The sequence below is a fragment of the Globicephala melas genome, chromosome 4 (genome assembly GCF_963455315.2).
Source record: "Globicephala melas chromosome 4, mGloMel1.2, whole genome shotgun sequence".
NCBI classification, from domain to species: domain Eukaryota; kingdom Metazoa; phylum Chordata; class Mammalia; order Artiodactyla; family Delphinidae; genus Globicephala; species Globicephala melas.
The window spans coordinates 112,183,198-112,471,555 of NC_083317.1; the positions used below are offsets into that span (position 1 = coordinate 112,183,198).

General features: G+C 38.5%; 3 protein-coding genes, 1 long non-coding RNA gene and 1 pseudogene across 5 annotated transcripts in view; 3 read left to right on the plus strand and 2 right to left on the minus strand.

Moving 5' to 3' along the window:
- The first annotated feature begins 12,244 nt into the window (after window positions 1-12,244).
- LOC115846144 (SIN3-HDAC complex-associated factor pseudogene) lies at window positions 12,245-12,910 on the plus strand (annotated as a pseudogene).
- A 25,774-nt stretch (window positions 12,911-38,684) lies between these two features.
- On the plus strand, window positions 38,685-107,978 carry GPR149 (G protein-coupled receptor 149). 2 transcript variants are annotated; one of them, XM_030844648.2, is made up of 4 exons: window positions 38,685-40,192; window positions 41,289-41,481; window positions 45,082-45,539; window positions 107,323-107,978. In XM_030844648.2, exons 1-4 carry the CDS (start codon window positions 39,176-39,178, stop codon window positions 107,893-107,895), a joined length of 2,241 nt encoding a protein of 746 aa, XP_030700508.2. In that variant the 5' UTR covers window positions 38,685-39,175; the 3' UTR covers window positions 107,896-107,978. The 2 variants fall into 2 exon arrangements, with proteins under 2 accessions (XP_030700508.2, XP_060153604.1); XM_060297621.1 differs by having other exon boundaries at window positions 38,685-40,120.
- Window positions 107,979-114,295: 6,317 nt separating this feature from the next.
- DHX36 (DEAH-box helicase 36) lies at window positions 114,296-175,027 on the plus strand. Its single transcript, XM_030844636.2, has 25 exons — window positions 114,296-114,638; window positions 135,226-135,350; window positions 136,121-136,352; window positions 137,894-137,932; window positions 139,541-139,711; window positions 141,426-141,505; window positions 142,245-142,319; window positions 142,465-142,631; window positions 144,180-144,261; window positions 148,087-148,227; window positions 148,505-148,607; window positions 148,986-149,073; window positions 151,829-151,884; window positions 153,361-153,425; window positions 154,149-154,292; window positions 156,551-156,668; window positions 157,670-157,768; window positions 162,351-162,524; window positions 162,671-162,757; window positions 163,692-163,775; window positions 165,939-166,038; window positions 166,131-166,221; window positions 168,880-169,000; window positions 169,665-169,817; window positions 170,218-175,027. Exons 1-25 carry the CDS (start codon window positions 114,381-114,383, stop codon window positions 170,401-170,403), a joined length of 3,039 nt encoding a protein of 1,012 aa, XP_030700496.1. The 5' UTR covers window positions 114,296-114,380; the 3' UTR covers window positions 170,404-175,027.
- Window positions 118,015-120,002, minus strand: LOC132597206 (uncharacterized). The gene is made up of 3 exons (XR_009563622.1): window positions 119,924-120,002; window positions 118,704-118,878; window positions 118,015-118,117 (listed from the first exon to the last, which is right to left on the minus strand). It is a non-coding gene; the product is annotated as an uncharacterized lncRNA (long non-coding RNA).
- A 4,868-nt stretch (window positions 175,028-179,895) lies between the features above and the next one.
- ARHGEF26 (Rho guanine nucleotide exchange factor 26) overlaps window positions 179,896-288,358 on the minus strand; it is a 153,894-nt gene continuing 45,431 nt past the window's right edge. The window contains exons 7-15 of the mRNA XM_030844638.2: window positions 248,753-248,905; window positions 245,482-245,611; window positions 241,799-241,873; window positions 231,361-231,450; window positions 224,345-224,499; window positions 204,013-204,222; window positions 190,353-190,420; window positions 188,957-189,061; window positions 179,896-182,112 (exon numbers count right to left, since the gene is read on the minus strand). Coding sequence (XP_030700498.2) covers window positions 181,970-182,112; window positions 188,957-189,061; window positions 190,353-190,420; window positions 204,013-204,222; window positions 224,345-224,499; window positions 231,361-231,450; window positions 241,799-241,873; window positions 245,482-245,611; window positions 248,753-248,905 — 1,129 coding nt within the window. The 3' untranslated portion in view covers window positions 179,896-181,969. The remainder of the gene's footprint in view (window positions 182,113-188,956; window positions 189,062-190,352; window positions 190,421-204,012; window positions 204,223-224,344; window positions 224,500-231,360; window positions 231,451-241,798; window positions 241,874-245,481; window positions 245,612-248,752; window positions 248,906-288,358) is intronic.

The following is a 288,358-nucleotide window of genomic DNA, read 5'->3' on the forward strand; positions in this document are numbered from 1 at the left end:
ATAAAATATTATCCTATTTAACATTAAAGCTGATTTTGCACACAGTGATCTATATCAGTACCTAATAAGCCAGGATGTGTGTTCTAGGCTTTTTGAAAGTCACAGCACAAGGCAAGAAAAAAATGGACAATGACAAGCTTTGATGGTGATAAAGTCAACAGTAGACACAAGTTGTGGTAATAGTAGTATTTTATGGTTTCCTTTGCTGTGCAAAAGCTTTCAAGTTTCATTAGGTCCCATTTGTTTATTTTTGTTTATTATTTTGTTTATTTTTGTTTATTTTTGTTTTATTATTTTGTTTATTATTTTGTTTATTTTTATTTCCATTCCTCTAGGAGGTGGATTAAAAAGGATCTTTCTGTGATTTATGTCATAGAGTGTTCTGCCTGTTTTCCTCTAAGAGTTTTATAGTGTCTGGCCTTCCATTTAGGTCTTTAATCCATTTTGAGTTTATTTTTGTGTATGGTGTTATAGAATGTTCTCATTTCAGTCTTTTACATGTAGCTGTCAGTTTTCCCAGCACCACTTATTGAAGAGGCTGTCTTTTCTCCATTGTATATTCTTGCCTCCTTTATCAAAGATAATGTGACCATATATGCATGGGTTTATCTCTGGGCTTTCTGTCCTGTTCCATTGATTTATATTTCTGTTTTTGTGCCAGTACCATACTGTCTTGATTACTGTAGGTTTGTAGTATAGTCTGAAGTCTGGGAGCCTGATTCCTCCAGTTCTGTTTTTCTTTCTCAAGATTGCTTTTGGCAATCAGGGTCTTTTGTGTTTCCATACAAATTGTGAAATTTTTTGTTCTAGTTCTGTGAAAAATGCCATTGGTAGTTTGATAGGGATTGCATTGAATCTGTAGATTGTTTTGGGTAGAATAGTCATTTTCACAGTGTCGATTCTTCCAATCCAAGAACATGGTATATCTCTCCATCTGTTTGTATCAACTTTAATTTCTTTCATCAGTGGCTTATGGTTTTCTGCATACAGGTCTTTTGTCTCCTTAGGTAGGGGGATATATGTATATGTATAGCTGATTCACTTTGTTTTAAAGCAGAAACTAACACACCATTGTAAAGCAATTATACTCCAATAAAGACGATAAAAAATAGTATTTTAATAAAAGACAGTATCAGCAGTTGCAATGTGCTAGGTGCCAGGCTAAGCACTTTACTTACACTATCTTAGCCATCCTGCTCTGTACAACCGTATTTCCCAGTACTCTCCTAAATAAATCCTGCATTAAACCTATCTCCTCCCTCTACCCCAAATATGCTAAACTTATTAATGCTTTATTCATTCACTAAATAAATATTTATGGAACATCTGTTATATATTATGTACCATGAAATGCAACCACTGACTTCCAGTGAGAGACAAACAGAAAGAGTCATGCATAATGATGAGTACTCTGACAGAGGGGAGTACTGGGTCCAGCAGCAAGTACAAGCAAACATCTAGCCCAGCTTTGAGAAAGTTTCCCAGAAGAGTTATCATCAGAACTGAATAAAGATGAGTGAGTGAGCAAGGGGGGATAACTGCAAACATTGTTCCAGACAAAGGCTATGTGCAAAGAAGTGAGAAAGACCATGTAGGACTGGGTACCAGCAAGTTGATCATATGGCAGTAATGTACCTTAAGGGGGCAAGTGCAGAGCAATAAACTTGGACAGATAGGCTGAAGGGGAATTTTGCTGGTCCTAGCATACATTCCTGAGGAATTTGGATTTTATCCTATAGTATAGACCAGAGATTGGCAAACCTATTCTGTAAAGGATAAGAGAGTAAAAATGTTATGCTTTGTGGGCTATATGGTCTCTGTCACAACCATGTAATGCTGCCATTGCAGTGCACAAGCAGTCACAGACAATAGGTAAACAAATGGATGTGCTTGTGTTCCAATAAAACTGTGTTTAAAAACTGGTAGTGGGCTAGATTTAGTCCATGGACTATAGTTTGCCCTACCTGCACTCCCAGTATAGATTCTTATTTCTCAAAGTTTTATCTGAGGTCCAGCAGTAGCTGAAAATTTGTTAGAAATGCAGAATCTCAGACATCACTGCAGGCCCACTGAATCTGAATCATTTAACAGTTTAATTGTGTGCACATTCAAGTTTAAGAAGCACAACTGGAAAACACTGAAAAATTTTAAGCATGAGAATGACATAACAGGCTTTGTTCCAGTTACAATGTGACTCTTTATGAATATCCCCCATCCAATATTTTCCATACGTGTAAACCTTCAACATTGTTCAAGCCCCAGCTTGAGTCTACCTCACCCATGGAACCATATGCCACCAACCTGAAGTGATAATTTTGTCCTCTGATATCTTAAACACAAAAACATGTTTTATCATTTAATTGTTTCTGTGACTTTTCATAGGTCATAATATGCCCAAGAATAAGAACTATCCATACATCTTTTGTATTTCCCACCTAACAAACCTAACAATGAATTATATGGAGGAAGATATGTATTCCAAAAGAACCTGCCACTTTAGAAGTTGGTGTTGGTAATTTAGACTGGGGCTACAGAGTTCTTAACTGTGGCATTGGTATTGCCTTACAGAGCATAGTTTCATATCCCACAGAAGCCAGCTTCCATTGGGCTGGAAAATTCTCTAAAAGTGTCCCTCTAAACCATGAGTACTTTTGGATGCACAAGGGCTGGGTCAGAGGAATGGCACGGCTCAAAAAGAAAAAAAAAAACTCATCTAAAGTTTTGGGAGAAAAAACAATTCTAGGCAAGGGTATCATCTTTGGATAGTTCCTCAACTCTTGAAAGTCTGATCTTCAGAAATATCCATCAATACTTTGTTTCACCATATTAAGAGACTTACGCAGTTCCAAGGCTCCAGAAGCATCGCTGGGTTAACTCGAGACATTCCCAAAGTTTGTTATAATCTTGTTACCATCAATTGAAGGTATCTGGCATTCCAGGGTCATCTCATTTTTTCCTAGGATGGGAGGCTACACTGACCCTGAAGGCCTTATTCACACAATCTTGGGTCTCTCTGCATGAAAACAAACATGAATTCCTAGTTCTCCAGGGATATCTAGACTGGAATGCTCAAGAGTTAGGGCACCTACTGACTCTGTCTCTGGACAGGCCAAGGGTCTGGTATAATTTACCAGAGCCAAGGTTCTAGGTGACAGGACTAGGGACTGAGTAGAACAATGCTGGTCCATGGGCCGTAGAATATAGAACCAAGGAGGAAAAACTGAAAGAGAGACTATCTAAGGGTAAAACCAGAATCAAAAAGACTATCTAGTACAAGTGATCAGGATAGTTAGATAAGAAACTGGAACCATATAGCAGAGCAAGCATATGACTAATGGAAAGTGGAAGGCAGAGCCAGGAGTGATTCCCAGAGGTATGGGATGATAACTGCAGGACTTTATGGGGTGCCAGAGACATTTCCTGTGGGAGAAGAAGAAGGTGTTACAAACACTCCACACATTGGAACAATAGCATTTTGGTCTAAGTTAAATATATTTCATCTGGTTTTATAGGGCAAAAGATAACATCAGTCTATGTACCCCATAGTTTCCTCTGCATAATGGACATCACAATAGTTTTTAAAATTTTTCATGGATGGTTTTGGGGAAATTTAGATTCATTAACTTTTAAAAAGAAACAGATTTAAATTCCCTTCTCTGGCCAACTAAGCCCTTGCCCATGCTTATCTAGAATGAGGAGTGGCACTAAAACACAGAGAAATCCCATCAAAATTGAGGCCTGGCAGCCACAGTTCAATTTAATGCCTAAATATTATCAAGTTTTCTTCAAAGAAATGCCATTAGGGAGGCATTATAAAAGCAATGGGTTAGCATTTCAGAAATTGTCTATGAAAATGGTACCATAAATTATAGTAATGGAATAAAATTAACTTTGATTATTTATAATACACTGGGCCTCAGCATTCTACACAGATGACCGCATTGTTTCCTCACAAAATTCTTTTAACCTAAATGCCAATGTATTTCCCATCGTATAGGTGAGGAAGCTGAGGCACCAAGAGGCAGGTTCACACATAGCCAGTCTGACACTCTGATCTTAGCCACCACATGGATGGCAACCCACCATGCTGTGTGCTCAGCAACCTATAGAATCCTGGCTTCTGAAGTGATCACTGTCTAATGTAAAAGAACGTTATCATCAATGCAAAAGATAGTTTCAGATACTCCTGTTTTATGAATGGCTTTACTAAAATACATTTAATTACATTTACAAACTTTTCAAATATCAGTAACAGCTTTTCTCTCACAAATTCAGCCTCAGTGCTGGAAGTTACGGTGTTTTGTTTTGTTTTTATAATGCACATAAGCCTGAATGTTTCTCCAAATATAGTATTTCCATCAATCATCTTTCCTGTAAAAGTGAAACTAAAAGATCCCAGTAACACTGAATTTCATTAGCATGCAGTGATTTACAGAACATTTCAGCATTTTAGCCCACACAGTTTCTATGAATGTTTCAGACTGAAATATGACAAAACCGCAATGAAAAATAAAGATGAATGTACTAAAAATATAGCAATTAATTGATTTAAACATGGTAAATAATAACAAAAGATCTTTTTGAACAGAATTTTTTTATGTCTACTTCAAGAAATCTATAAGGAAAATGGTTGAGTAAAATATATTATTCATTGAAGACAGGACTATTTTTTAAGAGTATATGTATGTTTACTATTATTTAAATTATCCATAAGAAACATGGGAACTATGACATTCTGCACACTTATTTACAGATCTTGTTCAGAATAAAAGAAAAAAAAATACTTTAAAACAGCTCATTTTCTTATTCCTTTCAAACGCTCTTTATTTTTATAATCCATCTTTTATAAACTGTTTTGTTATTTCCATAAACTCTGAACGTAAGAGAAATACAGATCATTTAATAATAATTTTGACTATAAATATGTGTACAAAGTACCTGGAATATCTTAACAAGTTTTCAAGATGAATAAACTAAATTATTTAGTACTAATTATGTGATAATTACACTATTTGTCCTTTTATATACATTATCAAAGAAGCTGTGGGATGTATTTTGCTATCTCCAGATGAGAAAGCTAAGTGACCCACCCAAAGTCACACAACTAGTAAATAAAACTCAAATTACCATTTGATTCTTTTTTTTTAAAGATTTTTTTTTTAATTTAATTTATTTTTGGCTGTGTTGGGTCTTAATTGCGGCACGTAGGATCTTCGTTGAAGCATGTGGGATCTTTTGTTGTCGCTCTCGGGCTTCTCTGTAGTTGTGGCACGAGGGTTTTCTTTTCTCTAGTTGTAGCACATGGGCTCCAGGGCACGTGGGCTCTGTAGTTGTGGCAGGCAGGTTTAGTTGCCCCGTGGCATATGGGATCTTAGTTCCCTGAGCAGGGATCGAACCCACAGCCCCTGCATTGGAAGGTGGATTCTTTACCCCTGGACCACCAGGGAAGTCCCCACCATTTGATTCTTCATATCCCAAATATTTCTGCATTCTGACTGACATCAAAAAGAAATCTTTGTATCAAATAGGTCTACAAGAATCTGGAGTAAAATGAGAATAAGGTCAGAATAAATGACAATGATTCTAACGATGTTGATGCTATTTAAAAGCTTACTATGTACCTGACATTATGTTAAGTATTTTATATGTATCATTTCATTTAATCTTAAGAATATCATGAAATAAGTTGTTTTACTACCTCTGTTTTATAAATAGAGAGAAAAATGTTTAGAAACTCGTCTCATTTCAAAGTTAAATATCTTAATCTCCCCAGGATTAGACATGAAAATGTATAGAAAAATTTGTCAAATTTAACTTTAATGCATTGTAAGCCTATTAAAATTATGGTTATGAAGCCTATATAATAATGGAAAGTGCTTGTGATATGATAGAGTTGAAAGGAGGGTATACATATTTAAATATACCACATTATTGCAACTATATAAAAACAAGCTTAATGGAAGACTAGAAGAAGAAATGTAAGTGAAAGGCAGAATTCTAAAATGATCTCCAATGATCTAAACAAATGGTACATATTTAGAAAACAGAAGTTGAGTCACAGATGTAGAAAACAAACTTGTGGTTACCAGGGGGAAGCAGCGGGTGAGGGATAAATTGGGAGATTGGGATTGACATATACACACTACTATATATAGAATAGGTAATTAATAAAAACCTACTGAATAGCACAGGGAACTCTACTCAATACTCTGTAATAACCTATATGGGAATAGAAGCTTAAAAAGAGTGGATTTGTGTGTATGTATGACGGACTCACTTTGCTATACATCAGAAACTAACACAACATTGAAAATCAACTATACTTCAATTTTAAAAATTAATTTAAAAAATTAAAAATGCAGGTGCAAGATGATTATGTTGCAGCGATCTCCCATACAATATCATGCTTATGGTTAATACTGTACTGTACACTTAAATTTTTTTAAGAAAGTAGATCTCATGTAAAGTGTTCTTACCACAATAAAAAGTAAAAATAATACAAAATAAAATGATATCCAATGACCCATGCCCTTGGTGAAAACTGTGAATATGATAGAATTTCACTCCTATGATTATATTTGTTATTTTTTAAATTTTTATTGGAGTATAGTTGATTTACAATGCTGTGTTTCTGCTGTACAGCAAAGTGAATCAGATATATATATATACACATATACGTGTGTGTGTATATGTATGTGTGTGTGTATATATATATATATCCACTCTTTTATAGATTCTTTTCCCATGTATGTCATTACACAGTACTGAGTAGAGTTCCCTGTGATATGGCAAAAGAATTTTTGCAGATATAATTAGGGTTCCTAACCAGTTGAGTTCGTCAAAAGGAAGACTATTCTAATTAATTCTAATTAGATGAGTTTTTGAAAGGAGGTCTAGAGATTGAAGAGATGCTCCTGATGTCCTGGAAGAAAGCAAAAATCTGTGTTGTGAACTGCCTGTGGAAGCCACATGGCAGGGAACTGTGGGCAGCCTCCAGCAGCTGAGAATGGTCCCTGGATGACAGCTACTAAGAAGATGGGGATCTTCATCAGATAACCACAGTGACCTGAATTCTGACAACAACCTTAAAGAGCTTGGAAGAAGAGCTTGAGCCCAAGATGAGAACTGCAGCCCTGGACAAAACTTTGATTGTAGCCTTCTGAGACATGAACAGAGGTGCAGCTAAGTTGCACCCTGACCCCAACCTGTGCTTCAGTTTTCTCATCTATAAAATAGGGTTCAAAAGAGTGTCTATCTCATAATGTTGTTTCAAGGATTAACGAGTTGATTCATGCTGACTGCTTGAAACAATAAGTTTTAGTTACCTATTGTTATATAAAAAATTACCCCAAAGTTTAGCATCTTAATACAACAAATATTTATTATATGGTGATTTCTGAGTCAGACATCCAGATGCAGTTATCTGTGTCTTCTAGCTCAGGGTCTCTTCACAGACTGCAAGCAAGGTGTTGGCCAGGGCTGCAGTCAAGGCTTGACTAGGGAAGATTCAGCTGTCAAGTTCATTCATGTAGGTGTCGACAAGATTCTCAGATTGTTGAACTGAAGACCTCAGTTCAATGCTGGCTGTTGAAAGGAAGTTGCCCCTAGTTCCTTATCACATGGGACTCTCCACAGAATAGCTCGCAACACGGCAGCTTGCTTCATCAGAGAGAGCAAGTGAGAGAGTGTGAGCAAGATGGAAGTCATGTTCTCTTTGTAACCTAATCTCAGAAGTGAAAGCCAGTCACATTTGCTGGATTCCATTTGTTAGAAATAGATTACTAAATCCAACCCATGGTCAAAGGGAGGGATTACACAAGGGCATGAATACCAGGAGGCAAGAATCATTAAAAGCCATTTTAGAAGGTTTCCTACCCCCAGATGCTGGAAACAATAGATCTCAATGAATGTTAGCCACTATTGCTATCATTAAGTGCTTTTAAGAATAAGCTAAACACAAAAATAATAATAATAGCAAGATGACTTTTTGGTAGGCTTAAGAAACCAATTTAATGAATTTTTATTGAGTGCTATGTGCCAGACACTATCCTGTAAAGTAAGAATACAAAGATAAATGAAGCATGGTTACTTACCTTTTAAGGAGTTGATGGTCTAGTGGGGGATAAAAGTCCCCAAAATGTCATGTCATTTGCTGTGATGGAAGTAGGTATACATTTCAGTGGGGCTACAAAGAAAAGAGTGAATGGTCATCTTAAAAATTGAGGTGATGCTTGAGCTAAGTTCTGAACAATTGATAGGTGTTCACAAGATTGGGAAAAGAGCATTCAATGGAGAGAGAAAGCTGTGGATAAAGATAAGAACAGGCAAAAAAGCATGACATATTTGGGGAACTGCTGGTTGACCAATATGGCTGAAGAGTAACAATACATAAGTCTTCAAAGAAAGTATAGATTTCTGGATGTGAAATAATTATGGTTTAGCTTGTAATGTGAATATGAAGACTTGGAGGTAGGACATCTAGGTGTAGAAAGGCAAGTCACATACAGGTTTCTAACTGAAGGGGGATTTTTTTTGTTTTGTTTTGTTTTTTGCGGTACGCGGGCCTCTCACTGTTGTGGCCTCTCCCGTTGCGGAGCACAGGCTCCGGACGCACAGGCTCAGCGGCCATGGCTCACGGGCCCAGCCGCTCCGCGGCATGTGGGATCCTCCCAGACCGGGCACGAACCCGTGTCCCCTGCATCGGCAGACGGACTCTCAACCACTGTGCCACCAGGGAGGCCCTGAAGGGGGATTTTTGAGTTGGAGAAGTAGACTTCAGAATCTTCAGCAATCAGATGTTAATTGAAATTCTGGGATTAGGTTAAGTCTCCTGGTGAAAGTGTATAGCATAATTAAGGAATGGGCTTGTATTAGGAACTTTAGGAAAACAATATTTAAGGGGCAAGATAAAAAAATAAGAAAAAGAAGGAATAGTCAAAAGGGTAGGAGTACAATCAGGAAAGCATGATGTCTTAGAAGCTGAGGGAGTAAAAATGTTCAAGAAATAGGGAGTGGTCAACAGTGCCAAAAGACAAGGAGAGATCAAGTAAAAGTGACCAAGTGAAATGTAGATGGTCAAAAGGAATCCGACTTAGTAGGCAGGAAGGAAAGTGTCAATTATCGATTCATACTACAATTGTTATGTTCATCAGCCTTCTATGAACAGTATTATTACCCTTAGTTTCCATATGTACACACTGAACTAGTAACTTGCCAGATATCACACAGCTAGTGGATGGTGGAGCCAAGACTTGATCCCACAGGTTTCAGACCCCAAAACTCACTCTCTAACCCTGAACATAAACTAAAGTTCGGGTAACGTTGGTATAGTGGGTTAAACGTTGCCTTCTCAAATGATATATCTACATTCTAACCTTGGGAATCTGTGAATGTGACCTTATTTGGAAAAAAGGTCTTTGTGGATATAATTAAGTAAAGAATCTGAGATGTTCCTGTATTATCCAGGTGGGCTCTAAATCCAATTAAAGCCATTTTTATAGGAAATAAACAAAAGAGAGACACACAAGGAGAAGAGGAGAAGGCCATGTACAGACAGTGGCTGAAATTAGAGTGATGCAGCCACAAGGTAGGGATGCCTGGGGCCACACGAATCTGGAGGAGGCAAGGAAGGATTCTCCCCTAGAGCACTCAGGAGGAGTCTACATTATATTTCATATTTCTAGCCTCCAGAACCATGAGAATAAATTTCTGTTGTTTTAAACCACTAGGATTGTGGTAATTTGTTATGGCAGCCTTAGGAAGCTACAGTTGACCTTTGAACAATGCAGGTGTTAGGAGGCGCTGCCACCTTGCTCAGCTGAAAATCCAAGTATAACTTTACAGTCTGCCCTCCATACCACAGTTCTGCATCCCTGGAATCAACCAACCACAGATTGTGCAGTGCTATAGTATTTACTGAAAAAAATCTACGTATAAGTGGATCTGTACAGTTCAAACCCATGTTGTTCAAGGGTCAACTGGAATACAGTTGGTTTCTTAGTCAGCTTAGGCTGCTATAACAAAATACCATAAACTGGGTAACTTACTAACAACAGGAACCCATTTTCTCACAATTCTGAAAGGTGGAAGTCTAAGATCATGGTACCAGCATGATCAGGTTCTGGTGAGGACCCTCTTCCAAGGTCTCTCTTTTTCTTTTGAAATAAATTTATTTATTTATTTTTGGCTGCTTTGGATCTTCGTGACTGCACACGGGCTTTCTCTAGTTGCAGCAAGCAGGGGCTACTCTTCATTGTGGTGCGCAGGCTTCTCGTTGCAGTGGCTTCTCTTGTTGCAGTGCACAGGCTCCAGGCACGCAGTCTTCAGTAGTTGTGGCTTGCGGGCTTCAGTAGTTGTGGCTCATGGGCTTTAGAGCGCAGGCTCAATAGTTGTGGTGCACGGGCTTAGTTGCTCCGCGGCATGTAGGATCTTCCCGGACCAGTGCTTGAACCTGTGTCTCCTGCATTGGCAGGCAGATTCTCAACCACTGTGCCACCAGGGAAGATCTCAGGGTCTCTTTTATAAGGGTGCTAGTCTCATTCATGATGGTTCCACCCTCATGACCTTATCACTTTCCAAAGGCCCCACTTCCTGATACCATCACACTTGGGGTAGAATTTCAACATATGTATTTTGGGAAGACACAAACATTCAGTATATAATAATTGGTAATGGTGAGGCTCTTTTTCTTTTGTTTTGGGGGACTTTTTGGGTGGGGAAGGGGTTGGCCACATTTTAGAGGAAAGAATCATTCCAAGGAAAAAGGAATTAGATTAATCAAATAAATGATTTTCAAATTAAAAGCTTTTAGATTATTGCTATATAAAGGACCATTACTATGTACATTTTTTAGAAGATCAAAGCTGTCTTATCATTTGAATTTAATATCATTGGTATAGCAAAACCTCATAATAAACCATCAAAACAATGGCTTTCAATTAAAGCTTTTGTTTGCAATTAATAACAAATGCTTTAAAAAACATAATATATTTTCCTTTAATATTTTAGCACTTTACGGCAGTAATCAACTGTCTTTTTAAGTCATATTTAACAATTTTTTTCCAGAAAATTCATTTATTCAACAACATTGAGATATAGCATCATGTAAAGCTGTCTTTAGCTTTACTATTAGAAAGAATGTTGGAGATCCAAATTAAGGAGTAGTAAGTGGTGATCCCCAACCAATATTTCCCCAGTGAGTCAAATCTAAGATTTATAGCATATAAAGGGGAAAATCTCCATTTTTTAATTTTTCAAGTTTATTATAACTTCTTTTTCTATGTCAATATGTTTTCATTGGTGGATCACCAAAGATAATACATACTCTTCTCCAAAGGTAATTTAGAGACCTCACATTACTCTTTCACCAGATTTATAAAGGATAAATGATTTTTGTACATGGCTTCATTCCTTTTTACTATTTGACACTGTGGCGGATCCTGATTTTAAACACCATAACTCACTCAATATAATTATGCCCTATTTTATAGCTTGCTGTATTATATTTGAAAAGCACGTTATTCATTGTGGTCTGAAAACATTCATAGGATAAGTGTGAATGTGTTAATTTAGTTAATAATGTCTCAAGCAATGTGCATATAATATTAAAATAGATGTTTTCTTTGACTGCTAGCAACACACACATTATAGCAAAAAAAAAGAAATTATTTATTTTGAAGGCTAGTCATGTTATACTAGTATCTAACAAGTAGTGAGATAAATATCAGAAACTAGATTTTATTTTTTTTTTAACTTTTTATTTTATATTGGAGTATAGGTGAGTAACAACATTGTGTTAGTTTCAGGTGTACAGCAAAGTGATTCAGTTATACATATACATGTATCTATTCTTTTTCAAATTCTTTTCCCATTTAGGTTGTTACGTAATATTGAGCAGAGTTCCCTGTGCTATACAGTAGGTCCTTTTTGGTTATCCATTTTAAATATAGTAGTGTCTAGATGTCGATCCCAAACTCCCTAACTATCCTTCCCCCTCCCACCCTTCTTCCCCGGTAACCATAAGTTCATTCTCTAAGTCTGTGAGTCTAGATTTTATTTTAATGCACCATAAAGTAAAAAGGAAAAGGAGATGGGGTTAGTTAATTTAAAATAAGTACATTTTGAAGGCAGTTGAGGAGGAGGGAGCGGTTGGGAGGTGGGCTTGGCTTGGCGTGCGCTCCGCACCTCGGGAACGTTATTGCGCGTGGAACGTCTGCTTTTGGCAGACTATTGCCCAGAAGAAAAGATGTTTGGTTTTCACAAGCCAAAGATGTACCGAAGTATAGAGGGCTGCTGTATTTGCAGAGCTAAATCCTCCAGTTCCCGATTCACTGACAGTAAACGCTATGAAAAGGACTTCCAGAGCTGTTTTGGGTTACATGAGACTCGTTCAGGAGACATCTGTAATGCCTGTGTCCTGCTTGTGAAAAGATGGAAGAAATTGCCAGCAGGATCAAAAAAAAAAACTGGAATCATGTGGTACATGCCAGGGCAGGACCCAGTCTAAAGACTACCCTGAAACCAAAGAAAGTGAAAACTCTATCTGGAAACAGGATAAAAAGCAACCAGATCAGTAAACTGCAGAAGGAATTTAAACGTCACAATTCTGATGCTCACAGTACCACCTCAAGTGCCTCTCCAGCTCAATCTCCTTGTTATAGTAACATCAGATGATGGCTCAGATACAGAGATGGCTTCTGGCTCTAACAGAACGCCAGTGTTTTCCTTTTTAGATCTCACATACTGGAAAAGACAGAAAATATGCTGTGGCATTATCTATAAAGGCCGTTTTGGGGAAGTCCTCATCGACACACATCTATTCAAGCCTTGCTGCAGTAATGAGAAAGCAGCTGCTGAGAAGCCGGAGGCTCAGGGGCCAGAGCCTCTGCCCATCTCCACTCAGGAGTGGTGACTGAGGCTGATGTAGAAGGGGAACAAAAAATGAGTTAAATTTTGGAAAACACCAACAAAATGACCCTCCTATTTTTAACTTGAATACCTGTTATTCTGCCAAAAGATGATTTCTAGAATAGTTTTGAGTGGGTTGTTTTCCCTCCAGTTCCACAAAGTCTGAGGCCAGTATCTAGCTTACTAAAAGGAAAAAAAGAAGTGTACATAATATTTAAGATGCTGAGTATTTCATAGGAAAGCTGAATGCTGCTGTAAAGTGCTCTTTAAGGCTTTTTTAAAAAATCCCCTTCTAATGAATGAAATTAGGGGAATTTCAGGGGACAGAGATGGGATTTGTTGTATGATAAACGTATGTAGTTTTAATCTTTCTATATTGAGAAGCAGTGGTTGGGGCATTTTTTAAGATGGCTGGCTACACTTGTTTTCCTTCGTTATAATAAATTTGTCATAACTCAGTAAACACAGACTTGCCCCTAGAGGTAGTTGTTAATAACTTTGAAATATTAAGGTGTTGCCAAGGTTCTGATGATTCAAACCTGTACTACTGAATGTTAAGCGGGACAGACTAAGCTCTCTAGTGCGAATATCTTGGAGTAATTTCTAAATATACAGAGGTAACTTGACTGTATATGTTGCATCCTGTGTCACCTCCCTCCATATTGATATTTGATAAAGTTTTTAATTTATATGAAACTTCTAAAGCAGAATCAAAGTTCCTCTTGGGGAAATGTCAAATCTTTAGGATAGGCAATCCTATATGAATAGTACCAAAGCATTACCCCTTGGTAGAGAATGCACTCTATTAAAATGTTAAATTATCTGAAAAATAAAATGTGCAAGTCTTCAGGATGGCACATGAAAAAAACAAAGGTTAATGCTTCTTGGGGCACATTTCTTAGAGGGCTTGCAAGTGTGTAAATAATTTGTTTATGTTACATGACTGGTGACTTCAATGAAAATCTGCACAATTCAGTTTTAGCTCTGGATTACTTCGGTTGACCTTTGTGAAGGTTTTATCTGTGTAGAATTGTTGTTTGACTTGTTTTAACCTATTAGGGTTTTGGGTTTTTGTTTTTTGTTTTTCATTCTATATTAAAGTAAAATTCTACTAAAAGAAAAGAGGTGTGTGTTAATGCTGAGTGGGTTGGTTTTGGTTTGGTTTCTTTTAGTCAGGCTTTCTGAACATTGAGGTGTTAGATGATACATCCTAAATGTGGAGCTCTTCAATTGTAAAACCTTCATTAAAAGCCTTTTACTTGAACCCAAACCAAAGTACTATCTATTGCCTCTTTTCTAAAAGTTCAGGAAGAGTATATCACCAGTTCAGACTGTTCATAATGCGGGAGGATCATTTGCCTACCTTGTAATAACATGACTCAGTGCTTATTTTTAAAACTGGATTTTAAAGATTGGATAGTATAAATAACAAGAAGAAGTGAGCCAATTTTTATGGGTACCTTATAGTTCTTAATCTAAACTTAAAATTTTATATTTCTTCCTTTGGAAAAAACTACAAGCCACCATATGCACAGACTACATAGTGAGTTGGGTCAACTCTCCCACAGACTTTGAGGTGTATTACAAGAATCCCAGCCATTATCATCTTCCTCCTGAGTTATTCTGAAATGGTATTTTTTTCTCTTTTTTTTTTTTGTACATTTTGGCTGCAGTATTGGTGGTAGAATATACTATAATATGGATCATCTCTACTTCTGTATTTATTTATTACTAGACCTCAACCACAGTCTTCTTTTTCCCCTTCCACCTCTCTTTGCCTGTAGGATGTACTGTATGTAGTCATGCACTTTGTATTAATATATTAGAAATCTACAAATCTGTTTTGTACTTTTTATACTGTTGGATACTTATAATCAAAACTTTTACTAGGGTATTGAATAAATTTAGTCTTACTAGAAAAAAAAATAAGTACATTTTTACCCTCTTAAGGCAATTTCCAGGTCGTGTAGTGTTAATGGAAAGACCATGAACCTTCCACTCAAAGAGATGTGATTTTTAATTTCTGTTCCACTACTAATTAGTTAAGTGATTCAGCACATAGTAATTAATCTCTCTGAGACTTTATTCTTACCTGCAATGGGAGAGTACCTACTAACTTCTGGGCCTCTGTGAAAATTAAATACAGTAAGTAAGTAGGGCAGTTAATAGTGACTGACAGATAATAAATAATCATTACATGATTGATGTTGTTGTTGTTGAATCTACCTTTAGAATTTGAAGCATTGACAGGACAATTCCATGATTTGTGAGTCTTCTTAGCTATGATATCGTTCCTTTTCTCAACATCTCTTCTCAGATTCTTCTACCATTTCTTTGTAAATTTACCTTATTGCTTATAAATTCCATTACAGAGAATTAATCACAAATTTGAGATGTCTTATACAGCTGACTATATCATTATCATGTGGCTTCTTAATATTTTTAGGCAACCAAGCTCACTTAAGAGATATGGAATCCACAATAAATGAAGAATAATATACAGTTGACCCTTGAATAATGCAGGGGTAAGGGGCACTAACCCCAGCACAGTTGAAAATTTGCACATGACTTTTGACTCCCAAAAAACTTAACTGCTAATAGCCTACTGTTGACTGGAAGCCTTACCGATAATATGAATCATCAATTAACGCATATTTTGTGTGTTATATGTATTATATACTGTATTCTTACAATAAAGTAAGCTAGAGAAAAGAAATGTTATTAAGAAAATCATGAGGAAGAGAAAATACATACATTTACAGCACTGTACTGTAATTATGGATACCATAAATTTGTCACCTGTTTACAAGATATCATCTTGTCTGTCAGTACCTACATCAATATTGTCTTATAGAATACAAAGCACTATAGATGTTAGATGTATTACTAACACTAGACATTAGAAATGAAAAGATGGTGTGATAAAGGTATTCATATTTTCAGGTAAAACAATTCATGCCTTGATAATGAAGAAGCAGCAGTATGATGGCTTTATGGTAGCCTAGTATAACTGATACGATTGCCTAATGGTAGCCTAGCTTACACACTAATGGATGAATTGTTATAAAAATGTTATGGCGTATAATATTACAGTCATATTCATAACACAATATTGGAAAGATTGTTACATTTTTTTAAAAAAACCACTTACCACTGATGATAGGCTAATACATAGTTTCTCCAATTATGAGAGAGAGGGGCATACTGTACAGTAATGTAATTTTTTGAAAGCAAATTATAAAACAGTAAGGAAACCTACACATTATTAAGTGTATACTAAATAGCACTCACCGTATGCCTATGTAAGGATAGATTGTCCACCTCAATACAAATCTTGCACACGGTGTTCTACACAATGAATACTTAGGCATGATGATAATGACACATAAACATCTCATACAGTTCTTGCCATGTAGTTATTACATTTTCACACTCACACACAAACACATCAGTTTATGAACTATACAGCATGATGATTATTTAGTGTGCATTAAGGGGAAGTGAATCATCATAAAGGTCTTCATCCTTGTTGCCTTCACATTGAATAGACTGAGGGAGAAGAGGAAGCGGAGGGGTTGGTCTTACTGCCTCCAGGGTAGCAGAAGCAGAAGACGGAGAGGAAGTGGAAGGGAAGGCAGAAGAGGCAGGTACACTCAGTGTAACTTTATGGAAATACATCATAATTTCCACCTGAATTTTTGCTTTTTCATTTCTCTAAAAATGTTGCTATATGGTACCAATTCTTCTTCCACCATTTCCTTTGGTTTCAATGCCCATATCATAGAAGGGTCCCTGTCATAAAAGAAGTCAAAAGGAGTCTTGAACAATCAAAACCCTTCTGCCAGATTGTCTAACATCAATTTTTTTTCTGGCACTGCTTCTTCTACATCTTTCTTATCATCTGGCACTGGTTCAGAAGCACTCATCTCCATCAAGTGGTCTTCTGTTCATTTCTCTGGTGTGGTGTCTATTAGCTCTTGAATTTCTCCAAGAGCCATATCTTGAAACCTTTCACCCTCATCTTTTTTTTTTTTTTAACCATATCCATAATCTTTTTCATGATTTCCTTGATTGGCTCTGTCATAAATCCTGTGAAGTCATGCACAACATATGGACATAATTTTCTCCAGCAGGAATTTATTGTTTTAGGCTTAATGGCTTTCATGGCTTTTTCTATTACAACAGCGGCATCTTCAGTGGTGTAATCTTTCCAGACTTTTATGTTGTTCTCTCTGTTGAGGTTCTCTTCCATTGCATTGACAATCCCTTCCATAGTGTACCATGTGTAATGAGCCTTAAAGGTCCTTATGACCCCCTGATCTACAGGCTGAATTTAGAGATGTTGTGTTTGGGGACAAGTAGACCACTTTGATGCCTTTTGTCTTGAACTCATGGGGTTCTGGGTGGCCAGGGGCATTGTTCAATATTGAAAGAACTTTAAAACACAGTCCCTTACTGATACGGTACTCCCTGACTTCAGAGACAAAGCATTGGTAGAATAAATCCAGAAAAATGGATCTTGTTGTTCAGGCCTTCTTGTAAAATCAAAAGACTGGCAGCTGGTATTTGTCTTTTTCCTTCCAGGCTCAGGAGTTTGCAGCTTTATAGATGAAGGTAGTCCTGATCATAAGCCCGACTGCATTTGCATAGGTCAGTAGAGTTAGCCTACCCCTTCCTGCCTTAAATCCTGGTGCTAGCTTCTCTTCCTTAATAATAAATGCATTTTGTGACTTTTTTTCCCAGAATAAGACACTTTTGTCTGCATTAAAAACCTGTTCAGGCAGGTATCCTTTCTCCTCAATAGTTTTCTTAATTGTGTCTGGGAACTCGTCTGCTGCCTCTTGGTCAGCAGAAGCTGCTGCTTCTGTTATCTTGACATTTTTAAAGCCAAACCACTTTCTAAAATTATCAAACCATCCTTTGCTTGCATTAAATTCTCCAGTTTTAGATCCTTCACCTTCCTTTTAAGTTATCATATAATGACTTCACTTTCTCTTGAATTATATTAGAGTCTACAGGTATGATTTTCTTATAGCAATCCTGCACCCACATAAAAGCTGCATTTTCAATAAGAGGTAAAAAGGTATTTCATGAAAAGTGCAAGGTTTTCATGCCTGCTGTCCTAGCTGCAGTGACAGTTTCATGAATTTCCTTTTTTTTTTTTTTAAACGTGTCCTTATGCTGGATTTGTTTATCTTGGAATGGTGGGCAACCACCATTTCAGACCTCAATCTGCAGTACCTATTAAACAACTGAACTTTTTTTCTTGTCATGTCATGACTTTGCTTCTTGGGAGCACTCCCAGCATCACTAGAGGCACTTCGTATGGGTACCATGGTGTTATTTAAAGTTATGGTATTGTACTAAACACAATGAAAAATACACAAAGAGAGTTCACTGCAATATGAAATTTCCTGGAGAGGTGAACTCATGTGGAGACGATTAGCATCACAAAGTGTTTTAAGCAAATACTTGCAACACTTGTGCTCTCTGCAATAGCAACAGGAGGTGGCTACAGAATTATTACAGTAGGACAGTGTGTACTACAGTTTTATGCAGCTACGATTTAATACTGAATCTTTATGTTTGTTTACATTTACGGTCTGTGTGCATAAGTTCTGATAAATTTTAACATTTTATAATAGAGTTGTGTATATTTTATGGTGATAAATGGTAGAATAGTATCTACATAGATTTCATGCGTTCATATCATATCTTTTTCTTAATTTTTTCAGCATTTCAAGGCTACATGGTTTATCTGAGAGTATTTTCAAACTGTCACAAGTCTCCAGAATTTTTTCCGATATATTTATTGAAAAAAATCCGCATATAAGTAGACCCACACAGTTCAAACCCATGTTGTTCAAGGGTCAGCCATACTTACGAAATGATTCCACAGATGCATCTGAAGTGAGGCAGTGATAAATTTTTTGTCCATCCTTGTGTACAGTAAACAAACAGTGGAATACAGTGCAAACTCTGAACAGTAGATTTAGTCACATGCAGCACCTCTTCTTTAAAAGTGGTAAATAAATCAGAGGTTTTTAAATTTAGGGTATTTCCTTCTTTTTTCTATGTTAAAAATTACTCTTTAAAAATACCCAATTAAAGGTTTTTAGTCCAGGTTTTTAGCTTTTTTAGTTTTTAGTTTTAGTTTTTAGTTTTTAGTTTTTAATTTTTCCTTTCTCACACACACACAAAAACTAGCAAAATCATGTGATAATCATCTTTTCAGGTGTACTGCCTATTATTTCATAGTGTTGACAAAAGTTCAAACTCCTCTGTAAGAATAAGAGAGAACAGAAGTCTATCTAGGCTGGGGTTCTGGGAGATGAGCTTAAATGAGGAGTAAGATAGGGCCAAGCCTACCTTGTGCAGGAAGGATCCTAGGCAGAAGTGGAGGCAAGCTTCCATGGAGGAGGGCAGCTCAAGAGCCATATAAACTATCCTCACAGACAATCAATCCCAAAGGGACGAAGCACAGAGATGAAGATGGTTACAAGGCACTAGGTCTGTAAATAGAGGTAAATATATGAAGAAGCCAGATAAGAAGATGAGCCTGATAAAGACCCAGTAGGTAGAACCGTGGACAGTTTTTTCAGTTGTCCATGGTCTTATCCATGGATGTGAATGGAGCCCTTAAAGGTGTCAAATCAGTCCAAAGAAAACAACCAGGAGATACTATCATTCCCTCAATAGCTGACTTTGGCAAATGTTGGTTTAAAAGAGAGCCTTCAGTTCTACCTTCATCCAATGTTCTTTGAGCACTTGTATGGCAGGATGATCTATTAAATGACTTTCCTTAGTCACTTCAAGCTGACAATAAAACTTTCCTTTACTAAAAAACAATTCATTGCCAGACCCAGGGTGAAAACATACAAGGTGAGTCTAGAATATTATATCTTGCCATACCAATATGCTAGGAAACTATCAGCTACTGGAGTTGTGTCAAAAGGACTTAAGGACCAACTTTAAGAAGCTCTCACTAGCCAAAGTTAAGAAGACTTGAGTATCAATAAAGAAAACTGCAACTAATAGAAAATAATTTAAAAATGTATACCCATAAATTCATAATAATATTTTAAAGATAATAATAATTGGTCACCTTAGGAGGATCTTAGGGTTTCAATCATTATTTTGAAAACTGGTAACAAAGGAAAAGAATAAAAAATCTGTTATGCTGTTAAAACATACTGTACCTCAGGATAACTCAATAGTTGATGAGGGAGCTAACAAATGAAAATGAGTTGACAGAATTTCTTAGCCTCTAATGCATTAATGGATCTGGGGAATGATCATCAGTGGCTCGTGACATCACAAAAAGGGAGGCAACCAGACATTATATGTCTCCTGATGGAAGTATACATCAACTATGCAGTATTTTTCAAAAAAAAAAAAAGTGAACCTGAGTCTTATCAAACCTCTAAATCTAACTTCCAGTTCACAGAGGACAGAGGAAACTTACAAATTGACAGCATAGGAAGCAGTCTGATCTACCAAATCCAGACTGGAAAAACAATGCATTTCTTCAACAAACAAATTTCAAGAAAAGAAAAAGATTGAAGGAGAACCTATAGTTGGAGAGATACTTAAGAGACAGCAACTAATCTAAACGCTAACCTAATCTTATTTGGATCCTGATTAAACAATCTGCTAAAAAAGGAAGAAAAGGGGAGAGAAACAGATTTGGTGGGGCTGGGGGAGAGAGACAGAGAAAATTGGGCAAGTGGAAAAACATAACTCCAGTCTATAAACTCGATGTGATAGGACTTTTTGCAAATATTTTTAGGCATGATAATGGTATTAAGGTTATGTTTAAAAGAGCAATATTTATCTTTGAGATATACATACTAAAGTATTTACAGATGGAAAGACATGATACTTGGAATTTCTTTCAAAATAATCTGGAAAGAACCGGTGGAACATAGATCAAAGAAATTTGACCATGAGTTTGTTGAAGGTGGATAATGGGGATTCCTTATTTTATTTTCTCTACTTTTAACATATAAAAATTTCCATAAAATTAAGAAAAACCTATTGACCTTGATGACATCCTATTTGGATGAATTTTTGTGGTTAGGATCACAATTCTAAACATGTTAAAAGTTATCAAAAGGAAAGAACATTGCTATAACCCCTGCCTTACAGTTTTGATATGAAGTCACAGATAACACACAAAAAGTTCCTAGCCATTGTCTTGCAAATCAAAGTTGTCCAATAAATAATGGTTACTATTATTATATGTTTGACCATTGTAGCATCCAAAGTGAGTGCTGCTGAAAAGACAAAGTAGAATCTTCCTGGATATGGGGTAAATTGAGATTATGCCACAAGCATCATCACTGCACAAAATAGAGGAGAAGTAATTACCCAAAACAAAAGGGAAAATTGGTATGTTTCACCACAGGTAAAAGAACAGAGGCTGGGTAGCAAAAAAAAAATAATCCACCATATGGAGAAAACAGGAAACTTCTGCTTTAAGCCTGGTACTTGGCTTTATATAAACTAAGGATTCAGTACTGATAGGGTAATACCAGTAACATTTAAGTTACATCCTAAATCCAAACTAAATTTTTATGAAAAGATTTAGAGTATATGTTACGGTGATTAATTTTAGTCAGATCACACAATAATTAATATTTAGTTTCAAGTAGAGTTCTTTAAAATATACATTATTATCTTCTAATGTCAATTTGAGAATGTATCAATATCTCACAATTTATATAAACTGAGTAAAATGTCACCATCAAAGTTATAGGATAAGTTTTTGAATGATATGCCTAAAATCATAAATACATTTTTGAAAGACCACAATTTACTCTGCCATACACATATAAAAGTGTCTGACTACAATGAAGAAAACCAAAACATAGTATTTTAAATTTTGTTCATATAATGGCTTAAAATATTCTGTTCTGGAAAAAATGCTGACTTTTTTACATGGCTAAGATTTCAAAAGTCCTTAATTTCTTTCAGAAGGCAGCCTGTATCAGAAAACAGCACTAAAGTGATAATTACATTGGTAATGATTAAATATATAAATTTCCTTTTAGTTAAGCCCTCACTAAAAATACTGTTCAAAAGATATAGGAGGAGCTTGGGGTAACTTATTTGAAAGATGCAACCCAGTAACTCAGCAGATATTTATGATTCTTCCTTTCTCCAAGAACTGTTCGAAATCCTTCGTATACAATGATGAGTAAGATACCATACCATCCCCTCCTTTAGTGCCCAGTGAAGAAGAGAAGACCTCTGTCTAAAGAATGACTGTATGCTATAACGAATGCCATGACAGAGGCAAAAACTCAATGCTATGCAAGATGGAAAAGAGGTGCTAAGATTTTCTCAGGGTCCAAGAGTAAGGAAAGTTGAGTAGAATATGAAATAAGTAGTAGAAGCACAGTTGACTGTAAACGAGAGTCATTAGATTACATACTCCAAATTAATATTTCAAATTCATAGAGTCATGGTCACATAATACACATATTTTTAGAAGGATTACTTTGGCAGTAGTGGAAATGGATTGGAATGGCTGAGGCTGGAAACAAGAACACCGGAAGAAAGATATTTCAAGAGGGGAAAATTAGGACAAAGACAGGTGAATGGACGGGAAAGTTGTACGTGAGGATATTTAGAAGGTAGGATTCAGGAGACTTTGTGAATGAGCAGAAAGAGGGAAATGGAGTAAGAAAAGCAGTTAGTGGTTCTTAAAGCAGAGTACCTGGAACAGCAGCAGCAGCATCCCCTGGGAACTTTTAAGAAATGTAAATTCTTGGGCCTTGCTCCAGACCTTCCAGATAAACTCTGGATATGGAGCCCAGCAATCTACGTTTAATAAGCCCTCCAGGCAATTCCGATGCATGCCACAGTTTGAAAAGCACTTGCAGCGGTTGATTCTCAAAATTAGCTGCATTGGAGAATTGCCTGGGGAGCTTAGAAAAAGAAAATTCCCACCCCAGAGATTCTGGTTTCATTGGGCCAGACTGTAACCTAGACATCAGGATTTTTATATATATATATATATATATATATATATATATATATATTTTAACTGAAGTATAGTTGATTTACAATGTCATGTTAATTACTGCTGTACAACAAAGTGATTCAGTTATACATATATATATACATTCTTTTTTTTTATATTCTTTTCCATTATGGTTTATTGTAGGATATTGAATATAGTTCTCTGTGCTATACAGTAGGAGCTTGTTGTTTATCCATTCTATATATAATAGCTTACATCTGCTAGCCTCAACGTCCCACTCCAGCCCTCTCCCCTCCCCCATCCCGTTGGCAACCACCAGTCTCTTCTCTATGTCTGTGATCCTGTTTCTGTTTCATAGATAGGTCCATTTGTGTCATATTTCAGATTCCACATATAAGTGATATCATATGGTATTTGTCTTTCTCTTTCTGACTTTCTTCACTTAGTATGATAGTCTCTAGTTTCATCCACGTTGCTGCAAATGGCATTATTTCATTCTTTTTTATGGCTGAGTAGTATTCCATTGTATATATGTACCACATCTTCTTTATCCATTCATCTGTTGATGAACATTTAGGTTGTTTCCATGTCTTGGCTATTGTAAACAGTGCTCTATGAACATTGGGTTACATGTATCTTTTTGAATTATAGTTTTTTTTTGTTTTTGTTTTGTTTTGTTTTGTTTTGTTGTGGTACGTGGGCCTCTCACTGTTGTGGCCTCTCCCGTTATGGAGCACAGGCTCGGACGCACAGGCTCAGCGGCCATGGCTCACGGGCCCAGCTGCTTCGCAGCATATGGGATCTTCCCAGACCGGGGCACGAACCCGTGTCCCCTGCATTGGCAGGCGGACTCTCAACCACTGTGCCACCAGGGAAGCCCTGAATTATAGTTTTGTCCGGGTACATGCCCAGGAGTGGAATTGCTGGATCGTATGGTATCTATGTTTTTAGTTTTTTGAGGAACCTCCATACTGTTCTCCATAGTGGCTGCACCAACTTACATCCCCACCAACAGTGTAGGAGGGTTCCCTTTCCTCCACACCCTCTCCAGCATTTGTTATTTGTAGACTTTTTAATGGTGGCCATTCTGACTGGTGTGAGGTGGTACCTCATTGTAGTTTTGATTTTCATTTCTCTAATAATTAGTGATCATGAGCAGTTTTTCATAGACATCAGGATTTTTTAAAGTTCCCGCAGCTGATTTCAGTGTGTGTCCACTTGTGTAGACTGCTGGTTCTGATTGGGGAGCTGAGTGGATAGTGCTGATACTCACCAAGGAAAAGGGGAAGGTTTAAGAGAAAATCTGGGGCTTCCAGATTTAAGTGGGAATAACAATAGAACCTACCTGTTAGGACTGACTGAGGATTTAAAGCATTAATAATCGTAAAGTTCTTGGAACAGTGCCTGGCACATGGTAAGTGCCATGTAAATTTTATGAAATAAATTTTTTTTAAGTTAGCATGGAACATTTGGTGTATAAATCAAAAGGCAATTCAAGGGCTTCCTAGTACAAGGGAAGTAATTTGCACCAGGCGAGCCTCACTTGTGTCTCCAGGAGACACATACAACATTATAACTCCTGTAACTAGACTGCCAAATCCTTGCAGACAGGTGCCATGGCTTACTCACCTTTGTATTCCCACTTTCTAGCACAATGCCTAGCCTATGGTAATTAATAAATATTCACTGAATAAATGAACTCATGATGGATTATTCATTTCATTCATTAAGTTTTACTCTGTGTAGAAGATAAGATCTCATATGGTATCTTCCAAGTGGAAATAACCAGTTTCGGGATGATGATTTAAGCCAAAGTGTCCCAAGGTGAAGGTAGAAGATAAAGAGAACTGCACTACACATCCTACCTCATTTAGCTCTAGCCAGGAAATCAGGTAGGTCTGGGCCTACAGAAGGATCTATCAGAGATTCTGGGAGGGGCAGAGGCAGGGAAATGAGGTTGGGACTGACATTTGGAGCGGAGGGGGAAAATAAAAAGACTTAGACAACCAGAAAATCATTCTGAAGCAGTTTTCATTAGCCTAGCAGAAGAATAGGGCAATTTTATAATGTCAGAAATTCTGCCAAAGAAATTAAAGCATGATTTAAGACTTGATAGACTTGGAATCTGGGCCAGCTCTGCCATTAGCAAGCTCCTCACCTTGCATGAGTCACCTAGCCTACCAAGTCTCTCTAAGCCTCAGTTTTCTCCTCTCCAAAATAAGCCATTGACTAATGATCCAGAAGGTCCTTTGCAGTTCTGTAGTTCTTTGATTCTAACAGCAGACTGAAAATTTAAGCTCTTCCAAGGAAAAATAATATACTTTCTTTTTAATTCATGGAGCTATTGCAAGGACTCTATATCTCCTTTCTGTGTGCAATAATACTGTCTACTCTTAAAATTTATTCTGTGTTTTAGACTTTCACTTGTAATGATATGGACTGACACCCAGCTTAGGATAATTAGCAAAAAATAGAGCTTAATGCACTAGACCAAATTTATTTTTAACTTTGAGTCACCCATCACAACTTTGTAACAATGTGCTATGAAAATCGTAACATCTCTAAAGAGTCTTTGTAAAAAATAGCTTGAAAATACTACAATACCTATTTAGTTTTGAACAATTTATTAGTAAACTTAAACAGATGTACCCTTCATCTGAGTTACAGTTGCTCTTTAGGCTTACAAAAACAAAACAAAATAAAGCAAAACAAAACAAACAAACAAAACTGAACCACTAACTCTGAAGTGGGTAGGTAAGAAGAGTGAGTCACAATTCTGTGACTTTTATGTTTCGATGCAAATTGCACATATCACACCTAGGGATTTGTGTCAAACAGGTTTAAATGGTGGAAACTGATTTATCTATTTACTTGGTTCACAAAGGTTCGGAGCCTCTAGGCAATCAATCTAACTCTTTGCAAAAAGACATCAGTTATTTGAGATTTTTACCTCAAAACCTACTGTGCCCCCAATGTGCTATCTCTGATTATTGTTAAATGAAGTCTCAGTTGGCAGAAAAGTTCACCATACTAGGGCTCTTGATAGCTTCAGAGAAATACTTCATTAAATTCTAAAGCACTCAAGCCATACCTCCAAAGCACAAGCAAACCTCCAGAGTTTCCTTCAGAAATTACTCACAGCCCAACTACTATTGGGGCCATAAAAGGCATAGCATCAGAACCACAGAGCTAAGGTAGAAACCAGTTCTTTGCTCTGCTAACTCCATAAGGAATATTTTCTTGTTATCAAGATCTCTAAAGCCCCACAAAATACCATGTTCCTGTCAACATCGACTTCAGATAAACACTTCAAACATGAAAGTAGTTCCCAGCAACTGTAATTCAGTTCTTGCTTTGACATATAGCTGGAGCTTGTCATTCTCAATGCAACATTTATCACATTGAGTATTTCTAAGCAATCCAGAAGGTTCATGCCACTTATCAATTTATCAGTAGTTTTGCCCAGTTTGTACATTATGAGTCTTTTGTGTAGGAGTGAGACATTAAGCTAGTGAGTAAAGCTAGCTGAACACACAGCATCTCAAACTCTACAACAGTTTTGTTGTTACCTACTTGCCATCATAAAAAATTGTTCTTTATTAAAAATCTCCTCTGAAGGAGAGTCAGCTGCTCATGATGGTGATTAAAATGCAGAGAATCATAAGCTTCCCAAAGAGAGATACTAACCAGAAAAAAATTCTATGGGGAAAATTACAATATATGCTGTGTGTAGTAAATTATTGTCGTGTACACACTGAAATTTTTGAAGTACAGCTACTGCAAATGTTGAAGGTCTGTTTTCATATGCAAAAGGCAAATGATAGTGAACACTTGTAACTATTTGTTAAATCAGCTATACTGTATTAAGAGTAAAAAAGATCACAATGTAGGTGAAATTGCTTAGTAACCTGTAAATCACTTTACAAAGAAAAAAATTAAGAGCTATGTACAGAAAAATACTGAGGCGCATCATCATTTAAGGGTGCTGGGGTGTAATAAAAGATAAAGAGACCTTTTCTGTAATCCTTCTGAGAAAACAAAAACTTCTAGTTATATGTTGCCTCTATGTCATTCATATTTCCACAAGTTCCTAAAAGGGAATTCTGTGTTTGGAAGCGCTACATGAAAAACGAAAAGAGAGAGAAAGAGACAGAGAGAGAAGTAGAGAGAGAGAGACAGACAGAGAGGGAGAATCTAAAGGGCTAGAAGTTTCGTATATTGCATGTATTCTGTAATATGGGACAATATGGATGAACCTTAAGGACATTATGCTAAGTGAAATAAGCCAGTTAGAGATGGAGCGATTCCTTTTAATTGATTTTGATCATCTTTTGTTTTTCTCGGTTTTCAACTATTGCAAAAATATTCTTTCCTTTTGTTACCACTCCAGAAACCTTGTTCCTGGTATTTGTTTTTTTAGCAGAAATTCTTAATTTTGATGTAAAAAGATACATCAATATTTATGTCTTATGATTTGTATGTTTTCAGTGTTAATTAATAAGACCTTCACTTCCCTGGCTTCAGAAGAACTTAATAGTTTACCTTTTATATTTAGATCTTTGATCCATCTAAGATCACCTATACATATATAAGATCAGGATCAATTTTTATTTTTCTCCATAGAGTTAGGTGATGATCCTTCAGGGGACCACACTTGTGATATAAGTTGTTATATAAATATATAGGCCAGTCTCTGAACTCTGTTCTGTTGCATTGGTAGTTTATCTGTTTTTTTAAAAAAACATCTTTATTAGAGTATAACTGCTTTACAATGGTGTGTCAGTTTCTGCTTTATAACAAAGTGAATCAGCTATACATATACATATATGCCCATATCTCTTCCCTCTTGCATCTCCCTCCCACCCTCCCTATCCCACCCCTCTAGGTGGTCACAAAGCACCGAGCTGATCTCCCTGTGCTATGTGGCTGTTTCCCACTAGCTATCTGTTTTACGTTTGGTAGTGTATATATGTCCATGCCAAGCTGGGACAAAGTTAATGTGTTTTTGTACTAATCACACTACCTTTAGAACAATGGCATCATTGTATGAATTACTCCTTTTTTATGACACTGACTAAGCTCTTCATTGACCTCTATCCTTGCAAATAAATTTAAGTTTATTGAGTTTTTCAAGAAACTCAACTAGAATTTAATTGGGATTATATTGAATACATAGATAAATTTAGGAAGCATTTATATCATTTTAATACTAAATGTTTTATACAGAATCATGGAATATCTCTCCTTTATTTAGATCATCTATGATCTTTTTTTTTTTTTATGGTATGCGGGCCTCTCACTGTTGTGGCCTCTCCCATTGCGGAGCACAGGCTCTGGACGCACAGGCTCAGTGGCCATGGCTCACGGGCCCAGCTGCTCCACAGCATGTGGGATCCTCCCGGACCAGGGCACGAACCCGTGGCCCCTGCATCGGCAGGCGGACTCTCAACCACTGCGCCACCAGGGAAGCCCTTCTATGATCTTTTATTCAGGTTTTCAAGTTTTCTCTAAATAGGGCTTGAGTGTCCATGGTTAAATTAATTTCTCAGGCATTTCATGATTTTTACTGCTTCAAGGATTTAAATTATGAAAATATATATTTAATTACACTTTCTTTTTTTAACATCTTTATTGGAGTGTAATTGCTTTACAATGGTGTATTAGTTTCTGCTTTATAACAAAGTGAGTCAGCTATACATATACATATATCCCCATATCTCCTCCCTCTTACCTCTCCTTCCCACCCTCCCTATCCCACCCCTCTAGGTGGTCACAAAGCACTGAGCTGATCTCCCTGTGCTATGTGGCTGCTTCCCACTAGCTATCTGTTTTACATTTGGTAGTGAATATATGTCCATGCCACTCTCTCACTTCGTCCCAGCTTACCCTTCCCCCTCCCTGTATCCTCAAGTCCATTCTCTACGGCTGAGTCTTTATTCCTGTCCTGACCCTAGGTTCTTCAGAAGCATTTTTTTTTTTAGATTCCATATATATATGTTAGCATACGGTATTTGTTTTTCTCTTTCTGACTTACTTCACTCTGTATGACAGTCTCTAGTTCCATCCACCTCACTACAAATAACTCAATTTCATTTCTTTTAATGGCTGAGTAATATTCCATTGTATACATGTGCCACATCTTCTTTATCCATTCGTCTGTCAATGGACACTTAGGTTGCTTCCATGTCCTGGCTATTGTAAATAGAGCTGCAATGAACGTTGTGGTACATGACTCTTTTTGAATTATGGTTTTCTCAGGGTATGTGCCCAGTAGTGGGATTGCTGGGTCGTATGGTAGTTCTATTTGTAGTTTTTTAAGGAACCTCCATACTGTTCTCCATAGTGGCTGTATCAATTTACATTCCCACCAACAGTGCAAGAGGGTTCCCTTTTCTCCACACCCTCTCCAGCTTATTAAACTTTCTAGTTGGTTGTTGCTCCTATTGATTTTTAAAAATGAATCCTTTGCCCAACAATTGAATTCTCTTTTTAGTTGTAATCATTTTTCTGTGAGTTCTTTTGCTTCCTAGGTTTATGATTATATAATCTGCACATAATAATTTTCTTTCTGAACTTCCACCCAGTCCAATCTCTTGTTTGTATTTTTTCCTCATAGCATTGGCTAGGACCCCCAGTAATATGTTAAATAGTAATGGTAATCGTGGACATACTTGTCCTGTTTCTATTGGGAGATAATTATCCATGCATATCTTGCATCTCTGTATGTCTTGCAAGCAGAGACACTGACTGTCTTTTTATATTTTCTTTTTAGTGATGTCTGTATACAAAATAAAAGGCAGACTTGCTTACAGCCTTGGAAGAAAGGGATAGTGTCTTCCTGCAGAGTGAAGGACAGGCATACTTACTGCCCATGATAAACTGTTTGTGTTCCTAAGCTAGTTCAGGGTTTCTCTCCTGACACAACCTCCATTGTGTGTGCAGGTGTCACCTGGCTCTCTGCATATGACCCTGTGGGAATTTGGGCTTGGGAAACTGGCACAAGAAAATACTGATACTCTACTGCTGTTGTTGTGAATAATAAAGTCCTTTGCTTCTGAACCAGGAATCCCCTTATTTTGCCACGAAACTGCAGCAAGTTAACTTACAAGCTTGCAAGTAGGGTAAAATCTACAAGTGTTTGTTTGTAATAGCCCCAAACTGACAACAACACAAATGTCCATCTATGATGGAATTGACACATAAATTGTAGGCTATTCATAAATCTGGAATTCTATATACCAAAGAAAAAGAACCACTATATTAAAAAACATGGATGAATCTCACAAACATGGCATTGAACAAAGGAAGCTAGACTCACAGCAGCACATACTTTATCTTTCCAAGGAAAATTAGTCTACAATTATAAATTAGAAGTCAGACCCTAGTTACACTTGGGGTGTGTTGTTGGAGGGTGGTTCATTGGTAACTGGAAGGGACACTTGGGAGCTTCTGACATCCTGGTCATGTGTTTCCTCATCTAGGTGCTGTAACACAGGTGAGCTCACTTTGAGAGAATTTATTAATTTGTGTGTTTATCATTTGCACACCTTTCTGTATGCATGTTATGGAATTTATAAAAATATATATTATTTTATGGGATAGTAATCAACAGAGAATAATCTGTATAACAAAATATAGATTCGAAAATAGACACAATTCATATAGGAAATGATTATAACTGTATCTTAAAGGTGTCATAGCAAATCAGTTGGGAAAAGATAGACTATATAAAGTTACGTTGGAGCAACTGGATACCTACTTGGGAAATAAAAATCAAGCAAAATTCTTTTCTAAATCCTTGTACCAAAATATATTTAACAGGAAAATTTTAAATGCAAAAGTGATTCCATACTAGTATTTTAAAATGACGTAATTTATTTTACACTTTTGATGTGAAGTATTTTGTGTGACACAAAGGAAACTGTCAATCAGTTTGCCTTAAAAGAAAAACTCCTTTTAAAAATAAGCCATAAAAAGATTAACAAGTACCCTGGAGAGATTATTTCTTAGACCCTGCTTCTCCCCACTCATGAAGTCTTCAATTACCTCTAAGTTGTTCAGCGACAAAATTTGTTTTGAACAAAATGGGAGAATGACAATGTTGAACTTTAGCTGAACCCTTTGCTCCCAGAAACCAGTAATGGTTGAGAGATTCCCACCCTTTATGCTCTGGGAAATGGCTAAATCCAAAGACCCACCATATTCTGGCATTTCCCCAAATAAAACCCACCTCCATCCTTATCAATAATTCCTCTGTTACTTCCCTCAGTACAAACAAGGCCCCTTCCTTTTCTTTGAGTTATTTCTCATTAATAAATGCTCTCCCAATTGCAATAGCCTGAATAAAATAATTTCCTAAAAAATTAATCATCAGCAAAATCATAATATAATTGACAAATTCATAACAAATATCTGAACATATGAAGTTGTTATTTCTTTCACACCAAAAGACACTTATAAATCAATATTTTTTAACCTAGCAGATGGAGCAAAAAAATTTAAAGCTTTCATATCGCTCAGTACTGGTGAGAATGTGGGAGAAGCAGGCAGTCTTAGTATATTTGGGTTTATGGTACCATTATTGGTGCACATTTTTGGTAGGCACATAGACAAATATGTCAAAATTAAAGCAACTTTGACCCAGCAATTTCAACTTTAAGAATTTACCTTGTGTATGTACTTACAAAAAGGTGCCTTGATATGTGTACAATGATGTTCACTCAACATTATTTTTTTAGAGCAAAGCAAGAGGGAAAAAACCTTACACATTCTTTCATAAGGAACTAATTAAATAAATTACAGTTCATTTATATAGCCAAATATAAAACATCTCTGTAAATAATAAAGAAGTGCTGGTATGAAGTGATTTCAAAATGATTTCATCCATAAACAAAATGTAAGTATGATTACATGTGTGTATAGATTCCTTTTTTGTGCACACATGAAACTGCTCGTTGTCATCACTTCTGTACAGGAAGAGCAACGTTTTCTTCTGTAGTTTTAGGTGGGGTTTTTTGCCATAGCTTTACAGTTACATTTAACCCATTTTCAGGTCTGACTTACTGGCTCTCACCTCCAGTCCTTTCTGGAACAAGTCAATTTTAAATTTTAAAATATAGAATCTGTGTCTATCAGTTTGTCTTTATCTCTTACCCTGAACCTTGCTAGGCCAGCCGTATTCCTTCCAACTCCAATGCCTGTCACCACGAGTACCATAATGTATCAGCCCAGATACCTCCAGTCTACTATATATTCATTCATTCTCATTCTCTCTCTCTCTCCGCCCCCTATCCCTGCCATCCCTCCTTTTCTCTATCCTCTCTTCATTGCACATTTTATTAATTTGAGCATCAAATTTAGAAATAGCACGATTGCTTGGTGACTTTATGGTTCTGATATGCATCAGACATGGAAGGAAAGGAAGGAGATAAATGCTCCATCACAACTGCTTCCCCTTTATTGTCATCTACCAGAGAACCCTGAGCTGGTGCTAGTGAAGTCTTTCACTTCAAAGGGAACTGCCAGTTTCAGAGATAAGTATACTAGAAACTCATCATTATTTATTCTAACCTTTTATGATGCTTTTCGTCTGAGCTTTTCAAATTCTTCAGGACAGGTATTATTTTCCTGTCTATGAAGATAGAGGAACAAAGCCATAGGTGAGATGAAGTGGCTTGCTGAAGGATTCAAAGCAAGCCTGTTGAGAGTTAGCAATCATTCTGGTTGTCGAGTCCGGCTTCTCTACCACAGTGACCAGAGGATCAATATCACTTTTCACCTCTGCAGGACTACTATTTCTAAGCCCTTACCGTGTCTCTCTTTCATGCGAGATTTTAAAAATACTTCATAAATACATAACCTTTTCATTTCAAATACACCTAAAACCTGCGGTATTTCTCACTACATAACCCTGAGACACTGCTGCCCCTGTGAGTAGACACAAATGAGAAAAAGGAGGAAGGTGAATTTAATTTCCACCTCAGTCACTGAATTACAGCATCATCTTCAACAAGTGATTTTGCTTGTATGCTCTAGCTTCTCGGCTGTAGAGTTTGGATAAAACTTCACTTCTTAGGGAAGTAAGAACTACTGAGATAATTTCTTTAAAACCCTTGGAGCTCAATGATACTAAATGAAAAGAAAGAACAGGCGGCCATCTGTATCATTCTCTTACTGAGTTAGGACTTCAGAAATTTGTATTGCCTCAGGAAGTTGTCTTCCCCAGCAATCCCTCTGATTTATTAAAGCTCACAGAATGTTTGCAAAGGCAAGAAATCTAGAGAATAGGAGAGAAAAATAAACCACACACAATTTTGCCTCTATAAGCGAGGGGTATGTCTCTGAATAACCTGGATAAAGCCTAATGTCTTCGTTTACAGGCAGTGGAATTTTAGGTGGGTTATTTACTCTCTGTGCCTCAGTTCCTTTGTTTGGAAAGTGCGATTAAAACTAATACTCACATCTTAGTATTGTATTAGTTAATTAGTTAATACATGTAGTTAACTTTATTAGAAGAATGTCCAACACATTATAAGAACTAAAATTGTGTTAGCTGTTGCTATTATTTTTGTTATTGATATTAATTATATAATTTATATATAAATATAATATATAATTATATAATATACTATATATTATTATATATGTTAGAACACATAAGATGTGGGTTTGTCTAAATCTCACAAATGACCCAAACATTCTATCAGTTGGAGTTACTTTGCACTGAAATTTTCCTGTTTTGGATAAACCAAAAATCAACATATTTTTTTCTGTAAAGTGCCAGATAGTAAATATTTTTGGCACAGTCTCTGTCACAACTACTCAGGGTTCACCTCTGTTGTAGCTTGAAAGCAACCACAAACAGACTTAATTAAATGGGTGTGACTATGTTCCAATAAAACTTTATTTACAAAAACAAACCATAGTTTGCCAGACCCTAAAATAAACCAAGAAATCTTTCAAAGTCATTGTTTTTACTTGGTGAAGTAAACTGGGACCTTAATAAGGAAATTACTCTTCCTGCCAAAAGACATGAGAGAAAACATGTTGCCCATTACTATGCCCCAGATATCACCTCAACGCAAGACAATGATACTCCTACAGGACAGAGTGCTCAGATTAGAAAGCAAAGCTATAGCACTGAGAGAGAAGCCACTCCTACGACAATGAGTGGCATTCATTTGGCAAAGGACTGGAAAGAGCAATCATCTTTGAGAACATGGTTGATGAAGTTTTGGTACTTAAAGTGAACCTTGAGCCTTTATAGATGTAGAGACTGAGAAGTTTCTGAAATACTAAGGAAGGCTTTATTTAAAAGGCAGCAAGGTCCCAGCACGCACTGGTATGGCTCGCGAACAACGTGGAGGTGGTGGTGGGGCTGGGAGGGGGGATGGTCACATAAAAATTAAGGATCAGCATAACATGGGCCGTGCGGGATGAAGAGAAATCTGGACCAGAATCAAGAACTGCTCTCATAGCTACTTAAGAGATTTCACCAGCTCCCCAGTGCAAAGAAACTAAAAAATAATATCAGAACTGCTTCGTATATCACTTATAGTCATAGTACTGAGCTGAGGATATTATTCTATCCTCAAGATACTGAGATGTTGAAATAATTTCTTTGAAACCTTGTAGCCCAAAAAATAAGGTACAGGGGCCCTCCTGTATTACTTCATTACTAATTTAAGACTTGGTCAATTTGTTGTGCATAAGGACATTCTCATCCTAAGCATTAAATATTTATTGTGTGGACTCCCCTGGGATGAGAGATTATTTTCAGAGAGGAATTTAGGGAAGAAGATAGTATGAAAAATAACTAGACCATGAGCTTCATAAGGGCAGGAACTCTAATGTTCTGTTTACCGTTAATGCACATTGTCTGAACTTTAGACACTCAAACGAATGTTGAATGAATGAAAGTTTACACTGTATAATTATGGTTAGAATAACTATATATTATTTATATTTTTATTCTATGGAGTGGATTCAGTCATTCTCAGTCCACTCAATGCTTCCCACCGCTCTATATTAAAACTCTCCTCCAGATATAATCTTTATTATATGACTAGGTGGACCTTCAGAACTACCATGGTCAAGATCTTTGCCCAGAATGAATAAAAAGAGTGACTATTAACAGTAAACCTATTTCTTTCTGTAACTGTTCTACATTAACATATATACACATTCATATATATATGAAGTTAGTCTCTCTGACTTGGCGCCAAGTTAAATTGTGTCCTTATTCAAAGTTATTAGACAGTTTTAAATATTGTACATTTCTGATGAGACTTTGAAAAAGAAGAAAATAAATCACAGCATTTGGGCTCTCCTATGACACCAAATTGCTAGTGACTTTTTTTGGAAACTATCAGCTAAAGCAGAGTATGCATATGTTTAATACAATCTGTAGTTTACATATATATATTCACATACGTTATAAATTTATATGTGTATTATATATTTACATTCATAAATTCTAGACTTTACATATTATGTACATGTATGCATATGCATTGGATAATTTATGATATCTTTCGCTTGAGCTTTGATGATAAGTTAGTAAGAGTCTTAACCTGGGCCAGTCCTTTAAAAGGTTTTGGTTACATCCTATATTTTTAGAAACAAAGAAATGTTATATCTTCATGATTAAGTTTATCTGTGATGCTTTTTTTTTTAATTTTCATAATACAAGACTAAATGTTTCCATCTGATTCTGTGGTTACTTTTTTATTGCCAAAGCTCTGCATTGCTAAGGATGTTATTTAACCATATTCAGTCCAGAATTTTTTATGCTGTTACCTACTTTTTGAGGATTTTCAGATATAATGTAGACTTTTAGAAAAATGAGTTGCCTGCAGTTCTTTGCAAAGGTACAGTCACATCAAGGACTTCGTAAACTGAAAGCCTAACAAAATTTTTTCCATGAAATTCTCTCTAGGTTGTTTTATAGTCTCTAATGCTATATGTTTCAAAGTAACCAAAGCAGCAGTGGGACAATAAATAACATCTTCACTTAACCTGTTCTGGTGTAATCATAATGTCAATTTAAATCAATTTAAATTTGCATTATTAAGTAATTTGCAGACAGGATTTTCAATAATTGAAGATTTAAAGATTTATCATAAATGAGACAAGAGGAGCAAGGCTAATTCACAAGAACTGAGTAAATCTAAGGCTCAAAAGGGCTTCTTAGAAATCTTTCTCCCCAGACTCCTAAATGTTACCCTGGTTACTTGAAAGGCATTTAGGGTGATTCTTTTTTTTTTTTTTTTTTTTAGCTCAGGAGGATATTGCAAAGAAAATGAGATTATGGCTAAGGGGAAGGCTTACAACTTTCAAAAAACTCATGTATAATATACATATTTATTATATATATACACAATGTATGTATATATATATTATATATATTATAAAACATAAAGTTTGGTAAAAGGTTGTTTATAAACTACAACTTTGAGAAATGAGATATTTCAAACATGCTTTCTGAGAAAGAAAAACAGAAACAAAACTTTATAATTGTCAACATTCCTTGGAAGTGTTCCCAATCATGAGGTGCTAAGAGGGGGCAATTAGAAAATGTGTGTGTGTTGTGATTAAGAATGCAAAGCCAGGCTACAATTTTAAAAACTGGCTCTACCACTTACTAACTGTTGGGGCAACTCTATACCTAACCATATTAGGATGAGCTGAGTTACCATCCAATAACAATCAACCCCCAAAACACAGTGACTTACACAACAAACTTTACTTGTTACACACACAAAACTTACTATAGGTTCTCACAGCCCTCCCGGGCAGCCATGATCCTTCAGTTGGCCTAACATTCCAGGCTGCTTGAATCTTATATCTTCTTCATATTGACAAGGGCCTCTATGTCATCACAGCAGGGAAAGAGAAAGCATGGAGAACCCAAGCATCAATTCAATATTGATTATTGTGAAGTAGGCAGAAAAGAAAATTAAGATAAAGTTAACCTGAACTATTTAAAAATTATATCATTCAATTTTAGAACTTGAAAGGACCTAAAAATAATCCAGTCAAGTCCCCTTATTTTACAGATGTGGAAACAGATACCCAGAGAAAGTATAAGAATTTTTGCCCAAGTTTACACAGACAGCAGTAGCACAGTTTGGAATCAAATTCAGATTTCTCTCCTAGCTCCCTGCTGGCTGCAATTCCACCACCAACCTTTGGAAATGTACTAACACTCTTGCCCCTTCTGTCATATCGTAGAGACAAGGGCAGCATGGTGGTTAGGTGTCCTGTCCCTTTTCAAAAATATATTTAATAGAAAACCCAGAGATGATGGTAATGACAGAAGGAATGTCCCCAAGCCTCAAGTGGTATTGTGACAGCCGTTATTTATTTCCACTCATTGCATTTGAACAATGTGATACGTATTGTCCAACCCCACTAAAACTCCAGGGTTAAATACCATATGGAAAGGTAACCCAGAGCCTTCTTAATCACACTACGCTGCAAGGTCTATTACTATCAGTAGGAAGAGCCAGAGTGCTGAGCTAGCTGTCACAGGTGGCTGAGTGAAGGGGAAATCAAACAATATGTCAAGATAAGTGAAGGGCCCACTGTTTATTGAAGGTTATGGCTGGCAATGACTAATACAATTACTTTTCCCTTGAACAGATTCAGGTTCAAAATGTAGCTTCAGTTACCTCTAAAATGAAAGGAATGTTCAGAGTTCTGTTGCCACTTCCATGTACTTAGACCATTACCAAATGAATGTTCTCCTTTCCCTTTCCCTGCTTTCCTTCAGACTCCAGCACTGTGTGTGGAAAGACAGCCCTCAGGTCATGATGCTGAGCTGAGGAGGAATACTACCCCCAAAGCATCCTGGGAAATGCTTGACCAGAACTATTGCTGTCTGTTACTTCTTTGCTAAACCACTCATCTTGCGAAACCAACGAGGTGGGAGGGAGACACAAGAGGAAGGAGATATGGGGATATATGTATATGTATAGCTGATTTACTTTGTTATAAAGCAGAAACTAACACACCATTGTAAAGCAATTATACCCCAATAAAGATGTTAATTAATTAATTAATTAATTTAAAAAATGAGTTCAGAGACTCAATTGTTGTACAAAACACCTCAATACTCTGGTTAAAAATGTTTTTGTGAGATAACTTCCTTTTTACTCCCTATATAATGCCATCTGACTTTAACAACTAGAAATATTATTTATTCAAATGGAAGCTTGCTTACTTTATGACATTGACATAAAATAGTTACATGGCTAAAGTTAGAATGGCTCCACCCAAAGATTCTGCAAAATCTTTAGTGTAGTGAGGACCATAATGACATTCTTATTAGTAAGTACAATACATATTTTTAAAACAAACAAAGCTGGTACCTCCTATTTTCTTAAAAATGGCATTGATGATATTCTTCCTGCAGTGGATTATGGAACAGAGAGGTCCAGATAAGAGTAAAAGCAGCCCCTTAGTAGAGTAGCTTGGACCTCTCAAAGTGGTTATCTGTCATTCACATCAAGCCTGAGCAAGTATTTGGGTTAGTTTTATATGTCAAAACCGAAGGGGAAGGCTTAGCAAAAACATTGTCTCTTGCTCCGAATAAGGCAGGCTGAAGAGATGTACATCATTTCGCTCACACACTGGACTCCCCTCCCTTTTGTTCCTGCTTCTCTCCTGCTTGGAGCTGACTCCTCCTTCCTGCAGCTCTGAGGATCACAGGCTGATTGAAGAACACAGCGGTTCTGATGGGGAGCTGTGCTCAGTGACTCACTCTCTCTCTCATTTTCTCTCTGTCTCTCTGTCTCTGAACCGGCAAAGCTGAAAACTGCCTGAAAAGCTCTCTGCCTTTGAATCCAGCTCTGGAACCAAATGCATCATTTTACTGCTCTTAAAAACTGAATAGAGTTTGATTACCTCAAGCCAAAGCTGCTTTGCTCCATAAGAAGGACCCGAAAGGACCCACACATCATTGTTTTTCAATCTACTTGAGGAGGTTTTGCTTTCATGCCTGAAACGTGCTGGTTTCAGGAGGGAGTTTTTGGTTTGTCTGTTTTTAATTGAAATGTTGAAAAGTTTCTTATTGCTGCTTTAAGTGGAACCCAATTTTAAAATATGGGTTGAATCAGATCTAAAGGAGAGTTGTCCATTTTCTGCCGGGACTGACTGGTGAACATCTTGAGGGAAACTTGGTAGGAGATAATGAGATCTGATTTGCAACTAACAGCCATGCTTAATTTTGAGAATATTTATAGACTCATTGAAAAAGAAATTAAATATTGACCAAGGATAATGTCTGTATTTCTCAGTAACTTATCAACAAATGACTCTAGCCTGTGGAAAGAAAATCATAATTCGACAGATCTTTTAAATACGCCAGGAACCGTGAATATATATCTTTTTTGCCTGACATGCTTAATGACTCTCGCAGCCCTGGCAGGCAGCATTTATTCACTAGTTTCCCTAATGAAAACGCGGAACAGAACTGTTGTGTCCATGCTTGTGGCTTCCTGGTCTGGGGATGATCTCATGAGCGTCTTGTCGGTGACCATCTTCATGTTTTTGCAGTGGCCAAATGAGGTCTCTGACTACTTCCAGTCTCTGTGCACCACCTCTGCCTTACTATATTTATGCCAGGGCCTCTCGAGCAACTTGAAGGCGACTCTCTTAGTCTCCTACAACTTTTACACGATGCACAGGGCTGTGGGGAGCCAGGCAGCCTCCAGAAGATCCGGCCAGGTGCTCGGCGTGGCGCTGACGGTGTGGGCAGCCAGTCTGCTGCTCTCCGCGCTTCCTCTGTGCGGCTGGGGCGCCTTTGTACGCACGCCTTGGGGCTGCCTGGCCGACTGCTCCAGCTCCTACGTGCTGCTACTTTTCGCTGTGTACACTTCGGCCTTTGGACTCCTCGCCGGCCTCTCGGTCCCCCTCACTCACCAGTTGCTGTGTTCGGAGGAGCCACCAAGACTCCACGCCAACTACCAGGAAATTTCCCGCGGAGCTTCCACTCCAGGGACCCCTTCAACGCGGGGGAGAGTGCTTTCCCCGTCCCCAGATGATGCTCCGGGCCCGGCCCTGCGGTGCTCGGGAGGATGCTCCCCGAGCTCGGATACCGTGTTTGGACCGGGTCTGCCCGCGAGGGCAGGGCTGGGGCAGGGGCCCGGGCGCGGTGCTACCGCTGTGGCTGGAGCCTGCAGGCGTGAGGACCGGGGGACTCTCTATGGCACCAGGAGCTTCACCGTGAGCGTAGCGCAGAAGCGCTTTTCTTTGATCTTAGCGATGACAAAAGTCACCCTTTGGCTGCCCATGATGGTAAAAGTGCGGTTGCTCACAGCGCGCGGGGGGGTGTGCCAGGCAGTATGAGTGCGTGTTGAGACCACCCTCCCCGGTTTGGAGGGTCACCCAGAGACGTGCATTAAGTCCGCTTACGAATGTGTCTCGCTTGGTTTTAGAGAAGCACTTGGAGGAAGGCAGTTCACGGGTAGGACTAGCAGCCGCGAAGCCTTTGCTGCTAAGTGCTTCTCGGTTCAAAACTGGGGAGGAGGGGCTTCCCTGGTGGCGCAGTGGTTGGGAGTCCGCCTGCCAGTGCGGGGGGTACGGATTCGTGCCCCGGTCCCTGCGCGTCCGGAGCCTGTGCTCCGCAACAGGAGGGGCCACAGCAGTGAGAGGCCCGCGTGCCAAAAAAAAAAAAAAAAAAAACTGGGGAGGAGTATGGGGAGCGCTTTCAGGCGCGAGAGACTTAGTTTTCTGAGATCTCTCATGGTCAAGGGTGTCCTTTTCTCTCGTAGCGATATCTGGGAGTATTCAGTAAAGAGGGTTTTTGCCCCCAATCCTCTGTCATGCCCTTCTCTCTGCTCCATTCCTCCCTAGTAAGGACACCGCCCATCCCCAGCAGGGAGACAGGAGAGGCGTGGTCAGGAGTAGAGACAGCAGAAAGTAGAGAAAACAGGCTTTTGTTCAAGCCTCCAGGAAAGAGCCCAGCTGAGAGGTGGCAGGTGGTGCCCTAGTGTGACAAGCATAACCTGGCGGAGGTGAGGGGCCAGGGATGTGACAAAGGACATCTGGAGTACCAGGTACAGGTTTCACACATGCTTGCCTGTTTTCTGGGATAGCATTTTCTGTATTGTGACTGTGTTTCCCTAGTGGAAACTTGAGCTGGCAGCTAGCACAGACCAGGCTGTCAAGAGTGGAAACCCTCAAAGCCTGTGCAGTCTGGAGCAGCGGGCCTCCTCCCAAGGATTCCCAGTCCATCACCCAAACTGAGGATGCCAGCCCAGGAATAGAGCTTCTGGCTCTCAGACAGGAAAGGGCCCTGGAGGAGGGAGCTGGGGCAGCATGCTTGAGGGAAAGGCTTGGCAAAATGGAAAATGTTATCCTAGGATAGGTCTGAAGCTCTCTGCTTTTGCAGATCCACATGGTGGTCCAGCACGTCGTGGGGTTTCAGAGCCTTCCCTTTGAGACGCTCAGCTTTCTGCTAACCCTCCTGGCCACCACTGTAACTCCAGTGTTTGTCTTGTCCAAACACTGGACACACTTGCCCTGTGGCTGCATCATCAACTGCAAGCAGAACACACATGCAGTGACGTCTGATGGGAAAAAACGTAAGTCCTGAACTCTCTCAACAGACCACCTTTCTGTATTTGACCATATGCATATTGTTCCCTCCCACAGAATAGAAGAAACTACAGCAGGCTAGCAGAATCAATAATCCTGCTAATATCTCATGTTTGAAATTAGAACCATGCCTTTCAAGATCAAAATAATATTTTTCCTCTAAAATTATTGTTGCCCTTATTCGTATTCATTTTAAAATTTCAGGGAAGGTGTTGAAATGTGAGCTTAGAGAGGCGTGGCTTCGAAAATAAAATGTTGTGAGAAACGTTAGTTTAAAATGGCTCCATTCTCTTTTTTTTTTTTTTACATCTTTATTGGAGTATAATTGCTTTACAATGGTGTGTTAGTTTCTGCTTTATAACAAAGTGAATCAGCTGTACATATACATATATCCCCATATCTCCTCCCTCTTGCGTCTCCCTCCTACCCTCCCTATCCCACCCTTCTAGGTGGTCACAAAGCACTGAGCTGATCTCCCTGTGCTATGTGGCTGCTTCCCACTAGCTATCTATTTTACATTTGGTAGTGAATATATGTCCATGGCACTCTCTCACTTGATCCTAGGCTCTGCCACAGGAAAATTATAAGAATGATGTACTTTCCTTGTCTGAGGACCCACCATAAATTTTCCTATTGCTAGGATGACACAAAAACAGAATTTTGAAACTCCAAAGATGGCTCATCCTCTGGTGGGCAGGTGCTTGATCAGTTATAGTACTTTGATTCTATGTAGTTATAGTACTTTGATGGCTCCAGTGTCACATTTAAGCTTTTTCTCCTTAACAAATTAATATCCCCCTTTTACATTCTTTTGCTGGGAACTCCAGAAGCAAGAAAAGGAAAATATTTTTTCCTAACTCATATTTACCGTAGGTTCATTTTGGTGATGTAAGCATAATTCTACATCTCAGCTTCACTGTATGGATACTGAGAGACATGCAGCCAGAATATGAATGTCAGTAATGGAAAATAATTTCCAGAAATAATAGTTCTCTCCTATTTTCAACAATAATCTGTATTACTAGTGTCTCAAAACAAAAGTTGTTTAAAAAAGCTGGTTTTAACACAGAGGTCTCAGGTGGTAGACATATGGATTGGATATGGCTTTCAGACCCATTTGGTTTGCATGACATGATGCGTTCTTTTTTAAATTAAATAAACAGTTAAAATAAAATATTTTCTATAAAAATCAGATTTTCAGCTTCTGTTTTTTGACAAAGTCAAAGTATCTGCTGACATGTTACTCTGAAGAATTATGTATATTTATAAGCTGATATAATTACTTATGTCTAAAATTGTCATTAGTAAGATGTGATTAAAAGCAGAAGACTAGAGCTATTTCATGCCTTATCCAGGGTTTTGCTTTTCAGAGCAAATGTAACATTATACTTATTTTTCATAAGTGTACTATAGACTTCAAAAGACCCTGACTCTATTCCTCTAAGTTTCTTGTAAGTTACTAGTCAAATATTGTCAACTCTGTTTTGTTGTTATAGCCTATTACCTTCATTGGTTAGTCAGAATTTACCTCTAGTGTTAAGGAAAAGTCAATAACAAGAAGTGTTTCTATTGGTTACATTTCATAATTAATGTACTTCCCTTAACTCAAAGATAGCACATCAGGGACATTCTGCTTCCATTAACATATTTCATGGATCTGATTAGCAGTAAAGCAATTTCACATAGAGGTTAATGACTTCAATTCTGGAGTCAGCTTTAAATTAAAATCTCTTTACCAGGTAAGTAATCTTAGGTAGGTTTCTTCTATCAGCCCCAGTTTTCTCAAATGCAAAATAGAACCAATATGCCTTTTATTATGTAGGGTTGTTGTTTTGTTAAATGTCATGACCTTTGTGCATAACTGTCCCTGGAATGCTCTAGTTCCCCACTGTATCTTTCTCAATCACACTTCCTTCTCATAGCCTACCTCAGACTGCTTCTTGCACCCAGTGATGTGGAAGGAGATTTTCCACCGACACATTCTGTACAGTTCTTTAAAAACCTTACTCACTTTTGTTTTATATATTTCATAGTTATAATACACAGATAATAAAATACATAGCCATAGATATCCATTTATATGATAAAATTGGGATTTTATGACAGTTTTTGTTTGCTTAATATCCTTGAATTGACCACTTGTCACTTTATAACTTTTTTTTAGAGAAAAAGGAAACCCAGCAATAACTAAAACGTCCTTTTAGTTCCTTCAGCTTTCACACTATTAAAGTAACTTAAAAATTCTAATTTAATTTTACTGGACTATATTACTAGAAAAAGTTAAGTAGTACTGTAAATGAAATAGTGTATAATGTTAACATCTGTTTCTACTTTTCCATTTTCTTTGAATAGAAATTTTTGTTTGTATCCTGGCTCAATGAATGTTTTGGCTCAAATAATGAGTGATACCTATAAATTCTCTTTCAGTCAGCAGAATTGGTTTGTAAATCTTCAGTTCTGAGACTATTTCAGTAATAGAATCAGCATATGAATGACATGAGGTTGTATTGTAAAATGAATCAAATTTTACCTGTTCTCATAGAAATTTTATAGTTTTTAATAAATTTTTCCACCAAGGATAGCTAAATATGTGCTAATAAAACACAGAACTATCCAAGTAGAAAAAAAGTTTTGAAATGAGCCATGTTTGAAAGATGAAAATCAAAACATTACATTGCATTTTGTCTACCATCTTGATATAGCTTCATTCTTAATACACAAAAATTATCTAGTATTTAATGACGTTCACATACAACAATTGTATCACTTCTGTCACATTCTCATGTGTTATTCTACTAAGACTTTATACAGTATTCACCAAATAGTAGTGCTATATGTAAGATACCATCATATTTCACCTGATTTAAACCATGGAAAGTTTTATGTGTTCCTGCTAAACTGCTCTTGTAGTTAATCAGGTATATACATGTTGTAAAGTGCTTCAGTTCACAGAAATATGTCTATATACTCTTCTTTAAAATTCATTTCAAATTTATTCAGAAATGTACATATTATTTTTAAAAGTTTAAAAACTGTATTGTAGCATTATCTAATTTTTACTGTATGCATTTATAAACATATAAATGTCAGGAATGATATACATCAAAATATTTAAAGCAGTTATATTGTTGTTGGTATTGCCAGCAGAATATCTCAAGTAATATTAAGAGCTTTTTAATAATTAAGTTGTAGCAAAATAAAATTTATAAACAATGTATTTTATCCCCAAGTAAAGAAATGTAGAGATAATTGGTAGACTGATAGAGCTAAAACTAAAACTGAGTGGATATGAGACTATTCTAATTTATGGATCAATATTTTACATAAAATTTCTTTAAAGACTTCAGTGTTCTTGGGTTGTATGTATTTCAAGCCTTCCATTGTGTAAGTGAGAACAGTTAGGCCCAGAGTGATAAGATGGTTGAATTTGTGAGGCACAGTTGCTTTGCATAATTGACAAGAAGTAAACGAAGATAATTCAACTAATCAGGTTGAATTCACTTTCCTATTTTTATTCATTTTGTATATCCAAGCACTGTTTATATCTATCTTCCTAATCATGGAATTTTGTTTTTGTTTTTACATAGCCAAGAGGAGATGCTTTGAATTCAATCTATCATTTCAACGAAGTTATGGAATTTATAAAATAGCACATGAAGATTACTATGATGATGATGAAAATTCAATATCCTATCACAATCCCATGAACTATGAGTGCAAAACTACAAAAGACTCTCAGAGAGACTCTCATAATGTATTCAATGCCATAAAGGTGGAAATCAGCACCACGCCCTCTCTGGACAGCTCCACACTAAAAGGCATCAACAAATGCACAAACACTGATATTATAGATACTAAACAGGATTCCCACAATGAAAAGGGTGTTGATCCACTGCTCTCTGAAAAAACAGAAGGTGATATTAAATATGATGAAACCACCCTTTTGGAAGGGCCAGAAAGAAGACTTTCTCATGAGGAGAGTCGGAAACCAGACCTTTCAGACTGGGAATGGTGTAGGAGTAAATCAGAAAGAACCCCTCGTCAGGTACAGTAAAGGTTGTTATTCCTCTTAAATTAAAAGTAATACCAAATATGACAGCATGCAAAAAAATTATCCATTGCTTATTTCATTCATCCAACTCCAAGGTTATCTTCACTTAACTCAATTAATTTCCATAATACTAAGTTTTATTTCAAAGTGTCTTTTTAAAATTTTTTAATTAGTTCTACATTTTCAGTCAAATTCTATCTATTTTGGAATTGGCAGAGCTAAACAGGATCTTTGAGATGAGCCTCTATTTTAACCTCAAGTAATCTGTGTAAATTCAGACTAGACTCTCAAAACTTATTTCAAATTAGTAAACTTGTAGGTTTTATATTTTTTCTTCACCTGAAAAGTTTACACAAGTGTCCAAAACAGGTTTTGGGGCAAATGTTTATCCAATTACCAGTAAACAGGTAGTCCTTTTGCAACTCTACTATTCACATAGCTTGGCTATTAGTCTTTTTTTTGTTTTAAATTTTATTTCTTTATTTTTTTATACAGCAGGTTCTTTTTTTTTTAAACATCTTTATTAGAATATAATTGCTTTACAATGGAGTGTTAGTTTGTGCTGTATAACAAAGTGAATCAGCTATACGTATACATATATCCCCATATCCCCTCCCCCTTGCATCTCCCTCCTATCCTCCCAATCCCACCCCGCTAGGTGGACACCGAGCTGATCTCCCTGTGCTATGCAGCTGCTTCCCACTAGCTAGCTATTTTACATTTGTTAGTGAATATATGTCCATGCCATTCTCCCACTTCATCCCAGCTTACCCTTCCCCCTCCCCATGTCCTGCAGTCCATTCTCTATGTCTGCATCTTGATTCCTGTCCTGCCCCTGGGTTCTTCAGAACCATTTTTTTTTTTAGATTCCATATAGATTGTGTTAGCGTACAGAATTTGTTTTTCTCTATCTGACTTACTTCACTCTGTATGACAGTCTCTAGATCCATCTACCTCACTACAAATAACTGAGTTTCATTTCTTTTTATGGCTGAGTAATATTCCATTGTATACATGTGCCATATCTTCTTTATCCATTCATCTGTCAATGGACACTTATGTTGCTTCCATTTCCTGGCTATTGTAAATAGAGCTGCAATGAACATTGTGGTACATGACCCTTTTGAATTATGGTTATCTCAGGGTATATGCCAGGAGTGGGATTGCTGGGTATTATGATAGTTCCATTTTTAGATTTTAAGGAATCTCCATACTGTTCTCCATAGTGGCTGTATCAATTTACATTCCCACCAACACTGCAAGAGGGTTCCCTTTTCTCCACACCCTCTCCAGCCTTTATTGTTTGTAGATTTTTTGATGATGGCCATGCTGACTGGTGTGAGGTGATACCTCATTGTAGTTTTGATTTGCATTTCTCTAATGATTAGTGATGTTGAGCATTCTTTCATGTGTCTGTTGGCGATCTGTATATCTTCTTTGGAGAAATGTCTATTTAGGTCTTCTGCCCATTTTTGGATTGGGTTGTTTGTTTTTTTGATATTGAGCTGCATGAGCTGCTTGTATATTTTGGAGATTAAATCTTTGTCAGTTGCTTCATTTCCAAATATTACTCCCATTCTGAGGGCAGTCTTTTAGCCTTGTTTATGGTTTCCTTTGCTGGGCAAAAGCTTTTAAGTTTCATTAGGTCCCTTTGTTTATTTTTGTTTTTATTTCCGTTTCTCTAGGAGGTGGATCAAAAAGGATCTTGCTGAGATTGATATCATGGAGTGTTCTGCCTATGTCTTCCTCTAAGAGTTTTATAGTGTCTGGCCTTAGATTTAGTCTTTAATCCATTTTGAGTTTATTTTTGTGTATGGTGTTAAGGAGTGTTCTGATTTCATTCTTTTACATGTAGCTGTCCAGTTTTCCCAGCACCATTTCTTGAAGAAGCTGTCCATTCTCCATTGTATATTCTTGCCTCCTTTATCAAAGATAAGGTGACCTTATGTGCGTGGGTTTATCTCTGGGCTTTCTGTCCTGTTCCATTGATCTATATTTCTGGTTTTGTGCCAGTACCACACTGTCTTGATTACTATAGCTTTGTAGTCAGGGAGCCTGATTCCTCCAGCTCCGTTTCTCTTTCTCAAGATCGCTTTGGCTATTGGGGGTCTTTTGTGTTTCTATACAAATTGTGAAATTTTTTGTTCTAGTCCTGTGAAAAATGCCATTGTTAGTTTGATAGGGATTGCATTGAATCTGTAGATTGCTTTGGGTAGTAGAGTCATTTTCACAATGTTGATTCTTCCAATCCAAGAACATGGTATATCTCTCCATATGTTTCTATCATCTTTAATTTCTTTCACCAGTGTCTTATAGTTTTCTGCATACAGGTCTTTTGTCTCCTTAGGTAGGTTTATTACTAGGTATTCTATTCTCTTTGTTGCAGTGGTAAATGGGAGTGTTTCCTTAATTTCTCTTTCAGATTTTTCATCATTAGTGTTTAGGAATGCCAGAGATTTCTGTGCATTAATTTTGTATTCTGCTACTTTACCAAATTCATTGATTAGCTCTAGTAGTTTTCTGGTAGCATCTTTAGGATTCTCTATGTATAGTATCATGTCATCTGCAAACAGTGACAATTTTACTTCTTGTTTTCTGATGTGGACTCCTTTTATTTCGTTTTCTTCTCTTATTGCTGTGGCTAAAACTTCCAAAACTATGTTGAATAGTAGTAGTGAGAGTGGGCAACCTTGTCTTCTTCCTGATCTTAGTGGAAATGGTTTCAGTTTTTCACCATTGAGAACAATGTTGGCTGTGGGTTTGTCATTTATGGCCTTTATTATATTGAGGTAGGTTCACTCTATGCCTACTTTCTGGAGGGTTTTTATCATAAATTGGTGTTGAATTTTCTCAAAAGATTTTTCTGCATCTATTGAGATGATTATATGAATTTTCTCCTTCAATTTGTTACTATGGTTTATCATATTGATTGATTTGCATATATTGAAGAATCCTTGCACTCCTGGGATAAACCCCACTTGCTCATGGTGTATGATCCTTTTAATGTGCTGTTGGATTCTGTTTGCTAGTGTTTTATTGACGATTTTTGCATGTTCATCAGTGATATTGGCCTGTAGTTTTCTTTTTTGTGGCATCTTTGTCTGATTTTGGTATCAGGGGGATGGTGGCCTTGTAGAATGAGTTTGGGAGTGTTCCTCCCTCTGCTATATTTTGGAAGAGTTTGAGAAGGATAGGTGTTAGCTCTTCTCTAAATGTTTGATAGAATTCACCTGTGAAGCCATCTTTCCTGGCCTTTTCTTTGTTGGAAGATTTTTTTTTTTTTTTTTGCGGTATGCGGGCCTCTCACCGTTATAACCTCTCGCATTGTGGAGCACAGGCTCCAGATGCACAGGCTCAGCGGCCATGGCTCATGGGCCCAGCCTCTCTGCAGCATGTGGGATCTTCCCGGACCAGGGCACTAACCCGTGTCCCCTGCATCGGCAGGCAGACTCTCAACCACTGCGCCACCAGGGAAGCCCTGTTGGAAGATTTTTAATCACAGTTTCAATTTCAGTGCTTGTGATTCGTCTGTTTTTATTTTCTATTTCTTCCTGGTTCAGTCTCAGATGGCTGTGCTTTTCTAAGAATTTGTCCATTTCTTCTAGGTTGTCCATTTTATTGGCATATAGTTGCTTGTAGTAATCACTCATGATCCTTTGTATTTCTGCAGTCTCAGTTGTTACTTCTCCTTTTTCATTCCTAATTCTATTTATTTGGGTCTTCTCCCTTTTTTTTCTTGATGAGTCTGGCTAATGGTTTATCAATTTTGTTTATCTTCTCAAAGAACCAGCTTTTAGTTTTATTGATCTTTGCTCTCCTTTCCTTCATTCTTTTTCATTTATTTCTGATCTGATCTTTATGATTTCTTTCCTTCAGCTAACTTGGGGTTTTTTGTCCTTCTTTCTCTAATTGCTTTAGGTGTAAAGTTAGGTTGTTTATTTGAGGTATTTCTTGTTTCTTGAGGTAGGATTGTATTGCTATAAACTTCCCTCTTAGAACTGCTTTTGCTGCATCCCATAGGTTTTGGGTCGTCGTGATTTCATTGGCATCTGTTTCTAGGTATTTTTTGATTTCTTCTTTGATTTCTTCAGTGATCTCTTGGTTATTTAGTAGTGTATTGTTTAGCCTCCATGTGTTTGTATTTTTTACAGATTTTTTCCTATAATTGATAGGTAGTCTCATAGTGTTGTGGTTGGAAAAGCTATTTGATACAATTTCAATTTTTTTAAATTTACCAAGGCTTGATTTGCGACCCAAGATATGATCTATCCTGGAAAATGTTCCATGAGCACTTGAGAAGAAAGTGTAATCTGCTGTTTTTGGATGGAATGTCTTATAAATATCAATTAAGTACATCTTTTTTAATGTGTCATTTAAAGCTTGTGTTCCTTTTTTTATTTTCATTTTAGATGATCTGTCCATTGGTGAAAATGGGGTGATAATGTCCCCTATTATGATGGTATTACTGTTGATTTCCCCTTTTATGGATGTTAGCATTTGCCTTATGTATTGAGGTGCTCTTATGTTGGGTGCATAAATATTTACAATTGTTATATCTTCTTCTTGGATCGATCCCTCGATCATTATGTAGTGTCCTTCTTTGTCTCTTGTAATATTCTTCATTTTAAAGCCTATTTTGTCTGATATGAGAATTGCTACTCCAGCTTTCTTTTGATTTCCATTTGCATGTAATATCTTTTCCCATCCCCTCCCTTTCAATCTGTATGTGTTCCTAGGTCTGAAGTGGGTCTCTTGTAGACAGCATATGTACAGGTCTTGTTTTTGTATCCATTCAGCCAGTCTGTGTCTTTGGTTTGGAGCACCTAATCCATTTACATTCAAGGTAATTATCAATCTGTATGTTCCTATTACCATTTTCTTAATTGTTTTGGGTTTGTTATTGTAAGTCTTTTCCTTCTCTTGTGTTTCCTGCCTAGAGAAGTTCCTTTAGCATTTGTTGTAGAGCTGGTTTGGTGGTGCTGAATTCTCTCAGCTTTTTCTTATCTGTACAGGTTTTAATTTCTCCATCAAATCTGAATGAGATCCCTACTGGGTAGAGTCATCTTGGTTGTAGGTTTTTCCCTTTCATCACTTTAAATATGTTCTGCCACTCCCTTCTGGCTTGCAGAGTTTCTGCTGAAAGATCAGCTGTTAACCTTACGGGGATTCCCTTGTTTGTTATTTGTTGCTTTTCCCTTGTGGTTTTTAATATTTTTTCTTTGTATTTAATTTTTGATAGTTTGATTAATATGTGTCTTGGTGTGTTTCTCCTTGGATTTATTCTGTGTGGGACTCTCTGTGCTTTCTAGGGTTGATTGACTATTTCCTTACCCATATTTGGGAAGTTTTCAACTGTAATCTCTTCAAATATTTTCTCAGTACCTTTTTTTTTCTCTTCTTCCTTTGGGACCCATATAATTCGAATGTTGGTGCATTTAATGTTGCCCAGAGGTCTCTGAGATTTTCCTCAATTCTTTTCATTCTTTTTTCTTTATTCTTCTCTGTGGTAGTTATTTCCACTATTTTATCTTCCAGGTCGCTTATCCGTTCTTCTGCCTCAGTTATTTGCTATTGATTCCTTCTAGAGAATGTTTAATTTCATCTATTGTGTTGTTCATCATTGTTTGTTTTCTTTTAGTTCTTCTAGGTCCTTGTTAAACGTTTCTTGTATTTTCTCCATTCTATTTCCAAGATTTTTGATCATCTTTTCTATCATTACTCTGAATTCTTTTTTAGGTAGCCTGCTTATTTCCTCTTTTTTTTTTTTTGGTCTAGTGGGTTTTTACCTAGCTCCTTCACCTGCTGTGTGTTTCTCTGTCTTCTCATTTTGCTTATCTTACTGTGTTTGGGTTCTCCTTTTTGCAGGCTATAGGTTCGTAGTTCCCATTGTTTTTGGTGTCTGCTCCCAGTGGGTAAGGTTGGTTCAGTGGGTTGTGTAGGCTTCCTAGTGGAGGGGACTGGTGCCTGTGGATGAGGCTGGATCTTGTCTTTCTGGTGGGTAGGTCCACGTCTGGTGGTGTGTTTTGGGGTGTCTGTGGCCTTATTATGATTTTAGACAGCCTCTCTGCTAATGGGTGGGTTTGTGTTCCTGCCTTGCTAGTTGTTTGGCATAGGGCGTCCAGCACTGTAGCTTGCTGGTCTTTGAGTGGAGCTGGGTCTTAGTGTTGAGATGGAGATCTCTGGGAGAGCTTTTGCCATTTGATATTACATGGGGCCAGGAGGTCTCTGGTGAGCCAATATCCTGAACTCGGCTCTCTCACCTCAGAGACTCAGGCCTGACCCCCAGCCAGAGCACCAAGACCCTGTCAGCCACACGGCTCAGAAGAAAAGGGAGATAAAAAAAAAAAAGAAAGAAAGAAAAGAAAGTTATTAAAATAGAAAAAACTATTAAAAATAAAACAGTAATAAAAAAAAAGAAGAGAAAAAGGAAGAAGAGAGCAACCAAACAAAAATCAAATCCACCAATGGTAACAAGCACTGAAAAACTATAGTAAAAAAAAACGGACAGTCAGAACCCTAGGACAAATGGCAAAAGCAAAGCTATACAGACAAAATCACACAAAGAAGCATACACATACACACTCACAAAAAGAGAAAAAGGAAATATATATATATATGTATATATAATTTAAAAAGGAAGAGAGCAACCAAATAAATAAACAAATCTACCAATGATAATAAGCTCTAAATACTAAACTAAGATAAACATAAAACCAGAAACAAATTAGATGCAGAAAGCAAACCCCAAGTCTACAGTTGCTCCCAAAGTCCACCGCGTCAATTTTGGGGTGATTTGTTGTCTATTCAGGTATTCCACAGATGCAGGTACATCAAGTTGATTGTGGAGATTTAATCCGCTGTTCCTGAGGCTGCTGGGAGAGATTTCCCTTTCTCTTCTTTGTTCGCACAGCTCGTGAGGTTCAGCTTTGGATATGGCCCCGCCTCTGCATGTAGGTCTCCTGAGGGTGTCTGTTCCCAACCCAGATAGGACAGGGTTAAGGGAGCGGCTGATAAGGGGGCTCTGGCTCACTCAGGCTGGGGGAAGGGAAGGGTACAGAATGGGGGGCGAGCCTGCGGTGGCAGAGGCCAGCATGACGTTGCAACAGGCTGAGGCGCGCCATGTGTTCTCCCGGGGAAGTTGTCCCTGGATCACGGGACCCTGGCAGTGGCGGGCTGCACAGGTTCCCAGGAGGGGAAGTGTGGATAGTGACCTGTGCTTGCACACAGGCTTCTTGGTGGCAGCAGCAGCAGCCTTAGTGTTTCATGCCCATCTCTGTGATCCACGCTGATAGCCGTGGCTCACCCCCATCTCTGGAGCTCATTTAGGCGGTACTCTGAATCCCCTCTCCTCGCACACCCTGAAACAATGGTCTCTTGCCTCTTAGGCAGGTCCAGAGATTTTCCCAGACTCCCTCCTGGCTAGCTGTGGCGCACTAGCCCGCTTCAGGCTGTGGTCACGCAGCCAGCTGCAGTCCTCTCCCTGGGATCTGAAGAAGCCCGAGCCTCAGCTCCCAGCCCCCGCCCATCCTGGCGGGTGTGCAGACAAGCCTGTTGGGCTGGTGAGTGCTTGTTGGCACCGATCCTCTGTGCGGGAATCTCTCTGCTTTTCCCTCCACACACCTGTTGCTGCCCTCTCCTCCGCGTCTCTGAAGCTCCCCCTGCTGCCCACCCCCCGTCCCTGCCAGTGAATGAGCTTCCTTCACAGCTCCCTCCCAGAAGTGCAGGTCCCATACCTATTCTTTTGTCCCTGGTTTTCCTTTTTTCTTTTGCCCTACCCAGGTACATGGCGAGTTTCTTGCCTTTTGGGAAGTCTGAGGTCTTCTGCCAGCATTCAGTAGGTGTTCTGTAGGAGTTGTTCCACATGTAGATGTAGTTTTGATGTATTTGTGGGGAGGAAGGTGATCACCACGTCTTACTCCTCTGCCATCTTGAAGGCGCCCCCCTATAGCAGGTCCTTATTAGTTATCTATTTTTTACACATTAGTGTATATATGTCAATCCCAATCTCCCAATTCATCACACCACTACAGCCACCCCCCGTTTCCCCTCCTGGTGTCTATACGTTTGTTCTCTACATCTGTGTCTCTATTTTTGCCTTGAAAACTGGTTCATCTGTACCATTTTTCGAGATTCCACATATATGCGTTAATATACAATATTTGTTTTCCTCTTTCTGACTTACTTCACTCTGTATGACAGTCTCTAGGTCCATCCACGTCTCTACAAATGACCCAATTTTGTTCCTTTTTATGGCTGAGTAATATTACACTGTATATATGTACCACACCTTCTGTATCCATTTTGCCTATTAGTCTTGCTGGAACTAGTCCCTCTAATACTCAGCGAGGAAAAAAAGACCTATTCCAGAATAGACCCAAGTGAATCTTTGCAAAAACCCTGCTAAATGTTCCATCCTTTTAAGGGTTGAAGAATAGTTATATATTTTTTTTTAATTTTTATTTATTTATTTGTTTATTTATTTATTTTGGCTATGTTGCTTCTTCGTTGTTGTACACAGGCTTCTTATTGCTGTAGCTTCTCTTGTTGCAGAGCATGGGCTCTAGGCACGTGGGCTTCAGTAGTTGCAGCATGTGGGCTCTGTAGTTGTAGCTCACGGGCTCTAGAGCGCAGGCTCAGTAGTTGTGGCACACGGGCTTAGTTGCTCTGTGGCATGTGGGAATCTTCCTGGACCAGGGATCAAATCTGTGTCCCCTGCATTGGCAGGTGGATTCTTAACCACTGCGCCACCAGGGAAGTCCCTATATGATGTTTTATAATGAAAGAATTTGTACCTTAAGCTCATCCCATTCTTTCCTAGATTTAATCCTGCCTAGAATGATGAGGAGTACTTCTTATTTTATTGAAATTGTAGTGTGATATTGATATAAGATTGTTCTTTCCTCCAAACGCTCATACCTGATAATTAAAGTTGTTCTTGCTTTCCACACAATTAATTGACTAGGAAAAGATATTTTTTTCTACATGACTTAACATAAATCAGAGTCCACCTGCCCCTAATCTCTGGAATCAAAACTATAGTTTTTCAAATATCTGCTAGTAATAGTGCAGTCATTGATCACAAGTATGACCATCTAACACCAACTATGAATATGAACAGAATAATCTGAGATTTCCTTTATTCTCCTTGATTAATTAAAACTACTAGTTTTTCTTTGATATCACCAGTTTTAAAAGTTGGATAATAAAACAAAATATATGATTAAAAATAATTATTCATAGTGTTTAGTGATTAGGTATCTCAAAAAAATCTAAATATTTGCTGTAAATTGCAAAATACAGTGAAAATTGTATTACTGACAGTATACACTGCTCAGTATTTTTAGAACAATGTGATACCCCAGCTAAGAGGGGAATCCCTACAATATCATCATCAATTTGTTCCTAAATAATCTAATCCTCCTGGTTTTCTTGCACTTAAAAATTAAGTAATATTATGAAGCATGTATGTGTGTGTATATCGCAATAACTTGCAACTACAGTACCCTGTGTGCCACTCCCCTATTCCATCCTCATGCTCTCCCCTTAGGGGTTTCAGCTATCTTGAATCTTGCTCATGCTTACTTGTTTTACTGTTTTAACACAAATGAATGTATTTCTAACACAATATATTCCTTAGTTTGCTTATTTTGAGCTTTCTAAAGATGGTATCATTTCTGGGACTTGCTTTTTTTCCACTCAACATTACTTCATTACATTTCATGTAATGAAATGACTTCATTTTCTAATGTATTTTGTCAAAGCAGTAGGAAATGCCATCTGAGCTAACACAACATACAGCCCTCATTTAAAAGCCTGAGTTATATTTTGGAGAATATAATCAATTAAACACATCTAGAAATATGTGAAAAGATCAGATACTGTTTACATATAAGCATGTTGTCTTATGAGAATGGTGAAGCACAACTTACACACCTCTGTAAAACAAACAAACAAAAATTCTACATGGAAAACACAAAATGTTTATCAATTCAGGTATCTTTCAACTACAAAGATTTGCTTGTTAAGTATTAATATTTTAACATTTATGAAGAGCAAGTAGTTCAGGAAACTGATTTAAAATGATACTTGTAAAAAATGTTTAGTGGTTAAATAGATAATACAATATTCAGGAAAAGTAAAATTTATATTTTAAGAAACTAATTAAAATTAAATGAAATACTATCATAAATTTAAAACAACAGTAAGAAGTCCTTATGCCACAGGCTGATGTTATTTGTATGACTTTCCCTTAGCAAAATCACCTGTGGACCTAAAGATTAACATTATAACAAAAATACATTTAGAGTTGAAAAGCTTATGACAACTTTTCCTCTGACCAAAGACCAGTTTTAACTCTTACCCTATTCTTCACCAACAGATACTTCATGGGAGTAGGTGGTGACTTAGAAAGCACTTTCTTTTCATCCTTTTCTTCTAAGTTCCTTCTTTGCTCTGAAAGCAAAGTTAACTTATGTATCTTACAGTGGTACAATAAACTGATACATACTCTAATAACTCTATGAAAACACTATCTCTTTTTATTTTCTATGGTTGTACTTTCAAATATTTAGGTTCAGTTTATCAGTTCATATCTAATGGTACTACACTGAATTGCATATGTTCTTTGTTTTTAGGCTATAAAAAAAAGCAGGTTTGATTTAAAATGTATTTAATGAGCCTTACTATATTTTTACAATACACATTGCTTAATTTTTTTTAGAGTTTATGTGAGTAAACAAATTCTCAGTATATCTTGTTGGAAATCCTGGTAGGAGTGAGAGTGTCAGATCAAGGTTAAATTATAAAGGAAATGGGAGTAGAATGGCTTCAGTAGGTTTAAATGTGATCCAATAAAATATGTCACAGGTGAGAGTGTTTGTAAGACTAAAATTGTGTTACACTTAGCCACACAATCACTTCTTTTTGGACCCCTAGTAGGTAGAGTCCTAAGCAGTTTACTGTTTAAAAATTCAGAAAAAATAGAAATGCCAGAGTTCTTCGGTTACAAAGTTTTAATGTGGTCGCCATGGTATGACTGTTCCTCAAGTAAATAATGATTTTCCACAACCCCAAAGTTTTGTCATCTATGAATAAAGAAAAATGTACTTATAAAATAATTTAGTAACTTATGGGAGATCACTCTAATTTTCTCTTTTAATACTAAGCTCATCAAGTTATCCATGGATCCCGTTTTCTTTTGTTTTAATGTGTTGTCTCAGAGCTCTAGAAACTCATTTATTACTGTAAATCAGAAGCAAAGATATGCTGTCACTATGTCACTTAGTCCCACTAATAATTCTGTATCATCGTAGTATTTGAAAGATGAAAGGTCCTTCACTATGCCAATAGAATATAGCCAACCAGATTCTGAAAAAATCCTTCTCAAATGAGAGTCAAATGGGGGAAGTGATTGCTTTTGAATTAGCTACACACCATTTAGTATAAGGATGAATAAACCAACAGAACTAACTTTATGGTCACTGGGGAATCAAAGAAATTTAATTTTTCTTTTAAGGAAAATGATTTAACTATCTAAAATTAACTATCTAAAAATAGTTTTACAAATTAAAGTTGTGTTTGTTCACAGAGTTCAGGGGCAATATTGGTTTCTGTAATCTTTTTTTAATATTATTATTTCTTTAAATCCTTTTCATAGAAAACTATAGAAAGCAAATGCCTATTTAACTGATTTTGGGTTCTTTAGATCCGAGCTTCTCAAACTTTAATGTGCAAATAAGTCAAATGGGGATCTTGTTAAAGTGTAGATTATGATTGAGTAGATCTGAGATAGGGTCTGAGATTCTGCATTTCTGACAAACCCCCAGGTGACTGGTGCAAAATCAAAGTCCCATCCCAGACCTACAGAATCAGTAATGTGTATCTGAACCAACCCCAGTTTAAGTACTTAATTTAAGTAGTACTTTCTAAAATTTAAGAAGTACAGTTTTAACATCTAATCACTAGGAGATGGATACTAGTTTAAAGAGTGGGGCAAAATCAATCCTCTTCATTTAACATATGCCCCATAAAGTGAAATAAGACTTGAAGAAGATACCCTAGTATGCATATCTCTTTTCTCTCCCTAAAAAAAGTGCATCTTCTCTTTTCATTTTAAAAAATAAACTATTTTCCTGTGACACTGTCAGCTTGATAATTGCAAATGCTGAAACTTGTTCTCTGAGTAATTTTTGACATTTTTAACTGAAGTGACTAGGAGAAAAACTTACTTATCACCTCCTATTTGTAGCCTCAAGGCAAAGATGTAGCCTCATCCTAACACAAAATGAGTGTTTGGAATATAGATATTTTATATTTAGCTACATCCGTTTGTTTGGAGTGGTTAGTTCCACTCACTGTTCAGAGACCTGAAAAATTGTTATACTGCTTTCTTTTTTCAAAACATTTATAATCCTTATTTTTTATGATTATAAGGTAATATAATTATTGTAGAAAATTTAGAAATTGCTGATAAGCAAAGAAAAACACCCACTTCTAACCACCCAGAGTTAATCACTGTTTACATTTTATCAAAGAAAACTTTAGGCTCTTTCCTAAGCATATATTTTCACTTTTGACAAAAATGGGATCATATTGCATGTACTGTTTTGGCATCTGCTTTGTCCACTTAAGAGTATAATTTTCACCTGATTTAAATTGTTTGAGTCATTTGTGTGATTATCTGGTATAGTTTAGAATGGCTATTTAGAGTGTGATTTAAAACTCATTCACAAATGTAAATTTGTTCTCAAGTATTTAAAGTCTTGAAAGTTGAAACTAAGGGAATTTCATTGTAAACTAATTTGAATATTTCATAACAGATTTTGTGATCCTCACAGCATGTATCATTTGCTGAAATGAAGTAAAATTGAGCTAACTGTTCACTTTCTATGGATTCAAGGGGATTAGCATTGGGTCAAAGCTTGTGTAGAATCCTATAATTCACTTTTTAAGCTAAGGATTCTGTTAATATCCTCAAAAAAGCCTCATGGTTTAAGGAGGCCTTACAGGCTATGTGTTGGAATTGCCCAGTTATGTCTTGAATCTCTTCTACAACTCCTGTTGAGTGTTATCCCTTATTTGAACTCAAATGGCTGGAAACACTACATTTTTAAAACATTTTATTATGAACTAATTTTAGAGTTACAAAACAGTTTTTTAAATAGTATGAGAGTTCTAATATATCCTTCATCCAGCTTCTATTAATGTTAACATGTTACATGATGATAATGTAATTATTAGGGAATTAATAACCAATTTATAGACCTTATTTCAGTTTTGCCAGCTGTCCTGCTGATGTCCTCTTTCTGGTCCAGAACCTGATCCTCAGTTCCTTACTGCATTTGTTGTCGTGTCTCCTCAGATTCTTCAATCTATAGCAGTTCCACAGTCTTTCTGTGTCTTAGATTTTGACAGTTTTGAAGACAACCAGCCAGTTTGTTTTGTTTTGGTTTATTTCTGGAATATCCTTCAATTTGCAATTAACATATGCTTATTAATCAATTGAGCTTATGCATTTTTGACAAGAATAACACAGAAGTGATGTTTGCCCTTCCCAGCACATCATATCAAGAGGTATATGATGTTGATATGTCTTATGATGGTGATGTAAACTTTGAGCACTTAGTAGAGGTGAGGTCTGCCAGATTTCTCCATGTAAAGTTACTATTTTTCCCTTTGTAATGTATAAGTATCTTATAGGGAGATATTTTTAGGCTATGCAAATACTCTGTTTCCTATCATACTTTTGCCCACTAATTTTAGCATTAATTGATGAACCTTGCCTGTAACAATTATTATGTGAAGATGATTTTCTATTTTTATAATTTCTTCTATATTTATTATTGGAATTCTCCTGTAAGAAAAAGTTATCTCTTCTCCTCTGTTTACTTATTTGTATCAGTATGAGATCATAGGTATTTATTTTAATCTATAGGTTATTAGCCATACTATTATTTATTTTATTACTCCAATTATCCTAAATTTGGCCATTGGGAGCTTCTTCAAGTTGATGCCTTTATCCTCAACATGCCATTCTCATCTTTTTGAGCACTTCCTTACTTTCTAGCAACACAAGATATTCCAGCCTCATTTTGTATTTTCCCTGACCCATCCCTAAAATCAACCATTTTTCCAAGGAGTTCTAGTCACTTTTGTTAGAGAATGGGATTTAGAAACCAACATCTGAGTATGCTTATTGTTACAGAGGTGTCTTGTTTCTAGACCCTATCATTGGACAGATCTAGGAAATATATATGTGCTCATGTAGAAATCTATATTTCTATATCAGTTTCTCTGTATAAATCATTTAAAACCATGAGTTTACACTGATAGTCCCAAGTCCAATCAAATACCACAGAATTCATTCACACCTTTCCCTTTTCTTACTTATTACTTCTTTTTCTGACAGTGAGGAAACTGGTTCTCATTCTCTACAAATTTCTTTACTTATCTGCTCAATCCTGGTATACACATAAAGTAGTTTTAGAATTGCTAACCCACACACCACTGTGGGAAAAAATATTAACTAGAGTATAATAGTTGTGTATAGTTCTTTTTATCTTTAACCTTACAGTTTATCGTCACAATACAATCTTCTACATTTATAAGATTAGTTATTTTCATTTCCATTCCCTTCATTTTATATTACATTTTGAGTTCTTTTGATTCATTTTGATTCTTTTTGATTTTGATTATTTATGTTTAAGTATGTGAAATTATTACCATGTTTCCAAGAGTCGGAACTATAGAAAAGGTATACCATCTTCCCTCATTCCTTTTTCCCTGTTCTCGCTTTACCATTCTTACCACCCTGTTCCCACCTATCCTCTGTAAGTAACCAATATCATACTTTCTAGTTTAATCTTCCTGTATGTCTTTTTGCACAATGAACAGATACATGCATATCTTCTTATATCTTCTTCTTCCTTACATATACTCTTTCTCACTTTGCTTTTTTCACTAAATAATATATCCTAGAAGTCATTCCATATCAGTTCATAGAGATCTTCCTCATTCTTTTTATAGCTGCATGATCATCCATAGTGCGGATACACCATAGTTATTTCAACCACTCTCTTATATGGACCTTAGATTGTTTCTAATATTTTGCAATTAAAAATAATATTGCAGTGAATAACCTCATGCAAATGTATTTTCATATTGTTGGAAGTGTATCTTTAGGATAAATTCCTAGAATTAGAATTTCTGGGTCAAAAGTTAAGTGTAATTTTGTTAGAAATAGTCGTAAAAGTTTGCACTGCCACCAACAATGTATAACAGAAGACCCTTTTCCCCACCACCTCAGTAATAGCATATATTACCATGCTTTTTAATTTTTGCCAGTCTGATAGTAGAGAAATACTATCTCAGGTTGTTTTAAATTATATTTATATAATTATAAGTGAGTTTAAATGGTTTTCATTTGTTTAAGAGCCTTTTTTATCTTTTTATTTTTTGTAAACTGTTTTTATCTCTTTTCCATTTTTCTATTGGAGTTTTGTCCCTTTGTCCTTCAATTTTTAAAAGTTCTTTATATATTAGGGATATTAGTTTTTTGTGATATATATTGCAAATATTTTTTTCCTAGCTTGTCATTTGTATTTTAACTTTACTTATGATGTTTTTTAGCATACACAATTTTAAAATTTGTTTATAGTAAAAATCTATCAATTTTTTTATTTACTTGCATCTGGATTTTGTCATAGTTAGAAAGCCAGTTTTATTTTTTATTTTATTTTTTTAAATTTTATTTTATTGAAGTATAGTTGATTTACAATGTCATGTTAGTTTCAGGTGTACAGCACAGTGATTCAATTTAAAGAAGTTAAAAATAAAGTTTGTCCAGATGATTCTGATGAGCACCCATCACCCTAGGTCTCTCATGTGCCCTGCTTCTGCCTCTTGGGCCCACCCAGAACCATTCTGTTACCTCTCCCACTTGCTGTTAATGAAATATGGTTATCCAGTTCTTCACATTGCTGTCCTTTCTCATTTATGCTAACTAAATATTGTTACTTTCCTCAGCCTTTCTCATGATAAATTCACTTACAGTAGCCCATAGGCTTTAATTATGTAAAACCTAGAATCAAACAGAATGTTCAAGCTGTCTTTTCTTCTTCACTCTGTGAGCTACACTTCTCTTAATGCATCTTAAGGTCACATTCACTTATTCGGCAGCCATATCACACTGCTGGGGTGTTTAACATCAGCTAACAACACCCTTAAGCCCTTTTGCTCATGCTGCTGCTTAGACTACCTTTGTAGTCTATTGTTTAGACTCAATCTTATCTCTGTTCAATTTCATCTAGTTCCACTTAGTTAACTCTTCCATTATTTTCAATAACCTTTTCTAATGCCATCAAAATGCTTTCAGATACTGATTCTAAGACCTGACTTCTATGCTGTAATTCCCAAATTTGTATCACCCATGGATTTAATAAATCACCCTTCTTTTTTTTTTTTTTTTTTTTTTTGCGTTACGCGGGCCTCTCACTGTTGTGGCCTCTCCCGTTGCGGAGCACAGGCTCCGGACGCGCAGGCTCAGCGGCTGTGGCTCATGGGCCCAGCTGCTCCGCGGCATGTGGGATCCTCCCGGACCGGGGCACGAACCCGTGTCCCCTGCATCAGCAGGCGGACTCTCAACCACTGCGCCACCAGGGAAGCCCCACCCTTCATATTTTTATATAAACTGTTGACTAAAAATGTGGGGCAAGACAGGACCAAAGAAAGAGGCCTGCTGTACACCACCAGAAACAAGTCCCTCCTTTAGTTTGGTTTATTTAAAAACACCTTTAGTATTGTGGTTCCAATAGTTATTAATCTCTTTAGTTACCCTTGGAATCACTATATTTTTACTCTCTCTTTTTCACATGGATGTAATTAGTATATTATGCGATGCTTTAATGAAACACTAATATAAAATTTTCTAACACATCTCTTTTATCTGCCATTAATTTGTTTATTTATTCAATAAATATTATTAATAAAAACACTATGGATATAAAGATATAAGCTTCCTGCCTTCAAGTTAGGAAGTAGACTTTCAAGCAAATAGCTCGGGCTCAGTGAGAAAAGAGTGGACAGAATACAGACAATGCATTTTTAGACCATGGAGGATGGAGTGATTATGTCCAGCAACCGTGAGGAAGAAAAGAATTGTTCTATTAAGACATGGTTTTAGTAAACTAATACTGTGTCATCATCCTAAATCTTTCTTTTTTTTTTGGCGTTCAAACTCTATCTTTTCATCAAGTAAATCTTAGAAATGTCCCAGGAATTGATGTAAATATTACTTGTCTAGTTTGTTGATTTCATTTCTTTCCATTTGAAAAAGGAGAAACATTTGCACATTTCCAGTGTTCGATTTCCCATCTGCATAAAGGTCATCAACCGTGTTTATATACAACTTTTCCTAGTAACTTTGAACATGATTCTTTTGAGGGATTAATCTTGCACTCTTGCAGTAACAAGTTTCTCCCCTATTATCTCTTTTCTTTTTTTTTCATATTTTTTTCTCACATCTTCATTGGAGTATAAATGCTTTACAATGTTGTGTTAGTTTCTACTGTACAACAAAGTGAATCAGCTAAATGTATACATATATCCCCATATCCCCTCCCTCTTGAGCCTCCCACCAACCCTCCATATCCCATCCTACTAGGTTGTCACAAACCACCAAACTGATCTCCCTGTGCTATGCAGCAGCTTCCCACTAGTCATCCATTCCCACTTCATCCCAGCTTCCCCTTCCACCCCGTACCCTCAAGTCCATTCTCTACATCTACGTCTTTATTCCTGCCCTACCACTAGGTTCATCAGTACTGCTTTTTTAAGTTACATATATATTCATTAGCATACATTATTTGTTTTTCTCCTTCTGACTTACTTCACTCTGTATGACAGTCTCTAGTTCCAGCCACCTCACTACAAATAACTCAGTTTTGTTCCTCTTTATGGCTGAGTAATATTCCATTGTATATATATATTCCATTGTATATATTCCATTGTATATGGAATATTTGCCTCATCTTTATCCAATCATCTGTTGATAGACATTTAGGTTGCTGCCATATCCTGGCTATTGTAAATAGAGCTGCAATGAACATATTGGTACATGTCTCTTTTTGAATTATGGTTTTCACAGGGTATATGCCCAGTAGTGGTAATATGGTAGTTCTATTTTTAGTTTTTTAAGGAACCTCCATAATGTTCTCCATAGTGGCTGTATCAATTTACATTCCCACCAACAGTGCAAGAGGGTTCCCTTTTCTCCACACCCTCTCCAGCATTTATTGTTTGTACATTTTTTTGACGATGGCCATTCTGCCAGTGTGAGGTGATACCACATTGTGGTTTTGATTTGCATTTCTCTAATGATTAGTGATTTTGAGCATCTTTTCATGTATTTGTTGGCCATCCATATGTCTTCTTTGGAGGAATGTTTATTTAGGTCTTCCACCCATTTTTGGATTGGGTTTTCTGTTTTTTTGATATTGAGCTGCATGAGCTGCTTGTATATTTTGGAGATTAATCCTTTTTCCGTTGCTTCATTTGCAAATATTTTCTCCCATTCTGAGAGTTGTCTTTTCATCTTGTTTATGGTTTCCTTTGCTGTGCAAAAGCTTTTAGTTTCATTAGGTACCATTTGTTTATTTTTGTTTGTTTTTATTTCCATTTTTCTAGGAGGTGGGTCAAAAAGGATCTTGATGTGATTTATGTCATAGAGTGTTCTGCCTGTGTTTTCCTCTAAGAGTTTTAGTGTCTGGTCTTACCTTAAGGTCTTTAATCCATTTTGAGTTTATTTTTGTGTATGGTGTCAGGGTGTGTTCTAATTTCATTCTTTTACCTGTAGCTGTCCAGTTTTCCCAGCACCACTTATTGAAGAGGCTGTCTTTTCCCCATTGTATATTCTTGCTTCCTTTATCAAAGATAAGTTGACCATATGTGTGTGGGTTTATCTCTGGGCTTTCTATCCTGGTCCATTGATATATATTTTTATTTTTGTGCCAGTACCATACTGTCTTGATTACTGTAGCTTTGTAGTATAGTCTGAAGTCAGGGAGCCTGATTCCTCCAGCTCCGTTTTTCTTTCTTAAGATTGCTTTGGCTATTCGGTGTCTGTTGTGTTCCCATACAAATTGTGAAATTTCTTGTTCTATTTCTGTGAAAAATGCCATTGGTAATTTGATAGGGATTGCATTGAACCTATAGATTGCTTTGGGTAATGTAGTCATTTTCACAATATTGATTCTTCCAATCCAAGAACATAGTATATCTCTCCATCTGTTTATGTTATCTTTGATTTCTTTCATCAGTGTTTTATAGTTTTCTGAGTACAGGTCTTTTGCCTCCTTAGGTAGGTTTATTCCCAGGTATTTTATTCTTTTTGTTATAATGGTAGATGGAACCGTTTCCTTAATTTCTCTTTCTGATATTTTGTTGCTAGTGTATAGGAATGCCAGAGATTTCTGTGCATTAATTTTGTATCCTGCAACTTTACGAAATTCATTGATTAGCTCTAGTAGTTTTCTGGTGGCATCTTTAGGATCTTCTATGTATAGTGTCATGTCATTGGCAAACAGTGACAGTTTTACTTCGTCTTTTCCAATTTGTATTCATTTTATTTCTTTTTCTTCTCTGATTGCTATGGCTAGGACTACAATACTATGTTGAATTATAGTGGTGAGAGTGGACATCCTTGTCTTGTTCCTAATCTTAGAGGAAATGGTTTCAGTTTTTCACCATTGAGAGTGATGTTTGCTGTGGACTTGTCGTGTATGGATTTTATTATGTTGAGGTAGTTTCCTTCCGTGCCCACTTTCTGGAGAGTTTTTTTATCATAAATGTCAAAAGCTTTTTCTGCATCTACTGAGATAATCGTATGGGTTTTATTCTTTAATTGTTTAATATGGTGTATCACATTGATTGTTTTGTGTATATTGAAGAATTCTTGCATCCCTGGGATAAATCCCACTTGACCATGGTGTATGATCCTTTTAATGTGTTGTTGGATTCTGTTTGCTAGTATTTTGTTGAGGAGTTTTGCATCTATATCAGTGATATTGGTCTATAATTTTCTTTTTTTGTGATATCTTTGTCTGGGTTTGGTGTCACGGTGATGGTAGCCTCACAGAACTAGTTTGGGAGTGCTCCTCCCTCTGCAACTTTTTGGAAGAGTTTGAGAAGGACAGGTGTTAACTCTTCTCTAAATATTTTGATAGAATTCACCTGTGAAGCCATCTGGTCCTGGACTTTTGTTTGTTGGAAGATTTTTAATCACAGTTTCAATGTCATTACCTGTGATTGTCTGTTTATATTTTCTAATTCTTCCTGGTTCAATCTTGGAAGGTTGTACTTTTCCAATAATTTTTCCATTTCTTCCAGGTTGTCCATTTTATTGGCATATAGTTGCTTGCAGTAGTCTCTTATGATCTTTTGTATTCCTGCGGTGTCAGTGGTAATCTCTCCTTTTTCATTTCTAATTTTATTGATTTGAGTCCTCTCCCTTTTTTTCTTGATGAGTCTGGCTAAAGGTTTATCAATTTTGTTTATCTTCTCAAAGAGCCAGCTTTTAGTTTTATTGATCTTTGTTACTGTTTTCTTTGTTTCTATTTCATTTATTTCTGCTCTGATCTTTATGATTTCTTTCCTTCTGCTAACTTTGGGTTTTCTTTGTTCTTCTTTTCTAGTTGCTTTAGGTGTAAGGTTAGATTGGGGGGTTTTTTTTGAGATTTTTCTCGTTTCTTGAGGTGAGCTTGAATTGCTAAGAATTTCCTCTTAGAACTGCTTTTGCTGTGTCCCATAGATTTTGGATCATTGTGTTTTCATTGTCATTTGTTTCTAGGTATTTGTTTATTTCCTCTTTGATTTCTTCAGTGATCTCTTGGTTATTTAGCAGTGCACTGATTAGCCTCCATGTATTTGTGTTTTTTACTGTTTTTTTCCTGTAATTAATTTCTAATCTCATAGCATTGTGGTCGGAAAAGATGCTTGATACGATTAGTTTTCTTAAATCTTCCAAGGCTTGATTTGTGACCCAAGATGTGATCTATTCTGGAGAATGTTCTATGTGCAGTTGAGAAGAAAGCGTATTCTTCCACTTTCAGGTGGAATGTCCTAAAAATATCAATTAAGTCTATCTGGTCTATTGTGTCATTTAAAGCTTGTGTTTCCTTATTTATTTTCTGTCTGGATGATATGTCTATTGCTGTAAATAGGGTGTTAAAGTCCCCCACTATTATTGTGTTACTGTCGATTTCCCCTTTTATGGCTGTTAGCACTTGCCTTATATGTTGAGGTGCTTCTATGTTAGGTGCATAAATATAACTGTTATGCTTTCTTCTTGGATTGATCCCTTGATCATTATGTAGTGTCCTTCCTTATCTCTTGTAACTGTCTTTATTTTAATGTCTATTTTATCTGATATGAGTATTGCTACTCCAGCTTTCTTGTGATTTCCATTTGCATGGAATATCTTTTTCCACCCCCTCACTTTCAGTCTGTATGTGTCCCTAGGTCTGAAGCAGGTTTCTTGTAGACAGCACATATAAGGGTCTTGCTTTTGTATCCATTCAGCCAGTCTGTGTCTTTTGGTTGGAGCATTTAATCCATTTACATTCAAGGTGATTATTGACTTGTACGTTCCTATTACCCTTTTCTTAATTGATTTGCATTTGTTTTTGTGGGTCTTTTCCCTGTCTTGTGTTTCCTGCTTACAGAAGTTCCTTTAGCATTTGTTGTAAAGCTGGTTTCATGGTAGCTTTGGCTTATCTGTAAAGCTTTTCATTTCTCCGTTGAATCTGAATGAGATCCTTGCTGAGTAGAGTAATCTTGGTTGTAGGTTTTTCCTTTTCATCATTTTAAATATGTCTTGCCACTCCCTTCTGGCTTGCAGAGTTTCTGCTGAAAGATCAGCTGTTAACCTTATGGAGATTCCCTTGGATGTTTTTTGTTGCTTTTCCCTTGCTGCTTTTAATATTTTTTCTTTGTATTTAAGTTTTAATACTTTGATTAATACGTGTCTCAGAGTGTTTCTCTTTGTGTTTTTCCTGTATGGGACTCTCCTTGCCACCTGGACTTCACTGACTATTTCCTTTCCCATGTTAGGGAAGTTTTCAACTGTAATCTCTTCAAATATTTTCTCAGTCCCTTTCTTTTTCTCTTCTTCTTCTGGGACCCCTATAATTCAAATGTTGGTGCATTTAATGTTGTCCCAGAGGTCTCTGAGACTGTCCTCAATTCTTTTCATTCTTTATTCTGCTCCCTGGCAGTTATTTCCACCATTTTATCTCCCAGCTCACTTATCCATTCTTCTGCCTCAGTTATTCTGCTATTGATTCCTTCTAGAGAATTTTTAATTTCAGTTATTGTGTTGTTCATCACTGTTTGTTTGCTCTTTAGTTCTTCTAGGTCCTTGTTAAATGTTTCTTGTATTTTCTCAATTCTGTTTCCAAGATTTTGGATCATCTTTACTATCATTACTCTGAATTCTTTCTGAGGTAGGTTGCCTATTTCATCTTCATTTATTTGGTCTTGTACGTTTTTACCTTGTGCCTTCATCTGTAACATAGATTTTTTGTCGTTTCGTTTTTTTTTTCTTTTTGAAGGGTGGGGCCATATTCATGCCTTACTGGTTGTTTGGCCTGAGGCGTCCAGCTTGGAGTTTGCAGGCAGTTGGATAGAGCTGGTCTTGGTGCTGAGATGAGGACCTCTAGGAGGCCTCACTCTGATTAATATTCCCTAGGATCTGAGGTTCTCTGTTAGTCCAGTGGTTTGGACTCAGAGCTCCCATGACCGGAGCTCAGGCTCAATCTTCAGCCTGGGAACCAAGATCCCGCAAGTCACATGGTGAGGAAAAAAAAGAAAGAAAAAAAGGAGCAGTATAATAACCAAGAATAAAAAGCAAAATAAAATTAGAAAGATAAAATATATATTAGGAAAAATAAAAACATAATTAAACAACTGCAACAAGGTAAAAGAAAACCACAACAGAAAAAATAAAAACAAGGGAACAGCCAAAAGGAACAGAATAACAAAGTATAAAGAATAAAATAAAATTAGAAAAATAAAAAATTTATTAGAAAAAATAAAAATATAAATGAATCAACAATAATGAATCAACAACAAGGTAATATAAAACCCCAGTCTAAAAGAGGAGAAGAGAAAACACACAAAAAAAGCCTTGGCTATGGGGGGCAGAGTTTAGGCAGAGGTGGAACTTAGGGTTGAGGTTTAGGGTGGGGTGCCACCTAGGTGGGGGCGTGGTGAGGTTTGAGCATGGGGTGGGGCCAATGCTTAGGACCTGCGCAGAAGGGGAGAGGCAGCACGTCCAAAGGAGGTCCTCTGGAGTGTAGAATTCTGGAGTTTGGAGGTAGGGCCCTGGCTGAGGGTGTGTGGGTGGGGTTTAGGCCCAGCTTGTTGGAGGGTGTCTCCGAGTGTAGAGGTAGGGCCCTGGGTGGAAGTGTAGGGGCGGGGCTTGGGTTCTGCGCGGCAGGAGGGAGGCTCCAAGGGCGGAGGATTAGGCCCAGAAGCCCAACAGGCTCCTTGCTGCCTAAGTGGACAGGGAAAGCACTGGCCACCTTCCCTTCCGTTCCTCCACACCCTGGCCCCATCTCCCACAGAGTCTCCCCCATCGCCACTGGACCCCTAACCGTGGGTGGGTCCCCCTGGGTGTAGGAACTCCTCCCCTCCCCCAGCCACCCCTCAGGGGTGCCGGTCTCAGAGGTCCGGCCTTTACTTTTGCTCCCCCTTCCCTCCCTCCCACTCCTTCAGGATCCTCTATTATTTCTTATTTTAAATCGTTCTTCCTTTATTCTCACAAGTGTTTTCTTTATGTTTTAAAATTCCTTTACAAAGGATACATAAGCAAATTAGGATCTGAGGATATCTGCTGTTCCTCCATCATCCTTCACTTATGGCATTGGCTGCAAGCAGTGGCCTACCCCTTTCTTTGATCTTCTCATCTGAACATGTTTCCAAAGGCCTTTTTTGTTGCCCTTAGTATTTTCACAAGCCAAAGATCATTTTCTTCATTTGTCCTTCTGAATACCAATCTTCCCATCTTTGGTGATGAGTCATTTATTCTATAGTTCCCCTTAAGCCTGACCTGACCTGAACTGAATTTTTAATATACAATCTTCTTTTCTTCCTTAGCTGGATCACTTATGATTACATAGCCAGAATTGTAATCTTGATGCTCATACCACTTTTGTTTTTCTTTTTTTTTTTCAAATTTGGCTTCAAGTTTAAAGGTACACAGATTACTATGTCTGAACTTTCCCTCCCAGATAGCACATATTCTAGGAATAAACATTTTTCTCCTTGTATGTTCAACTCTTCCAATTTTTCCAGTCATTTCCCCTTATTGGTCAGAGTCTAAGAAACTGTACCCTATTACCTCCTATACCCTCTGTGAGGTGAAACTATCAGCAAAGCAAGGCAAAAGTGTGCTAGATGATCTGCTTTATATTTAAAAATACCTTTAAGCAGAATCATTGGAAAACACTGCCTTGCCTCTGGGCAAACATAGATGCTCTGCCTTCATGAATATATCTCTGTTCAAGAGCCACTTTTGTATATCTTTAGCTATGATCTATAAATCTATATTCAGTTACTGGCATTATCTGCAAAGCCAGAACAGTTTTGAAACAACCACTAAATTAATACCACTTACTGTCAAGTCATCAATTTATGATAGTCAGCGATTTTAAGCAGTTATAGGAATAAAAGGGTTAAAAAGCTTTTAAGAATTTTAGAAAATAACTAATTTCTTTTTGAATTTCATTCTTCAAAGAAAGATAACTTTTGAACCAGTCCCCTCATCCCATGAATCATATAGCTACAAATGGTCAAACAAGGGCTCAAACATGTGGGTCATCCTGTGAAACAACAAATTCAATAGTATTTTAGTGTAAAAGTCCAGTAAGTATGTTATCGACATCCATTCTTTCTGGAGCAAACATTACTTTAAACAAAATGATATTTAATACACTTTGATGAGTTATATAATCATGAATTATAATGCATTTCCACTCTAGTAGTGGCTTGTCTCTGATGGAATGTTGCAAGTAGAGCATGAGCTTTGGAAATAGGCAGGCCTGAATCGTCTTGCCTCCACCTGCCTGTACTCTATCCCCCTAGATAATAATATAACAAATAAAAAACCGATGTGAACTTAAATAAGATAATGCATGTCAAATATTTATTTCAGTGTACAATTCATAATAATATAGAAATAATGTTTGATACTATTGTTATTTATTCCTTCCTTCATTCATTCATTCAGCAGCTGTTCAATGAATACATACTAGGTGGCAGGCACTACACTTGGTGCTGGTGGTAGACAGAGCAATTAACAAAACTGACATCCTCTCTGTCATCATGCAGTTAATTCCTAACATAAAAGAGAAAAATTAAATAAATGAGTATTTAATAAATAGAGGGCATAACAGGAGTGTCTAACTGAAAACCTAGGGTAGACGTGCCAGAATATAAGGAATTTATTTCAACAGAGACCTGAATGACAAGCAGGAATTATCCACGCAAAGTGGGAGAGAACACAACCAGGAAAAGATCTGTCAAACTCCGAAGTTTATCTTCTTTGTAGAATTCCCTCATCTCCACAATCTTATAATAAATGAAAGAGGATGATGGACATTCTAGATACATTTCCCCAAATCTATTGAATTGCTTTAAATTCCCCTCAAAGATATTCAAGGGTACCTATAAAATGCTTATCAATTGAGTATAACTTAATTCCAAGAACTTAGGAAGGTGGTTTTACAACTTCTGTTTCATTGCAGTATAAATGAGGGAGGAATCACTCAGAAATGATGTCACCTAATTCAATAGAATATAGTATTTTATCACCATGGGAGGCTCCAGGATTTTTATATAGATACAGCATCAGGATGACAGTCTTGTAGAAGGGACTTATGTTAAAGTGTTGTTTAACTCACTGGTTATGTTAAGTGGTGGTAAACTCACTGTTTTCCATCGGAAGGCAAATTTATTGAAGTGGCTTTGGGAGCATCAATGAAGAATATTGGGGAGGATATGAAGACCTTCCCCTAGATTGTCCATTGGCACAAACACTATATATTACAAGAAATATTGTATAAGACAAGTAACGTAACCTCTCTGGCCCTTAGTAAGCTCATAGGACCATTATGAGGATTTAATATTGTAATATAAATGATTTCAAATACATGAAACCATTTACACATGTATATGATTATAATAATATAGAAGCATCAAGCAGAGAAACCTTTGGATATGTATGTATGTCATATAGTAGGGACTCTAATATACTGTCGAATTAATGGACAAATGTCAGTGAAAGCAATTTTGTGTTTCAAGCCGGATTGTGGAAGTGACTTAGGTGTTTGTAAAAGAGTTATTTTCCTGCTCTCTGGTAAAGAGAACTCAGGGTGTCAAATGGCAAGGACTCCTTAATAATAGTGCCACAAAGATACTTCAGGTGATACCTTCAAATACTTCTAACAGTCCTGCCTGGGTAAACGGACCATCTATCTCTGGGCCAGAGGAAAGCTGCCAGCAACTCTGGAAACATTCTATGGGAATTTTGATTCCAGTGTGGCAAGTCAAGTTCCAGGAGGGATTTGAGTTAAAGATAGGATCTGTAATGAATAGAAAGGAGGAGTCCAGGAGTTTCCCTGGTGGCGCAGTGGTTAAGAATCCACCTGCCAAGGCAGGGGGCATGGGTTCAAGCCCTGGTCCAGGAAGATCCCATATGCCCCGGAGCAATTAAGCTCATGTGCCACAACTACTGATCCTGTGCTCTAGAGCCTGTGAGCCACAACTACTGAGCCCGCACACCTAGAGCTCGTGCTCTGCAACAAGAGAAGCCACCGCAATGAGAAGCCCACATACCACAACAAAGAGTAGCCCCCACTCGCCACAACTAGAGAAAGTCCACACGCAGCAACGAAGACCCAACACAACCAAAATAAATAAATATTAAAAAAAAGAAAAAGGAGGAGTCCAAAACTAGTCTAAGGATAAAGATGATGTTTGTTACACAAAATAATAATTGACAATTTTTAAACATTTATGGGAAAGGATAGGTTACAACTTGCTTTTCTTATCCTCAAAATATTAACTTTATAGTAGCATTTATTCACTTTTTAATGTTACTTAAGCTTATCTTTTACATGAGAATTATAGTTTTGTATAAATGTGGGAAATTATAGCCTGAATATTTGATAAGATATTCACATTATGAATACAAGCTTTGATTTATGTTTAATGAGCCTAATCTCTGGAGAAGTACCTAATAAAGAAAAACACCCTAAATCCAGCCAGTGGTTCTAAACTCCATCTGGACATTAAAATTATGTGAAGTGCTTTTAAGAAATACCAATACTCAGGCCCCACTTCAAACCAACCAAATGAGGATCTCAGCTGTTTTTTTTTTTTTTTTCGGTACGCGGGCCTCTCACTGTTGTGGCCTCTCCCATTGCGGAGCACAGGCTCCAGACGCGCAGGCTCAGCGGCCATGGCTCACGGGCCCAGCCACTTCGTGGCATGTGGGATCTTCCCAGACCCGGGCACGAACCCGTGTCCCCTGCATCGGCAGGTGGACTCTCAACCACTGCGCCACCAGGGAAGCCCCTAGTATTCAATATTTTTTAAACTATTGATTCCAATAAGCAGCTTAGGTTGAGCACCACTAGTCTGTACTTTATAAACCAAAGTTATAAAATAATGAGAAAAACTGCCCCAGTTGTAATTAATCGCATCCTCCACCTCTTATTTTTACTGGAATTACGTTCAGCTCTATGAATGGGATGAGACGTCATTTCATGCCTTAATGCTTTCATGCCTTAATGGTGAAAACTAAACAGGGTTGACTTGATGCAGTCATTCTTCAGTTGGCCAAGTCAATCGAGTGCTAATAACTGTGTCACTGAACAAATGACATTGCTTCCTCTGAGTCAGTTCCTACATCGATAAGCTGAATAATGGACACAATTATTTTGAGATCCAAGATCATAAATGAAAACGTTGGGCCTCAGAACTTGTCATTTCAGCCAAATTTCAATTTTAGTAACTATATTCTGCTTACCTCATTTCCCCGTGATATTTCAAGGTTATTGTTTCTTTCTTTCTTCCTGTCTTCTTTTTTTAAATTATAGCCAAAACTTCCTGTTCTCATTTGTGTATATTGGGAAACTATAATGGTTTCAATTCAGATACAAATAGAAATAACCATTCTAAATGGTCTAATTTTTAATTTAAGACAAAAATAAGCAAGAAAAATATCGGACATGGATAAAATTGACAAAACTTTACTTAACCCCATAAAGCAACTTTCTTCCCCAGTGAGTCTTTATTTCATAGAGTAAAGATTCTTTCCTTTTAAAGCCTTTGAGAAAATCCGGATGAAAAGAAAAAAGGGTGCTTTAACTTCCCTAATCATAATCTTAATTGGAATTTGTATAGCACTTCACAATGTTTAAGAACTTTCACATATATTGCCTAATTTTATCTTCCCCCTGGACAGTCACAGATGTTTTCATCTGCTTTGAGGGATAAGTAAATTGAAATGAGATTAATATTCCAATGGTGTGAATATATACCTACGTATGTAAGTACATACGATTATTATAAATTTTACTGATATAAAGAATATGTAGCACACAATCCTTTTACAAATAATATTAAAAAGATACTACTCTTTATTGTAAATTCCATATAGTTCCTTGATTATCACAAAATGCTTTCACTGATTTTTGCCAAAATTTCAAATCCATAGCCAAGTTACAATTGGCAAATGGATGTATTTCTAATATGAATATTGGTTAACATTCTCATACGTTAATGAGTAAGATGAAAGTGAAACAACAAAGGCATATTGTCTTTTGTTTGCCAATGATATAAGAAAACCTTTCTTGAATCAGATAATAGTTTTCAATTTTCTGTGCTCTTCATATGTAATGACTATGGACAAGACACACTTTAATTCTAATAGTAGTATTAATATTTTCTCCACTACTTTCTTAAGTCTAGGGAATTAATAAAACAAAAAAAATCAAGTACTAATTTGTAGCATTTGCTAACTTCCATGGTGTAAATACTCCCACCATAGCTGATTTCAAATTACCAAAGTAATATCACTGAATGCAGAGTTAGGAAGAAATGTGCAGCTGCACATTATATAGTACTTCCAATGCACAGATACAATCGATGTAAATAATCTCAAGAGCATATATAATAACAAAATGTAATAAGATAAATAGGAAGGGTGAAATTTGAGTATTCATTATCTTTGTTTTAAATATAATATAGCTTATTATAAGTTTATATAATTTAATTTTTAGCAACTGACTCTCAAGATTGCTGAAAATTTCACGTCAGTACAAAGTCAGCTCCAGCACACCACTGGCATACTCCATTCTTTAAGAAGACTCAACATAAAACACGTGCAGTAACACCCAGTGTCTGATTACATGAGCCACAGTCCCTCCAAGTTGGCTGTCCTGGACCCCTTCTTCCTTGCCTGCCTTCTCTTGGCATGAACGTTTCTGACTCTATCCCTTCTTAGAATCTGATTCTTTCTCTGTTTTGCCATGGGTCTGTCCTTTACCAGGCACCTCACCCCAGAACCGGTTTAGGCATTTGGTCTTCCTAACATGACTCTCAACTTTTCCCGAATAATAGGAATTGGATTTGCTTCCATTTCAGATGTGATCTGTAATTCATGAACACTTACTTCCCCCCACCACTCCCAATGGATCTACAGAACAGTGGGAAGGATTCAAATACCCAAGTTACAAGGCTAACATTGATACTTCAAACTCAAGGCCATATCTTCTGGTTCAATATTTAGACATCTTTTTAAAAACTATATTCTTTAAAATAAGGAACTAATTGACAGAAGAAACCATTCTCATTTTTTTTTACCTCTCTCCCTCCCTATCTCAGGCTGGTGGAAATTATCAAAAAAGGGTTAACAAGACAAGGGGAAGAGAGAAAAGATCTCTAGCTCCAACAAAGTCCTTATATACATAATCTAAATCTTAATATTTATATTCCTAAAAATATTTTATTGATGTCAAGTTTTATTTGAATTTCTGTTTTTAGAATCATGATATTTTGTTCACCTTCAGATATAATTTATATTTTTAAACCCTCTGAGTAAGACACCCTCTCAAATTATATAATATTTACTTTAGATGGATAGCTCCTATACTGAGTCATAAGAAGTTTTAGATTTAGGGAAACTTTGAAGCAAAAGAAGAGTAATAAAGTCAACTCATTACAAACAGAAAAGTTTTTAAGCCTCCCATTATAGTAAGTTAAAAGTCACAAAATAAAAGAATATGTATATATATATACACACACATATATATACATTTGAGCATATATATTTATAATTAAGAATACTGTTTCATTAGATATATCATAAAAATATAAATTCCTTAATAACAGAAACCAATAACATGTGAGCTCCACTATTTCTTGACAATTAATTAGGTGTTTGGCTTTATTTCTTAGCTATTATCATTTTTATAAGTTACCTGACTTATAAAAATGACAATAGCTACATTGGTCTCTCACTAAACAAAGATTGCCGTATAAGAAATGAAGTTGATCTGAATAAAAAATTTAAATGTAATTTATAAGTTTAAGCTCATCTAGGCAACATTTTAAAAATACCTGCTTGGAATGAAATGTTCCAGTGAGAATCTTACAGATTTCCAACCACCTAAGTACTCTAGATTTAGATTCAAAACCGGACACACATTAGCATGTTTATAATTCTTAATAGTTGCTGCCTCTATATGAGTCTAAGGAATCAGGAAAAGTATTAATAGTCAAGAAACATACAACTTTCAAATATTAAATAAATATTTTGAAGCCCCTGTCTGTGTTTTCATATCAATAAATTACTCTTACATGATTTCCTGCTTTCCCATATGTGATTTTTTTCTTTTTCTTTTTTTTTTTTTGGCTGTATTCATCAAGGTTTGGAAAACATTATCTTTACCTGACAGAGTGTATGATTTTTTAGGTATCCATGGTTTTAGTCTTGCTCGAGAAATTACTAAACAACCTGATTTTAAATATATTTCCCCAAATCTACTTCCTAAGCTTTTTGTCTACCTCCCAAGAATAAGTCAGTTCTTTAAGAGTATTATTTATTTGCTTTTGTAGGTCAGTATCTTCAATTCTGATTTAGTTTCCTAGCAGGTTAATATCCCAGAACTCACTTTTCCTCTAAAATATTCCAACTTTTAAAATGTCTTCCCCATTATAGCTTTTCACATATATGAATTATAGACTTACGCATCTAAAACAATATATTTCAGATGTGCAATCTGTAAGAAAGTACTTACTCTTTTTACAAAGCCAAAAGGGAGGAATCAGCTTGAATGATAACTAGGAGACAGAAACTACTTATTGGAGAGCTGGAATGCTAGTTAGAAGACAATTATCATAAGGCCTCTGGCAGCTGATTGGTTAATGCTAATCAATGAACATCTGCATATCTATATAGTTGGAATGTTTAAAACATTCAGGTTTGGGTAGAAGCCTCGTAGTATCTAAAACTTTATTCCAGTTGTATTCTAGAGTAAGTCATACTTGTTAATTTAGTTGTTAATCTAAATTGGACTTTTCATCTCAGTTTTCTGGGACAGGTCTTCTATGCTCTGAAGATGCACTGTCTAGTAATGTAGCCACTAGCCAAATGTAGCTAAACTTTAGCTTAAATTAATTAAAATTAGATAAAATTTAAAAATAATTTTCTCAGTATCACTAGTCACATTCCAAGTGCTCAAATACTGCACGTGTCTAGTGGCTACTTCATTGGAGAGTGAAGTCAACATTTCTGTCATGGCAAAAAGTTCTATTGGATGGAACTGTTCTATAGCTTCTGTGTATTAAAGCTTATTTAAATGGCTGAAGTGCATTTTTTCCTCATCTGTTACTGCCAAAATCAGTTTATTATAAAGAAGAAATCAGAGAGTTTCAGACCTCAAGTTTCATCCTACCCATTTTCAATCCAACATTAGTGCCAACCCAAACTCGGGAGGCTTCAGTCTGCACTAAAACGCCTACAGAACATTTGATTTCATATATACTAATCCCAGAAGACCCATGTTTCCCTTGCTCATGTCTGATCTGGAAGACTCATAAGGTCATTTCCGAAGATGATTTGGACCCATTTCCCAGGTGACTTCAGTAAGTTTTGATGGACTGTGTCCCCGGCATAAGTGATTGTTCTTTCCTCTGTGCCTTTTTAAATGCACCTACCCTGTCTTTCATCATGCTTTTTTGTAATTACGTGTCTGCCATCTCCACTAGATTGTGATTGAATCTTTGTGTCTCCCGGAGTCTTATATGGTGCCTGGTGTGAGCTTAATACTCCATAATGATTTTCCTACAAGTGGTTACCTTTTTCTTGAAACCCTGAGGTAATCTTTTTGTTCTTCCTCTTCTCCTGTGTTAATTCCCACTCACACTCACCAGGAAGTGCCCTCATACAAACAAAGTGGTTTCTTCACTTTATTTGAATACGTATTTCTATTTGTGAAGTGTTTAGCTTAACGGTGGTCCTGGTTTTCCCGACAGTGGCCAATTCATGAGGTAAAATTCTGCTCTCCCTCTGTCTGTGCCATGAATGATATGGTTCTGTGATAGTATAGTCAACCTGCAGGTCACGTGGATTGGAGTCAAGTTAGGGCAAGAGAGTAAGTAATGAATCATGGCCTGCCTGCCCTGTTTCTGCCTGTCAACTCCACAGGCCTTGCTATGGTTATGTTTTCTGAATGCCGCTTCCAAGGTACCAGAAAGTCATTCCTTAGTCAGTCCTCAGGTAACAGCATATACTTAGAAGCCCAAGTACTTATAGACTCAGAAAACTCAGAAATAAAAGCTTAGAGTACATTGGGAAAATGGGGAGAAAAAAGAGAGACAGGGACAAAAACAGAGAGAAGTTGTTTGAAATTGTCCTGATAAAACACAGGAGAAACAAAAGGAAAATTGGATTCCAAACTGGTACTTTTCCCACAAATACAGTTCATAAGAGTCCATAGATTTTGGAATGTTGCTATTTTCCACAACTCATTTTATAGAAGAGGAAAACTAAATATAAATGTACCTAAAATGTAAGGTAACATAGATCATTGGGATTTTCTAAATAAGTTATTAACTGAAACATAAGTTTTCAAAACAACCTAAAAAACCAGTTGCAGGGCTTTCCTGGTGGCGCAGTGGTTGAGAGTCCGCCTGCCGATGCAGGGGGCACGGGTTCGTGCCCCGGTCTGGGAAGATCCCACATGCTGCAGAGCGGCTAGGCCCGTGAGCCATGGCCGCTGGGCCTGCGCGTCCGGAGCCTGTGCTCCGCAACGGGAGAGGCCACAGCAGTGAGAGGCCCGCGTACAGCAAAAAAAAAAAAAAAGTTGTATTTTTAAAAGTACATGTTATTAGAAACTGTGTATGGTTCACACATCAGTATGCTTTCCTCCAACTCAAAATAGGCAAAATAATATTATTTCTTTATTTTAAAAGCCTCTGCCTCTTGAGGCAAGTTATAAAAAATCATTGGTCCTCCACAAAACTAATGCTCAGGCTTATTTTTTTTCACTCTTTGTCTTATTTTTTGCTTCATTTTTTCTAGGAGTTCACAGGATGTGTACTATTTAATAATAGAGAGCACAGGTATAGTGAAAATGTTTCCAGGTTGTTTTTTGTTCTCGGGGTAAATTTTTCAGCACTCTGGAGAGTGCCGGAAGCTTGCTTGATGTGACAATAATAATGTACTCTCTAATAAGAAACTCTGGTTCTCTAGATGTCGTCTTATGTATTTTCCACCATTCCCATGTTGGAGAAGGTATAGCTTTTTGAATTTTAATAAGACATCCAGAGATAGTAGATGATTGAACTAGGGAAATAATTTAGGCTCACTGACTCCTACTCTACCAAAATTAAAGAAGACATGAAATCTGATGTATGCTTGGGTCCACTCAGGTTTGAGTTTATGTCAGGTCACTGCATCTTGACCTTGTGGGGAGAAATCGGTACTTCCGACTGGGTCTAGATTATTCACTCAAAAAATATTCATTGAGCCCAGGGCTTAGGTATTAATATTCAAAGGCAATAAGATAGAGCCCTTGCTCTCAAGTAACTCAGGGATAAGGAAGGGAGGAGGGCACAGATAATGACAGTATTTCAAGATAATTGATTACTGTGGTTTGGGCAAAAATGCTACAGGCACACTTAATTCTGCTGAAGGGAGAACTAAAATAATCACAGCTTTCATTGTGAGCTTTGAAAGGGATAATAGTTCATCCTGCAGAAAGAGAGGGAGGAAGACAGCACATTTCAACCCAAAGAGGCATGAAAAGTCCAAGAACTTTCCACTTTTTTTTTGGTACAAAATTTCTATTCAAAAATTGCAGTGATAGGTATTGTTTATATATATTCAGTTATGCATTTTAAAATTTAACATCTAGTGAGCATAATCCTGAGAGTCTCTTGGATGTTTCTTTTAAAGGGAAAAAGAGAAGAAAAATACACTTCAACCCTTCTTCCAAAAGAGAAAAGCTGAATTTCTCCCGGATGGATAGAAAGAAAATACACAGATTATTATAATATTTTTAAAATATTGACTCTCCTATTTAGACATTCCTAACTTTATTATAAATGTCTTTGCAAGAAAAATATAAATTAATGTTTTTTAGACGACCAAATCTTAGTGTCAGCTCTACAAGGATTAAATCTGAAGTGCTTATGTTTCTTTTTTGTCCCTAATCTTGTGTTTTCTTCAGCAACGTCTTTCACAGGGATATTTTGCCCGTTCAGAATGCACAGTCTCTCTAAGGCAAGTCCCTGGGTGGAATCAAAGAGTGAGAGGTGGTCTCTTCTGAAGATATGATGAATGTTGCCTTAAGGAACTGGTTTCACTACAAAGGGCTTCCTGTTCTGTTAGGGAGATGGATACAGGCTCCACTGTGGAAATCTGATCTCTTTTAAAACATCGGTACAAACAGCCCTTTCCTGTGATCACAGAGTCACCCCATGAGACAGCATCATCTTCCTCCCTCAAAAGAGTATTCTCTTGAGGTCAAGTCTGAGTCTTTTTGGGGGGTACTTGTCATGCTGATCCTATACTGGTGCAAACAAAAGCAGAGGGGGCACTCTTGGGTCTTAAGAAGCGATGTCTAGTTCTTTGCAGTTGTGTAAGTTGTGATTGTGGTCTCAGGAGCTCGAAGCTAGCACTTTCTAGTTCTGCTTTATGACCAATCTTCAACCTCTATTTGACCCTCAATTCCCTCAACTGTGAAGGGAGATAAAAAGATTCACCTCACAGCATATTGAGGTGAAACAAGCTAAAAGTATGAAGCATCTTTCAAATACTAGGAGTTTAATGTTGATTAAATATGTATTAATTCATGTATTCATTTAACTAATATTTGTTATGAGCCATTAGTCATTCCCCTTATCTATAGCAAAGAGTCAGAAAATTACAGAAATTTGTGAAAATTACCACATTGGAGATCTTTGGATTTATGCCTGTCCCTCAACCAGTTCTTAAGGGTATACAGTCCATGTGTAGACTTGATGGTAAACAAACAAACCAAAAAGGAGCTCCCCTAAAATCACATAGCTGGTGAGCACCTGGTCAAGATTATACTCAGAATGTCAGGCTCCGGGGTTCTCTTTTACCTCTCTTCTTGTCCTACTCACTCCCCCACCAGTAGCTATGAAAAGACTAGGCAGTCACTCACAAGGGGTGAGTGTCATGCCTATGGTAAGGGTGTCATGCCTATGTTAAGAGTTCCTCTTGTGAGTTTTAAGCTTCTTAGTACTCACCACCAGTACAAAAAATATATCTGAATTCCTACTCTGGATTTTCCATCTCCAAAGGACCCCCAGGGATTGGGGATGAAAACCAGGTCAGATAACCTCCAAACTCATCATCCTTCCCTACCCTATAGCAGGCATACTTCAAGTTTCTTTTCAGCAAATAACTTCTCTACCTAACAATATCTAAACACCAAGATCTCAGACATAGACTGACTCATATTCAACCCATAAGCTTAGATATGCACTACATACTCGTATCATTTAAGAAATAGTATTTCTCGAAACACAGGAATACACACAACCATACTCACAAAACAAATAATATGCATTCAAGGCTGTAGCTTACTTACATGTCCATTTAGGGGAAGTCCATAAGAGAAGCTGGTAGGAGAGAAGAGGTGAAGAAGAATCAGCAGTGTCTCATACATCATCCTCTTCTGCCTAGGAGAAGTGCTAGTAACTATTCTATAGTTATTCTGTAGCCAGAAAGAATAGCCATACTGATGATGGAATTCCAACCATGAACCCCAAGTTAGCTCTACCCTGACACACAGTAGTTATACATAAAGGCACACAAGCCCAGGATCTTGGTTGGCTTTCTTGTTGCTGGACAGAATTTGGGCTCTATCTCTGGCTCAGGGACTGATTTTGTGACACTGGGCAGGCTCTTTGCCATTTTTTCTCACCTGAAAAATGAGACATTTGAGAAAAATGAAAAGATTGGAACTAGGTAACCTCAGGTCTTTTCCAGCCCTAGAATGCTATGGTCTATAATTCTTTCATACATTGCGCTGTACCCACATTTCACTTCAAAAAGCTTCCAGTGTAGTAGGGTTTTCTCTATCCCAGTTATATAAGCCCAAATTTTAGGCTTCCATGGCAACCGTGTCATCGCCTCAGTTGGCATTTCTTATTGAAGATGTTTGTATCTATTACTGAGCTGTAGATGAGGCAAACAGACTTTGGTTTTGAATAAATCTTTTTAGGTTTGAGCTGTTCCTAGTTACTTTATATAAATAAAGAGTCTGGAAATGTTTCTACATGAGAAAATGGCTAGACCTTTACTAGTAATAGCTATTTATAACTTTGCTTCTTTGAAGTTTAGTTTACTAGAAATAAAATCTCACCTGAGATTTCAGGAAGATGCCTCGAGCCTTTTTTTTTTTTTTTTATCGGTACGCGGGCCTCTCACTGTTGTGGCCTCTCCCGCTGCGGAGCACAGGCTCCGGACGCGCAGGCTCAGCGGCCATGGCCTCACGGGCCTAGCCGCTCCGCGGCATGTGGGACCTTCCCGGACCGGGGCTCGAACCCGCGTCCCCTGCATCAGCAGGCGGACTCTCAACCACTGCGCCACCAGGGAAGCCCGCCTCGAGCTTTTAAATTGTCACAATTTTCTAAATCTCCTCTGAACTTTCAAGTGCAGAGGGCTTGGTTTCAATTCAGTATCTGTATGTAACTTTCTTCCTCAAAGGTCAAGGTACAACCGTAACACCTCTGTGTTTCAAGCATATGCCTGTGAAATATGAGATTCTGATTCCTAGGGAATTTGCCATAGAAAGCATAAATTAGAATTTGTCATGAGAAAGGCCATAAATGATTTGACGTGAGTTTTCAAGAGTCCAGATATAACTATATCACGTCAACGAGCATTTTTTAACCTATTTTGGGCGTGCCCAGTACTGTGCTCCATATTCATTGCCAGGAACTGAAACAAAACAAGAATTGAAAATACTGCTTCCTTTCAAGCAGAGAAATCTATAGAGAAGTAGGTGCCTGCAGGCTCAGGCAAACCTTACTTGAATTGTCTCCTACCTTGGGACCGCCCATGACTTAAAGGAAGCAGAGATGACTGTGTGGCCTGAGATGGTTTAAATGTGGCCTGCTCAGTAAAGCTTCTCAGCCCCAAGGCTGTTTTCTGAGTTTCCTCTTGCCCCAGTTCTCCCACAGCTGGGTCAAATAATTTCATCTTCTGCAGGTCCAGCCTATTTATTTTCAGAGCAATCTGAGGCTATAAATAAGTAGCCTCTGGTCCAATGCCTCCATACATCCAGGCTTATTATAGCAGCCCTTTTCCAGATATGGGGCATGGGCACTGTGTCCTGGGCTACCCTCACGACGATCTATACTAGAGCAATTTTCTACTCTTTCCAGACCTTGACACCCCCATCTCAGCCCTAATCCTCCCCCAATCCAGCCCACAGAGCAATTCACCAAAAGTCAATTTCCTGAAAGAGCAATTTTCTGAATGACTGATTCACTGAATTTAATAAATGTATCAACATACTCACAATTTGTTTTAGGGAACATTCTTTTTGAAAATGTTAAATGAATTTGGATATATTCTTATTGAGAATATATTTGAAAATATATTTGGCTTGAATATGATCAAGAATATATTCTTGAATATATTAAATATGAATATTCACCTTATAAAATTATTCTTCATGAACACACTCATAAGAAAAGTTAATGATCCTATGACCCTCAGCATTTAATAAATTGAATATTATTTAAAGTATAGCTAGAGTAGAACACATTAATTATTCAAGAAAACTGTTTCTCCGTCTGAGCTTTTGATAAGTGGTAAATTTGATTAAATGGTCATTTCACAAATTGACCTTTTAGTAAGTTGGCTTTCTGCAAAATGACTTTTGGTAAAGGGATCTAGATTCACCAGGGTGCTGCATCCATGCTTCCGTGGACAGTCTCCTGTAACTTCCTGGATTTCTGAGTATTTCCTTCACCACCCACCCCTGGCTGAACTCTGCTACATCTGGCACCAGGTGTTGATGGGAAAATGAATGTCACTTCCTGAATAGGTGGGATGTACCCATATGTCTGAAATGTTTTTGCTGGCTATTTTGTCTCACCAGTGGGCTCAGCTCCTTCTCTCCTCACTCCCTCCTGCTCAGGCTCACTGTCAATTTTCAAGATATAACAGATCCAAAGGCCTGTCCTCTTTTCTTTCAAACAAGCAGTTTTTAAACGTTTCCTATTCTCTCATAGTAATAACAGAGTTATAAGAAACCTTGAAGCCCACAGGGAAATATTAGCTCCCTATGTTGAAAAAAAACTTTGACTTTTAGCAGAATAACTTCTGTTGGAAGATGTCTTATTGTTTGGAGATGATAGAAGTAGTTGGGCAGCAAAACAGGTAATTTTAGCATCAGTTGGACTCATTTAGGTTGAGAATATTACCCCTTACTCTCTTCTAAAGACAAATGCATATTTCTAAGAAACTTGTGCTAGAAAGTAATCACATCTTTTAAAGATTAGTGCATATCACCAATTCAATTTTGAGTGCTATGACTTAACAACATATGACTTCCATGCTCTTGCATAAGAGGACTTCAAATCATTACCTTTATTTCTCCAATTAGATCTTAGCTGTTAGTTCCACATAAAATATCTTAAAGTCTGTTTTAATCTTGAAGCTTCTCACTCCCACCACCACCAAAATAATGACTTTATATTAAAAATATTAAAGCAACTAGACATTTCTGGTATGGTAGGGAACACTTAAAAACAATCATTGTACGGAAAACGAAACCCTAACTATTTGGAGACCAACAGAACTGAATTAATTTAAAAATACAACAATTTAAACAGTAAAACCTTATTTTATTGGCACTCTTGAAAAATGCTACCTGAAAAATCTTGATTTCTGAAATCAAAATGGTGTAGTGATTGTTGATCTGCAGCATTTATAACATACAGTTATCTGACAAGCAAGTATACGAGGAGGAACAAGAACAAATCTTCAGATTACTTTCTGTCAGTGGCAACATGAATGGAAGAGACAAGCTCGCATGAATAGCAAACATCTTTGAGGTCTAGTGAATGCAGCTTGATAGTCTGCAGTGACCGGCTCCCAAGGGCATCCATGTTGTTTTCAATACATTTTAACCAGGAAAAAATCTCACTTGCATCTGTCACGATGTCGCACTTAGCTGCCTTTTTGAGGTTTTGTTTAGAACAGTGATTCTTAAACCTGTGTGCACATTAGAATTACCTAGTCCCTACCTAGACTAATTAAATAAACATTTCTGAGTGTGGATTCCTGGTATTTGTATCTTTTTAAATTTTCCTGAAGAAATGCTGATGACTCTATAGACTTGGGAACCACTGGTTTAGGGCATAATATCTGCTAGATACAAAAAGTAAAATAGCTGTAGGAACTTTCCTCCTGCTTTTTCTGCCCCTGGGCCTTGGCTATTAGCTTTCATGTTCCTACTTTTAAAATCCTGTATCTGACATTGGCTTAGCTCAGTATATGGTGGGTTTGGGTTTGCTTGGCATTTATTTGGACACACGGCCTAATGGCAGGTAGTTAAGCTAACAGGCTTTACTTTTTTAACTCTGTATGTATAATCTAACCCTTAAGTGCTTTTACAGAATTGGATATTGGCAGTTTGGATTTAATTTACTTAGGTACAACAATTTTGACCTTGAAATAATTAGTGTTAATTATTAGTTTAAATATTAAATTTGAAACATAGTCATTTCTAAAAAAAGGATGGGAGAGAGAGAAATTAATCTGGGGAGGTTTAAAGGGCTATTTGCAGAATAAAAGAGCTTATTTGAAGAAGCACCTGAAGAAAGAATGACCTCTATTTTTCTCAGCCATAATAAGACCCAATGATTCTCATCAGTGTAAATGTTTATCATTAATGAGCAATTGTCTCTACAATTTTAGTTAAATTAGGTACAAAGAGAATCACAAAATACTTTTAGAAGATTCAGAAAATGGATTTGTCATGATTCCTTGGACACACCTGTTAATAATGAAGTCAGGCATCTAGATAATAAAATCACTATCTTTATGAGTTATCTTTTGAGTTATTCATGCTTTAATATTTCCATCCTGTAAGAGCAGTACTGTGCTCCCATAACAGTATGATCCCATAACAGTAAACTGAGCATAGCACTGTATGTAGATGGAACTCTGGGATGAGAGGTGGAGAGCACAATAGTTAAGTCAAAGAATGTGTCATAATAATATGAATTTTTCATGTAAAAAGTAGTTTAAATGGGGCCTTAGATGGAATAATATCATTTTATGTTTATAAATCATGTAAATAAATAATTTAATGTAATCACATATATGTAGGATTAAATAGTGTAGAAGCAATTCTCTTGCAAAAAGCACAAATTTCCTGCTTACTTAATTTTATTTTGTTTTGTTCCCTATTTGTGTTAAATGACTGTGGCAACAGCAGGGGCTTGGGGAAATGGGCATCAGTTCAAATGGTAGAAAAATCTTTCCACCAAACAATAATTTTGCAATAATTATTTGGGTTTCTCTCATACAAAATAATGCATGCAGTTAACTCCCTGGAAGCAGACTTTCAGAATAAAAGTTCAGTTTCATAAGGAACTGCACGTCATTGATACTTACAAGTTTAACCAATAGGAAAGCACACTCTTTAACAGAGGTGTTAATGAACAAGGACTAGCTAATGTAAAAACTGTGTGCCAAATAAAAACATTTATATTCATTTACCATACAATCCTAAACCTTTGATTTTCTAGAATATATAAGAAGGTTGGGGATATTTTGTTTTTTGTTTGAGTGTTGCGACCAAAAAGATGAACAGAAAACACACACACATGCCCCAGCACTTACATCTTCTTTTTTTTTTTTTTTTTTTTTTTTGCGGTACGCGGGCCTCTCACTGTTGTGGCCTCTCCCGTTGCAGAGCACAGGCTCCGGATGTGCAGGCTCAGCGGCCATGGCTCACGGGCCCAGCTGCTCCGCGGCCTGTGGGATCTTCCCCAACCGGGGCACGAACCCATGTCCCCTGCATCGGCAGGTGGACTCTCAACCACTGCACCACCAGGGAAGCCCACATCTTCTATTTTTTAAATGTAAAGGATGCTATGATAGCAGCACAAAAGGAAGAACAACAGAGTTGTAGGTCATAGACTACCTGATTTCAAAACTTCCTATAAAGGCACAGTAATCAATACAGTGTGGTACCAGCATAAGGATAAAAACATAGACAAATGAAACAGAATTGAGAGTCCAGAAAACAAAATCCTTACATTAATGGACAATTGATTTTTGACAAAGAAACCAAACAATTCAATGGGTAAAAGATAGACTTTTTTTTTTTTTAAAAAAAAGATAGACTTTTTAACAAATCGTGCTGACAATTGGATATCAATATGTTAAAAAAAGAAGAAGAACTTAGACCCTTACTTTACACCATATACAAAAGTTGACTCAAAATAGGTCAAAGATATAAATGCAAGAACTTTACTTGTGAAGGAAAACACAAGGAAAAAAATCCTTATAACCTTGGATTAGGCAAAGAATTCTTAGATATGACATCAAAGGCATAATCCATTAAAGAACAAACTGGTAAAGTTGAACATGAAAATAAATAAATAGCTTTAATTTATAAAAGAAAGTAAAAAATAACTGTGTGCTCCAAAAGACATGATTGAGAAAATTAACAAAACAGCCACAGACTGGGAGAAAATACTTGCAAATTATACTTCTGATAAAGAAATGTTTATCTATGATATATAAAGAACTCTTACAAGCAATTATAAGAAGAAAAACAACTCGGTTTTTAAAATGAGCATATTTGAAAAGATACCTAACCAAAGAAGATACAGAATGATTAATAAGCAAAGATCCTTAATATCAGAGAGAAATGCAAATCAAAGGCACAATCAGATACCACTACACACTCACTAAAATGGCTGCAGTTTTAAAAATACAGTAATAAATGTTGGCAAGGATGTAAAGAAACTGGAGCATTCCACATTGCTGGTAAGAATGTAAAATTGTATACCCACTTTGGAAAAAAGTTTGGTGGTTCCAAACAAAGGTAAACTTAAACTTATACAATCCAGCACTCCTAGGATTATACACAAGAGAAATGAAAACATATGCCCAAAGACATGTACTTGAATGTTTATAGCAGCACTATTTATAATAGCCCCAAACTGCAAGCAATCCAGATGTCCATCAAGTAGAGAATGGATAAAAGGTGTGGTGTACCCCTACAAAACAGGGATTTTATTCAGCAATGAAAAGGAATCAACTACCAATACATACTACCACATGAAACCAATTCAAAAACACTGTGTGAGAGAAGCCGGACCTGAAAGACTATATATTGTATGATTCCATTTATATGGAATGCCCATGAGATTTAAATCTATGTATACAGAAAGCAGATTGGTGGTTGCCAGGGACTGAAAGCCAGAATAGGGAATACCTGCAAATGGACATGAGGAAAGATTTTTGGGGTGGAGTGATGGAAATGTTCTAAAACTAAACTGTGGTGATGGTTGCACAACTCAATTTACTAGAAATTGTTGCATGGTACATTTACAATGGGTGAGTTTAGCGGTATGTAAATTATACCTTAATAAAGAATGTTTGAAAAAAAGTAATAATTGCAGAGCAAGATGATGTTCTAGCCCAGAGCACACTGCTCATATTGGCTTACACAGATATGCTTTACAGATTTAAAACCAAAACATCCTTTGCCTAAAATCCTTTGCCTAAAATCTTTCTTTTCCTTTAAGACCTTATTCTTGCTCAAGGGCCATACTACTGAATATTCATTAAGTAATATTCATTAAGTACAACATATTCTCTTCCCACTCACTTTAAAATTATGTTCCAGGGCTTCTCTGGTGGCGCAGTGGTTGAGAGTCCGCCTGCCGATGCAGGGGACACGGGTTCGTGCCCCGGTCCGGGAAGATCCCACATGCCGCGGAGCGGCTGGGCCCGTGAGCCATGGCCGCTGAGCCTGTGCGTCCGGAGCCTTTGCTCCGCAGCGGGAGAGGCCACAACAGTGAGAGGCCCACGTATCGCAAAAAAAAAAAATTATGTTTCACTGACAATTTACATCTTTTTAATTTCTAAATTCCTGCCACAATTTACCACCCCCATTTACCCTGTGTATTTTATTATTATCTTCTGTTTTAAAATTCAGGAGTACTGGTGCTTAGGGCTTACAATTATAAACACTTCTTGAAACATACCCTCTTCTACAATACTTTACACATCTGTTTTATTTACTTCTCACCTTACTTCATTTAATTCTCAAAATAGCCCTATGAAATAGCATTATTGTAATCCCTGTAATATGTTAAAGGAGACGGAGGCACAGGGAAGTCGCTTAATATCTAAACCCATATCTAAAGTGGTAGGGCCGAGATATGACTCCCAAGCCCAACCTCTTAACCACTGAGCTGAAAAGTCTCTCTAGAGCATTGACAGAGAGGGAATGTTTTGCAGTTATCTTCCATTTCTATTACAATGGCCTTGTTGCCTTGCATATTTTTACATAAAGCTCTCTAAAACAGGAATGCTCGAAGTGTATACTGCTGTTTTCCTCCTGGTTCCTTAAGACAAACCATGAAATGTGTGGGCACATTATATGAATTTGTTATGCACTCCTCCAAAATAGCATGTGTTTCATATTAGTAATAGGGGAAAAGTATAAAGATACATACAATGTGAATACACACACATTGGTTATTTGACTTCCTGGTAGAACTTTGAATTTAACCCCAATGACTAATCTCTTTATACACATTACTTCATCCTGACATGTATAACGTATATAAGGAGGAATAACTTGAACAGGAAGAATTGGTTTGTGAAAGAACAAAGCTACTATAGATGCATTTTTAGAAACTTTAGTTGTAGTGGAGGAAATGAGTCTTTTTAAGAAAATCAAAAGCCTGACTCTAAGACTTCTTTGTAAACGAGATGGGCATTGTGAAAAATGCCTCTTCCAGCAACTAAAGTTTGAGTAATTAAGGAGCACATGATAAAAATAAGGAAATTGTTATATACTTTTCATAATCAGGGATATGAACATACACCCAACTTCAGTATAACTCCTTTTATGACATTTTAGACGCCACTATGGATTATGAGTTATGAGAAAATATAATTTGATTCATAACTTTCAGTATTAGGATCTATTCAGCATGTTAAAAATTAACATTCTGGCACATCTAGTCCTCTGGTGAAAATAGTGTTCTAGTTTCAAGTTGACAAAATAGCCTAAAGGTATTTTGGACAGGAATTTATACAGATTTAATACCAACAAAGATGCCCTGTGGTAAGCTTTGATGATGGTATTGAAGAGAGTTCACTGGGGAGAAAAAAAAGTTTTAAAAAGATGCAAGTCATTTGAAAAAATAAAATATTTACACAATGTAATATTTTGGCATGGAACTATTGAGGACAAAATGTTCTCAAACCATTTTAAGGTAATGTTTCCTACTTAACACAAATAGAATTGCATATTAAATAGTGTACCTCTACCAGGAAAAGAAAAGGAAAAAAGCAATATTAAAAAGTGGCTCTTGGGTGAATATTTGGATTAAAATTTCATATTGAATATTTCCTAAGGAGCATAGGATATTAGAATTTTTAGAAACAAACCTCTGTCAAAAGCTGCTATAGAGCTAGTCCTAAATAGTTCTCTTTGTTCAAACTGTACCACATCATGTAAGACTTGAGAGGCTAACCAAAGAGAACAAGTCTATTAAGCAACTCTGCAATAGCATTCTGTTAGAAAGTATGGTGGGTTGTTGGAAATGCTGGTAAGTTTGCTTAGCCCATTTCAAGAGTTTCTCTAAGGACCAAAGTCTGCATCTCCAATGATGCTATCAAAAAAGCAAGAGATGGGGGCTTCCCTGGTGGCGCAGTGGTTGAGAGTCCACCTGCCGATGCAGGGGACGCAGGTTCGTGCCCCAGTCCGGGAAGATCCCACATGTCGCGGAGCGGCTGGGCCCGTGAGACATGGCCGCTGAACCTGCACGTCCGGAGCCTGTGCTCCACAACGGGAGAGGCCACAACAGTGAGAGGCCCGCGTACCGCAAAAAAAAAAAAAAAAAAGCAAGAGATGGGCCAACAGTCAACTGCTTTCCAATCTTTCCTTGCTTTCTAAGATTTGCCAAGAATGGTTTCTTCTACTAAAACATGACCCCTGAGCTATATACACTAACCCAGATTTGACATGTCTGTGTGCCTCCCCCTTTGCTACTAAAAATATTGGGATATTCATTTTTGGCCATTTTGACCGAGCCTGGTTTGAGTCTGGAACACCCCTTTATTCCTGGATATTGTGACAGACTAGAGCCCTTGCCCTCAACCACTTGCCATTTGGGGGCTCTTGGAAAATGTTAAGACTTGTGTGAGCCACTTTAGATATGTGGTCTAGCTCTCAAGGAGTTCATAATTTTTTAAAAAACTGGTCAGAAAACTCTAAGCATGCAAAAGATATTTTCTGTAGCAGTTCTTTTCCCCACTTTTCTATTAGTCATAAAGACCAAAATTGCTTCCTACATTTTCCTTTCATTCGATACATATTTATTTAGGGCCTATTATGTGCTAGACACTGAGAATGTAGCAATGAATAGTCATCTACTTCTCTTTGCAGCATATTTTTGTTACCTAAAATCCCACGCATCATACTGGTGCAGAAAGGTTGACATGTAGATTCTTGAAAAAAGAGTCCTGAAGGAAGCAGGGAAGGTTCAGAATTCTGGAACCAAACTGTGTGCCTTCTCTTTAGGCTTTCAGTATACAAGAAGGTGGAAAGCAGGATAAACTGCATCTCTTGTTCTCATTATGTCTATTCCTAAAAATATACGGTGACCATATTTCCTTCAACAACCAGCAAAAAAATCTGACTACTATAAACACATATGACAAGAATGGATTTTATAAGCTGGAACTGTCAGACAAAAGCAGGTTATTTGATTAAAGTGTCTGACAATTAATGATGAAGTTTCATGGACTTCCTTTAAAATTTCCCAAAGGCTTCTCAACATGGATTTCATCAGCCACTGTCCCCATGTTGGGCCCTGAGAGAAAAGAGTATATATGTGCATCTTTGCATTGACTCCATTTGTGGAAGCTTGATTCTCCATCTCGTATTCCCTGCCTGTCCAGGGATCAATGGACTTTTCAGTCCTACCTGACATCTCAGTAGCATTTGACACTGTCTTTATCTTTCTTCTACTCTTTCCTTGGATTCCATTGCATTTTACTTTTCTGATTACTCTCCTATCTCTTTTGCTTACTCCTTCATGGACCCCTTTATGATCTCCCCTATCTCTGCCCATTCCTTAAATGTTTGTGTTCTTCAGGATCCTCTTCTCATTTCACACACTCTCCTGATTCAATTTCATCTCAAATATATATATAAATGTATATTTCAGATTGAATCTCTCCCGAACCCCAAGCCCCAATATCCAACCTCCTGCCGAGTTTCTCCATTTGGACACCCATCAGTCATCTCAATTCCAGCTTTCCAACACTGAACTCTTAATCTTCTCCTGACCCCTCTATCCCATGGCTCCAAACTTGCTTCTCCTCTGTGTTCCCTTTCTCTGGGAATCACACTACCGCCCATCCAGTTGCCTATGCCAGATACTTGGTCAACCTCCTTGATTTCTCTTTCTCTGTCACAACTCACATCAAATCAGTCACCAAGCCTACATCTTAAAAATATCTTGCTATTCTCATGACTCACCATAGCCATTGTTTCTCCCCTAATTTAAATCACCATTCTTTCTCTCGCAATTGCCTCTTTGCTGGTCCTCCTGTCTCTCAGTGTGAACTCTTCTAGTCTATTTTACAGACCACAGTCCAGAATAAATTTGCAAAAATGCAATTTTCATCACATCAACCCCTTGTTTAGAACACTTTGTGGTTCCTTTATCATTCAGGACAGAGTTGAAAGTTTTTAATGCGGCCTAAGTGATTGGTTCCTGTGGTTTCATCTCTCCTCTTAAACCCTTTGCTCCAGGTTTTCTAACTATTAATAATTTTACTTCTTGAATATGTCATGCTTTTTCTTTCCACCAGAACTTTGAACCCTCTAGTCAAGGATTCCCTCTCAGAGGATTCTTCAAAGATTACCTAGTACTGTATACTATTATGTGATCTCATGTCTCATGCTTCACCAGTGGTGTGTCTCTAAATAAGCCTGATATTCGTACTGTGATTTCTTACTACTGACCCTTAAGACAGGTATGTATACAGGTTATGTGGAAATTGAACATTACATCTTTGGGGGAGATATCTTTTTTTTTAAAGTATACAAATCATCAAAAATCTCCTGGCGGTCCAGTGGTTAGGACTCTTCAGTTCCAGTGCAGGTTCGATCCCTGGTCGGGGAACTAAGATCCTGCATGACACACAGTGCGGCCAAGGAAAAAAAAGTAAAAGAGAAAAAAAATAAAGTATACAAATCATGAATACAAAATAAGGTATGAAGATGAATATTTATTTAGAACAAGAGAAGAAATCATAACAAATGTATTGGTGCCCTGGAGATTCAGGTGTCTTTTTTCTGAGATCTTGTTAGGCCATTTCCCAGGTACACTCACCTAGAAATGCTTTCTGGTTGTACCCTCGTTTCCCCTCCCCACTCAGGACGCTACAGCTTCCAACAGTAATCAGTTTTCAGAGTAGCCCATGCTTGTGAGTAGCTCTGGAACTTTAAATTTATGATATATCTGTCTCCTCCTTAATAGTTTTTACGTGTCCCAGCCAATGCAAATGCCCATTTGCTTTTTTATTTGTCATTCTGACTAAAGCTTGGAAATCAGAGAACAGGGGCTTGTAGCAAGATATTTCTTAATGTCCTTTTCTGAAGTGTTCAGTAAATTAACCAGGAAATTATTTACTCTGTGTGACATCACAGCTCTATCTTCATTTTCTTGTATCTTCTAAGTTAGTGGGTCCCAACCCTGGCTATATGTAGGAATCATTTGGAGAGCTCTTTACAAATATAAATTTTTGGTTCCAGTTATAAACCTACTGAGTTAGGCTCTCCCACAGTGAGGCCAAAAATCTGTATTCTTAACAGACTCTGCTGGTGATTCTTATGGAGTCAGTTCAGCACCAATTTAAAAATGACATTTGGAAACAACTGGTCTAAAGAACTGAAGAAGCCAGGTCAAAGGCCCCACTCATTGAAGAATAAATAGTCTCAATCGGTGGATTAAATTTTCTTCCAACACTTTTATAATACAGAGAATCATTGGTTCTAAGAACCTAGATGGTCTATTGCAGATTTCTAGGACTGCCACATTAGGATAGGACTGCCAACTTATTCTGAAACCTTAACTGATAGGGAAGAGAGAAGAAACACTATGCATTGGCCCAAATTTTTAAAAAAAGACTGGAGCATCACCAATTTTCACCCTGTGAAGTTAAAAGCATGCATTTGTGCATATGGTTGTCCTATCATCTACTACACAAATGATTTACAGGAATTAAAACGAAAATCCAGGAAAAGTTTAAGTATCTGAGTAATTCCATCAATTAAAAATGCACTATCAGGCATGTTACAAACTTGTAGATTAGGACAGAGACTTTAATCTATTCCTAATGTTGTTTTATATGTGTATAGTATTCTCTTCCCAGAAATAAAAAGACTAGTTAGATATGGCATTTTCACTTCCACAGGGCTCATTTCCTCTGAAGGCAAGTGGTTAATTTCTGAAGAGTGTTCATATGGGTGATGTATAACTGTATCATTAGCATTCTCCTTCTTTGAGATCAAATAATATCACTAAGACTTCAAGCTAATTTTTTCTAAAGAAACTTTGTAATGTTTTTTAAAAGAATTGCTTTAGTATTTGTTGTGTGGGATGGAAAGATTTTGGAGACCTTGACTTCTAAATCAGTCTGAGAAAACAATTTCCACATGTCATGTTCTTTTGCTTTGTATGTAGTGAGAAGAAAGAACGAAGCAGTCTTTTCATACTCCTTTGAGTTTAAGATTTGAAAATTTACTTTCTATTTCCTTCAAAAGAGAAACGAGTCACATTAGGTTTTATCTTAAGAATAATGACTATTGTTTTAATAAAAATAACACATGCTCACTATTTTAAAAATTCAAGCAATACAGAAAAGTACAAAGAAGAGAGAAATTAACCTAAAATTATACCACCCAGGAAGAACCATAGCTCTCTATGTGCATATATAGAGAGAGGGATGGATGGGTGATGGAAGGATGGATGGATGGATGGATGGTTGGATGGATGGATGGCTGGAAAATCATTTCATACCCCCAGTCCCTGGAATAGTGTCTGGCTTATAGTAGGTACTCAATAAAAATACAGTAAATGAATGAATTGGATCAAATAATTGATTAAAATAAATGATGTGTTTTTCTGGAACAATACTGCCCAAATTGGAATCTCATTTCTATCACTTAATATGTGTTTGACCTTGAAAAAGACACTTAACATCTCTGCAACTCAGTTAACTCATCTTTAAAATGGGGATAATAATACTACTCACCTTCATCAATGACATTCTTAAGTGAAATTGGAGTGTGTGTGTGTGTGTGTGTGTGTGCATGCATGCATGCACATGCATGTACAGTGGTGGAAGATACAATGCCTACTAGTAGATTTGGTGTTGACTGCCATGAAACATGTTAAAGTGCCAGCAGTTTTACCTATCATTGCTTTTGCACCAGCAGTGAACATGCCAACACAGTGAAAATGGCAAATAAAGCTTTCGTATCATTATGAAAATAGTTTTGACTATACAGACCCCCTCATTTTGAGAACCACTTTTCAAACCACTTCTTGCCAAAATAAAATTTATAGCCAGAGTTATCAGGATATTAAGTCATCTTCTTTCTGTACAACTGCTTTTGGAAGTGGGTGACTCCTTTGTTTCTTTTTGTAGCCACTACTGTACATGAGGCTGAGCCATTTATTTTGTTGTTGCTTGAACCCGTGGCTGTTATTTTTCTTCATGTTATTACTGGATGAAAGAGATTCTGTGATTGGACTACATTCCAACACCTTCATCCATAAGCATAGTTGGGTTTTTGAGTTAATTAAAAATAATCTCAAAAAAAAAATCTCATTTTTTTACTCTTAAGGTTGGGGCTTCTCTTCCATTGAATAGGATTTTGGTCAGCTAAGGTTTAGTCAGGGGAGCAAAAGCACTATGTTATGGGATAAGAGACTTATTTAGAACTGTGGTAAATCTAGGGAAGAGAAGAGTCTGGAAGAGAAGTTGGAGGGCTAGATGTGGAGTTACCAGTTAGTCAATTTAAGAAGCCACATATGTCTAGACCCAAAGTAGGGACACGAAGGGGGAATCTGTGTAGAGGTCTATGAAAACCTGTTGCCTGCGAATAAACCACAACCTCTGTGGAGCCATAGCCAAGCACCTAAGGGTGGATCTGAGCCACTGCCGGTCAACACTGCCAGGAGTCAGTAAGCAAAGCTAGATGTGGGGCAGGAGAGTGAGATGACATGGTGGCACCTGCCACGTATCTCTTCTTCTGTCTCTGTACCTGCCTGTGAAAATAGTTCCAGGCAGTTATGACCACTACCTTGTTCCTACCTTCCAAATATTAAGCAAGCCCTGTCTTGGCCAATTCTAACCTGGAAGCATACAAGGAGGGGAATTCTGGAAAATGGAGTCTGATGGCATGTACTGTCTTTTTTTAAGGTATAAATATTAGATTTATCAAATGATTTTCTAGACAAGAAGTATAAAAAAAGTTTCCAGAGAATTTCGCCACTGTTTTGCAAAAAAAAAATTTTGCAAAAAGTTAGGAGGAAATCCCATTAATTTAAATAACTCATGCTATCCACATAGGCTGTATAGAGTTGAATGATTCTTTTTTCAAAAGGATTAAAATTCTTAAAACTATAGTCACATAGAAGTCATCCTTAATTTGCTATAACCTAAGGACTGTTTGGTCCATATTCTTCAGATATTATTGTAATTGTAAAAATTTACAGTAATGTATTATTTTTATCATCAGGAAAAAGTTAGCTATAAATTATTATACACACATATATAATACACACATACACAAACCCCATATATACTCATATATGCAGGGTTCTACATGGTCTTTTAACTATATCTAGTGTTCAATAAATATTTCCTATGATTGAAGATTTAAATTAGAACTATATAAGCATCATGAAACTCTTCTTACAGGTTTCTTTCTAAACAGTGGTTTATAATCTTCTTCACTTTCTTTCTTGCTATTTTATTTTCCCACCACAGACATTTTCATTGTACAGAATGCATGGTGGCTTAGGTTTAATATATTTTGAAAGCGTAAAAAATGTTCCATCAGCAACAATGTCCTATTGGTAAAAAAGGGGAGGGGTCTTTGAAGGGGCTTGGATCCATAATTTTGGGAGCAAGTTTTTAAAGGAAATTTTTATATTTCAATTTCTTTCAGAAGAGCATCCCTGCTTAGATATTTTTCAAGGAACAAAGTGCTTTCTTTGAGGCTAACTTTGCCAAAACAGAGTCAAAGAATATTGAAATGGAAGAAATGAGAGATACTTTGCAGGTCATCTGCCTGACCCACTCTTTATATAGATAATGAAATAAAAGTCTAGAGTGAATACACTACTTGTCTAGGGTCACACGGCTATTTATTTAGTGGCAGAACAAGTGTTGTAGTTCAGGGTCTCCTGAGTATCAGTCAAATGTTCTTTAAAACAAAACTTTATTGAGGAACATTTTACATATTATATAACTCTCTCATTTCAAGTGTACAATTCAATGATTTCTAGTAAATCTGTTTTAGAACATTTTCATCACACCAATTAGATCCCATGTGCCCATTTATTACTTCTTAAAATTATTTAAAAATTTTTATTTATTTGGCTGTGCCAGGTCTTAGTTGTGGCAGGCGGGATCTTTGTTGCCGTGTGTGGGATCTTTTAGTTGTGGCATGCAGGATCCAGTTCCCCAACCAGGGATCGAACCCTGGCCCCCTGCATTGGGAGTGCGGAGTCTTAACCACTGGGCCACCAGGGAAGTCCCTACCCATTTACTCTTAATCCATCACCATCACCTGTCCCAGGATACCCCTAAACTACTATCTCCATAGATTTGTGTTCTTTTGATTTTATCTTTTTCTTATATTATGCTGTCAATAAAAACATTTTGTCTTCTGTACTTTTATAAATACCATCAACATGAATTTTAACACCTTTTCTGAAGTATAGTAATCTTACCAAAAACACTGTATTTATCCTTTGAAACTGTCTTACAAATGAAAATATACATTCATTCCTGAGCTAATTCAGGTTCATGAAGTATGAGAAAAAATATTTGTGCAACAATTTTTAGTAGGGTATCCCTAACTGGTACAACACCCAATTGAATGGGTGTTTATCATTTAGATGAGAAAAACTATTTCACTTCTTAGGATTCATTTATTCCTGATAAAATTGTATATTCCAAATAGAAACAATGCATGCTTTCTTTCAAGTTACAGTTTATTCTCTATTTTGTTATAAAACAGAAAGAATTAGTTTCTTCTGGAAATAAAGAAGAAATTTATTTATTCTTTATTTCCATTTATTTCACATGGAAATAAATTTGGATACATACCAGATCTAAACTGAAATGTCATTGTTAGAGTTACAAGAGATTTAGTTTCTATTAGATCAGAGAATAGAAAACCTATCCAATAATCCCAAGAGCTCCAATTTTACACACTTAAATTCAAAATTCCCACAGGGGACTTCCTGGTGGCGCAGTGGTTAAGAATCTGCCTGCCAATGTAGGGGACACGGGTTCAAGCCCTGGTCCAGGAAGATCCCACGTGCCCCGCAGCAACTAAGCCCATGAGCCACAACTGCTGAGCCTGCGTGCCACAACTACTGAAGCCCACGTGCCTAGAGCCCATGCTCCGCAACAAGAGAAGCCACTGCAATGAGAAGCCAGCGCACCGCAACGAAGAGTAACCCCCGCTCACTGCAAAAGCCCGCACAATGAAGACCCAACACAGCCAAAAATAAATAAATTAAAAAAAAAATTCCTATAGGATTTCTTATAGCCTGTGCTGATTGTGCTCATGGGCTCAGATAAAGCCCAAAAGTATGAATTGAAAATATGAGAATACCAATTTCCATAAATAAAAAATAGAGCAATTTAAATGCAATGATATATTCATTTCAGAAGCTTATGTTTTGGTTGTAAGATCAACGTAAAATGAAGATTCATGCTGAAACTTGATCATTTTTCATCAGGATGGCTCATCATTTGAAATATGTGTCATTTGAATAAAATATTAGAATATATTAAAGGCATGTGAAAAGATATGAGTTTGTTTCCCATCCTATTCATCTATAAATGAGCTTTGGAGGCGCTTTCTATTATTCTGTCAACTGATATTGAATTCTCTCTACTTTTCCAAACTGCTAACACTATAAAATAACAAAATCTATTCACCTGTGAAATCATGTAATTTTAGAACTGTAAGGAGCCTTACAGATTGTATGTCCTTTGTTACTTAATGTGTGGTCCATGGACAAGCAGCCTCAGCATCATCTGAGAAATTTTATTAAGTGCAGAATCTCAGACCACCACAGACCTACTGAATCAAAATCTGCATTTGCACAGAGCAAAAGTTTTTAATTTTGATGAAGTCTAATTTATTAATTTTCCTATTATGAATCATGCTTTTGGTACCAAGTCTAAGAACTCTTTGTCTAGCCTTCGGTCTCAAAGATTTTCACCTATGTTTTTATTAAAATTTTTATAGTTTTACATCTTACATTTAAGTCTGTGATCCATTTTGAGTCAATTTTTGAATAAAGTATGAAACTTAGTTCTAGGTTAATTTTTTTGCCTATGGATGTCAATTGCTCCTGCATCATTTGCTGAAAAGCCTATTGAATTGGTTTTGCACCTTTGTCAAAAAGCAGTTGGGTGTATTTGTGTGGGTCTACTACTTCCCGGTTCTCTATTCTATTCCATTGACCTATGTGTGTATCCCTCCACCAATAACACAGTCTTGGTTTTTGTAGCTATATTGAAGTTAGGTAGATTGATTACTCCCACTATATTCATTTTTTTTCAGAATAACTTCACACTTCTGTTCATTTGTCTTTTCATATTAATTTTAGAATAAACATGTCTGTATCTGTAAAAAAAATCTTGATGGAATTTTATTGGGAAGTGCATTAAATCTATATATCTATTTGGGGAAAACTGACATTTTTACTATAATGAGTCTTTCAGTCCATGTACATGTTATGTCTCTCCTTTTATTTAGAACTTCTTTGATTTCTTTCATGAGTCATGTAGTTTCCAGCATGTAAGTTCTACATAGGTTTTGTTAGACTAACATGTATTTCACTTTTTTGAGGAATTGTAAATAGTACTGTAATTACCAATTTTCACATCCATACATTCATTTGCTATTATACAGAAATAGAAATGATTTTTATGTTTAACTTGCAGGCAACCTTGATTAGCTCATTTATTAGTTCTAGGAGTTTTTGTAGATTCCTTGGGGTTTTCTGCTTAAACCAATCTAAGTGATCTAAGTACTGACAGTTTTAGTTCTTCCTCTTCTTGACTTATTGCACTGGCTGGAACTTCCAGCACTATGTTGAGCAGAAGTGGTAGGAACTGACATCCTTGCCTTATCCCTGCTCTTAAGAGAAAGGAGTCTCTTACCATTAAGTGTAACATTAGCTGTAGGGTTTTTATAGATGCTCTTTATCAAGGAAAAGAACTTACTCTTGATCTTACTTTTCTTTTATCATGAATGGATGTTGAATTTTGTCAAATAGTTTTTCTGTATCAATTCATATAATCATGTGATTTTTCTTCTTTAGCCTATTAATATGGTGGGTCACATCAACCTATTCTGGAATATGGAAACTAGCCTTGCATCTGGAATAAACCCCACTTAATCATGAAGTTTAATTCTTTTTATTGACTGCTTAATGCCACTTGCTAATATTTGTTAAGAATGTTTGCATTTATATTAATGAGTTATAGCTCTCTGTAGTTTTCTTTTTTGGATTATCTCTGTTTAGTTTTAGTATCAGGGCAAAATTTTAAATCATTATAAAATGACTAGGAGATGAAGATTGTTAAAGTAGCATTAAATCATCAACATCCTCCTAAGCTCCTTATCTCAACTACTAGTACTAGACACTAGCAATAGAATCTCAAAAGCATCGTGGTTTCCTGTCTCTTACCTCCCCAAAATAGCTAATAGTTATGGAGCACTTACTTTGTGTGAGGCACTCAACTAATCATTTTACATTCATTAACTCATTTATTCTTCATATTTTGCAAATGAAACAACTGAGGCTTGAGAGGTAAGGATTACAAAGACAGTGACTCAACCGAGTTCAAAGACAGGTATACATGACTCCATAGCCATATTTCACCAGGACCCTCCACAATCTCAAGAGTTTTGCCTATGCAATTCCCCTATAGTCCATCCCACATATGTGTTTCTACTATCAGTACTGAAGTTCAGATTCCCTTTTCTTTTGTACACAATGATTTTTAAAACTACCTAATTGGTCTCCCTACCACCACACTCATCTTTCCCAATCTGTATTTCACAGGCTACCCAATTATCATGTTAGACCAGAAGAGGCATAGCAGAAAGCATATGGAATCTGAGATGAGTATATATCACAAATCAAAACTTAACTTCCTGTGTAACCTAAGCAAGTTAATTAACCTCTTCACACCTCAATTTATCTATAAAATGAAAATAATTTTACCTTCCTTATGGAGTATTATATTAAATTAGATTTCACATGTAAAGTGCCAAGATGAAGCGCCTGTACATAGTAGACCTTCCATATATCTTAATTTCCTTCCTTTCAATAAACAAAAATAGGTGGTTCCTGCTTGCCTATGGGATACAATCAGAACTTGTTATCCTGGTGGACAGGGCTCTTGGCCCTGGGCCCAAACTCTGTTGTCAGTCTCATTTCCCTCTACTATGTCATTTCCCCAAAATTCCAATTGCCTTTGTTCTTACTGTTCCCTCATCCTGGATTACATTTTTCCTACTTTTCTGCCAACTGAAGTTATCTTTTAGGACCCTATTTAGAAACCATTTTCTTTTTTTCAGTTTGGAATATGGCATTTGACTTTATTCTTGACAACGTTCAGGTGGTTTTACAACAATCTTGTGGAAGCACATTAAAGTTACCTAAATATTACCAGGGAGCCTGGTGCTCTTCACTTGCTGTGCCATAAGTGCTTGTGAGATATTTGAAAGTGCATTATAGTAATGCTCTGAGTTTTCTCATTTTAAATGTCTTTTTCAGCGAAGTGTTTTGTACATATATTTTCAGTAAGTGCCAAATATGTCAGTATTGCATGTAAATAATTGTTGTGGGGTTTTTGTTTTGTTTTGTTTGTTTGGTTGGTTGGTTTTTTGGCTGCACCGAGTGGCTTGCAGGATCTTAGTTCCCCAACCAGGGATTGAGCCTGGGCCCACAGCAGTGAAACCACCGAGTCCTAACCACTTGACCACCAAGGAATTCCTTTTTTTTCCTTCTTATAATTGTGTTAATTCTTTTACTGTAGCATAGATTCTATTTACAAAATGTTTGTTTATAAAGTTTTATGGATTTTTACAGTCAAGTATAGAAACGCTTTTCTTTTTCTTTTTTTTTTTTTTTTGCAGTACGCGGGCCTATCACTGTTGTGGCCTCTCTCGTTGCGGAGCACAGGCTCTGTACGCGCAGGCTCAGCGGCCATGGCTCACGGGCCCAGCCGCTCCGCGGCATGTGGGATCCTCCTGGACCGGGGCATGAACCCGTGTCCCCCGCATCGGCAGGCGGACTCCCAACCACTGCGCCACCAGGGAAGCCCTAGAAACCCTTTTCTTAAAGATCTTCTCTAAAGACTCCCTTCACTTCCTAAAGTGAATAAATCCCCCTTCTCCCTTGTTCCCACATGACACCGCAGGTTCCAGCTGGATTAGGAGAGTGAGGTGTTATTCATGTTTTATTCCCTAACACTACGCCTTGAAGTAGCAAAACGGCTAAAAACAGAGGGCTTAAGACAGATAATCCTGGATTTGGATTTGACTGCCATTTACTAACTGGAGTTACCTCCCTGTGACTCAATTATGTACTCTATAAAATTGGGGTGACGAGTGTCTCTATTTAATAAGGTTGATGTGAAAATTAAATAAGAAAATGTATATAAAGTACTTTAGTAAGAAGTCTGATATATGGGCTGTGTTCAGCAGATCAGTAAATATTTGTTATGATGAATATCAATCCTAAATCTGTCACTCAGTTGTGAGACTTTTCATCACTAACAAGGCAAATCTTAATTTATAGCTCAAAGGTCTGTGAGAATTAAATGGGAAATGTGTTAAAATACCTAACATTTTCCATGCCACATAATAGGACCTTTATAGAGGCCCTTATTTTCTTATTCTTACTCTTTTCTTTAAGCAATTCATGTGTGTGCTTCTTTTTGGTTTACTAAAGATTTAAATGAAGTAGACAGGATGACACAAGGAATATTTGGGGACTTGAATATATGAAAATATAGTAATCACACAGTTTTAAATAAAATTCCAAAAGTAAATTATTAAAAGTCTAGTTTAGGGTTTCCCTGGTGGCGCAGCGGTTGAGAGTCCGCCTGCCGATGCAGGGGACACAGGTTCGTGCCCCAGTCCGGGAAGATCCCACATGCCGCGGAGCGGCTAGGCCTGTGAGCCATGGCCGCTGAGCCTGCGCGTCCGGAGCCTGTGCTCCGCAGCGGGAGAGGCCACAACAGTGAGAGGCCCGCGTAACGCAAAAAAAAAAAGTCTAGTTTATTGTTTTTCTTACAAAGTTCTTACTCTCCCTGCTATTTTTTTGTGTCCCTATCTCTTCTCCTCCAAGCTCTCTTAGATGGTCTGCTTGACTTAATTCCTCAATGTCTGTACTTTTTGATGCCTGAAAGTCACCTAAATCACATAAAGATCATCTATATGATTTTAATTTAGATTAAAATTGTCAGTCACTTGGATTATTCATGAGTTAGTGATAGAATTCTAGCTTCCTGGACAGAAAACCCATGATCCACCATCCCTGGCTAAAGCAGATTTCTTTCAAAGTAACAACATAGTGCAGTGGGAAGAGCATTTAACTGGGAGTTAAGACACCTGAGTCCTGGTACCAGTCCTCCTGCTATTACCTGTGTGACCCTGGGCAGGTAGTTTCACCTCTCTGGCTGTCAGTTCTCCCTTTATAAAATGGTCTCTGGTGAGTCCTATGATCCTACATGCTGTAATACATCTTCCATAAATTGAATGATTCAGATAATCAACAGAAACTTCAACTGTTAGGAGAGATATTTTGGAGCAACTCCTTTATATTATAATTTCACCCTGATTTCACTTAGAGGCTTATAGTGAAGAAACAAAAAGTTCATTATGCTCAAGGTCAGTTAGTCTGAATCAATTATCACAGCAGATTATTTGTGCTAATGTGTTTCCATGGCATGATCTCTCCTCCTGAAGCATTTCTGAGGTTTTGAAAACTGCTTTTCATTTTCAAATAAAAATGCTCCCAGCCACCTACACTCAGGAATACAGCAATAATGGATTGGCACTATTCCTGACAGCATATGCTAATTCATAGGCTTTTAAATGGAAAGAAAGCAGAGACTACGAAATGAGTAGTTTTATGTTCTCTGAATCTACCACTTTTTATCATGCAATAAACTTTCACATACAATTCAGTCCCTCAATATTCTATTTTATTTTCAAAAAAGAATATGTTCCGGGCTTCCCTGGTGGCGCAGTGGTTGAGAGTCGGCCTGCCGATGCAGGGGACACGGGTTTGTGCCCTGGTCCGGGAAGATCCCACATGCCGCGGAGCGGCTGGGCCCGTGAGCCATGGCCGCTGAGCCTGCGCGTCCAGAGCCTGTGTTCCGCAACGGGAGAGGCCACAACAGTGAGAGGCCCGCGTACCGCAAAAAAAAAAAAAAAAAAAAAAAGAATATGTTCCAATATGACCTTCTGATGCACTTGTGACTATCATCAGGTATTATATAGGGCTGTTAAAATAAAAATAGATAAATTTTAAACAATAATACAGGTATCCCCTGCTTTTCGAAAATTCACTTTTATTCCACTTCGCTTTTATGAAAGACCTACATTAGAACCAGTTTTCACTAACTGAAAGAAATCCAAAGAGGATTTTTGCTTTAAATAAGAAAGGCAAAAAGTGAAAATAACATTCAGTTTTTGTTTTGCAACAAGCCTTTATAGAAGCAGCGCACACCCAGAGCTTGGAGAATCGCAGCACTCAGCTCCTTCTCTGGAAAATATACTCAGCATCTCGGCATCAAGCCGCCATAGCTTTGAACTGTGTCTATGAGCATCTGTGCTTTATCTCAATTAATTTTGTGCATCTATTGGCAAGATGTGTCCTAGGGTAATTGCTTCTTCACTTTACGCCATTTCAGCTTATGTAAATTTTCACCAGAACAGTCTACTTTCAGATAGCAAGGGAAACCTGTATTTTTAAAAATTGATCTTACGGGCTTCCCTGGTGGTGCAGTGGTTGGGAGTCCGGCTGCCGATGCAGGGGACGCGGGTTTGTGCCCCGGTCCGGGAGGATCCCACATGCCGCGGAATGGCTGGGCCCGTGAGCCATGGCCGTTGAGCCTGCGCGTCCGGAGCCTGTGCTCCGCAACAGGTGAGGCCGCAATGGTGAGAGGCCCGTGTACCACAAAAAAAAAAAAAAAAAAAAAAATTCCCTAAGTAGATGAGAATACAAACTGTTCTTTAATGTGGGACCCTGGTCCTAGGCTTTCTCTAGCTACTCTTAGGTCCAGATACAAAATGCCCATGGAAAATAGGGTGACCAACTGTCCTGGTTTCCCTGGGACTGAGAGGCTTCCTGGGATGCAGGAATTTCAGTGCTGGGACGGTCACAGGCAAACTGGGAAGGGTGATCATCCTAAATTGGCAAAACATTAAGAGCCCTCACGCCCATTCCCCTGGTGGAAAGACACATTTAAGCCAATCCAGTGAGTGATTCCAGGCTTTACAGATGGTGGGCACACGTATAAGAAGTGTCTGTTAACCACCCCTCCCCTCACCTTCTGTTTCTGGGCTACAGCATTTCTTTAGTTACAGCAATGCATCTTGAATCTCACCACGCAACAGAATCACCTAGAGGGCTTGTTAAAATACAGGCTGCTGAACTCCACCCCTAGCGTTTCTAATTCGGTAGGCCTGGGGTAGGACTCAAAAATCGCATTTCTCATACGTTACCAGGTGATGCAGATAATGCTGGTCTGGGGATCTAGCTTTTAGTACCACTGCTCTAAGGTTGGCATATTACTGTCTTCTTCTGAAACTAACATGTAATCCAAAAGAATCAACTGAAAGTATGAAGGCATGAATCAACAATATAAAGTACAGACTATCATAAGAATTAGTCTTCATTTCTTAAGCAGTCCTCAGTGGTGAGTACAATTTAAAAACAAAATTTTAATACTTCTAAATATAATGTAAAAGTTTTGCAGGGATGTGAGGGCATTCCCTATCACTGGGTTTACTTTAATGACTGTGATTTCTCTGTGGAAAAGTAAGCACACTGTACCACACAGTTCTGGTGACATTTGGTTCCTCTTCTGTGTGCTCAAACCTACAGTCGAAATATTCTTTGTATTTAATTTGAACCATAGTTTCACAGGTGTCACTCTCTCTGGCATACTAAACAGGAAAAAAAAAGTGCATTTTGATAACACATTCTGCATTTCTTTCAACCTATATGAAAGCTTTTTAATGTAACTGAACATGTTACAAAAATATAAAAACAATTCCAGAGTGTGAATATGCATTCGATTTTATGCCCATATTCTGCCCATCTCCTGCTGGCTACAGTACACAAATTTTACCTTAAACTGTGGAAATATGTCCCTTTATCATCAAAGATAGGTTTCTGACTGCCCTCATTTAGATGTAGTATTTGACCTAGGAGAAACTAAGCTACAGAGCTTTGATGACAGAATTTCAATCCCATATCTGTAAAAGGTTTCTATGGAATTGGGTTTGAAATAAAGAAACTTTACCATTTTGATGAATAAAATGAATTACTAAATGGTCCAATCTCAGACACCAGGTTTCAATAATAACCATTTTGTTTTTGTCCCCAGCGTTCCGGTGGTGCCCTGGCCATTCCCCTATGTGCATTCCAGGGGACCGTGTCTCTCCAAGCCCCAACCGGGAAAACCCTATCTCTTTCTACCTATGAGGTGAGCACAGAAGGACAAAAAATTACCCCAGCCTCTAAGAAAATAGAAGTCTATCGATCCAAAAGTGTTGGCCATGAACCAAACTCAGAAGATTCTCCCTCCACATTTGCGGACACCAGCGTGAAAATACACTTGGAGGTTCTTGAAATTTGTGATAATGAAGAGGCCTTGGACACGGTGTCAATTATTAGCAACATCAGCCAGTCCTCCACACAGATCAGATCTCCTTCCCTACGCTACTCACGGAAAGAAAACAGATTTGTTTCATGTGATTTAGGGGAAACAGCCTCATATTCTCTCTTTTTACCCACAAGTAATCCTGATGGTGATATCAACATCTCCATTCCAGACACTGTTGAAGCACACAGGCAGAACAGTAAAAGGCAGAGCCAAGAGAGGGACGGCTACCAGGAGGAAATCCAGTTGTTAAATAAAGCTTATAGGAGAAGAGAAGAAGAAAGCAAGGATAACTAGTGATCATTTGGCCTAATAAAGGCAAGAATGGCTCTGCAACTTCAAACTACTAAACTAACACCTTTGTTCTGAGGCTATTTGATTTCCTTTTTTTTTTTTTTTTTTTTTCTTTGTGGTACGCGGGCCTTTCAGTGTTGTGGCCTCTCCTGTTGCGGAGCACAGGCTCCGGATGCGCAGGCCCAGCGGCCATGGCTCACGGGCGCAGCCGCTCCGCGGCATGTGGGATCTTCCCGGACCGGGGCACGAACCCGTGTCCCCCGCATCGGCAGGCGGACTCTCAACCACTGCGCCACCAGGGAAGCCCTGATTTTCTGTTTTATTTGTTGGTTTACATAAGCTTTACAGACTTAATAGTTAATTATTTTTAGTGCAAACAGCTGGAACTAGTGCAAACACTTGAGTGCTTTTTAAGTGTTACTTATAGATCGCGCACACTGTGGCAATTATAAGATTCTGTTTCTTATCTGATTTCTAAAAACCTTCTCTAAATCAAACCTTGGTCTTGTTTACTAATGTTTTCGCCTATGTTTGTCAACCTCAGAGTAAACAGAAAATTGTATAAGCTCAATGAATATACTGTTCTCATGCATGTGTTTCTACACATAAAGTTGGCCTTTACAGCAAGGGGAAAAATATTTGGGGAATGGAAGAAATGTAGCAAAACTCTGAGTTGAAGAGGCTTCCTAAATGTGGCTAGCAAAGCAAGCTTATTATTACAGTTACTGCTTTAGCTTTACACTGATGTCTAGGAAATATACTCCTGTATAAAACGGCAAATTAGCTTCCAACTTTGAAACGTGCATGTCCCTAGTCTGTAAATAGTTGTTCCCTTCATTTCTATAAAATACAAATTGTTTACTGAATTTTTTTTCTTTCTCTCTTAAATATGAGAGTTTTCCTTTCACCTTTTCAGTATGTTGACTGCTCTTCAAACAGATATGTTGTATGTTAGACGTAGCTCTTAAACATATTGGAAAAGTTTGTAGATGTATACTTATCATTTCTAGAATTCTTTTGTTTATTTGAACAGAAACTAGGGAAAAACACCATAAGATTAAGTTCTGTGAGGTGCACCCAAGTAGACTAAAAAACTTCTGGGCAGAGCAGAGGGAAAATCCTCTAAGTCCAAACAAAAGTATCTGTTTCTAAAGTGGCAGATATGGCAGACCTTCTTCGCCACTCTTGAAGCACAGAAAATTTTAGTTCACATATTATTCTAAGTTTAGGTGCTTTTTCATTTCCTTCCCAAAGATATGTGTATCTCAAGCAAAGAAACAATTCAATATACTTTATTAAGTGATTGTGAGGTACACATATCAAGATTAATTTTAAATATGTTACATTGCAAAAATGCAGATATCACCTTGTCAGAATATTAGTGACGTATATTTCAAAAAAAAAATTAGAAAGTGATTTTTCCTCAAATTGCTTTATTCTGATCTTTCTGTAAACATATATTAAATGTATTACCTAAATGTTTATTTCCAAAGTTATTGAGTTGACATTTTACGTTTTAAACTTTGTACACTCTCAACTCACATATCTTAGTTATTATTTACAAACTGAGTGAATTATTTTTTAAACGATTTATTCTGGTTTCTATTTCATTATATTGAATCAGAATTCTAAATTACTTGACATGGGCTTTCAGACTGTTTTATCTTCAGATGATTATTTTGCTACCAAGAAGTTATTTTCAAAATAATTATCTCAGTGGACTTTCCCTATCTTTCACCTAACTTCTCAATATATCATTATCTAAACTTGGGAAGCAAAGGTAATGCCACTAGTCATGTTTGTAAAGAAAGCCTCAAATAATGCATAACATATAGATTCAAATTCAGATGTATTCTCATTACAAATACATTTAACTTAAGATAATACTTTTTATCTCCAAACTTGAGGGTTAATTTAACATAACGACAAATGGCCAGATCAATCTGATGTTATAAATCAGCAGCATTAAATGTCTGTTATAAAAGCCAAAGTTGAATTGAATATTCTAATAATGCTTTGTAAAAGACAGGTTTTGATATATTAAATTTAGATGTACAATTTTATAAAAGAGAAAAGTGATTTTGCTGCTTAAAGTATAATTTCTGGCAGCAAGAAAATTAGAAACAGAATCATAATAAAACTGAACAAAATAATAAAGAGAAATCCTTTATAACTGCACAGCACTTTGAGTGGAGAGGAGATGATGAAAAACAAGATTTAAAGAATACAAGAATTGGATTGGAAGACAGTAATACCCATTTTCTCTCCTGTGTTCCATTTTATTTTCACTGGACTTGGGCCTATACTGGGGGAATTGAAAAACAAACAAACAAAAAACCTAGGATATTGTATCCCCATTTAACTGTCCTTGGTTGTTGAATTAACTGTATAATGGATACACTTAAAAGTTCAGACGTATTCATACAATACCAGGATTATTTACCACAAAGCCACAGACTTTGGCATCACATTACTAACCTGTAACAGTTCAAACTTCAAGGCAACAGTAGTGAATCTACAAGAAAACTCTACAGGGGGCTATGCCTAAGCATGAACAGCTTCTACCAATCCCTGTTAAGAGAGGGGATGGTTCAGCTACACCGGTATAAAGTCTACTTTCTCTTTAATGTGATTACAATTGTAAAAATGCATTCTGGTATAGGACATACCCTTATAGATATTTTGTGCTATATTTAAATATCTTACCTTTGCATTGTTATATTGTTCTTATTATTAATAAATGCTCTATTTCATATAGTTTATCTCTTTTCTCTACAAATTGATGTATCTGAAAACAAAAACTATTTACCTAATAAAAATATCACCATCTGGTGGTGACTTTTATAAACTGAAAACACATAATCCCTAAGATTTCCCCAAATATAAACACATATTACATAATCCCAAAGACTTCCAAGAATTATGACTGAGGCAACCATTTTGAAGACAGCGAATATCACAGTATTACTTGGAATATAATTTAAAAAAAGGCTTGGTTATGCATTACTTGGAAGCTTTTTCTCAACATAGTTCTGTAGTATTGGATTTCATAAATAGATTTTCTCTTAATTTCTTATACTATTCAGCTACTCTCATTCATGTACTCATCATAATATTTAATGAATGCCTATTTCATGCTAAAACTAGCTCTAGGTACACAGGATTATAACTGTAAACAAAACCAAAACAAACATATATACTGTGAACGGACTGTTAGCACACAGTCCACACGAGACTCCCCTCACTTCTGACACCACGTGCAAGTTCAGGGTGTTCCCTAAGCCACTATCAATGTTAATAATTCACTAGAAGAACTCACAGAACTCCTTGAAAGTTGTATACTCACAGTTATGGTATATTACAAGGAAAGGATATGGATCAAAATCAGCCAAGAGAAGAAGTACATACAGCAGAATCCAGAAAAAAGGCCTAAGTGTGGAGCTTCTGTTTTCCTCTCCCCGTGGAGTCAGGAACAGCAGTACTTCCCTAGCATCAATGTGTGACAAAACGCATGGAGTACTGCCAACAAGGAACAAATCTTGGTGTCCCATCTTTAATGGGGCTTCATCATGGTAGGAGTAGGGTAAGCATGGTTGACTGCTCATAAGAGTGATCTCAGTATCCAGCTCCTCGGAAGGTCAAGCTTATATGGAACGAATAACTCAAAGCCTCCACCCTAAATCGTATTGTTACTGTCTGGCTGGTCCAAGGCCTCCAAACAAACAAAGTCACTCCTATCAGGCATAACATTCCAAGGGTTTAGAGATTACCTCCTCAGAAGGGCAAAGGCCAGCCCTCTCTTTGGATAGGATTAAGTTCTTCACTACACATATGTAATGTATATACATATATATGTATATGTATATGTGTATGTATACATCTCAGGTAATGCTAAGTAGTTTGACAGGAAATAGGTACCAGAGATAATAAAAATGAAAAGAAGAAAAATTAGACTAAAGGGATAATGACAGGAGGAGTGCTTTTTCAAATATTTTAGTGAGGAAAGGCTTCACTGATTAAAGTAACATTTCATCAGCGACACAAGTCCAAGATCAAGGTGTTGACTGATTTGGCTCCTGGTAAGAGCTCTCTTCTTGGCTTGTAGACAGCCTCTGTCCTCACATGGCCTTTCTTCAGAGGGAAGACAGAGCAAGCTCTCGTGTCTTTTCTTTTAAAACATTCAAACAGTCCACGCTATTTCCTTCTCATTTTGTCCCTACCATCTCCAGTATGACTACCCAGTCTTTCTTACTGAACAGTTCACATACTTGTCATATCCGGCGTGCCCAATGGGTACATTTATTGGAACTATTCATTCCTATAATATTAATATTTGCCAGAACTCCCAAAATGTATAATCTCAGTCTGCTCTCTCTGCGTCTTTAACTCATATAACCAACTGCTTTCTAGACATCTCAATTTGTATGTTTTACAGGCACCTCAAACTCTACAAGTGTTAATTATACACATTAACTCAACCCTCCCCCAACCCCCCCCCAAATCTTCCTCGTCCTATGTTCCTCATATCTCAGGATATGGTACCTTTCTATTAGGTCATCTTTCAAATCTTAAATTTGGGAGCCATCTGACCCTTTCCTCTAATTCTCTACATCCAATGAATCATTAAATCTTGGCAATTATTTTTCCTAGCAACTCAATTCCAGTCCTTCCTATATTCTATCTTGCTCTGTCATCTCATTTTGTCTCCCCTACACCACAGCCTGTTAACTAGTCTCTCTACATCCACTCTTGCCTCCTCCATTCCTTTCTACTCAAAGCAAAGTAATCACTCCCCTACTTAAAATGTATTATTGTTCTTTCTGTGGCATGTAAGATCTTTTATGGTCAGGCTCCTTTCTATCCCTTTGGCCTTCACCACCAGTCTCTTTAAGTTTCAGTGTGGAATTTTCCCACTCCCCAACATTTTATCATCTTTCTTCAAGCACATCATTCCCTCCACCTGTAATAATCTCTTCCCTCCCCATCAGTTTAGCTAAAGTCTACTTATCTCAGTCACTGCTTACCCTCTCATTCCTTAGAAAGAACCTGACTCCAAAATTAAATTCTTTTTGCTGTAACATCTCATGGCTGTTGCGAAGGGGTACTTTTTCCTCTACCCTCCCATGTTTAGTTCTTGGAGACTTGCAGACTAAACTGACAAAAACAGATTAGCAAGAGATAAAACAGATATAATCACATATCTATGGGAGTTCACAGAAAAATGTGACTCGAGGCAGTGGTTAGAACTTGGGGCTTATATACCATCTTTTAAGGAAGGGAAGGAGGAGAATGGTATTTATGGGAAAACAAATGACTTTTGGGAAAGATAAATGAGCTCTTATGAGAGTAGATGGAAAATATGTTGGTTTTGTTATAAAGTCTTTTTAGGTGTGGTACTGATTTGCAGTCTCCAATGACAAAAGTCAGTCTTCCCTGGTTCCTCTCCCAAGGAAGGGATTTATGGCAAGAGTTCTTCTGAGTTCTTTTGAGAGGCTCTGTTTTTAGGCAGATAAGAGATTTCAGGAACTCAAATGCCTCTGTTCAAAATAATTTGTCTGCCACAGAGATGCATTCTGGAACCCTTCATATGGCATTTTCCTTCCTTAACTCACAACACACATTTCTTTAGCCTTTATCTTCTCCTCAAGACTGTAAGCAAATAAAAGCTGATGCCAATCTTCTCTTGTTCAGTGAGTATTCCCAGCACCTTTAAATCAGTCACATGTGTAAATGAACTAGATATTCCCTGGTAAACTTGCCAGCCTATGTGGAGCAGACACTTGATTATACAAGAATAGCCTGTGCTAATCAACAATAGACGGCTTCACATGAACATAGGAATCTTCAGCTGCTGTTTTATTTAAATTGCCTAAGTGCTCTGCACTGAATTTGGGTAGTAGGCTCATCTTATGCCTTTGGATAAAGGTGGTAAACGACGATAACACTTTAAAAGAGGCAGGGACATTTTTATACTTATAGATTTGAAACAGATGCTAGGCTGTTTTCATGACATAACCACTAGTTTAAAAAATAAGAAAAAAAAGGAATTCATTTCATTTTTTTTAAGGACTTTAGGAGACAAAGCATTCGATCCACAGGTTCTTTTACTGTGCCAATCGACGTTTACAGGGCCTACTGGGAAGCAAACTCCGGATTTTACCGTGAGAAATAAAGTAAAACCCAAAACCCGTTTCCTCACATGCTGGGCGTCGGGAAAGAAAACCTGTGCGCCTCCTGCTGGCTCTGCCTCCAAAGGTACAAACGTAAACAATTGAGGGCACACCAAAGATTTCACCTGATCCAACCCGGGGAGCTCCAGGGCCTACGGCCCGTGACGTCACCGGAAACGTCTGCTTGTGACGCTCAACGTCCCTCCCTCTTGAACGCGGCGCCGGAAGCAAAACGGAAGTGGACGCGCAACCAGCCTCCGGACCCGGTCGCCATTTCTAGCGGTTGCAGGTTCTCACGAGTTTTGGCCTGCTGGGACAATGAGCTATGACTACCATCAGAACTGGGGCCGCGATGGCGGGGGCCGCGATGGCGGGTCCCGCAGCTCCGGCGGGGGTTACGGAGGAAGCTATGGAGGGGGCCACGGAGGGAATCGAGGCTCCGGAGGTGGCGGCGGCGGAGGAGGGGGTGGTCGAGGCGGCCGAGGCCGACATCCCGGGCACCTGAAAGGCCGCGAAATCGGCTTGTGGTACGCGAAGAAACAAGGCCAGAAGAACAAGGAAGCGGAGAGGCAGGAGGTAATCTGAGACTCGGTAGTGGAGGGGGATGAAACCGGACAGGTTTTCTTTTCCATCCTTCGACCCCTAACTTTTTCTTTCCTTTTCGGTGTTTTAACTGGTGCATGTGCTTTGTGAAGTGCAAGTGTTGAAGCTTCCAGTAGTGGATATTAATAGCGGTGAACGTTAGCCATGCGCGTCTGACCTGAAGCAGTTGGGATTTATGCGAGTGTATACTTTGCTTAAAAGACGTGAGAACTGGGGACAAAACAAATGTTAAATTCAGGGTCCATCCGAAATTAACTTTTGGGGGGTGTCACTGTCATAGTATATCTGGCTACCCTTTCCCTTAATATAATTAATGTCACTTTAAGTTCTTTGCCTGATGAGCTGTAAAATTACGGTTTTATACATTAGACACTGGTTTGCGCGGAACAAAAACTATCAAGCACTATTTTTGTAGATCCTTCAGAAGAGTACTCCAACTTCCACTTAGTATTAAAATAGGCACACAGGTTTTTTGTTTTTACGTTGGGCGTTGGGCTATGGAGGTTTCTGCTGATGAGCAGCTCCTCTTTGAGAAGGAAACCTAGGATCCTAGAAGTGGAAGAAATTTCAAGAGATGATTTGGCTTAGTCCCTTGTCTTCAGGTTGGTAATTGTCCATTTGATTTGTATCCTGAAGACTTGTAGTAAAGGAAACAAAGTTCCCTGAGTGGCCTGTTCTAATAATTATATATGTGATTAAACCGAAGTTTTCTTAATATAAGCTTTATAAAAGCTTTTTACTGACTTTAAAAGCATCTTTCATATTAGATAGAGTGTAATTGAATCACCATTTAGGCTTCTGTTTTTAAATCATTCCGTTTCTTTACTTTTCTTTTATCCATGTCATTTTTGTTGAATTGGGGGGGGCGTTATCTATTTATCTTCACAACTTATATTCTTTAAATATATATATTTCTTCAATAACTAAAAATTAATTTGTTCATTGAGCAAACTTTTTTTTTAAAGGGAAGCACATCTAAGTCATCTTGAAATTGGAAGAATAATTGAGTGATTAGTACAGATTAACTTCCTAAGAACTCTTTATCAAATTTTATTTACCCGTTTTTTCACACAAGGTTTTTTGCATGTTGCTATGGGGGTCTGAAGAAGTATGATATTCAGGGAGCTTACAGTTTAGTTGGAAAAAGTAAGAACTAAACAGACGAAACATTAAGTAAATCAGGAAAAACTCTTCATTATTATTTCCATCTGAAGTCGGTTGTGCAGTGGGTCATTATGAATTAAACTCTTGATTTCCACCACCTCCCCAAACCTCCATTTTAGTAAAAGTCACTACCATTTATTCACTTGCCAAGGCCAAAATGAGATTTATTTTTGATTCTTCTCTTTCATTTCAGCAAGTCTGTTTTCTCTTCCTTTTTAATATATCTCAAATTTAACTACTTATTTCCACAGTAATTACCATAGATCAAGCCACCATTTTGTTGTCTGTCCATGGCTCTTAACTGGTCTCCTATTTCTACTCCTCGTTATTAAGTCTGTCTTTTGTAGAGCCTTAGATCATCTCATTCTCTAGCTCACAATTTGAAAGCCAAGTCAGTTCCGTCTCAGTCTCATATGTTTCAGTGCATCCTAACATGTTTTCCAGGAATCTTGGCAATTTAGTTTCTACATATCAGGTTTCCCTCTATGTACTTACCTTTCTGAGCCTATGTTCCCAAGATGTAATTAAAGCTTTTGTAATCATACTTTTATTTTTGCTTTTTTATTGTAGTTCTCATATCATTCTCTAAAATGTATGTCTCCATTTTCTCTACTAAACATGATCATATTTCAGTAATTGGCTCATCCTGCCTCTTTCTTTGATCACGTTCAAGCCCTTTGTGATCGCTTCCCAGTCAGAATTTCCATAGCTTTTACTTTTTAAGTAATACCTGTGTTTACAAAGTGACTGCATTCTAAGGATGCACGCTTATTCTTTCAACAGATATGTTTTAGGATCTAATATATTTGAAACAGTATCATAGGCACTGTGTTAATAAGCTAGATATAGTACCTACCCTACAGAAATTGTGGTGTGTTAGGCACTATAGGGCGGTTAGAATACAATGTTAAAGAATTACAATAAGGAGGATGTGGGCTTATCCCCTAACTCAAATTAGGAAGAGCCTAGAAGATTTCCCAGAAGAGGTAACCCTTAAGCTGAAACATGAAAGATAGCAAAGTATGTCTGTGTTTGTGATTTGGGGGCTTGGAAAGGGATTTTTAGGACGAGGCAGCAGCATGTGCCACAACCTAGAGGTCAGGAAGACCACGTTCAAGGAACTGAGAAGGCGGTAGAGCAGTGGCTTTTACACTTTTGACCGTTTCCCACAAAAAGGGATATATTTTAATTTGCAACCCAGTGCACACACGTGTGTAAGTGAACAAAAAGTTCATGAAATAATGTTTAATTACCTGTACATTGCCCTGGGGCTTTTGTTCTTGTTGTTTGTACCTTTCTGCCTTTTTTTAAAATAATGTTGGTCATGATCCTTTAATTTTACAGATCGCAGTATGAAAGCTCCTGGACTAGAAAATAAGCAGGGCTTTGAAATTCTTTCCCTTAAGAACTCTGGCAAGTCATTAAAGCGTTTCAAGCAAAACATGAAATGATTGGATTTGTGTTTAAATTCACCCTAGGTAGCAGCATAAAGAATGGATTGAAAAAGAGGCAATCCTGGGACCGGGAGACCAGTTAAGTAGCTCTTGCAGTAATTAAGGTGAGAAATGACAGCTTGAATTAGGACATTGCTAGTGGAGATGGAGGGAAGCGGACAGCTTAAAGTGATTTAGGAGGTAGACTCAAAATGATTTTATCTGGAGGGAAGGGGAAGGCAGGTGTGAATGGATGACACTAATGACTATATAAAGAATTGGCTTGATGGGGCTTCCCTGGTGGCGCAGTGGTTGAGAGTCTGCCTGCCGATGCAGGGGGCACGCGTTCCTGCCTCGGTCTCGGAAGATCCCACATGGCGCGGAGCGGCTGGGCCCGTGAGCCATGGCTGCTGAGCCTGCCCGTCCAGAGCCTGTGCTCCGCAATGAGAGAGGCCACAACAGTGAGAGGCCCGCGTACTGGAAAAAAAAAAAAAAAAAAAAGAATTGGCTTGATGGAGGAAGACAATGGACTCAGCTTAAGCACACTGAGTGTGATATTATAGGGCATACAAGTGGTGATTTCAAGGAAGTTAAAGGCTGTGTGGACCTGATGCCTAGAGAAATCTAGACTGCAGGTGAACATTTGACAGTTTGTGGGCCTATGGATAGTAGTTGTAATATAGAAGTGAATGAGAAGAGGAGTGGGTGCAGGCCTGAACTCTGTAGACCATTGCTTCTCAAACCTGAATCACCTGGCATCTTGTAGCAATGTAGAACTGGGGTGGGTCCAGAGATTCAACTTTTCTCACAGGCTCCCGGATGATGTCAGTACTGCTGGTCTGCAGAGCACTCGGGCTGTACAATGTAGAACAAGAAAATTGAAAGTATGGACTGAGGAAGAGAAGCTTGAAAGAATCTAGGAAGGAACAGCCAGAGAAGAGAAAAATAAGGAGATGGATGTTGTTTTGGAATCCAGGAGTATCGTTTAGGGAGAAAAGAGTATATGAAAAAGGGAAAGTAATCAATAGTGGCAAACACTGCACTGATACCAAGTGAGGTAAGAGTTCAGAGTGTCTTGGATTTAGCAACAGGGTGATTGGTAACCTTGATGAGAGCCCTTTTTGTGGAGTGGTGGAAGTAAAAACCAGATTACACTGGAGTGGTGAGAGAAGGAGAGAGGAAGAAATGGGGGTACCTCCAGGCAGTTCTCCTGTGAGAAGGAGGGGGAGAAGTAGGGGTGGGAGTATTCAAAACAGGATTTTTGTTTTTATTGTTTTAAAAGTGAAGAGATTTGACTGTGTTCAAGTTCACATACTGATGGTAAGGAGCCAGTGGAGAGGAAAAGTAAATATATCAGAGAAGACTAAATTATCATGCAGTAGTAGTAGACAGCCCACAGATCTTAATGGCTTATAACAACAAAGGTTTGTTTTCTACTCACATTACTTGACCGTTGGAGTTCGCTAGAGTTCTCATGAGAATGAGGTCCATATAGCCTCCCACCCATCTGGAGCATAACTGGTTTTGGTGGCAGCAGGGAGGGATACCATAAATCGCCCCTGATTCCTAGAAATTCCCATTCACATGGCCATTGGAAATGCACTTCTGCCTTATATCTGTGAAGAAGCAAACCAGAATATTGATGTACAGCCTAAAGACTACTAGAGAGAAAGAGATCTAGGAAAGGAAGATAAATCTTAATTGGAGATAGCCCTGAGGAGGTGGAAGGAAGGCTGCAGGGCTTAAGTGGAGAGATTAACTTTAACTAGGAAAATGTATTCCTCTTCCATTTTAACAGGAAAGAAGATAGCAAAGGATGGGTTCTGATACAGGTGGGTTTGGGTTTGGTGGCAAGCGATTGAGGACTTTTCCTTTGGGTTTTGTTTTCTTTATGAAATATCGTGTGTAAAATGTCAAGGGTGAACGGGAAAGTGGTATCGGTGTGTTACAGAGAATGGAGAAAGTTTGAAGCAGTTACAGATAATTAGAAGCTGATGAGAAAGACAATTCGCTGGATGTAATTGAGGGTCTCCTTTGCTAGGAATTTCCATTTAGAAGCAGAAAGAATATTTGAAGATGTCCAAAAGGGGGGAAAATAATAAAAAAATCAAATGCCTTGATAAAATAAAAGTCGTGAACCATAAAATGTGTGTCTGAGATTCTGAGATTCTTCAGGCAGGGGATGAGGTAAAGTGAAGGATGATGGAACTGGAAAAAGGTTAGGAGGGAGGTAACCTACAGAGAATCAGGCTAGATCCAGGTTTGGAATTTCAGCATTCCTAAATTCACTGCCCACAGCCTTTGGGGGCTCATTGTGCAGAGAACCACGTTGAAAATATTTTTTTTTAAAGTGTATATTATGTTTTTATTAAAAAGTATAAAATTTTCAGGGGCTGTTGCAGTTTTCAGTCATCCCACCTTTTTCTGGATATCTAAAATTCATTTAACAAGGTGAGGAGGAGAACTTTGTTCTGCTAGTAGAGGTAAAAGCTTCAAAATGTGAAGTTCTCTTTGGTTGAAGAAATGCGTTAGTGTGAATGAGTTTCATTGGGAAAGCAATCAGTCTTAAATTACTTAATCTTTGCCATTTTGAAGGTGAATGAAAGAAACTATGGCTATGAACCCTTGAGGTGTTTGGAAGGGGTGTAAAAATTAAGGAACCTGTGCTTAAGGATGACTTTATGTCCTGGGGCTTCCTTTTCGGTGGAGGCTTTCATCAAAGTATTGCTGAGGATTCTTAAATTTCTAAGGGCCAAGAAAAAACACAGTAATCAATAACTATCTTATGTAAGTACACAGAGCAGTAAATGTTAATACGTACTGAAGACCTACAGAATTTAAAGCGTAGGGCAAAAGTGTTTTAATAATGATCCTCTGTGTTGGGGGTCCCCAAGACCACCCTCAGGTCTGAAATTTACTGGAAGCAGTCACAAATCTCTGAAAAGCTGGTGTACTCACAGTAGCTGTTCTTAACAGCAAATTATTACAGATTAAAATTGGCAGAGGTAAAGGTGCATACGGTAGAGTCCAGGAGAAACCAGGTGCAAGCTTCCAGTCCTAATAGAGAAGGCATATTCTATACTACGGAGAAAAGATACATTAGTCTAATTTATTAACCATTTTAAAAAGATTTCTATGTAGTACAATTATTAAAAAGCAAAAAAATTTGGACTTTATTTTTTGAATTTTTCAAATTTATTTTTTATACAGCAGATTCTTATTAGTTACCTGTTTTATACACATTAGTGTATATATGTCAATCCCAATCTCCCAGTTCACCCCATCACCACCACCACCCCTGCCACTTTCCCCCCTTGGTGTCTGTGCGTTTGTTCTCCACATCTGTGTCTCTATTTCTGCCCTGCAAACTGGTTCATCTGTACCGTTTTTCTAGGTTCCACATAGATGCGTTAATATACGATATTTGGTTTTCTCTTTCTTTTACTTTTTTTTTTAAACATCTTTATTGGAGTATAATTGCTTTACAATGCTGTGTTAGTTTCTGATTTATAACATAGTGAATCGGCTATACATTTATATATATATCCCCATATCTTCTCCCTCTGGCGTCTCCCTCCCACCCTCCCTATCCCACCCCTCTAGGTGGTCACAAAGCACCCAGCTAGCTGATCTCTCTGTGCTGTGTGGCTGCTTCCCACTAGCTAGCTATTTTACATTTGGTACTATATATAAGTCCATGCCACTCTCTCACTTCATCCCAGCTTACCCTTCCCCCTCCCCATGTCCTCAAGTCCATTGTGTACATCTGCGTCTTTATTCCTGTCCTGTCCCTAGGTTCTTCAGAACCATTTTTTTTCTTTAGATTCCGTATATATGTGTTAGCATACGGTATTTGTTTTTCTCTTTCTGACTTACTTCACTCTGTATGACAGATTCTAGGTCCATCCACCTCACTACAAATAACTCAGTTTCGTTTCTTTTTATGTCTGAGTAATATTCTATCGTATATAGGTGCCACATCTTCTTTATCCATTCATCTGTCTGTGGACGTTTAGATTGCTTCCATGTCCTGGCTATTGTAAATAGAGCTGCAATGAACATTGTGGTACATGACTTTTTGAATTATGGTTTTCTCAGGGTATATGCCCAGTAGTGGGATTGCTGGGTCGTATGGTAGTTCTAGTTTTAGTTTTTTAAGGAACCTCCATACTGTTCTCCATAGTGGCTGTATCAATGTACATTCCCACCAACAGTGCAAGAGGGTTCCCTTTTCTCTACACCCTCTCCAGCATTTATTGTTTGTAGTTTTTTGATGATGGCCATTCTGACTGGTGTGAGGTGATATCTCATTATAGTTTTGATTTGCATTTCTCTAATAATTAATGATGTTGAGCATTCTTCCGTATGTTTGTTGGCGATCTGTGTATCTTCATTGGAGAAATGTCTGTTTAGGTGTTCTGCCCATTTTTGAATTGGGTTGTTTCTTTTTTTGTTATTGAGCTGCATGAGCTGTTTGTAAATTTTGCAGATTAATCCTTTGGCAGTTGCTTCATTTGCAAATATTTTCTCCCATTCTGCAGGTTGTCTTTACGTCTTGTTTATGGTTTCCTTTGCTGTGCAAAAGCTTTTAAGTTTCATTAGGTCCCATTTCTTTATTTTTGTTTTTATTTCCAGTTTTCTAGGAGGTGGGTCAAAAAGGATCTTGCTGTGATTTATGTCAGAGTATTCTGCCTATGTTTTCCTCTAAGAGTTTGATAGTGTCTGGCCTTGCATTTAGGTCTTTAATCCATTTTGAGTTTATTTTTGTGTATGGTGTTAGGGAGTTTTCTAATTTCATTCTTTTACATGTAGCTGTCCAGTTTTCCCAGCACCACTTATTGAAGAGGCTGTATATCTTCATTGTATATGCTTGCCTCCTTTATCAAAAATAAGGTGACCATATGTGTGTGGGTTTAATCTCTGGGCTTTCTGTCCTGTTCCATTGATCTGTATTTCTGTTTTTGTGCCAGTACCATACTGTCTTGATTACTGTAGCTTTGTAGTATAATCTGAAGTCAGGGAGCCTGATTCCTCCAGCTCCGTTTTTCTTTCTCAAGATTGCTTTGGCTATTTGGGGTCTTTTGTGTTTCCATACAAATTGTGAAATATTTGTTCTAGTTCTGTGAAAAATGCCATTGTTAGTTTGATAGGGATTGCATTGAATCTGTAGATTGCTTTGGGTAGTATAGTCATTATCACAATGTTTATTCTTCCAGTCAAAGAACACGGTATATCTCTCTATCTGTATTTAATTTCTTTTGTCAGTGTCTTATAGTTTTCTTCATATAGGTCTTTTGTCTCCTTAGGTAGGTTTATTCCTAGGTATTTTATTCTTTTTGTTGCAATGGTAAATGGGAGTGTTCCCTTAATTTCACTTTCAGATTTTTCATCATTAGTGCATAGGAACACAAGAGATTTCTGTGCATTAATTTTGTATCCTGCTGCTTTACCAAATTCATTGATTAGCTCTAGTAGTTTCCTGGTAGCATCTTTGAGTTCTCTATGTATAGTATCATGTCATCTGCAAAGAGTGACAGCTTTACTTCTTCTTTTCCGATTTGGATTCCTTTTATTTCTTCTTCTTCTCTGATTGCTGTGGCTAAAACTTCCAAAACTATGTTGAACAATAGTGGTGAGAGTGGGCAATGTTGTCTGGTTCCTGTTCTTAGTGGAAATGGTTTCAGTTTTTCACCATTGAGGACGATGTTGGCTATGGATTTGTCATGCATGACCTTTATTATGTTGAGGTAAGTTCCCTCTGTGCCTACTTTCTAGAGGGTTTTTTATCATAAATCGGTGTTGAATTTTGTCGAAAGCTTTTTCTGCATCTATTGAGATGATCATATGGTTTTTATTCTTCAGTTTGTTAATGTGGTGTATCACATTGATGGATTTGCGTATATTGAAGAATCCTTGCATTCCTGGGATAAACCCCACTTGATCATGGTGTATGATCCTTTTAATGTGCTGTTGGATTCTGTTTACTAGTATTTTGTTGAGGATTTTTGCATCAATGTTCATTGGTGATATTGGCCTGTAGTTTTCTTTCTTTGTGACATTTTTGTCTGGTTTTGGTATCAGGGTGATGGTGGCTTTGTAGGATGAGTTTGGGAGTGTTCCTCCCTCTGCTGTAGTTTGGAAGAGTTTGAGAAGGATAGGTGTTAGCTCTTCTCTAAATGTTTGATAGAATTCACTTGTGAAGCCATCTGGTCCTGGGCCTTTGTTTGTTGGAAGATTTTTAATCACAGTCTCAATTTCAGTGCTTGGGATTGGTCTTTTTATATTTTCTGTTTCTTCGTGGTTCAGTCTTGGAAGGTTGTGTCTTTCTAAGAATTTGTCCATTTCTTCCAGGTTGTCCATTTTATTGGCATAGAGTTGCTTGTAGTAATCTCTCATGATTCTTTGTATTTCTGCAGTGTCAGTTGTTACTTTTCCTTTTTCATTTCTAATTCTGTTGATTTGAGTCTTCTCCCTTTTTTTCTTGATGAGTCTGGTTAATGGTTTATCAGTTGTGTTTATCTTCTCAAAGAAGCAGCTTTTAGTTTTATTGATCTTTGCTATTGTTTCCTTCATTTCTTTTTCATTTATTTCTGATCTAATCTTTATGATTTCTTTCCTTCTGCTGACTTTTGGGGGTTTTTTGTTCTTTTTTCTCTAATTGCTTTAGGTGTAAGTTAGGTAGTTTATATAAATAGAGATGTTTCTTGTTTCTTAAGGTTGGATTGTATTGCTGTAAACTTCCCTCTTAGAACTGCTTTTGCTGCATCCCGTAGATTTTGGGTCATTGTGGGTTTTATTGTTTTTTTTTTTTAACATCTTTATTGGGGTATAATTGCTTTACAATGGGGTGTTAGTTTCTGCTTTATAGCAAAGTGAATCAGTTATACATAAACATATGTTCCCATATGTCTTCCCTCTTGCGTCTCCATCCCTCCCACCCTCCCTATCCCACCCCTCCAGGCTGTCACAAAGCACCGAGCCAATATCCCTGTGCCATGTAGCTGCTTCCCACTAGCTATCTACCTTACTGCGTTTGTTAGTGTGTATATGTCCATGACTCTCTCTCGCCCTGTCACAGCTCACCCTTCCCCCTCCCCATAACCTCAAGTCCGTTCTCTAGGAGGTCTGCGTCTTTATTCCTGCCTTACCCCTAGGTTCTTCATGACATTTTTTTTCCTTAAATTCCATATATATGTGTTAGCATACGGTATTTGTCTTTCTCTTTCTGACTTACTTCACTCTGTATGACAGACTCTAGGTCTATCCACCTCATTACAAATAGCTCAATTTCGTTTCTTTTTATGGCTGAGTAATATTCCATTGTATATATGTGCCACATCTTCTTTATCCATTCATCCGATGATGGGCACTTAGGTTGTTTCCATCTCCGGGCTATTGTAAATAGAGCTGCAATGAACATTTTGGTACATGACTCTTTTTGAATTATGGTTTTCTCAGGGTATATGCCCAGTAGTGGGATTGCTGGGTCATATGGTAGTTCTATTTGTAGTTTTTTAAGGAACCTCCATACTGTTCTCCATAGTGGCTGAACCAATTCACATTCCCACCAGCAGTGCAAGAGTGTTCCCTTTTCTCCACACCCTCTCCAGCATTTATTGTTTCTAGATTTTTTGATTATGGCCATTCTGACTGGTGTGAGATGATATCTCATTGTAGTTTTGTTTTGCATTTCTCTAATGATTAATGATGTTGAGCATTCTTTCATGTGTGTGTTGGCAGTCTGTATATCTTCTTTGGAGAAATGTCTATTTAGGTCTTCTGCTCATTTTTGGATTGGGTTGTTTGTTTTTTTGTTATTGAGCTGCATGAGCTGCTTGTAAATTTTGGAGATTAATCCTTTGTCAGTTGCTTCATTTGCAAATAATTTCTCCCATTCTGAGGGTTGTGTTTTGGTCTTGTTTATGGTTTCCTTTGCTGTGCAAAAACTTTGAAGTTTCATTAGGTTCCATTTGTTTATTTTTGTTTTTATTTCCATTACTCTAGGAGGTGGGTCAGAAAGGATCTTGCTGTGATTTATGTCATAGAGTGTTCTGCTTATGTTTTCCTCTAAGAGTTTGATAGTGTCTGGCCTTACATTTAGGTCTTTAATCCATTTTAAGCTTATTTTTGTGTATGGTGTTAGGGAGTGATCTAATCTCATACTTTTAAAAGTACCTGTCCAGTTTTTCCAGCACCACTTATTGAAGAGGCTGTCCTTTCTCCATTGTACATTCCTGGCACCTTTATCAAAGATAAGGTGTCCATATGTGCGTGGGTTTATCTCTGGGCTTTCTATCCTGTTCCATTGATCTATCTTTCTGTTTTTGTGCCAGTACCATACCGTCTTGATAACTGTAGCTTTGTAGTATAGTCTGAAGTGAGGGAGCCTGATTCCTCCAGTTCCTTTCTTCGTTCTCAAGATTGCTTTGGCTATTCGGGGTCTTTTGTGTTTCCATACAAATTGCAAAATTTTTTGTTCTAGTTCTGTGAAAAATGCCAGTGGTAGTTTGATAGGGATTGCATTGAATCTATAGATTGCTTTGGGTAGTATAGTCATTTTCACAATGTTGATTCTTCCAATCCAAGAACATGGTATATCTCTCCATCTATTTGTATCATCTTTAATTTCTTTCATCAGTGTCTTATAATTTTCTGCATACAGGTCTTTTGTCTTCTTAGGTAGGTTTATTCCTAGATATTTTATTCTTTTTGTTGCAGTGGTAAATGGGAGTGTTTTCTTGATTTCACTTTCAGATTTTTCATCATTAGTATATAGGAATGCCAGAGATTTCTGTGCATTAATTTTGTATCCTGCCACTTTACCAAATTCATTGATTAGCTCTAGTAGTTTTCTGGTAGCATCTTTAGGATTCTCTATGTATAGGATCATGTCATCTGCAAACAGTGACAGCTTTACTTCTTCTTTTCTGATTTGGATTCCTTTTATTTCCTTTTCTTCTCTGATTGCTGTGGCTAAAACTTCCAAAACTATGTTGAATAAGAGAGGTGAGAGTGGGCAACCTTGTCTTGTTCCTGATCTTAGTGGAAATGCTTTCAGTTTTTCACCATTGAGGATGATGTTTGCTGTGGGCTTGTCATATATGGCCTTTATTATGTTGAGGAAAGTTCCCTCTATGCCTACTTTCTGCAGGGTTTTTATCATAAATGGGTATTGAATTTTGTCAAAAGCTTTCTCTGCATCTATTGAGATGATCATACGGTTTTTCTCCTTCAATTTGTTAATATGGTTTATCACATTGATAGATTTGCGTATATTGAAGAATCCTTGCATTCCTGGAATAAACCCCACTTGATCATGGTGTATGATCCGTTTAATGTGCTGTTGGATTCTGTTTGCTAGTATTTTGTTGAGGATTTTTGCATCAGTGTACATCAGTGATATTGGCCTGTAGTTTTCTTTCTTTGTGACATCCTTGTCTGGTTTTGATATCAAGGTGATGGTGGCCTTGTAGAAGGAGTTTGGGAGTGTTCCTCCCTCTGCTATATTTTGGAAGAGTTTGAGAAGGATAGGTGTTAGCTCTTCTCTAAATGTTTGATAGAATTCGCCTGTGAAGACATCTGGTCCTGGGCTTTTGTTTGTTGGAAGATTTTTAATCACAGTTTCAATTTCAGTGCTTGTGATTGGTCTGTTCATATTTTCTGTTTCTTCCTGATTCAGTCTTGGCAGGTTGTGCATTTCTAAGAATTTGTCCATTTCTTCCAGATTGTCCATTTTATTGGCATAGAGTTGCTTGTAGTAATCTCTCATGATCTTTTTTATTTCTGCAGTGTCAGTTGTTACCTCTCCTTTTTCATTTCTAATTCTATTGATTTGAGTCTTCTCCCTTTTTTTCTTGATGAGTCTGGCTAATGGTTTATCTATTTTGTTTATCTTCTCAAAGAACCAGCTTTTAGTTTTATTGATCTTTGCTATCGTTTCCTTCATTTCTTTTTCATTTATTTCTGATCTGATTTTTATGATTTCTTTCCTTCTGCTAGCTTTGGGGTTTTTTTGTTCTTCTTTCTCTAATTGCTTGAGGTGCAAGGTTAGGTTGTTTATTCGAGATGTTTCCTGCTTCTTAAGGTGGGCTTGTATTGCTATAAACTTCCCTCTTAGAACTGCTTTTGCTGCATCCCACAGGTTTTGGGTTGTTGTGTCTCCATTGTCATTTGTTTCTAGGTATTTTTTGATTTCCTCTTTGATTTCTTCAGTGATCACTTCATTATTAAGTAGTGTATTGTTTAGCCTCCATGTGTTTGTATTTTTTACAGATCTTTTCCTGTAATTGATATCTAGTCTCATGGTGTTGTGGTGGGAAAAGATACTTGATACAATTTCAATTTTCTTAAATTTACCAAGGCTTGATTTGTGACCCAAGATATGATCTATCCTGGAGAATGTTCCATGAGCACTTGAGAAAAATGTGTATTCTGTTGTTTTTGGATGGAGTGTCCTATAAATATCAATTAAGTCCATCTTGTTTAATGTATCATTTAAAGCTTGTGTTTCCTTATTTATTTTCATTTTGGATGATCTGTCCATGGGTGAAAGTGGGGTGTTTAAGTCCCCTACTATGAATGTGTTACTGTCGATTTCCCCTTTTATGGCTGTTAGTATTTGCCTTATGTATTGAGGTGCTCCTATGTTGGGTGCATAAATATTTACAATTCTTATATCTTCTTCTTGGATCGATCCCTTGATCGTTATGTAGTGTCCTTTTTTGTCTCTTTTAATAGTCCTTATTTTAAAGTCTATTTTGTCTGATATGAGAATTGCTACTCCAGCTTTCTTTTGGTTTCCATTTGCATGGAATATCTTTTTCCATCCCCTTACTTTCAGTCTGTATGTGTCTCTAGGTCTGAAGTGGGTCTCTTGTAGACAGCATATATAAGGGTCTTGTTTTTGTATCCATTCAGCTAATCTGTGTCTTTTGGTGGGAGCATTTAGTCCATTTACATTTAAGGTAATTATTGATATGTATGTTCCTATTCCCATTTTCTAAATTGTTTTGGGTTCGTTATTATAGGTCTTTTCCTTCTCTTGTGTTTCTGGCCTAGAGAAGATCCTTTAGCATTTGTTGTAAAGCTGGTTTGGTGGTGCTGAACTCACTCAGCTTTTGCTTGTCTGTAAAGGTTTTAATTTCTCCATCAAATCTGAGTGAGATCCTTGCTGGGTAGAGTAGTCTTGGCTTCAGGTTTTTCTCCTTCATCACTTTCAGTATGTCCGGCCAGTCCCTTTTGGCTTGCAGAGTTTCTGCTGAAAGATCAGCTGTTAACCTTATGGGGATTCCCTTATGTGTTATTTGTTGTTTTTCTCTTGCTGCTTTTAATATGCTTTCTTTGTATTTAATTTTTGACAGTTTGATTAATATGTGTCTTGGCGTATTTCTCCTTGTATTTATCCTGTATGGGACTTGCTGTGCTTCCTGGACTTGATTAACTATTTCCTTTCCCATATTAGGGAGGTTTTCAACTATAATCTTTTCAAATATTTTCTCAGTCCCTTTCTTTTTCTCTTCTTCTTCTGGAACCCCTATAATTCGAATGTTGATGTGTTTAATGTTGCCCCAGAGGTCTCTGAGACTGTCCTCAGTTCTTTTCATTCTTTTTTCTTTATTCTGCTCTGCAGTAGTTATTTCCACTATTTTATCTTCCAGGTCACTTATCCGTTCTTCTGCCTCAGTTATTCTGCTATTGATCCCATCTAGAGTACTTTTAATTTCATTTATTGTGTTGTTCATCGTTGCTTGTTTCATCTTTATTTCTTCTAGGTCCTTGTTAACTGTTTCTTGCATTTTGTCCATTCTATTTCCAAGATTTCGGATTATCCTTACTATCATTATTCTGAATTCTTTTTCAGGTAGACTGGCTATTTCCTCTTCATTTGTTAGGTCTGGTGCATTTTTATCTTGCTCTTTTATCTGCTGTGTGTTTTTCTGTCTTCTCATTTTGCTTATCTTACTGTGCTTGGGGTCTCCTTTTTGCAGACTGCAGGTTCGTAGTTCCCGCTGTTTTAGATGTCTGTCTCCAGTGGCTAAGGTTGGTTCAGTGGGTTGTGTAGGCTTCCTGGTGGAGGGCACTAGTGCCTGTGTTGTGGTGGATGAGGCTGGATCTTGTCTCTCTAGTGGGCAGGTTCACGTCTGGTGGTTTGTTTTGGGGTGTCTGTGGCCTTATTATGATTTTAGGCAGCCTCTCTGCTAATGGGTGGGGTTGTGTTCCTGTTTTGCTAGTTGTTTGCCATAGGTTGTCCAGCACTGTGGCTTGCTGGTCGTTGAGTGAAGCTGGGTGCTGGTGTTAAGATGGAGGTCTGGGAGATTTTCGCCGTTTGCTATTATGTGGAGCTGGGAGGTCTCTTGTTGACCAGTGTCCTGAAGTTGGCTCTCCTACCTCAGAGGCACAGCAGTGACTCCTGGCTGCAGCACCAAGAGCCTTTCATCCACACGGCTCAGAATAAAAGGGAGAAAAAGTAGAGGGAATTAGTAGAAGTATGAGGAAAGAAAGAAGGGAAGGAAGGAAGGAAGAAAGAAAGAAAGAAAGAAGCAAAGAAGGAAAGAAAGGAGGGAGGGAGGAAGGAAGGAAGGAGGGAAAGAAAGAAGATACAGTAAAAATAAAATAAAGTATAATAAAGTTATTGAATTAAAAAATTCTTATTTAGAAAAAAAAAAGGGACGGATAGAACCTTAGGACAAATGTTGGAAGCAAAGCTATACTGACAAAAGCTTACACAGAAGCATACACATACACCCTCACTAAAAGAGGTGAAGGGGGAAAAATAATAAATCTTGCTGTCAGAGACCACCTCCTCAATTTGGGATGATTCGTTGTCTAAAGGAGGGAAGGAAGGAAGGAAAGAAAGAAAGAAAGAACGAAGGTAAAGTATAGTAACGTTATTAAAATTGATTATTAAGAAAAAAATTTAAAAAAAAACCATGGATGGATAGAACCCTAGGACAAATGGTGGAAGCAAGACTATACAGACAAGATCTCACACAGAAGCATACACATACACATTCACAAAAAGAGAAATAGGGAAAAAAATCATAGATCTTGCTCCTAAAGTCCACTTCCTTAATTTGGGATGATTGGTTGTCTATTCAGGTATTCCACAGATGCAGGGTATATCAAGTTGATTGTGGAGCTTTAATCCGCTGCTTCTGAGGCTTCTGGGAGAGACTTCCCTTTCTCTTCTTTGTTCTCACAGCTCACAGGGGCTCAGCTTTGGATTTGGCCCTGCCTCTGCGTGTAGTTCGCTGGAGGGCGTCTGTTTTTTGCTCAGACAGGATGGGGTTAAAGGAGCCGCTGATTCGGGGGCTCTGGCGTACTGAGGCCGGCGGGGAGGGAGGGGCATGGAGTGCGGGACGTGACTTTGCACCAGCCTGAGGCCCGCCGTGCCGTGCGTTCTCCCGGGGAAGTTGTCCCTGGATCCCGGGAACCTGGCAGTGGCGGGCTGCACAGGCTCCGCGGAAGAGGGGTGTGGAGAGTGACCTGTGCTCGCACACAGGCCCCTTGGTGGCGGCAGCAGCAGCCTTAACGTCTCCCGCCCGCCTCTGGGGTCCGCGCTTTTAGCCGCGGCTCGCGCCCGTCTCTGGGGTCCGCGCTTTTAGCCGCGGCTCGTGCCCGTCTCTGGGGTTTGCGCTTTTAGCCGCGGCTCGTGCCCGTCTCTGGAGTTCCTTTAAGCAGCGTTCTTAAACCCCTCTCCTCACGCACCAGGAAACAAAGAGGGAAGAAAAAGTTTCTTGCCTCTTCGGCAGGTGCAGACTTTTCCCCGGACTCCCTCCCGGCTAGCCGTGGTGCACCAACCCCTTCAGGCTATGTTCAAGCCGCCAACCCCAGTCCTCTCCCTGCGCTCCGTCCAAAACCGAAACCCGAGCCTCAGAGCCTTAGAGCCTCAGCTCGCAGCCCCGCCCGCCTCGGCGGGTGAGCAGACAAGCCTCTTGGGCTGGTGAGTGCCAGTCGGCACCGATCTTCTGTGCGGGAATCTCCCCGCTTTGCCCTCCGCACCCGTTGCTATGCACTCCTCCGCAGCTTCGAAGCTCCCCCCCCCCCGCCTCCCACAGTCTCCGCCCGCGAAGGGGCTTCCTAGTGTGTGGAAACTTTTCCTCCTTCACAGCTCCCTCCTACTGGTGCAGGTGCCGTCCCTATTCTTTTGTCTCTGTTTTTTCTTTTTTTTTTTTTTCTTCTTTTGCCCTACCCAGGTACGTGGGGAGTTTCTTGCCTTTTGGGAGGTCTGAGGTCTTCTGCCAGCCTTCAGTAGGTGTTCTGTAGGAGTTGTTCCACGTGTAGATGTATTTCTGGTGTATCTGTGGGGAGGAAGGTGATCTCCGCGTCTTACTCTTCCGCCATCTTCAAGGTCCCCAATGCTGGGTCGTTGTGTTTTCATTGTCATTTGTTTGTAGGTATTTTTTGATTTCCTCCTTGATTTCTTCAGTGATTTCTTGGTTGTTAAGTAGTGTATTGTTTACTCTCCATGTGTTTGTATTTTTTACAGATTTTTTCCTGTAATTGATATCTAGTCTCATAGCATTGTGGTCAGAAAAAATACTTGATACGATTTCATTTTTCTAAATTTACCGAGGCTTGATTTGTGACCCAAGATTTGATCTATCCTGGAGAATGTTCCATGAGCACTTGAGAAGAAAGTGTATTCTGTTGTTTTTTGGATAGAATGTCTGTTGAAAGTCTATTCTGTTGTTTATTTTGGATGGAATGTCCTATGCATATCAATTAAGTCCATCTTGTAAAATGTATCATCTTGTTTAATGTATCACTTAAAGCTTGTGTTTCCTTATTTATTTTCATTTTGGATGATTTGTCCATTAGTAAAGTCCCCTTCTGTGATTGTGTTACTGTCGATTTCTCCTTTTATATCTGTTAGCATTTGCCTTATGTATTGAGGTGCTCCTATGTTGGGTGCATAAATATTTACAATTGTTATATTTTCTTCTTGGATTGATCCCTTAATCATTATGTAGTGTCCTTCTTTGTCTCTTGCAATAGTCTTTATTTTAAAGTCTATTTTGTCTGATACGAGAACTGCTACTCCAGCTTTCTTTTGATTCCCATTTGCATGGAAAATGTTTTTCCATCCCCTCACTTTCAGTCTGTATGTCGCTGTATGTCGCTAGGTCTGAAGTGGGTCTCTTGTAGACAGCATATATACAGGTCTTGTTTTTGTATCCATTCAGCCAGTCTGTGTCTTTTGGTTGGAGCGTTTAATCCATTTACATTTAAGGTAATTATCGGCATGTATGTTCCTATTACCATTTTCTTAATTGTTTTGGGTTTCTTATTGTAGGTCTTTTCCTTCTCCTGTGTTTCCTGCCTCGAGAAGTTCCTCTAGCATTTTTTGTGGAGCTGGTTTGGTGGTGCTGAATTCTCTTAGCTTGTCTGTAAAGGTTTTAATTTCTCTGTAGAATCTGAATGAGATACTTGCTGGGTAGAGAAATCTTGGTTGTAGGTTTTTCCCTTTCATCACTTTAAATATGTCCTGCCACTCCCTTCTGGCCTGCAGAGTTTCTGTTGAAATAATCAGCTGTTAACCTTATGGGGATTCCCTTGTATGTTATTTTTTGCTTTTCTCTTGCTGCTTTTAATATTTTTTCTTTGAATTTAATTTTTGATAGTTTGATTAATATGTGTCTTGGCATGTTTCTCCTTGGATTTATCCTGTGTAGGACTCTCTGTGCTTCCTGGACTTGATTGTCTATTTCCTTTCCCATATTAAGGAAGTTTTCAACTATAATCTCTTCAAATATTTTCTCAGTCCCTTTCTTTTTCTCTTCTTCTTCTGGGACCCCTATAATTCAAATGTTGGTGAGTTTAATGTTGTCCCAGAGGTCTCTGAGACTGTCCTCAGTTCTTTTCATTCTTTTTTCTTTATTCTGCTCTGCAGTAGTTATTTCCACCATTTTATCTTCCAGGTAACTTATCCATTTTTCTGCCTCAGTTATTCTACTGTGGATTCCTTCTAGAGAATTTTTAATTTCATTTATCGTGTTCGTTTGTTTGGGCTTTAGTTCTTCCGGGTCCTTGTTAAACGTTTCTTGTATTTTCTTTGCTCTATTGCCAAGATTTTGTATCATCTTTACTCTCATTACTCTGAACTCTTTTTCAGGTAGAGTATTTCCTCTTCATTTTTTTGGTCTGGTGGGTTTTTACCTTGCTCCTTCATCTGCTGTGTGTTTCTCTGTCTTCTTGTTTTGCTTAACTTACTGTGTTTGGGGTCTCCTATTCGCAGGCTGCAGGTTCATAGTTCCCATTGTTTTTGGTGTCTGTCCCCAGTGACTAAGGGTGGTTCAGTGGGTTGTGTAGGCTTCCTGGTGGAGGTGCCTAGTGCCTGTGTTCTGGTGAATGAGGCTGGATCTTGTCTTTCTGGTGGCAGGTCCATGTACGGTGGTGTGTTTTGGGGTGTCTGTTACCTCTTTATGATTTTAGGCAGTCTCTCTGCCAATGGGTGGGTTTGTGTTCCTGTCTTGCTAGATGTTTGGCATAGGGTGTCCAGCACTGTAGCTTGCTGGTCGTTGGGTGGAGCTGGGTCTTAAGAGTTGAGATGGAGATCTCTGGGAGAGCTTTTGCTGTTTGATATTATGTGAAGCTGGGAGGTCTCTAGTGGACCAGTGTCTTGAACTTGGCTCTCCCACCTCAGGCACAGGCCTCACACCTGGCTGGAGCACCAAAACCCTGTCAGCCACACGGGTGTTGAAAAAAAGTCTTTTTGTATCATATTGATCTGTTTTTCTCTTTGTGACTTACAATTTTGGACTTTTGTGTCTGTCAGTAAATCGGTTTTGCTGCAGTTTGTAATTTCCTAATGCTTTCTTATCAGCTGGAGTTTTGCTGTATTGGACTTTTTAAGTGTATGAGCATAATGATGCTTTTAGTAAATCCTTTAATAATTTATCAGCAGAAGTCTTATGGAATTCCCTGGAGATCTCGGTGTATTCTTTTTGTGTGTGTTTTACTTCTTTAAAGAGAAAAATGGTTTAACACAAAAGTCATATATGCTCATTCAAAAAGCTAGATACATCCATGCATTTGATAGACTTCTCAGGGGTATGTACTATGTGCCAGAATTATATCTTGAAGAAATACTGCAAAAGGCATAGAATATGAAAAGAGAATAACCTTTTTAAAAATTAATAGTAGTGAAAGCAAGATCCCGTTGCATGTGTTTTCTGCATCTGGCTTTTTTCATTCAATAACTTGGCCATCTTTCCTGTCTGCACACCTGGGGGAAAAAAAATCTATGCACTCTTCTTTTTTACTTACTGTGTTTACTTATAATTCAGCTAATCATAATTTGCAGTTATAAAAGGGCAGTCTTTAAAAGTTCTTATTCTTACTGTGTACAGTGTACCTCATATTTTCTCTTCCATGTATTCTATACTAAGAAAACAATCTAACTCATATTTTCTCTGGTGTCTCTTTTTAAGTAAATCTCATTCTCTGAGGTAACTGCATCGTTTGGAATATTATTTTCATGAGCACTGATCATTTTATTTATTCCCTCTGAGCTCAGCCTTCTTACTTCCTAATTTACTCCTCCTCATAATGTAAGAGATTAAATGCTCTTAAAATGCTCGTTGCAGCCAAAATAGTATTTGCAGTTTTTAACTTTTGTTTTTACCAGAACATTTGGGTTTTAATAAGTTTAATTGTGAGTATCTTTTAAAATTTAAGATAAGGAAAAGATTGTAACAATTAGTATTATGCAAGGGTAGGAAGTAAGGGAACCAAAGTTTTAATAAGTGATGTAAATATGATTTCTTTGCCAGTAATAGTAAAGCTAATTTTATAGACATATAGTAGAAAAGGGTCTAGAGAACAAGTGTGGGGTGACTTTAACTTTCTTTTATATATGTTTGTTGAACTCATGTTACTTTGCCTTTATTGTTTTAGTCGTCAAATAATTTTGCACATGCTTTCTCACCCTGATGAGGATGCTTTTTCTTTGCACAAAATAGAGAGCTGTGGTACATATGGATGAACGTCGAGAAGAACAAATTGTGCAGCTGCTACATTCTGTGCAGGCTAAGAATGATAAAGATTCGGAAGCACAAATATCCTGGTTTGCTCCTGAAGATCACGGGTAAAACAAAAAGTATTCTTTTAAAGATGAACAAAGAGTGACACTTCTTTCAGAGCACTGGCCGGAAAAAAAAGATAATAAAAATAACATCTTTAGGCTCTTCTATAAGTGAAATTTAGCCTCAAAGTAATCTTTTTTCTTATGTAGATTGAGCAAATTTGGTGAAATATTTAAAAATTTAGGTGGCATATTTATTCCCACAGGAGATCTAAATGGTAGGAATTGTCTATATAGGATGTTGATGAAGTTATTACTTAGTTCTTCCTACCCATTATCTTTGTATTTCTGGAATTTTCTTGTGGAGGAGATCTGTAAGAAGTTAAATTACTGCTGTTTTAGGAAAATCATAGGAACTGTATCATCAGGGGCAAATTAGAAGTAGTTTCTCTGGGACTGTGTAATGTAGCATCCCACTTATAGCTCAGAAAAGGTGGCAGGAAAATGAAGTTGTGAAATAAAACATGGCTCAGAAAACTTGATAAAGAGAAACACTGTGAGTCTTTGCAATGGAGGAATTACTATTGGGTGGATTTTTATTTTCTTAACTACCACAAGGAATAACCTGTCTGGCAGTGTCTTATTTGTAGGGTGGAAAAAAAATTGAGTTCATTATAAGAATCTAAGTATTTTCAAATTGCTCTACTAGAGAAAAGAATAAAGGCTTTTGATTTTGATGACTTTGAAATCATTAAACAACATATATTATTTTGTTTCAGGGCTTGAGTGGCTCTTCATTCAATCTTTATCATTTTTTTATTTTGTCAAAATAGATATGGGACTGAAGCTCCTGCTGAGAACAAACCAAACTCAGTAAAGAAAGTTGAGGATCAGGAAAAAAAATTGATAAATCAAGAAAAGAGACCATTTAGAATCAGGGACAAATATATTGACCGCGATTCTGAATATCTCTTGCAAGAAAATGAACCAGATGTAACTTTAGACCAACAATTATTGGAAGATTTACAAAAGAAAAAAACTGACCTTCGGTATATTGAAATGCAGGTAATGGAAAGCAAGATGGGGAAAAAATTTTTACTTGTCATCTCTTCTGACACTTGATAAAAATGTATTTATGGTTAGAGGTAGTTGCCTGATATAAATCAGTGAGATTGCTCAACAAGCCATCCTCTGGGAATTTTTTTCCCCCTTATAGTACAGAAAAGTAGTGGGAATGGAATTACACATAAGTAGCCTATCTCATCTACAATAGTTTATATATATGGTGACAAGAAGAAATATCTGAGAAATGGTAGTGCAGATGAAAAAAAAATCACACTTAAGTTTAACATTTCTAGGCCATTTTAGTGAGATGTCATAAGAGACAAGGGTGGTTAGAATTGTAAAGTTTTTTCTTTTAGAACATCTAATCCAACTCTTTCGTTTTACAGATGTTAAAATTAAATTCCTCAAAAGTTATATGATGTGCTTACGTTCACCAACACTTTAAAGACAGAGGTGTCTTTAAATTCTGAAATTCTCCTGAGTTTTTCCAGTATTTTCTTTTCCTGCTAGGCAAGATATTTTAAAGTCCTTTCCTGTTAAAACATAAAATTGAATGCTTTATGGATATTCTAGAAAGAGATGTAATAAAACGTTCACTTTTTTTTTTAAGAGAAAATACTGAGGCAATTCTGAGGGCTATGTCTTGAATATGCAAATATGTACTGCCATTTTTGAGAAAGGCAGATTATCACATCTCCTGTAGGAAAGAAAGGATCTATTGACTATCACTGCAGGTTGGATATCCTCATTAGAACAGATCAGCTGAGGTTATCCAGGACCAAATTGTGTAGCTCTTTGATGCCTTTTGAGTGAAAATATGATTTGGGGACAGGAGTTTTCAAGATGTATTAATTCAGAATATTTTAGTTGTCTTATACCCTTAGGAACAAGAAGAGTTAGCTACTGTCTCTGCTTTGTATGGAGGACAGAACTCAAATATTATTGAAGATGAGTAATTGATCTAGTTCAGAGAAAGTTAGAAGAAATGTGCAAAACAAAAACAGTTGGTGGTCTTCCTTTTGGTCAGGCACTGTTGTAAAAGCTTCACATGTACTACGTCATTTGAACCTCTCAACAGCCCTGTACAAGAGATTACGCATGTCTGTTACAGAGGAGGAAAAAGAATCTTAGGTTAAGTGACGTATCTATGGTTGCACAGCTCGTAACAAAACCAAGTCTAGAATTTAGGTGTGTTTAAGAGCTCAATTTTTTAATCCTTGGTAATATGCCATATTTTTCTTTCAGTTATAAATTTTTTTAAACATTAATTTTCCACTTTCTAGATGCCTGTCATTCTCCTGTGTTTACCAAAGACTAAATAAGACATTCCCTGTTCTCAGACAGCTTATAATCTCATTGCTAAGTTCCTTAGTTCTTTTTTATAAAAATTCTTTTTTTTAAGTCTTGACACCTCACATAAGCTGTGAGGTAATACTTTTGCACTCTTAACATATGTATCTATGATATATTCTGTTTACCAGGATTATAATTTGATTACATTTCTTTTGTAAAAAAATTAAAAACTTTTTTTTTAATTTCAGCATTTCAGGGAAAAGCTGCCTTCATATGGAATGCAAAAGGTAAAATAAATATACACTATTTAATTTGATTTGCAAAATGTTTAAATACATTTTTTTAAAGCTCTATATCAAGAAGAAATATAAATTAATGAACCGTTCCCTAAAGGATATTCTTGGAAGTTCATTTTATTCCTTTGAATTGTTGAAGGACTTAAAAAAAAAAAAAACCAGTTCTGAAACAATTTTCCTGAAGTTTTCTCATATTTATATGTCCATGAATTTAAAAATAGAATTTTCACTTGTAAGTTGCTTTGGATAAATAACCCTTGCTCTTAATTTGAGATCAAATATTTTAATTAAAATTGGGGCACTGCTGAAAATACAGTGCTTTAATTAACTTATTATGTTTCCTTATACAATCATCCTGTGTAGAATAATATAGTCTCCTATCCTTCTCTGACTTCTCAACCTTCCTTTATTTTTCTTTCCTTTTTATAGCACTTACTACCACCTGACATGTGTATCTTCCCCTCCTAGCAGTGTAAGTTCTTGAGGACAGAGTCTGTTTTGTTCACTATGTACCTCTTGACTCAGAACAGTGCCTAACATTCTGTAGACCCCCGGTAAATATTTGTTGAATGAATGAATCACATTCTACTTCTCAGTACTTGCCACCTGTAATTTCAGTGTTCAAACTTGGAACCTGTTCTGATATATATGAGGTGGTAGAATAGATAAGAAATTTTTAAATGGTGGGTTTTCATGTTAGATTGTTTCATAGATAAAGATACCTCATGACACCCCTTTGAAGTAGTGGGATGGTTTTGTTAGTATGGTGAATATTACTTTAAAAATACTCGTGTTGGGGCTTCCCTGGTGGCGCAGTGGTTGAGAGTCCTCCTGCCGATGCAGGGGACGTGGGTTCGTGCCCCGGTCCGGGAAGATCCCACATGCCGCGGAGCAGCTGGGCCCGTGAGCCATGGCCGCTGGGCCTGTGCGTCCGGAGCCTGTGCTCCACGACGGGAGAGGCCACAACAGTGAGAGGCCCGCATACCGCAAAAAAAAAAAAAAAAAATACTCGTGTTTATCTAAACCTTAAAAGAAAGAAGATCTTTCCCAAGTAGGCAGTTTTCTAGATATCTGAATTTTAGTCATTTGATTTAGGTATTTAAAACTTGTCTTTATTTTAATTATTTGAAAGGGAGTCGTCTTAAATTATACTCTTCCTTGTTCTTGAAAACAGTATACAAAACTTGTCCTGCAGACAAAGCCATATTTATGATTTATGATATAAATCCTTAATGTTCCTAGTAGTTTTTTAGGTATCAGGGGATTTGCCTTGTACTCAGTAGCCCCACATGTCACCATTCTTTTTAATTTATGTTAATTCTTATGTATGGGTTTATAACCTGTCTCTTCTTGTTCTTGTCAGTGTGTTTTTCATTAACAGAGCCATGGCTCTGTTCTTTTTATAATTTGGTGCTTCTTATCTCTTGAAAACTGGTAGATCCAGATATCCAAACTGCCAGCATTGCATATAACAGAATTTTAAAAGTATTAATATGCTTGTTAAAAACAATTACCTTCAGTTTGGTAGGATTTTGGTAACTATCTTTTCAGACTTAGTCAACATGTGATGTTCTTCACTTATTTTCCCTTTTGAAATAGGAATTGGTAAATATGATCGATAACCATCAGGTAACAGTAGTAAGTGGTGAAACTGGTTGTGGAAAAACCACTCAAGTTACTCAGTTCATTTTGGATAACTACATTGAAAGAGGAAAAGGATCTGCATGCAGGATAGTTTGTACTCAGCCAAGAAGAATTAGTGCCATTTCAGTAAGTAATCTCTCACTTTTTAAAATTCCCCACTTTGTTTTCTGTTCTCCTATGTAGTCCTGCTAGAACTTACTGATTTTGAAGGTTGGGGTGATTTTTTATTAGGTTTAAGATATGTTGCTATAAAAGCAAAATTTGGTTAACAAGTATTTGGTAGTAAAGCCCAAAAAATTAACCTCTCTCTGTTAGTGATAATAGATGTTTAGGAGTCAAGATAAATTAAAGATCCAGACAATTTTCAGTATAAAAGTAAAAGAACAAAAAATTGATCATGTTTATAGAATTGATTAGGAGCTTCAAATAATCTGCATCATTAGATGCTTTACATTTTACTCCCTGATTCATTCAATATTATTTTCGGCACTCTCTGATTGTTTTTTTCAGTATATAAGTACACTGAGTGGCGGTAGCTGTATTTCTGACGTTTTAATGCAATTCAGTAAGAGGGAATTTATCATAAAAAAATAAGGCATTGTTTCAGGTTTATCATTAAGCAGGTATAAGTACATGTTTATTACAAATAACATTTTTTGTGTTTAGTTAGATGACCTAGTTAAATATATGAGTTATATGTTCTTTAAAAATGTTTGGGGTTTCTTACAACATTCATTGTATATAGTACATTTACTTCAGTGTTATGGAATTCTGTGTGTAAATTTAAATTACGAAGATTTATGTTTGTATTTGGTTTTATGATAGTACTATTTATTACATCTCTAAGTCATTTAATACAGAATCTGGTCAGGAACTGCATTACCAATTATAGCATTGTTTTGTAGGAGCTACTATATACGTTTTAAACTATGGTTTCTAAGATACTATTTTTAAAAAAGTAAAGCAGCAGTCTTTATGGGAGGACGATATTCCTAGAAATGGCATAGGTTCATAGAATGGTGAAAAGTAAGCCATTTTTGTCATAACGCTGTTATATAGCCTGCCTTAAGTTAACAATCTAATCTTATCATTTTCACTAATATATGAGTGTATATATTGACAGTAAGGAGAAATGCAAATTAGGTTATTTCTTTGCTTATTTTTCTAAGATCCGTTGGTATTTGAATGGGCAGTTTAATCAGTAGCAGAAAGTGAAGTAATGGTCCAAGTCAGTTTATATGGGATAGAACGATTGAAAACTTTTCCTTCTGAAGTATTATTTCTTAAAAACTAATCATGTCATTTTCTATTTCTAACCTCATAAATCACTGTTCTGTCACTAGATGACTGTTGGTTACTTTTAGTTCTACAAATCAGTGTTGGATTATAAGATTTCATCTGTCTAGAGCTTATCTTTGGCAGCCATAACTTTAAGAACATAACCAAGAACTAGAAGTTAAGCCTACCAATCTCTACGAAAAAGAAACAAATGAAAAATAGTATCAACGTATGTTTACCCTCAAATTATATACAAGTTTTACAAGTTTAGATTACGATTTCCAACTTTTTTTAAAAAAGACAGAGGATTTATAGAAAGTTGCTTTGAAAATAGTTATGAGGGAGAATTTCAGAGGAAATGATAAGTAAACATAAGAAGCAGGTAGTCTTCAGCTCTTAAGGGACACAATTGTAGATACCTCAGATTTTAATATCTGTTTCTATTTTTTTAATTCTGAAAATCTAATGGATAGTGTTTCAGCAACCAGATTTTCATAGGCGTTCACGATATTTACTGTAAAGGAGATGTTTTCTTTGTAACTGTACTTTATTTTAATTAAAGGTTGCAGAGAGAGTGGCTGCAGAAAGGGCAGAATCTTGTGGCAATGGTAATAGTACCGGATACCAAATTCGTCTCCAGAGGTAAAGAATGTTCACTTGTTTACAGGTAGATTTTAGTGAAACTTTGAAATTAGAGATCCAAAAGAAAGATCTTTCCCCTATTTTTATGCTGATTATTGCTATTAGAATTAACATTTAAAGTAACTGCAACATATGAGGCTTGCAACCCACAAAATCATTTTTTTAACCCAAATTCAGATTTGGATTGCCATTTTAAGATGTCTTTTACATTATGGAATGGTTAGAAAGATAACATTTTTCCTGGTTATATGTTAGTAGACCATCACTCACCCTGAAAAGGAGTTGACCTCCTGTATATTTTGATACCACCATGCAGCCACTGACTGACTGAATTTAGTTTTGTGTCTTTAACCCCCTATCCCATTCCACTGTATTTCTTTAGTCCTTCTCTGCAGGTCAAGATTCCATTTACCTTTTTAAATGAATTGATTTTCTAATCACTGAACAGAAGTTTAGTTCCCTAAATATTTGGTCTTTTTCTGAATGGTAGCACTTTTGCTTTTAAAAAGAAATCATTAACATAGTATCATAACAGAAATAATGTATAATGAACTTGAAGCTAGTATGTCTCATTACTGTATCATTGTAAGGGTTCCAGTAACTAAAATTTAAGTATGAAGTTTTTCATTAAAACTGAAAAAAAATTTTTAAATTGAAGATATTTTTTTAAACTTTTGTAGTACTTAAGTAATTTATTAGTAAAGAAAACCAAGAATTAACTCTCATCTTTCATTCACAGTCGGTTGCCAAGGAAACAGGGTTCTATCTTATATTGTACGACAGGAATTATCCTTCAGTGGCTTCAGTCAGACCCGTGAGTATGTTTCAACTCAGGACATTTAGTTAAATGTTATCAGAAGATGTAATTAGGAAATTGGATTTTATTAATTTATGGAAAAGTAAAATGATTCTGTTTTTGAATTTTGTGCTGAGTAACAAACTTTACACTTCTGCTTTAGGCATTTGTCCAGTGTTAGTCATATCGTGCTTGATGAAATCCATGAGAGAAATCTACAGTCAGATGTTTTAATGACTGTTGTTAAAGATCTTCTCAATTATCGACCTGACCTGAAAATAGTTTTGATGAGTGCAACATTGAATGCTGAGAAATTTTCAGAATATTTTGGTGAGTAAAATTTATGGTTGTTACTTTAGAAAGTTATCACAAAGCCATTGAATTTAGAAACAGTTTTCTAAAGAAAACTAATATAGTGCTAGGTACAGAGTAGTCAAAATAAATGTTTAGCAGTTCATTTTATTTGAATATTCATCTACCCTCTAGTCTCACAGAGAAATTGGGCCTGTTTTTTAAAAATGTGGCATCATCTCTGTTCTTATAGTGAAGACATGTAGCCTTTTGGTGCTTCCACCAGATAATTAAGGTGACATCAATGAAGTCAAACCACAGATTTGAGTAATTTTATAAACTTTTTGTGATTCTTCTGTGGCTTTTATGTAATATCACAGGCTAGGGTGGCAGTTTGCTAATAACAGTAATAACTAGCAACCACTGTGGAATACCTTCAATGTGCCAGGTAGTGTATTTGGCATGTCTTCATCAGTCCTCATAATACCTTGTGAAGTAGGTGCTATTCTTATTTTTACAGATAAGGAAACAGCCTCAGAGTAGTTAAGTAGCTTACCCAAGGTTGCATACTTAACAGAGAGTCAAGATGATTTGAAACTAAATTTGAGGGAATTCCCTGGCAGTCCAGCCGTTAGGACTCAGTGCTTTCACTTCTGGGGCCTGGGTTCAGTCCCTGGTCAGGGAACTAAGATCCCACAAGCTGCACAGAGTGGCCAAAATATAAAAAAAGAAACTAAATTTGACTAGCTGCAGAGTACATTCTTTTAAAGTTATGCCTTACTGTCTCCTGCTTAAATTGTTGGGGCAAGGAGAAAAGGGAATTAAAATGGAATAGAACTATAATGTGTTTATATTCAGCCCGGTTGACCCTCAAAGCCTTGTGAGATTAGTTGAGCATATTATACTTTGTCTTTGTCTCTGTCTCAGTCCTTTTTGATGAGAAATCCGGAACTAACTTTGAGTAAACTTATGCAAGTCAGAGGCAAAGTTTGGTGCCACCTCAGATACTTTGATATGTGTCTACAGTGTTGGCCTTTGTTTACAGTGTATATGGTTTATTTTGTTCGATACAAAAACCCTAAATAGCATTTAAATAACAATACTAAGACTTATTTTTTAACTAATGATTCTAAAATAGTAAGCAACAGTTTAATATTTGGTCAGGTCTTGCTTTAACTACGTTTCTTCTTTCCATAATTCTGGATACCACAGGGGTTACGTTTCTCATGTAGATTTCACTAAAACTTAGGTTCTGGTGGCACCATCTTGGCTAATGATGAAGAGAAGTAGACTTAATAGGTCTTGAATCCAACTTAAAATACTCTATTTTTTGGTATTCTGGGTTACTTTGTAGAACTGTGAGATGTGTGTACAGTTTGGTAACAGTAAATCGGTACTGAGTGAACACTAGACTGCTGATTTTATTAAATTAGATATGGAAAAATAAGGTAGAGCTGTAAAAGTGTCAGGACCACTTTCTGAAGTTAAAACTAATGGAGTCATTGTCCTATTTACAGTCTGTTGAGTTATTTTTGGGGTTTTTTTTGAACATTCAAGTACAGATTTATGTTTTATCTACCATGATAGGTAACTGTCCAATGATACATATACCTGGTTTTACTTTTCCGGTTGTGGAGTATCTTTTGGAAGATATAATTGAAAAAACAAGGTAAGTAAATATTAGGAACTAAAAGAGATTAAAAATACTAACATGTCACCATTTTGTCAAACTTCAGTCTCAGAAACTCACCCTTAAAACTGTTTCAAACTCATCTCTAAAACATTGTTTTTCCTTAAATCAGGGATTCCCAAACTTGGTTGCACATTAAAATGACCTGGAGCTTTTTAAAACCCACATTCACACTTCATACTGTAATTATATTACAGAGTCTAGGCTGGTAGCTAAGTGTCAGTGTTGTTTAAGGACCCCTGGGCAGTAAAGTTTGGGAACTCTGTCTTTAGCACTGAACCTCTCTTCTGGTTCTCCTACCTGGTATTCATTCTCTTTTGCTGGCTTCTATTCCCCACCCTTTAAATATGATTTCCCCCTAGAGTTCTCACTTATACTTTTCTCAGCCTTTTATTTCACTGTTAAATCTTTTTTCCATGACCATAGTTCCAAATTTTCAGAACTATTTTCCAGTAGCTTGCAGAACTACAGCTTCAGAACTGAAGCTCTTCCTGAATTCTAAACTTATCTAACTCTATACTCAACAGCATTGCAGTACCACAGATTTCTTGAACCCCACATTTTTCAAACAAAAATCATGATCTTATATTTGATTCCCGCCATGCTTCCACCAAAAAATTAAAGCAGTCTGTGTTGCTTAGTATGCCTTATTATAATGGTTACTCCTGTTATCCTCCACCCAGTTGTCTAAGCTGTAAATCAAAAGAGCTGGTGTTTATCAAGCAGTTATATACCAGGATATGTTAACTGCTTTACATGCTCAGTAACCAAACTACTCTAAGTCATTCTATATGCCATCCCACTCTGCCCCTCAAAAACCCTGAGAGCTTTCTCCTTCAACATACCTTCTCATTTTTATTTCTTCTACTTAAGGTCCTTATTATCTCTCCTGTGTTAATATAATAGTTCCTCTCTTGGCACTGTGGTCTTCACTCTTACAACTGCTGCCATCTATTTTCCAAACAAATCTGGTCATGGGAGCTTTCTCCCCCAGGGCATGCCCCTTAGATTTCTTTTTGAAAACTGATTGAGGAACCTTTATTGGTGTGTCGTGGCCTGTAGCAGAGCACCTCAGCTGGTAGGCCCAAGTTATTGATCCCCTCAGCACTGGTCATTAGCTGCTAGCAGGCTTCTCGAGGAGCCGTACAAAATTATGTTAGTATTCCTTGATGAGGAAGGGCTGGGAAAGCACAGCCCCGTAGGATCAGGTTCCAGTTCCTTAGCCTGTCACCCCAAGGCTCTTTTACAGTCTGGCCCTGTCCTCTCTTTCTAGCCTCATGCATCCCATGGTCTGCCCATCCTAAATGCACTATTCTCTAGTCTGCCATCTTGTGCCCTTTCATGACTTTATGCTTTGTTATGTGCTATTTCCTCCTTTTAGAGCTACGTTTGCCACCTTCTTCATCTTTTCATCTATAAACTGTTATGTAAGAACAAATTCCAGCTTCATTGCCCATTAAGCATTCTCTGATACCTCTCACAGAGTGAGTTACCTTCTCAACAAGACTCCCAGAGCACTTCTATCATATCTCTTGTAACACTTATTGCCATGTAATGTATCTTTTTATATTTGCCTCTTGCACTAGATTTCAAATTTTCAAGGTCGAGGATTTTGTCCTGTTCATCTTTGTGACTAGTGCATAGCATAGTGCCTGGCCTGTAGTAAACATCTGAAAAATATATGGACAGATGTAGAAACATTTGTGCTGAGATTTTTTTTCAAGATTCCACAGCTTACTTGTTAAAGGAGAAAATCAGGAAGTGATAGTGGGAAGGTGAGAACAAAGATCCTGCTGCATATTTCACATGGAGAAAAGTCAGCTTTTGAGTGGACTTTATTTAACAGATATTTTTTAAACTTTATGGCTTGCACTGTGCACTAAGATCTGAGCATAAAACAAGTGAAAGACTCATTACACACCCTCAGAACTTATATCTAGATAGGGAGACATACAAGCTATTACTCTAAGGTGTGATTGACCTGTTCTGGGGAAGTGAGAGTACATTGGAAATGAGTTTATAAAGCAGGGATAGGCTGGATAAGTCAGGAAAGTAGTGAAATCAGTGTAGCAAAGAGGGAAGTTTGTATGTCAGGGAGGAACATATGAAAGTGAAAGTGTATGTTGGTCTTCCATGCTCTGGTTTTATCATCAATGCTTATACATTTTTATGCTCTCCCTCCGCAATTCCACTTTCTACCATGTGTCCCATTTCCTACCATAGCACATTTACCAGTTGTTTTCTAAGATAATAATAGGCAACAGCTTGACAATAAAAACAAAGTTCCAGGGATCAGTAATCTAAAATTACATAAAGATGGATTGCTTTCTTAAGGTCCCCATAAGGCAGGGAATGTACAAGGAATGGTAGCGAAGGGGAGTCTCTTGAAGCAAAAGGATGGTATCTGTGCACTTGTCATTCTTTAGCCAGCCTAAGAGGGGAGGTGAAGTAGGGTGGTCATTGGATAGAAGTTTTCAGCAGAGGCCCCAGCTGTTCCTTTCCCAGAAGAAGAGCTGCACTACAGGGAAGTAAGGAAGAAAGTAGGTGAGGTGTTACGGAGGGTTGTGATTGGGTTCTTGGGGAGGGGGGTTAAAGGTTACCTCTGTTTTTGGAATTGCTGGGAAGGGAGCCAACTGTGGGTCCATCCTGCTGACTAGACTAATCTCTGTCTCAGGTTGTCCTACCTCACGTTGGTGCCTCTATATGTATCGAAGACTTAGGGGAATCCTGGGTCACAGGTACTGAATAGGGAAGGGGATTGATTAATACTTTTGGGGTGTCTGCTATGTGTCAGGCACTGTGCTTTATCACTTTTGTTTTTTTAATTCTCATACAATACTGTTAAAAGAGTATTCGTCTCTCAAATAAGGAAACTAAAGACCAGAGGTTTATACCTTGCCCAAGGTCACACAGCTAGTCAATGGCAGAGCAAGGACATCAGTCCCATTCTGTCTGACTCACGAAGCCCATGCTCCAAATCCCCCATTCCATCTAGATGCTCTCCTCCAGGTGAACTCTGAGGGGCTTTGGGGTTAAAGTGTAGGTTCATTTTTCTTTGTCCCTCTCTACTCCCATGCCTCTGAGAACCCACTTATGGTAGGTGACATTCTTGGGCAGATGTGCCCTCTGTTTTTAGCAGTCACTGCAGCATGGTGGCGTCAAAGCATAGCACTGGACTGACACGTAAGAGATTGGAATGCTGATTCTCGCTCTGCTGTTACTATGTCTGTGAGACTGAGCAGAACTAAGTAGTTCTCAAGCATGGGTCTGTAGATCTCTACACTGTCTGAATCTCCTGGGGCACTAATTAAAATTCCTGGATTAGCAGACCCCAGCCAGACCTACTGAATCCAAATCACAATATAGGATATAGGAGTCTATTTTACAAACTCCCCAGGGGATTCTTATGTGCACTCAGGTTTGGAAACCTCCTATATTCAAAATCTGAGTCTTCTAGGCAATCATTAACTTATTTTAGACTTACATTAATGTTAACTTTTGATTTAAAAGCAAATTCAAACTTAAAGATGGAAGTTACTCTAGTTATTTTTAAATTTTTATTGCTGAAGATGATCTAGAAGTTTATATACTTTGATAGAGAAGAATGATTTTTATCTAAAATGTCATTTTATATGTTAATACTTGGCAGTAAATTTATGTTTAACTAGCATTCACTAGAAAGGATAGTGAAGATGTTCTTTAAAGTTTCTTTTTAAAATCCTAAATGTAAAATAGAGATATTGAATATTAGCTAAAACCAGAGTTTCAAAAAAGTGAAGCTATTTAAGAATGTTTTTATTTTAGATATGTTCCAGAACAAAAAGAACACAGATCCCAGTTTAAGAGGGGTTTCATGCAAGGGCATGTAAATAGACAAGAAAAAGAAGAAAAAGAAGCAATCTATAAAGAACGCTGGCCAGGTTATGTAAGGGAATTGCGAAAAAGGTAAGTCTGTTTTGTTTGAAAGTGAACATGGTGGCTAAATGACTAAAACAAAAAGCAGGATTGTCTTGATTTCGTACGCATTTAAGGATAGCATTGCAAGTCTCATTCTAGCTGAATACTGATTTGACTTGTAAACACTATCATAATCCCAGTAATTCTTTCCTATTTATTGATTATGTTTTCCCATTTGCAGATTGAGTTAATTATAAGATTTTATAGCAAGTTAAACTTCAGGAAACTATCAAGTATTTCATGGCTTTCTATTTGACTTTGACAGGTATTCTCCAAGCACTATAGATGTTATAGGAATGATGGATGATGATAAAGTTGATCTGAATTTGATTGCTGCCCTTATTCGATACATTGTTTTGGAAGAAGAGGTTAGTTTTGTTTTTAAGTTTCAAAATTGAAATATAATTTCAATTTTATTTTTGTATCAAGGCCATGAAAAAAATTTTCTTAAATGCTATAAAAAAAATAATAACCTATAGAAGAAATGGCTTTTGACACCAGAAATAGGAATTTCAAAATACCAAAGATTTAGGCATTTGACCTGTTGGAAGAAAAGACTAAACAAGTGAAATGTCTGGATTATAAATCCTATTTTTAAAAAGTGAACTTATGTTCTTTAGTTATAATTGGTAACTAAAGTTATCTTGAGCTAGTATAATTTTAATGAAGACTTAATTGTGCACAGAATTGTACTTAGTGTATTTTGTTATGTGATCCTTTGTAATGGTTCTTTCCCCTCCATATAGGATGGTGCAATATTGGTCTTTCTACCAGGTTGGGACAATATCAGCACTTTACATGATCTCTTGATGTCACAAGTGATGTTTAAATCAGGTATTATAGAAATGCATTTTATTGTAATTCCAAGAGTGGTACTTGAATCATATGTAGCCTGGTTATTTTCTTTCATTTGAGCTTGGTGGTCTTAGTCCAGGTTGGGTTTTTTCAAAAGTTGGATCTTACTTTTTTCTTTTTTTTTTTTTTCTTGGAAGTTCTACGTCAGAGATGAAGATGGTAGGTACGTAGTGAAGTTCCTTATTTAGTGTTATGGTGAGACTATTTTTCCTCTCTTCCTAAATTTGCCTAATAAAATTGAGTTCATAAAGTTAAGATGTTAGCTTTGAAGTTTTTGTTTTTCACTCACTTCTGCATTTAGTTGGGCAGAAGTTTGAATTTATCCGTTAGTCCACTATTTCTCAGCTGCCTATACAGCAGAGTCACCCATGGCACTTCATTAAAATGCAGATACCCACATCCCAGAATATTAGAATGTGACCTGAACATCTGAATTTAAAAAAAAAAGTCCTTAGGTGATTCTGATTGTTTAACAGCATGTTTACATCTTAGAGAAATGCATGGGAACATTTTTCTCCTATGAAATTCAGTTAAAGCTTTTTCAGGAGTCGTCATTAACTTTAGCAAAGCAAATTCTATTTAGTATTTTATAGTTCTGAATATACTTCCTAACCTTACTCTGTTGAAGTGCTTTTGATACATTTTATTTTTACAGAACACTAAAAAATATCTTGATCTAATTTTATTGGCTAAAATATTTTTTATTCTTTGTTAAATCCCATCATGGTAATGCCCTCGAGGATTCTCTATAATTAAAATTATTTGTAATTATTAATAATTTAAAATTTATTAATAATTTAAAATTATTTATAATTAGAATTATTTATTCTCTAGCCGGAAAAATATTTTTATCTGATCACCATGATTCCTCTCTAATGAAATACTGCTTTCTCTTCTCCTTGTCATTGATAATCTTTCTCTATAGAAAAAGTATAGCCATGATTGAACTATACAACCAAATTATTTTTTTAAACAATTGGAATACTTTTTTGGCTGAACCTTCCAATTTTGGCCTCTCCTTCCCCCGTCATAAACACTATTGTATGATCTACTTTTCGTTTTTAAAAATATGGATGTGTATATATTTTTCTAGAAAAATGCAGGGAAGATCATTTTGGGGGGAGTGGGGGAAAGGGTGTAACATACATTATTATAATTGACTTGATTAACTTTCTAATTGAATTATTCTCAAGGATGGAGGTATTAATTTATACTTCCACCACCAGCTTAATTTCTTTTAAAGGAAATCTTTCAAAAATTTAACATACCTAATCGTTAACATCATCTGATAATCGTCTATAATCAGATTTTCCCATTTTTTTTCCACTAAAGTGTCTTTCACAGCTAGCTTGCTCAGACTATAGAAAAAGTCAGACTGATAGATTGTTTACTGTAGTTCTAGAACATCACTCCCATCCTCTCCTTACTTTACCCATAGTGGAAAAGACTAGGTCTGCAACATTCTGGAACTGTCTGAATCTTTACGGTATCATTTCATTTGATCCTCTCTTACCTCTGTTCCCTTGCAAACTGGAAGTTATATCTGAAGGCTTGGTTCAATTCGAGTTAAGTATTTAGAGTTGATGTATTTCATATCATGTCACAGAGACAAGTAATTAAGAGCATTCTTTTTTAGCAATACCAATTGTTTGACAGCATTTTACTGCTTTTTAAGTTCAGAGGGGTCATAGAGAGTCTATGGGGGAGCACCATGTCTCCTTTGAATAACAACAGTTCTTTATCTGGGGGAAATACAGCTATCTAGGGGTCATTTGGACACTCTTGCTGGAGATGTAAGTCAGGTTGCACTTTGGTAACTATATCTAACTGAAATTTACCCTTGCTTCCTTAACATTCTATCCTTCCCATTACTGTATTACATCAAACTTTCTGTCTATTGGCTAATAATCATGAATGGGCTTGAGCAACTTCATTTTGAAAGTTAAAACTTCTTATATTCCTAACAATTTTTTTTTTAATGTGGGTCACTTTTGGAATGTATTACATTTAACCAGTGCTATTCAATTATTTTTAAGTAGGACATGGAAATTTAGTAAGTAATTTGCTTTAAAAATTTATTCTTTGTATGATTAAAGTAGGATTACCCAAAGTCTACAAACATATTCATCCATATTAAGCAAAACCTTTGGTCTTCAGTTAGTGGTGGGAATGGAGTTAATGATTTTTTTAATATAATTTGAAAAGAGAGCTTCCAACTTTTTTAAGCATTCTTTAGGAATTTAGAATTAACAAAAAAATATTAACAAGAACATAAAAAGAATAAAGTTGGTCTGATTATCAGGTGGCTTAGCATCTGAATTCATTGTTCCATATATATATATTTTTTAATAAATTTATTTATTGGCTGCGTTGGGTCTTCGTATTGCGCGTGGGCTTTCTCTAGTTGCGGAGAGCAGGGGCTACTCTTCCTTGCGGTATGCGGGCTTCTCGTTGCGATGGCTTCTCTTGTTGCAGAGCACAGGCTCTAGGTGCGCAGGCTTCAGTAGTTGTGGCTCACAGGCTCTAGAGCGCAGGCTCAGTAGTTGTGGTGCACGGGCTTAGTTGCTCCACGGCATGTGGGATCTTCCCAGACCAGGGCTCAAACCCATGTGCCCTGCATTGGCGGGCGGATTCTTAACCACTGCGCCACCAGGGAAGTCCCTGTTCCATATTTTTTGATGGAGCTTTTCTGCAAGTATTTGTCTTAAAGTTTAATTTTCTTTTTAATTTTCAGACAGGTTTCTTATTATACCCTTACATTCACTGATGCCTACAGTTAACCAGACACAGGTATGTTGTTAAATTTATCTTTCAAACTGCGGCAGGCTTTAAGGACTGCTTATTGTAGGTTTTATTTTCTTTTATTTTTTTAATGCACATTTTCAAATAGTAATCCATATAAAAAAATACTTCTTTGAGAACCTTTGCAAATAAGTCTTCAGGGAATGATTGCACAAAAAGTTGAATAAGAGAGGCTAATCCACAAATCAAATTAGTTTTGTCAGCATTAGGGAAACGATTAAAGATTGGTTTTACCAAGAACTTGTTTGGGTTTCCTGAATAAAAGAAAAAGGTATGTGAATACCAATAAAAATAACTCAACCTAGAAATTAATAATCGACGTGTACAGCTTGATATTTGAAATTTTGATTTAACAGAATTAGTACATTTGCAGGCATGAGATTTCAATAATGTATTATTATGGTTTTGGATGTTTTGGCTCTGTCAGATGCAGGGATTTCTCTAGTTAGAATGAACACTGCTTTCTCAAAGGCAAGGCGATTTTCTATTGTTTGCAGTTCCTGGTAGAATGAGATGGATCCATTTTTCCACTCTTTGTAAGAAAATATCATGACATTTTTTATTGAGAGCTTTTTAATATCCTTTCTGCTGGTACCTTAGTCCTGAGTAAGGCTCAGCCAGCTGGATTAGATACAGAGTGCATACCTGAGGGAAGAGAAGAGGAAGGAGAACTTTTGATTCCAAAGATTGGACAAAATTGTATCCAGTGTGCAGGTACTGCCATCTCTGACACCCTCACTGTAAATTATTTATTCCTTTCTTAGAGAATATGTGACTAGACTGGCAAACAACATTTTCTTTATTGATTATCATTTTTATAAACGAGGGGATAAGTTTATGCATTTTTTTGCTTTTCACCCAAGGTGGTACTTGCCATCATGACATTGTAGGATTCGCTATGTGAAGGGGATTTTTTTTTTTAAATCCAGTCAAAAAGCTAGTATACGGTGGCACAGCCAGCTGACGTTCATTCTGATGATTGGGCATCTGCCTGGTTGGTTGGTGATCTTACCTTTATACTTTTGGGTAATTCATAATTCTTATCTTTAAACTTCTGTCCCTCTTCCTTAAAAGTTTGATGTACAATAAGACGTTTATACTCGCCAGCATTTGTTAAAAAACAAATTTTAAATTATCATATTTAAATATTATTAGTAATTTATATACTACTTAAATATCTATAAATTCAAATTATCTCTATATTTAAATTATCACATTTCATTGAAATCTTGTTTGTGGTAAGGTTCTGACATCTGTGGGAGATTCAGTTTGGTTTACCAAAAGAATTCTCTGGTATTGAAGATGATGTATACCGTATAAATATATCTATAAATATTAGATGCATATGTCAGTGAACACAGAATTGCTAAAAATGAACAGTACCTGAAGTAATTCCTCTATTTGCAAGAATGATGTATCAGAAATTAGTTTACTTTTGGGATTTTGATGTATTTATTCTTACAGGTATTTAAAAGAACCCCTCCTGGTGTTCGGAAAATAGTAATTGCTACCAACATAGCAGAGACTAGGTAAAAATTGTTTTAATTACCAACTACTGATGATTACATTAGTTTTGAGCCCCATAAATTAACAACATACTTTAATCTTTTTCTTCTACAAAATACTTTGTAATTTCTTAAAAGTAAAGCTATTTTAATTTAGTTACGGTAGTGAACATAGGTTTCGTGGGGTTTTTTTCAGCGTATACTAATGTTCTAGCCTCTTTAGAAATAGCCTATTAAGTGGTTGTTTTAACGCTTTCCTAAAGAAGCATGGGGACTGAGGTCAGTTTTTCTGGTTGGGAGTAGAATTGTTCGGTAGTTTGGTAATTAGTTATATACAGCATTTAAAATATATTGTATTCCCTTGGAGGTACTACTATACCAGTATGGTAGCTGGAACAGATCGTTCTGTGGAAACTGATATTAAATCATGGAACTGGAGGGCTCATAAAGCTAGGTACAAAAGTCCTCAGGCAAGTTGTGAAGTTTGGCTGTAGGCAAATAAGAATTTAGCACATGATCTGTAAGATTGGCCCTATGTGCTGCCACTGAAGCTGCTGATGCTGCCTGTGATTTGGTGCTTGATCCCCCTTATGTTGGTAACTGGGAGGAGTGGTGAAAATCCAGAACTGCTAAAAATCAAATTGATTTAATAAAAAATGCTTTAAAATCCCTGTTTGTAGGCCTGTTATCGGTTAATGTATTTTTCATGTGTTTTTAACATTTTTTAAATATTTATTTTCTAAACAGCATTACCATAGATGATGTAGTTTATGTAATAGATGGAGGAAAAATAAAGGAGACACACTTTGACACACAGAACAACATCAGTACAATGTCTGCTGAGTGGGTTAGTAAAGCTAATGCTAAACAAAGGAAAGGTCGAGCTGGAAGGTAAGATGGGACCTTTGAATGAAGCCTTAAAAACAAAAAAATTTTGTGTAGCAAAATGTGTTGGTGGCATTTAAAAATATTTATTTAGGACAGTTACCTTTCATATTTTTTAAAACTAACTGCAGCACGTTTTTAAATGGGAAAGTTGTTTTAATCATAGTTGCTTTGGAAAAACTATCCTACCAAGTTTTCTATTTTATGATATTTCTACCTCTCATTCCTCAGTCTGCTTAATTAAAATTAATATTCTTTATGTTATTCGCTATATTACTTATAATTGTGTTTCTTTTTAAAAAGCATATATTACTAATAATGATAGCTATTAATAATATTTGAATGTCAGATCATCTCATGGATACTTTATATACATTAACTTGCTTAATCCTTACCACAATGCTATGAAGTATAGGTTATTATCTCTATTTTAAGGGTAAAGAAATTAAGGTACAAAGAAATTAAGTCATCTGTCCAAAGTCACACAGTTTTGTAAGTAGCAGAGCCAGGATTTGAAGCCAGGCAGTCTGGCTCCACAGTCTGTGCTCCTCATGAGTATACTTCACAGCTGTGCTGGGTTTTCACTATCAGTTACCGATGAAAGCACAGGGAAAATACCTTTTCCCCACTGATGTGGTGATAACAGAAGAAATAGAAATATCTCTGTTTTAATGGTAGGAGAAAAGATTTGCCTTTAACACAAATAATTGCACTTATTATTTGTTGTAATGCATACTTCACAGTATTTTTACACTCTTACTCATATGAGTAGTAGAATCATGTCTGGAGTTTTAGAAGAGAGTTTTTATTTTGCCTCTTACATGTAGAATAAAAAGATTCCTATTAATCTTCAAACACTGCCTTAAGTAAAGAAAGGAGAGTTGAAAGAAAATTTTACAGACCATTTTATCAGTCCTTTAAGTTTGTACTGTATCTTTAAAGCTCTGACTCACTTGCTATGATCTTTGCTGATTATCCCAGTATAACTTGACTTCCAGGTGGTTTATTAGATTATGCATTTGGTGCTGTTGAGCATAGTCACGGCTTAATTCACGAAGTGTACCTTCTAATCAGTTAACCAGGGCATACCTTGATTGGGGACCTAGCAGGATTAGAGTTTTCCCATGCAGACCTGTCATTACTGGATACTGATTCAAAAAGTATTCACTGTGGTGAATGGGTTTTGGCACACTTTTATAAATGAATAGTAAACACAATAGGCACACTAGGCCTTAGATTTGATCCATGAGAACAGTTATGGAAATAGAGTAAATGAAGTATTACATTTTATCTAATTCTTCATCCCCACTATCCTGGTGAAGGTTAACTGTGGAATTACAGTGGGTTTTTTTTCCTAATTGAAGTATAGTTGGTTTACAGTGGTGTGTTATTTTCTGGTGTACAGCAAACTGATTTCGGTTATACGTATATATGTATATATATACACACAGTGTTTAATTCAAATGGAACATAGTCCCTTGTGGACTCTCTAGATATAAATTCCTTTAGCAAAGCTAATTAGATTGATAATTATGTTGGAGGCCAGAGCAAACTATATTAACTACGTGGTCCTCAGCGGAGACCCTCTTACTTTTAGTTTCTGCAGACATGTAATATACTAGATAATGGGTCTTGGTAGACTCATGACAGAAATAGGTAAGATTTTTAGAATTAATTTATTCCTATAGGAAAGGGCCTCCCCCTCCTTTAACAGCAAGCGCCTACAGAAATATTTTATTCTGCTTGAAGATGAATGAATTCATTAACCTCTTCATATCTGTCCTTAACATTGTACAAAGAATAGTATCATTAAGGTCACTAGGTGCAAACAATAACCATTTCTAACATCCCTCTGAGAACTCAATAAATAGCACATACCTAAAAGCTTTTAAAATAATATAGACAGGTTAACATAATACCGGGATTTGTTACATAAAATGCTCACAAGGCCCAAAGAGATTAACCTATGTATACTGCTGTTATTGTGAATAGAAGTCTGGAATCTGTAAGATAGAAACAGGGAACCAAATTATTGGTAGGGGGAGGCAATCCTGTATCTTTTAGAACTAGGACTTAGGGTTAATGGATTTAAGCTTATTCAAAACAGGTGGGGAGAAGGAATATGTGATTAATAAAAATGAAATAATAAGTAAATTAGTTATGGTGTGGCTTGAAAGAAATATTGACTACTTCCCCTGCCTAGTCTTTTCTCTGGAGTTCTAAAAAGTCACTGATAATACACCCCCCGCCCCTTTTTTTTTAAGAGTTCAACCTGGTCATTGCTATCATCTGTATAATGGTCTTAGAGCAAGCCTTCTAGATGACTATCAACTGCCAGAAATTTTGAGAACGCCTTTGGAAGAACTTTGTTTACAAATAAAGGTAAATTAGCTGGGAGAGTTAAGAAAGTAAATAGGGTTCTAGTTTTCAGCATCTTTTATAGAGGAAAGTAGTATACTAATCTGCCAGAAAGAATTTTTACCATGCATTTGTTTTTCTCTGTGTGTTAGTACGGTTGATCCTTGAACAGCGTGGGGATTAGGGTTGCCAAAAATCCACTTGCTGCCTTTTCTGCCTCAAAAACAAAGGAATTGATAAATGACTCACCCAGGGGTGGTTAGTTGAAACAGTTTGGGTAGAATCAGGACTCAAACCCTAGTTCTTTTGATTCTACATATTGTGACCTCTGATTGAACACAAACCTTTCCCCACGCTTAGTTAATTTAAAAATCTGTAAAATAAAAATGCAAGTACTATATTTATTGAAAAAAAATCGGTGTGTAAGTGGACCCATGCAGTTCAAAAAAGGTCAACTGTAAATTATATTTTTTAAAGCTTTGATCAGTTATTGACTAAACAGTTTTAAATTACATACTGCTCTGGAGCCAGACTACCTGGGTTTGAATCCCACATCATCCTGTGGCAAGCTGGTTTTGTTATATTGGGCAAGTTATTTAAATTAACTTCATATAAAATTCTTAGAACAGTGCCTGGCACATAGTAAGTGTCCAGTAATTGTTAGCTACTGTTGTTATGTCTTAAGATTCCTCATTATAGACTACTTACCATTTTTTCAGCATCTTAATGTATTTTGATAAAATTAGCTGCCTGATTTTGTAGGTAATTGGTAATCAACTTGTTTGTTGAGATTTTAACCAGCTACTTTTCTCATTAATAGAGTTGGTGGGTGTTAGAAAGTAGTATGTTGGCCTTTAAACATGTTTTTATAGAATCACAAATATAATTTTTACTTATCCTGGTAAAATAACTAACTTGAAAATCGTGTATAGGTTTGATGCTTTATTTTGAGTCAGTGACACAGGCAGGATTAAACTGTTATGTCAATATATGATATATGTTTAATTATATTTGTCTCTCCCCAGATTTTAAGGCTAGGTGGAATTGCTTACTTTCTGAGTAGGCTAATGGATCCACCATCGAATGAAGCAGTGTTACTTTCCATAAAACACCTGATGGAACTGGTAAGTTTGATTTTTAAAAAAATTCTAACTTAGAGTGTTAAAGTAAGTAATCCAGCTAATTATAAAATTTACTTTCATTGTGGCAAGGTAGGCCAATGAATGTGCAGTGCCAGATTGATTCACTTTTTGGCTATTCAGCTTGGAATATGAAATATAAATTAGAAAGTTATAAAATGATACCTTTGTGAGTTTTCTTATACTGGGCTCTTTCCACACAAGTTTTTTCATTATAGGCCTGATTTCAAATTACATAAAATTTTGAAATCTTTCAATTACTGGTCCTCTTCATTTGTATTCTAGAAATGAATTTGGTTGCTTTATTCTACTCTTTCTGATTACCATAATGTTTTTAGAGCTTTTGTCAAATCCAGGTAACTTAATAACAGTGTGAACATTTTATAAAGGCAGCTCTTCTATTTTTGAAGGAATACTAGCAGGTGGCTTTTCTCCAAAATATCCTATCCCCCTACCTATCATTTGATTCTTACAGCTTTTTCCCTTAGATTCTTTTATGAAGTCAGTGTTTTGAGGAACTAGTTTCAGTGTCTTAGTCAAGTGACCACTTAGTTGGTAGCCATCCCTTCATGAGACCATGTTGAGAAGCGGCACAGGACTGGAGAGAATTAGTGAGTGAGTTAATACCCAAAGTGGAGAGAAAGAATAGAGCTGTGTGTTCCAACACAGTAGCCACTAGCCACAGGTGACTGTTTAAATTTAAATTTTGAATTAAATTACAAATTCAATATCTTGGTCACACTTGCACATTTTAGATGTTCAGTAGGCACATATGGCTAGTGGCTACCACATAATCAGTGCAGAAATAGACATTTCTGTCAATGCTGCAAGTTCTGTTGGTTAGTACTGGGCTAGAGGATGCTGAAGATGTATTTTACGTATTTCAATTTTATTTGTGCCCATCCATGTAGATAAATTTGAGAATTTGGTCCATGTAAAAATAAGCTCTTAATGTGAGTATTAAGTTGTTTAAATGAAAAGCATTGTAACTTATCTGACCATCTTTGTTGGAATTTGGATTAGATTTAGTGAGGTTACTGGTATTTTAGGGAGCAGTGCGGTTTTACTCCTGACCTCTCTTCTCCTCCAGACTTTTATCGAATAGAACAGCAGTAGAGGGCTACGGGGTGATCAGAGAATCAACGTATTATTTGTGGTAGAGACAGACAACCAGAGGGCGGCTGGAGTCTGAAGCCAGAGTGGGATGACTTCCTCTCCCAACTGAATTTAAGAACCAGTCTTTACTTAGCCATTTGTAGGCAACGAAATTGTGAAAAGGCTTGGAAAATCCTTGCCAACAGTAGGGTCTGAAGCCTACATTTTGAAAAAAAACTTCTTATTGTGCAATACAGCATGCCCATCCAGGGTAAAAGAGTAAAACAAAAATGTCCAGCTTAATGGTTTATCACAAAGTGAGCACTCTTATTTTTATTCATGTCAAGAAGTTAAGAACATTTCCAGTATCCTAAAAACCAACTTCCTACCCTCGCCCAATTACTCTACTCTCAGGCTCAAAAATAACCTCTATCATGACTTTAATGGTAATCTCTTGCTTGTTTTTCTTGATGGTTTTACCATACCAGTATACATCTTTAAAGAGCTCAGTTTAACTTGGCCTTTTGCGAACTTTACATGAACTCACACAGGATGTGTTTTTTTTTTTTTTTTTGCAAGGGGGAATGGGGTTCTGTATTCTTTCACTGAAACATTGTGAGATTCATGTGCCTTATTGCTTTCAGCTATAGTTCATTCATTTTCATTTCTTTACCGTATTTTATTATATGACTACTGAAAGGCATTTTTGTTATTTCCAATTTGAGGCAGTTACATATAGTGCTGGTATTACTGTTCTTCAATATTTATTGTTTCTTGGTGCACGTGTTTAAGTATTTCTCATGGGTGTACACTTGAGTGAATTCACTGAGTCATAACGTATGTGTATGATTAACTTCGGTAGGTAATGCCCAACCATTTCCCAAAGTTGTCAAACTACTTACACTCCTACCAGTGTCAGTGGTAGGTGAGCATTCTCAGCTCTATAGCATCACCAACCTGTAGTCTTTTATTCTAAGCATGTTGATAGGTATGTAGTAGTTTTGTGGCTTTAGTTTGCATTACCATGACTGCTGTTGAATTTGTAGGCAGCTTTTTATGCTTATTGCCCATTTGGATAGTCTCATTTATAAATTATTGATGCCTGTTTTTCTATTACATTGTAGGAGGTCATTATATACTCTTTGTGTACTCTTGATCTGAGCCTTTTGTCAGCTGTGTATTGCACATGTCTATATTTTTACCTTTTCACTTTCTAACAGTGGTTTGATAAACTGAAATTCCTAATTTTAATGTGGTCAAATGTATCAGTCTTTTTCTTTATTGTTACTGCTTTTTGTCCTTTAGTAAGTTTTTCTCTACCCTGGAGTCATGACGATATATAGTTTTAACTTTGTTTTCTTTTTCACACTTAGCTATATAATCCATCTGCAATGGATGTGTGTGTGTGTGTGTGTGTGTGTGTGTGTGTGTGTGTAGGTGAGGTAGGAATCAAAGTTTTTAGATATGTAGAGCAGTTGACCGAAACCATTTATAGAAAAGTTCATCCTTTTCCTCTTTGTTCTGCAGCCATAGTCATAGATCAGGTGTCTATGGATTTATTTGTCTGTTTGTAGGCTCTCCTTTATTCTATTGGTGTATATTTCTATCTTGAGCTGGTGTCACACTGCCTTAATTATAATATTGAGTCTTACCAAACAAGAACATGATCTGTCCCATTGATTTAGTTATTTAATCTCTTGGTGTTTCAGCGTTTTCTGTGTATTATAGAACTTTTTAAAAGATTTATATCTGGCTTGTAGTATTTCTGGATTATATTCAGACTTCAAAATTTTTCATTTTCTTGTGAGTCTGATATACAGAAATCAAATTGGTTTTGAATGTTGACCTTGCATTCATCAATGCTATGAAACCCACTTACTCTGATAACTATATGTAGATTTTTGAGTACACAGTCACATCTATAAATAATTGCAATTTTATTCCTTTCCAGCTGTCATCCAGGATCCTTAGTACAATGTTGAGCAGAAGTGTTATGATAGTGTGCACTCTTATGTTCTTATTCTCAAAGGAAAACCTGTCAAAAATTCGTTGAGCATGTTTTTTGAAGATTTTTGGTGGAAACTATCAAATTAAGGAAGTTTCTATTCTTAATTTACTAAGAGATTTTTATCATGCATGGATAATGGATTTTATCAAATACCTTTTCTGCCTCTAATGAGATTATACAATTATGCTGGTTTTTTTGTTAAATTTGTAATATATTGAATTACATTGATTTTTCAATTGTTAAACCAACTTTCATTCCAGAAACAAACCTATCTTGCTGGGATCCAGTATGCCATTATTTTATTTTGAGTTTCTCATGCGTAAGATTATTTAGTTTCCCTTTTTCCAGATGTCCCTTGTCAAGTTGGTACCAAGATTATGCTAGGCTCAGAAAACAAGTGGAGAGGTTTTGTTTTGTTTTTTTCCTATTCACTGAAAGAGTTTTTATAAGATTGAGGTTATTTCCTCCATAAATGTTTAGTAGAGATCTTTGTCTAATGAGACATTTGAGTTATTTTTGTTCTGTTTTTTAATTTAAATTTTTACATTTTTATACAGTTTTTAAAGGTTACACTCCATTTACAGTTATTACAAAATATTGGCTATATTCCCCATGTTGTACAATACATCCTCGTAGTCTGTTCTACACCCAATAGTTTGTACCTCCCACTCTCCCACCCCATAACAAACTAGTGGTTGGTTGCCAGTGAGGGGGGGTGGGCAATTGAGTTATATTTTTTATTATTTTTGTTGTTGTTCAAATCTTGTTATTTTGAATGTGTACTAGACATTGTATTTACAGAGGTCTTTGTAGATAAAAACTTGGAGCTTGGGGTGATGGTAATTTCTTCCAGAGAGGATTTATGTTGCTTCTTCTGGGAAAAGATGCCCCAATGTTGGGTTCACTTCCTTGGACTTCTGTCCCTCCCCTAATCCTGGACTTGTGATTTTTGTAACTCCTCAGTCTTCAAGCAGCTTTTCCATCTGTGCTCAGTAGGATGATTGGATCAAATTACGTAGGTAATCAGAGCAGAAGTCACCCCGTTGTGGGGGGTTCTAGATAAATATTTTATCTCTTGCTCTCCTGTCTCATGTCTCCTAAAGTACTAGAATCTAGGGGCTATGCATTCTATATTCCAAATATGTAATAGTGTCTCATTTTTTGTTTTATTTCTCCTACAACTCTTGTACTTTACTGGGTGATTTTATTTGAAGACTTACTGGTGTGTTATTTCTCTCATTTCTCTTCCACCATTTATAGTAAAGCCAAGTTGTTTCTGTTTAAGTAAGTTTCTAACCTTTGCTGACCTCAAAACTTATGTTGCAAACTTATGTTTTGATGAAGAGAACTAAAGCTGAACAATATTAGGGCATTTGGACTTAAGAGTGGCCTATTATATTTTTCTTAAGCAAACTAAAATGTGGTGCTTACAATGTGTTTTAAACATAAACTCTTACTTTACAGAACGCTTTGGATAAACAAGAAGAATTGACATCTCTTGGAGTCCACTTAGCACGATTACCAGTTGAGCCACACATTGGAAAAATGATTCTTTTTGGAGCTCTGTTCTGTTGCCTCGACCCGGTGCTCACCATTGCTGCTAGTCTTAGCTTCAGAGATCCCTTTGTGATTCCACTGGTAAGAAAGATACAAGTAAAAGCCCAGGTATTTTTAGATACACAGGGTAGTTGTTTTCTTAGATAGATTTTTCATTGGCTTTTTATTAGAATGCCATTCTCTTATATACCATCAGAGCAATTTAAGTTGCCTTCATCTGTTTTAAGGGAAAAGAAAAGGTCGCAGATGCAAGAAGAAAGGAATTGGCAAAGGATACTAAAAGTGATCACCTGACAGTTGTGAATGCATTTGAGGTAAAAAGAATATCTTTAAATTTTAAAAATCTGTATTATAGTTATCAGGAATAAACTGCTAAATGAGAATGCCTAAAATTAGGTGAACATTTGGAAAAAAATTGTACATCATTTTTCAATTTTGTGATAGCTCATTACATTTACCCTTTTGGAAAAAAGTCTATATTTGTGTTTTGATAACAATAGAACAAGTGAACAATTTATTTTAAAATTTTATTTGCTATTATTCTTTTGTATCTTTGTCTTACTGACATTTATGACAGAAGGTCCCTTTTTGTTCATTAATAAACTATGCATGTATTCAGATTTAACATTTTTGATAGAGCATGATAGTCATGTACACTATTCAGGATAAAGAGATTTTTTCTCTTATAGACAAGCTTATCCGAGGATAAACATTTATCATCCATCTTTGCAACATTTAAATGTAATTTGGTGTATAGAGACAGCATCTTTTTACTGTAGTTCTAGTCTCAGTTTTGTACTACCTATTATGGGAAAGTTTATCCTTTTGAGCTCATTCAGTATTTTCTTTTTTCCCATCTTCCCTCCTTCTCTAGCTTAAAGCAAAGTAAAACAATGTATTTTTGAAGTTGAAAATATATAATAGCATTGAAATTTGTTCAACAGAGTGCTCATTTTGATTAATACAATCATGTACAGAATGATGCTATTTTATGTAAAATGCACAGTATGTTACTAGATAACTTGCTCTTTTTTGTGTAAAGAAAGGTCTGCAAATTCAGTTTTGGTTATCTCTTAACAACTAGGATCATGGGGAGTTTATGTTTTTTTAGTTTGTTAATTTGGAAATTCTTTGAATTTTTTTACAAGAAAATGAAATATCAGTAGAAAGTAAAATTATTACCAAATTAAAGACAAACTGGTAAGCAGTCTTTGCTTTGGGGAACAATATCAATACTTTTCTTCATAGGGCTGGGAAGCAGCTAGACAACGTGGTTTCAGATATGAAAAAGACTATTGCTGGGAATATTTTCTGTCTTCAAACACACTGCAGGTAATGGTGAATGTTTTGAAGTGCTTCTCATATGTTAGGTTAGGGACTTATATGTATTTTGTGTAGTCAAATCTATAGCAAAAAGTTAAGTTTTTGCTTAACTTTTGTGTGAGTGTGTCTTATGAAGTTGAATCATTATACAGAATCATAAAAGGAATCTTTATTAAATCAACTGCAACAAAACAAAAAAGGTGTATAGCATAATAAACAAAAAACTAATGGCTAAGAAAAAAAAAGAGCCCAAAGTTTAGCAGGAAAACACAGAGAGGCTCGATTACTGTTCCTGCACCATTTTGATGATTCATCCTGAAAATTTTCACTAATACTCCTAAAATCTGTTTTAAAATCTCAGAGCGAGTATCTTTTCTTTAACTTTTGGGTACGTATTTTTATCTTCAACTGACTTAGTGTAGTGAGAAAACACTGGACAGGAGGCACTTGTGAAATAGAAGAAAGTGAACAATTAACAGGGCAGATGCACATCAGACTTCAGACTCTGCACTGAACTGGAGAAGTGATCTCAAGCCAGTGGGAGTAGAAATATCCTCACCTTCCCCCATTACATGTACACTCCATCTTTGTGGCATAGATTTAACAAATCTACGGGAGTAAAAGAATCCAGAATCTAGAATATTTAATCAAAAGTGCCCAAACATTAACAGAATGAAAAGAAGGGTAATAACTCTGAAAGATACTACAGCCAATGGAAAAAAAGGTAATAGGTGTCTCTACATAGAAAATTTAAGAGTAATTGAATATGTATTTAGAGATACATTGTAAGAACATTTCCCTTAAGTGGAAAAAATGAAGTACAGTATGAAAAAAGATGGTTGAATCCAACGAAGTGTTTTTTGAAAATATTATATCCAGTCAAGATACTAATTCAAGTATAAAGAAAAATGACAGGCATTCAAGAAAGCACTTGAAATACTGCACCCATGAGTTGATCTTGAAATATTTACTGACAATGAAATGCTGCCTATTAAGAAGTGAATCAGAAAGAATTCAGGAATGGAGAGTACATGCTAAGTCAGCTGGTGGTAGATACTGAAACTAAATATGGAAAAATGCAAAACAGTATTGGGAATTATGGATACAGAATAAAGGTTATTATCCTGAACAATATAAAATAATGGTGATAGAAACCAGGAGATGACCTAGAGAGTCAGTTATAAGAGAATGTAGGTGGGGAAACTAAAGTCACATAATTCATAAAAGGGATATATACTTAAATGTGACAATTTTATGTCTCATAATCTCTTACTTTAAGCTCGCAAGGATCCTTTATTAAATATCTCTTATGATTATAAGAATGTAAGATTCATCTAGTTCAGTTTCATTTCTTTTTAACTTCCTTAAATTGAACTAAAATTAATTTGAATGCTTTTGTAAAAACAGCTTCTATATTTACATTATCCCGTTATTAGGATAGCATTTTTGTCTAATTCTTCTGTCCATATAAATGCATAGTAAGTGTCTGCAATATTTACTTAGTTAATGATATTTCTGACAGTATTGAGATTAGGGTAGTCTTCTTTTGTACTTTGCTATACTACTTGAATGCTTTTTATAATGAGTCACGTATCATTTTTACCCAAAGAGTGATTTTTCTTATAAATAAACACAAGAAACAGGCCTTAAGCTTTTGTGCCAGGATGTAACAGTAGTTAATTTTCAGTAGTACATATATGGATGTTGGTTATTTTCTCTCTGCTTTCCTGTTTTGTTTTGTTTTCAAAATATGGGATAGAGAGCAATTTTGAAAATTATGAGCCTTTTTGTAAACTGAAGTGATCCTTAAACATCGGTTGTTATTCCCTACAGCAGGCAAGCCTTAAGATTGGACAATAAATATTTTTGGCTTACAATCCATATGGTTTCTGTTGCAACTGCTCACCTCTGCCATTATAATGCAAAAGCAACCAAAGATAGTGTGTTGATGAATGGGTGTTGTTTTGTTCCAGTAAAACTTTATTGACAAAAACAGGTTTTTATAAATTTTGTAGTTTACCAACCCCTGCTCCAAAACATCACATTTTTACAAAAGTGTTTCATAAAGCAGGGAAAGCTCAAAGCTAAATTTATTTATGAGTACATGCTTTATAACCCCTATCAATTTGTGTGAAAGGTATTCTAGTTCTGTTTGTTACCATTGCTCCCTAGATGCTGCATAACATGAAAGGGCAGTTTGCTGAGCATCTTCTTGGAGCTGGATTTGTAAGCAGTAGAAATCCTAAAGATCCAAAATCTAATATAAATTCAGGTAAAGCAGAAAGTACAGTGTAAATAACTTGCTGCTGTTGTCAGTTGTATCCATATTTTACTTTTTTTTCTCTACCTTCCCACCCCCAATAGATAATGAGAAGATAATTAAAGCTGTCATCTGTGCTGGTTTATATCCCAAAGTTGCTAAAATCCGACTAAATTTGGGTAAAAAAAGAAAAATGTAAGCATTGAAGATTATTATGAATTATTTGTAGTTCTCTCAAACTTTCGAAATCCTCTACTGCAACAGGGCTTATATTGTACATTTGTTCTTACTCATAATAGGGCCATATTCTTGTTACTTTTGGTCATTGAAGAGAAGGCAAACTGTTTACCATGGGCATCACTTTCCCTCATAGCACATCCCTGGAGTCTGCTGCTTCATCACCCATTTTTCACAAAGAATGTTAGTGAAATATAATATCAATGTAAATATGAGAACAGTAAGCCAGCTATACCTTGTTCAGAGTAAATTTTGTTTCAGGATATTTTTTTCCTCTTTTTTTTTTTTGCGGTACGCGGGCCTCTCACCGCTGCGGCCCCTCTCGCCGCAGAGCACAGGCTCTGGACGTGCAGGCTCAGTGGCCATGGCTCACGGGCCCAGCTGCTCGGGCCCAGCTGCTCCGCAGCATGTGGGATCTTCCCGGACCGGGGCACGAACCTGTGTCCCCTGCATCAGCAGGCGGACTCTCAACCACTGCACCACCAGGGAAGCCCTTTTCCTCTCTTTTAAAACAAGTAATTTTCTACTTGAGATCTTTGAATAAAATTGTGGTGATTTTACTATTTTGAGAAATAAAGAATAACTTTAAATGTATGTACAAATAGAGTCAGCCTTAGTTGTAATTGGAGACAACAAATAAGGCATATTTTTGCCCAGTAAAAGAATTCATTCCAGTGAGGAAAAAAGAGAAACTGAAAGTCAAAAATGGCTAGTGGTATGTGAATTGGTGCCATGCTTTTGGAAGACAGTTTAGATTAGAATTATGTATCAGCAGTCATTAAAATAGTCACTGGCCCCGTGGATTCATAAGTGAATATTTGAATTTAATATTTTCTAAGGAAGTAATTCCAAATGTTTTTTGACAGGTATATTATAAACAACATAGATGTCTAGTAGCAGTGGGGAAATTATGGTTTTGTAAGACCATATTATATGGCATTTCTGTTAGGCGTATAAAACATCACTGTATATTGACATAAAATATTTGAACTGATGTTAGATGAAAAAGTTGGATGTTCTGTAAACATGAAAAAATATAGACCTCAAAGATAGCCTAGAGTGCAGCAGTGCAGTGGTTCTCAACCTGGGTGATTTTGCCTCCCTGGGGACATTTGATAATGTCTGCAGACATCTGTGGTTGTTATAAGTGGAGGAGTATGTACTACTAGCATCTAGTACATAGAGGTCAGGGATGCTATTAGGCCTTCCATAATGCACAAGACAGTCCCCCACAACAGAAAATTCAATATGTCAAGAATGCTGATGTTGAGAAACCCTATTCTCACGTGGAAGATTATGGGTAACATGAATTTTAATCACTGTAGTTGGATTATCCACATTTTAAGTGATCTGAGTACTTTTTTGACATCAGTACTTTGTCAAATTCTTCTTCATATCTATCCCTAAACTTACAGGTAGCTTAACAGAGAGACTCCTTGAAATACAAACATTTTATATATCCCTCTGCCATCCTGGGAAGGCTTTATGAAAGAAAGGTAGTTTCTTTGGGTTTATGCTTTGTTTTGGTCTAGTCAGCACATTTTGGCATACTGGCTAAGAGTTTAAGTTTTTGTTGGAACACATCTGTGCCTGTTTGTTCACATGTTGTTTGTGCCTGCTTTCCACCTGCACTAGCAGAGTTGAGTAGTTGTGACAGAAGGTCCGCAAAGCATAAAATATTTTCTCTCTGGTCCTGTATAGAAAAAGTTTGCCAAACCCTGCTGTTCTGGTGATGTAGGGTTGCAGGATGGCATTGGTTAAATTGACTGTGCGGTGAGGAAAAGCAGTTGCTCATTTTATTCTGAATAATGGCTCATGACTGTGATTCAGATTTTGGTAGACATATTATGGATTTCTAGAACCATGAAAAAGACGCTCTTAAAAACAAAGAGGAAGGATTAATGGATTATCAGCTTTATTCTGTAATTACCACTGACTATATAAACTATCAGACATCTCCCTGTTGAATAATATTAATTAAAGACTCCTACAAATTGAGGTGAAATTTTTGTGACTATCAAAGGAAGGACCCGTAAAAATGGAGAGATTGAACTAGAGCTGTGTACATTTATTCCAAGTATTCCTGTTTTGAAGGGTGGGGGGAGTTCAGTGAATGTGAGACCATTTAAAACGTATTTTAGAATAGGTTTTTAAAAACCAGTTTTAGCTAACTCCCTTTTAAACAAAATTCTTCATTTTAAATTTTAGATCATTTCACAGTTACTCTGTAAATTGACGGTAAATTATCAGTAGCATGACTTACAGTAAAATGTACAGACTATTCTCTTGGTCTGATCCACTTAGGATTATATCAGGTATTTCATTTTTTGTACTTTACTGGTATAGTATATATACTAACATAATTAGGGAATATTTTGTCATCTTTCTAATATGTTGAGTAATTACACCTATAAGAAAAGGATTTGTTGTATGATTTAGAGTACTCTTATTTAGCCAATTGTTTTTCTATGTCTTATTTAAACAAAAATTTGGAAATTTATATTGCAAAAATATTTGAACTCATCTGTGGAGTTTGTTTTGATTCTGGGATTAGTTTGGAATCCTCCGGAGTTTTGTTTTGTTTTGTTTTTAAACTACATTTTAACTTTTTTTAAGGGTGAAAGTTTACACAAAAACTGATGGACTAGTTGCTATTCATCCCAAATCCGTTAATGTGGAGCAAACAGAGTTTCACTACAACTGGCTTATCTATCACCTGAAGATGAGAACAAGTAGTGTAAGTGAATACATAAAGTAACCATGGGTCTGAATAACAGTCTGGTTGTATTTTTAAAATTGTATAGTTTTCATAATTATAAACAAAATTTATTCTTTAAAAAATTTTTTTTTATGACATGACTTATACCTTCTTTAAGCAGATAACCTATACTTTTAATGTGCAGATCTGTCATGATGTATCTTTGTATTTTAATTAATTGGGATGGTTATTTGATTTGCATAATTTTCTTTCAGAGCCTGCTTTCAAGACATACTGGCATCTTATGGTATATAAGAGTTTATACTTTTCAGAGAATTTTGTTGGCCTGTCAATATACAAGTATTGGTCAGAATATTAAGTGGGAATTCTGTTAATATATAAATAAAAAGAACTTCAGCTACATTAGTGTTTTGGTTTTATCACTTAGGCAATATTTTGTTTACAGAACAGTGCTATTGATTAAATTGAAACAAAAATATAAAACTCCTTTGTTCTCTGAAGTAAGAATGGCTTGTTTAAATGGTATTTCTTCAAATTTAGTCTCTGTAATTACACTAAAAGGATAATACCTGTTTTAGAAGGAAAGCACTAATAGATTGATACTAGTGATATTATTGAGTTAATGTGACAATAATTCTTTCAGACTCCTTAATGTATTTATTTGCCTTAATTCTCATTATAGATATACTTGTATGACTGCACAGAAGTTTCTCCATACTGTCTCTTGTTCTTTGGAGGTGATATTTCCATTCAGAAGGATAATGATCAGGAGACTATTGCTGTAGATGAATGGATTATCTTTCAGTCTCCAGCAAGAATTGCCCATCTTGTTAAGGTGACTGACTTTACATGATTGTCTTTGATTCTGCATACAAGTTAGTATGTGGTCTTGTGGTTTTGTTCTTCCAAGTGTTATACATGTTACGTTAAATATTTCTTGCTTTATTTCAACAGAGGAAATTGTGCTGAGAAATTGATTCATAGTTTTTCTGAATTGGTTTTTGAGATAGTTACAGACCAACCATTCTAAATGGCTCAATGTGATAAAAGTTTGAATTTTTTTACTTAAGTTGGCTACTCATAACCACACTTTAGTTAGTTGCTCATTAGATATTTCAGTCTTTTTGTATAATAGCTTATTAAATTTCTTGTACCAGCTGAAGTCACTTTCATTTATTACATTGTTTGATAGTACATCTGCCTTTGTTGAACATGTATAATTTTTCCAACTTCAGGAATTAAGAAAGGAACTAGATATCCTTCTGCAAGAGAAGATTGAAAGTCCCCATCCTGTAGACTGGAAGGACACTAAATCCAGAGACTGTGCAGTACTCTCAGCTATTATAGACTTGCTCAAAACACAGGAAAAAGCAACTCCCAGGAACTTGCCACCACGATTTCAGGATGGATATTACAGCTGATGGCTTTTCTGTGGTGCCCTGAAAAGCCAGTTTGATAGCCATTTTCCATCATGGTTTAACTTTTGAGTAGATGTCAAACCCCAGGACATGAATAATTTTCATGTGTAAGGTAGAAACCTTCAGTAGGTAGTAAATAAAGACTTAATGTGCATGAGTTAACAGTGTCATCTGTAGCTATTATAAATATACCATAAAAAAGTTACTCTGTAGTGGTCATGTCCACATTTTGAGAGTATTCCTCATATATTTTGAATGTTGTACCACTTGAGAAATTCCTTTGTTCTGTTATGAAAGATTAATCTCTCTGCCCATAATGACTGAGTATAGAATCAGTAAAAATAGAATGGTTAGCCAAAAAGCAGTATCAATAAGAATTTGAACACATCCACATTTCTTCTAATGAAACTTCTATCAGAAGTAAATTAATTTGTTGTAATAAAGCCCAGTATTTAATAAAATGTACAGTGTGTAAATCTCGGCTAGCTTTTTGGGTTGCTTTCTGCATCTCCACCTATCCCTTGGTTTATCTGATGGTTTTTTATCTTAGAATATATTTGTACCACTTTTACATCACCCTGTGCAGTGTAATGTAGCAATTGAGAGCATGGGTCTAGAGCCTATCTAAGTTCAAATTTTAGCTCCATCACTTACCACGTATCTTAGGCAAATTACTTGGCTTCTCTCTGTTTCCTTTTCCTTATCTGTAAAATACAGGTAACAATTATGAGGATTAAATATGTTTTCATATGTAAAGTGCATAGACTAGTGTCTGGCATGTATTGTGTACTTAGTTACAGTTATTATTTGAAACATTTTTTTAAACAATCCATTATGTTAGACTTTTCTTCCCCATGCTCTGAGTGCTACTTTACCCTCTCAGCCAGTGGAAGCTAGTGTGACATGTACTGTATGTTTTTAGCCCTGTCAGATTTTGACAAATACTGTTGGTTGCTATCCAACAACCATTTTGTCCCTCCCTTCCTGGTTGCTTGTTCATGTGTCCCCTCCTCTGTGCAGCCTTGTTCCCAGGGATGTTGGACCCTCTTCCCCAAGGGTGAATTGGATTGTTCTAAGCCAATCATGCATGGTCTTTTTCTCCTTATAAGTAACTGATGAGGCATGAATATGTGAGCCTGTCCTGGCTAATGGAAGCTGAGAAGAGATCTGCAAGGGGGCATCTGAGAAGATTTTCCTCACTAATAGACTTAAAGAAGGAAATTCTGTGTTCCTCCTTTGAACATTGTTTTGTCTGACTCTGGCACTTGGAGCTGCTGCAACCCTCTTAGGATCACAAGGTTGGCTCAGCGGGCAGGTGGAAATCACCAGAGTCCTTGATAATGCTAGTGAGCTGTTGAATTATCCAGACTTTGCAACTGCCCTGCACATGGACTTATTCTGATGTAATAAACCCTTCTTTGTTCTAGCCACTTCTGGTAGGATCTTTTGTATAACTTGGCAGAAGGGTATTAACTGAAACACATACTATCCGTTGTTGAGTGTTGTTTGCTGAGGCTTCTATCACTTATTTTGTGATCTAACAGTCTGACCCTATGTCTGAGAAAAGTTGTAGTACTGGAAATACTGGGAAAAAATAGACATAGGAAGATCATCCTGCTACACCCTAAAAACTACAGATTGTATTGTGCCTTCCAAAGAAGCCAAAGGAAAGGAGTATCATATGATGACTGGGGTTGATTGATAATTCTATGGTGATCTTAACAGCACTGGTTCAGGTACTGCTTCCATTTCTGGGAATGTATGTCAACCTATCATTGCCTTCTAGGGTTTTGAATGTATTTGTGTGTTCTAAGTCCATTCTCTTGGCTAGTATCCCAAAAGTGATCTGCCTCTCACTGAATTCTTATACTGGGTCATTTTGTGACATATTAGTTTTGCCCCTAAACTGAAGGTGATAATTAGGTCCTATTCTATAAGAACGTTTGTTTTTATGTTTGTGCTTTTTTTTTTTTTTTGGCTTGCTTTTACTATCCAGTTTAAATTCAGTCAGTTGGCCAAAACGGTCTCGGCAGAAAGCATTTTAAAAATCTGTAAAAACAGATTACTAGTTAATTGGCTGCATGTTCATAGACAAATATTTAATCTCCATAAATGGGGAAAATGTTCCTGCAGAACTGTTTAACAGATGAGCTATTCAGAGAGATCAGAGGAGTTATTATCACCTCCAATTTATGTCTTCTCTATAGCCAGTCAAGATGGAAATTTTGCCTGAAGGTGCTATTTATGTTTTTCTTTTGTTTACAGAATAGGGTGTTACTTAGTGAAAAATGTATTCCAGGTCTCAGAACTATCTGCTATTTGGTAGTTTTAAAGAATAAGATACTAAATTACGAAGAAAACTATTTGCCTCACCATTCTGAGTGGTACCAAGGATAACTCTTAAAAAAAATGACCCTGAAAGAGAAACTTACAGAAAAACAAAACAAGAAATAAACCACTGGATAATCTTTACGAAGTGTCTTCGAAAAGTGAGTCCATGCGACACCTTCCTAATTCATTAACTTGGGCAAAAGCTCTAGATACATTTATACCAATATTGCAAGTGATTTTCACGTCTTCATTTTCAAAACAAGGTCCACCCTACAAGTTAGAAATCATAGAAGAGCTGTAGGAAGAATTTATTTTCGTACTCTGTTACCCAAAGTAAATGGTAATTTTCCTTCCCCTCTTTTAGCTCTGAGTCTGTGTATATTTTTAAGTAACTGTGATCATGTAGTGTAATATATTTATAATATGCTAATTGTTTTTACATGGCATTTTTATTCTGATTTTTAAAGTACATATTCATTATAGAGTATCTGGAAGTGCAACATATAAAAAAAATGTTACCGCTGTTACAAACTCTTTTTTAATAAGGTTTAAGATATTATTTTATATATAATAAAGTTACCCAAGTATAATTCTGTGAATTTTGTCAAATGTATAAAGTCATGTAATTGCTATCACCACAATCTTGATATAGAACATTCCTGTCACCTAAGAATCTCCCTTTTTCCCCTTACAGTCAATCCCCTGCTCCCACTGGCAACCATTTGGTCACTAGTTTTGCCTTTTCTAGAATTTCAAATAAATGGAACCATATGTAGTCTTTTGTGTCCAGCTTCTTTCACTTAACATAATGCTTTTCAGATATTTATGTTGCTGTGTATATCAGAAGTTAGTTCATTTTTTATTTAGTATTGCATTGTATGGTTGTACGATAGCTTGTTTATTCACCTGTTGATGGACTTCTTAGTTATTTTCAGTGTTTTTGCTATTATAAATAAAGCTGCTATGAATATGTGTATACAGGTCTATGTGTAGATAGATGTTTTCATTTCTCTTGGGTAAATACCTATGATTAGGATTGTTGTGTCATATAAGAAATTGCCAACCTGACTTACAGAGTGGGTATACCATGTTTTATACACCCACCCTCCATATAGTATGGTTCCAGGTGTTCCAAGTTCTCACCAGTACTTGGGTATTTTTAGTTATTTGTTGTTTTGTTTAATTTTTGCCTTTAACGGATGTAGAGTCTCATAGTTTGTTGTGGTTTTGTTTTTTATTTCTATTGAATATAATAATCATTGATGAGCATATTTCATGTGCTTACTTGCCATTTTCCTTGGTTGTCTTATATACTTATATGTGTGTTTTGATTTCCCACCTCATATGTTAAGTAATTGGGGCTTTAGGGATATATCTGATTAAAAAGAAAAAGGATTATTCTTTATGAATTTTAGAGCTGCAGAAAATTTTAAGTTCATTGACCTTTAAAATGGCAAAATGTGCCACTCTTCAATTGGCTAGTACAGTGGCAACAGTTAAGCCACCGTTACCAAGTGCCAGAAGAGAAAAGCACCAGTTTTAGGGGTCCATGATGTCAGGAGGTTGCACATCCACCATGAGATGATGAATAGGGCATAATACAAAACATTTCTGGTGTGGGTCAAGGCATGGGAGCGAAGGAAGACGGCTGATGTGGAAGCACTGCAGAGCCAACCTTTAAGACTGCTCAGAGTTTTGGTAGTTTGTGGTTTTCAGTGAATTGGCCCATTTTATCTAAGTTGTTAAATTTATGTCGAGTTGCTTGAATATCCTCTTAACCCTTTTATATCTCTGGAATCTGTAACAATATGTGCTGTTTCATTCTTGACATGGACAGTCTCTTTTTTGGTCTTGCTAAAAGGTGTATCAATTGTGTTCGTCTTTTCAAAGAACTAGGCTCTTTGTTTCATTGATTTTCTCTGTATTTAAGTGTTTTAGTGCCATAAATTCCTAAGAACTGCTTTAGCTGCCAACTACATGTTTTGATGTATTCTCATGGCATTCAGTCAGTGTGTTTTTTATTTCTTTATATATTTACCTCTTTGATCCACAAATTGAGCGTGCTGTTTAATTTCCAAGTGTTTGAAGATTTTCCTGTGGTGGTTCTGTTGTTAATTTCTAGTTTGATTCTTTTATGCTGGTTGGAAAACATACTTTGTATGATTTGTTCCTTTAAATTTGTCAGTTTATGACCCAGAATGTGATCTGTCTTGGTGAATATTACATACCTACATGGAAAGGAAGTATAACCTGTTGTTGGGTGGAGTGTTCGCTAAATAAATGTTGGGTCCCATTCCTTGATGGTGTTCTGTTCTGTACCTTTAACCACTATATTATGGATTTGTCTGTTTTTTCCCTTCAGTTCTGTTTTTGCTTCGCGTATTTTGAAGCTTTATTTATTTGGTACATACACATTTAGGGTTGTTATGTCTTCCTCACAGATTGACCCTCTTATTGTGATGTAGTATTCTTTGTTCCTGGCAATCTTCTTTGCTCTGAAGTCCACTTTATCTGTTCTAGTATAGCCCCTCCAGCTTTCTTTTGATTGGCATTTGCTTGATATTATTTTTCGATTCATTTACTCTACACTTACCTATATAATTACATTTTAAATGTGTTTCCAAACATATAGTTAGGTCACTTTTAAAAACTATTCTGGGGTTTCCCTGGTGGTGCAGTGGTTAAGAATCCCCCCGCCAATGCAGGGGACACAGGTTCGAGCCCTGGTCCAAATATCCCACATGCTGCGGAGCAACTAAGCCCATGCATCACAGCTACTGAGCCTGCGCTCTAGAGCCTGTGAACCACAACTACTGAGCCCGCATGGCACAACTACTGAAGCCTGCGTGCTTGTTTATCAGTATATCTCTTTAAGTTTGGGGCATTTTTTGCTTGCTCTATGGATTACAGTATACATGTATAGCTTATCATAGTGAACAAGTAGCAACATTTTGCCACTTCAAGTAAAATATATGTAAGACACCACCATTGAAGCCTGCGCGCCTAGAGCCCGTGCTCCACAAGAGAAGGCACTGCAGTGAGAAGCCCACTCACCGCAACTAGAGAAAGCCCCCGTGTAGCAGTTAAGACCCAGTGCAGCCAAAAATAATACAATAAATTTATTTTTTAAAAAAAGACACCACCATTTAGTTGTCCCAAATAATTCCTTTACATACGTTGAGAACCAACCATATCAGACAATGTAATACAGCTTTCAGCCAACTAACATTTTAAAACCTTAAGGATAGTCTATTATATTTACCCAAATGTTTACCTGTTCAGTTGTTCCTTCTTTGTTCCTGATGTTTCAAGTTTACTTCTGCCACTTCCTTTGTTAGAGGAACTTCTTAATTACTGGACTGTATTTTTTTAGAGCAGTTTTAGGTTTACAGGAAAACTGAGCAGAAGGTACAGAATTCTCGTATCACCTTTACTCCCTCCTAGTTTCCCCTATTGTTAACATCTTGGTACGCTTGTTCAAGGGATGACCCAATATTAATACATTATTAACTAAAATCCATAGTTTTAGTTAGCTTAACATTAGCTTAGTTTAGTTAGCTTAACATTAGCTTCTTTGTGTTGTATATTTTGATCAATGTATTGATATAATGACAGGTATGCACCATAACTTAACCATGCAGAATACTTTCACTGCCCTGAAAAAAGTCCTCTGTGCTCCACCTATTCCTCCTTTCCTCTCCTTGAACCCCTGGCAACCACTGATCTTTTTACTGTCTCCATAGTTTTGCCTTTTCCATGTTATGTAGTTGGAGTCATACAGCGTATAGCCTTTTTACATTGGCAACTTTTTCTTACTAATACGCATTTAAGACCCCTTCATGTTTTTTCATGGATAGCTCATTTCGCTTATTGCTGGTTAATATTCGATTGTCTGGATGTATCACAGTTTATCCATTCATCTATTGAAGATTATCTTGGTTGCTTCCAACTTTGGCCAAGATGAATAAACCTGATATAAAAACTTGTGTGTAGACTTTTGTGTGGACATAGTTTTAAACTCATTTAGGTAAATATCAAGGAGTGTGATTGCTACGTCATATGGTAAGTGTTTAGTTTTCTAAGAAACTGCCAAACTCTTCCCAGTGGTTTTTGCATTCCCAACAGCAGTCAGTGCAAATTCCTCTTGCTCTGTGTCCTCACCAGTATTTGGTGTTGTCAGGGTTTTGGATTTTATAGTCATTCTAATAGGTGTGTAGTGGTATCTCATTTTAATTTTTCAGTTCCCTAATGATGTTTCATCTTGAGCATATTCTCATATGCTTATTTTCCATCTGTGTATCTTTGGTGAGTTTTCTAGATTTTTGCCCATTTTTAATTGGGTGTTTTGTTGTCTAATTATTGAGTTTTAAGAGTTCTTTGTATATTTTGGATGCCAATCCTTTATCAGGTATATTTTGTAAGATTTCCTCCAACTCTGTGCATTGTCTTTTCATTCTCCTGTCTTTTAATGAAATTCAGCTTCTCAGTTTTTTCTTTCACTGATCATGTCTTTGGTGTTATATTTAAAAAGTCGTCTCCAAACCCAAGACTACCTAGATTTTCTCCTGTATTCTAGGAGTTTTATAGTTTTGCATCTTAAATTTAGGTCAGAGTTTCTATATAAATGGATATTTCTTAATTTTTGTTATTGAGTTCCAACTTAATCATGTTGTAATCAGAGACCTCACTCTATATAACTTCAGTCCTTTAAAATTTGTTGAAACTTGTTTTATGACCCAGGAAGTAGTCAGAAGTAAATATTCTACGTGTGCTTGAAAAGAATGTATATGCTGAAATTGCAGCATGTCCTATATAAGCCTATTATGTTATTCTTGTCCAAAGCTTCTACATCTTCACTGATTTTTTATTTTTCCTATCAAATGAGAGAGGTGTGTTAAAGTCTCATTCTGTGACTTTTGATTTAATTCTTATATTTCTGCTCATTTTTGTCTTATTATTGAGACCATATTGTTGGAAGAATATATATTTAGAATTGTTGTATCTTCCTGGTTAAATGAAACTTTCATCATTATGTAGGCTCTATCCCTAGTCATACCCTTTATCTTACAGAGTTGTTTTATCTAATATTGACATAGCTACAGGTAGTGAATGTTGTGATATTCTGCCCAGATCCTCCATCAGGACTGATGGTATTCCCTTAGCCGCTGGAAGTGCTACCAGATGACAGCCTTCACTCACCAGCCCTCTGCAGGAATTGTCCTCGCCTCACCCAAGGCCACAGCCTGCATCCTGTGACTGGTCAGAGCAAGGTTAGAAAGACCTAGTCTCCTTGCCAAAGCTCCCTCTCTTTCCCCTCTCTCTCCTCTGAGACTCCAGTTAAATCCTGCACTTCCCATCTCTCTCCTCTTCATGCTTCCTTGTAGGTTTCTTCTAGCCTCTCTTTCAGTTCACCAGAATCTTTTAACTATCAAATCTGATGTTAAATCCAGTTCCATATTTTCTAGTTGTTTTTTCTCTCACTTCTTTTGGTTGGTTGTTCTATATTGCTTTTTGAAGTTTGGCTTTATCTCCATAAACGAAGCAATTGTATTTTACTAATGATTTGACTGTCTAGAGTCCCTGTGAATGTATCAGTTTTTTTGTTTTGTTTTTGTTTTTCCTGTATCCAGATGCTGTCTCTAAGAGGTTTTTTTTTGTTTTTTTGCTGATCCTTTCATTTGAGAATTTGTTTTTTTGGAAATAATTGAGAACTAAGATGATGATAGCTTTCTCCAGAGCAAGGTTTTATTTCCTCCAGTCAGGACCTTGGTATGCTAGATGCCTGAAGAGTGAAGCTCGAGGCCCTTGAGGTTTACTTCCTCACTCCAGAGTAAGCCCTTTGGAGACCGAACCCACAATGGAGATTATGGTAGGCACTAAACTCTGACCTGTGTTATTTAACTCTGACCTGTGTTATTTAGTACTGCAAGTCTACCAAACAAACAGCTGCCTCTCTGCTGCTTTCCAGAGTCCAAGGAAAACGCAGCAGTAATTTGGGATGGAGGAGGGACCAAAGAGGAGGATGCATCCTGCTACTTCCAAAGATGATATTCCCCATCTCTTCCCTCTTTCGTCACTACCTTGAGCGAAAATCCAACAGAGATGCCTTTGATTTATGTATCCTATCACATAGCTGTATTTTAGCTGCAAAGAATGCTGGAAAACTAGCATTTTAAGGTTTTATAGAGGGTGTTGTAGACAGAATTCTAAGATGATCCCATGATCTCTGCTTCCTTGGTGTTGCAGCTACGATTAGGTTACACTGCATGGCGAAGGAATTTTACAGATCTAATTAAGCTCCCAAATCGGCTGAATTTGAGTTCATAAGGGAAATTATTCTATGGGTCTAATATAATTATATGAGTTCTTTAAAAGCAGAGTTTTCTCCAGCTGGTAGCATAAGATGTAATGAGAGAGATTCCAAGTGTGAGAAGGACTGAACACGCCACTGCTGCCTAGAAGATGGAAGGAGCCACGTGGCAAGGAATTCCAGTTCCTGGAAGCTGTGAGCACCCTCCAATCTCCCCACCCTCCAGCAGCCAGCAAGGAAACAGGGGCCTCAGTCCTACAATCACAAGGAATGGAACTCTGCAAATAACAGGTATGAGCTGGAAAGCAGTTAAGCCAACACTTTCATTTCAGCCTTTTGAGACTCTAAGCAGAGAACCCAGCCAAGCAGTCCTAGACTTCTGACTACAGAACTGTGAGACCATACAGGAATGTCTTAAGCCACTAAGTTTGTGGAAATTTTATTCAGGAAAAGAAAATAACACGGAGTCATTCTTTGTCTTCCACCAAGATGCACAAGGTGGTGAAACGTCCCAAGCACAAAGGTTCAGACACTGAATGGCCAAAATGAATGATAAGGTATATACTCCAAGGGTCAGCAGCAGTTAGGAAGCTATGAACTATTTGAGGTAAGCTGTTCAGTCATGCAGTTTTGTGGAAACTATAAGAAGAAACAGGATAGCCCAGTTCTTAAGAATGCCCCAGCCTTCTAGGGCAGCTAAGGCCCATATGGACCCAAAAAAGAAAGATCAGACACCTTCAATGTTAGCTGCAGATACCTTTTGAGTAGAACTCTGATTTGGCTCAAAATTCAGCAAACTATGTACTTAAATGAACACATCCTATAGTAAATTAAATCACATCAGCACGAAAGAACAAGTATATACAAAATCTTTATAAGCTCACATATTTTGCCAAAAGTGTACAAGCAATCTCAATTCATTGGGACAAAAATGAATATTTTTGTTCTCCACAGGTCACTGAATGAAGTCATTGTACAATTCAGAGAAGCTACTAAGTTTGAAAAACAATACTGTGTCATGTTCACAGTTGAACTGAAACACTGTGAATGAGTTAATACCTGCCATAAAACAACACTTTATCTAATAACAGTATTAACGTGCTTGCTAAATAGGCTCTGATTTATAAGATGCACATATTCCAAAACTGTTCACCATCTCTACTGATAAATTAATTCACAGGATTCACATAGTTGCTTTTTAGTGTCAACAGGGTGTTAGCAAAAATAATACGAAATGGTCTCTTTGCAAGCAACACATTTACCTTCCTTCCTAAATGAAAACATTCCATTAGATTAGATTTCAATTTGTTAGCTTCTCCTCCAGAAATTCTGTGACATCAAAGAGGAGATACATTTCTTGTTTTACCAAACCCAAGACCTTGCTTGCTGGGTCCACTGCTATTCTCCATTGACAGACTGGCCCAGAACTCAAGGAGCTCGGGGCCTGGCATGTCTTTATACTCAGAAATGTGTGCATTGATAAAGGAGAGCAATCCACAGGCGAGGCAGCTGCAGATGCCCCCTGCAGGCTCACTGCTGCAGTGACAGGACACAGAGCATGTGGGCTGAGCACACTCACCTCCCGCACTGGGCTTCTGCAGAGTTACTCACAATTGAGTAACTGGTTGGCAGTCAGTGGCTGGGGACATGTCACACATGGATCTGAGTCCTTGAATGATGTACCCTTTGCCAGGTTTTACCCCTCCATGAAAGAGAATGGAATAGAGAGGGAACGTAGCTGCCAGTAAAAAAATCACTCCTCCCCTCACTTTTCCAAACCCTCCAATTCCCTCTTTATGAAATGTACTATTACAATGACTTTTCTCTCTCCTTGCATCAGTGGAAGAAATAAAGTTCTACAGACACCCGCAGTTAAGAGAGACTTCAAATCCAGCAAGCAAAGCCTTTAGTGCAAATAAAATGAGTTCCCATTAAGGTCAAAATGTTATGTTGCAACTAGGTACACCATGTTGCCTTCTTGATACCTTTTAAGGTCCAATTTTATCTTCCTTGAGATTGTTAAAATGTGTTTCAGCCAATTTCCTTTTGGAAATGGGAGTAGGAACAGTCAAAAACTGTACATTATTGAAGGCAAAGCAGCCTCACGTCAGTTTATCATCCCATATAGGTCTATTTTTAAAAAGTACGACCCCTGTCCTATATTCAGGATTTTCTCACCTATATGAACCATCTAAATTCTATATTGTTAGAGTAGCTTAAGTTTTATTAGAATATACTTACCAAAGACCGAAGTTGGGTGAGATGGATTTTTTAAAAAAATCTTTAAAGTAAGGCTCCTTACTTCCCTTCTAATGAGGAAAGAGGTGGAAAAAATTCAAGTGTCAATTTCCCTTTCCTGGGAAGAGGTTTAGAAAAACTGAGCTCACCTTCAGAACTCTACCAGTTCCTTTTGAAATCAAGAAAGCATTAGCATCAGATCTAAAATATAAGAGGCAGGAGCAATATTTACAAAACTGGGTATTCCTTAAAGATATAAAACCTTGCTAATACTGGAAGAACCATACGAAGGAGATGTTTAAAGAGGGATAGCATACATTCTTGGTTAAGTGAGGATAGAGAAAACCAGAATACAGCATCTTACATATATATATATATTTTTTTATGCCAGAACATGATACAACTAGGAGTAGCTGAGGCTGCCTCATCCCTGAAGTGGACTGCTCAGCTATTCTGTTTACCTAAAGAGGTTTGCAAAAGGATTGCTGTGCACAAACTGAGCTTCGTGGATTAACTATCCAGTAGCTGTTCTCCTGAGAGAACAGAACCACCTGGCAAGCTTAAAGGCAAGTGTTTCCTTTCTTTTAATTAAATAGGCTGTGTTAAAATTAACATCAAAACCGGCCTTGAACCAACCAGCCCACCATGATGTAGTGCAAATCTCCCAGTGACAAAATACCATCAGAGAGGCTACACGTTGGTCTCCAGCCCCAGCAAACGTCCCATTCTCTCCACATTCTTATCAATTGTAGCTTGACATGTTATCTCCTTGGCACATTCCATAGGAAACCAGCCCCTTTCTCCATCTCGAAGTCTTTCCCCTTCATACCAGCCTGCAAAGAAGAGCAGAGTCCTCATGGGGCACCAAGTATTTGGATGAATCTTGACTGTTCAGCTCCGAGGGAGGACGATATGGGCAAATTTCAGAGGCAGTATCCTGCCCCAGGTTGGGTACCACGGATGATGCAAGGTGAGAGAGAGAGGTGGAACGGGGGAAAGGTTTCAAGAGGGACTCAATGGCAGATCATGATGAGAGGCAGAACATGATCAGAGGCCCTGAAATGAGGTGTCTAGGAGAGTATTGAGCTTGGGCTCAATTGCAGAAAGGGATGATGTTTTGGGTAGGAAGAACATGACTTTTATTTTTTTACTTTATTGAAGTATAGTTGATTTACAGTGTTCTGTTAGTTTCAGATGTATAGCAAAGTGTTTCAGTTATACACACATATATATATATATATCTTTTTCAGACTCTTTTCCCTTATAGGTTTTTACAATTATTGAGTATAATTCCCTATGCTATATAGTAGGTCTTTGTTGGTTATCTATTTTATATATAGTAGTGTGTATATGTTAATCCCAAACTCCTAATTTATCCCTCCTGCCCCCAACCCTTCCCCTGTAGTAACCTAAGTTTGTTTTCTATGTCTTTGGGTCTGTTTCTGTTTTGTATACAAGTTCATTTGTATCTTTTTTTAGATTCCACATGTAAGTGAAATCATATATTTCTCTGTCTGGCTTATACTTCACTTAGTATGATAATCTTGAGCTATAGCCATGTTGCTGTAAATGGCATTATTTAATTCCTTTTTATGGCTGAATAGTATTCCATTGTATACATGTACCACATCTTTTTTTTTTTTTTTTTTTGCAGTACATGGGCCTCTCACTGTTGTGGCCTCTCCTGTTGCAGAGCATAGGCTCCGGACGCGCAGGCTCAGCGGCCATGGCTCACGGGCCCAGCTGCTCCGTGGCATGTGGGATCCTCCCGGACCACGGCATGAACCCGTGTCCCCTGCATCAGCAGGCAGACTCTCAACCACTGTGCCACCAGGGAAGCCCACATGTATCTTTTTGAATTATGGTTTTCTCCAGATATATGCCCAGGAGTGGAATTGCTAGATCGTATGGTAGCTCTATTTTTAGTTTTTTAAGGAACCTCCATATTGTTCTCCATAGTGGCTGCACCAATTTATATTCCCACCAACAGTGTAGGAGGTTGCCTTTTCTCCACACCCTCTCTAGCATTTACTTGTAGGCTTTTTAATGATGGCCATTCTGATCGGAGTGAGGTGACCTCATTGTAGTTTTGATTTGCATTTCTCTAATAATTAGTGATGTTGAGCATCTTTTCATGTGCTTTTTAGCCATCTGTATGTCTTCTTTGGAGAAATGTCTATTTAGATCTTCTGCCCATTTTTTGATTGGGTTGTTTGTATTTTTGATACTGAACTGTAAGAGCTGTTTGTATATTTCGGAGATTAATCCCTTGTCAGTTGCATCATTTGTGAATATCTTCCCCCATTCCATAGGTTGTCTTTTCATTTTGTTTATGGTTTCCTTTGCTGTGCAAAAACTTTTAAGTTTAATTAGGTCCCATTTGTTTATTTTTGTTCTTCCATTATTCTAAGAAAGAGATCCAAAAAGATATTGCTACTATTTTATGTCAGAGTGTTCTGCCTATGTTTTCCTCTAGTAGTTTTTATCATCTGGTCTTACATTTAGGTCTTTAATCCATTTTGACTTTCTTTTTGTGTGTGGTGTTAGAGAATGTTCTATTTTCATGCTTTTGCATGTAGCTGTCCAGTTTTCCCAGCACCACTTATTGAAGAGACTGTCTTTTCTCCATTGTGTATTCTTGCTTCCTTTGTTGTAGATTAAGTGGTCATAGGTGCATGGGTTTATTTCTGTGTTTTCTAACCTGTTACATTGATCTATGTGCTGTTTTTGTGCCAGTACCATACTGTTTTGATTACTGTAGCTTTACAGTATAGTCTGAAGTCAGGAAGCCTGATTTCTCCAGCTCTCTTTTCTTTGGCTATGCATGGTATTTTGTGTTTCCACACAAATTGTAAAATTTTTTGTTCTAGTTCTGTGAAAAATGTCATTGGTAATTTGATAGAGGTTGTGTTGAATCTGTAGATTGCCTTGGCTCGCAGAGTCATTTTGACAACATTGTTTCTTCCAATCCAAGAACACAGTATACCTTTCCATCTGTTGGTGTCATTTTCAATTTCTTTTATCAGCATCTTATAGTTTTCAGAGTACAGGTATTTTGTCTCCTTAGGTAGGTTTATTCCTACGCATTTTATTCTTATTGATGCAATGGTAAATGGGATTCTTTCCTTAATTTCTCTTTCTGATCTTTTGCTATTAGTGTATAGAAATGCAACAGATTTCTGTGTATTAATTTGTATCCTGTGACTTTACTGAATTCACTGATGAGCTCTAGTAGTTTTCTGGTAGCATCTTTAGGATTTTCTATTTATAGTGTCATGTCATCTGCAAACAGTGACAGTTTTACTTCTTCTTTTCCAATTTGGATTCCTTTTTTTTTCATCTGATTGCTGTGGCTAGGACTTCCAAAACTATGTTGAATTAAAGTGGTGAAAGTGGACATCCTCGTCTTGTTCCTGATCTTAGAAGAAATACTTTCAGCTTTTCACCATTGAGTATGATGTTAGCTGAGGGTTTGTATCAGGATGATCATGGCCTCATAGAGTGAGTTTGGAAGTGTTCCGTTGCAGTTTTTTGGAATAGTTTCAGAAGGATATGTGTTAACTCTTCACTAGATGTTTGGTAGAATTCGCCTGTGATGCCATCTGGTCCTGGACTTTCGTTTATTCAGAGTTTCTAAAACACAGATTCAATTTCAGTACTTGTAATTGGTCTGTGCATGTTTTCTACTTCTTCCTCATTCAGTCTTGGGAGATTGCACCTTTCTAAGAATTTGTCCATTTCTTCTAGGTTATCCAATTTATTTGCATATAGTTGCTTGTAGTAGTCTCTCATGGGCCTTTGTATTTCCATGGTGTCAGCTATAACTTCTTTTTTTTTTTTTGCGGTATGTGGGCCTCTCACTGTTGTGGCCTCTCCCGTTTTGGAGCACAGGCTCCGGACACGCAGGCTCAGCAGCCATGGCTCACGGGCCCAGGCACTCCACGGCTTATGGGATTTTCCTGGACCAGGGCACGAACCTGTGTCCCCTGCATTGGCAGGCAGACTCTCAACCACTGCGCCACCAGGGAAGCTCCTATAACTTTTTTAATTTCTAATTTTATTGATTTGGGCCCTTCCTTTTTTTCTTGTTGAGTCTGGCTAAAGGTTTATCAATTCTGTTTATCTTTTCAAAGAACCAGCTTTTAGTTTCATTGACCTTTTCTATTGTTTTCTTAGTCTCTATTTCTGCTTTGATATTTATGATTTCTTTCCTACTACTAATTTTGGGTTTTGTTCTTTCTCTAGTTGCTTTAGGTGTGAGGTTAGGTAGGTTATTTGAGATTTTTCTTGTTTCCTGAGGTAAGCTTGTATCACTATAAACTTTTCCTCTTAGAACTGCATCCCATAGGGTTGGATCATCATGTTTTCATTTTCATTTGTCTTTAGGTATTTTTTGATTTCCTCTGATTTCTTCAGAGATCCATTGGTTGTTTAGTAGCATATTGTTTAGCCTCCACATGTTGGTGTTTTTTTCTTGTAGTTGATTTCTAATCTCATAGTGTCGTGGTCAGAAAAGATGCCTTGATATTATTTCAATTTTTTAAAATTTACCAAAGCTTGCTTTGTGGCCCAGCATGTGATCTACCTTGGAGAATGTTCTATGTACACTTGAAAGAATGTGTATTCTGCTGCTTTCAGATGGAATGCTCTATAAATATCAATTAAGTTGATGTCTAGAGTGTCATATAAGGCCTGTTTCCTTATTGATTTTCTGTCTGAATGATCAGTCCATTGATGTGAGGTGTTAAAAGTCCCCCACTATTATAGTGTTACTGTCAGTTTCTCCCTTTACAGCTGTTAGCATTTGCCTTATATATTGAGGTGATCCTATGCTGAGTGCATATGTATTTACAATTTTTCTATCTTCTTCTTGGATTGATCCCTTGATCATTATGTAGTGTCCTTTTTTTGGTCTTTTTTAACAGTCTTTATTTTAAAGTCCATTTTGTCTGATATGAGTATTGCTACTCCAGCTTTCTTTGATTTGGAAATCCTTTTGCATGGAATTCCCTTTTCCATCCCCTCACTTTCAGTCTGTACGTGTCTCTAGATCTGAAGTGGGTCTCTTGTAGACAGCCTGTATACGGGTTTTGTTTTTGTATCCATTCAGCCAGCTTATGTCTTTTGGTTGGAGCGTTTAATCCATTTACGTTTAAGGTAACAATATGTTACCTTATTGCTATTTTGTTAATTGTTTTGGATTTGTTTTTGTAGGTCTTTTTCCTTCTTTTCTCTTTTGTTCTCTTGTGATTTGATGATTATCTTTAGTGTTGTTTGGATTCTTTTTTGTGTGTATATCTATTATACATTTTTGGTTACCATGAGGTTTTCATATAGCAGGCCATATATATACATGATTGTTTTAAGTTGCTGATCTCTTAATTTCAAATGCATTCCAAATATCCTGCATTTGTACTCTCCTCTCATGATTACTGATTTAGATATCATATTTCTGTGTGGATGATTTCCTACCTTTACTGTATGTTTGCCTTTACCGGTAAGCTTTCCCATTTTGTAATTTTCTTGTTTCTAGTTGTAGCCTTTTCTTTACTGCCTAGAGTAGTTCCTTTAGCATTTGTTGTAAAGCTGGTTTGGTGGTGCTCAATTCTCTTAGCTTTTGCCTGTCTGTAAAGCTTCTGACTTCTCCATCAAATCTAAATGAGAACCTTGCTGGGTAGAGTATTCTTGGTTGTGGGTTTTTCCCTTCCATCACTTTAAATATACCATGCCACACTCTTCTGGTTTGCAGAGTTTCTGCTGAAAAATCAGCTGATAACCTTATGGGGATTCTCTTATATCTTTCATTTTTGTCAATTTGATTACTGTGTGTCTCAGTGTCTTCTTCCTTAGGTTTATCCTGTATGGGACTCTGTGCTTCCTGGACTTGAGTGACTATTTCATTTCTCGTGTTAGGGAATTTTTCAGCTATTATCTCTTAAAATATCTTCTCAGGACCTTTCTTCTTCTGGGACCCCTATAATGCAAATGTTGGTGCATTTGATGTTGTCCCAGGTCTCTTGTACTGTCTTCATTTCTTTTCATTCTTTTTTCTTTATTCTGTTCTGTGGCAGTGATTTCTACCACTCTGTCTTCCAGCTCACTTATCAATTCTCCTGCCTCATTTATTCTGCTATTGATTCCTTCTAGGTGCACTTTTCATTTCAATTACTGTATTCTTCAACTCTGTTTGGTTGTTCTTATCTTCTCTAACTCTTTGTTAAAAACTTCTTGTAACTTCTAGCTCTGTGCATCTATTTTCCCACATTCTTGGATCATCTCTACGATCATCACTTGGAATTCTTTCTTAGGTAGACTGCCTATCTCTGCGTCAGGTAAGTTGTTTTTCTGGGCTTTTATCTTGTTCCTTCATTCTGGAACATATTCCTCTGCCATCTCACTTTGTTTAAATTTCTATTTGTATTTTTATGTATGAGGAAAGTTAGTTATGTTTCTCAACACTGGAGAAGTGGCCCTCTATAGGGGATGTCCTGTGTGTTTCAGCAGTACACTCCCCTCTCATCACCCAAGGGCCAGGGACCAACTGGTCTCAGGGTAGGTTCTGATCTGCATTTGTGTAGTCGGTTCTGCAGGCTGCTGGATCGTAGCTTTCTTGCTTCTGGTGTCTGCCCCTGGTGAAGTGGGCTGGATCTTGGCCCTCTGGAGGCAGAGCCGTGTCATGGGGTGGGTCTCGAGTTCCCTGTGGGTTCAGGAAGTCTTTAGGCGGCCTGTCTGCTGATGGGTGGGGCTGTGTTCCTACCCTGTTGGTCGTTTGGCCTGAGGTGTCCCATTACTGGAACCGACAGGCTGTTGGGTGGAGCCAGGTCTTGGTACTAATGAGCCAATATGTCATCCACCAGGATTGTTCATGTGGTTGAATGTAGCCCAGTATGTCTGTCTGCCACCAGTGTCTATGTCCCCACAGTAAGCCAAAGCCAACCCCCACTTCCAAGGAGCCCCTCTAAGACCCACAGGTAGTGACTTCATAGGAGCCTGGGCCAGACCTGCTTTTGCCCTGGGTCCTGGTGCACACGAGACCTTGTGTGAGCCCTCCAAGAGCAAAGTTTCTGTTTCCCGCATTCCTGTGGAGCTCCTGCACTCAAGCCCCACTGGCTTTCAAAGCCAGATGCTCTGGGGGCTGCTCCTCCTATATGCCAGACCCCCAGGCTGGGGAGCCTGACATGGGGCTCAGAACTCTCACTTCTGTGGGAAAACTCCTGTGATATGATTGTTCTCCAGTTTGTGGGTCACCCACTTGGCGGGGGGGGGGGGTATAGGATTTGATTATATCACATCACGAGCGCACCTCTCCTACTGTCTCATTAGGTTTCTTCTTCATGCCTTTGGATACAGAAAATCTTTTTTGGTAGGCTCCAGTCCTTTTTTTTTTTATCAACGGTTGTTCGGCAATTAGCTGTGATTTTGGTATGCTCGTGAGAAGAGGTGAGCTTACGAGTCCTTCTACTCTGCCATCTTGTCTCCCAACTGACTTTTATTTTCTAAGTGAACAACCATGTGACCGGATCCTATTAAAAAAACATTTAGAAGCAATAAAGTGTAGATAAAGGAGAGGCAGGCGCATATGAGGAAACCAAAGGGATAGGGAATATAAGCAGTGATCACAAAATGAGACCCTGAACACTGGTCCACCAGCGCCCCCATCAGAACACTCCCACTCACCATCGCTGACACACTGATAAATGAGGACCACGTCCGCCACCTGCAGGGAGAGTTCATCTGGTTGCTTGGCAGTAAATGATCTAATGATTTCCACTTGGGTCAGTGCTAAGGGCAAAAGGGGACATAATGAACTTCCGGTAGCAGTGGAAAAACAAAACAGGTACAAATCAATATTCTGCATTCACTTAGTCTTTCTGTGCAATCAGAGCCAGCACAGATAGAAACAAGGTAGACTCCTAAAAAGCAGAAAATCTTTCCCAGGAATTCTCTTACTTGGCTAAGAGCTTTAGGATTTTTAGAAGCTCAGAATTGAGAGAGGCCTTTTACGATACATGAATCCCCTCAAAAATAGCCTTGATAAGAAGTCATTAGATACATCACACAATAGAGCAGAAAACAGTCACTGGGCATTGGGGAAACTGAGTCAAGATAGATTAGGTATGTGCCAAGGCCATGAGGATAAAATCCAAAATCTATCCAGTGCTCCTGGCTCTCATCCAGGGTGCTCCCCCAGCCCACCCAACAGCACATAAAAGCTGCCAGAGTTTAGAAATAAAAGGAGCTCCAAGCAAAAGTTGGTTAGAAAACATTTTAGTTTCCCCCAAATTCTCGATCATAACAAATCAGTTTTTACTTCAGTGACTTGCTACTAGCTGGCCTGAGTTTTTACTCGGTTTTTTTTACTATGAAACTTGATTCCAGAGAACTTTCAAACCAGTCTCTTCAGCTCTGACTCTAAGCAAAGCTATGATTTTTGAGTGCTCCAGGAATCCACTTTTGCTGCCCTAATTCTTTGAATTTGACCTTCCAGCTGGAATCATGCAGAGCAGCATAACAAGATGCTCAGCATATGACACTAATCTTTACTGTACCAGTACCGAGTTCCCTAGAAAAATAAAATATATTTTTTAATATTAATTTAAAAAAAAGTCAAAAGGAAGGGTAAAGTAATTTACCTTAAGGTTAAAAATCCATTTCAGCTTAGATTCACACTGTCAGTATGGAGAAGGCTTAAACATGCTACTATTGCCCATAACAGCTAGAAATGTAAGAGCTTTATAGTATAAGCAGGGCTTTCAATGTAAATTTAACTTCATCCTCACTATCATAACGCCGTGTTGTATATAATAATGCACCTAACTTGCAGATGATTTGAGAGGCTCAGAAAGGCTATGCAGTGATCTGCCATGTCTACACAGCAAAGAACTGCACTTTGAATTCAGTCCCCTTGACTTCCAAAGCAGGGAGCATCCAGAGCTGAGGTGGGGCGGCAGGAAGGAAATCTTGGAGAAAACTTACAAAGCAGGTACTGTGGAGGTTAACCACTAATAACCCAGCGACCAGCAGGGGGCAGAGCCCTCCATGTTCCAGAGCAGACGGCTCTCCAGGTACTTACAGGTTCGGTCCGGAGGCTGCTTCCCGCTGCTGTGTCCCAGGGCAGTTATCCAGCGGGCTCGCTCGCTCCTAAACACAGAGGGCAGATCCGTTGAGAGATTCAGTGGTGCTTAGACACAGAATGAAGTATGTTCTAGAATGCAAAGGCATTCCCTGAAAACAGGGCAGACATGCTCTAGAGAGGTAAGTGGCTGGCCTTCAAAGCTAGGGTAAGAGTTATTTAAAAATGAAAAACAATTACTAAAAAATGATCATCTGGGAAATCTCAAATAGGCCTCAAATGAGTCATTGTCAAAAGATTCTGAATGAATTTAGCTTGTTATTAAGTGGAATTTCTCATATAACAGTTTAACATTTAACAAATATCTGATTACACTAATACATTATAATCACAAAAAGATATTTCATACACTCACAATCTGATGTTTAACATTTCAAAAAAGTAAATTTCGTTTAAAAAAATCCTAGTAAATCAGTCTCTCGCCACTCCCTCCCCTTTTCCTTCCCCCACACTCACAACCCATTTCCACATAAATGAGAAACCTGACATTATTTAAAGTTGTTCTGTTCCTCATACAAATGTTGCCAAGTATGAGCCTTAGTGAAATAGAAATTCTTTGTTCTCAAATGCTTAAAATAATTTAGTGATTACAGGAAAAAAATTTTTTTTAAGATAAAAAACAACCAAAAGCTTTTAAACAATATTAAGCTACAATTACATGAAACAATAATTATTTAACTAAAGGATCAAAAGTTTCAGATGAGCAAGCATTACTCCATAATATAGTAACCAGGTTTTAGATTTGGAAAGTCAAGTATTAGCACTGTGATTAAATAAATCACACACACATACACACTTGAAAATCTTTTAAGAAGCATTTACATGGCAGATACAGCACTTGACATCCATTATTTCCCGTAAGCTTCCCAAAAGCCTGTTTAAGGGATGAGAAGACTGCACAGAAGTTCAGAGGTAAGCGACCCAAACGAAAGGTCAGTTTCTACTATGCCACTCTACCTTCTTAAGAAGGGATGCCTTATAGAAATAAAAAATAAAAATTTTAAAAAAGAAATGAGACCTAATCAAACTTACAAGCTTTTGCACAGCAAAGGAAACCAGAAAAAAAAAAGACAACCTATGGAATGGGAGAAAATATTTGCAAATGATGCAACTGACAAGGGCTTAATCTCCAAAATATACAAACAGCTCATGCAACTCAATATCAAAAAAGAAACAACCCAATTGAAAAATGGGCAGAAGATCTAAATAGACATTTCTCCAAAGAAGACATACAGATGGCCAACAGGCACAAAGACAAGACGCTCAACATTACTAATCATTAGAGAAATGCAAATCAAAACTACAATGAGGTATCACCTCCCACCGGTCAGAATGGCCATCATTAAAAAGTCTACAAATAACAAATGCTGGAGAGGGTATGGAGAAAAGGGAACCCTCCTACACTGTTGGTGGGAATATAACTTTGTGCAGCCACTATGGAAAACAGTATGGAGGTTTCTCAGAAAACTAAAAATAGAACTACCATATGATCCAGCAATCCCACTCCTGAGCATATACCCGGACAAAACTCAAATTCAAAAAGATACATGCACCCCAATATTCATTGCAGCACTATTTACAATAGCCAAGACACGAAAGCAACCTAAATGTCCATCGACAGATGAATAAAGAGGATATGGTACATATATACAATGGAATATTACTCAGCCATAAGAAAGAATGAAATAATGCTATTTGCAGCAACATGGATGGACCCAGAGATTATCATACTAAGTGAAGTAAGTCAGAAAGAGAAAGACAAATACCATATGATATCACTTATATGTGGAATCTAAAATATGGCACAAATGAACCTATCTCTAAAACAAACAGACTCAGATATAGAGATCAGACTTGTGGTTGTCGGGGGGAGGGGGGAAAGGGAGAGATGGATTGGGAATTTGGGGTTGGTAGATGCAAACTATTATATTTGGAATGGACAAACAACAGGTCCTACTGTATAGCAGAGGGAACTATATCCAATCTCCTGGGATAAACCATAATGGAAAAGAATATTAATAAAAGAATGTAAACATGTGTAAAACTGAGTCACTCTGTTATACAGCAGAGATTGGCACTACACTGTAAAATCAACTATACTTAAATTTTTTAAAAAGTAAAAAAAAAAAAAAAAGGATGCCTTTATGCCTGGTACTTTAAACAAAAAAACTTGGAGAAAAAAAATTTTTTTTCTCCCACAACGGCCTGCACCTAAAAGATGCTTCTCACCATCACTCTATCTTCACTCTGCGACGTGTATCCATCCTTCCATCCAGACAGAGCAGACTTCTTACAGTCTGGAACTCAACATGCTATTCCACACCTTTCCTATTTGTTCTTCTCACTCTCAAGTACAACCTTCCTTCCCCCTGTTTTTACCGAGCTGGGCCCATTCATCATCCCTATTTGATTGCTTTATTGAAGAACACACACATAAAACACTGCACTAATCTTAAGTGTATACAGATCTGTGTTTACTTAAGTGTATACAGATCTGTGTTTACTTAGGTACAACCACGTACACATGCCCACAGATCAAGACACAGACATGCCAGGAGGTTCCTTTTTTGTCCCTTTCCAATCAGTAACCTCCTGCAAAGGTAACTGCTGTTCTGATTTCCATCACATAGACAAGTTTTGCCAATCTTGAACTTTATGAAAACGGAATCCTATAATATTGTCCACTTTGGTATCTGGCTTCTTTTGTTCAACACATCTAACTCAATATTGAAAACACAAGCCTCACCTCCTCCAGGTGGCCGCCTCCGATGTGTTAGCCCACACTTCCGTCCCCATCCCATTCTTGAGAATCCTGTTCTCACGCCCCCCCTCTGCACAGCTCTGTCACACTGCCTGGCAGCTGTAGGCCTCCTGAAGCCAGGCATCTTATCTCCGTAACTGCCTGCACATAACAGGAGCTCTGTAAACCCTGACCTCACTACTATATATATAGTATATACTATATATATATATATATATAAAAATCACTACTACTCATTGACCCCCGATCTTTTATGGACTTGTCTGTTTCTCTGACTGGGCCATACACTCCCCAAGGACAGTAACTGGATCTTGTTCTAAATAGCATAAGGGATCACATGTACGCCAGGTACTGTGCTTTTTTATATTTGGCGAGTACCATCTAGTCTAATCTTTACAACCGTCTTGCAAGTATTACCGTTATTATTCCCAATTTTTTTCAGAGGACGAAGCTGAAGTCTGAACTCTTAAGTACCTGCTCACAGTAAAACTGCTAAGTGGTAGAGTCAGAATATACGCCAGGCAGCCGGGGATCAAAGAGGTGGTGCCCCCTAGCAGGTGCTTACAAGATAACGAGGGACCGCAGGAAGGGTGGAAACTGCAGTCTGCTGAAAGACAGACTGACTTAAAAGAAGAAACTGAGGCTGGGTCCTGGTCGAGCTGCTGAGTCAAGTAGTAATATGCACAGTTTATGTAAAAACTGATGACACTGTCTTGCTTTTAAAAACTTTGTCTCTAATACAGGACAAAAAGACTTCAGGGTGGTTTTATAAGGAACAAGTAAAGCACGACCTCCTTTCAGATAATCCCAAGCAAACACTTAAATCTTTGATATCTCTTTGTTGGGTAAGATTTTTAAAATTCAGGCTCAACTAGAATTTCCAAAGTACAAAGGCAACTGAAAGCTAAACAATGTCTTAAGGATGGAAGAGCTGTTCGCCAAGAGTAAACTAAACGATCCATTTGCGTCTCCACGTGCCATACCCAGACATGTCAGATTCATCTTTGGCTTACCATGACATTTTCACATGGCCCTAACTGCTGTCTGCAGTCCTTCAAGTCAGATCTCCCAGCCATGGACTGTCTCTGGCATTTGAGTGGCCGGTTTTAGCGGCAGCCTCACCCTGCAGCCAGTTTCTAGAAGTCCAGGTGAACTCTTTCACTCCTGTAGCATGCTGCCTGGATGCTAATGGCATCCCTTCGACAAGGCAGCCCCTCACAGGGGCTCCAGAAGACAGAGCAAGACAGTCCTTATTGCCTCACTGAAAGGAGCTGCTTCTTGAAATGGCTTCAATTGAATCAGTCCCACCCCCTCTGAGATGCCAATAAAACCACACGACATTACCCAGGGCTTCCGAGAGCCATGCCAAGGAGCTCCCTCCTATCATGAGGCAGAAAGCACTGCATCTCTAAAGCAGGGAGGAGACTCACTCCACATAAAATGGAACTCTAAGAAAAAGAAAACCCCGGGCCTAGACATACCCATTATTAAATTTAGATATCAAGTCCAAGGCTCACACACAGACAGCTATTATCTCCAGGGACGAGGTAAGGCAATCAACACGAATTCACAATCCACGCCACACCCAGCTTACTGAGATTTCCCTTTGCCCAAAGTGCCACAGTCGGCAATGCCGCTAATGGGGACCTGGGGCAGATCAACTTCTAAGGCGCTCCTGACCCCTCCCTTCCTTTAAACAACATTCACCAAGTCCCTGCCTCTGCAGGAGTCCTGTGCCAGGCTGGGGCTGCCAAGTGAGTAAAATGGAGCCTCTTGCACTTCACAGCCTGCCTTCAATGAGGGAGCAGACGGAGCAAAAGACAAATGCACCCAGAATCCAACACACTGTGCAATGTGCTGGGATGGCGCCCTCTCAATAAAACCCATCTGAGAGTTGAGAAGAGACCCTTTCAACATAAATATCTGGAAGCGCAGTCCTTTCTCTGTGCACGGCATGAAATGATGTTCCTTATAGAACCATCCTGAAGCTCCCCACTCGGGAGTCAGCTGTCACAGTATCTTGTCCTGTCCCTCATATGATTGATTAAGCACCGTAGGTTTAAACTTAATTACACAAAGGTTGAAGATACAGCCAAGCTGGACTTCGCATTGAATACCAGGCATCTGCTAGAAAACACAGATCCACACTAAGAAAGTAGAAAGCAGGGTTTGAAACAGAGGTTAGGACTGTGAATGAGACGGAATGGAACAAACGCCCACAAAGGGCTTCACCACTGGAGGGGGGTTTCCCTGGATTTTCAATAGAAGTGAAGAGACCTCAGCTGCTGTTTAACCTTTCTTTTGTCCCTTTAAAAATGGCATTTGACCAGATGTATACCTTTTGTGCTCCGTTTCACAGCCTACAAACTTACCTATGGTTCCTTGTGAAACTCCTGTACCCATGGCCTTTGGGAAAAAAGTCTTCCTAAGGAGTAGGATCATGGAGATGGCTGTTTTTGTTCATTCTCTCACACATTCAATTCAACGAGATGAGTTCAATAAGCTGATCCATTAAAGAAAACCCACAGGGCAAAAATCGTCCTCATGAATGCTGTGCAACAAAGCCTTATAAAGCTGGACACCAGCTCAACTTACTAATTTAAAAAATCTGGGCTTCCTTGGCGCAGTGGTTGAGAGTCCGCCTGCCGATGCAGGGGACGCGGGTTCGTGCCCCGGTCCGGGAAGATCCCACATGCCGTGGAGCGGTTGGGCCCGTGAGCCATGGCCGCTGAGCCTGCATGTCCGGAGCCTGTGCTCCGTAACGGAAGAGGCCACAACAGTGAGAGGCCCGCGTACCACCAAAAAAAAAAAAAAATCTAACCAAAGCAAAGTAGTTCCCCTAGCCCACTAAGAGTTCTAGAAATTTAGATTCCATGACATGTTATATAGTTAAATCAACTGTTTCCTGTTTATCATATCAAACAGTTCATGAGACCTAGTCTGGTCCAGAATCCTGAAGTTAACCTTAAGTGGATCAACTACCTGTTTCCTTGGAAAAAAGACCCACACCCCATCACCTGCTCTCCTGTTTTACTGGAGGTCAATGATGAGGAATCACCAAAGATTTAAGTATCTTGACGGGCACTGTACAAATGTAAAAGATTATTGGACATAGATTCCAGATTCAACAAAGAAAAAAATACTACAATCTGTAATAAATACATTTTTTTCCATACAAATTGTGATCTCTACGTGGATTTTTCTTAAAGGATGAAGAGTATGTCAGACGTACTATTTACAATTTTATCCCATCCTATTTACTTCCTGTTAATTAAATCATTAACAGAAGCAGGAAGAGAGCAAAAGACTGCCTGCAAACAATGCCCCTTTATCAGGAGGGCCCAGGAATGGGTTGTCAGAATGGCTGACAGGACTATTAGGCATCTGGTTCAATTTGTGAGACAGAAACTTTGAGAAGGGCCTTTGCTTACAGCTTAAGGTGATTATATCTCATAGCTAAATAGAACGGGTGAAAAAAGTTTTCGTTCATTACTGAACGTGTCCTTGTGTCTCATCTCTGCACAGGCTGGACCCAAATGCCATCCAAATTCCATTATGGACGCAGGAAGCCAAGGACGCCACTTGCCACAGCGTTGCTCTGTGCCAGCTGCAGCTGTCTGGGCTTCATTTTAATGAAGGCAGACAAAGGGGGCTCTCGGCCTTGAACATTCCTCTTGCAAGGCCCAGAGGGAAAAATGACATTAGTAAAACATTCCTCCTTTGTCCTTTTACCAAGGGTGAGCTTCTGTATTTTCCACCGAACACTGTCTCATTAATAATGCAATGACTTAAGATCTTTAACAAGCAAACAGATATAACACAGTATGGCTTAGAGGTACATGCTAAAAAAAAAAAAGTTTAACTACATCCTTGACAGCAAATGTTGAAAAACAAGTGGAATTTAGATAAAACTTGCTCTAGCAGCACAAAACAAACAAACACACACCCCAGTGAATAGAGACATAGAGGAGCAGTATTTCTCTACATGCTGCTACCTTGCCTTGGATATAGAAAAGTAAATTGTATTAATTGTAGGGCAATTCCAAAAAAATATTTATTGGGAACCTGCTACATACAAAGTGAGAAAAGGACAAAACTGAAGCTGAGTGTGGGGATTAGTAATAAAACTGTGAAGAACTGATTGGAGAGAAGAATCGTTAGGAGGCTTTGAGGGTGGTTCAAAAGATAAAGGATGTGTGGGTTGCCCTGGGAAGGAGGTAGTGGGATGGAAACATGTGGGAAGATGCAACAGCGTTTCATACAGGAAGAACCAGTCCAAAATGGATCTGTTCAGATCTAGAAGCATCAGAAATGACACCAAGTCTCCAGACTGGGTAACTTGAAATGGTGTCAAGGGTACCATTTACAGAAATGTGTGTGTCAGGGAAAGCAGAGCATACTGATGATGACTGGTTCCAGACAGGCTGCATTTCTGAAGGGGAAGTGAAGAGGAAAGGTTACGTGTGGGAGAAAAACTAAGAGCACACAGATAACAGCTTGAGAACATCTCAAAAAGGGGGTTAGCGTCAGAGAGCTGGGCAGCTAACAAAATTAAATGATATTAGAGGTAAAGAAAGCAGCGGAAGACTGGACTGCTGGGTGTGGTACCTAGGAAGCCACTGCTCATCTTCTGATGGAGCGCCCTCAACTGGGTGGCAGAGGAAGATGCCATACTGAAGACGGTCAAGGAGTAACTCAATATAGGGCGTCAGCTGCTCAAGCCAAAAACCCAAAGCATCACCGATTCCTCTCTTTCACTCACAGCCACCCTAACTCATCCTGTCCTTCAGTTGGTCCTGTTGTCTCCACCTCCACAATGTTAGGTTTCCATCTCCTCGCACAGACCACAGTCCATCCCAACATCAAGACTCCCCTGGACTGGGACTTCCCTGGTGGCGCGGTGGTTGAGAATCCACCTGCCAATGCAAGGGACACGGGTTCAAGCCCTGGTCCAGGAAGATCCCACATGCCACAGAGCAACTAAGCCCGTGCGCCACAACTACTGAGCCTGCGCTCTAGAGCCCCATGCTCTGCAACAAGACAAGCCACCACAATGAGAAGCCCACGCACCGCAACGAAGACCCAATGAAGCCAAAAATAAATTTAAAAATAAGTTTTTAAAAATCATTAAAAGACTCCCCTGGACAAATGCAACAGGACCCTAACTGCTCTCCCCATTGAAACTGCTGTGTCCACACCAGTCTTCCATGGAACTCCCCATTCCAGCCTACGAGGCTCTAAACCAGTGCTTCTCAAAATATCTGGGGTGGGGCTTCCCTGGTGGCGCAGTGGTTGAGAGTCTGCCTGCCGATGCAGGGGACACGGGTTCGTGCCCCGGTCCGGGAAGATCCCACATGCCGCAGAGCAACTAGGCCCGTGAGCCACAACTGCTAAGCCTGTGCGTCTGGAGCCCGTGCTCCGCAGCAGGAGAGGCCGTGATAGTGAGAGGCCTGCGCACCGCGATGAAGAGTGGCCCCCGCTCACCACAACTAGGGAAAGCCCTCACACAGAAACGAAGACCCAACACAGCCAAATAAATAAATAAATTTAAATAAATCAATAAATAAAATGCTCTGGGCTCTACCAGCCTCTCAACCACCCACTCTCTCCCTGGCTTATTCTGATCTAGCCAATTTCACTATGTTCAAGCCAAGTTTGATGGCCTCAAACTTGTTTCCCTAGGAGTTTGGCACTTGCTGTGCCCTCTGCCTGGAACGTTCTGGCCCTGCATTTTCCCATGGATGGATTCCTTCCAGGCACTCAGGGCTCAGTCCCAAATGTCACCTGGAGAAGTCTTCCTCTGCCATCTAATTTAGAGGACAGATCCCCATCCCAGCACTTCACACTCCGGAATACATTCCTGGCTTTACTGTTTCCACTGCACTTATTTATTTTTAAAATTGGATGAAGAAATGCTTTCCCACCATCCCAGTTCACTGTAGGCCATCTGCCCAGGCAGCCTGGCAAAAGTTCAGTGCCACCAAAGCCACCTCCTTGAGGGCAGGAGGCACACAGGCATAAGTTCTTCAGTGGCACAGAAGCCCCCAGAGGGCAGGGATCTGGTCTCTGCACTGTGCACTGCTACGTCCCAGCACTTAGAATAGCACCTGAAAGGATGCCGGTGCACAATAAAAATTCACTGAGTAAATAGGGAGAAATGAAAGCTGTTCTCTTGAGAAGTGCAGTCGTAAAGGGAAGGAGAGACTTAGGGGTGGGTTGGGGGCCCGGAGTTGTACGGCAGAGGGTGGGCAAGACAGAAGACAGGAGGAGAAAAATGAACTAACAAGAGGGGCACACACAGCAAGCACTTGGAATTCTCAGGGACGAGATCACTGAGGGGCCTCCTTGTAGAGGAAAGACTTGGCACTTGGCGTGAGCCCTGAGAAGTAAGATATTTGGTAATTCGAGGAGTTCTGAGAAGGGCATTCCAGGAAGTAGGAAAAACATAGGCAAAGGAACAAAAAAGGAAGTTTTAAATGGAAGATAGTTTGAGGGATGCAACATCTAGTCCCCATTTTATTATAAAATATTTCAAACCATATGATGCCTTAAATTGACCACAAACTTTTTCATTTTAAGTCTATGAACTTAAAAAGTCACATTTTAGTAGTCTTTCACATTTAATAGCAGCTAGCTTCCTGGAGTTTCCCTTCCAGAGCCAGAACAAGGCCAAGTTGAACAGCAAGATGGGGGTGGAATAGTCTCCGAGATGGCAGCTTCTCAGTAAGAAGCTTAAAATTTGTTATTAGAAAGAATTTCAGACTCAGGAAGGTCAGGGTCTAGTCCCGTTTTGGCAGTAACTCACCTCCTGTGTGGCTTTAGGGAAATCACTTCACCTTTTTGAGTCTCATCCTACATCTGGGAGAAAACTGAGGGAGTTGGACTACAGACCTATAATTAGGGTCACAACATATTTTATGGTCTAAAGGCACTTTGGAAAGTCAAAGAGGGTGCTATTCTTAATTTTGCCAGAACAACAGACATAATAACACTGATCCCAAAGAAACCAAGATGTACAGTCATCTTACTTAACTGCTTCAGCTCGGAAGCACCATCCTTCTCTAGAAACACCCAAGGCTCCCTTCATGCTCTCTAGCTGGTCCTGTGCCTGGCACATCCCAGATGCTCACTAAGCGTTTGCCCCATTTCCTTTTGGTGAGCTTTTCTGCATTCTTTATGTAATCAAAGCTATTGATCTGTTCTTCCACAACTTCACTGCCTTATAATAGTTGAACCGTCCTTGTGCCAAACAGCTGCACCCTTCCTTCAGCCGATTTCACATTCCGTATAGCCCCAGGTGCCTCTACTAGGAACAGTTTCTCAAAGAAGGTAAATATTTAGGTACAAACCCTATTCTTTTTCAAACCAAAGAATAAGCAGCCAAAGAATGTAATCGACTGTTCTGAAATTCTGCAATTACTCAAGGCCTGGGTGGGGGTGAAAACCTTCTCAACTAGATTGCTAATGGACCATTTTAACCAAGTATAACATCAAAGCGAGAAAAGTTAAGAAAACATACTCACCTATATACATCTGGCAAATCTTAGAAGCAAAGAAAACATTCTACATAGGCCGGAACTCTGATTACTCAAGACCAGGAAACCCAGAGCTGGCCTGCACATTTCCAAATACAGCATGTTAATGACTCGCTAGACTTTTAAAAGCTGATTGGGTTTTTTTGGTTTTGTTGTGTTTTCTTTTAAGGAAAGTGCATCCTGGCTGTCATATATTTTCTTTCAGCACTAATGATACTTTATGCCTTGTAGGTTTAAAAGTATTTGTCCAGTTATTTACTTTAACTGTAATTGAGTTGGGGGGGGAAGGGAGTGAGGGAGTCACTCCTTCCGTACCCAAGGAGACAGCCGCCCCTCTGCCCCTTCTGGAATGTTCTCTTGCTATTAATTAAAGAACTACAAATATGAGTCATACCCACGGGTTTACGGGTGACATAACTAGATATTCTGAGAATATTTCTCATTGAGGAAATGAACATCCATTCAGTCTATGGCAAGATCAAAAGGCAAGAGGGTGGAACAAAGGCTACAGAACGTCCCAGGAAAGGATCTAGCCTTGGTGTAAAAACTGGACATGCCGGGTTTACGGCCTACTCTCTTGGAATAATCTCAGAAACCAGCAGTAGAGATTACATAAATTATGAAGGAGACAGTCAGGAAAAGCTCTGCTGATAAAGAGCAAACAATCCTTATAAACACAGAGAAAAGGAAAACGTAAAGCGAAACCAACAACACTTTCTCCCTGACTAAAAAAGACAAAATCAAATCTTCATTTCTGAGAATTCTTTATAATAAGCAGTAATCTCCAAAGTGTTTAAGACTTTTTCATCCTCAAAGTCCTTTAAGATCCAAAGGTCAGACATACTAAATTCTCTCTTTTAAGAGAGGCTTCCCCAAACAGAAGAGGTCTCGGTCTGTCTTCACAGGCCAAGGGGTTTAATCATTTTTAGAGTCAAAGAAATGCCTTCCTCAGCCCTGGTCTTGGGTGTGTCCCCTGCTGGTCACCTGCACAGACCAGCAAGCACTGCACCCACCGGAGGTGCCCTCCCCAGAGGGGAAAACATAGAGGAGCATCCTTGGAATGCAGCAGGGCTTTCCATCAGTTTCCTGGAAGAATTCTGGGACCTTAGGAAGAGGTATTTCTTTGTTTTATAAACAAACACAGAGGATGCCGCTCCTTTTCTTATTCATTCCCTCTGTTAGCTCCTGAGCACATTTGTAATATTCTCTTTCTCGGCTGTTTTTAAATCTCAAATAGCTTTCTATCGCCCTGCCCTTCTTGGTTTTCTTCACCTTTGGAAAAGTTACTTCTAGTGCCAAAAACATGAAATGAGCATTTATCGTTTTCATGTGGATGGCTTTTTTCCTTCTTTTTCTTTTCTTATATCTCTCTAACAATCCAGGGACCCTGTTAAAATACTCTTAAAAAGTGGAGATTATCTCTTTGGCTTGGCTTTCGCTAAGATTCTGTTACAGTCTTAGGGTTGTTATTCAAGAGCTACAGATCCATTTTAATCACACCATGTAGGAGCCAAGTGGGAGAGGGTGTAGGAACCCCAGAGGACCAAGAATGAGGGAACTTCTCCTTTCCCTCCACTGTTCCACCCTCTGACCCAACACAATACCTGCCTATGATGATTGTTCTAAGAGGAGGTTTCCAGTTTCCAAACAAATTGGTCAGCTATCTCTAAGTGGACAAAATCGCAATGTAACCAAACAGGACCCTACAGGGCCTTCCCAAGGTAGACATCACCCCGACCCCGCCAAAACCCTCTGTTTTTGCTCTCTCTGAAGTACCTAGGTAACAGTATCTGATGCACATTTCCTGAGTTGTTTTACAGATGCTAAAACCACCCCAAATGGAAGAACTTAACTACTTGATGATCATGAGCCCCCAGACCGACTGGCACCTAAGGACTCATAATGTCAACCACCCTCTTACCTCAACACCAACCAATCAGAGAATTGTGCACGAGCTGATCACATACCCTGCGACCCCCTCCCTCACGTGGCCTTGCCTTCGGGGATTTTGGGATTTTTAGAGTGTGAGTCACCCATCCTCCTTGTATTGGTGCCTTTACAATAAACACTGCACTTTCCTTCACCACAACCCGGTGTCAGTAGATTGGCTTTACTGTGCACGGGCAAGCAGACCCAAGTCTGGTTCAGTAGAAGCACGGGTGGCCTTGACAATTAAGCCCCCTTCCCTTCATCCTGTGTGAGGATGGACTGCCTACTAACTGCTGGTGAAACTGCAGGTGCAAACAGGATGGCTTCTGCCTCTGCATAAACTCTGGATGGGAAAGAGGGATCAACATGTGAGGGAACCGTTGATGGAAGCTGCCCACCTCGGCTAGGCAGGATGCTAACCACTTGCATGAGTTGTCTCACAACAGGAGGTCCCGATAAGGACACGGTGCTGCCGTGGAAAATTAACCAGGAGAATTTTCGGGAGGGGCCGAAAGCAGGGAGGAGATGCCAGCCCATAATGTGCGCCAACCTCCCAGAAACGGTCACGCTAGACCCATCTTGGCTGAGAGATACGAGAACCACCAGGGAGGACCCTGAGTCGGATCAAATATGGGCACAAGCAAGATGACTGGTCAGAGACAACCCCACAACTAACCCTATTACCATAAAACCTGAGACCAAGAGCCACATGGCAGAGCAGTCCTCCTGGGTTCCCTTACCCTGCTGTTCTCCGCCCAGGCACCCCTTCCCAATAGTCTTTTGCTTTGTCAGTACGTATGTCTCCTCACACAATTCATTTCCCAGTGTTAGACAAGAGCCCATTTTCTCAGGCCCTGGAAGGGGTTCCCCTTCCTGCAACAAACCTATTTCCCCAAACTGAGTATCTGTCTCTTTTGACAGAAATCACTGGTCTTTCTGCTGCCTGGTCGAAGGTAGGTGATACAAAATGACTTCTATTTCAGTACCTAAGAAAACTCAGGGCCTAGGATCACACTGCCAGTTAGGTCATATTCCTAGAGCTCCCGGGTCATAATTTTATCAATGATTAAAATAAAATGATTTTTAAAACACTGTAAATATAAAAGCACACCACCTAAAGCACAACACATCCATCAGGAGTCATGGGGATGAAAATAATAATATCCATCTCTCAGGACACTGAGAAGATGACAGTGAGAAGACAAGCATCTGTATAAAGCACCCAGACCTATGCTTGGTGCATAACAGGTAATCAATTAAAAAAAATAAATAGTAGGTAGAGTTTACTGTTTTTAGGGAGTCTGTGGACCAAGGGTAATTAGGTAGGGAAGACCGACAGCAGATATTCTGAAACCCTCCCCTCGCACATACTTACTGAGTCTCAGCTCCCAGCAGCATCTCCACTTTCTCGTTCACGTGGTTACTGAGGACTGTCAGCGTAAAGAGGTGACTAGCAGAGTTCTGTCTTGAATAAAGCACTGTGGAACTGTTCTTCCCTGGAGAAGAATTAAGCTCTTCACTGTCACAAGACTCCACCAGTAGCTGATCTCTTAAGGAATAATCATTGACATTGTAACTTTCTTCACTGTAAGGAAGAGGGAAAAAGAACACAGTAATTCAGTGGATGAGACTGTGACATTATCGGTTTTCAAATCACATTTTGGGGGAAGGTGGCAGGGGAGGGAAGGAGGACAGGGAGAGAATGATTCATTTTATTTTTTATTTTATTTTATTATTATTTTTTTTTTGCAGTACGCGGGCCTCTCACTGCTGTGGCCTCTCCCGTTGAGGAGCACAGGCTCTGGACGCGCAGGCTCAGCGGCCATGGCTCACGGGCCCAGCCGCTCCGCGGCATGTGGGATCTTCCCAGACCAGGGCATGAACCCGCGTCCCCTGCATCGGCAGGCAGACTCTCAACCACTGCGCCACCAGGGAAGCCTGAGAATGATTTATTTTAAAATAGGAATTGGACTCTGAATAATCTACTGATTATGAGTCAATATAACCCTCCAAAATTAAACCTGTTAATTACTATTTTTCTGTAGTATACTAAATTGTATCTTACATATAAAAGCAATATTAAAAACAATTATTAGCACCTACTGTATAGCACAGGGGACTCTACTCAATTTTTTGTAATGGCTTATATAGAAAAGAATCTAAAAAAAGAGTGGATATATGTACATGTATAACTGATGCCCTTTGCTGTACTAACACAACATTGTAAATCAACTATACTCCAATAAAAATTTAAAAAAAACAATTATTAAACCCTCTAGGTTTTATTTTACATTTTCCTGGCATTTCCTTGCAACAAGTGAGACACGCGTGCATCATGGTAAGGCTTGAACAGCTATACTTCCCCAGCCTTACCCCGGGCCGCAGGATAGAGGTCGTCCCAAACCTACTCACACTCTGGGTAGCGAAGCTGCACTGGCAGCCTCCAAACCACCAGGCACAGGAGGGAAGAACAGCCCCAGAGGTCTGCTTGCTTCTGGCAAGACGGCCAACCCATCCTTCTCTCTAACATGCATGGCCTCACCACCTGTTCAGAAACCACCAGGACTGATCCCGCCACGCCCTTTATCCCTGCTTTTATGCCCAAGACCGCCTGGTATACTTCATTCCCCTGAATGTACTCTCACCTGCACAGTGCTGTGAACATGCCTAATCGGGCCTCACCTCCCTAAGCCCCTCGGCTAAAGCATTCCCCTGCATCCTCTGGAAATGCACCTCATTTAGGGAAGCCAACAAAATCTTCTAAATCCTCAGCCTCTTCTCTGAACTCTCCCTTTACCTTGTTGCCTTAACAGAAACTTGGCTCTTCTGGAGAGCACAGCCTCCTCTGAAGGCTCTCTGCCTGCCCTGCCTGAGTCTCATTACTCCTAGACAACGATCGCTTTGTCCTCCCAGAAGGTCTCCAGCTTTGATGCTCATGCCATCAGTCTCTATCTCATCCCCACAGTCATCTCCAGGCCCCCGGATCATGCCTCATCCTCACTCATGCGTTTAGTTACTGGCTTACTGTCACTCTCCAACACTACTTTCTTGAATTTCCATGTGGCAATCCTTCCATCACCCCAGCCTCTCAGTTCCTTGACTTCCCCTTCAACAATCAACCTTGTCACTACCACCAACTGCAACCTCTCTGCCGTCCCAACGTCAAACACCTCTGTCTAACCAGCCCCGCCAATCTCTTTGGCTCACCTCTTCTAATCCTCAACCTCAACAATTTTAACCCACCATTCCTACAACCCACTCACTCCACCACCTTTCCCTCCATTCTTAAACCCTTCATGTCCTCTCATTCATGCTTATTCACTTATCCAACTTGAATTTCTTGATACCTACTTACAATCACTCCTTGCAGACACACTCATTTCCTTGGCAAATCCCAACTCTGCTTAGATACACCTCCCCTCTATTCTCTATGTGTACTTGCAGTTGAACACGGCAGAGCTCAATAATAACTGCTGAGTAAATGGATGACCATGCAATACATTTTAATGTATTCTAGGAACCATATTGTATAATAACCTTACCTAATAATAAATGCAAACGTATGAACTCAGGAGAGCTAAGAGATTAAAAAAATCCTTGTGCCCAACTATACTAGGAATTTCAGAACAGGCCATTTTGTTCAATATTTCTTATAAAGTTTTTCATTCGGTGGTGGGCATCTGCCTGTCAACCACTCCCTGTAACTCTGCTTTAAAAACTTTATAATCATTTTTAAAATTTAGTTTGATAGATTCTTCCCCCTCCAAAACCGGCAAACACAGTTATATCCTCTATAAAAGCAAAACACTGCCTTTTGATCAAGTCTGTTTGTTGCTAGGGTAACCATCTGTATTAACTGAAAGTTCACATGGCAAGATCACCTCCAAAGCTCCCCTGAGACTGCCAACGGACCAGCACAACCATACTCAGAATATATAAAATATTTCTCATATCAAAATGAGGCTTATCAAAGGTCACATAATTTTTATAAAAGGAGGAACCAGGGTAATACACTTTACAAACAAACAACGTTATACTTTTAAAAGACCGTGTTTACCAGAAACAAAGCAGTCGATTTTTGGCAAAGCTGGTGTCAGGCTGCACCCTGCAGGCCTACAAGCCTCGTAGCTGCCCAGCCTCGAGACCGAAGAAAGAGCGTGGAAACAGCGACAGAGACATCAGTGGTTTATTGGAGACGGGATCTCACACATCGGAAACATCTGCGCCCTGTGCTGCAGACAGCAGGCGGGACAGGGCAGCCGTCTTCACTGCTCGAGGTGGGGGAGAAGGAGGCTACCATTCATAGGGGGAAGTGACGCCAGGTGGGCTTATCAGTTACCAGGGAGACCAGCAGCTGGGGCACATCACTCACAGCCCCTCAGGTTAATGACTATCACAAGGGTAGATGTTTCTCTTTAATAAACTAGCAGATGGAATCATTCTGGCCTGATGATTAGAACAATCACTAGCTGGGGCAGGGGGCAAGCACTTTCCTGTGAGTAAGGTGTAGGTAGGTGGCACTGCTCCAGCAGGGGATGTACAGAGAACAAGAGAACAGCCATCTTGAGTGGCCTGACCATACAGCAAGTAAAGCTTATAATATTGTCTAGATAGCTCAGACACAGATGTAGTAAAACCCAGGACTCAGGATAAAACCAAAAAGTAAAAAATAAAGACAAAAGCAAAACCTCAACAACAACATCAAAAACAAGAGAAAAAAACAAGATGAACAAGGACTTGCCTGTTACTGTCTTCTCTCTGCACCTCTGAGTTACTCTTTCGGTCCAACTCACAAGTTTAAAAAGATGACCTTTTAGTTAAAGACGCCCATTTCCAGTTAAAAATAATTCTGCTTCAGACAGAGAAATCCAACCTCCTTAATGCTGCGCACATGGGGTATGTAGGCAGTGCCCTAAATAATGACAGTGCAAAGGTATTCTTTGTATTCCCAAAGAAATAAAAGGCAAAGAAATCTATATGCCATAAAGCCATCATTCAAGATGACTCAAGTTCCAAAAAGTCTTCAGCATAAAGTGGCCTTACTTACTAGGTAGTCCCCAGTAGAATTCAAGACGAAGAGTTCACAGGAAACTAATGTAAACAAATAGGAAAAAACTAGTTAGGTCTTTTTTTCCCTCTTAATTTTCAGAGTTCATATTTCTCCCAGTGTTTGCCTAAATACAACCAGTGTTTGCCTAAGTACGAACAATACCAGCTACTGTTGTTTCATCGTCCATCGATGTGTTGAATCTTTGTCTTCGGCGGGGAGGGGGGGCGGGTGGTGGTGGTAATTAGAGACAGAAGAAGTAGACAAGTTAATAGAATGTTTTTTTAATTGTTCTCTTAAGCCATGACAACTACAATGCCATTAAGACCTAGGGTGACCGTTTGATCCAGTTTGCACCTGTGGTTCTCTCAGGTGTCCGGCTGGAATGATAGAGAGCAGCCACTTTATTTATAGCTACATGAGTTCACCTCAAGGTATCCGTGTCTACACACCTGCACATCTGGGTCACTGAATGTGCCTGCACACAGAACTTCCCACTGTTTTGCCTTCTGTATCCAAAATACGATGCAGGAAACAAGTCTGCTTTTTTTTTTTTAACTGATTCAATAGCAGTCACCCAATATCATTATTTCATCTAGACCTGCAAACATCTTCATTATGTGATACATAATGTTCACAACTTCTTCACTACCTCTTTAATGAATTTAATATAAAAAACTTGAGTTAACAGTAGTCAAGTGAGTTGATGATTCATCCCTGTCAGCTATTATTCAAACCCAATGGAATAAAAACTGAAAAGGAGCTCACTCTTGCTAGCGTGTTTGTGCTCTCTCACACACAGACACATTCACACACTTAATCTCATAAAGGTTCAAAATAATATTTTCCCCTCTCTAAATCTGCTAAATACTGAGTGAAATTCATTCTCCTCATGTCAGCCAGCACCTACGGTCTCTCTCATGCTAATACAGAAGGATAACTGTTAAAATATGGGCTTAAGCAGAAAGAAGAGGAACGAATCCACAGTCAGATGCAGCCATTTACAACCCCACTTCCTCCTCTGCCGACCCACTTACTGTGTCCTGTAAGTACAAAGAGAGCTCAGCTGGGCTGGGGAAGATGCTCCTTTCCTAGGGAAGTTGATGCTAATCAGACTTCCCCATGTTTGTTTCTTCTATTTAACAAACATATGGTTTACACAGTCTCTGAAACAATTTGGATCAAGCAATTAGGAAGTTAAACTGCTCAGAAAAAGGCAAATGGAAAAACCACCTTTCCTCGCACAGAGAAGTTTATATGTAGACTTCCTCTGATTGTCTTAGGCGGGCTCCAAGTTTACCAGCTGCTCATGAAACAAGCGGCAGAGGCTCCTATCAGGCACAGCAATCAAATCTATACAAGCCTGTTGCTCTGTGGTATAAACAATGATGGGTCTCCCTGTTGAAACCCATTTGAAAGTCCTAGTAACCTTTGTTGAGATTCCTTTCTTTTCTTAACAAGATAAAAAACTATCAGTAGAGAACAGGATATGGTGGTAAATAAGTACCTCAATTATTCTTCCCTTGGAAGGCGTTCTTTTGTTAAGCAGCTCGATAGTGTTTGGTTCTACTACATGCTACCTAACAGCATGGGCTGAAAACTGATACATCTTTTTGTGAATAGTGGATTTCTTTTTTTTTTTAAGTTAATTAATTTGTTTATTTTTGGCTGCTCTGGGTCTTCGTTGCCGTGCGCAGACTTAGTCTCCAGTTGCAGCGAGCGGGGGCTACTCTTTGTGGCGGTGCGCGGGCTTCTCATTGTGGTGGCTTCTCTTGTTGCAGAGCACGGGCTCTAGATGCGCGGGCTCAGTAGTTGTGGCACGTGGGCTCAGGAGTTGTGGCTCACGGGCTCGGTAGTTGTGGCTCGTGGGCTCTAGAGTGCAGGCTCAGTAGTTGTGGCGCACGGGCTTAGTTGCTCCGCGGCATGTGGGATCTTCCCAGACCAGGGCTGGAACCCTGGCAGGGAAGATTCTTAACTGTGCCACCAGGGAAGTCCCAACAGTGGATTTCTTAAAGTGATTATTACGGAGCACTTTGAACTTTCTCTCCCACAGATTTCTATAAAGGTGGGATTTTTCATACTGGGCATATATTTATTACTTTTAAATCAGGACAGTATTTACAACTGCATACAACATACATACATTTTTAGAATACCAAAGCTGCATATGTACATACTCAGCAGTGAGTGCAGGGTGACAGACACCCAGCTCCACTCAGGACTTACTCTGGAAAGGAGGGGGAGGAAGAAGGCATGATGATGAAGAGGCTTTAGGTATACCTGCAGTATTATGTCAGGACTGTTGTTTAAAAAGAAGAGATATGACAGTGATGTAGAAAAAATTTATATCTGTTAAACATGGATGATAGGCATGTTAGTGTTCGATAATTTTCTGTATGTTTGAAATATTTCACAATTCAAGGTAAAAAAGATTGAATAATAAATGCATAGACGTGAAGACTATCATCATTCCACGTGTCTGTGGATGCCTGAGGGTATAGGTGAAGGGACTCTTGGGCAATGGAATTTTTTTGGCCCTATAAACAGCTGATTATTTGCATATAGCATCATTGACTGAAAATATAAGGCAAGAGTGAATTCACTAAAGTGGCTGGGTTAAAAAGAAAAAGGCTTTTCTGAGACTTCCCTGGTGGTCCAGTGGCTAAGACTCTACACTCCCAATGCAGGGGGCCTGGGTTCGATCCCTGGTCAGGGAACTAGATCCTAGATCCCATATGCCACAACAACAACGACAACAAAAAGATCCCGCAGGCTGCAACTAAGACCCAGCGCAGCTAGCTAAATAAACAAACGAATAAATAAATGTATTTTCCATATATGAATGAATAACACTCAGAAAATATAATGGTAGAAGTGATCTTATTTATAATAGACACAAAACCCACAAAATATTTAGGATTAAACTTAACACGTTTCTTCTATATGAAGACAGCTTTCAAATACTTTAGAAGAAGGCCTGAATGGATAGAAAATTTGATATTAAAGAGGTATCAATTCTTCCTAAATTAATATATAATTTTACCACCATCTCATTGAAAAAAATCTCAGGATTTTGGGGGGCAGCAAGGACGGGGAATAGTCAAGCTGATTCTAAAACATACAGAAAAATAAACACGTAAGAAGAGTCAGATTGTGAAAGAAAATGAGAGTGGACTAACCATATGATATATTAAAGACATATTTTAAAGCTACAGTAATTCAAAGACTGAGACTGATAGGTATTAGCTGACAGACAGACTAGTGAAACAGAACAGTGGCTTCACAAATTGACCCCAAATACATCTGAGAATTTACTACATGATATAAATGACATTTCAAATCTGTGGAATACTGACAGTTTAGTCAACAAATCATATTGGGACATCTGGAGAAACATCTGAAAAATTTTTAAAAGCTGGCTCCCAATCTCACTCCATAAACCTGGGTACTTCCTTGGGTCCAAGCCCTAGGTACGTAACAGTCATGAAGAAGAGGTAGTGATGGAACAGGTCTTTCTGTGGGGCCTTGTGACCAGGGGGTTGCTTTCACACATGCAAATACCATCGGAAGGGTTCCCACCTTACCCCTTATGAGCAAACATCTTACGTTAATAAGGATGACCAGGAATGAGAAATAGGCTAGATGACCAAGATGGAACCAGGAATATGAAAGCAAAGATGGAGATGGGGAAAACGAGAAGAAGGGTTAGACTATAAAGACCAGCTTTCCTACCCTCCTGCTCCAGTCAGCCTTATCTGTGAGTTGTCTCACCTTCCACCTTGCGTTGCTCTTGAACTTTCTTTCAGAGCAAAAATCTGACAGATTGGAAGGAGAACTTCCAATTCTTCCTTTTGTAAAAGAGTTAAATTTAAAAGAAAAGATGCTAGTAAGGATTATCCAAAAGAAAACACAATGATTTTCTGGCTCTATCGTCAAAAATAACATTTATTTTTCACCTAGTCGGTAGCTCCTTTTCCATAGGCTTTGTTTAAAACATCCACACAGTTTCCCGGTGCTGAAAAAAATCTTTACTTGAATCTGCTTGTCAAAAGACAAACGTCGGGCTTCCCTGGTGGCGCAGTGGTTGAGAGTCCGCCTGCCGATGCAGGGGACACGGGTTCGTGCCCCGGTCCGGGAGGATCCCACGTGCCGCGGAACGTCTGGCCCGTGAGCCATGGCTGCTGAGCCTGCGCGTCCGGAGCCTGTGCTCCGCAACGGGAGAGGCCACAACAGTGAGAGGCCCACGTACCGCAAAAAAAAAAAAAAAAAAAAAAAAGACAAACGTCTCCTGAGCTAGCAGCTGCCTGCGTTTTGTGCCCACATGCCAGTGAAACTGCTCCCCAAAGCCATGGCGGCCCAACACGCTACCAAATCCAGTGAGCGGATGTCACCACTTTCATCTACAGAACTGATTGAGGCTGAGCACCTGTGACATCCTGAAACTCTATCTTCCTCTTCTAATGCCTTCTGCAACAGTTCTAAGTCATCCTTTTTTTATGGCCATTCTGTAAGATCCTCTCTTGACCCTCCTGCTTTTCTCTCAGGGATTTACAATGACTCTGCCATTTTCCCCATGTGCAGATTCACAAAAGTCTGTGGGGTTTTATAAAATCAAAGAGATTCTTCCCATTTCCCTTCAAGACACGTACAAGAATTCTTCCTCTGCAGATTTCAACTTGTTTCTCTTCCCCTTCTGAAAACATGACTGCTAAATCCCCACGCTTGATCTTGTGCTTAACTGGAATAAGAATACCCTAGTTAAACATTTCTAGGATGGAGGAGATTGGATTATGCTGAAATTTACTCTGAGTTAAGAGGTTAAAACACTTTTTTCACATGACTGAAGTTGATTTCAATTTTAAATCTTGGTTTTAGAATTAAACACATTTTTAGTAGAAGAATATACAATTTTAAAGTAATAAAGTACAGTATAACAGGTAAGAGTACAGACTTCATTGAGAATGTCTGGTAAGAATCCCAATTCCATCACTCACTCGCTTTGTGATCCTGAGCAAGTTACTGATCCTGTCTGTGTTTTCTCATATGTAAACTGGGAATAACGATACCCATCTCTTAGGATTGCTGGGAGAATTAAATGAGATAATACATTTATTATCTATTTTTTTTTTTTTTTTTTTTTTTTGCGGTACGAGAGCCTCTCACTGTCGTAACCTCTCCCGTTGCGGAGCACAGGCTCCGGACGCGCAGGCTCAGCAGCCATGGCTCATGGGCCCAGCCACTCTGCGGCACGTGGAATCTTCCCGGACCGGGGCACGAACCCGCGTCCCCTGCATCGGCAGGCGAACTCTCAACCACTGCACCACCAGGGAAGCCTCTATCATCTTTTTGCATGTAGAGCTTTTACAGTCATACCTGGCTTACCGTCAGTAAATGTTATTAGCTATTATTTCAAATCTTCCTGCAGAACATCATGCCTTTAAATTGCCTGGCATTTTGTTAAAAGCCTGAGAATTATAGGTGCTTTGCAAATGAGTGAGCGGACTAAGCATAATTAGAGCTAAATACCTGTGTCAAGAAATTCATAATTTGGCAGGGGCTCCGACCAGCAAAACAAGGCATGATATTTACCCAAAACCTGATTTCAAACAGACTTATTTGCTCAGCTCCTCAAAATAATTCTGAAGACTAACAAACATGCCACACGCATGTTATGAACATTAACCTACAAGTCTTTGTGAACAGTTTTCATTTCTCTTAGGATGGAACACTGCATGGAATTGCTGGGTCATATGGTAAACTGCTTAACTTTTTAAGAAACTGCAAGAACACTTTCCAAAGTGGCTGTATCATTTTGAATACATTCTCACCAGCAGCAGATTAGGGCTCCAGTCCCTCTACACCCTCACCAACACTATCTTTGTCTTTATTATAAACTCATCCTAGTGGCTGTGAAGTGGTACCTAATTTTGCTTTTAACCTGCATTTCCCTAATGACTAGTGATGCTCAGCACCTTTTCATATACAAAACCATTTGGAGATCTTTGCTGAAATGTCTATTCAAATTTTTGCTTACCTAAAAATTGAGTTGGGGGCTTCCCTGGTGGCGCAGTGGTTGAGAATCTGCCTGCCAATGCAGGGTACACGGGCTCGAGCCCCGGTCCGGGAAGATCCCACATGCAGCGGAGCAACTGGGCCTGTGAGCCACAACTACTGAGCCTGCGTGTCTGGAGCCTGTGCTCCACAACAGGAGAGGCCACGACAGTGAGAGGCCTGCGCACTGCGATGAAGAGTGGCCCCCGCTCACCGCAACTAGAGAAAGCCCTCGCACAGAAACAAAGACCCAACACAGCCAAAAATAAATAGATAAATAAATTAATTAATTAATTTAAAAAAAATTTGAGTTGGTTTACTTTTGAGTTTTAAGAATTCTTTATGTAATCTGGATATAACTCCTTTATCAAGTATGATTTGAAAATATTTTATCCCAGTCTGTGGTTTGTCAATTCATTTTCTTAATGATTTTTTTCCTATTATGTAAGTTTCAGGTGTATCAATACATTGTTCAGGACCACTTTACAGCATAGCCAGCTTTTAAAAGACTTTTAAAAGACTAAAGACTAGACTTCCAAAAAGGAAAAAAAACAAAAACAAAAAAAACATGCCATACGCTTCCTATTTCATTGTTGAGAAAATAACAAATAGTGGAGAAGCGGGTCACATTTGTTGGTAAAATAAGGGTCTGCTGTGATTCACTGACACCAAGAATGATGGCCAATAATCCACAACAGGACCAGAAAGCCCCCATTCCTGGCACCACGGATCTCCAGATTCTCCAACCTGGAACCTCCCTGGCTGCCACAGGACATCCTGAACCCATGGTCCTTGACAAAGAGGAGATGGGCAGGTCCAAGAGGCTGTCTGACGTTACTGAAGCTTCCTCTCTGGCATAACCAGAATTAAGCAAGCTCTGAAGAAAAAGTAGGCAGCTTCTGAAGCTGGTGACTCCAAATTATGGGAGTAATCCCCACACTGCAATCCAGGTTTATCTCCACTGACCTCCTTGAATAAAGGGAAAAATATACTGAATTCACTTTTGTCAGCCACAAAGTTATAGTGTCTCCTAATCGGATATGAGGGATGTTACAAGAAAATCACTACTACAAACATATACACATGATTCATAACAATTTATAAAAGATTAAGAGTCGATCAATGGTTATCTCTCACTCACTTGCCATCTGACATGGGTTCTTGATGGGGGATGGGAAGGGAGAGGCATGGCATTAAATGTAATTATTCCTAAGGCCATATTTCAGAGGCCATAATCCAGGTTTGTCCTGGGAGTGCACCAAACCTTCAGCTGTGTAGCAGTGGCTTAAGGTTTCAAACCATTTTTTTAAAACAAGAAAATATTCTAGAAGCAGAAGAGCAATAATCTGATTTGCGCCAAAACTCTGGGGAGATACACAATACTAGGAATAATGATGATATGCAGCAGGTATCCGTCCCTCAGCAGGGACAATTCACTGTGTTAAGAGTTTTGTGTGCACTATCTCACTTAATTCTCATAGACATTCCAGGAAGATGATGACACTGTTATCCCCATTTTACAGATGAGAACACTGAGACTGAGGGATTAAAGGCAACTTGCCCAAGGTCACACAGCCAGGATTCTGAGCGCAGTTCTGTCTGACCCCAGACATTGATACTGTGCTTCTCAGTTGGTGAATCTTTTGACACTGAATGGCAACATCAATTCTTCTTACAGACACAGAGGAGACAATACTCTTACTACTCGCGATGTCAGGGGATCAAGGGTAGGTGAGGTGGCGAGAGTAAAAGAGAAGCAGGAAGAGGAAAGGGGGCTCTCATTTCTCTCCCACCTCATCTCTCCATCTTGATCTTAGGACCTGACCCAAGTGGTCAGAAACAACCAAGTTTTATGTTCCAGGAATAAAAGTGCTTTGAGTCAGAGTCCTACTGCCTTTTCTTTATCCAAGATACTCAAAGTTAATTTTCCAAGGAAGGAGTTTATTCTGCAGAGACAGAGGGACAATGTCAAGGTGGCCTCAGCTTTCTATAATGGGAAAGCTGTCAAAATGGAAAAACTCAAAACGGGGCCAAATCAGGCCATGACCCTTTAAGCTGCACCACTTTAAGCTACTGGGCAGTCAAACTACTTAGGGAAATGCAAGTTCTAACTTAAATCCCTGCACTCCTGATAATGATCAGGTAGAATTCTATTGCAGAAAATCTTTCTTTTAAAACCCGAGGATTTGTAATGTGTCACAGGGTTCAAGTTATGTCAATACACACAATATTTATGGAACTAGGAATCAGGAAGTGGAAAGCTCCTTTCTTAAATATCTGCGGGAAGGAAATGTTACGAAAAGGAAATGCTCTTCCCCACACTCTGACACTAGATTAGCTAAAGGTAGAGAAAAGCTCACAAAAGCAGTTTGGTACCACTTCTAACTTTCTCCCATGACCAGTAAAACTATAAAAATATTCACTTAAAAAAATCTTGCTTTGAAGAAGTTGTTTATCAAAGCAAACAGAAAAGGTGCAAGTTTCTAGGCTATTTTTCCCAATAACATTATAGGATAGCGGAAAGGTGAAAATATTCTAGAAAAATGAAATTGAGAAGTAACGAACATAAATTGTTAAGAGAGAAGGTTTTAGAGTCAAAGACTCAGATTAGAACCCTGGCTTTGATGAGAGACCTTGAAAAGAGACTTTATCTCTCTCTGCCTCAGTGTCCTCATCTGTAAAATGGAAATAATACTAGGTTGTGGTGATAACTCAATGGTATGTTGCATATACACTCTGAGCACAATGAATGGCACACTGTAACGTGCAATAATATAGGCGCTTATCATCATTATTACTATTACTACTCATCTAACTATAGGGATACCCAAAAACATCATGGCTAGATCATTTGTGGGTACAGAATCCAGGAGAAGAATGAAAGAAACAAATCAGGACACGATTACATTTACTGGTATGGATAACAAGACTAGACTAGATTTCTGCATTCTTTTGGTACTGTGCCTAACACCCAGACCAGGCCAATCTATCTGCAGCTCTAAGGGCATAGCAGGGCTGACTGGAGAAAAAAAACGCACTACCAACGAGATACTCACATGAACCACAGCGGGAGGACTAATACCAGCCAAGGGGAAGTGGGTTCTAAATCTCCAGCCACTTCTGGCTTTTTTTGAACCCAACCCCCAACCCCATTCATCTCAAAGGCAATGTATTAGTTCTTTTAAAGAGTTCTTGGGACTTCTCTGGCGGTCCAGTGGTTAGGACTCCGTGCTTCCACTGCAGGGGGTGGAATCCTGGTTGGGGAACGAAGATTTCACAAGCCACACAGAGTGGCCAAAATAAAAACTCCTCCTGTATTCCAAACTACCCATGTTAATTGGTGTTCTGTGGAAAAGAGGGTTTCCTAGCTGTGGCTGGAACTACCTACTATCAAACCACTGCCTCCTCCCCTGCTTCACAGCTAATCTAAAACAACCCTGGCTGTCTGATTCCCCTGCCGTATGCTGCTTTCCCAGCCTCCTTTATAAGGACAAGTTTTGTGAACCAAGACTGACACGTGAGATACAAGAAGTCTTCTGGGCTTCCCTGGTGGTGCAGTGGTTAAGAATCCACCTGCCAATGCAGGGGACACGGGTTCAAGCCCTGGTCCAGGAAGATCCCACATGCCACGGAGCAACAAAGCCCATGCGCCTCAACTACTGAGCCCATGTGCCACAACTACTGAAGCCTGTGGGCCTAGAGCCCACAAGCCACAACTACCAAGCCCATGCACCACAACCACTGAGCCTGTGTGCCACAACTAGTGAAGCCCGTGTGCCACAACTGAGCCCATGAGCCACAACTACTGAAGTCCGCAAGCCACAGCTACTGAGCCTATGTGCCACAACTACTGAGCCCGCGAGCCACAACTACTGAACCCCACAAGTCACAACTACTGAGCCTGCAAGCCACAACTACTGAGCCTCCGCTCTAGAGCCTGCGTGCCACAACTACTGAAGCCTGCGCACCTAAAGCCCATGCTCCACAAGAAAAAAAACAACCGCAAGGAGAAGCCGCACACCACCATGAAGAGTAGCCCCTGTTTGCCGCAACTAGAGAAAAGCCCATGCACAGCAAGGAAGACCCAATTCAGCCAAAAATAAAATAAATAAAAAAAAAAGAAGTCTTTAAAAAAAGAAGTCTTCTGAAGACTGTCTGAGAAAGGTTTTCCTCTGCTGATAAAAAGAGAAGCCACTTGAGAAAAAGAGTCCCTTTGGCCAGGCTCTATTCTTCACCCTTGTCTCCCTCCTATGTCTTTGAATGAAATGATGATGTCTGGACCTGCAGGAGCCACCTGCAACCATGAAGCTACGTGCACAGGGGCAAAAAGTGAACAGAGCACAGTGCAGCTGAAGAATGGGAAGGGGCTGGGTTACTGGTGACCACTGGACCTGGACTGTCCACCCTCGGTCTTCATGTTTGGTGAGAGAGGTAAATGTCTTAATCACTTGAGCCACTGCTATTTGGGAATTCTGTCACTTGTAGCCAAAAGCCTTCCTAAATGATCCAATAGTGAATCTTCCAAAGGGGGATGGAGTATGTAGGGTTTTCCAAACTCACTTGACTTCTTATGTATGTGTGTGTGTGATAATTCAACATTTTTATCTCTTAAACCCTTTTGTATGGGTAGCTCAAAACATTAGTTGACACAATAGTACAAAATAAAAGCAAGCTAAAAAAAATAAATAACTTCCTCTATAGAGCACAGTTTTGCAAATACAATCCTAAGTGTTTTTCAGATTGAGGTTACCTGTCATTTATGGATAAGTTTATAGATAAAACTCCAGAAGATGTGAGAAGCCACATGATAAAGTGCCAGACTTGCTTTTACCAAAATTAATTGAAAATGAATCTATAATGGAGCAGAATACAAAAATCACATGTCTTTTAAAAATAAAAGAGAATTCAAAGAAATTTTAACTTGCGTGTGGAATGGGGGGAGCCTGCCCACTGAGTAATGCAGCCACTCAAATTGTGTATATTTAACCATCTAGATGGATTGGTTCACGTTTGACAAATATTTATTAAATGGTCATTACGGGCCAGGCGCAGTCTCTGCACTGAGGATGCAAAGGTCAACACGACAGACGTGAACACATAGTAACACAAATATTATGACAGAGAAAGTGCAGGGTTCTATGGGAACACAGAGCAGCGGAAATCAACCCACTCTAGAGGAATGGATAAGAGCTCCCAGTGGATGTGTGGCAATTAATCTAAGACCTAAAGAATGAAAAGCACTTTGCCTAGAAAAGATTTGGGGTGGAACAGGGTTATGAGGTAGAGAGGGTATTCCAGGCAGAGAAAGAAGCACGTGCCAGGTCCTGGGGGCTAGAATGCCTCAGTGAGTGCAAGGTGCGACCATGGAAGGGCTGTTTGCAAAGGACAAACTGAGTCTTTTAAAAAGCATTCTCCGGCTATGGAATGTAAATGGATGGAGGGATGGTGGCATGAATCCAGCTAGGTGTGTCTTCTGGGCGAGCTCAAGGAGGTGGTACAAGGGCGTTGCAATGTGTGAGTAAAGAAGCTGTTTCATCATGAGTAGAAGACTGGGGATTCGACGGACGGGGAACACGGTGAGGAAAAGGACGAAGTGGGCTTTCAGATTTACTGTGGAGCAACTGGGTGGATGGAAGTGCCCTTTACTAAGCAGGGAACAGACCCTGGAGAAGGAACAAGTTGGAAGGAGACTGGGACATGAATGTAACCTGAGAAAACTCCAAATACAGCTGTTCACATCACATGACCATGATGACATTCAGAAATCTATGAAAAATGGCATCAATGTTAAAAAAAAAAAAATGTGTGTTCTAGAACTAGCTAAGACATTACAGCACATTTCTTCATTCTGTGTTTAAGTGAGGCAGTGGTGATGTGCGGAGGAGTACAGGAGGTTGAACTGTGTCCTCCAAAAAATATGCTGAAGCCCTAACCTCTGGTGCTGTCCCATGTGACCTTACTTGGAAATAAGGTCTTTGCAGATGGAATCTGTTAAGATGAGACCATTCTGAATTAGAGTGGGCCCTAAATCCAATAACTGGTGTCTTTATAAGGAGAGGGCGATTTTAAGACACACAGAGACACAGGAGGCAAGAAGGCCAGATGAAGACAGAGGCAGAGACTGGAGTTACGCTGCCACAAGCACGACCTTCGGAGGGGCATGGCCCTGCCAGTTTCTTGATTTCGGAATTCTGCCTACAGAACTATGAGAGAATAAATGCCTATTGTTTTAAGCCATCCAGTTTATGGTACTTTGCTACAGCAGCTGTAGAAACTATTACAGGGAGGAAGACTGTTTTTAGCTTCAGAAGAAATTGAAAAGGAAGACCTAAGCCAGATACAAGGCACTGAATGAGACAAGAAGACAGTTAACTACCTTGCAAAGTAAGCGTTTGGGGAGTTTGAACCTATTTAGGTCTTGAATTCAGTTTTCATGTTTCAAAACCGGGGACAATGGTTCTTAATCCAGAAGGTTGTACATCAGGGTGTAGTCTGTGCGCTGTAATGGATAACTAATTATAAGTTATCGCTGGGCAAAACTTGGATTTTATAACGTTATTATTCATTAATCTATGAGTACAACATGGCAATCTATTCCTTTTTTATTACAATGTTACTGCTATTGCTGTGACAGGTCTGACAGATTGGCACACCTTCCTCCCTCTGAAGGCAAAGCTGGTTAACGGTTTGCCATCATTCTAGTATAGTGGTTCTCAACTGGGGGACATCTGATGATGTCTGGAGACGTTTTTGGTTGTCACAATTGGGAGGGAGGCGCCACTAGCAAACAGTAGGTAGAGGGCAGGGATGCTGCGAAAACACCCTACACAGCATAGGGAGCCCCCACGACAACGAACTGTAGGGCTTCAATAGTGCCGAGTTGAGAACTCTGCTCTGGAAGTAACCAGACAACGTGCAGTCAAAGCTTCAAGTACCAAGAATTCACTTTCTCATCCAAAGTAGTCAAACCGATCACATATCCTTCTGAAATCTGACAGAACAGACTATCAATACGGTGACTCACAAGCTGTCCAGAGCTAATGGAAACTTTAAACTTCTTTTTGATAGTCTAAAGAAGAGTGAAGGGCTTCCCTGGTGGCGCAGTGGTTGAGAGTCCACCTGCCGATGCGGGGGACGCAGGTTTGTGCCCCGGTCCAGGAAGATCTCACATGCCGCGGAGCAGCTGGGCCCGTGAGCCATGGCCGCTGAGCCTGTGCATCCGGAGCCTGTGCTCCGCAACGAGAGAGGCCACAACAGTGAGAGGCCCGCGTACCGCAAAAAAAATAAAAAATAAAAAAAATAATAAAGTAAGATAAAATAAAAAAAGAGTGAAAATTTCTGTCCTAGAAGACAGGGGCATGGTCACTAGCCACTCTGCAAGCACTAGCAGTGATACACACACATACTGCAGAGCTGAGGTAGCCACTCATCCCATCCGCCAGCATAAACCATCTCAGCATAAACCATCTGCCAGACAGGAGGAAGAGTAACTGTCCTCCCAAGCGGTCCCTCCCAGTAGCCAGGGAGCCTCCCTGAAGCTGAAAACCACTGGAGTCCCAGCAGCTAAGCTCCTTGACTGACTCCTAGAATTAGACTTAGGCAGTGGGCAGTTAGATCAGTCCTACAGAGCTGGCATACGTAGTTATCTTTCATCTGTACCTCGCAGCCAAGCCTAAGCGATTGCCTTGTTCGAAGCTGCTGTATCCCCTTCATGGCTGTCTCTGGCATGCAAAGCATTTGTAGCTGCCTCCTTGAAGCTATAACAGAAATACGGCTGTGCATACTGTACATTTTTAACCCAGTCTGTTTATCAAGACTGTGGTCTGCTTGTCACCCTCACCAAATATTCAGGTCATAAACAACTTGAACCTCCAATGCTATTCTCGGAGTCAAGAGCACCAGAAATATGATGAGCTAATTGGTAAAGGCAAGAAAACCCCATTTTTGGTAAAGGCAGTTAGGTACTCAGGGTTGCCCTCTCCATTGAAGCTGTATTTCTTTCTTTTATTAACACAGAAGTGCAAATATATCTAAGGAAAAAAATATGGGATAGCTCACAGTGCAACATTAAATATAATGGCAAAATCTCCTGTGGAGGGCAAAGTACACCGCTAAGTAGAATAGCATATATCTTAATTCTAACTTTCAAAAGTCTGTATTTATTGGGTTCTAGGCAAGTTCAAGAATAAAGGTTGCGGGACTTCCCTGGTGGTCCAGTGGCTAAGACTCCGCGCTCCCAGTGCAGGGGGCCTGGGTTTGATCCCTGGTCAGGGAACTAGATCCCACATGCCACAACTAAGACTTCCATGCCGTAACTAAAGATCCCACATACCATAACTAAAGATCCCACATGCCGCAATGAAAATCCTGTGTGCGGCAACTAAGACCCAGTGTGACCAAATAAATAAATAATTTTTTTAAAAACGTTTTTTTTTTAAAAAAAAAAAAGAATAAAATTTGTGACATACTGGTTTAATACCCTTAATGTTTTCATCACCATAGCAAAACTACATTTACATTTAAAATTGGCTTGGGGGCTTCCCTGGTGGCGCAGTGGTTGAGAGTCCACCTGCCAGTACAGGGGACACGGGTTCATGCCCCGGTCCAGGAAGATCCCACATGCCGCAGAGCAGCTGGACCCGTGAGCCATGGCCGCTGAGCCTGCGCGTCCAGAGCCTGTGCTCCGCAACGGGAGAGGCCGCAACAGTGAGAGGCCCGGGTACCACAAAAAAAAAAAAAAAAAAAAATTGGCTTGGTACTGTCAATGTATATTTTATCATTAAAAATCAAAAATTCAGTGAAAGCTTTTGGTCCATTGAGACAGAACAAATATTTCAACAGCTGGAAGATGTTAAAAGTCAAGAGTTCTGGCATTTGAAGAGTCATATATAATCACCCTCCTCTAAAAACAAAACATCGCAAAGAAAGCCAAAGAAACATGCTATCTCATAGGAAACCAACAAAACACAAAAATACAAAAATTATAATTCCTCTCCAATCTGTATTTATAAAATTTACTTAGCTACTAGAACTATGTAAACTGTCCCAGGTAAGAGAAATAATCTCTTCCTGAAGTTATGGGAACACTATTTTCCTAAGTATGAAAAATAATCATCAGCGTCTTTATGCATTCATCATCGTCACATTATGGCTCTTCAGGGCAGACCATACAAAGTTTTCATGTCACCTCGACAGCCGAGCAGCTGAAATAATTCATAATACAGTCTGATTAGAAGGAACAGAAAGAAAAGCTCAACCTCTGTTTCAATTTAGTTTGAACTTTCAAGCTAAAATGTCAGCAACTCAGAAGTAGAATTTGAATAAACATTTCATGATAAATTTGGGCATTAATTTTATATATTCACAGAAGCCTGTTTCCATGATTCTCTTTACTTTGTCTAAACTGTACCCCGTGAACTAACTACTACTATTCCTATCATATGCCAGCAATTCAGCCTACCTTCATCGCCTTCGTATGTGGAAATAACAAACCACAGATTTATAATTTCATTCTAAGTTCATATTCTAGGAAAGACGGACTATTTATGGAGAAACAGCAGGAAAATATTCTATAATCCAACACATACTGAGTACATTTAATAAAGAATGCTCCCTAGAGAAAGGCAGAGCTAAGGGCTAAGGGGAGTATGTGTATGTGTATGTGTATGTGCATGTGCATGTGTGTGTGTTTTGAGTGGGAACAGTTAGAACAAATGCTGTAAAGAAAAGGCTTGTACAGTATTCCTTCTGGAGCAGGACCTGACTCCACAACCAGAAGTCTAAAGTAAGAGGAATAAACACTCTGCCAACCAAGGGATTGACTTTCTTCCCTGAAGCAGGGAGTATTGGAGTATTGCTAGCATCTTCCCAGTCACGGGGAAACTTTTTTCTAAAAAAAAAAAAAAAAAACTAATCTTTCAAAGATTTTCTAACAATCTTTAAGAGCAGTGGATTTTAAATTAAGTTACAAGAAACGCTAGAGTCACACCCCAGCTTGTTCTCAACCGGAAGCAACTTTTGTCTGTTTTATACAAAGGTCCTATGGCAGAAGAACTGTGAAAAATGCTGATCAAAAATATTAAGAGGGGCTTCCCTAGTGGCACAGTGGTTGAGAGTCCACCTGCCGATGCAGGGGACACGGGTTCGTGCCCCGGTCTGGGAAGATCCCACATGCCGCGGAGCGGCTGGGCCCGTGAGCCATGGCCGCTGGGCCTGCGTGTCCGGAGCCTGTGCTCCGCAACGGGAGAGGCCACTACAGTGAGAGGCCCACGTACCGCAAAAAAAAAAAAAAAAAAATATTAAGAGGGTTGCCTCCCCAGGGATGTCAAGAGAATCCAATAACATAAACCTGTCAAATGTTTAGAGCAGAGGTTTGCATGCTATAAAAGCCCAGCAGCAGTTGGCTAGGATAATGAGGCTGGTAACAATTCAAGTCTTCGCTGTAGAGGTAATTTTCAAAAAATGAAGCACAGAGGCTTGTATGAGTCCATGTGTAGAAACTATACACCTAACATCTCAAGCTTTTAAAGGATGATCACCTCCAACAGGTGTCTGAATTACAGAGTTTCAAAACTGGATGTACAGCGAGCAACGCCACAAGAAGGCTTACCTCTTCTTCTTGGTGATGATGAGCACGTCATTAAAGAGGAAGAAGTAGACTTGCTGTTTGGACGTCCTTTTTGAGAAAAGCACAGTGTCTTCCACATAGGCTGTCAACTCACCTCTTTTGACCAACCAGCGGGAAGAGGAGACTAGAGGAAAAGGCTACAAAAAGAGAAACACTCAGTACCCAAAGCCAAAGTAAAGTCCTTTTAGGATTATTGAAAGTAAAGTATAAAACTTACATTCAAACAAATGATACATCACTATTTTATATGAGTGTATATAACAAGTATGTAATAGTGAAATACAGTTAGAGAAGGATAGCACATTCTCCAAGAGAAAATCAGGAAGAACAATTTATTTTCCAATATAAAAAACTATTAGGGCTTCCCTGGTGGCGCAGTGGTTGAGAGTCCGCCTGCCGATGCAGGGGACACGGGTTCGTGCCCCGGTCCGGGAAGATCCCCCATGCGGCGGAGCGGCTGGGCCCGTGAGCCATGGCCGCTGAGCCTGCGCGTCTGGAGCCTGTGCTCCGCAACGGGAGAGGCCACAACAGTGAGAGGACTGCGCACCACAAAAAACAAAACAAAATAAATAAACTATTAATATTAACTTGCCTATATAAAAACTAAAACTCAACCAGAAAATGTTATTGGGTCAACCAAAAGTTATTACCCTTCCATTAACTCTTAACTAAAAAGAAGATTGATAAGGAGTCACTTAAAACTGAAAAGCCTCAAAAGGAAACCTATTGGTATCAACTGAAGTTATTTTAAATATCACAAATCAGAATCCAAACATATGAAAAAAACATTGATAGCTGCGGTTAAAAAGAGACAAATTAAAAAGTCTGCATTCAACTCATGAACTAAAAAGACTTTATTCAAAAGGAAAGAAAAAACCCTGCAAACGAATGTTTTGTCTATTGATTATCTACGTAGCTGTATTCTGGAGAAAACCTTTGCTTAAGTTTATGGTAGTTTCCCTCATGGAAGTTCATCCCTGAAAGCATCACGCCATTTTCTGGTTGTGAAAATGAACTTCTTTCAGAATAATCCATCTTACTCTCATAGAAAAGGCTATATTCAAGGAACTGCATACTGTCTTTTCTTTATTCAGTTTACAGTTTCCAACTGGAAAACTCTCAAAACCTCAGAATGATCCTTACCCATGAGAGCTTTTTTTTAAGTTAGCAGAAATGCTTACTGCCAAAAATCTGATTGAAAAAACGACATCCATAAAAATAAGCAAAAGTTCTTGGACACACAAAAGATAACTCTAGTAAGTGTGGTGCAACCAAATGTCATCCATTTCAGGGAATAATGATTTAAAATAGCCAAAGGAAATTGAGGATATTAGGGAGGAAATAAGAACGCTAAGAAAGGATTTCATATTTTTTTAATTTATAAAGGACGTTTATAAGAAGGTTGCTCATCAGTTATGTACTATTTTCCTGAAGATTTAACATGTAAGATGAAACAGTATGGCTGATCTCAAAATTTCAAAACTGGCTATTTCAAGGAGCTCATGTAGTTTTCAGCCTCCAAATCTCAAATCAGACTATGGCTGAGACTTAAAAGGTGACAGAGAGGTTGCTTAGATAACTCAGGAGGACCCCACCAGCACACACAAGAGGTCACCACAAATAATCAGTCAGGTTAGGTCCTGCCACAGGGCTGCAACTACTGGGAACGCACTGCTATCTTGTTATTGCGTGTATAGGATAAACCAATGACAGTATTATGTAATGGCACCCTGTGACTGTTCTTAGTTTAGAGGACGGGGAAAAAAGTTTTTTTAACTCTTGGTCTTTTTTTTTTTTTTTAATTTTTTTTACTTTTGGCTGTGTTGAGTCTTCGTTGCTGTGCACAGGCTTTCTCTAGTTGCTGTGAGCAGGGGCTACTCTTCATTGTGGTGCGCGGACCTCTCACTGTGGTGGCCTCTCTTGTTGCAGAGCAGGGGCTCTGGGCACGCAGGCTTCAGTTAACTCTTGTTCTTAAAACAGATTGAGTTTTATGAACACCTCGTACTCCACTGGGCAAAAATAAATTTCCAATGTATATCTAAAATTGACAGTGGCTTGCAATATGTCTATGCTTCTTTAAAAAACAAAAATCTGATACTATAAATGTTTTTTGTTTCAGTTTATTGTTGAAAGATTAAACTCATTCAGATGGCTTTCTTTTAAGAAGAAGCTATAAAAATGACCAAAATATTTAGAAGAATCACAGTAGCCCAAATTGCTCCTAAGTGAATTCCCACAGTTTAGAAGCTTCGTCTGAGACTAGAATCCAGGTGTGAATCAAAAATAAGAAACGAGGGCTTCCCTGGTGGCGCAGTGGTTGAGAGTCCGCCTGCCGATGCAGGGGACACGGGTTCGTGCCCCGGTGGGGAAGATCCCACATGCTGTGGAGCGGCTGGGCCCGTGAGCCATGGCCGCTGAGCCTGCGCGTCCGGAGCCTGTGCTCCGCGACGGGAGAGGCCACAACAGTGAGAGGCCCGCGTACCTCAAAAAAAGAAAGAAAAATTCATGAACAAAAACACATCCTTAAAGGTACTGATATAATTCCCATGGAGAAAAGATTTTCATTCTTTTTGGTGTTACTTAGCATCCTAGAAAACCAGCCTCAGCATAAAATTTAACTAATTTTATGGGCCAGTGAGACAAGGAAGAACAAGTTTTTTCTAAATTGAGACAAAAATGCATCATTTAGCCATTTTAAAGTATACATATAATTCAGCGGCTTTTAGTGCATTCACAGTGTTGTGCAGTGATCATCACTATCTAATTCCAGAACACTTCCATTACCCTAAAAAGAAAGTCCATATGCACTGAGCAGTCACTCTCCACTCTGCCCTCCCATTAATTAAGTTAATCCTTACAACAACTCCATGAGGGAAAGTACCATTATCAGTCCTACCTTACGGTTCAGAAAACTAAGAAATGAAAGTTAAGTAATGCCCAAAGTCCTACAGCTAGTAAGTAGTGGAGCTACAACTGGAACTCAGGCAGGCTGGCTCCAGAGTCCACGCTCTTAATATTGGCTTCCTGTGCCGATCTGGTGGACTCTCCTCACCCCTCACATTACCATGCGCAGCATATGATACTCGGCCAGAAACTTACTAATTTAAAAATGAAAAACACATGTAAGTAAACATACATACATTCATACATACATAAATATCTAATACACACACACACACACACACACAGACATATATATAAGCTTCTATCCCCTTCAAATGAGAAAAAGACTAGCATTATTTTGCTGCCATGGTTAAGAATGTGGACGCTGCAGTCAGTCGCAGATCTGAATCCAGACTTCAGTACTTCTTGGTGTATGACTTTGAGCAAATAATTTACTATTTCTAGCTTCAAATTCCTCAACGATAAAATGGGAATAATAATTAGATACTTCATGGGGTTCCTGTGAGAATTCAATGAGACTATGTGAAAATGGCACATAGTAAATACTCAGTAAATATTTTCATGGCAGTAATGGCTACGGTAGGACATTAAACCAAACAGAACCAACACAGAACCCGCTACCTTTCCCTCAGGGTCGTTCCTCCTCTTGCATTCCCTACCTAGGTGGATGGTGTGACTCTCCATCCAGTCGACCAGACTAGACACCTGCGGTACCACCGCTACAGCCCTCCTCCAGGCATCCCGCTTATCTCTCTGCCTCTGCTTCCAGTCTCCAAACTGGTTTTCCGCCTCCGGTTTTATTACATTCCCAACTTACCCTCCACATAGCTGCTGTAATACATTTTTAAAATAATAAACTGAATCTGGTGTATGTGTGTAGAGTGGGAAGGGGGGGTTGTTAAAAAAAAAAAAAGTCCTATGAAAACCTATTAAGTGAACAACCTCCTTCCCACACCGTACCTCATCTACTCAGTTTCCAACCACTGATTACAGCCCCTACCAGGTAGTAACTGTTACTGTTCTTCTATAACTTTCCAGAGATTTCTTACACATAAGCAACTTTTATACTCTTTTTTCCTCCTGTTCTGCACCTTACTTTTTTCACTTAATAATGTAAGACAGAAAGCTTACCGTATCGATTCCTAAAATTCTTCATTTTTTTTTAAGTTGAGTGGTCTTACACAATTTAGGTATACTATAATTTATTTAATCAGTCCCCTATTGATAGATGTTTAGGTTGTTTCTAATCTTTTGCAGTTAAAACAATGCCATATCAGTAACTTTGTGTGTATGTCTGTATATGTGTGTGTGTGTGTGTGTGTGTGTGTGTAATTTTACACATTCATGAGTATATCAATAGGATAAATTCTTAGAAGTAAAATTGCTGGGTCATAGTAACTTGCATTTGTAATTTTGATAGTTATTGACATATTGCCCACCATTGGGGTTATAACAATCTTTCCCACGAGAAACAGATAAACATGGCTTTCCCAACAACTCACTGATAAAATGTTTTGAATTATTTATAAATCTAAGTGGTAGAATACATTATTTTAATTTCAATTAGCAATTTTCTTCTGAATGAAGTAAAGCATCTTTTCAGATGTTTAACAGTCATTTGTATTTCCTCTTCTGACGACAGTTTTCTAGTTTGCAATTTTCTAATGGATTTTTTCCTTATCTTCTTCTTATCACTTTGAGGTTATATGTTGGGAATATTAATGCTTTATCTATATGGGAGTTCTAAATTTTTTTCCCAGTTTCCTATTTCCCTTTTCACTTTTTAAATACCCTTTAATTTTCACTCTATGGAGAAATTTTTTAAATTTTCACATCGATCAATTTTCCTTTTAATGACTTCTGGATTTGGAATAAGTTTAAAAGGCTTTTACTATGATGCTAAGGTCATCTTTACTAAATGTGCATCTGACTGTGTCACTTCCACGCTCTGAACTTTTCAGTGGCTCCCAGATGATCCGGCTCTGCTCCTTCTTTTGGCACACAAGGCCCTTCCCATGAGTTCTGGTTCGGCCCTGCTCGCCTCGACCCCACTGAATGTGTGCAATTCCTGGGCTACAGCAGCTGAAACCATGTCCTGTGCATTTGCTCCTGCTCTTCACTCTTGGAAGACCCTTCTCTCTCTCCTTTCAAGATCAGCTCAAGCGTACCTCCAGTATGAAGCCTTGCCTGGCTGCTACAAGCTCCCCACCCCTTTGTCCCTCATTCTTAGGGCCGGCCACGCCCTCTCCATTGCTGGTGTTCTCAAAACTCTTCTATCTCCCATAACAGCTGTAGACTTGGCTCACTCCTTTGTATTTCTGTAGTCTTCTACTAGATGGTAAGCTCCCTGAGGGTAGGGATCATGCTTTTGTTTTCCCACTTCAGTCCACAAAGGTGCTCATGAAATTTGTTGAAAGAATGCACGTGCTTGGACAAACCACTTAACTTCTTTGAACATCTGTCTTCGCGTCTTTGAAATGAACTGAATAAAAATGTCCATTGTTATCCATAAAGTGTTATAGAAATGAGGTCCTAAGCTTGTATTAGTATTTCTAAGTGGTCTGAATTAAGCCCTTCATTATAAATCTAAACTTAGAATACTTTCCTTTAAGTTTTCAATCTTAATCATTGAACCAAGAGAAAACAAAAAAACAAAAACTCCTGCACTCAGTTGATGTTAATCACTTATTTTTAAGAACCCTTGGGGTAAGCATTTTTTCAGTTACAAATTAATTGTGGTTCTAGAGAAACAGAGCTTAAAGGTATCTTAAAACAACTGATTATCAGTGAAGAAAGAAAAAGAAAAATGGTTAGGGAAGGGACTTATCAACTTTTAAAACGGAAATGGTTAGAGATTTATCATCTTTAAAAAGGAGGGGATTAAAAAGAACCTTTTGATGTATAGATATATTTTCTAAAATACTTAGAAACAAATGAAAGTGAAGGACAGGATTCTTTTTGAAGGATGGGAAAAAAATGGGTTTTGAAATTGCCGTAAATTTCTGTATGACGGTATAATAGCGAAAGTGTGCGTGCGCGTGCACGCGCACCCTGTTTTTAGCAAGTACCCATCATTTTCTGAGAAGAATCATGGGTCACCTTTCTGCATTTAAATCTTTATAGTCAGGGTGTCACAGTGGAAGAGTTTACACTGATCTGCAAGTCAGGACGTCTGGACCCTAGTCCTGATTTTGCCACCACGAGCCGAATGACCCTGTTAACAATTAATTATTCTCTGGGTTGTATTTCTCTCATTTATAAAATAAAAGGGTGTAGCTGTACTATATCAGTGGCCCTCAAACTATATGACACAGCAGAGAGTTATCTGCATAATGCCACGATTGCTCTAATCCCACTGCACAAATTAGGAACACTTTCACTATGAAAAAATATGACCGCTTTAAGTTGCTTCATTAAATTCAAGTGGCATAAAACGAAACAGAATCACAACCATGAACACTCACACCCATTAAGAACTAAACTGTGAGCCAGCAAAGGAGCTGACCATGGCCTAGCCTCGCCATTAATTGTTATTTCCTTCTTTGTGCATCCTGTCATCTGCCCCTGAGCAGTATGAGACACGCAGTAGCAGGCAGCATATATGCACAAAAGAATTATGGGAGAAAAACAAATTTGAAAAGAACAATTCACTAGCAATCCTTTTGTGCAGACTGAGAAAGGAGTGTCCTTATTTGATTTAGGAGAACACCCTGGTCCAGCTCGTGGGATACCACTGTTTTGCAGGATACTTTGAGAATACTAAAGAAATCTCCTTTCTATTCTAAAATTCTATTATTTTTAACCACGCTTTTCTCAAGTTTGGTGGCTTCCTAGGGAAACAAGAAAGTGCCAGTTAGATAATACCTAACTCTGTGGTCTAGAGAAAGGTCACTTTATCTGGTATTAGCAAGAGCTGAATTGTCCAAAGCAAAGCATCTGCTATTTCCCCTGCCAGCCTCTCTGTAATCAATTTATGGCCCTGCTGTGAAAAGCAAATTCCTCTCCACTTTGTTGCCCTCAACTATCTCTTTATTCGCGTAAGATTTAAGCAGGAGCAGTAACAAATCTATTTATGAAGAAGTATGAGAGAATACCTTAATTTTAAACTCCAGCTGGGAGTTAATTGTGTACATCATTTCAGTCCTTTCCATCTTCCGAGCTCCTTCATTGCAGAGTCGAACCAACTGGAAACAGAGGATAATAAGGAGGGTTAAGAGGTGAACGAGAGAAACCTCACTTTCAAATGCAGATCTCACAGGAAACAATTAGCACTGTGGAATCTCCAGAGACTCATTCCAGACAGTTAAAGAACTCACAGTTTCACACAGTCAAGACTTTGTACCCAGTTGGAAGTGGTGTCTTCAGGATGTGAAGACAGAGGGAAAAAAACGTCCTGAGAATTTTCAGGGACACACATCCTCTGTGCATTATCACACGATGCCCTCCACATACACTCGGCAGATTCCTCACACGGTCCAGTCTGCTCCATTCTGCTCCTTTCCTCTGCCCCTCCTCCTTGCCTTCACCCATGGGAACACCACCAACCTCAGAGCAAGCTGCACCTCTCTCCCCACTTCATATCAGAGCAGCTGAGGGCAGACCACTGACTTCAAAGACAAATTCTTAGCAGAATGCTACATGCAAAGCAGGTGACCAGTAACCTGGATGTTGGAAGAGGAAAGCCTTCCATTGGAACCTAATGGTCAATGATTCTTCAAGGATGGTCAAGCTAAGGGAAATGCAGTTTAATTAGAACTACTGATTTATCTACAAACAGAACAAACTCATAGTCCTTTGATGAGTAGCTGTGATACCATGATTTATAATAAACAAAATATATATTTTGTCTTTTTCCATGGTTTCTGGCACACAGCTCCTAAAACCCTTGTAATTTCCTACGTAAGAACCACAGGGGCATCTCTGGCTATAATTTAGTTTTGCTACCAGTTCCTGAAACAGCTCCAGGGCATAAAAGTGAAATGGGTATCTTCAGTTATTCGTAACAAGCCCCCCCTTCAACCACGTCTGAGTTTATGTTAATGAGGTGACTTCTGGTAAGCCCCTAAGGATGGGGCTGGTTGCCAGGGGAACCAAGCAAGTGATTAAAGAGAAGGCTGTAATTTTCAGCCCTGCAGACTTCCAGGGAGGGGAAAGGGGCTGGAGATAATGTGATCACTATTGGACAATGATTGAATAATTCACGTCTACATAGTGAAGCCTCCATAAAAATCCCTGAACTTCGGAGTTGGAGAGCTTCCAGGCTGGTAAACAGGAACACTCCTGCGTGCTGGGAGGGTGGCATCCTTCTAGACCTCACCTTATCTCTTCATCTGGCTGTTCATTCTTATCCCTGAATAGCCTTTGTAATAAACCACTAATCTAGTAAGTAAACTGTTTTCCTGAGTTCTGTGAGCCCCTCTAGCAAATTAATCAAACCTGAGGACGGGGTCATGGGAACTTGATTTATAGCCAGTGAGTCAGAAGCACAGGTAACAATGTGACTGAAATTTAGTGACTGAAATGAAGTTGGGGGTGTAGTCTTGCGGGCTTGAGCCCTTATCCTGTGGGATCTGATGCTATACCTCCAGGTGGAGTGAGAACTGAACTGAATACAGTAAGACACCCAGCTGGTTCAGCAGAAGTACTTGGCGTGGGGAAAAACCCCACACATTTGGTGACCACAAGGGTCAGAAATGAAGTGCTCTGTGGGTAGAGTACTGAGCACAGAGGAGACACACAGGAGTTTCTCCTTTACACTGTACCTAATACATAATTATTAGTTCACTGGCCTAAACCAAAACAAACTTTGTATTTCCAATTTCTTATTAACTGAAAAATCTATAAAACTTGTCCATAACAAGGATCATTGGCCATAAAGACATGTGATTGTTAAAAGCGAAGCTAGAAATTCTGATTAGATTTACTTTAATATTACTGCTCCATTAAGTTACATATGCTTACCGTAAAAAAAAAAAAAAGATAATACATAAGTAGACAAAACAGGCCATAAAAGGCTCTGACCTAATCCTACTCCATGGATGTAACTGGAAACAAGATGGGTTATACACTTTCTTTTTTTCCTATGCTTATATGAACATATAAACGCACACATATAATGTGTAGAAATTCTAATTTTTGTAAATAGATTATCCAATGCTTGTCTGTGACTTAATTTTTTCACTTGCCAATATTTCGCCTTATAAATTTAACATTCACTGAAAAAAAAAGTTTATTTTGTACATGGTATGTGTCAGATGCTAGGGTTACAACATTTAAGAGATACACAATCCCCATCCTCATAAAAGAAGGGCAGACACAATAATTACAGACTGAAATCTTAAAGGGGGGAAAAAAAACAGGGGTTCTGGGAGAAGGAGGGTGAGGAGGGAGCCAGGGACCTCTCCTGAGAGGTCATTTCGTCTGACAGCTGAAGGAGAAAAGGGAGTTAGCACCCAAATCAATGGAGAGCGCTGGTCCAGGCAGAGTGAACCCCAGGAGCAAAGGGCTGACACTGGGAAAGTGCCGTGTGCCTGAGAAAGTAAACGGTCCGGACACAGGAAAATGGCACAAGAGGAAACTAGAGGACCAGCCCAGGGTCAAAGCACGCAAGTTCTTCAGGTGTGTGGATTGTATTCTAAGTGCAAAGAGAAGCCACCAGCAGGCTTTCAGCAGAGGAGTGATAGGATGCAACATATGCTACGACCATATGTGCTTTCCACAGTGTACTTATTCAGTCCCCCACCGATGGACACTTGGATGTTTCCAGTCACTTAACAGATATCCTAGGCTTAAAGGGTACACCTATCTTCAGTTCCAGCATATCTTTAGGTCTGAATGGTCTTGAGGAGTTCACTGATGCAGGGACTGATGGCTGCAGAAAATATCCTGGCTGGGCTGGGGCAACTGTAATTAAAATATCCTATAAGGGGGACTTCCCTGGTGGTCCAATGGTTAGGACTTCACCTTCCAATGCAGGGGGTGCGGGTTTGATCCCAGGTCAGGGAGCTAAGATCCCATAGGCCTCGTGGCAAAAAAGCAAAACATAAAACAGAAGCAATATTGTAACAAATTCAATAAAGGCTTTAAAAATGGTCCACATCCAAAAAATCTTAAAAAAAAAAAAAAGTGACTTTAAAATAATATATATATCCTAAAAGGATGAAGACAGAACAAAATCCAATCAGGCAGCCGCTGCTCAGGGCACTTTTATGATTTCTCTTGAAGAATATATGTTCATAGCTCCCAATTTGTGCTCCCAGACTTGGTCTGTTCCCTAAACTCTACAGCCAACTACCTGGATGGTATCTCCTCTCGGGTCCCCCAGAGCCATCTCGAACTCAGGATGGAATGACCAAACCTCAACACTACCTTTACCACCCCCTCCCCCGGCCCAGTGTTATCTATGTGATCAATCCCAGCATCATCCGCTTCCCCAAGCCAAAGAGCTGGGTCCTCACCTCTCAGATGCCTCCGGCTCCTTTGTCCTCCACATCCAAACAGTTCATAAAGCCTCATTCATGTTGTCATCCTGCTGTCCACTCATCCACCAGCCCCGTCCCCGCAATCAGGCTCAAACTCCCTCTCCTTTGGATTACTGGCCTCCTAATTCTCTGCCATCACTTCTGCCCTACCCTTATGTGTCATCCAGAAAGACATTTTCAATCTTTCTAAGTTCAAATCTCTTTTTTTTTTTTTTTGCGGTACACGGGTCTCTCACTGTTGTGGCCTCTCCCGTTGCGGAGCACAGGCTCTGGACGCGCAGGCTCAGCGGCCATGGCTCACGGGCCCAGCCGCTCCGCGGCATGTGGGATCTTCCCGGACCGGGGCACGAACCCGTGTCCCCTGCATCGGCAGGCAGACTCTCAACCACTGCGCCACCAGTGAAGCCCCTAAGTTCAAATCTGATCATGCAACTCGTCAGCTTGAAATCCTTAAAAGGCTCCTCGAAGCTTTCAGAATTAAATCTCGGCAAGACCATGATATGGCACCTACTTACTTGATCCCTAACTTCCTGCTTCTCTTATCTTGGGCCTCAGTCTTACCAAATCTCTGCTCAGAGCTGCACACCCTTCCACGTCCCTTTGCACTTTTGCATGTGTGTTTCCCTCTACCTGAACATTCTTCACCCCACTCTGTCCCACTAACTCCTTCTTATCTAGATTTATACCCCCCTATTTGTCTTTCAGGACTCATCTTGGGTATTACCTCTCTAAAAAGACTGGAGAGCAGAGATTGTGAAATTTCCATATTTGTTAGTTCAGTGCCCAGCCCAGGACCTAAGACACAAAGGAACGCTCAGCAGATGTTAATGTGTAAACTGCCTTCAGGGATCATTTATAAGCCACTTAAAAAGGGGGGGGGGGCAATTCCTTTTTAGTTATCCCACTTTAAAATGAAAGGGAAAATGGAAAATCAAGTTATAATCTTTATTTCCTAAACTTCCAAACATAGACTCCACCAGCCGCCACCTCCAAAGGCATATTAAAAACAAAAAAGTTCACTCAAAATATATCAAGCAATGGTATCATTAGTGGACTCTGATTAATGACTATCTTGAAGGGACAAGCGCTAATTTGGATATAGTGTTTTTATTAAAATCAGCCTCCGCATATTAAAGCCGTGCCTTCCTTTAGCGTCTGTCAAAGCTTTATTAAATTTGGCTGAATTTTTTGTTTTAGGCCAAATTTATATGGCCAAAAAAGAACTCAATCTCTCTAATGTAGAAATATAAATTAAAACAAAAATAAAATATTTTCAATCTATCAAATTCACAAAGATGAAAAGAATATTGGATGCTGGGGAGTGCACAGTAAGACAGACACTTAGAAATACTCCTGGTTGTCATGGATACAGGGACAACTTTTCTTGAAGGCACTTGAGGGTCTTTAAATCATACCTACCTTTTTTTTCCCCCAATAAACCCATTTCTGGAAACTTTTCAACAGAAATCATCAGAGGAGCACAATCATTTATGTAAGGCCATAGTCCATGCAGCACTATTTAGAAGAGTAAATGAAATGGGTACCACATGAATCCATGTGTAAGTGTACATTTACATCCACTGGAAGGACACGCCATAAAATGGCAATAGTCACTATCTTTGACAAGATTACTGATTACATTTTATTTTCTCTTATTTCAATTTTTCAAATTTTCTGTAATGGACATTTAGTACATTATTTTTAAAATGTTACCTTTGTAAACCTTAAATGCATTCTTTCAGAGCAGTACTTGGAGTGAAGGAAAAAAACCTTATTAATTCCTCCCTTCTGCTCTCCTCTCCCTTTACCATCACTAACCACGGTTGAAAGTCTGATGTGTATGATTCTGGGTACTATTTCTATAAATTGATGACATACATATGTCATCAATTTAAACACATCAAAATAAACACATTTGATTACGTAGATGTCATTACACTATCTGTTCTGTTCTGCAACTTAATGTTCTTCACTTGACACAGCTTAGAGATCTCTTCATGTTAATAGATAGATATCTACCTCTTTTAAATAGCTGAAGCAATAAGTTACAAGAAAAGATTCAAGAGAACTTGGCTCTTCTGCTACTATGAGAAAAGCTTATAACTTAATATTATCTCCAAATAGAAGTAGAATTTTTATGAGGTGCACGTTAAAGCAGTTATTCTCTTTCCACGGGAGAGTAAATAAAAGAGAGCAGCAGGGACGATTTCATTGGCATAAGAAACCATGTCCTGAGCACCACTCCTTAGACACCAGACACGACTCTGCACCAGCTGAACTATCAGATTCCCTGGAAATTTCCCTCCCCCCGGCTCCGCCCCAGCATCTGAGCCGAAAATCTGGAATAAATACACATTTCACTTGATAGAAACATCTTTCTTGTTTTTGAGTTGTTTGACTAAGTCAGTAAGTCTTTCCAAAGCCCCAATTCAGTAAGTTGTCACCGTCATGTCAGCCACATACAGGAACAATTTCACTGAAGTATTATTCATACTATGCAAATAAATTTCATTAGCATTTTAATTACCAAAAAAGATATTACTCATTTTTTCCAAGAATGAATATCTAGAGAGACTTGCCCAAGGGCCTTAGGTGGAGTCCGGTTCTGAAAACTTGGGCCTCATCATACAAAATTTCACTCTCTAAAATAAATACTGGGAACTCCCAATTTCTTTCATTTCCGATAAGGGAAGCAATTCTTATTGAAATTCTGCATTTTGATTTTGAACCATAAAGGCTCTATGTACACAGTTTTTTTGTTAAAAATACTGACATTGTTTTCCCAGAATCTATAAAACCCCATCAGTAACCTGCACAAATGAAAAAGAAGATGAATCCCTAAGCTGGCTGTATTGATAACCTCAGTTCCCTACAACACTAGGAGATTGCAGGAATAATCCTGGTATTCAGGACTCCTACTCAAGAGAGAGAAACGCTGCCTTAGAAAAAGCAATTCTCTGGAACAGCACTTCTTCACAGAGGGTCCTTCATACAGTAAGTATCAAGGTAAGGCAGTTACATGACATATTTGCCAGCCTTTCCTAAAAGAACCAGTGTCACATCAAGTGAACCAGAGACACCTAAAGGAATGTAGCAGTCTACTGTAACTGGGATGTAAAAGTCTCAAAAAAATTAAGGATCACGGCTCGTTCAATTCAATTACTATTACCCTCCTCCTTTCTCTTCTGTGTGAATTCTTTTCCAACTTCTCAGTAACAACCAAACAAAATCTGACACAATCTCTTTCATGGCCAAGGCTGGAACTTCTCTAAGTACAATAGCTTCTCCTAAAGACCCTCCCCCCCTCTCCCCCATAGGATTTGGGGTCCTGGAGGAGAGACCCATGGGCAGTAGGACCTTAGGTAATTTCATACCTGTCAGCCCAAATTTCTTCACTTAGTGTTTCCCGAAGTGGGATATGCAGACCACTGATGGAGCAAGAGATGCATTCAAGTGGTTGACAGACTGCTATGGTTTGAATGTTCATATCCCCCCAAAATATGTGTTGAATTCTTAACCTCTGAAGATGATATTAGGTATTAGCAAGTGGGGACTTTGGGAGGTGCTTAGAAGTCATGAGGATACAGCCCTCACAAATGGGACTACAGTAAGTCCCCTACATACAAACCTTCAAGTTTCGAACTTCAAAGATGCAAACATGCATCTAGTCCCACATAGGAACCAGAACCTGTGCCAAAAACGCCAGGTGTGAATGAAATTGCAGCTTGCCCTCCATCTCCTACTGCTGACAATCCTTCAGCTCTGCCATGTCCCACCTCGTCTCCCTCCTCCAGTCAGTAATTCTTCTTGCCTGTTCACTCGATGCCAGCCCCTGTATGCCAGCTGTTGTACTGTACTACCGTACTTTTCAAGGTACTGTACTGTAAGATTTAAAATGTTTTATTTTTTGTGTTCATTTGTTTTTTATGTATTATTTGTGTGAAAAATATGATAAACCTATTACAGTACAGTATTGTGTTAGTTGGGTACCTAGGTTAACTTTGTTGGACTTACAAACAAATTGGACTTACAAGCGCTCTCTCCAAATTGAATTTGTTCGTATGTAGGGGACTTACAGTAGTGCTTTCTACAACAGGCCCCAGAGAGCTCCCTCGCTCCCTTCTGCCATGTGAGGCTATAAGGAGAAGTCTGCAACCTGGCTAGAAGAGGGCCCCAACCCAACCACGCTGGCACCTTGATCTTGGACTTCCAGCCTCTAGAACCGTGAGAAATAAATTTCTATTGTGTATAAGCCATGCAGTCCACAGTATGTTGTTCTAGCAGCCAAAACAGACTAAGACACAGATAAACTTATTTTTAATATAAAAAAAAATGGGCAGAAGACCTATATAGACATTTCTCTAAAGAAGACATACAGATGACCAATAGGCACATGAAAAGATGCTCAACATTTCTAATTATTAGAGAAATGCATATCAAAACCACAATGAGGTACCACCTCACACCAGTCAGAATGGCCATCATTCAAAAGTCTACAAATAACAAATGCTGGAGAGGGTGTGGAGAAAAGGGAACCCTCCTACACTGTCGGTGGGAATGTAATTGGTGCAGCCACTATGGAGAACAATATGGAGGTTCCTCAAAAAACTAAAAATATTTTGAGTTGCTATACGATTCAGCAATCCCACTCCTAGGCATATATCTGAACAAAACTCTAATTCAAAAAGGTACGTGCACCCCTATGTTCACAGCAGCACTATTCACAAAAGCCAAGACATGGAAACAACCTAAATGTCCATCAACAGAAGAATGGATAAAGAAGATGTGGCACATATATACAATGGAATATTACTCAGCCATGAAAAGAAATGAAATTGGGTCATTTGTAGAGATGTGGATGGACCTAGAGTCTGTCATACAGAGTGAAGTTAGTCAGAAAGAGGAAAACAAACATCGTATATTAATGCATGTATGTGGAATCTAGAATTTGGTACAGATGAACCTATTTGCAGGGCAGGCATAGAAACACAGATGTAGAGAAAGGACGTGTGGACACAGAGGAGGAAGAGGAAGGTGGGACGAATTGGGAGATTAGGTTTGACATAAATACAGTACCGTGTGTAAAATAGGTAGCTGGTAGGAACCTGCTGTATAGCACAGGGAGCTCAGCTCAGTGGTCTGTGATGACCTAGATGGGTGGGACTGGGGGGTCTAAGAGGGAGGGGATATGTGTATACATATAGCTGATTCACTTCACTGTACAGCAGAAACTAACACAAACACTTTAAAGCAAATATACTCCAATAAAAATATATACATATATATATATATATATATATAAAGAAACAACCAGCTCATAAAACCCATGATTTTGTAGTTATTATTGGCAAGGAAAAGTAAAATAGAGTCAATTTAAAGTTGATTAAAACAAAAAGTGCTTCACAATAAAGTGCTTCACAAACTCAGAAGTAACGTGTGGCTTCGAGATATTTCGGATGCTTCTGATGCGATCATGAGCTTTGCTCCCCTGGGCCGTATCCTCACTGATTCCCATAACTTCCATTGCTTTCTCGCAGCTAAGTATTCCTGTTAGCATTTAAACATACCCACATTTCTCTAATCTTTTAAACAAAAAAAGACCCTCCCTCACTTCCCTTTCAACTACAGCTCTCTTTCTGTCTTTTTACCCTCAGCCTGATTGTTGAAACAGCTACACTAGCTGGCTGCATGTTCCCACCTCCCACTCAGCCCTCAACACACTCCAATCTGGCTTCCACACCCACCTCTCCAAGGACACAACCCACCTGATGATAAATAAACCCAGTGAACGCATCAATCATTATCCCACTTTGTCCTTCAGGAGCACCCAATGGGGCTGACCTTCCTTCCACCATATTACATGCAATTTGCCAGACCACTGATTAAGTTTTCCTCCTTCTTGGGTACATTGTTTTGTTTTTCAAGTCTCCTCTGTTGGTTCCTTTCCCCTAAACAAGATGAAGTCCGGTGCTCTTCACAGCTGTACTTCGGACTCACTAACTACTCTTCTTACTATACATACTCCTTGGTACTGGCATCCATTCTCCCAGCTTCAAAAATCATCCCTTGGCTGGTGATTCGCAAATCCTCATCTCCAATTCAGGTCTCTCCACTGAGCTCCTGACTTGGATGTTCTATAGGAATCTCAGTTCCGACACATTCTAAATGGAGCTCATCCGCTTCTCCCTATGTTCCTACTGTAGAGATAAACAAGAGCATCCATCTGGTTGCACAAGCCAGAGACTATTTTCCTTGATTCCTGTCCGCAAACATGCCCACCCAAACCCTCTCCACGCCTACCTCCCCTATGTTGTAGGTTTGCTTCTCTCCATCCTACTATCACATCATCTGTAGCCTCATCAACTACAAAGGCCTCATCACTGGAGCTCATCCCCACTGTCACCTTCACAGCACATGAATTTACAGCTTCCACAGCATCCTAGGATAAGGTCCACAATTCCCTAACATGGTTCCTCAGTGTTCTCTCTCCTGAACTGGGCTCTCGTCACATGAAGAACATTCTAGTTCTCCAGATTCTATAAACACGTTCCTGTCTTTGGGAACATGTTTATAGAATGTGGAGAATTCAACAGCTACTCTTGTGTCAGGCTTCAGCTTCAACATTACTATGTTCTTCCCTCTTATGTCACTCATCATCCTTTACTGTAATTCTTATTTAATGTCTGCCTTCCCCTCTACACAGCACATTCCACAAGGGCAGTAACCACCGATGTCTTATTCATCCCCATATTTTCAGGGGCTGGCATTGTCCCTGGCACTGTAGTGGATACTCAGTAAATACTTCTCGAATTCAGACATCAAAAGAAAATGAGATATCTAAAGGCCCTTACGACAAGACTGTCTGAAACAGTAAAAATACCAGTTTCATTTGAGTACAGCAAACATTGCTTTGTTTTTCGACTACCCAAAGAATGGTGTGCAAGTGGCTATGAGAATCTACCAGTTTTCAGCATCAAACTCAGACATGTTCTCTTCAGAGAGATCTGAATGGGTGATCCCATTACTGTGTAATGAACCTCTCGACACTTACCTTGCTTACTTCCTTTAAGGCCCTTTTGCAGACTTCATACTTTGAAGAGTCCTTAGGTGTCTTTTGACAGATAGTCTGCAATCAAGTAAAAGAAGAACAAAATCAACTGATTTATTTTACTAAGTAAAACAAAACCAATGTCCAGTCATAGAGTCTTACTTGTAGCAAACTTAACAACGCTGAACACAATACTATGGATGAGTCTGAAGATGACATTAAAATCCGATTACAAAACTAGGAGATAGTCTTTAAAAGCACAGGATCCATGTTAATCCAGAGGATAGTTAAGTAAGAGGATAGACTTCAGAGGTGGGTGAACCTGGTTTCAAATTCCAGCTCTGCTCCTGACTAGCTACTTGACCTTGGGCAAGTCACCTACCCTGACTCTCTAAACCTCAGTTTCCTCATCTGTAAAATTGGGATAATGCAATTACATCACAAGGTTGTTATAAAAGTTAAATGATAATGCATGTAAAGTTTTTTATGAATACCTGGCATACAGTAGGCTCTCAATGAATGACAAAATTAATGATCACCATCATTATTATTAGAGTTTATTATATTTGCAGATGATATAATGTGAATAAAACGATCAAAAAAATGGCTGCTGGATTTCCCCTTGATATGTTTACACTGCTATTTTTGCAATGGTAAAATCGAGTTCAAAGAAGGTCAACTGAAGGTATACTGAATTACGTAAAACTTTTGAAACTATACCCATTCAAAGCCAACAGAACCATTTCAACTGTTAAAAATGTTCACCTCAATTAACAAGCTTAACTAAATCTCCAAATGAAGTAACATTGAAGAGACCATGTTTTAGGTACATTTAAATTCTGCCCAGGTGGCCAGGTTCTCACACATGGGAAACAGATTAGGGCAACAGGCATCCAGCAGAGGTGGAAGATACTAGGAACTAGCAAACCACTGGTACCTTAAATGCAGATGAACACCAAGTCTATAAATCCAAAAGTCAGGGGTCAGGATTGTTACATGTGATATGTGAGAAGCGTAGAGTGTACCATCGATGGATTTATATTAATGGTTCTCAAAACTTTTTGACTATGACCCACTGCAAGAAATATTTTTACACTGCAACCAGTAGACATGCACACAAAAATGAAACAAGTTTTTTATGAAATAATATTTAACCACATTATGAACGATGTATATATCATATACCACATGTTCTATTCTATATTCATTTTTTTAAAACACTGCTCGTGATTCAAAAATCAATTTCATGACCCACTAATGGGTACAAAAGCAGTTTGAAAAATACTAGTCTTTGTCTCTGGGAGCAGGCATCCTGAGTCCATAGTTTCTTTCCACACTTCAATTATTTTAGGTAAAATTTTGCACACTGAATTTTCTAGGGAGAATGACTACAGCTTCACTCACAATCTCAAAACGGTCTCTGACCCCAAAAAGTTTAGAGCCTACTGGGCAATCATGGCATAAACCTCCAACATGGTATCTACAACATGTATATTAGATTTTGTGAGTCCCAATCTATCTAAGCAATTTCCTCAGAATCACAAAGGGAAAGAATATTAAAAAAGGCTGAGATCACAGAATATACAGAATCTAAGGAAACTCGGCTAAAACGCATTTTCAGAAGAAGAAAAAGAAACAATCCTGAAAATTCATAACATTACTAGAAATGTTACATTTAGAAAACAACCATGTCTTGTTAAAAAATAGTAAAGTTTGAAAATTAATATTTTCCTATATGTGTCAAAGTTTCATTATTTCTATAAAAGTCTTATTAGGCACAGGAAATAAACCTTTTTAGAGCCAAAATTTAGTTTTGATAACCTGATTTCATTTTATTCTTAGACATGATAAATACTGATTTTTAAAAAATCAGAGCTAGATTCACAAAACTGCAAGTTTCCCAATATTTACAAGGAGAGAAGTTCATAAATCACAGGGAACGGACAAGGAAGGGTGTAAAGGGAGTAGACTGAGGTGGCCTTGGAGAGCAGCAGGTGCTGTGAATTCTGAAATGACAGCTGAGCCTTGCCCTCACCGTGCAGCAGAGCCAGCAAAGCGACCGTGATCGCACGCTTTCACTCGTTTCTAAACTTCAGTGCTTCTTCAGAATAGCTCTTAGAATTTATAATGGAATTGAGAAAATGGAATTTATTTTGTAATCTTACTCGACTGTAATTTTTTGCTTTATTTTTACCCTGTATTTTGACTTGTAAAACCAAGTATGTCAAAACTGACATTATATTAATATTATCCATTGTAAAGTAGAACTATGCCAAAATATTTTAATTTGATCAAAAAGATACTCTTCGAGCTACCATATGATCCAGCAATCCCACTCCTGGGCATATATCCAGAAAAGACAAAAACTCTTAATTCAAAAAGATACATGCATCCCAATATCCATAGCAGCACTATCTACAATAGCCAAGACATGGAAGCAACCCAAATGCCCATCAGCAGACGACTGGTTTAAGAAGATGTGATACATAAAATGGAATATTACTCAGCCATAAAAAAGGATGAAATAATGCCATTTGCAGCAACAGGAATGGACCTAGAGATTATCATACTCAGTGAAGTAAGTCTGACAGAGAAAGATAAATATTACATGATATCACATATGTGGAATCTAAAAAATAATACAAATGAATCTATATACAAAACAAAGGACTCACAGACACAGAAAACAAACTTATAGTTACCAAAGGGGAAAGGAAGGCAGGAGAGGGATAAATTAGGAGTTGGGATCAACAGATACATACTACTATATATTAAATAGATAAGCAACAAGGAGTTACTGTAAAACACAGTATATATCTTACAATAACCTATAATGGAAAATAATCTGAAAAAATATATATGTATAAAACTGAATCACTTTGCTGTACACCTGAAACTAACACAACATTGTAAATCAACTATACTTCAATTAAAAAAAAAAAGAGAGAGACTCTTTGCCCCTCTAGCTGGATGGGAGTCATGTCGGGCCACCCCGTTCTCTCACGGATGCCCCTGCAGTTGCAGCCCAGCCAGTATGTAGCCTCCTGAGCTACCGTCTGGCTGTCCTCCCAGCTGTGTTTCCCACCAGGCAGTCTCAACTCTTCTCCCAGCCACATCTTACCACTATTCAAAATCACATACTTGTTTTCTTCATGAATGTTTCCTAAGATAAGACGGATGCCTGGACTTTCCTCACTCATCCTGAGCAATGCAAAATAGGGCAGGTTTATGCCCTGTGATTCTGTAGAGGACCTCCTTCCTGTGCGAAATGGAAGCACCTCAGCATCTTGGAATGTGACAGGGAAGGGATCTTAGTGGTCAACCAGAGGAAACTGAGGCCCAAAGAGATTAAGTGACTTGCCCAAGGTCACAGGCCTAGGGGATCAGCCGGAAAAGGAATCCGGGACTCCTGACTACAAGAAGTCAATATTCTTCCCATTTCAAAAAATGTTAAGAAAATGAGGGATAATCTAACTTCTTCAGAGTGACCCCACAAGCCTAAATTGAAGATAATTTCCAAAGATATTAGACACAGGTGGGACTTTCCAACTGAACAGCACCTTCTCACTTAATTGGGGGATTTTATAGAAGGGATATAATTTAAGTGGGGTAAGAATAATTTTCTTAATCGGACTTGCAGCAGCACAGCTATCCACAGAGGAAAGAGACACCAGATCACATCTTACATCCATCAGCAGGGGAAGGCGGGTCACCCTCTGCATGGGGAGAATGAGAAAAGAGATCATGGGTAAGTTCCTACAGTCTTCGTGGGACTCGATTCGGGACAAAACTTCCTTAAAAGATGGGTTGGTGGCTCTGAGGAAAAACAAAGAAAGACAAAACTTCAAAATACTTCCTCTTCAAGTTAAGAAGTAAAAATGTACAATAAAATATTGTGATACATTCATATATTATCAATGATTTTTAAATATAGAAACAACAAACACATAATTACATAGAGACATGCATGGCTTATCTGCCTTTTACAGTCAAGACTGAATATAAGATATAAATTTAAGGGAATAATATGAACAATAAGATGAAAATGTATGGGCTAGAAATTTTTAAAAGTAGAAAGTAAACTAATGAAGAAGCAATGGTATCATAATGGTGAATGTACACATTATAAATTAGTATACACACTGGAACTCATATCTGATAATCTATAAACATTCCATTTAAAAGATAACACATGTTTTAAGCCACTTCTCTAGCCCGAGATAATAATCTAAGAGAGAAATGTCAGACTGGATTTACTTACTAGGAGGCTTTTGGACTTTTTCAAAGCTTCTAAGACAGAAAACCTTCTGATCATGCCAGCCAGAATATTCCTCCTCTCCCACTGACGTTAGAACAGTGTTAATACTGCCAGACATTTTTACAGAATTTAGCAAGATACATCGACAAAAAGGATCTCATGTGGAACCACCCTATAACTTTCAGGGAAGGCCAAGAGGGGATTCCAGGAAGAATGGAGCCTCCGAAAGGGCCCCAGCTTGCCAAATGAAAGATCTAGTATTCAGTAAAGACAGAAGTCAAACCGAGGTCTTCTGACTTTCAGTGGGTCCCTGACACTGTATCTCTCACTCTGTCACCTCACTTCACCCCAAAGGGAGCTCTGAGGAGTTCCAGGGTGACTTCTGAGGAGGGCGGGTGGGGTGGGGGGAGGCCAAGAAGCGGGGTAGTGGCAATTGGAACCTTTTTGAAAAAAATACACTTTGAAACTTGGATGGTTGGGTTCAAGGCTGCTAGAAATAAATTAGGAAATATCCAGAAGAACAAAGTAAAAGAATGAATACAGAAAGGTTTTAATCTCATTTTCTTAAATTGAGGAGTTTTAGGTTTCCTGCTAGCTTTGAAAAGATTTTTAGGAAGTTAAAAAAAAAACAAATTCTAAACCAGTTGCATATTTAAATTACTTAGGCCCCAGGCCCCCCTCCCCCACCCACCCCCCCACCTCCAAAGATTCTGATGAAACAGTCTAGGAGGCACCCTGGGCATTGTTTGTTGGTTCTCAGATTCCAAACAGCAACTGAAGTTGAAAGTCACAGCCTTAAATGTAAATTTATATCAACTGCAACAAAGTTTCTGAAAACACAGCTACTAATTTCCATGTGAAAGCTCCAATGATGGTATCACTGAGCAAATTTAAATAAAACCTTTATTTCTCAAGAATTACATAAAGTACAGCAGTACCTATTCGCATTTTTTGAAATCCTGCAATACAAAGTGAAATTTAGCTCTAATTCCAGACTTTGTTTTCACACATGTAACTTGGATTTTCCAACAGTTACAGAGTAACCTTTACATCAGCAGTTCCCATGGGGGATGGAGGGGAATTTAGGGAAAGTGAGGGTTGTGATTCTCCATCCCCCACCCCTGCAAGGGATGTCAGGCAATGTCTGGAGATATTTTTGTTTATCACCACTGGGGTGTGGTGGTGCTATCAGCATCTTGTGGGCAGGGGCCAGGGAGGCTGCTAAACATGCTACAATGTATAGGGCAGTTTCCACAACAAAGACTAATCTAGGACAAAATGTCAGTAGTGCCTACAAACCCTGCTTTGTACTAATAGCCTCCTTTGACGTTGGCAGCTGTGGGTTTTCCACCCTGCCCGGACGAGATTTTAATGAGAATGTGGAGGGGGAAGGGGCATAATCAGCCTTTCTCACCAACTTGGGGGCTGTTTCTCTAAGCAGCCATGAGGTGATCATGACCACAGGGTCTCACACATTGCATAGAAACTGACCTGGGTTCCATGCTGCCGTCATAAATGCCACAACGCACAGGAGGGGAGGAGAATGATGACAGCCAGTCAGCCCTCAAACTGAGTTTACAGCAATGTACAATTGCACTGTCAAATAGACAGCCCCTTGTGATAAACAAGCCCCCGACCCCGGCAAGAAAGCAATATAGACATTACTGAACCATCGCTGACTCTTTTAAGGATAGAGATAGCATATACATCACAAAATGCTCAGTCACCTAAACAGACAAAGGGAAAAAGTATGGGGGGAAATTTAAAGTTTAATTCTTTTTTGTTTCATAGTTAAAGCCTTTAAGAACTTTTTTAAAAAACTGCCTTCCTTCAGACCTTCCCCTGCTCTCCTTAACCCCTAACTACGCCGAGGGGGAAAATCAGCAATTCCTATAAACAACTGAATAGAGTTGTCATTTGAATGGAGGAAGATTAGGATACTTGAGAAAGCTCTGGCTCCTAGGCCCTAGTTCAACCTACTCAAAAACTCTATCTTGGCCTCAGGCTACTTAATGGTCAAATAACAGCTTAGAGAACAATCTTCTCACCATTTAGAATGATAATCACTGATCACCAACTCCGTGTCTTGCAGCAATTAAAAAAAAAAAAAAGAAGGAAAACAGCAACAAACTACAATTTCATAATTGCTTTAGAGACAAAATTCTCTACAAACTGGATTTTTTTTAATCAAATGCCCTCACCCTAAAAGCAATCCTCTTAATCATTTCTCTCTGGGCTTCCCTGGTGGCGCAGTGGTTGGGAGTCTGCCTGCTAGTGCAGGGGACACGGGTTCGAGCCCTGGTCTGGAAGGATCCCACATGCCGCGGAGCAACTGGGCCCGTGCACCACAACTACTGAGCCTGCGCGCCTGGAGCCTGTGCTCCGCAACAAGAGAGGCCGCGACAGTGAGAGGCCCGCGCACCGCAATGAAGAGTGGCCCCCGCTCGCCGCAACTAGAGAAAGCCCTCGCACAGAAACGAAGACCCAACACAGAAAAAATGGATAAATAAATTAATAAAAAACTCCTAGCCCCAACATCAAAAAAAAAAAAAAAATTTATAAAAAGAAAAAAGATTTCTCTCTGGAAAATAGATCATCAGGAGGCATTTCTAAATATAATTTAAGAGATCCATTAATTTCGATCTATGTGACCTAATTAAAATGAGATAATTAAAACTGTAACACTCAATATTGCTTACAACAATTTTTGTAGTGTCCGCTGTTGGTAGACTTCATTTGTGCAGTATTTCACATATGGGTCAAATGTGGATGCTGTGTGTTTTTCCACAATGTCACTTATGTCATCTATGAAAATATTATTCTGATGTCTTGCTTCCAACTCTGTAAAGAATCTGGGAAAAAAACAAAGAAAATCATTTACACTTTCTTCTGTGTGCTTTAATAGACAACAGATCATCCTCATGTAATACTATTATACGTACAGGATTTGAAAATATCAACAGTACACGGTACCAGAAAATACAAGAAAAAAACTATAAAAGAGTCTAAATTTAAATCTATCATATAAAGACCTTATTACTTCGTATGGTTGGCTTAAAACATTAATAATCCAGGGCATTTCTGTGCTTTCAGGTATATTTTAGAATGTACAGATTTCACTATTTTTCAAGAATTCCACAGATACTAGGAGGGGGACAGGGTTCATGCTTACATATTTTACTGTATTGAAAAGCATATGAGCAAAACACCTAAGTTAGTGCCTAAAAAATAGGTGTGAAACAAACCTAGTTCTGTGTCCTTTCTCTCAAAATAAAAATAATCATATCATTTAAATCTAATATATGACATTTAAATGACTTCGTATATGACTGAAGATTGCGATTTAGAGTTGCCAGTGTGTGTGCTGTGTGTACTTGCACACACATGTATTGTGTCTAGTCCAGTTAAAATTAAATTTCAGATAAACAATGAATAATTTTTTAATACAACCATGTGCAAATACTGCATAGGACATCCTGGATGTCTTGTATTTTTTTCTGGCAACCTTAGATTGCATCCAATTTTAACAGAACATCAACTCAGATATTTGAAACAGAATATTCTTGCTGAAAATGTGGTCCAGTGACCAGCAACATTGGTATCATCTAACAGCTCATCAAAAATGACAGCTCACCAGAAATGCAGAATCTTGCCACCTACCTCCCCCAATCTGAACCTGCATTTTATCAAGATCGCCCGATGATGCGAATGCACACTAAAAACTGGGATCTTCCCTAGAGCACACTTCCTGAGCAAGTTCAGAGCGGCAGGAAAAGCTGGATAGAAATAACTATCACACAGGACTAGAGCATTTTCTTTAAAAGTGTGATGAAGGCGAAACCAACAATAATGTCTAATGTTGACTTCTGGAATAGTAGTACAAGGGAAGGTTAGTTTTCCATAAGCCCTTTAGCATTTAGCACATCATTGCTCCTTACCAGTTTTCTGGGTGGACTCCATAATATAAAATTCAAGGCACACGGTGAATGAGACACCGGAGATTTATGTGAGATGATTAATAGTAAACACAGGCTAACATTTTCTCCCATTTATATCTCACTTCTTTTCAAAGAAAATCCTGGCACTCAAGTAAAAAAATTAAGAGGTCTTATTTTTATAAATGTACATGTACATTAAACTCATTTTAATGTAAATTGTATTAGCTTGTCATCATTATCTATTCTATTTTTAAAAGTCTCCATAGGAGCTTAAAAGACAAAGAAATGCATTTTAACTCCCTAGAAGAATAAATCTATTTATATTCTGGGAAAACATCTACATTTTAATTGCCTTTAAAAGGGACTTAGGGAAAATAATTAATATGGTTCCCAACTACATGGTCTCATCATCCACGCCCCTTGTTTAAAACAGCAGGAGGGGCTTCCCTGGTGGCGCAGTGGTTGAGAGTCCACCTGCCGATGCAGGGGACGCGGGTTCGTGCCCCGGTCTGGGAAGATCCCACATGCCGCGGAGCGGCTGCGCCCGTGAGCCATGGCCGCTGAGCCTGCGCGTCCGGAGCCTGTCCGCAACGGGAGGGGCCACAACAGTGAGAGGCCCGCGTACCGCAAAAAAAAAAAAAAAAAACAGCAAGAGGAGCAACTGAAAGCACACTTTGCTGGACTATTTGGTTTCCTCCCAATGGGATCAGGGTTCATACACACAGTTCCTAGACAGCAGGTCAGAAAAACACATCTACGTTTCAAAACTCAGTGACTTCATGTCACTGTGTCACTCTGAGTTTATTAAGATTCAAATAAAATGTCAAACCCTCTCCAAAAAGTTTCAGAATTTCAAAAACATCCAACTTCAAACCCTATACAAACAAAAACCATGTTTCTTAAAGAATATTTTCTATCTAGACTGGTCCTTGACTTCAAGAAATTTGTGATATATTAAGAAGGTAAGAATGATAAACATAAATGATATAGGAAGAAAAAAATGCTTGTATATAACTAACTACATGTTGGAACATATATGCATACGGGTGCTGGTGGCAGTAACTTTTTAAAAATTATATGAACTATATATTTTTCATTCTGGAAAAATATACATTTTAACCATTTTCAATGGCTTTAATTACATTCACAATATTGTGCAACCATCATCACTATTTCCAAAATACTTTCCTCACCCCAATCAGAAATGCTGTACCCATTAAGCAATAATCCCCCATTTCCCCCTCTCCCCAGCCCCTGATAACCTCTAATCTACTTTCTATCTCTATGAATCTGCCTATTCTAGATATTTCTGGAATCATAACAATATTTGTACTTTTTGTCTGGCTTATTTCACTTAGCATAATGTTTCCTAGGTTCATTCATGTTAAGGGATATACCAGAACTTTTTCCTCTTTATGACTGAATAATATTCCATTGTAGGTACATACCATAATTTGTTTATCTGTTCATCTGTTGATGAACACTTGGGTTGTCTCCACCTTTTGGATATTGTGTAATGCTCCTGTTAACATTCCCATACAAGTATCTGTTTGAGTCACTGTTTTCAAATCTTTGGGATATATATCCACAGGTGGATTTTCAAGCTCTCTGACTCTGCCACTAATAGTATATATCAAGAAATGATAGTATAAAACCAAGAACCAATACAGAATAAGCTGAGTTACATGCCAAGGAAAGATTATTTCCTTAAGTGAAGGTGGAGTAAGAAACGATCCTTTACCTCCTGACACTCAGAGTTGAGTGGCCCATGGGAGGCATGGAACCAATTAATTGTGATATAGGACTTATTAACAGAAACATACAGTGAAAAGCTCAGGGCAGGGCGTGAGGTGAGGAAAGGTGTGAGGAATCATCAGGGATGAGGATGGCAATATGGAGAGAAGGGGGGCAGAGCACTGCAGGCAGGGACACAACGTGGGCACAGGCGTGAATCTCGTTGGGAAAACTGTGGGGTTCAGCGAGGCGAGGTGTCGACCACAGGAGGAACAGGGGCAGAGAACGAGGGCTGCAAAGCAAGCGGGTCAGAGCTGGACTATAAAGGTTTCACTGTCTACTGAGGAACTTGGGCTTAATCTATGTTATGGATAAGGAGAACCTGCTGGATGGACATGCTGAAGCCATCCAATCAGACAGAGACAATTGAGACAGAAGTGGCGAGAGACAGACCATAAGCAGGCCAGTAAGATGCTAATCTGGGCAAGTGAAAATAAAGCCTTGGCAGTGGGAAATCAAAAAGAGAGGACACATTAGGGTAATAATTTGGTGGGAAAGTTAATAGAATAGAGAAACTCATTAGATGGAAAAGTCAAGGAAGACATTGTGGTTTCTAGTCAAAGTTTCTAGCTGGGCGTCAAAGTTTCTAGCTGGGCATCAAGGTGGGTCATGAAACTATTCAGGTAGACAGGGACTTAGGAGGAAGGGGGAGAAGCAAGAAGAAAAGAGTTTAACTTTCCCTGAAAATATGCATGTGTGAGAATTCAGAGCCACAGGAATTCTAGGTATTATGTAATCAGGACAAGTTCGTTTTTAGCTGGTTTTCATATAAATGCAAAATATTTGTAATTTCTTTTAGCTCCAAGTGTCGTTTAAGAAAATGTTCAAAGAAAATTGAAAAAATAAGAAACCATTCATAAGGTCATTATCATGTAAATCTAGGAAATAAATATCTTAGCGGCAAAGATCTCTTCCAATTTCTTGTCTTCAGCTAACTGTTACAGTCTGAGGAATGCAACTACATGACCAAAAACAACAGTAACTTGGCTTTTCCCAATGAAAAGGAAAATTCATTTATCACTCTAGAAGGTTTGCCAAAGTACAAGATTAAAAACAAAATACTAATGAAATATCTATGCTACTTATTTTAACATAATATAAACGAAGCCACCCATCTTTTATTTAGACACTGGCACAATTAAAACATAATTCAAAGCTTTCTATGTTAAATTATATCGGTTATTTTTGGCAAATTTGCATATTTTACTAAGTGAGCTGAGCTACAAACAGGCCAAGAAAGTATTACTAAAGAATGAGGTATTATTTCAATAACCAAGAAAGCCAGAGAGCCAAATGAAGCAAAGAGAAAAGCATTCTGCTTCCCTACATGAAACTTGAATGAGTCTGTGAAGCAATTTGGCTTACTTGAAGGATAACTTTTTAACGGAAATCTACTTCAGCCCAGTGAATTTTTCTTTCTGGCACAATACCTTCATTATTTCCTCTTTGTAGCATTACCAAAATGATCATGTTTTACAACCAATCATGTTACACAACCTTTCTTTTTTTTTTCCCACCAAAATTCTAATGTCATTATCGCTAACGTCTAGATTTTGAGAAACCTCTGATGAACCAGGAAAGGCTTCCTGGAAGCACTGCCTCTTAACCAGAAACCCAGGTTAGCCCTGTTTGACTGTTGACTCACCATCACCAGCACCCGGTGGCTCTGAATTCTCACAGATGCGTATTTTCAGCTATTTGACACGTCCAAAGGAAAATTAAACTGCTTGCTTCTTGCTTCTTCTCCCTCCACCTAATCACATCCATACTTCACATGAGCACTGCAAATGACTGCAGCCTGCCCGGGTGAGTTCCTTGGCTATGCAGAGAAAGGTCAGACCACCAAGAAACACAAGGGCGGCCTCCCAGGAGGTGGGGACTTCAAGATGAGAACTACACGGCCATGTTTGAGGAGCTTGCTCAAGGCCTGTAACCTCTCCTCTAATACTTCCTAGAGCTGCAGGGACCGGATACTCCTTAGGCTTTTTGTGGTTGCTTTATCAAGTGATGGTCTTAAATGTGGCACTCCATTTTCAGGGAAAAAACAAAGTCAACAGTGATGTAGCCGCTTCTGATACACCCAGCACATATACTTTTGTGAGCATCACTTTCTCCCTTCCGTAGGAGGCCGAAAAGACCTACAAATTGAGGCTAAATGTCCCCATACCATTACTAACAGTCTTCTGAAAATTCATCAGGTCATGTCATTGGCATGTCAGGGACGAGCATTCCTGAGAGCTCTTGAAGACGGTACAGTAAATCCGCCCAGCTACAAAAGAGATTAAAACTTATTTAATGCAGACAACAAATCTGGTTTCATCAGTCAGCCAACAAAATTTCTTCCCATGTGCCTAGCACAGGATGACATGCTTCGGTGGATGTCAAGGAGCAAACAATTGATAATCGTGACCGCCAGTCACTGTGCCAAGCCCAGGGCTTCTCATGCACTGCCTCATCTAATTTAATCCTCAAGCCAACTTTATGAGATGGCCAATAAACCCATAAGAAAACCAAGGCTAAGAGTACTTAAGTCAAAACTTGAAACAACTGGCCTCAGTTTGAAACCAGAGCCAGAGGCTTTCTGAGTCCAGAGCCTGTGTTTGAACTACTACACCTACTGTAGCCTCTGCTCGCAGGTGCCCACTGCTCTGTTACTACTGGCCAGCCCTCAACCTAGACATCCAGAAAAAAGGCTAACAGCTGGAACTGAAGAAGAAATATATTACTTTCCAAAAAGACCAACTGTTTAACTATCTCAGCAAATAATTTACACACATCAACACAGTGAAGACTTTCACAGTAGATTTATCCTAGGGCAAGATATGCAAGACGGCAGAAGAGCCGACAGCCTCCCTAGGTGCAGCCTCCAGGAGGGTGGCAGCCAGCAACGTGGTCTGATCCCCAGCCACACAGCATGAACAAATACTGTTTCATGGGTGCCAGGTGAAACCCTCTGGGAGTCATCATCTTAGCCCTCCCTGTTCCCTGCTGCCTCCCCTTTGCCCCACTCATCCTTCAAGTCTCAGATTAACGTTCGCCTCTTCCAGGAAGCCTTCCCTGACCCTTGTGGGCTGGGTTAGGCACCCTTATTTTATGTCCTAATAAACCTCTGTGCTTTTCCTTTGGTGTACCTACTATTATCATAATTAATTATATTATGATTTCGTTTACCTTTGTCTCTCTTAGCAAGGGCTAGAGGACAGAGGTCATGTCTGTTTCGTTCAACTCTCTATGCTCGGGACCTGGCCGTAGCACCTGGAATACAAAAGACAGCCAAATATTTGATGCGTGAATACATCGAATTTGTGTTCTAAACAAATTAAAGAAAATGATGAAGATGGAACCCGTTCAAGGAATTTTGTTCTGTTGCTATTTTACCAAGAATGTAACCCCTGCAAAGAAGTCAGGCTCTACCTTGCTCTACTCACTGGTAAATCAAATCAGTATATATTTACTGACCACAAATGGAATTCCCAGAGCTATTCGAGGCACAGTGAAGGTCACCAGTGAAGACAACGAACTCCCAGCACAAGCTTTTACAATCCTGTCCAATAGGGTCACTAAAATGAGACCCAGTTCAGCCCACGCTTCTTCAATGCCAGCTGCGCTTACTGAAAACCCTACCAGACCGGCCCCTCCCTCACCTGATGTAGGGAGGATTCCAGGCCACTAAGAAGCTCAGCACTGAGCGCTCTAGCTGGAGAAGCACAGAAAGCAGGGCTCTGGTTATAATCAGCGCTGTCCTGTGCCTTTCTCGGAATGGCATCCTTTTAAGGTACTTTTCCTTCATTAATATCCATCTGCCTAAAGCAAACTCAGACCATTCCCCGATACCTTCCTCACTTGAATGAGCTGTCAGTCTACGTGGCTGCAGTATCCCACCAGAGAGGGTCATATTCACTTATGCTGGAGACATGTAACATACCAGGCAGGTTTCACATGTCTAAATGGCTATTATATAATAAAATATCTTCACTAAACAAAGAAATATTCCAGATAAGTGGCAGCAAACTATGTGCTGCTGGAAATACTTTCCTAACAGAGCAACAACAGAACATTCTGTTCTCTACCAAAATGAAATTCTATTCTGCTGTGGATAAGTGAGATTTGGGGCTTATTTGTTTGGGTTTGTTGGATTTTTGTTTGTTTTTTGGGGGTTGGCTTTGCTTTGTTTTGTTTGTTTTAGTGGTCACGTTGACACTAAAGCATCAATTTCTTTTAATACATTAGGTCAGGAAGAGCAAACGCATGGCAAGAGTAACTCCACTTAGCCACGGCAGGCATCACTGATGATGGTGCTTTGCCCACACGCAGAAGCTGTACTCCAGGCAGCCATCATCAATCAATCAAAATCAGTGATGAACAAGATGAAGCTCATCTATGAATCCTTCACCAGACTCACACTGATAGGAAATCTGTTAATTCAACAGAAATACAGGGCTGTTGCTTCTCAGTGAGAATACCCTACATCCTGATCTGGTAAAGGTCTCACAGGGTTTCCTCCCCAGCAGACTATACATCTTCTCCCATTCCATTTTAGTGTTCTCTGAAATTTTCTCTCTGGGTTGATAATAAAGGGATAAGGGTTGAATTAAAAATGGGAATGTGAGAAGAAATGTTCTCAACAAAAATGTTCTGGTAGCCCTCATTCCCATCCTGAGAGCTACTGTTTGATCCTTAAAATCTCTAGGATGGTTTTTGTTAAAAGATTCTCATCATCCCGTCAAAACCTTTAAAATCGGTCTTCCCTGGTGGCACAGTGGTTGAGAATCTGCCTGCTAATGCAGGGGACACGGGTTCGAGCCCTGGTCCGGGAGGATCCCACATGCCGCGGAGCAACTGGGCCCGTGCACCACAACTACTGAGCCTGCGCGCCTGGAGCCTGTGCTCCGCAACAAGAGAGGCCGCAACAGTGAGAGGCCTGCGCACCGCGATGAAGAGTGGCCCCTGCTCGCGACAACTAGCGAAAGCCCTCGCACAGAAACAAAGACCCAACACAGCCAAAAATAAATAAAATTAAAAAATAAATAAGAAGACCCCAAGATCACTATTTAAAAAAAAAAACCTTTAAAATCAACCTGGACATATGACGGAAAGGACTGGGGTGAAGAGATAAACAAAGGGTTTTCTTACCCTTAATACCACACAACACAGAGCCTGCTAGGTTTAAATACAGCTCCCCACAGACACTTTCAGTTCAGGGCACCCAGCAAATCCCAAAGAAGAAAGGTGGAGCTGGGGGCCGGGGAAGGGAGGGGCATGGAGAGAGTACAGAACCAAGGGTCCTGGAGACTCCCTTGCATCGGTTAAGGCTCCCATTTGTTTAGTCCTTCCTCTCAGGGATCATACCCGTGCTAGAGAGAACAGAAACAGGAGCACACAAATATAGAAAACCAGTATGTTTAAAGTTCTTGAAATTTTAATATCATTAGACCAAGCTTTTGCTTAAAAATGAGAATTTAAAGTACTTATCATATGAATCTACTTCACAGAAGCTGGAGGCAAAGGGTCTTGTTCCCATGGTAACCTTCTGCACACCCGATTCTTTTGTTTCAGCACTACTCATGCACTCCTCCACATTTCAATTTCTCCCAGAAATGAAGATAACACTCTAATGAATGAATGACAGGAAGCCTGTGCCAACACTCTTATCAAAACGTCCTGAGAAGAGAAGAAAGCTTGTGTATGCATGGGCCTGGGATGCTCTGAGTTATTACGGACAGTTTTGCAGTTTTTAATTATGTTTTTTAAAAATTTGAGCACAACTATACATTTCCATCTAAAAGAAAATCACACCCCCACTCCCGATTTTATATATGACTGTGAAGACTGGGACCGAGTATGCCTGGTTCATCACTGGATTTCCAGGACCTAATAAAGAATGAGGACTCTATAAACGTGCTGACTGAATCAATATCAGGTACCTATCATTCCTCCTTGCCCCACTGTTAAAGTACTGTCTTCCAAGGAGAGGAACAGTGATAATATAAAACATGGATCTTCCAGGCATGAGTTAATAACTTCAGGCATGAGTTAAATGATCAGGGTCCTCACCAGGTGGGCGAGCTGGGGTGAGGCCGTGCCAAATGGCCCATACTGCTTGGCAAGTACGGCAGGTGGGTGTTTATGCTCCTGACACAGCATCCAAGACAGAGGGCTGTAACCTCAAGAATACTTTTGCTAACCCACTGCCTAGCCAAAATTCTTTGAAAACTCCAGACCTAGAAAAGATTTATGGCTTTCTGAGGAACTGTTTCCTTTTATTAGATGACAGTTACATAACCAATGCTGTGACCCTTTCCTCTTTGCTGCCTGGAAGGGTGTTGCTGTGTTTAACCCTCACTCGTAGTAGCTCTAGCAGGAGAGCTGGCTGGCAATGCTGACTCCCTTCATCCTTGCCTTGTCTCCTGTCTCCCACTCAAACAGTGCACTGCACACATGTCACTTACTGCAAGTAGACTTGAGCCTTTGGTGGATGCAGTTGGAGGATAAATTATCGATTACAAACAAACACACCCAGAAAACGTGGATTCTTGGTTACTGCTTGGAAACAGCACTGAGAAAGAATTTATAGAACGTTGGAACAAAGTCAAATAAAACAATGACATCTTCTCATGCTGAAGCCCCCTTTCCTATTATGAACTGGTCATTCTGGAATCAAATCAGCACAGGGAAGAACATGTTTGCCTTCAGGCACTATTTCCAGATCCTTTTTGGGTGGCACCCTTGGTATTTCAAGTCAGAATTCAATCCACAAGGAAGAGTAACATTTAAAATAAGCCCCAAATCTTTGCATCTTGGTTTTTCTTTATTAAATATGCCCCCAAAAGTTGTCTTCCTAAAAGGAGGAAATGCTTCCTACTGCTCCCATCAGCTTCATCAAGAAGAAAAAGGAATCAGGACACAGAATTCTGAAAAGCTCTAGAGGTTGGTTTCCTAAGCCATAACCTCCTAAGACAAAGGATGCTTGTCTGCACGGCGGGGGGGGGGGGGGGGGGGCGGGGGCGGGGGGGGGGAGAATTCCATGTCTTCGCTGACATGTTTCAAACCTGCTCCAGTTTATCAGCAGCTGGCTCCAGTCTGCCCCTCTTCACACAACCCTCTCCTTCACCTTTCATCAAGGATTTTTAAAATACTTTCTCTTTAGATGGTTATTAGCACAGGTTGGCAAAGTAGCCAAAGAATAGGATCTATGGGGTAAACAAGTTCTTATCCTGGTCTTAAGTGGATTTGGGATAACAATAAATTTGTTTCTTCATTTATGAAAACGAAAGGAACCGAGCAGAGAAGACTGGGTCAGCCATCAGTCCTGCCGCATGCAGCAATCAGCTCAGGAAAGACCACTGGCAACACGGGGAAGCCGGAAACATGCCGGGAAGGGGGAACAGATCCTACGGGCCAATGGTAAGGGGGCGTGAAGGCATGAAAAGGGAGAACATGCAATTATTAAACCTCCAAATCACCTCGTCAATATCAAAGATCAGGCTTTCCACTTTCTTTCTCTCAACCTTTATGCTTTCCTCCAACATTAGCTATATGTGACCTCTTATCTCACGAGTAAAGTCCATTAGATAATAATACCTGTAAGTAAATACACTTCCAGCTAAAGTCCATTTTGCACTGTACCTACTACAGCAAGGCTATCGTGCACCATTACATCACACTGCTGGAAGATGTATACAGGATATTGGTTAAGAGTGCAGGTTCTGGAGCCAGATGGCTTGGGTTCAAATCCCGACCCCCTCTTCTGCTAGCCACGTACCCTTAGGCTACTTAACGTTTCCATGCCCTATTTCCTCATTTATAAAGTGGGAACAATAATGGTATGACTTCATGTGGTTCTCATGATGACTAAATGAATTGAAAAATGTTAAGTAGTTAGAACATGGTCTGGCACCTGGTACATGCTCATCAACATTAATTATTACTTAAGGTACAAAAGAATGCCTTTCCCTCCTGTGTGAATTTATACAATCCACATGTCTTTTAAATAAAGCCAGTTGGATTCCTTTTTTCTTCTTTTTTAAATTTAATTTTATTTATTTATTTTTTTATACAGCAGGTTCTTAAGGTCAGTTGGCTTTCTTGCTTTTGCAGTCCACTCTGTTCAAGGACAGCAAGTCTAGCTCCTATATCTCCATCAGTTAAGTCTGGGTGGACAGGTGTAATACCATCCCTCCATACACCGAATCGTTCAAAGTCACAGGTATGCACTTCCTCATCAACTTCTTAAGAACTGTAATAGGCACTTATCAGTGACAAAATTAGAGGAGGATTAGCTCAGTCCTTTATAGGGTCTATGTGTTGGTACCTCCTTGGTGAGTGGGAAAGCAACAGACCAAAGCAAACTGACAATATGCTGTCGAGAAGTGGTGGAACATATATAAACAAACACTGTTCTTAGCCTTGGCCTCCTAGTCATTGTGAGGAAGAAGTCCTGTCAATTAAGAGGCTTTAAGCCAGGCAAGGCCCAGACAAACTTGGCAAAAACACAAAGGGCACCATGTTTATTTTTAGAGTCTCCTTTGGTAGGCTAAGTAATGGCCTCCAAAAATGTCCACATCCTGTGAATACGCTACCTTCCGTGGTCAAAGGGACCCTGCAGATGTGATGAAGGATCTTGAGATTGGGAAGGCATCCTGGATTATCCAGGGGGGTTCAATGTAATCACAAGGGTCAGAGGCAGGAAGGTTAGAATCAGAGAGAAGATTTAAGGATGGGAAGCAGAAATCAGAGAGGAAAGAAGGCATGATGCAGTTGGCCTTGGAGATGCAAGAAATGGTCAAAAGCCAAGGGATGCAGGTGACGTCTGGAAGCTAGAAAAGGCTCAGTAACAAATCTTCCCCTAGAGCCTCCAGGAGGAACCAGCCCCAACGACACCTTGACGTTAGCCCAGTGAAACTGACTTCAGACTGCTGACCTTCAGAATTACAAGAGAAAAAAATCTGTATTGTTTTAAATCACTTAGTCTGGAGTAGTTTGTGACAGCAACAATAGGAAACTAATACATCCCCTTAATCTGTTTTAAGCCTCTCCCTCTTCTAACCTCCTGTTTCCTCTCCAGTATCCAACATCCACTGTCTGCATTAAGGCGTCCTGATTCTTATGGGCCCAACTTTAGAGCTTCATCAAGTCTAGAAAGCTGGAGGTTCCAGACCCAGCTCCCTCCCCTACTCATTCATTCAGTGACTACTTACGTAACACCTACTATGTACCAGGCTCTATTCTAGGCACACAGAACACACAGCCCGAGGCAATTACAACAAAAATCCCTGCCTTCATAGCACTTATAATCTAGTTCCTAGGGAGGTGAACCCCTCCTTGTTCAGCTCCCTTGGGGCCCTGCTGGAAGCTGGCACAAATAGCTATTAACACCACAGATGAAAAACAGAACAAAACACTTTCTCTTTTAAGTCCTCCAAAAGACACTCTAAAAAGGCAAGAGATTTTCACATTAGGTGACCAGCAGGAAGGAGAAGAGGGGGGTGGGGGCAGGAGTGGTACATACGAAGGAAGATGGGGGGGGAGGGAGACGCAAGAGGGAGGGGATATGGGGACATATGTATACATATAGCTGATTCGCTTTGTTACACAGCAGAAACTAACACACCATTGTAAAGCAATTATATTCCAATAAAGATGTTAAAAAAAAAAAAAGAAAGAAAGAAAGATAGGAACTAGCAGGTTATGCCCAGGGAATGTGGTGATGGACTTGTTCATGGTAGACTTTCAAAGGGGTCCACGACACAAAGAAGTTTAAGAACCACTGGTTTTGAATCAAAATAGTTTAAATAAAGCTGAATTTCTAATTATTTGAGAATTTAATTATATCTTATTAAATTAAAAAAAAAAGTCTTCTAACCATAAGTTAGTTTTCTATGCCTGTGAGTCTGTTTGTGTTTTGTAAATAAGTTGATTTGTGTTATTTTTTTAGATTGTTTAGAAAACAAACTTACATTTACCAAAGGGGAAAGGAGAGGGGGAGAGATAAAGTAGGAGTATGGGATTAACAGATACATACCACTATATAGAAAACAAACAACAAGGATTTACTGTACAGCACAGGAAACTATGTTCAATATCTTGCCATAACCTATAACAGAAAAGAATCTGAAGGTGTACATCTGGAAAACAAAGAAGTCCAATTATAGAGTTCAATGTCCATCTCATCTATTTTACATCCTACCACAGTCATTTCTCCTTCCTTTCATTATCACGAAGGTCACTTCCTTACAAAGAGGTCTGATTCACTCCAACCCTGTGCAATATGACTTTTGCCCATTTCATCCCATAAACATTACTTCCCTAAAAATCACGAAGTCTGAAATCCATTATTAGTTACAGCTTGCTTTTTTTTTTAATTAATTAATTTATTTATTTCTGGCTGTGTTGGGTCTTCGCTGCTGTGCTCCGGCTTCTCATTGCGGTGGCTGCTCTTGTTGCGGAGCACGGGCTCTAGGTGTGCAGGCTTCAGTAGCTGTGGCTTGCGGGCTCTAGAGCGCAGGCTCAGTAGTTGTGGCGCACGGGCTTAGCTGCTCCGTGGCATGTGGGATCTTCCCGGACCAGGGCTCGAACCCGTGTCTCCTGCATTGGCAGGCAGATTCTCAACCACTGCACCACCAGGAAAGCCCACAGCTTGCTTTTTAACTTAAATAGATAACTGTAAATGTTTCAGAAGAAAACAATTTTTACTGGAAACTATGATAAATAATTCAAAAATTTGCGTTTCAGTTTAATACACGTTTTAATGATAATATTAATATATTAAAATTGTGTATTCTTTGAATATAATGACATTTTACTTTATAATTGTTTAGATTAGCACTATCAGATAGAAATATGAATCACATATGTGAGCCATATAAGTAATTTAAAATTTTCTAGTAGTAACATTAAAAAAGTTAAAAACAAAAACAGAACCAGGTGGTTAATTCTAATAATTAATTTACCAATACAGTAAAAACATTATCTTTTCAAAATATGATCAATATAAAAATTATTAATGAGATATTTTACATTTTTTTCATATTAAGTCTTGGAGTCAGTGTATAGTTTACACTTATAGCCCATCTCAATTTGGACAAACCACATTTCAAGTGCTCAATAACCACATAAGGCTAGTGGCTGCCACACAGGACAGCACATCTTTAGATCACTGAAATCAAAAGAAAAATCAAATACGTGAAAATCTTTGTTACAACTTAATTTATGTTTTTGTTGAAATGAAGGCAAGGAAATAAAATGTCGTGAAATGAAAACTGAGAAATTACTGGAGGATGAATTATAAATGTAGCCAGGACCTAGACTGGGAGGAACTCGGACTGCCATGTTCAGGTAGTTTCAATTCCTTCCTTAAGTAATAGAGAACCACAGAAGTTTCTTCCATTTTAGGAAAGTAACCTAGAGGTAGCAGGGTGAAGAACAGGATGTAGGGCTGAATCAGGCTGAACTGAGTGCAAAGAAGAAGGCAAAGGAGGCCAACCACAAGTCTACATATGTGATCCACTTAAGAGAAGAGGAGGCTGGCAGTTCCTCAAAATGTTAAACACAGAGTTATCATATGACCCAGCAATCCCACTCCTAGGTGTACACCCAAGAGAAATGAAAAAGTATGTTCACACAAAAACCTGTATACAGGGCTTCCCTGGTGGCGCAGTGGTTGAGAGTCTGCCTGCCAATGCAGGGGACACGGGTTCATGCCCCGGTCCGGGAAGATCCCACATGCCGCAGAGTGGCTGGGCCCGTGAGCCATGGCCGCTGAGCCTGCGCGTCCGGAGCCTGTGCTCCGCAACGGGAGAGGCCACAACAGTGAGAGGCCCGCGTATAGAAAAAAAAAAAAAAAAAGATCGCATATTATATGACTCCATTAATATGCCATATCCAGAATAGCTAAACCCATAGAAACAGAAAGTGGACTGGTGGTTGCCTAGAGCTGGAGAAGTTTGTGGGGAAATGGGGAGTGAGCGCTAATGGGTGTAGCGTCTTTCTGAGGTGATGAAAACGTAAAGTTGATTGTGGTGATGTCTGTTCAATCTATGAATATACTAAAACCCACCAAATTATACAACTTAAATGGGTTACTTGTATGGCATGTGTATCATTCTCTCAATAAAGCTCTCTTAATAAAAAGCACAGAAGCTGGAAAATGGACAGAAGGGGAACAAGTTGATATCCATGCATTCTGTTCATGTATAGAGCTCTCCTCTCTTTTCCTACTTTCCCAGAGAGCAGATTCTGTGTGTGTTTCATCTCTTTTCAAGTGATTCTTACGAAAAGTCCCAAGGTTTAAATAAACGAGAGCTGTTCTGGTTCAGGCCAGGTCAGGAGGCCCAGAGTCCAGTTGTTTGGACCAACACCCAACTTGGCTGACCCTAAAGTGCCTTCAGAGAATTCCAGGCCCCCAGGAATGCAATGTGAAACCACTCAGTGGATCCAAAGGGCTGAGAGATGTGGGAATGTGAAGCATCTTTGTAGGGTTAGTGGGGCAGCGGTGGGGAGGAATCCAGCCAGAATCTCCCAGTCACACCAGGGAACGGCAGACAGCGTGTCCACACCAAAGCAGCCCTGCCCCACTGCTCACGCCTTCAATCCAAGTGACAACTGTCAGCCTTCTGCCTCCTCACCATATAGACTCCCTCGTAAGGGTGAGTAATGGGTTCATTTATAGAAAGCTAAGAGAGGTTTTTTTTTACATCCTCCCATAAGGCTTTCAAAGAGCATCAATGATGCAACTGAGTCCAGAAGAGTCAAAATGACCCAAAACTCTTACCTTGCATTTGACCACAATCAAGATGCTGGCAGGCTTTAACTTTCTTTAATAATGGTGAACTTAGGATTGCAAAATACATTATCTATTCCCTTAAAGAAATTTCTACAGCATGTGTACTTCTTAAATCTACATTGCCTGGGGCCAGTCAGTAACCTATAAACCATGAGCACTCACATTTCACCAATGTTTGTTTTCTGTTTTACACCCGTATCCCTTCCTTCTCTTATTTCTCTACCAAAACCCTGGTCCCCAAACACACATCTTTTGCAATGGTATTTTCCTCTCCATCATATTCTCCATCTCTTTTTTTTTTTTTTTCCTTGTTTCAATCCACTTTTAAAGAACTTACCAAAACCGCTTCTAAAAACTCTGGTTCCCTCACCCACTTCCTCTGAACCATCAATGAGACCCAGCTGTCCAAACCAAATCTCTAACTGCTGGCTTCTAACCACATAATTGCCTCTAAGAAAAGCCCACGATGCACTCCTCCTCTTGGTTCCTTCCTAACCAGCTCTCTGAGCCACTGTATAAAGCCAGTCTACTGCCTGCACCCACCTACATCCTGCAGAAGGACAATGTCATTGCAGAACCTTCTTTGATTGCTTGTTAAGAATGCTGACACTAGATCACCACAACTGTCATTCACCAGCATACACAGCGGCTGGATTGTAGAGAGGTGACCACTTACAGTTTGCCAGGAGTTTGTCATTCTCTAGTTTTCCCTCTTGTTTTTCTTAATTGATATCTTCACAGTTGTGGAAACGACTATCAAATGCTAATCTAGGGCTTCACTGGTGGCACAGTGGTTGAGAGTCCGCCTGCCGATGCAGGGGACGTCGGTTCGTGCCCCGGTCCGGGAAGATCCCACATGCCGCAGAGCGGCTCGGCCCATGAGCCATGGCCGCTGAGCCTGCGCGTCCGGAGCCTGTGCTCCGCAACGGGAGAGGCCACAACAGTGAGAGGCCCGTGTACCGCAAAAAAAAAAAAAAAAAAAAGAAAAAAAAAGCTAATCTAGACTTTCACCAAGATACATATATATACACTTGCTTTTGGTCACTTCACCAAAGAGTAGCTCCCAACCGTCCTCACTTACTTTCTGCCACAGAAGCAGGGCAGGCTACCAGCTAGCTGCAGGAACTTGAGAAAGATGAAATAAACTGCCTACTTGTGGTTTACTCAAGGGAGAGCTGAACTGTGATCGCTTCACGAGGTGATGGTCTCTAGTTTAAAAGGAATGTGAGCGGCTTCACCTGTAGGAGGGAAGGGACATGCTACTGGAGAGCTGGACTGCAGGATCCAAGTCCTGCTGAGGCATGTGACTGCTCAAGTTGTCAGCAGCTTCTCTAGTTTTCTCTAGAAATTGAAAATGCCCGAGCACCTGTGTTAACAAGGCCAGCATAAATTTCACCTACAGAATTGTTATCTGTTATTACACCTGACAGCTTAACTAGACATTGGGTAGTGCTTTACAGTTTCCAAGTGGTTTTATACACCTTTCTATTAAACAGTAGTACCTTTTCCAAGGGCTGTCCTTAGCTTTTAGCTATGTAAAATAAATCCCCATCGGCTCCTTTCTGAAACAAAACATAAATACTTTCTTTTGGGGGGGCAAACTGAAAAATCATAATTCAGCAATAGCAAATTACTCCATGAGAAGGCGTTTCTGAAACAAAAGATCATTTGTGGGTTTTATTATTATTATGGATCAGTGATACACTAAATAAATCGGAGGCAGTCAGCTTTATAAAAAAGTATGCAGAATTTATCTCTAGGAATTTTAAAAGAATTCAAGACCTTTGAAAAATACAATTTTATTAAGGTTTGCTTTTCTTTTATAAATCTTCAGGTTTCCGTATATTAATTCCTTATACTTTTTTGTTTTTTTAAGGTTGGCTTGAAGATAAACAAGAGAAAAAGAAGAGGGAAGGATTTCATTTCCTTGGAAAGTTGATGAACATAGGGCATTCTAGGTAAAAAGGGTCACCACCATGACTGCTCTCTTTCTCCAATAGCCTAAATGGCCTATGATAAGCAGCTTTCACATTCTCAGCTCTAAGCGCAGGCCACAGGCCAAGTCAGACTTGAACAGTTTGATTGAAGTGCAGCTGCAGGTGTGGGGACAGAGGTCAAAAATCTAACCATGACCTTTCACAGAGGCCATTAAAACAAGATGAAAGGGATGCCGTCACTGTTTCTTAGACTTTCAAAACCTGGACTTCACCCTCTACTCTATGACACAGGGTGGTAAATTCAATTTTTTAAAAAATAAACACTTGAAGCATTACAAGTAGGAGACCCTTCACTGGTAAAATGCCGATCTGCATGCCGAGCGCACTTCCACTACATCTAGGACCTCCAGAGACTCAGCATAACAATGTCTCCATCATCATCTTTCTTTGCTGTGCTTATACGAGGTATGTTTCTCTTATCGAGCTATTTCCTAATTTTAAGCATTTCTCAGTTTTCAGTAGTTGCCTTACCTCCTTGCCAGACTAATACCTAGATGCCAACTCAAGTTTCTTAATTTTTTTAACCAGGAAAAAAAAAAATGTGTATATGTATATAAGTTTCCCTGTTCTTTTTTTAAAAAAGGGGGCACTGTTTTTACTCCCATGTTAATACTGTAAAAAAGGCAAATTGACCCGATCCTTTAGTTGCTCTAACGTCAAAAATTTGACAAAGGAGTATTATTTAACTGAGTACCCATCTAATTTTAACAGAGGGAAAAAATAAAAAGAAATAAGCATGTGTTATTGAAACTTATACAACTGTATTTTCTTAATGCCTCAAATTACATATTATAGACAAAGGTATATTTGAAAGTCCCTATGCTTAATTTCCCTAAATCCTGGTGAAAGCATTCACCCTAATACTCAATACACTAATATATATTCCCCTTTCCTCCCCCTCCAATACTGCTAAGTTGATAGAGAGGGGCTCTGAGGGACTTCAAGAGTGTGACCTTGTGCACAGGCATGAGGCCCACTGATTTTATCAGGCTAATTCAGAACAAATGATCAAACCAACAAAGTGACTACCAGAGGTCTCAGGTGGGTGGCTGACGGGTTGAAACTGCCCTACATATGTATGTTTTAAAAAATTTCATGTCACAACTACTGAAGCCCGCGCGCCTAGAGCCCGTGCTCCACAATAAGAGAAGCCACCGCAATGAGAAGCCCGCGCACCGCAACGAAGAGTAGCCCCCACTCTCAGCAACTAGAGAAAGCCCGCGTGCAGCAACGAAGACCCAATGCAGCCAAAAATAAATAAATAAAATTAAGTTATTTAAAAAAAAATCTGAATTATCTCCCAACACTTAAAAATCAAGAGACTGCACCCACACACCCCAATTTCCCACTTCTCCTGAAATATCAGATCTCAACACTGAGCTCATGTCCCCACGGCAGCCACAGTGGCTGCGACCGCACTCACACCCCCGTGTACAGTGACCCCCATCACTCAGGACCATCTCACATCCATCCTGCTTTACTCAGCTCCGTGACCTGGCTGCCAACACAGGGATTTGAATATGTCCCCCTCTACAGAGGGCTCCAGAGTCAGATTGGGCTCTCAGTCTGGCTCATTCCCTAGTATCTGAGTACTGATTACTTGGGTGCCATTTACTCAACCTCTGTGCTTCTCATCCACTAAAAAGATTTATCTCCTGCATAGATCATGGCAAGGATTAAATAACACAAAGTCTAGAAAGGACTTAGCACAGTGCCTGGCACATGGGGCTAAATAAATGGTGACAGACATTGTCATTATTATCATCATCAAATGACAAAGCATCCAAGGGATACCTGAGAAGATGCTAATTTCCATCCAAGTCAAAAGGTTTCTGAAATCACTTTTCCGCCCCCCTTAAAAGTATGCATTATTTAGAAGCAACCTAAGTGATTAAGGACTCATTAAACTTTTGCTTCCATGTATCAGGATCTTGCAAGCCCAGACTCCACATATGTGGAAAAAACAAAAACCTACGTAACCTCTGGTTTTCATTTAATTCCTAAGAAGAGCAACATATTGTTCATCAGAAATACTTTTATGCACGAATCAATCCCTACCCCTGAGACATATTAATATAAGTATAAAGAATATAAGCTTTTATCAGCCTGCAAAATGTTATTTAAACTGTGAGGAAGAATTAATTGCTGCAATTAGTATCAAATTTTAACAAATGTAGAGTGGTAACATGTTTGTCTTTCATTATAAAGGCTTTGGAGTTTGCAAATTGCAATAACTGATATCTCTGTAAGAACTATAATTAATTGGGAACTTTCACAGTTCAATTACAGAAGGAATAAAGGAAGAAAAATTACACCCAGCCATCACTTCATAATCTTAATGCAATCTCTGTGAGTCGAAATCAGTAGAAAAGTCTTTTCAATTTATATTTGTAATCTGAGCCAGAAGAAACTAGATGGGAAATTAAGTCCAATTATTTATAGCATGCTGGCAAAAGTCCATAATGAATTTTTAGACAGGCTGGGGGGAAGAGGGGAAAAGAATCCATGGAAACCTTACTAATAAATTCTCTTGCAATGGCGTATTTAGATATTAATAGCACCTGGCTGAACACACCATATTCTGATGATAAGTAAAATGTGTTATAAAGCCTTAACTTTTTCTCAAATGTTGATGTTGGCTACTGCATTTTGAAAATTGGTATAAACAAGGGCAAAATTATGATTCTTATAAGCATTCTACTTCAAAGTCAACAATAGTAAAGCACAGCCCATCCCTTACACAACAATGTGAAGTTATAAAAGCAGGCACCTTATTTATGCAATAGATGTTTTTATAAAGCTAATATTTTTTGCAAATCAAATCACTACAAATAACCAGGAAAACCCTTGGATGGTTCATTTTGTAAAAAGAAATGGGTGTGGAAATGCTCCCCCTTAGAATGTATCTGTGCTATGTGTGAATCTTAAGCCAACCTGTTTTTAAATACAACCTGTACTTCCTGCATTCAGAAAACAAGTGAAAGCCAGGAAGAAACAGCCATGTCCGCTGCCACAGTGAACCTTCAACAGCAGCATTACTGCCACATAGAGTACAGCTCCCTCTCCTTCTTTTCTCCATTTGGAAGTGATGCCAATTACTCTGATAATCCTCCCTTGGGCACAAAAGCCACAGCAAGACATGGGGGTTCTGAAGGTACATCCTTGATTACTCGGTGAAGTGCAACTTCATCTACTGCTTCCTGTGCAGAACTTTGCATCTCACAGACATAGTACAAAATATGGATCCTTGAAAGGATTCCACAAGAGGTTAATGTCATTCTTAAGATGTTGATTTTTTTCCTTTATAAAGATAGAAAGGGAAAAAAAACAAAACCAAGATGCCACTTGGCTTCTAGAGCACACCATTCTCCTGGGTTTCCTTCTGCCCCCACTGGCTGTTCCATCTCAGTCTCCTTTGCCAGCTTCTCCCCCATCTTCCCAATCTCTTAGAGTTGGAAGGTCCCAGGGCTTGGTGCTCGGTGCTCTCTCCTCCATCTCCATTCTTTCTCCAGTAACTCATCCAGCACCATCCCTTGAAATTCCGTCTATATGCCAACCACTCCCACATATGTCTTCACCCTTCCAACTGCCCCAATCCAAACTTACATATCGAACTGCCTATACAACAGTGCCTCTGATGGCTCACGGCCATCTCCAAAGGTACAGGGCATGTGGGACAAAGAACCACTTCAGAACTCAACACTCTGTTAAAGGCAAAACTATGTTGACAGTAAAAAGATCAGGGGTTGCTAGAGGCCTGGGGAGAGGGAAGGATGAACAGCCAGGCTACAGAGGATTTTTAGGGCAGTGAAAACCATTCTGCATATTACTGTAATGGTAGATACAAGTCATTACACATTTGACAAAACCCACAGACTGTACACCACCAAAAGTGAACCCTAACGTAAGCTAGGACTTTGGGTGATAATGATGTCAATGGAGGTTCAAAAGTTGTAACAAATGGGCCACTCTGGTGGGGATGTTAATAATGAAGGAGGCTATGCTTGTGGGAAGTTGGGGGGTATATGAGAAATCTCTGCACTTTCTATTCAATCTTGCTCTAACCCAAAACTGTTCTAAAAAGTAAAGTATATTTTAAAAAAATACAGCTCAACAGTGAATGAACAAAGGGAAGAAGGACACCTAAGAACTCATCACTCCATTTCTGTTCCTCTGTACCACAATGTATTTACAGCAACTCAGCTAGAAAGGTAATGCTTTTCCTAAAAGATCTCCAGAAGAAAGGAGGGTCCTAGGCATCCCTCAGTAGTGATGACATAAGTTCACCAGTATTACCTGCTGACATCAAATGGAGATCATAGGCACCCTGGCTCTTCTCATGAGGTTAAAATTTAAGACAAACTTCATGAGAACTTTCTCAACAAGACCTTGATCTCTTAGATCCCCTGATCAGTAGTGTTTCCTACAAGTCTTTCCTGGCTCCTGGAGAAAAAGCTGACCAGTGGGAAAGACATGGCCTCTCTACTCTAGTACCAGAACCAGACTCTGGACCACTCTTTCACAGAGCAGGAAGCAAAATGAGTAAGAGTCACGCAGCTTCGTGCCACATCTGAACACCCAACCTGTCCCTCCCTCTCCTTTTCTTTTTCTCCAAGCAGCTGTCCAAAACTAAGAGGAGTCAGTTTTTAACTTCGTTCTTGAAGAGGAAAAAGAAATTAATCATCCCAGCTTGTATTTGCAGAAGTAGCCACTGATTAAGAATCATCCTCACAGCTGACTGGCATCACCAACACAGTTTATCCTTCAAACTGGGATACCTCTTGAGTGAGAAAGGAGTAATTAATAATTACACCCAACAACTGAAATTATCCCGGGCAAACAAGGATGTGCAATTATCCTAATAATTTAAAGAGCACTTACTATATACTAGGAACTATTCTAACTGCTTTTCATGTATTGACTAATTTAATTTCCACAACAACCCAAAGAAGCAGGTATTGCCATCATCTCCAGTTTGCACACATGCATACTGAGAGACAAAGATGTTAGGAAGTTTGCCCAAGGTCACACAGAGCAAGAGGTAGAGCAGGGATGGGAACCCAGGCAGATTGATGACACCATTAGTCACAATGCTAATGCTGTCAGTAACACTATGCTTCGCAACATTCTAGAAGTCTCAATCTTTACAGTGTTTTAGAATAAGCCATTAAAGCTTAATTGTAGTTTTTCACAGTCCTGAGTTATTTCATTCCTGAGAATATTTTTTTCTCTCACATCTAACTGAAATTATTTCTGCTGTACCTCTGGAAAGAAAGAGCAGAAATAAACCCAACTAGAGCTAGCAAGGAGCTGGCCACTTCAGTTTTGAATGTGTTGCCTGTTCTCATTATTCATGATAGTTGTATTCTATAAAGTTACTCTGATCACTGAACTAGCAAACACCGAACCATTACTCCTGCGTGGAAACAGAGTTAGGTTCCTATAAGCCTCTGGTCACAGCATTTTCATCAATTAATCAATATGAAACCTTGTTTTATATGTGTTTCTGCTTGAAGATAGCTTATTTAATATTGTTATTGACTCCTAAGCATTGAACTCATGCCAACAGCACTATAACTCATGCCTGAACAATGCTTATCTAATACACGCATTTTCTCCATAAAACACATCGCAGCCTTCTTACACTTGGGCACTCTAGACAGCACTTCAGCACTATACTTGGGGGCCATGTTAAATAGCAAAATCACCAAGAAATAACCTCCACAAAAATGCAAAAAATGTGGCATTAAATAGACCGTGTGTCTGAATGACTACAAAAGCACAGCAAGTACTGATTTGGGGTTACAGATAAATTTTAGTGAGAGGCAAATTAGCAAATATGGAAACCCCAAATAATGAGTATCAACTATACATGTCACTCACTCATAAAGGTATCAAGCTCGTGATGCAGAAGGAGCATAGAGATTTCACTTCTGGCAGGAAAATCTGAGTACAAGTCCCCAGTCAGACACCCACTGGTTGGGTGACTATGGGTAACTTATTTTACCTCCCTCTGAGCCTTCTTTTTTTCACCTATAAACTAGTAATGCCCCAAACCTTCTCTTCCCTGGGTCAAATGAGAGCAATTTCAGTAACTTTCGATCTTAAGTTTTATTTTCCATTTCTCATCGTTTTTCACTACATAGTCTTTCCAGAGCTAAGTTCCCGTATTCGTCATACGCTATGGAGTCAGGCTAAATAGAGCAACCTGGTCCTGATCTAACTGTAGCAAATGAAGTGGTATCTGTAGGCACAGACTCTTCTCAAAAGCTTTCATTTAAACTTCAATGAGAGAAAAAAAGACACAGAATAGTGTATATCGTCAGTATGCTACTTTTTAAGAAATGGGGGACAATAAGAACTAATTTGTATTATATTTGCCTGAATTTGCATAAAGAAATTCTGGAAGCAGAAACAAGACATCTAATACAATAATAGGAGGTGAAAGGTAACAGGGTCGACAGGGAGGGGGGCAAGCAGGTGTCTCCAAATACAAGCATAGGGACTTCCCCGGTGGTCCAGGGGTAAAGAATCCACATTCCAATGCAGGGGACACGTGTTCGACCCCTGGTCGGGGAACTAAGATCCCACGTGCCACGGGGCAACTGAGCCCGGGCACCTCAACTAGAGAACCTGCGTGCCGCAAACTACAGAGCCCATGCCCCCTGGAGTCTGTGCGCCATAACTAGAGAGAAGCCCGAGCACCACAATGAAGAGCCCGCACACTGCAACCAAAGATCCACACGCCTCAACGAAGATCCCGCGTGCCCCAGCTAAGACCCGACACAGCCATAAATAAATAAATAAATAAATAATAAATCTTAAAAAAAAAACAAATACAGGTATATATCATTTGATATGGTTGTACTTTTAAGCCATGTAAATATGTAACTTATTAAAACCACAATGAAATATCCAATGAACCAAGGGTCAGAAGTCCTAGGTTCTAGCCTTAGCTCTGATTCTAATTAGCTGTGAGGCCTGGCTACTGTCTGTAAGTCCCAGTATAGGATAGATGGCCTCTAAGCTCCCTCTCCATCCCAAAATTCCATGGAAATAGTTTGTTAGTCACAAGACAAAATAAAAGAGTAAACCGAGCTCAGCTGTACCACAGTGTTTACTATGAGAAATAAATTAACAGCAGGTGAGCTATCTCTTAGCCAAGCTAACATGATTCACAGGTTTTACACTTTGTCTCATTTCAAATAAGTTACCTGAATTTTTATAAATAAGACAGTAATCATGAGAAATTTTAACAAAACCAAATGTTACATAAGGACATGATGAAAAAGGAGTGCTTAGTAAACCTGAAGCATAAATAAGATGACTTTCCCTTAAGCTAGATTAACTGAAGGCATCCATATCTCCCAGATTTATAAATAATTCAGGGCAAGGAAATCAAAGAATTATGCACTCAAACTAGAAGTACGTTTAGTATTTTGAACCCAGACATAACCCAGGCTCCATTATTCTTCAAAAGAAAATCTTCGTATTGTCGTTAAATGACCAATTATGTTGCAGAAATGTTAGTTTTTTAAGCTCCACTCCATACATCCCAATTGCCCATCTAATGAAGTTACTTGCAAATATAAACTAATTAACAACAAATGACTAGTGTGTGATTTCCACAAATAGAAACGAGACAGAATTACATTTGAACTAAAACATCTGTTAATAAAGTACAGCTTGGGGACTATAGTTAACAATACTTTATTGTATTTTTGATAGCTGCTAAGAGTATAGCTCTTACACATTTTCATCACAAGAAAAAAATGTTATTACTGTGCATGGTGAAGGATCTTAACTAGACTTACTGTGATGATCATTTTGCAATAGTATATACGAATATCAAATCATTACATTTTATATCTGAAACGAATGTTATATGTCAATGGTATCTAAATTAAAATAGAAATCTACTAAAGACCATTAATCTTATGAGCTTAATCTGATGAGGGAGCATAAGGAAAGACAAGTAATGAAGAGTTAGAGGAAAAACACTGCCCCAGTTCCCCAGATCTGGTCCTGCTTTGAGGGGTACCCTGTTCTCAGGCACCTGTACCATGTGCGTTTACCCCGCTAGATCACCAGGACGGGGGGGGGTCTTGCCTGTCATCTTCACTGTTGTATTTCCAGTGCCTAGCACACTGCCTGGTACACAGTAGGTCTCCTACAAATTACACTGAAAAACTCACCCTAAAATATTTTATTAAAGAACAAAGATGTAATGCTCAATAAAAAATCTCATATTCAGAATAATGACTGTTTCCCCAAGAAAATAAATTCCACAACTCATGTGGAACCACTCATTTAAAGTGCCTAAATAGAAGAAGCTAGATTGAGGACACCCTGGCATATTTTGGGGAGTATAGGAAGAGAAAAAATGGATATAATTGTAGTTTAAAAATCATACTTATATATGCAGAAGACATCTCTGGAAGCTACATCACAAACCAGATGTACTGGGGGACTTTTCACTGCATACGCTTTGGCAGAAGTCGAATTCTTCACCAGGTTATGTATTATTTGGGGCAGTGGTGGGCGGGGTGTCTCACCCACTGTCTCTTGGATTAAAGTGGAGCGGCCTCCTTCACAGGAATCAACAGCGAGCCAGCCCTTGACAAGGACATACAGACCTCACAAGGGAAAAACAGGTATTTCAAACGGACCAAAGCGGCTCTAGACAAGTCAGGAGCCCCCTATGTCAAGCTCTGCCTACCACTCAATTCTAGGCTTGTTAAAAGAAACACAGCCACTAAGATTATCAAAATGCCATTCCCCATTTCCTCCAATACGGTGTTCAACAGTTCTCAGAGGAAGAAGAAGACAGCCCTGCCCCATCTGTTTTTCATAGTTTGGATGTTCACCTTCAGAAAACTGTTTTCATACATTATCCTCCTATTAGAGGGTTCTTCACATCTTTACTTCCTCCAGCCAACCTTCCCGGCATTTAAAAAAAAAAAAAAAAAAAAGACTGGCAACGTGTACAGCTGCATTTTTTCATACCATCCCCAAAAGGCTTTAACCATATCCAGGCTCTGATGGAAGTCAGATTTCTGAGCCTAAGGTGGCATTTGCAAAGTCCACCCTCCGTGAGACCAACTTGCCTGAGTTCATATGCTGTAGAGAGAATATACTGTGTAGAAAAAGCACTGGTCGGAATAAGTAATTCTTCAGTGTGAGCTGGTGATAACAAACTCACAGTAGGCAAGGACCTCAGAGCCCTGGTTTTAGATTCTTTCGTTATTCTGATCACCATTAGCTCGGTGCTCACTTAGCAACTGATATGCAAAGGGATGAAGTGATCTTCCTAAGGATGAGATTAGGAGGATTCCTTGCTCTAGTCTCAGGAAAGAGAAATGTGATCAATAAAAACTAGTGTTCAAAGTTGGCGATAAGTTCATGCCAAGAAATTCTGCAATAAAACAGTCAAAGGCAAGCCAAAGTTTCTGCAATTTGAACATCTAAGTTTCCAAATACAGGGTCTTCAGAGAGTCCAGAAGAGTACATTTTATTCAACAGTATGCAGGGGAGGAGTGTTTGGAGTCTAAAGAATTATATTTTCCCTCCTCCCTAAATTGGAAAGGGAGCCAAAAGCAGAAAATCACTTAGTATACCTCTCAGAAATATTAATAAAATGATACTCTCATCTTTAAATTTATTAATAAATCGGTAAAATTCTGATATTCTAAATTAATAAAATTACATTCTGATCACAAAAGCTATTTTGTGGAAGTAAACTGGATATTGGCCAGGAAGACTAAAATGAAAAAGGGATAAAGGGATAACCAAAGGTTCAAAACAGAAGGCATTTCAATACAAGTGACCCCCAGGGACAGCATAAACAGAAACAAGGTAAACCAAACTCAGCCCAAATTTAATGTGTTTTAAAACCCACAAAACATGAATTCTCAAATGACTCTATCAGATGTTTCAAAAACTAAAGATAAGATAGCTAAATCATATAGATTTAAAAAAAATTTTATTGGGGTATAGTTGATTTACAATGTTATGTTAGTTTCAGGTGTACAGCAAAGTCAATCTGTTATACAAATATATATATCCACCCTTTTTTAAATTATTTTCCCATTATAGGCCATTACAGAGTATTGTTCCCTGTGTTTTACAGTAGGTCCTCATTAGTTATCTATTTTATACTTAAAAGTGTGTATATGTCTATCCCAATCTCCCGATTTATCCCTCCCCCCCACTTATCCCCCAGTAAACATAGTTTATTTTCTACATCTGTAACTCTATTTTGGTATATAGGTGTTTAAAAAACTTTCCTCCTGAAGATTTTTTTTTTTTTTTTTTTTTTCGGTACGTGGGCCTCTCACTGTTGTGGCCTCTCCCATTGTGGAGCACGGGCTCCGGACGCGCAGGCTCAGCGGCCATGGTTCACGGGCCCAGCTGCTCCGCGGCATGTGGGATCTTCCCGGACTGGGGCACGAACCTGTGTCCCCTGCATCAGCAGGCGGACTCTCAACCACTGCGCCACCAGGGAAGCCCTGAAGATTTTTAACTTAATGTTACTTAGTGAAATCCAAGAGAATGATTTCACGGTTTAATCATTTCTGATCTCTTTTCAACAGGACAGACTCAAGTAAAATTTCAACTTGTTGAGAACGGCTATCAAAGGTGTCCTGGAAAACATCTTATTCCTGGCAGATTTTTCAAAGATATCTACGTATATACACAAATGCATACCTTAAGTATGTATATAACTAAGTGTCGGACATCAAACATACACACGATGGAAGAGAAGAAGTAGGAGTTACAACGGCGGGACAACTTCAGCAGATAAACACAAACACTACTATTGTGCCCTGTTCTGGTTGCTCATATCACTTCTCTGCTAGAAAAGAAATTCCAATGAACTCCCGATACAGAGACAGTTTTCTTGCTACAAAGGGACTTTTGTTTGAATCCCCCCACAAGTGACGAGGTCAATCTTAGCCAATCTTGACATTTCTATGGAACCTTTCCACCAAACTTTTTTCCAAGTTCAAATCATTTCCTGAAACCTGTTTGAAATCCAAAGAAAACACTGTATAGATAAAGTATCGGGTAAATTCTTTAACAAATACCACTCATGACACACATTTTCCTCAAGATATTTTTCTATAAATATACTTGTAAAATCTAAAATCACAAGGCTTGTATGATTTACTCCACATTCTTAAAAAGTTAGACTCAGAGTATGGTAATAATATACTGAATTAATATTTAAAACTGTATTCACCTGTCTTCTTAGCATATGAAAAGTGATTTCAGAATTTTTAAATAAAATCATATTTTCACAGCTTTTAACACAAAGTTGACATTTTCAAAAATAAAACATTTTGCCATAAGGTTTCTCAGTATTTACATTACCAACTAAGGGATAAAGAATTCTTTCATTTAAGTCCTAAGAGAGACTTGCAAACTCACTTTCTACGAAAGTTTATTTTGGAAACATTAGATTTTTCAAAGACGTAGAAGATTATAATGTGAATTCAGTCAGCACTTCTCAAACATGCATTTTCTTCCTCAAATCACTGTAAAAGTAGTTTAAGGAGTTTACTATAAGCAACGTGGATGTCTTTTTAATTTTACTATAGCGTTGAACGTTAGGGCATCTGATGAGATAGGAACTACATACGGCACTTTCATAATCAATTGGCTTATTTCTAGAGAATATTGCAATACTTCAACCATGGAGACACATTCAGAGACTGCTTATGATAAAGAAACTGGAAAATATCCTTCACTTAGGGAACCATGTCCACAGGGAAATGACGAGACAATGATGTCTATGACATGCCACGGAGCTGTGTCAGAAAACTAGCTGCTCTTTGCTTTTAAGGTCTCCACATTCTAAAGGGTCAAAGACTTTCAAATATGAGATAAGAGTCTAATCACTCTCCATGACTCGCTTCATGGGTGATGTACATCAAAAAGAGCAAATCCTAATTCTTTTCCAGGTGAGTAATCCTTAACAGAAGCCTAAACTGAAATTTAGTTCTTTAGGCTGAAATCTTAACTGTACTTAAAACTTGTGTATTTTTGCAAACATGGTCTAGGAGAGTTCATTCTGAAGAATCAAAAAACTCACTAGTAGGGCTTCCCTGGTGCCGCAGTGGTTGAGAGTCCACCTGCCGATGCAGGGGACACGGGTTCGTGCCCCGGTCCAGGAAGATCCCACATGCCGCGGAGCGGCTGGGCCCGTGGGCCACGGCCGCTGAGCCTGCGCGTCCGGGTGCTCCGCGGCAGGAGAGGCCGCGGCAGTGAGAGGCCCACGTACGGCAAAAAAAAAAAAAAAAAAAAAAAAAAAAAAAAACCTCACCAGTTTCAATTCCATTTAAGCAAATGATTTAAACAAGTTCATATAATTAATTGGGGTCTCAGTCTCACCTGCAAAAGGGAAATGATGGTACACTGCAGGATGCTCTAAAGGATTAAATCAGATGAAATATGAAAAGTGCTGGAAAAACACAAAATTGATGTCCAGAGGCTAAAGATTAATGCATAGCAATCAGAGACAACATCTCACAATAAACAAGCAATCAGAAAGCTTGAAAGAGCTTGCTTTTGAAACTTAATTCATCAACCATCTTCCTTGTTCTTAAATCAAGTGCTAGATTTAACTTGGCTAAATCACAAAGTTTACATTAAAGTCTTTCCCATCAGCCAGAAAAACTGTGTGGTCCTGCGCTTGTTTAACTTACAACTGGCAGAGTCAAAAATCCATGTAATGGTTCAAAATCCACAGCTGCAAATGCAGTGCAGATGAAATACCGCAACTAAACCCCAGCCCTTGTTTCTTTTTCCACAAACTTCTACTCTAGTTTAAGATGGATAACAGTTAATGACTAAGCTTGGTAACACTTTCATCTGTCCCAACCAGGATCATTACCCAAGTTTAAATCTCCATGTGACAACTCAAAATCCACAGACTCTTGGAGCCTGCAAAAGCAATGCAAAAAGGCAAAAAAGCATGTAATGGCCCAAATGTCTGCAAAAAAATAACCAGGAAAATGGCCCAGTTGGCAGCTGGAGCATGTCAGGGCCTGTTTTGAAGGAATCTACCACTCACAAGCAAACACCAGGCTGGGAGGAAGCAAACAGCACAGGTTTGAGTCCTAAACTAAGTCATGACTAATACACTTTATGATTAGGGAAGAATCCTTTTTTTTTTTTTTACTTCATTCAAAGTCAAAATAAAGACGATCGCTACAGTGTCATAAAACTTGCCACAGTCATCTTTAAATACAAACTCATGCAAACCAACGAGCGCGAGGGTCTTTATAAAACAAGACCTGTTCTCTAACCTAGTCCTAGACCAATGCCAGCCGAGGCTAATCTAGAGGACATACACACCAAAGTCAATAAACACAAAATCCAGAGATATTTCAGAATACCAGATTTAGATTATCAAAATGACAGTAACGATATCAACAAAACCACTGCAATTTGAGAGTTTACCAAGTGCTGTGCTAAGCCCTCTACCTGTATTATCTCATTTAATTCTATACCAAGCCTAGGGGGTTAGATATACTATCATCCCCATTAGACAGAGGCAGACACTTAAGATTTAGGGTTAAGTAAGGTAGAGAACTAGTGGGAAGCAGCCGCATAGCACAGGGAGACCAGCTCGGTGCTTTGTGACCGCCTGGAGGGGTGGGAGGGAGACACAAGAGGGAAGAGATATGGGAACATATGTATATGTACAGCTGATTCACTTTGTTATAAAGCAGAAACTAACACACCATTGTAAAGCAATTATACCCCAATAAAAATGTTAAAAAAAAAAAAGATTTAGGGTTAATAAGTACTTACCTAACATGTTATTGAAATGGATATATTTATTAAAGTTTGAGGTTTTATATATTTGTGCTGTACTCCTACAAAACTTAATAATAATAACATATTCAAATATAAATACTAGTGTTGAAAATTATAAAATGTTACTTAACTTGAATGAATGCCAGTCACCATTTGACAAAAATCGGGTGAAGGTTACACATACGCCTGGTTACCAATGTTCCAATAGGAGACTGGGGCAGAAGCCTTCAGGTGTCAACTGTCATTATATCCTTGTTTGCTGTACGTTGGTCCCTTCCTCACTTGGGGCTGGATCTCCTGGTCCAGAGTTCATCTATTTTGCCCCGCTGCTGGGGTGAAGCAGGGTGTCCTCCAGCTGTGCGGTGCTGAAGAGAAGGTCTGGGCTCTGCCTATTTCTCAAACCGGCTTTCAAAAAACTCATGTTTTTAGTCACACCTTTACCCCAACTTCATCAATTCCTGCACCTTCCAGAGGTTCTGGGGTTTAAATCTGGTTCCTTCTTGGCTTTCCTCACTACCAACTATTTAGAGGTAAACTTTCTCAGACTTCCTGAAATATTTAGAGAGTACTCATGTTTCTCCGGTTTCAAAATATTGTTCCTGATGTCTCTTTTCTTGTTTTTGTTTAATTTTTTAAAGCTTTTTGTGCCTTTGTGCATTGACTATCCCATCATTTTTAATGGGATCTCAGAAGGGAATGAATATTAGGGCATGTGTCTACCCAGTCATCTGTCTCCCACTAACTTTTACAAAGATTTCAGATGCCCCCCCTGCTTTCCTTCAGTCTTAACTAAAAGGACGGCATCTGTTATTAAAACATTTGTTGTCTTTTCTTTACTTGAAATGATACTTAAATAACTTATTTCTTTATTACTTCAGACACCAGTTATTGGTAAAAGCTGAACAAGGTAGACTAAAATACATTATTGTAGTGTTCTTGAGGTGAATTTCAAATGAACTTCTTTGTTTATTCATCTCAGGATAGAGAAAATGTCAAAGAATGTCATAAGAGTAGCTTCTGAATGTCACTGTCTTTCAAACGTCAGCTAAAGAAGTTTGGTTTCAGAAAGAATAAAGTTTCTCTGTTACATTAAGTGAAATAGGGCAATTGCTTTAGTTACCAAATAAACTTTGTAATTGGTACCAAATAAACTTGGTAAACTTACACTGGATATTGTGAAAGCAAAGAACATTTGCTAATGAGAAACAATGGCAACAGCCATTACTGCAGGGAAAAAATTAAACAGGTTCTACAACATAAGGAATTCCATACTCTCTGGCCTAGTTAAATTTAATATGTTTTTCTTTTAAAATTTAGCTTTACGAACTAGTCAGGAAAGACGAAATGCTAATATTAATATTACAAAACTTCTGAAAGTTTGCTATCAATGCATTAAAGTTGAGAATTTTAATTACCAAATAGAGAAAACACTTTATGCAGATACGTTGTGCCATTATTTGAGTAAAATGTCATTTTTTATACTATGAAGTCATTCTATAAAATAATATTACAACATGCATTAACAGTATCCAGTGTTCCATGATATTTCAATTTTAATATAATCTGATTAAATTAGGGAAAAGAATCTTCTGGAGAAGCAAGTTCTGGGTAAGTCTCATTTTGTCTGTTTACTATTACTGTAACTTACTCCTCCACACAAAGCAGAAACTGGAGAATTTGGCATTAGCTGCTCATTATATGTTGGGAACAAATTCAGTTCCTCAGGACACAAAAGCACATTGATGGATATTTTTATTTTGCTCTGCAGAAACTGAAGACAGCATAGTTTTAGCTTTAAATTACTTCCCAAAGAAATACCAATATTTTAACTTTGTAATGGAAACAAGAAAAACAAGCATCTTGCAAAGTTCTTTAGCAGCATATTTTCAGAGGTCACAAATAACAGTATATTCCATTATTGAAAAAATGCAAATGAAGTACTGTTAGCATAATCTAGATATTTAGAATGAAAACGCAGAATTAAGATAAAAAACAGAGACCTTCTGCTGCCAGTGTCCTTCTCCCCACGGTGAACCACAGCCACCTCCCACCTCTGCAGGATACCCTCCAACACTAGCAGTTTAAAGCTTCATAAATAAACTATCATAGAGGCTTCCAGGAAGATGGCAGAAGAGTAAGACGCAGAGATCACCTTCCTCCCCACAGATACACCAGAAATACATCTACACGTGGAACAACTCCTACAGAACACCTACTGAACGCTGGCAGAAGACCTCAGACCTCCCAAAAGGCAAGAAACTCCCCACGTACCTGGGTAGGGCAAAAGAAAAAAGAATAAACAGAGACAAAAGAATAGGGACGGGACCTACACCAGTAGGAGGGAGCTGTGAAGGAGGAAAGGTTTCCACACACTAGGAAGCCCCTTCGTGGGCGGAGACTGCGGGTGGCGGAGGGGGTAAGCTTCGGAGCCATGGAGGAGAGCACAGCAACAGGGGTGCGGAGGGCAAAGTGGAGAGATTCCCGCAGAGAGGATCAGGGCCGACCGGCACTCACCAGCCCGAGAGGCTTGTCTGCTCACCCGCCGCGGCAGGCAGGGCTGGGAGCTGAGGCTCGGTCTTCGGTCGGAGCACCGGGAGAGTGCTGGGGTTGGTGGCGTGAACACAGCCTGCAGGGGATTAGTGCGCCACGGCTAGCCGGAAGGGAGTCAGGGAAAAGTCTGGACCTGCCGAAGAGGCAAGAGACTTTTTCTTCCCTCTTTGTTTCCTGGTGCACGAGGAGAGGGGATTAAGAGCGCTGCTTAAAGGAGCTCCAGAGACGGGCGCGAGGCGGCTAAAAGCGCAAACCCCAGAGGCGGGCATGAGACGCTAAGGCCACTGCTGTCGCCACCAAGAAGCCTGTGTGCAAGCACAGGTCACTATCCACATCTCCCCTCCCAGGACCCTGGCAGTGGTGGGCTGCAGAGGCACCCGGGTGCCTGTGCAGCCCACCACTGCCAGGGTCCTGGGATGCAGGGACAACTTCCCCGGGAGAACCCACGGCGCGCCTCAGGCTGTGCAACGTCACGCTGGCCTCTGCCACCGCAGGTTCGCCCCGCATCCGTACCCCTCCCTCCCCCCGGCCTGAGTGAGCCAGAGCCCCCGAATCAGCTGCTCCTTCAACCCCGTCCTGTCTGAGCGAAGAACAGACGCCCTCCGGCGACCTACATGCAGAGGTGGGTCCAAATCCAAAGCTGAGCCCCAGGAGCTGTGAGAACAAGGAAGAGAAAGGGAAATCTCTCCCAGCAGCCTCAGAAGCAGCGGATTAAAGCTCCACAATCAACTTGATGTGCCCTGCATCTGTGGAATACATGAATAGACAACGAATCATCCCAAATTGAGGAGGTGGACTTTCAGAGCAAGATTTATGATTTTTTCCCCTTTTCCTCTATTTGTGAGTGTGTATGTGTATGCTTCTGTATGAGATTTTGTCTGTATAGCTTTGCTTCCATCATTTGTCCTAAGGTTCTATCTGTCCGTTTTTTTGTTGTTGTTCGTTTGATTTTTAATTAATTTTTCTTAATACTTATATTTTATTTTAATTACTTTATTTTATTTTACTTTATCTTTTTTCTTTCTTTCTTTCTTTCCTTCCTTCCCTCCTTTAGACAACGAATCATCCCAAATTGAGGAGGTGGACTTTGAGAGCAAGATTTATGATTTTTTCCCCTATTCCTCTTTTTGTGAGTGTGTATGTGTATGCTTCTGTGTGAGATTTTGTCTGTATAGTTTTGCTTCCACCATTTGTCCTAGGGTTCTATCCGTCCGTTTTTTTGGTTTTTTTTTAAATTTTTTTTCTTAATAATTATTTTTTATTTTAATAACTTTATTTTATTTTATCTTGCTTTATTTTACTTTATCTTCTTTCTTTCTTTCCTCCCTTCCCTCCTTCATTCCCTCCTCCCTCCCTCCCTCCTTCCCTCCTTTCTTTCTTTCTTTCTTTCTTCTACTAATTCTTTCTTTCTACTTTTTCTCCCTTTTATTCTGAGCCGTGTGGATGAAAGGCTCTTGGTGCTGCAGCCAGGAGTCAGTGCTGTGCCTCTAAGGTGGGAGAGCCAACTTCAGAACACTGGTCCACAAGAGACCTCCCAGCTCCACATAATATAAATGGCGAAAATCTCCCAGAGATCTCCATCTCAACACCAGCACCCAGCTTCACTCAATGACCAGCAAGCTACAGTGATGGACATCCTATGCCAAACAACTAGCAAGACAGGAACACAACACCACCCACTGGCAGAGAGGCTGCCTAAAATCATAATAAGTCCATAGACACCCCAAAACACACCAACAGACGTGGACCTGCCCACCAGAAAGACAAGATCCGGCCTCATCCACCAAAACACAGGCACTAGTCCCCTCCACCAGGAAGCCTACACAACCCACTGAACCAACCTTAGCCACTGGGGACAGACACCAAAAACAACGGGAACTACGAACCTACAGCCTGCAAAAAGGAGACCCCAAACACAGTAAGATAAGCAAAATGAGAAGACAGAAATACACACAGCAGATGAAGGAGCAAGATAAAAACCCACCAGACCTAACAAATGAAGAGGAAATAGGCAGTCTACCTGAAAACGAATTCAGAATAATGATAGTAAAGATGATCCAAAATCTTGCAAATAGAATGGACAAAATACAAGAAACATTTAACAAGGACCTAGAAGAACTAAAAATGAAACAAGCAACAATGAACAATAATAAATGAAATTAAAAATACTCTAGATGAGATCGGTAGCAGAATAACTGAGGCAGAAGAACGGATCAGTGACTTGGAAGATAAAATAGTGGAAATAACTACTCAGAGCAGAATAAAGAAAAAAGAATGAAAAGAACTGAGGACAGTCTCAGAGACCTCTGGGACAACATTAAACACACCAACATTCGAATTATAGGGGTTCCAGAAGAAGAAGAGAAAAAGAAAGGGACTGAGAAAATATTTGAAGAGATTATACTTGCAAACTTCCCTAATATGGGAAAGGAAATAGTTAATCAAGTCCAGGAAGCACAGAGAGTCCCATACAGGATAAATCCAAGGAGAAATACGCCAAGACGCATATTAATCAAACTGTCAAAAATTAAATACAAAGGAAACATTAAAAGCAGCAAGGGAAAAACAACAAATAACACACAAGGGAATCCCCATAAGGTTAACAGCTGATCTTTCAGGAGAAACTCTGCAAGCCAGAAGGGACTGGCAGGACATATTTAAAGTGATGAAGGACAAAAACCTTCAACAAGGTTTACTCTACCCAGCAAGGATCTCATTCAGATTTGTTGGAGAAATTAAACCCTTTACAGACAAGCAAAAGCTGAGAGAGTTCAGCACCACCAAACCACCTTTACAACAAATGCTAAAGGAACCTATCTCTAGGCAGGAAACACAAGAGAACGAAACGACCTACAAAACAAACCCAAAACAATTAAGAATATGGTAATAGGAACATACATATCGATAATTAAATTAAATGTAAATGGATTAAATGCTCCAATCAAAACACAGAGACCGGCTGAATGGATACAAAAACAAGACCCGTATATATGCTGTCTACAAGAGACCCACTACAGACCTAGGGACACACAGAGACTGAAAGTGAGGGAATGGAAAAACACTTTTCATGCAAATGGAAATCAAAAAAAAGCTGGAGTAGCAATTCTAATATCAGACAAAATAGACTTTAAAATAAAGACTATTAGAAGAGAAAAAGAAGGACACTACATAATGATCAAAGGATCAATCCAAGAAGAAGATATAACAATTGTAAATATTTATGCACCCAACATAGGAGCATCTCAATACGTAAGGCAAATACTAACAGCCATAAAAGGGGAAATCGACAGTAACACATTCATAGTAGGGGACTTTAACACCTCACTTGCAGCAATGGACAGATCATCCAAAATGAAAATAAATAAGGAAACACAAGCTTTAAATGATACATTAAACAAGATGGACTTAATTGATATTTATAGGACATTCCATCCAAAAACAACAGAATACACCTTCTTCTCAAGTGCTCATGGAATATTCTCCAGGAAAGATCATATCTTGGGTCACAAATCAAGCCTTGGTAAATTGAAGAAAACTGGAATTGTATCAAGTATCTTTTCTGACCACAACGCTATAAGACTAGATATCAATTACAGGAAAAGATCTGTAAAAAATACAAACACATGGAGGCTAAACAATACACTACTTAATAACGAAGTGATCACTGGAGAAATCAAAGAGGAGATCAAAAAATACCTAGAAACAAATGACAATGGAGACACAACAACCCAATACCTATGGGATGCAGCAAAAGCAGTTCTAAAAGGGAAGTTTATAGCAATACAATCCTACCTTAAGAAACAGGAAACATCTCGAATAAACAACCTAACCTTGCACCTCAAGCAATTAGAGAAAGAAGAACAAAAAAATCCCAAAGTTAGCAGAAGGAAAGAAATCATAAAGATCAGATCAGAAGTAAATGAAAAAGAAATGAAGGAAACAATAGCAAAGATCAATAAAACTAAAAGCTGGTTCTTTGAGAAGATAAACAAAATTGATAAACCATTAGCCAGACTCATCAAGAAAAAAAGGGAGAAGACTCACATCAATAGAATTAGAAATGAAAAAGGAGAAGTAACAACTGACACTGCAGAAATACAAAAGATCATGAGAGATTACTACAAGCAACTCTATGCCAATAAAATGGACAACCTGGAAGAAATGGACAAATTCTTAGAAAGGCACAACCTGCCAAGACTGAATCAGGAAGAAATAGAAAATATGAACAGACCAATCACAAGCACTGAAATTGAAACTGTGATTAAAAATCTTCCAACGAACAAAAAAGCCCAGGACCAGATGGCTTCACAGGCGAATTATATCAAACATTTAGAGAAGAGCTAACACCTATCCTTAGCAAACTCTTCAAAAATATAGCAGAGGGAGGAACACTCCCAAACTCATTCTACGAGGCCACCATCACCTTGATATCAAAACCAGACAAGGATGTCACAAAGAAAGAAAACTACAGGCCAATATCACTGATGTACATAGATGCAAAAATCCTCAACAAAATACTAGCAAACAGAATCCAACAGCACATTTAACGGATCATACACCATGATCAAGTGGGGTTCATTCCAGGAATGCAAGGATTCTTCAATATACGCAAATCTATCAATGTGATAAACCATATTAACAAATTGAAGGAGAAAAACCATATGATCATCTCAATAGATGCAGAAAAAGCTTCTGACAAAATTCAACACCCATTTATGATAAAAACCCTGTAGAAAGTAGGCATAGAGGGAACTTTCCTCAACATAATAAAGGCCATATATGACAAACCCACAGCCAACATTGGTCCTCAATGGTGAAAAACTGAAACCATTTCCACTAAGATCAGGAACAAGACGAGGTTGCCTACTCTCACCACTCTTATTCAACATAGTTTTGGAAGTTTTAGCCACAACAATCAGAGAAGAAAAGGAAATAAAAGGAATCCAAATCGGAAAAGAAGTAAAGCTGTCACTGTTTGCAGATGACATGATACTCTACATAGAGAATCCTAAAGATGCTACCAGAAAACTACTAGAGCTAATCAATGAATTTGGTAGAGTAGCAGGATATAAAATTAATGCACAGAAATCTCTGGCATTCCTATACACTAATGATGAAAAATCTGAAAGTGAAATCAAGAAAACACTCCCATTTACCACTGCAACAAAAAGAATAAAATATCTTGGAATAAACCTACCTAAGGAAACAAAAGGCCTGTATGCAGAAAATTATAAGACTGATGAAAGAAATTAAAGATGATACAAATAGATGGAGAGATATACCATGTTCTTGGATTGGAAGAATCAACATTGTGAAAATGACTCTACTACCCAAAGCAATCTACAGATTCAATGCAATCCCTATCAAACTACCACTGGCATTTTTCACAGAACTAGAACAAAAAATTTCACAACTTGTATG

Excerpts from the sequence above, each read along its gene's own strand:
- GPR149 (XM_030844648.2), top strand. The coding sequence starts at position 39,176 with ATGTCTGTATTTCTCAGTAACTTATCAACAAATGACTCTAGCCTGTGG. Across the intron at positions 41,482-45,081 it reads GACGTCTGATGGGAAAAAAC|CCAAGAGGAGATGCTTTGAA; the intron begins GTAAGTCCTGAA and ends GTTTTTACATAG. Across the intron at positions 45,540-107,322 it reads CAGAAAGAACCCCTCGTCAG|CGTTCCGGTGGTGCCCTGGC; the intron begins GTACAGTAAAGG and ends TTTTGTCCCCAG.
- DHX36 (XM_030844636.2), top strand. The coding sequence starts at position 114,381 with ATGAGCTATGACTACCATCAGAACTGGGGCCGCGATGGCGGGGGCCGC. Across the intron at positions 151,885-153,360 it reads CTACAGTTAACCAGACACAG|GTATTTAAAAGAACCCCTCC; the intron begins GTATGTTGTTAA and ends TTATTCTTACAG. Across the intron at positions 153,426-154,148 it reads ACCAACATAGCAGAGACTAG|CATTACCATAGATGATGTAG; the intron begins GTAAAAATTGTT and ends TTTTCTAAACAG.